This window comes from Megalops cyprinoides, chromosome 4 (genome assembly GCF_013368585.1).
Source record: "Megalops cyprinoides isolate fMegCyp1 chromosome 4, fMegCyp1.pri, whole genome shotgun sequence".
Classification (NCBI taxonomy): Eukaryota; Metazoa; Chordata; class Actinopteri; order Elopiformes; family Megalopidae; genus Megalops; species Megalops cyprinoides.
The window spans coordinates 28,457,505-28,743,035 of record NC_050586.1 but is presented as its reverse complement, the minus strand read 5'-3'; the positions used below and the strand labels follow the sequence as shown (position 1 = coordinate 28,743,035).

The following is a 285,531-nucleotide window of genomic DNA, read 5'->3' as shown; positions in this document are numbered from 1 at the left end:
ATATATATCTATATTATTATCACGGTAGAACAAAATTAAATGAGAAAGAAATACTAGTACCCCCAAGTACCCCCAGTCTTCTTTCAAACGAAACCGGTTCAGTAGCCTTACGAATATTGCGGTATCTGCCTTTACGCCAGAAGACTGGGAGTTCAGTACTCTGCAGGGTTGCACACAAGACTTTAATGTTTCTGCTAAATCTGCTTCACGATAGTGACAGATGAGGAAGTGTCCACAGCCTGCGGACTGAAAGACCATCGACTCGCGGGGCTGTTCTATCTGAGAAGGCGAGCATACTTTAACCGTGCGTCAAACCATTGCGCACAAAGGAAATACTGTGAATGCTCCCACAGTGAAACACGGTATCCATTGTTGTGTCTATAAAAAAGGACTTAAACAGACCCAATGCGGAACTGTCATTAATATATTTGAAAAGAGTGCGATTTTAACATTTCAAATTTAACACCTGTTTAGGATAAGTAATATCACCTGTTGAACTAGGCGGACATACGTAGCTACATTTGTTTCATTTAAGTCACATTAATTAGAATTTCTTAGATTGAAATCATCGCAGGATACCAGTATGCCCATATCAAATTAAAGAAGGTATCAAAACACATCGTTTTTTCGAATCAATATGCTAATTTGTTTTAATTTCACAAAGTGTAAGGGGAAAATATTCAAGCATACAAAAAACATAACTTTCGGACGTAACGCAAAACCGCAATCAGCCTGAATAAATCTTGGATTTACATCTGATCTCATCAGGCATATGGAAGATAAATTTCAATTTGGGAATCAGCGGATTTTCTGTCATCTTATTCGAATCAATTAAATCTTTGGGATAAACTCCACGGTCCAGTGGGATAGCCCAGATGTCCAAATGCTGTCTCCCTTCTTCCCGAGTCTGTAATTGATCATCACTTATTCTTTCCTCGCCATCTGTGAACTAGAATGTAGTCAATTTACGGGCCACGTGCAGACTATCTGAAACAATGGCAAGTGCTTCATTCCTCCACAATACGCGGTACCATGTCCCCCAACTGGAATGAAATATTCCAAGGCGTGTTTGGAATGACTTAACCAGCTATTTCAAATATTTTATGAAAACTTGTATCATTATGCGAACATTTCGCATCTGTTAACAAATTAGTATGCAGCGCAATGAAACAATAGACTGTGTTGTTCACATTTAAGAACTCACGATTTGTGGTAAATTTTAAATGAACCTTGAGAACAAAAGTTTAGTTTAAATCCGTCAGGTGATGCTTCAAACTTTTTTACCTTGCTTGTGTTACCTGAGTAGTCTTGATGCATCAGTCTACATGTGTGCCGCTATGACCGAGTCGCTGGCACGCACACGTTGTGCCTCCTTCCACGTTTCCTCCATCATCAATTATGCCTTTTTAAAATACGCGCGTGCTTCTGCCGTCTACAGCTGTTATTAATGTCGGTCCCAAAGCTGTTTGGCCCCTCTCACTTTCAGTTTTTGCCATGTTCTCCTTAAAATATGACGCTGATTCAAAGCGTAAAATTGTAAATTGCGAAAGGAACCTCACCAGAAACAACACTTAAGTGTTTATACGGTTATTTAAACGTTAATGTTAAAAAAACTATCGAACTATTGTGGTTCGGTGTTACATAACTGTTTTGGGGCGCAGAGGGAAAGAATTTTGTGGAAGAATTTTAGGTCGTCCGGGGATGCCTTCCCATATCACATAGTCGATTATTATTCCTTTAAATATGTTGTAATCATGTCATTGCGATTATAACGTTTAAGATTAACAAGACGAGGACGAAGAACCTCCATCCTATATAACTGAGATAAACGCTCAAAGCTACAGTATGATAAACAGCCGTTTTATTGAGGGTAGTGTTAGCATTGCTTGGTAATGTACCTGCATTGACATGTTGCCAGGAAACTGATCTATATTGTCACCATGCAATGGGTCGTTTCTCCTTATTGCGTCTTCCTCATTTAAAATTAAGCAATCTTTCCGTAGAGCTGACTACCTTCAGTCTGCTCTTTTTAACAAACTATCATCGCTTAAAACAAACTACCCTGAATCTGCTTTTCTCAACAAATTCTTAGTTAATTAGGTCTCGGTTAATTGAGTTTGATCGAGGCGTGGGTCCCCTGGGCCGGGTTGGAGACACTGATGTAGGCTGCTTCTCGAACATTTGTAATGCAGAGATGTGATTAAGGAGCTGTGCCTGTGATCCAAAAAGTAACAGTTTTAATTCCTAGGTGGACTATTGATGTTGTGCCTTTGGACAAGACACTTAACTAGAAGTACTTTAACAAATATGCTGCTACATAAATGAATAATATGTAAAATATTAAGTTGGCCTTAGTAAATGTCTGTTTTTTTCTTGAGCGAAGTGGTTAAGCCATTTTACCACTACAATTGGATTGACAGACACAGGAAAGCAAAAAAAAAAAGAAAAAAAAAACACAGAAGTTAAGTAATTGTGTTTCATAGGAACTTCTTGCGGGAATCATAATATACACAAAAGTAAAAGGAACTGTAGGCCCACACTTCATACAGTACACAATTTGCATCAATTACTGTAGATGAAAGGGTTGCCGGTGACAGATGTGGAGGCTGTGTCTTGAGTTTAGTCACCAACCGTACTTTGAAACGCTGAACATATTGTCACGACCAAACTTCTCAGATGCACGCCCACTCAAGTACCACCTCGTTGCAATAACGTGCCAGCGCCGCTGAGGCGCACGCAAGAGCGCGATCGTCGGGTTCTCTCACGCGTGTAAAGTGTAAACCAGTACCGAACACGAAACGAACAGACAAGAACAAAGAAGAGCGGCCGCGAGACACCCACGCGCTCCGCGCCCACACCCTCCACGGAAGGTGCGTTCTTTTTTTAACCCGGCATGATATGCCAAGTGGAGACAAACAAATGCGCTTTACTATTCACACAAACTGCGAACAGCCAAGTGCTTCGGTGAGTTCTCAAAGTGCCCCGACCATACACACACACACACCCACACACTGACACTCACTTCCCCACCCGACCTTAGTTTTAAACCGTTGTGTTCCGGTCACGGCACAGCACGTTGCATCAGCTGCAGTGAAGGCTGTCCTTTTACACAAATATCAACTCTTCAAACCAGACCAAATCATTGCACATAAAGTTTCCTGTGGTACTGGGTAAGAAAAATAAAGCGCTGGTGGAGAAGTATGTGTTTATAGGTTTAGGGTTTAACTTTGAAAAAGATTTCAAATGCTTTCAAATTTAATAAGGATCGATAATGTTAATTCTTACCTGAACCACAGGTTGGACATTTTAAAATGGCCTTTCTCAGGGATGCATCAGAAACAATAGGACTGGCACATGTCTGCCCCTGTCATCTTTCACTTCCCTGTTGAGCATGACTATCTGCATATCCACATTAATAATTTATCTAGTCATCAGGTGTGTGCTCAGCCTGATTTAAATAACATGAAAAGAATATTAAAACATATGCTATAAAATATACATATGAGTATTGTGTCACCAGTTGTCCATATTTCATCTTGCACAAATAAGCCATTTTCTTTCTTTCTTCTTTTTCACACCACAGGTATCTGTTGCTCAAATAACAATTAAAAAAAAAAAAAAAAAAAACGCCAACGACAACATGACATGTTACATGAAAAGCTTAAGAGTAGGCGTATGCAGGGTATGCAGCTTCAGTGAGTTTAAATCACAAGAGTAGAAATTAAGTTGAAAAGTGTAAAAAAGTTGCAAGGTTGGAAAGAGGACACAAACTGGTTAGAATATGAACATTTCTTTTAAAATATGATCATTCTAGACAGCTAATTAAACTGTATGCACCATCTTTTTTTCCAGACTGGTGCTTATTAAGCTTGGGCTGTGAACCTAAAGTGGGTCCCAAGCAATTTTGCGCAGGGTTGAAGTGTTGAAAGAATTTTTATCTCTTACATTAAGAGGACATCAGTAGCCAGTTTTCTTCCATCACCACTGTTCACCAGCATAAATTGCACTCAAAGGAACCTTTCTCCCCATTTATAAAATGATTCAAATTCATGCATCATTTACAATTAGAATGTTTGAAGCTTTTCCCATATTATACATTTCATCTTCATATTTACTGTTACTCATTTTACAGTTTCCTCAAATGTTTAGTTTATATCTGCAATCCTTAATGCAGTGAAAGGGTGATGAAGCTTTTGTCAGTGTGTGTGCGCAAAATATTTTAAAATAATAGATACAAATCATTATTAATACGAGGCTGCTCATGACTGAGGAAGACTAAAAACTGTATTTGTGTTATTGGAAAATGGTGATTTTGATTTTGATCAGTACAAGACATATATATATATATAGTTACAGGTATGTCACATGATGTCAGATAAAGGGTGCACAAGAGTAGAGGTTATGGGTCACATGACGTCAGGGTCACGGGTGCCTGAAGGCGTGCACCTCAGGTATTTTAAATTGCTATGGTGGCAAGCGCAGTCGTTGGGGATTATTGTGAGTACCAGTGTGGTATATTGTGCCAAAGTAGCCATTCTCTTATATAGAATTGCAACAGTGCAACAGTGTGTGTAAAGTCCGTGAGACAGTGATGCGTTTTGTCACGTTTTATTTTACAGTTTTGTTTTGTTGTTTTGTTGTTTTGACGGGGGAGCCGGTCAGAGGGTCTATTGCAGTTTTATTTCATTCTTTTGGGCACCGTACTCCAAAATTCATCTTTTCTCCGCTCCACATTACCTTCTTCCCCCTCTCAAACCGCTCTTTCTGAAATTCTTGTACACCGCTTTCTCTTCGCCTGTCTTTTCCTCTGACCCGTATAAATACTAGCTAGCCAGCTTAGGCTTTGCAACTCGTCTCCGCTGCATCGTCTGTCCAGCTGGACCAAACACTTAAGTGTGAGTAGCTGGGTTGATTTACTTTTATGTACAGAGTATTTATCCTGCTAATTGTCCTGTGACTGCCTGTAGTCACCTTTGGCAGGAGTAACACTATATATATGCCTTGATACACAGAGATATAATGGCATTGTTCCATTAGACCTTTACACCTGGAGACCTGCATACTCCAAGCATTCGCAGTTCAACCAGTCGAGAAAATTGTATGTGATAATGAAAAATTGATATTGTGTGAGGTAGGATCTGCTCTCCAGGGCAGTATATGATCTGTCCTGATGAACCTGTTCGTTTTCCTCTGGAGGACCGAGTACTGTAACTCCAGACATTAATATTAAGGATTTGGACAGGGCTTTTTTGGTTACTAGTTTATACTCCCACAGTGCATAGCATACAAAGTGATGTATGTAAGTTTATTTATCAGTTTAACTGGCTGGTGGACACTATGTTTTTTTTTTACATTTCAAATGTTCATTAGTTTATTGATAGTGGAAAGAAAAAGCACTCTGTATATGTTAGAGGAAGACTGACAAACACGTTTGTAGATGACAGAGCCAATCAGAAGGTATGCCAAGAACAGCTGTCGCAGTCAAGGCAAAAACAACCCGGTGAACATGACGGTGTTTGGACTGGATTTCCTGCGGCTTGTGGGCTCTCTCCCACAGTGCTGTGCTAATGCGCGGGTGAACATGAGAGCAAAAATTAGGGGAGCAGTAGGAAATTCCATGGCTTGCCCATGATGCTGCATTTGAAATCGCAGGCTTTTAGTGCCTAGACGATTATCCCAGCGTTCGTTCTGCCTTCTCATTACAGTGTGCAGCCCTTCCTCAGACTGAACCAGTAGGGAGCCTCAGGCCTGCTACAAAATCTGTGTGTGGTAAAGAACCCCCTTCCCCTCCCTCCCTCCCTCCCCATTTCAGTTAATTTCTGTTGTTGTGTCATTAATTTCATACATATTATGCCAATGTGGTACCTTTGCTAACAGCTCAGGAATTAAGTTCCTTTGTTCCACATGAACTGTTTTGGGGCTTGTAGGTCTGGTTAGGCTAACTTGTGCCTCTGGAAGAGTGTGCTGGCAGGCCAGTTGACTAGTACCTCTTTCCCTCCCCCCTCAGAATAAGAGTAGAAATATTGCAAGAAGGCCTTCTAGAATGTGTTAAAAATTAAACAGATATTGATAGAAACACTGGCAGACTGATAATTCCTCTATTATCTATTACTCAGAATGAGCCTCAGTATCAGCAAAGTCTCAGGTGAGTTTCATTTTTCGTTTAGAAAAAAAAAAGAAAAAACTTGGTGTGTCATTTCCATGGAACCCGGAGTACTTCCAGATCAATTCCGGGAGTCTTGGGCTTTTTCAAAGCCCTCCATCACAAACACAAGCCCCTTGGACAGAAACCTGACCCAGGGAGTCCACAGCCACAGCAGGCGGATGGCCTGTGGATAATGCCCCGCCCATGTCATTGCCTGCTCTGGCCCCACCAGTACATCTGCATGTGATTAATAAACTTTACAACAGAGGTAGCTGTGTAAAGCAGTCTTTAGTAATTAGGATTTGGTTGATCACTATTGCTGTCAGGGTATTGTGTACCTGCACTCTGCACCTTCAGTGTACAACCTGCTATGGAATTGAGCAGTCCTTTCTCTCAGAAAAGCATGTTTTTTTTTCAATTCAAACATGCTCACAGAAGCATTTGGACCTATTTGTCAAGCCTCAAGGTAGAGGATGAATTTTCCATTTTTTTAAGTCACTTCGCTTTGGAAAAAAATGGAGTAATTATTGTTTCATCTGCAGTCTAATTAACTGCACAGTGGAAAATGGTATCTGATGGCACGGGGTCCTGTCATGTCTTTCTTGGTTGCTTGTGCGAGTGCCACTATGTCTCTGAGCAATCCCATAATATGCAATGACAAGACTGTTGCATAACACTGGCAATAATTAATGGTTAGTTTCTTGTAAGGCCTACATCAGTGTGCACTGTACATTTTGAGATATTTGTTTTGGTTGTCATCAAATATTTTGTTCCTATCTGTCTATCTATCTAGCTATCTATCTATCTATCTATCTATCTATCTGTCTGCCTGTCTGTCTGTCTGTCTGTCTGTCTATCTATATCTTCCCATGAGTGTGAGGGTAGGCAAGACGCCCTGTAGTTACCTATTCTGTGGAGATTCATCTTTGTAACATTTACTATAATACTATTATACATTACATGCTCCACCAAAATACTGACCTTTATTGAGAGGAAAAAAAACACAAAATATTAAGAAATGGATGTCAGCAGCAATAACCACACTGTAACATAGTAAGGATATTGTTTTTGTTAATATGTTTATATTGAGCTGACAAGGAAGCAATTTGCGAAAATCACAGAGCACTCCTACTGTATTTTGACATCCGTTTCCTACCGTTCATTAAAAATAGGTCTGTGTGTGTGTACTTGTGTGTAAATATAGAGGAGGCAATGATATCTTTGAATAGAAGAACTTCACTGTGAATAATTAAATAGGTCTGACAGCAACACAGGGAGCGTTTCCATGGTACGACCGACCCCCCATGGCACGGGTTCACAGCGGGCTAATGTACACGGTTTTGTGGTTAATGTCAGAGCCATGGAGCCTGAGAGCTCAACAGCTGCCTGTACAGTAGGAAAATCACTGAGCAACCGACAACCTGCCACGCCCACTTTTAGGGCCTGAGACATGCGCCACATTTATTTCCAGTGGTGTCTCAACATGTCATGCCCACTTTGGCAAGGTGTCTATATGCAATCCCTTTAAAAAGAACGCTAAGACTGCTGACCTGCCACCCCCACTTTAAGGAGTAGCTGTTTGCACTACATTTAAAATAACAAGGATGTGCCATAAATACCACGCCCACTTTTGGGTGCCTGTGCTTCGTATGTGCCAGACATCGCTCATGTTGCTCGATGGTGTGTGCTAGAGAGCACTCCCTATTGGCCACACCTCACTCTCTCAAACCCCAGAGTGGCATGGATTCTTCCCATCTAGTCAGTTCCGCAAAGTCAGCGCTCAAGAAACAGTCATCTGAAAACGAAAACTTGAAAAGGGGTCTCATCTCTGACAAAGTACAAAAGTATGCAACGTCACAGTCCTCTGCCACAGATCTCTACTGTGATTCTGTGTTCTGCACATCTGCTTTTATGGATCTGATTCTAGCATTGGTGTTTTGTCCCTCGGCACACACTTCTATCCAGATTGGCAAAGAAAAGGCAAAAAAGTGCACCTAACACAAGCCACAAGAGCAACGGTATATACAGCACGTGATAGGCCACATCTCAACTCACACGCGTCAGTGACAACCAGTGCTATTGTGGATGCCAAAGTACCATAACAAAGGTCAACATGTGAAATAACAGCCTACAGAACCACTCATAAAAGGAGAGATCTCTGTGATGATCAAGGTGGCCACCCAAGGTGCAGTCTGAAGTTGTGGGTCTTCAGTCTGTGTGGAGGATGGCTGACCGCTCCTTGCCACCTGTGGATGAACTGAGATTGACTGAGCACCTTAACTGAGGGATTCTGGGACACGTGTGGGAGGAGTGGGCCCTGGTGCATCATTGATTTCAACCACACACGGATGTCCAGGGGAAGCATGGAAACCCGTCGTGTACTGCCTACGGTGTGAGAATGGAATGTGTTGCCGAGTTAAAGCGATCAGTATTGATTCTTCAAGTGTTTAAGGTCACACACAGCGCAGAATCATCTGTGTGTTTATCCACGAGGGAAAAATGGATTCAGAATAAACATTCAAATCTTATTGCAGTTTAAGGTTGTCATAGTTACATGGGGAACGAGCTGGGTTCACTGAGCAGAGTCCATATTCCTGGAATATGGAATATGGTTATGTTTGATTCATTATTCAGATATGAACTAAAGAAAAAATATGCTCTCTGCTTTTGCACCTTCAGATCCATTCCACTGACTTTAAATGAATTAATACATGCCAAGTAAAGATGGTTCATTGGCAACCTATTTATTTATGTAAAATAAATTATATATATAACAATGTTAGTCATATTTAGTAAATATTGAGACAGTTGTCTGTGCTATGAAACATATGACTATTTGAAGAGGTACAGACTCATAAGAGAAACCAATATTTGAGTCAGCAGAGAGAATTTTTATGCCAAGCGAGTGTGATGATCTTTAATCTTACAGTTTATGCAGTCCAAGTCTTTAAAAGACTGAGAAATTTAGTACATATCATAAAGTGAGTAAACACCAACAGTAATACCGACATTTGCAAGAGCCACAATGAAAGAATTATGAATACATTTACTGTGCTACAGTAAAGGATCTTAGTCTTTAAGCACACACACACACGCACACGCACACGCACGCGCACGCGCACGCGCACGCGCACGCACACGCACACGCACACACACCAGTCAGTTGCTCCACAGTATTCACCACATTATTTACCTGCTCTAGTAGCCTTTATCAGTTGTGGCTTGGTCAAATTGAAACTATCCTGTTCTTACTATTGTACTATTGCTCAACATTACAATTATTTAAACTGACCTACCATTGAAATTGTGTATTGGCAGCCCACTCATCGCAACAAATGGGATTCACTGCAACATTATTGTTACTCAGTCGTTTGGCAGATGCTTAGGTCTGTCCTGATGAGTGTGATAGCTTGTCATCCCCTCAGAAACCATAATCAGGCTTGTGGCCATACAGAGGGAGACCTGGAGGTCAGAAGAGAGGGGAAGGTAGAGCATAGATTAGCATTATATGTAACCGCCGCACGCAATACGCTGACAGTATTAACTTAACGCTCCTGGGGCCTACGCACGACAGACCCAATTGCAATCCCAGACAAGCTATGTAAATTAAAATTGATATTGATATGAGATTGCAGGGGCCCTGGTGACTTTGTGCATGATGACTGAACCCTCTTTATCGAATGTGTCTCTCGCGGGGTCGCCACTGGTTAAACGGTCCTTGGCAGCCTGCTTGCTCACCCATTCCAGTCACGGGTGCCTTATCATCAATCCTGATTTTTGCTGATGAGTTATAGATTTTCTGGACTCACAAAGTGGCGGTGATTGGGCTTGCTGTCAGCCAGGCGAGCGGCCAGCCGCGTGATCCTCTTGGTCTCTTATCCTGTCCCATCAGACGCAACGCTGTCAGCCTAAACGGCTGTGTGGCAATATTATTCATCATGCGTACTCACTTCTCAAAACCACCTATTTAAACCCCTGTTTAAAACAAAATAAGATGATGGTGGATTAATCACTTCTCTGGTGAGACTCACGATGAGCACAATGTTTCATGTACGTGCGGGTTTAATTATGTTTGTGTGCATGCGTGTCTGTGTGTTTGTCTATACAACGTATATGTGTATGTGTATGGATGTACGTGTATGCATTGTGCATGCGTGTTTGTGCATGTCTGCCAGTGTATGTATGCGTTGTGTGATGCAAAATTAACACAAGAGGACAAAGTGAAGTTGGCTTTATGTATGGAAGAGAAGCCACTTTGCATTGATCTGTGGCTGTGGATTCAATTCAATGGACAAAATTCAAGCTGACCACCGATTGATCACAACACCGTGGGGAGAATAATTACTCAGACACAAAGTTTTCAGTCATTGAATGTTCACCAGGTATAAAAATGCTGCAAGTCAATGGCCAGCAATTGGAACATACACTGATGAGCCAAAACATTATGACCACCTGCCTAATATGCTGTTGGTCCTCCATGTGCCGCCAAAAAAGCGCCGACCCGCCGAGGCATGGACTCTATAAGACCCTGTGGATCTCAACCCGCTGTGGTTCGGACCTGTCGGTCCAGCACATCCCCCAGCTGGGTTGAGATCTTGGATCTTGGACCTTTGGAGGCCAGAGCAACACCTTGAACACTTCATCATGTTCCTCAAACCATTCCCGAACAATGTGTGCAGTGTGGCAGGGCACTTTATCCTACTGAAAGAGGCCACTATCAGCAGGGAATACTACTGCCATGAAGGGGTGTACCTGGTCTGCAACAATGTTTAGGTAGGTGGCACGTCTCAAATTGACGTCCACATGAATGGCCGAACCCAGGGTTTTCCAGCAGAATATTGCCCAGAGCATCACACTCCCTGCACCGGCTTGTGGTTTTCCCACAGTGCATCCTGGTGCCAGGTCCCCAGGTAAACGGTGCACACGTGCACAGCCATCCACGTGATCTAAAAGAAAACAAGACTCATCGGACCAGGCGACCTTCTTCCACTGCTCCAAGGTCCAGTTCCGACGCTCGCGTGCCCGTTGTAGGCACTTTCGATGGTGGACAGGGGTCATCATGGGCACTCTGATCGGTCTGCGGCTACGCAGCAGGGTGCGATGCACTGTGTGTTGTGACACATTCCTCCCGCAGCCATCATTAAAATTTTCTGTCACTTGTGTCACAGTAGACCTGTCGGTTCAGACGAGACGGGATAGCCTTCGTTGCCCTTGCGCATCGATGAGCGCATCTTGGGCGCCCAGCACCCTGTCGCTGGTTTGTGGTTTGTCCCTCCTGGGACCACAGTCAGTAGGTACTCCCCACTGCTGACCGGTAGTACCCCACAAGCTTTGCCATTTTAGAGATGCTCTGACCCAGTCGTCTGGCCATAACAATTTGGCCCTTGTCGCTCAGGTCTTTACTCCTGCCCATTTCTCCTGCAGCCAACATGTTGACTACGAGAACTGATTGTTTGCTTACCATCTAATCAACCCAGACCTTGACATATGCCCTAGTTTGGAGATGATCAACGTTATTCGGTTCACCTGTGAGTGGTCATAATGTTTTGGCTCATCAGTGTATATCATGATTTTATCTTATGTATATGTTAAAACTCCGATGGGTGTGACTTTTGGGCAACTCTGTATGTGTGTATGTGTAGTCCATCTTTATGGCCAGGGGCACTTTCTCCTTTAGGGGGAAATGTACCCTTGTTCCTTTCTACCACTCTCTCAAATTTTCACTTTCTTCTCTCCTTTGCTCCCCCTTCCTCTTCCTCTTCCTCTTTGATTCTTCCTCTAATTCTTAAGATAGATGGAGTGTGCTAATCTTCCTCCAGGGAATTTCAGCTGCCACCTGCATTTAAACACAAAAACATTAAAAATGAGTAAACAAAATGAATTAAAAGTGAAAATAAAACAAATTATTTTTCAAAAAAATCAGTACCACAAAGTAAAGGCAGTTTAAATAACAATACACAAAAACTTCCGTATTAGCACCAACCTAAATATGTCATTAAGATATCTAATGGCTCTGGGCTGGAGTGGGGACTCCCGAAATTGGCCAGTGGTGCATTTAGGCATGTGCAGCCTAGTGCTGAAGTTGCTCTTGTACCAAATCAGTGTGCCTGGGTGTGGGTGAAGCTCATTCTTCAGGATCGATTCCCTCTGTTTCCAGTGGGTCAAGGCTAATACCAATTACTGAACTGGCCTGATTGATCATCTTGTCTCTGCTTCTAAGTCGTTCATGTCTCCTTCAATTTTTGCTATTTCTGTTCGGTACTTCTCTCTTGTCTCACTCTCCTGTCCTTTTACTCATGATCCTTCCCTTCATCTCTTTATCGATCTCTCTCATCGTTCTCTTCCCTGTCTCACCCTCTGTCCTTCCCTTTCTGTGCCACCTGTCTCTTATCCTCCCACTCCCTCCTCTGTCCCTCCTCTCTCTCTCCATATGTCTCTCTTTGGGTTGGGAAAGTCCTCTCTCCTTCACGGTTACCAGTGAATAAGCCCCAGTCTTATCATTCCACTGCACCTGTTGAAGTGTCATTCACCCATGAGTATGTTACTCTGGTTTGAAGTTACTGCAATCATGCAAGCTGATCTCACCTGTCTCATACCCATTCCTTTCTCTAAATGGTCTACCTTAAAAAGGACAAGAACAGATCTAAACTTGGGTACAACACAAAACAACAGAAAAAAACCTTTCATAAAACACCACATACAAACATTAATTTCCTTAATGTCAAAATTATATCATATAGGCCTGATCTTTGAAGATAATGTAATACACTTTTTATGTTCATTTTCTATAATGAAAGCAGGCATGCTATCTATACATGATTTTAAATAATAGGTTGTAAAAACAGCTTTCCTCCCATGCCAACCTCCCAATTTCAGAACAAGATCTTGACTCACACCCTGCACAGTGCATACCATGAACTTCAGTCCCTTTTGATTCCCCTGGAAATTGCAGGACTGTTATGGAAACTAACTTTCCAATTTGATTTTGTATTTCATATTTCATCTCCACTTCATGTCATTGCTCATTTCCTGCAGGATGTCTGTAATTGCATGCTTGGTAGCCTCTCACTGCTGGCCATTTATACACATTTAGTTATTTTTTTCCCAGTGTCAGTCTAAGGCTCCCCTGAGCTCACCTGAGGGCCAATCACCTGAATCCATGTTTCTAAGGCCAGCTCTGACAACCAATCAGGGACGGAGTGGGAGGGTGCCATTTCTAAGGACTCCTGGAGGGATTCCACAGGGCTCCACTGTGACAGCACATATGTGTAGAGGTGGTGTTCCCCTGTGGAGGAAAGAAGAAAATCAATATTAATGACCCGGTCTGGACTTGGCTGACCATCTTTTCCTCACTGCTATCACGTCAGCCATGGCCATCAGTGTCATGACTTTCTCTGTGTGTCTGGGCAGAGGCGGTGCTGGCTTTCCCATGAGGCCATGGGGGAGAGCTTGGGCTTGTCAAATCCTCATCCTCATCCTCTGTCCGAGTGTCCCCTCTTTGCATCCTACCGTATCAATCACAGCACACCACAGATATGTTTTGTGGACAGATATTTCAATCCCGTTGGCCAGGACCTCACAACAATACTTTGTGTTCTTTTTCAAAGATACAACTGGTCACGTTGTTATTATTGTCATTATAATACCTTTTATTAATATTATATTTTAATGCTGTATGCATGGTCATAATCACATTATTAATAATATACTCCCACACACAATATATTTGAGGATAATTGGATGCAAATTGCATTGCTGTCATCTAACATATTTTTTGCTTCTTAAGTGGCTTGCTGTCCTACCCCCCAGCTCCTATCTGGGGAGTCATTATCTTTCTCTGCATTTCCACTGATTAATTAAGAAATGCTTTCTCTGGGTGTACCAGCCTGATCATCCTACTGCAGCTTGTTTGGACTGGATGTTTTTTCCTCTGAGAGGAATTCTCACGTCTCTGACTGAACACTGCATATAAAAATGTGCGCAGACTTTCATCAACAACAAGAAAATCCCTATCTGTGTTCAAGGATGTATTAGTGCATTTTAATATCCCTGAGTTTAAGGGCACAGAACTCTCAAGCCATACCCAAATGATACCAAACCCGTAAGTGACACTTCACATGACTTTTAAGAATGTCAGCAAAGAGGCAAAAAGATACTCAATATTTTCATGAGCTTAGGGGTGAAAGAGTGTGTATGTAAAAACCATCTCCTGTTATTATATCCTGGTTTTGGTACTTCGGTTTTGAGCTTGAAGCTCTGGGGCATGCCAACCATTTGCTGCTGGCAGGTAGAGGCATTGATATTTCTCCCAATTTCCGTTCTTGCCCCTCATGCCAACCCTGACGACGAGGCAAATTGAATCACTGGGCTTTGCCACATCTGCCCAGGGATGACGAGCAGGCTGTGAAAACAGAGGGGACTTGGGAGAGAGAGGGAGAGAAGGACAGAGACAGATAGAGGGGGAGTGAAAGAGAGAAAGGGAGGGACAGAAGAAGAGGAAGACAGAAAAAGAGAGAGAAGGGAAGACAGGTAGAGTGAGGGAGGGAGGGAAATAGAAAGACAGAGTAGGGAAGGAAGTACAAAGGGAGGGAGGCAGGGAGAGAAAGGAGGGACAGTGGTATGGAGGAAAGAGAGAAAGAAAGTGAAAGAGAATTGAATTGAGAAAGGGAAGGAAAGGGGGAGAGAAAGAGCAAGAGAGGGGAAAGAGGGAGAGAGGGGAGAATGAAACAGAAAGAGAGGGAGAAGGGAAGGAGGTAGAGAGGGAGTGAGGCTGAGAGGGAAAAGGAGAGGGGCAGTGGTAGAGAGGAACCAGAGAAAGAGAGAAAGAAATAGAGACACTGGGATAGATAGAAACCAGGAGGGAGACAAAGACAGCCAAAGAGAGATAAACAAATACAGAGACAGTGAGAGTGAGTGAGGTGGAGAGGGGAGAGCGCTCATGCCGCGGTATCCAGATGACACAGAGATACCCCTGGCCTGACGTCACTGGAAGTGTTTGCAGCCCCCTCCACCAGCTGAGAGCCGCCAGGGCATGGACTCGCAGGGGGGCCGCCTCTCGTCATTTATTCATACCAGAGAGCATGCTAAATTAGCGCTCGTTAGCCTCCAACTGTTTGTTTTATTTTATTTGACATCATTAGCCCCGATTGAGGGGGTTTACAACCTCACCTAGCAACCTGCACCAAGGAGGGCTCAGTCACATATTCGAATGCAACAGAGACCATCCCTCAGGGTCCCCCTGAACTGTTTAGTGAATAAGCCGGCTGCGCGCGGTTTAGGTATCTCTCCCAACGGCGCAGTCTGTCTCTCTGATGTCCTGCAAGGGGACAGCGCTTAGAGCTTTTCATTGAATTTGGGGCCATTTTTGACACGAGACTGGGTCCCTTTTGGGCTCATTTTGAACCTGTGAAGGAAAAAGGAGACGTTTGATTTTGTTATGGGTAACATCATCACCATCATCACCATCATCATCATCATCATTTTGTGTGTTAATTAAGACTCGCTGGCATTTGCCAGTCACATCGGTGGCCACTGTCACAGCGTGACGCCATGACAGTGGAGGGAACGCTGAACCAGAGCGAATCATTTTTGAACTTATTACGCAGACCGTGTGCCTGCTTAGGCAGCTTCTAACCTGTCCTCCAAGGCAAAGACACTGTCGCACAGCATTCCAACAAATCTCTTTTTTTTACTGTGTCTCTAACTCTGAGACCTGGCTGCATTGTTGACCTGTAGAAGACACACTGCCTTCAAGGAAATATATAACATAAAAAAAACAGACCGGGCATCATACTGGTAAGAGAATGTCAGTTTTTATTTGGATTCATTTTCCCCTCGCCTGAGACTGACCATGGAGCTGATGTGGTCATCGCAAAAAAATGAAAGATGACAAAGTCATTGATTTAATGAATAAAATGTTTCGCTTTGTTACTTTGGTGATGTTACGCTTGAAAGTATACACTGAGTCGCTTGAAGATCTGTAGCAGCAAGGTAGAAAATAGATGTTTGCATGTTAAAGCAAAGCAGTCCACTCTGTAGTGTGGTTTTCATGCTGTTATTAAAGTCTTTATAGATTAATAAGTAGCTTCAGTGGTCACAGAGTAATTTTCGACTTGTGGTATTTTAAATAAATAATACCAATAACTCACTCACCATCTGTTCATGGCTTGGCCAAAGCTTAAGTCTGAAGGGTTTCACCACCATATGGTCTGGTAATATAAATGATTCAGAGACCTCTTTCTGAGAGATGGTCAAGAAATCTGTGAATTGTGGAACAGTTTTATTTTTTAAATTAAAGAATAAAATAAATAATATTGAAAATACACAGCCAACATACACATTTGCTCTTGTAAAGGACAAAAAAACCTTGGCATTTGCACTCCCTGCGTTGACCCTGTGTTTTTGCGCCATCCCCTTGCACCACTTTCTTGAACCCAGAGTCATGCTTCAAAAGAAAAAACAAACGTGATTTCTGTTCCCCGGGGATATCGCTAAGATGTCTCACTTCAAACTCCCTCTCTGACTCAGTGAGCAGGCTGCTTCATTAGGTCCTCATTTTCTGTCTCTGCGGTTTAAACTGGGGGAAGGTGAGTCAGTGGCAAACATGTTTACTTTTGTCAGTGTGCTGTAATTTGTGAGGGTGAAAAAATTTTGGAGAGCCCCCTCCCAATTCTCATCCCTTTGGGATGTTTTGAATGTATGTAGCCTGAAAGGAAAAAAAGAATATATATTATTTCTTGATGATTTCTAAATCTGCATCATTGTTCTTTCTTGTACTCATCAAAGTCTATATCAAGGGCATGATAAAAAATCATGAGATCGATTAATGTAATATAATTTTTACAATATAATTGCATTGGTACAATATAAAACCTCTGAAACCACCACCACTGTCCTGTCCTTTTTCATTTCCATGGCCAATGTTTCAGATCCCAGCATTCACTGGATGCTGTGCCATCGTTTTTCTCAAGTCTGAGAGATTAACATCTTGTTCAGTTTGTTTTTGAATTCGCTGAAATCTCCTTGAAGTGGTGTATGTCAGGTTTTCACATAGACTGGCAAGTAGCATGAGTCCTATTTACATAGTTTCCACGACAATAAAGCTACCCGTATGGCACGTAGTGCTGTGTTGACATAGTGACATATGTTTACTCTGAGTTAAGTAGTCAATTAATGTTATATAATGACCTGAGCTTCAATTCAGAAATTATTTTGATAAAGTTTGGTAACATTAAATATACTGGCCCCATCAACCCACACACCCACAAATTCAGACATGGTCACACACAATCAATTATTTTAGTTCTGTCTCCAAAGCTCTGGACTGTAAAGCGCACTATTCTCTACTCTATGGTTTCACAATAAGTCTAGAAAAAAAATATTTTCTATATCACTTTGTGTGTTATTCAGTTTACTTTCAAATGTTATATGTCCCCTGTGACAAACACCTTTGGAGTATGAGCTGTTTTATTGAGAAAAGAAAAGCAGAGATATATTATTTATTGCATTAAGAGAGGCAATAGAGAAGCAAACAGGCTCTAAAGAAATTGGTTTTTTAAACTCCCTTTTGGGATCATCTGGATCTGTAGGGTATTTTGGTCCAGTTCAGGAACAGAGTCGGGTGCAGACAAAGGCACCACAGCAGGTGCCAGAATAAAAGACCAGCACGGCAGGTCCAAATTTTGAGGCGACATATTTTATTTTCTTCTTTCCAAAATGTGAGGAGAGGAGCCGCACACAGTCTGTCGCCACGCAGCATGAATAATTGATGCAGAAACCTGCTTAAAAATGCATCCACAACCTTTTTATCATTCAATAAAAGGAAGTGCCAATTAGTGTTGCGGTACAAAAAAGGCCAGAAGATAATTATCCAGGGGTAAATAGACATGGTTCCTAAAACTTGCCACAAAACCCATTCATTTAACCATCTATGATGGGCTTTCAAAGGTCATTGGCTTTTTGCCGTATTTGTCCAATAGCTACAGTAGCTTATAAGCATGATTAGGCCATTTATTGTCTCCCTCTGTTCTCCGGATTATTTGATTGACCGATTGATTTATTGATTAATCAAGAGACAGATGAAAGAACACTTACAAAAGTGGAACCATCTCACATGCAACGAACACACAGCATGAATTTATTGCTATAATGCGTTTTGCATTTAAAACACTGTTACGAGAATTTTAGTTCTACCTCTTGCGGTGAATTAATATCGAACTCTTTCAAGTGTACATGCTGGTGGAAATGATGGCAGTCAAGTGGAGAAATTAGCCTCTTCCACACTTGGCAAACAAAAGAGAATATGAACATACAGCTTGTAGCTGGACTCTACACCATCTCCAACAAGGCTTGAACTTCACATTGCATGTTCATAAGTCATTCCATGTCAACATGTCAGCAGAACACAGCTACTCATACTGTAAACAAATAAGCATGAAAAATCCCTAAATTGGACAAAAGTGACATATCATAGGAAATCTGGTGGTCTGTGATGACTTTAGGTGTGAAACAATTACAGCAATTCAGCCTGTGCTCCTAACATCATGTGTTAGGGCACAAGTTTGGCCCTCTGATCTCTGTGCTTATAATTGAGGGAGGTGGATGTCTGATTGGTTGTTGTCCAGTCAGAGACACATGCTTCAGAGTAACATGGCCGCTGTGGTTGGACCATAGCTGAGAGGTCATCCTGTCATTGGTAAGCAGACCCCTGGCTGAACCAAGAATACCCGATTTATGATGTCGAAGGCCAAACCAAAACAGGGTGATCCTTTCCAGAGAATGTGAAATGATGTGAAAATTTGATTTTAATTGTCAAATGCTCATTATAAATAAAATATTAAATATGTAACTGAAAATGTTTAATATACACTATATGGACAAAAGTATTTGGCCACACCTGTTTTTCAGGGTTTGGGCTAGGCCCCTTATCTCCAGTGAAGGGAAATCTTAATGCTTCAGCATACCAAGACATTTTGGACAATGCTATGCTTCCAACTTTGGCAACAGTTTGGGGAAGGCCCTTTTCTATTCCAACATGACTGTGCCCCAGTGCACAAAGCAAGGACTGTAAAGACATGGTTTGATGAGTTCGGTGCGGAAGAACTTGACTGGCCCGCACAGAGCCCTGACCTCAACCCCACTGAGCACCTTTGGGATGAACTGGAACGGAGATTGCGAGCCAGGCCTTCTCGTCCAACATCAGTGCCTGACCTCATAAATGCTCTACAGAATGAATGGACACAAATTCCTACAGAAACACTCCAAAATCTTGTGGAAAGCCTTCCAAGAAGAGCGGAAGCTGTTATAGCTGCAAAAGTATATGTATTAGAATACAATGCCATTACAGCCCCTGTTGGTGTAATAGTCAGGCGTCCAATTACTTTTGTCCATATAGTGTACTTTCACAAGACAAGCACATGGGTTCTTAATTTAGGCATTCTTACTCTACTTGGAATGTAACCTTGCTAGTTGGATTAAAGCTAAAACCTCAGGACGCTTTTATTGAAGAAACAAATCAGAATTTCCTTTCAGCTAAATGCATTTTATGTGGCACTCTCCTAAACCGTTTGGGCCTTTGTGTGTTATTCATAAATGAAAACAAAATGGGGAGACAGGACCAGAGCTCCCATAATGTTATTTTCCAAACATATATTCATTGGATGAAGTTAAATATCTCAGCAAGGTAGCTCAAATGTGTTCATGGTTAACTGTACTAGAAACGGTACAACAGGGGAATTGCTAAGGAAAATAATGTGCCATTCCAGCTGTGTGCATCTTAAACTAACTCGAGCTCGCGCTTCATAATTTTGCAGGTGCCTGTGCATAATAGAACGCAAAGGCATCAGAAAAGGCGAACATATATTAATGTATTGTCACGTACATTCGGATTTTCACACCTATATGACCATATATATATATACAGCACATGATTACGATTTATTTTCTGGGGACCATTTAAAATTAACTGGGAACATCACTGCCACCTTAAAAGTCCAATCAACCGAAGGCATCAAAAGGTCAGGAGGACAGTGCATGAGAGGAGCTTATCTGTTATCAGATGGCAAAGCTCTGAGGCAAAATGTGATGATAAAGTGCATGAACTGCAGGTAGTGGTTTTGTTGAGAGCGAGTAGATAAATAGTTTGGAAATGAGCTGGAAATGTGATAAAAAAAATAAAAAGCTGACCAAACCCATGGTCATTGCATTTCTTCTCTGCCGTCCTGAACGGAACAGCACTGGGGTGCGGGGTTAATACGAATTATGAACTCTCTATGAACAATGAATTCGAGGGAGCTCTGTGACATATCATCACTTCTGTTTTTCATTTTTTTTTTTTTTTCCTGCAAGAAAATGAAACGAGTGCCGCTTCTCATTTCGCGTGTCCGTGACAAACTGTCAGCGGGCCTGTTACGGTGGCCCATCAGAAAAAACAGCGCTCGCCTGACGCTTGCCAGTCACTCTGAGCGACGGGACAATCGAATCTCCTCGCAGCTGCTCCTGCTTCTCTGTGCCGCGGTCGCTCACAAATCTCCGGTCACAAATGGGACTTTAATGTGTGGGGGCGAAGATGCGGGGAAATTGCCTTGAATTCAATTCATTCAGGCAATGTACTTTACGGGCCCGGGAACTGGCTATGCCTCCCGTCGTTTTTCTTCTGTCTGCAATGATCAATGCTTTAACGTTAAAAAGAGTCTATTAGAAGTGTTAACTTGGTTACTGTAAGTTTCATTTTGAGAGGGAGATATAAATAAATGATTTTAACGGGAGAAACACCCATGCTGCGTGTGAAATGTTGGAGCCAAAGGTCAAACGAAGCTGGCACCATGAGATTCAGCCTCGAGATGAGATTTATGTAGTATAAAGCAAGTGTTTTTGAGTATGATGATCTTTGACATGACCCCCATGCAGATCTTAGTACCTGTTATGTCCTTAACAGCATCCAGCATTTCACCATCTCTTATTCAGGTATGGATGAGGAGCTACATGGCAGGGACATGTTTTCGTGACGTTTTATCGTGAATTATCACAATATGTAGGGACACGAAAATCGTGCTAATATAGGTAACTTTGCATGTAGTGTCCCGCTCCAAAACATTATGGGAGCCATAATTGGAAGAATAGAACATTTTTTTTTTCCTGTAAGGTGACCAGGTGTGACAGAAACAGTCTCTGGTGATGGCCTCTGGCTACAAGGTCCTGAACAGGGGAGCCTGTGCATGAATTGGCAAATAGGGAATAATGCATTCTCAGAATTAATGTAGTTTTTGAGTTACACAGAACACGTGCTCACAGTGTTGCCAGCAATGTTATTTTGCTAAATTCTAATTTTGGTACCCAGTATTACAATCTGAAACTACGGCGCATAGTATATGGTATAAATAATATTGCGACTACCATTAACAGACACTTAAGCACACAAACACAGTACAGTTCTGTGACACTTATATTCAAATGTTCTGTAAATTTAAATATATTACAAAATATATTATACAATGTATGTATAACATTGTACATAGGGGAGTGGAAACAAAATAGAATCACAAGGGCAAACCAAAAACAGTGTCACACAGCTGTTCTAATTAGCTTCTGTAACTGTTCTTACTCCATTAGGGACAGCATTCTGGACCTTCCTGGCCGTAGATAAAGCTGACTTGTGTTAGTCCAGTATTATGCTACTGAATATAGTCTGTGTTGCCAGCTTTTGTGTTGGTCTCTTATTGCTGCGGTGTCACTGTATGCATGATTACAGTACTAAATTAAGTTTTTCCCCCATTGGCATGGATCTCTCACCAGATTTTCCTTTTGAAAATTGTGTTGCCGTGGTTGTGCATGTGCAGTACATCACGCAGAGCCCTGTAGAAATATAAGGCATTCTTAATATGAGTCTTAACTAGCAGTATCTTTTTTAATCATCGCAGACACTCCTCTGTTTGTTATTCTGCTGGGTAGTACATGTAGTTTATGATATAGGTTGCCCTCACATGTGTCCTCTGCTAATGAAGAGAGTGAGTTTAATGGGTTTAGTTAGTGGCAGGGAAGGCAGCCCAGCCTCTCACACGTCCTCTTTAATGTTATTTCCAGTTAATGCCGTGTGGATTTAGATTACATCTTCTCTGATGACATGCCATCTTGATGAGGTTCTGCCATCTTTTTTTTTTTTTCAACAGAAATAGAATAAAAGTAATTATGTTCTCCCCCCTCATTCTGAGAATTCAAAGGTTGAAGGGTCATTGTCAAGTCAACGAAGCGCATAGCTTCACAGCATCCTAGGAGGTGCACAGCAGGCATTGAAAATATGTTGCCTGTAAAAGAGTTGCCCCCTATTTAGAGAGAGGAATTGTTAGCTAGCTGTAAAATCTAAAAATTCAACAATATCCAACATTTAACTTTACAGCATCTCCCTGGTCCATGTAAGCAACTCTATGGGCAGTAAAATGTCGCCCAAGACACTGTGTATATGTGAATCAAGGGTACAGTGAACAATTGTGTAATGTACTGTGAACCAGAATGGAGCCAGTTAAAGTACAGACAGTAGAGTAAGCCTCTCCTTGCCACAATGTGACCGTAGTTCTGTATCAGAATGATGTTTAAATAATGGTTTAATGTTTGCACAATTATGCCATGACTTTGTAACGCCCTTACAATATAACATTCCCCTGTAATTATGACTAGTTTTAAGTTTTAAGTGGAGGTTTAAAAATAGTAGTCTAAAATAATTAAAATATTTAAAACTATTAAAATAATTTAAAAAATGATTAGCTTGATTAGCTTGCTGGTATTGTACGCTAGTTGTAGTACTATTATAGTATTTTCAAACTGGCAATAGTTAGATACAGGTAGCTAATTCCATGGATGCAGCCTACACTGCTTTCAGTGGGCCAGAATGCTAACCTGTGGCCTCATTTGGTTTGCCTCCCCCGGTGTACAAAATCAATAGAACGTGCCATGTTAAACAAATCAGATTTTATAACGTCTGAGGGTTAATTTTTTATTTATTTGCAGAAAAATAAATTATCTTTCCAAAGCTTAGGCCATGATGCATGTACACACCTTGATTGCTGGTTTCTTGATGCAGCCATGCAAACACCATAGACTTAAAACCACCGGCTGTTTATTCCGACGAGGTGGGAATTTGCATGGCACTGTTGTGTGCATATTTGAACACATCTAGTTTGCCTTGTATCAATCCCTGCAATTTTCCTTGACAGATCTGCATGACAAGGAGACCCCACGCCAGGAGAGTTCTACTGCCTCTGGTTGCTGAGATGAAGGTAGGCGCGTTATTATTCTCCCTCTCAAAGCCCGTGCTTCTGGCGGCTTTATGGCTTTAAGATTGATCCTTTTCTCAGCATAAATACCCTCCTCACTCATTTTCCTCAGCAGTGACTTGTTGGCCCAGTGCTTCTAACTACATACACTATACTGTATGTGACACTGTGCCTCATGATGCATGTAGTAATCAGGAATCCACTTCATACCAGTAACCTTAAAACTAGTATTGTTGCGCTGCACTGAAACAGTCTACTATATAAGTATACATTTTACACAGAGATTTAATGACACATGTTGTTACATATGTGCTAACAGCCAACTCAAGGAAACACTGAAAATGACAATATCCACAGCTAATGCTACCAGAACAGCAGTAATAACTAACAGTCAGAGTGTGAATACTTCGGTAGCCATGAAAAGAGTGTAACTGCTGTGTAATTACACATGCATTAGAGCCACTTGATGTTATGTACTCCGGCTGAAGGAGGCAAAGGTCTTCTAGAATAGCCTTCCAGATGGCAAAATGATTTCACATGTTCCAAAAGCAGCCTTGGGCTTAGTGCTCCAACCAAAAGAAGCAAATTGCTCCTGATTCCAGAAATGTTGGCCAATTTTCAGACACCCAGCCGGCAAAATCCACGGGACTGTTGTCATGTTGATAGCCTTGGACCTTTCTGCTAGCGCAGAGATGCTGGAAATCTTGGCCTGTGCTTTTTAATGATCCGTATGCTTTCAAACACATCATTATCCATCTCCCGTGCTGTTTAAGAACATTTTTGTGGGTTTTTGACAGGCACACAGCCTTCCAGTGTTTCAAAGCCTTTTTCTGTGAAGAATTTGTGGTTAATTGCGAATTAAATGATGGTGAGTAATCCAGGCGTATTAGCCTCCTGTTGAAGCTCACAGCAAACACAATGGTGAAGGGGCAGGTTTATTCAGTGCGTTTGACTGGATGTTAAAGACTGCTGACTTCATGTAAAAGCTAGATTTGCAGGAGGGGAAAAATGCATAAGGCATCTACAAAAACATGCACCGCAGGCTAAAAATGCACCGAGTCACTTCTGTAACCAAAAAAAAATGGATTTATGACCTCATTAATTTTTAAAAAAGCCTATTAAAAAGTTTATTCGCCTGCAGTAGTTTATGAAAAAATGCACTCCAAATATACATTTTCATAATTTGTTATTATGAAACAAGCATGAAAACCTCACATTGATTAAATTAAAAATGATTTTTTGAAAACATTGCTTTTTCTGAGGCTTCTTCTTCTTAAACTTCTTTCACACACACACACCTATGCTTTTCAGCCATTATGACCTAACTGGTTTAGGTATTGAGTATACGAAGGCCCTACTGTGCAATTACCATAAATTATTCATATAGACTTTTTTATGTCCTATGAAAAATGTGGTTCTCAGGATACTAAGTTTGCACTGTGGTTTTAATCCATTTAAGGTGCTGTAAATGAGCAATGCTGTTAGCAATTCTTTCCTGAAAATCTGCGTTAGAGTAGCTTGTAAATTACTGTTCTACTGCATTCCCCAATGGCAGTGATGGTGACCAGGTTAGCGACAGAGATATAATCAGTGAAAATAGGCGATGATGATGGTGCCCTGTTTGAATGTTACACAGTGGTTTTCACTTTTTTTAAAGCCACACTGCACTTAAAATTGCACTCAGGCAGCATTGTCCAGCATAGTTTCTGAGAAGTTGTTTCTGACATTCGGACTGCTTAGTCAGTATTGCTAAAGTAAGTTCAGTTAGCTAGCTCTAAGCTAAGCCTCAGCCTGTGCAGTCATTTGCAAAATACACTGCACACCATCAGAAAACCCCCCACGGGCATGCTCCATACAATTTGAATATTACATGTGTAAAAAACAATTCTGAGGCCAGTCTGAAAAAAAGGCCAAAAATTTTAAAAGTCTGATGTTTGCAATTTGATGGGCTTTGGGCAATTTATGATTACATTTGAGACTATTGATGACATTAAGGAGGCTATCTCTGGTTTACAGTGGTGGCTGTCAATATATGAGTTTGAATCCATTCCAGAATTACAAGTAAACAAAAAATGTAAGAATAAAATCATTTCAAGTGACACATCACAATTACAGATCACAATTTCATATTCATCAGTCTTATGCATACATGGTGGTTTATTTATATGCAAACAGCAGATTACAAATTAGATGGTTACTTTATTGTGATTGAATATTGTGGCGGGGTTGCTGGTGCTGGTGATCTGTGGTGTTATTTTGCAGAAAAGCTTAGGAATGCCTCTTCTCAAGGGAACTGGGAGCTTGTGCCTATTTAGAGGCTGATCTGATGAAAGGTGAATACATCACAGTGATGTCACACATAATGTCAGAAGGGTTGTGTCATTTCCAGAGAGTCAGTGTTGACTCTGTGAAAATGTCACCTTATCTGTCTATACATGACGCTGGCTTATTTTCATGGGAATTATTTAATCATAGATTGTTGTTGTGACTCAACTTGCATAGTCATTTGTAAAATACATTGTACACTATCAGAAAATGACTTTCTGGCTTTCATACTTCAGTAGCAGAAAAGTTATACTGTTCATGTCATCCATGGCGTCGCATACATCACCATATTATAGAACATTTTATTACGCTTTAAAACGTTATAGAACGTTTTAAAAATTCATCACTTTCATACGTACAATTTTATACTTAGATGGTTATATACACATGGTACATATGTTGTATAGGCTAGGAAACATATATATGCATATATACAACCACACTTTGTAAATATGTCAATAAATGAGATGTTGCTATTATTTGATCCAGGTTTTTATCACTTAAAATGTATTGATTATATGTTAATGCTGTGCATTCATATTACATCTTTAGAAGGGTTCACATTGGAACTGTAATTATGTGTGTTCTTTTCTCTATACTTTCCATGCATGCAGCTGCTAGGTATTGGACTGCCTGTTCTTTCTCATGTAAAGTAATGATGGATCTGTTAAGCGAAATTAAAGTTTCCCAAAGCAGCTATGGTAACCACTAAGCAGCAAAAATCCAGATCAGACACCTGAAGGTGATTATCTGTGCAGGCGGAGGACGGACCTTGTAGCCAGAGGCCATCACCAGAGACTGTTTCTGTCACACCTGATCACCTTACAGGAAAAAAAAAATGTTCTATTCTTCCAATGTGGCAGCTCTTATGCCCTTGGAAGCTGACCTGAAAGTTTGTACAATGTGTCTGTGTGATTAGTGGTGGAGCTAAGTGGAAGAGAACTAAAAAATAATGAAGAAAAATGAAAAAGACTGACAGAAAAACTTCTCTGACCAGAGGCATTTAAAAAGGTTTCCATTCCTTCTGTGCTTGGCAATCAGTGTCAGGGAGCACAGGCTAGGACTCAATCGCAGACCCAAAAGAGCGTAGGTTTCCGGGCAGATTAACAAAATCACTCGGCAGATCGAAAAACCAGTTCACAGGCAGGGTCAAAACCAGAGAGGCAGTCCAAGGGAAAATCCAGATACGGGAAAGTCGGAACAGGCAGGGTCGGTCAACGGGCAGGCACAATCGGGCGAACAAAACAAAGCGGCAGGCAAAAACGGATCAAAAAACAGGCAGGTCAAAATCTGCAAACAGCAAAAGACGAAAAACGGCGGGGACGAAACAGAGGGAAACTACTGCTACGAACTAGCAACAACTACACAACAAACAGGGTATATATAGGGACAGTCTGATGAGGGGATGAGATGCAGGTGTGCAGGTAATCAGGCGGAGACAGGGCGGAGAGCAGGGCAGGGCTGAAACACAAGGGGAAAAACAAAAGCACATGGAAAAAAAGAAAAAAAACCCAAAACACAAGAGCTAGGGGGCGGGAGCACTGACAATCAGATTTACAAAGAGGGAACAGGTCGATCTGCTCTTGCTGTGTGTTCACTTCCTACCCCTGGAGGATTATCGTAGGTTTAATTCCTATCCCTGGGGGCGGCAGTGTAGCATAGTGGTTAAGGAGCAGGACTCGTAACCGAAAGGTTGCCGGTTCGATCCCCGCTGGGACACTGCTGCTGTAGCCTTGGGCAAGGTACTTAACCCACAATTGCCTCAGTAAAATATCCAGCTGTATAAATGGATAACATTGTAAAGAACTGTAACCTATGTAAGTTGCTTTGGATAAAAGCATCTGCCAAATGAATAAATGTAAATTATTGTAGATTTGCTTCCTGTCCTGGGGAGATTACTGTATGCCTACTTCCTGTCCCTTGGAGATTACTGTAGTTTGACATCCTGTCCCCAGGGGATTGCTGTAGTCTTACCTCCTCTCCCTGGGGGATTATTGTAGGTTTGCTTCCTATCCCCAGGGAATTATTGTAGGCTTGCTTCCTGTCCTGGGGAGATTACTGTATGCCTACTTCCTGTCCCTTGGAGATTACTGTAGTTTGACATCCTGTCCCCAGGGGATTGCTGTAGATTTACCTCCTCTCCCTGGGGGATTATTGTAGGTTTGCTTCCTATCCCCAGGGAATTATTGTAGGCTTGCTTCCTGTTCCTCTGAGATTACTGTATCTTGACATCCTGTCCCCAAGCGATTGCTGTAGTTTGACCTCCTCTCCCTGGGGGATTATTGTAGGTTTGCTTTATATCCCCAGGGAATTATTGTAGGGTTGCTTCCTGTCCTCAGGAGATTACTGTACACCTACTTCCTGTCCCTCTGAGATTACTGTATCTTGGCATCCTATCCCTGGGGTGTTGCTGTAGCTTTACCTCCTCTCCCTGGAGGATTATTGAAGTCTTATTTCCTCTCCCTTGAAGGTTACTGTATACTTACTTCCTGTTTCTGGGAAATTACTGTATACTCAACTCGTATACCAGGGAGACAACTGTAGGATTATTCCCTGTACCGGGAGATTACTGTACGGTTACGTCCTGTTCTTGGGGGATTACTCTACAGGGATTACTTCTTACCTCTTCAGTGACTTTCTGAGCCAGTATGGCTCAGATTTGGCTCCAACTTCAAAAGGCCTTTATGCACACGGAACATTACTACTCAAAAACAACAAAATAAATTAACAGATTAAAAGCAACCGCTTGCAAATGAAGACATGCAAATGAAGGACTTGCATGTGAGAAGTAATGCATTGAGTCCTTATGCAGTTTTGCGTATTGCTGTCTGTCCTCTCTGATAGTGAAGAAACCTTTTGTTCCAATGACCACCTCTTTACTTTTTTGACCTTATTACATAAAGCAAATTAGCACTTTCAGCGATTTCTTCTTCATTCTTTACTATATTCCAAAACCTAAAGAGACTTCTGTAGGGAGCTGTTTGGCAATTATTACACAAGGAATTTCCATCTAGAATGAGCATATCTAGTTTCATTTAATTAATATTCGTCTGCTGCAAGCACTGGTCTCCAAGCAAGTGTCTGTTCATCAACACACTGATAAAAAACACAGATGATAAATGGAAAACAATGGTACCTTGAGGATGAGAGTAAGAAATATTATAGCAAATGACACGTCAGACAGACAGCAGATATGTTTTCTAATAAACAAAAGGCAAATGAATAGGAATATTGTAATACAATAGCTAGTTGTGAGCATTGTTCTTTTAAATATCCTGCAATGAGGATAATATATTGGAAATGCATTTAGCAAATAACAGCGCTCATGAAAGAAAGCAAAGACATTGATAATATTCTGATTGAGGTTGAAAAAAAGAATATGAATGTTTCACTGGGAATGAAACACTGGGGATTAAATAACAGGAGCGGAATTCTGGGAATGAAACACTGAAAATTACATGATGGGAACAGATTTCTGGGAATAGAGTGCTGGCAATGGCACTTTGGGAATGGAATGGTGGGAATGAAACTCTGGCAGTTATCTTAAATATACAGTGAAACAAGACCAAACTGTCCTAACCGATGAGGGCATAGAAACAAGGAGAAAGGGAAATTGTATATTGACATTTACTAGTTTAAAATATCATTATCCGCCTTTATCTCCTTTAGAATATATTGCTTCAAAACTTGAATATTTAATTTGTTTTTATTTTCCTGTGGTCCATGGAATCCCTTATATCACTGTATGTTATGTTTTAGGCATTCATCAGTTATTTCCACTTTCATATGTGCAATTGTATTCGTAGATGGTTATACATATGGTACATAGTACATGTGTAGGAAACTTATATATGCATATATACAAACAGAGTATGCTGTAAATATTCTCTTTCAAAACATGGACATTTACTTTTTACTTCCTTTCTTGTTGTTCATTGTGTAATATTACACTTGTAGCAATATTTTAATTCAAAGGAGTGAAAAGCGGGAAATAGATTTTTGTTTTATTCTGATCGATGTATCAGCTTGACTGCCTCACAAATGAACCACAATGTAACAGTGCACATTAATTTGTACAGTAGCTGTGGCTTTACAGCAACTATTTTGGCCAAGGAGTTTCTTGGCTGTTTGTATTCTGGGCACTAGAGCCCTCTGGCATAGGGAAAAGCTGTTTAAAATTGACAGCTCTGTAGGATATGTGTTGAACTTTATGGTTTGCCTCCTCTGAGGTAATGGCAGATGATTGCACATGACAGGGTGTTGATTAAATATGAGCTGATAAGAGTTTTATCCAGTCCATATGTGTTTTCACTTACAATGTGTGTGTGTTTTCACCTATAATGTGTGTGTGTTTTCACCTTCAGCTAGGAAGAAACACATTTTGAGAATATTAATTCTGACAGCATAACATACACACGTAGGATTTTGACACATTTGAAGCGGTGGAGAGAAAAAAAGAAATCAGGCTTCGTTCTGCTTAAAATAATTCAGCGACATGGAGGATTGTGCTTAGCATTTTCTCTGCATCGCTGTTGCTGTGCTGCCTGAAAATAAGCTGTTTAAAAAGTTTATAGCAATTGTGTTGTGGAGCAGAACCCCCTGAGAAAGTATTTTAGTGCTCTTCAGGAAGCATTTATGTGTGACATGATATATGCTAAGAACCTGAAATATGATATGCTTTCCTTTTGAGTAAGTATTCCAATTATGTTTGTTGTCTGCTGCCCTTACAAATTGAAATGGACAGCATTCAGGGCTGTAGGAGAAGAAAATCCTGTGCAAGTATTATTATTATTATTATTATTATTATTACTATTATTATTATTATTAATATTAACATTCATATAAATATTAATATTAATATTAATGTTATTATTAATAATAATAATAATGAAGCCAAAGTGAACATACATTGATACTGATGCATTAATACAAATTTACGAATAAAGTATTTTTGATTTATTATGTATTTTATTAATACTCATGCAGCCAAACAGAGATTAACATAAGTATACCCTAATTTGCAGTTACATTGAAATATTTGTTTGATATATCCACCAGATGGGGTGGATGATGTCCGATCAGCCCTTTCTGCATGTCTGTCAGCAGTATTACTGAAAAAACTGTAGGAAGACCCGGATAAACCTTGGTGTAATGGTTGGCTTTGTAATGGCTGAAGAAATTAGGCTGCTACAACAACATTTAGGTCCAAGATGCATTATGCATTTAAACTGCAGTTAATTTACTTTTAATAACTCTGGTTCTTTGGTCTGAGCTCCTCACAGCCCAGAACAGAATTGGATGTGCTGTCTCCGTGGTGCTGAAGGTAGCTGGTCCTACAGATCACGAGGGAGGGCCGAGAGAAGTGTAGGAGAGGGGGTAGGACTAAGCACACCTTCCCATGGGGTGGGGGGGGGGGGGGGGGGACTCTGGGGGAGGTATCCTCAGGGCCTGTCAGCACACATGACATCTCTGTAATCCTTTCAGCATCACACCCATGAGAGTGTGCGTGTGTGTGTGTGTGTGTGTGTGTGTGTGTGTGTGACTGAGTGCAAGCCTTCATGCATGTATGTATGCATGAGCACATGCATGTGTGTAAGTGTGGGTGTATGCATGCGTGTATGAGGGTGCAGGCCTGTGTGACAGAGATAGAGAATGTGAGATTGAGTGCATGTATGTAATGATGTGTCTGTGAGGTTGTGCATATATGTATGTGAGAGAGAGAGACTGAGAGTGTGTGTGTGTTTGTGTGTGTGTGTGTGTGTGTGTGTTTCCCTTCACTATGGCTGTATCTCCCTCCCAAGAGGACGGCATTGGTTGTGGTCTCTGGGATTGATGGGTCAGGCAATGGGGGGAGAGGGGGGCAGGGTCAGTGCTGGAGACATGGTGTGCTGTGTTGCCAATAGCACCACTGCACTTGTTGCTGATGCCCGTATGGAGCTACCAGAGTTGCTATCAAGTGCTGATAGTAGAGGAACCACTAGTTAGCCTGGCCTGCCCCACTGCCCTGCCATGCTGCCCTGGGTCCCTGCGTTTCGTGGTTCTGTGGCGTGAGGAGTCCACATTTTTGGCGCCTTAATCAAACCCCACCGCCGTGGCGAGTTGAGAGACACGGTTCCCAGAGGTGCCGTGTGGGCGCCTGTAATGAGCCGCATCTAAGAAAAGAGAGAAAGAGAGAGAGAAAGCGAGAGAGAGAGGGAGAAAGAGAGAGAGGGAGAAAGAGAGAGGGAGAGAGAGAGAGGGAAGCGGCTTCAGAACAGACCAGCTGGCCTCGCTCAGTTCTCCTCTTTAATCTTCACAAACACAAAGGCTTTAACGCAAGAGACAGGGAGGCAGCGGTAGCTCGCAGGCTGCGAACTACAACAGCAAAAGAGGGGAGACAGAGAGAGAGAGGGAGAGAGAAGGAGGGGGGAGTGGCGGTGCATTCGGAATGCAAGTGACTTAGTGAGCACGCCGTTCGGCTTTTGTGCCGCTACGATCACAGGCATATCGGCAGACCTGGACAGAGGAACGCACCGCAAGGAGCAGGCGTGGCTGACACCAAAGCCACCAATTTAGAAACTAACCACCTCTCAGGAGAACGGAAGAAACCAAACAGTGACAGCAACAAAAACAGCGACGACGACAACAACGACAACGACTCCTGATGCAACAGGCTGCCTAAGGCGCCTTTCGCTCTCTCTTTCTCTCTCTCTCTCTCTCATTCGCTCACTCTTTCTCCGGACTTCCTGAAAGAGTGCTGTTTTTTAAAAAAAAAAGAATCCGAGAACAAGAAGGGCACAGTCTGAGAGAGGGAGTGAGATGTGCCGGGATCTGAGCTTCTGAGGTGCAGCGCTGTCACTCAGGGAGGAGGTAGATGGGGAAGAAGACGTGGAGTGAGCGTAGGGAGGTGGTGAGGGGCTGCTCCACCCGGGATGACCCCCCAGGGCCAGGGAGGGGCACCAGCCGAGGACGCTTCTCGGAGTCCTGGAAGAGGCTAAGCTCCAGGCAGGGGTCCACCAAGAGATCCGGACTCGGCTCCCAGCAGCCCCCGGTAAGCCAAGGAAGAGACTCTCTCTCTCTCTCTCTCTCTCTCTCTCTCCCTCTCTCTCTCTCTCTCTCTCTGATTGTTGCTGCCTGGGGCGTATGGCAGTGACGGAGGGGAGTGGGCTGCTGGTGGTTGGGGGGCGTGAGTGGGGAGGGGGGCTGCACATGTCTCTCAGAGTGTCTGTGCCAAGGTGCAGAACACTGTGCCAAAAGTTTAACAAGCAACAAGCTGAAGGGATGTAGTTTTGCTGGAAGTTTGCAAAGCAGGTCTCACGTTGACCAGAATGATCTTGAGCACAATGCGATGAGTTACATTAGGCTGGGCGACCTATTATTTTCTTAATGACTTAATTAGAGTCGATTAACAGTTTTCTTTAGAGAACTCACTTACTGTAATGAAAAAAATAATAGTTGCTCTTACGAAAATAATTTAAAAAGTACATTTTTAATGAACATATTGAACAATTGTCAATAAATGAACTGTTTATAAATTACAATTTGTCCATATGAATGACATCCTGTTCCCATAAATGTCTTCGTGGATGGATAATACACACCTCTTCAGATGTGAAGCACAGTGCAGGCAGGGTCATGAAGTCATTGTGGTGGATGATTGGGGGATTGAATATTTGCAATCATATGCATCACTCATGTGCACATCTAATGCTGGGCGTGGAGTGGAGTCTGAATCACAGCCAGCCTCGTGAATGTGCGGGAAACGCTGAACGTGACAGGTAATGACTATAGCCCATTAGGAGCATGAGAAAGGGAGAGAGAGAGAGAGAGAGAGAGAGAGAGAGAGGGAGGGAGGGAGAGGGTGAGAGAGAGAGAGAGGGAAAGGCACAGCAGGGAATGATAGGGAGAGGCAGGAAGAGGAAAAGTAGGGAGATGGTAAGAAATAAGGGAAAGATAGAGAGAGAAAGGGGAGAGGGAGAGAGACATAGAGAGGTAAGGAGAGATGCACAAAGGAATGGTAGGGAGAGGAAGAAAGGAAAAGTAGGGAAAAGGTAAAAAAAGAAAAGAAAGCAAAGAGAGAGAGACAGAGAGAGAGAAAAGGAGGTGAAATTGAGATTCAGGTGTCAGCAATACCGGGGGGAGTGGTTGCTTGGATATCAACTCCAGCGTGCGCCTCCCAGAACCTTGAGCAGCTCGTCAGGAGATGCTACTAAGCGTGCTGTGTTACCGCTCTGCACGGCATTACCAAAAAGATGTGCCATATTACAGCCAATGCCTTCCCTTAAAGCTGGTCTGGCGTAATGAAAAACATGGGGACCATCTGTCTTGTTCTAATTCCTTATCTGTTCACTTTACTGCTGCAATTTCATTACCCTAATCCGCAGACATGAAGTGCCGTTTACTTTGCTTTGACGTTCAAAAGGAAGCTTAAGTGACTGAGGGAGGGAAAGCCGCTGCCAGGCTTGTTTTGGCTGTGCGTGCGCACTGGCTGCCTTTCTTCCTCTCTTTGTCCTCACTTTTACATCTCAAGATGAAGCACTTCCACAGCTGAAGTCAGACTTCGCTTCAACAGGGATGTCAGTCACAGTGTTGAAAAGTGCTTCCTGAACAGATCCAGCCAGACGAAGTCAGATCCCTGAGAGGCGCTCTTGCCTCTTTGGTGCATCCCTGGTATGAACTCATTCCAAGTGAAGCAGTGGGCAAGGGAGCAGGGCTGTGTTCTTGTTGGTGGGTGGGTGGATGAGTGACAGGTTGGGAGGAGTGTGTAGTTTGGGGGGTTTTCACTTCTGTACTCGGAACTTCCAGTTTCAGAATCTTCCAGAACATTTTTGAGAGATTGTTACATTGCCGTGTTCTACTGTTGTGTAATGTGTTTCAAAAGCCTCACCTGGGAGCACACCCCATCCTTGACAGACTTACGTCAGTTGCGGGTCACGCCATTCGGCAAGGTTTGGGAGAGGAGGGTACAAGGAGCAGAAGGCATTCCTGCTCTGTCATCCAGAAAGAGTCCCGATCAAAGAGCACTTCAAAGCTTCTGTGAGTGGGTCCTGAGAGCGCCTGTAGGAGCATAAAGTGAGGGCCATTAGAAATCACACTGCAGTTTGTTGGCATCTGGCAGCAGGGCATTGTGGGTAATGAGCTAGCCTTAAGTTTCCAGTCAGGGTACTGGCTGTGTCTGGAGGGCTTATACCACTGCACACCACTTTAGGATTTGTCCCTGAGGGTCAACTCCCCAAGTCTCAAAATAAGATGTAAAACTAGCGTGCAACTATCCACTTTTCAGTCTTTAAAACAGCATTTATGTTGAAAAAAAAATTCCACAAAGTTGCATAACTGAAATGTGCCCATTTCATTAAATCTTTTTCCTTCTCTATGAGCACATCTGTGAGAGACAAAGCCATTTTTGGCACAAAAAAGGTTTTAATGTTGAGCACAGATGAGGCACAAATAGCCTTGAGTATTGTTTCAATGAATATTGATCCATCTTTAAGGATAATATATATATAGCGTGAGCTATGTATGTTTCTCAGGTTAAGGGAGAGATTGACTTCAGCCTGCTAAGTTTGAACAGCGTCATCTACCAGGTGCTTACTGGAGTGGCCCAATCATGTCCTGTTTATTATCAACATACTGGCCAAGGTATAATAAATTATTCATACCGTATATACCATAGCAACCATGAAGACATGGTAGAGTAAATACACAGAGTTGATATACAGTATGTGCCTGCTTCTGCTGGCTCGTTGATTGTCTAATGTTATTTTCGGAAACCAGAGTTACTTCAAAATGCGAGATCAGAGGTATGCTTTTATGCTCAGTATACAGGACACTATGACTGTGATGTAGTGTGTATGTGTGTGTGTGTGTGTGTGTGTGTGTGTGTGTGCGTGCGTGTGTGTGTGTTTGTGTGTGTGTGTGTTCGAGAGAGTTAGAGAGAGAGAGAGAGGGGGGGATATTTAAAATGTCAAAATTCATCTTTCTTCTGCTCCAGAGAGTCATTAGGCTCCTTGGGAATGTAATTTGACACCATCAAGTGAGTGTCATTATAATAAGAAAAGATAAACTGTTTGCAGTCAACTTTCCTCAAATGATTTTTTTGATAGGGGCCACATTCGAGGGCACGATCATGAAAAAGCATGGAAATGATTCTCTTTGTATCCTTCCCAGGAGCCAGATGCTACAAATTTATCCTGAGAAAGAGAGGGAGAGAGCAAAGAGAGAGAGATTCCTTCAGCAAACACCAATGCCATATTCTGATTCATAATCATAACTTGCCATTTCAGCCACACACAAGTAACTCATATGAAAACATGTGGCGTTAACTCATTTCCTATTGTGAAGATTTTCACTGAGCAGCAGGTTGGAAGATATCATGGAATTGTTGTGGTTGCCATAGGAGCTATTCCACCGGTTAATTGGTCCTCTGCTGCTGACACTCAGGCTGAATGTGCCTGCCTCTCTCCGGTGGGGTTCAGGGGTCTGTCTCCCGGAAGTAGACCCAGAGTCCCAGCCGTCAGGAGGACTACATCCACAACTTGTGTTCAAGCAGTAAGAGAAAGGCCTGAAGGGACTAACCAAGGGAAGCCAGGTTAACCCAATGTTTCGTATGTGTGCAGAGGAGACAGCACTGGAAGTGTAACATTTTTGAGGGTGACAAGACTGGCCTGCTGCCCAAACCATGTACCTCCACTAGCTCCTACAACAGTGCACAGTTACGTCAGATAGTAAAATATCAAAATTTTTGTTGGGTAGATGTCCTTCAATTAGTTCAAAATGCCTCCCCTGATCTTGGTTCTCTACAGTGCTTGGTACATGCAGAAGGGTAGCATGATGCTAACTGGCAAACTTTGAATTGTATACAGAGAATGAAAATCTGAGTACTCCATAAACTCTTCATTTATTTAGTGAAAAAATCACCATTCAGCTCAGTGCCTTCATTAGGGTGTGGTGACACTCACAGAGTTTTAAAGAATGCCTCTAACAAACAGAACCTGAAAGAAGTCATACAATGCATCTAAAATAAAAATAGTGATGTATTTTATTTCAGTTAATGGAAATGGTTCTTGTGCATTAAAAACCCATACAAATTGATAACATCAATAAATACAGCAATAAAAACTAAAATAAAACTATAAAATAAATTAATACAGATTATTATATGAATTTGAAAGAAAAAAGAGTTTGAAAGGATAAAAAACAAAATAACACAAACAATTGACCATCGCCAGAATGAGTGTGATGAAGGCCAAAAGAAGAGACACATTCAGCCATGAGAGAGATTGCTCTCTGTATTGAGAGTTACACTGCTTAAAGGGGATTATCAGTGAAAGTTTACACCATGTGGTAGATGCAGCTCTGTGGTGATATCATAAGACAAACACTGACCATAATTGATCCCTTAGGTTAATCCAATACCCTGCAATGCAACCTTTCGACAACAGCGCAAACCATATAATTGGGTCTTTGTCCACAGCCTCAGTGCCTGTGACAATGGCTAGAAACTGACAGCAGCCTAGAGCACGTATCAGCAGGAAAGCACCATTTTAGTTGTGAGAGGGGTTAGTCATATGCTGTGGGATATGGGGTATGCAGTCATCAGTCAACTTGCACCACAGTTTGTGGGACTATAACCATCTCAAAGAGCAATTCGTTTAGCAAAGTTTGTTAAAGCCCTATCTTAAGGACAGACTTCTAGACATCTACAAGGGTCTCATAGGACCATGTTCATTGTCAACTGATACCCGCCGACTGGTTCATTTAGGTAATAACATCTTTCACAGTGCGATAGAAGAATGAGTTTAGATTTTCCCTGTAGGTAATTTGTTGCCCCCCTGCAGCATTGAACATCCAACACCATTGTCCCTGAACACTGTCACAAACATCATAAATCATAAATCGATCAATGCGTCATAGCAGGCTGTTTAAAGACACTTGTAAGAAAAAAATGAGGCTGCAGTCATTGGAAAAAATACTTTAAATACAATGGATTAGTGTTCATAGTGGAAAACATTATGCCAAATAACATTCAGACAGGCCACATAGGGGCCAAAAATTCGATTCACAAGGATGTCCTGATCTGGGGATTAGTGGTGCTATATTTTCAGAACAGCACCTTTAGGCTATAGGTTCAGATCCCATGAGGATAACTGTGGTTTTACCTTTGACTTAATGGTATTTTAGCACTACTATGCCAGACAGAAAAAAACTGTCAATATGGGTTGCATTTAATGAATTGATTTCAGTCAGTGCCAAGCCATGTTATTTTGATATCTCATCCTGTTTATTTTATTACCGATATATTAGCTGATCCACCTGGTATTAAGCTCAGAATAAAGAATTTGCACATCATTTATAAACATGCAAGCCCTGCATAGCAAGTAGTGCATGCACTGTTAGCTGCCCAGCAAGAAGGAATGTGTACAACACACAGGTAATAATAGCTAATTGCAATGGCTAGACATGGCGCTGAGGTTATCCAGAGGGGAGTGTAGAAATCCTCAAGTATGAGAGGAGCAGCAGAGATAAATGAAAGCAAACCCTGCGATGTGTCTAAATCAGAGAGAGAGGTGCAGAAACGTGTGGTGCTGAAAGTCAGCTGCCTGCCCATGCTTTCAGACCAGGCAGGATGTAATGTTTTTTTCACCGTTATAATCGGAGGGGAGAGTGAACTGACATTGTTAACGTGTCATCGCCAATACCTTTGCCCTTTGGAAATGATTCCATGGCGGCAAGGGAACTCCTTGCATCTGTGTTTTTTTTCCTGAATAAAAAACTGAAGTACTCCAAAAGCTCATTACTCACTTTTTCTGCAAAGAAATTGTGCGTCTTCTTTGCCATTATCTGATGTTTTTCTCATTAGCTAAAAAGAAATAAACAAAACTAATGGAAACTCAACTGCTATGACCCATATGTCTGAATCACTAGATACGGGCTGTAGGTGGCAGTGTGGAGCATCTCAGACAGAATGATTAGGAAATTACTGTGAAGATTCACCCCCCACCCCCACCCCCAGCAACCCAGGGGAGGCCAGGATTGCTTGTTTAAGGCCTTCCCCTAACCGGTTATGTACGCTATAAAACTATTTGCGTACGAAGGGGGCTCCGTTGTCGAACGCACACCGTTCAATTTACCGCAGCAACTCCACAGACAAGATCCAGCCTGTTTGATTTCACACTTGGGGAGGCTGGAGGATGAGGTATTTCAGAAACGCAAACAGCGAGTAATGAGGCGTGCACCGACACCTCATCTGCGAGCATGCCAACACAACTATGTTCAAACGCCGTAATCATTTTATTAACCGCAAAAGCTTTTTTTCCTGTTAAACACTACAGGATTTTAACTGGCACCCTTGGCAACAGTTACTTGGATACGGAATTAGTTATTTATCCAGCACATATTTTTGTATTTTTGTTATCAGCATGATGCAGTAGGAAGTGTTGAAATAATATAGCTATGCAGAGCAAGAAGTGATTTCAAGGTTCTTATGGGTTTTGTGGATAGGATTTATATAATGGCTGTTCAAAGGATGCAAAGTTATATTTACTGATACGATACCCACATGTGGCCTTTGATCAGGAATGTCAATATTTCAATACCCACATGATTGACAGGAATTGAATTAAAAGTCAGTCTACACTGCTCTGTATTGTCATTTTGTGGCTTCTTTTTTGTCATTTCTAAAATGTGTGCTGTGTAATTGTCTCTGTTAGTGATCATCTGGATTGAAGTGAATTTATTATAAAAAAATGTATATTTATATGTAATACATAAGTAAGAGCAAAATTACAATTACAATTACAATCAATCCCTTGAGGGAATCAAATCAGATTGAATGATTCTGACTCTTAGGAGAGAGTGCACTGCCATTTGTAGAGAGAATGACTATAAAATCATAGCCCCCCAAAATGATTGATCTCTTGAACCTGGGGGAGGGGGGGGGGCGTTGAGGAGTGACCCTGTCACTTGAAAAATCAAAATTCTCAATCAGAAGGTTTAGAGGAGATGGATTGATTAGTATCTCATTAAGACTAATTATGTGCTGCCTTTCAAGGGGACAAAGCAAGTCAAAGTTCATGCTGTTTTCATCAATCCCCTGCACCCATCCAGAAATGATGAAGAGGATTATTCACTCAAATAAACACACATATTTGCACATATATGCACACACACACACACACACACACACTGACAGACATGCATACACACACACCATTTCTCTCACAAGTTTTCATGGATATTGTACCTGGGAAGAGCGTTAAATTCTGTTGCTTCCATTTAAAGCATTTTTATTGCTTTGTGAATGCTTTGTTTGTTGCCATTTATGAGGAAAACACTCAAGGAATATGAGAGCAGCTCTATTCCCCCCTCAGCCCTCCCCCTCCATCTTTGAATCTTGTCAGCAGTGGATGAATGATGCTTATTGATTTATCACTCATGTCACAGAGGATTGTGGGAAATTTCAGAACTCACTTGGCTCTCCTATGCCTCTACCAGTGTCGGCACATGTTTCATGCTAAGAATCTCCTTATTCAGGTTTGAAACAACAACACGATGGTTCTTTGTGATAAACTGTATGTCTGTCCCCATTTCATGACTGGAACAGATGGATGCCTTTGAATGGAGTCCGGACTTTCACTCGTCTGTGTGACCACCAGCATATCCAAAAAAAAACCCCTCTCATAGATTCCCATATGTCCTGAGAGCGAAAGTGTGAATTGAAGACATGCGCTGGATAAATGGGTGTTGTCTGTTGCAAGCTGCCAGAACACCAGCCTAGAATCACAGTACTTGTCAGTCTGGGAGGCCACACAGGTGGATCACAAGAGGTTAGTGCAGAAGACGCAACTGGTCATTATCCATGGTGAAAGAAACGTCACTCAGTGTGACAGAAGAAACGTCGCATGGTTTATAGGTATGTGCATCCCTCAGTACTAAAGATGTCACTCGGAAACCAGGAAACTCTTTGTTCAGTTTCCAACTGACGCAATCAACCGATTTATGTATAAATATGTATGCATACAAATATATCAGTGGTATTTCAATGAAATGTAATGTGGATTCTGTATTGTTTTTATATTTTACATTGTCAGTAATAAGGATAGTATCATACCAAGGCTATTATATGTTATAACTATATTATGTGGGGTATTATGTAAATGTATGATAGAGATTTTTTCATGGTGATTTAGTAAGTGTTTATAACGAGTCTTTCAACCTTGTAATGGATCAGTATATTTCAGTGTGTAGCCTGTGTGGGTTCTGTTAAACCGCAGAGATGTGATGAAATAATACTCCAGCTCTGCTGTCCATTATGAGGCCAGTCGACAACAAACATTAGAGGGATGGATGGTATGGGGGTGGCATGCGGTGGGGGGGGTTGTTAATGTACCTATCCAGGGCTCGTACCTGCAATTCACACCCCTCTCAGCCTCAGAAATCACTCCCAACTGCAAACCATTAAGGGGGGTTTGTACCATTTTTCAGGTGGAGGGGTGGCCACCCTGACCCAGTGTGTGTCAACAGGAAAGAGCCAGAGTGTGAAAACATTTTCAAAATTATTTCTTACGCCATTGAATTATTACCAGACAGGGAAAACCCGGTGGGTCCTTGCTTGAGAGCCCCCTTCGCATTTGTCCCCACTGTAACTGCATCTCTCCGAGTGTCATGGCTCGTAACAATAACACTTTTAATCAAAGCATTAACCCAGTTTGTAGTGGATGTATATTTTCCTTCTTCACACTCACCGCAGGGGCTGTGGATGGATCTCTGAAGGGCCATGTGAGGCCCTGGGCTGCAGATTACCTACCCCTTCTGAGTTGCCTGTGTTCTGTAAAATCCACACAAGTGCACTCCTACACTTGACTGTAGGTGGTTATTAGAAATTCAAACCTTTGGGGCAAAAACAGGGTTTACAGAAAAAAAAAAACTACAGGAAAAACATTGCTTGAGTGACTTGGTTACAAAGATGGCTGCGTTGATCTCTGGGGTTTTGCGGGAAGACTGAGAGATGGAGATTATTCAGGTCTCTGGGGCAGGTCTTAGCTCACAGACACAATTGGACAATGGAGGTATCGCTATTTCCCAGAGCTCCCAGGATATAATGAAGGGGGCCAGAGAGGGATGGTAATCCACTTCAGGATTTGTCAGACCGTCGGCTCTTCAGGGACCGGTGGCACCTGTCAGCTCTCCTCCTGTCTCTCCTTTGCTCTCTCTTTCTGTCTCTCTCCTTCTTTCTCTCTTTTCTCTTTGAAGTCAATTCAGATTTGCCTTATTCGCATGTAATACATCATGTAAATATTGCCAAAGCAAGTAATATGCATGTATACATACATAAATACATAAATATATAACTCCTATATGTATATGTATATGTATATATACATATGTATACATAGGCCTACAATACAGGAAAAGAATGAAAAAGGATCAAATCAATAATGGCTGCAAATCTGAACCAATGAACATATAATGATTAAAGTGGTTATAAACTGATTAACGGTAATTAGTGGTTACTCACTGTCACCCAGGCTATGGCAGACAGCAACGCATGTGCCACTAGCGGGGCTGTCAGCTCTTCCCCTGACAGGATTCAGTCTTTCATTGTTTAATATCAAATTTACATTATTGATAGTTTGAGGTTTTTCATGTAAAAGTCTATTTTTAAATATTTGTCACAATGTGGAATTAAGTGTATCTCTGTCTCTGCCTCTCCTATCTCACAGTGACCACATATACTCTTGCCTTTTTTCTACCTGCAGCTTTTGTGTGTCTGCCTTTTCCATTTGCTAGGGTGTGGTCCCCGAGTCAGTCTCTTTCTTTTGTTCCTTCCCTCTCAGTCATCAAGTCTCATTTTATTTAGTTCTGTTTTTCCACAAAAAATGTCTCAGCATGCTCCTCATTATTAATTTTTTTTCTTTTATACTTCCCTGTTGGTGTGCAGTGCAGAATATTTTTTTTATAAGAGACCAAAGAGTTGTGTTATTAAAAAGCCTTGCATTTGCTGTGATGTGCCTGCCTTCGGAATACCCATCATCATTTCAATGATTCGGTCTGCGCCTCCCACACAGGGGCTAATCATGGCAAACAGGACCAAAGTGGTGTTCCGGGGGTTGCTCAGGTTATGGACCTCCGGGGCCACAGGCCCTTTTTCAATTGTACAGCTGAGTGGGATAATGTCACACAGCAATATTACTATTCAGGGTAATCACAGTTCACAACCCAGGACTGTTCAGTTGTGTTCAAACCACAATTATCTGGTTTTGTTTGTTAGTTATTTTTCTAGACTAGAAGATTCTAATATGGAGTCAGAACCGATGGGAAAATATGGCTTCATTGACCCCCAGAATGCACAGAGTCACCTGTGTTTACCTGATTTCAGCCAATCATAGTGGTCCTGGAGACCAAAGTGCTTTGATTGGTTCCTACAGGTCAGTGGTTGACAGCGCACAGGCGCCCCACCCATTGCGGTTGGTTATGAAGCCCCAGACACATCGCTTTGAGTCAGTCGTTTCATTCCCGTTGATCACTGAGCGCCGCGCTTTCCCGCTTTGTTCTCCTCTCGCCTGTCTCCCTAACACAAAGAGGCCGAGGGAGATGCGTGGCACCTCTGAGTCAGTGTGCGAGCTGATGTGCCGTGCAGTAATTACCGCTCCACGCGGGACTTTCATTGGTCCTGTTCACAGAGCGATTCGCAGAGAGCATGTAAATGAAGAGTGCAATGCATTCGAGATGAGAAGCCTTGTGTGTGTTTGCCTCCTTTACTGCGGCCGGATTCAAAGCAAGCTCTTAATCACACCAGCCCCGTAATCACAAACTCTTCACCATTAACAATTGACAGGCCCCTGGGTTCGGTCTTAGCACTTTGTTTTCTGTCACACAGGTCACCGTGATGTTAATTCTGACTGACAAGGATAATGGAAAAATCCTTCTCACCTGCAGTCCCCAGGCGTTATTTATTTATTATTTGATTTGGATTAAAATGGTTCTGATTGAAAGATTGGGACCTTGCAGTTCAGCTCACAGAAAATAGGGATGTTGGGGTGTTAGGTGCACTTGGGATTTCTCCTTCATCCATTATGCCCGGGAGATTAATTACACTGTGTTGCCTGTGCGTGTTTTTGAACCGGTCAGTAGCTGTCTGTTTTCTCTTGAATCTGGCTGCGCTGCCTTCAGTAAGGCCAATGAGCGAACAGCAGCTATGGATGAATGGCGGTTCCTGGGATTACCCCATGTGCTGCCAATTGGAGTCAATGAGTCAGTTATGACATGTGATGGCCCCAAACACCATCAATCAGCTAGCAGAAAGAAATACTCAGAGGAAGCCAACAGTAAACGATTTGTAATTCACATTTTGTTTTTCATAGTTTATCACTGAAGATTAGGACCTGACTCCACACGTGTGCACACACACACGCACACGCACACATACACACACGCATGCCATTTACCATTTGAGCTGGGGAAGTTTATCTAAGGAGCGCTGATAGTTTGTGGGGAGTGGGTGGCAAAAAAAAGTGACTGCAGAGGTCTGAGATTTACACCACCTTCCTACACCGTTGGCAGCCATTGTTATTTGAAACGCACTTCTATTCTTTTGCTCTTCACTGTTGTGAGGATTTTTTCTTGTTTTCTCTAGAGTTCAGCAGCCTGCCTACGGGTGAAAAACACATCTCCAGAGCCAGCGTACTGTAATTTGTTTCAGAGGCACCCTGTGTATGTAAAGCTGAAATGAAGCAGAATCCATCAGTCAGTAAAAGGACTCGTGATTTGTGCACAGACAGGAAACACGTCCTAGCCAGGCATCTTGTCATTTTTTTATTATCTGTCTTGCAAATGCTGCATTATACATTAAAATGTTCCCAGGCTTCCCTCTCCAATGGTTACGCTCATGTTAATGTATGGACAATCACTGGTGACACAGATTCTACCTTGCTGAACTCCAAATCCCCCACAAGGGGAGCAAAGATGATTTGCCAGAGCGACGTTGCACATACGAATGCCATGATTATACAGGGGTAACAAAGAGACAGATATACTATGACTAGGATTAACACAGTCCATGTGCTAAATTAGAAAAAAAAAAAACACATTTATGTAAATGTATTCGACAGCACATTGAATTTACCAAAAACAGAAGGAAATAAAAAGACAATTAATGGAGAAGCTCCACGGTTCAGTCGGGATATACAACAGTAGTTATTTGCTTCAGATGCGGTTTGAAGTTGATTAAGCCACCATGCTGTCAGGAGACATGTTCACGTAGAATCACTGGGAAGATAACTGATCTTTTATAGGGGTGTCATCATTTTGGGGTGCTCTGGAAAAATGTGATAACACACTTTTGTTTCCCCTCTGAGAGACTGACTGATTCCATTGAAGAATAGAGGGGGGTGGTGCATTGGGTTTTCAACTGGAAGAGAATTTAAAACTCCAGATGATTGTCATGTGACCAGTGATGTCATAATGGGCTTGACTGTGTTGATACCGGTGAACATGCAGCCCCCTAGAAAGAGTGGGTTTTATACAGGGTAACAATTGGTGATAGTGATGGGAGACTGAGGCTTCATGGGGGGAACTAGTCTATGCTGTTAGTGAGAGTGATTCATGTGACCCAGTGAAGTGATTTACGCTAAAACATGATTGATTTGAATCAGTGAGTCACTGATAGCTCATAGTAATCCCACCTAATATAGTTCACAAAGCCTCCCTGTCTCATATCATCTTGGTACAGTTAATCCACATTAGCCCAAGTGCGTATCCAATCAAAACAGTAGGTATAAATCCATAAGGCTAGTAAAAACTTATATTCTGTGTTTTAAATGTTAAATAGACAAATATAAAAAGTACAAGGCTTAAAAGGCCAAATTTGGCTGAAGCACATATGTAGGGGTTTCTAATTTAGTGTAAGTAAAGGTTGTGCCTCTTGTTTTCCATGAGTGTTTTTGTAAAACACATAGCTTACGTTTATGTATGTACTCCATTAATATAGCTGGATATTTACTGAGGCAATGTGGGTGACCTACCATACCCAAAGATACAACAGCAGTGCCACACAGAGTAGCTGAACTTGCAAGCTTTGGGTTACAGGCCCAGCTCCTTTCCTCTAAACCACACTGCTGCCACTGCAGTGAGTGAGTTTTTTTAACCACCTGTCTACAGTCAGCATAAATAACTTGTGCGTTAAACTCATTTCCTGGCTCAATTCACTTTGGTGCACAACCCCTAGTTATTACCCACCCCTGTTGCTGCCCCTCATATCCTGAAGCCAATCTGGTGACTGTGAACGCAAAGCTGACATTTTCTTATTGGTTAGCTGAGATGCCAGCCATTGTGTGCACCGTTATTTAAGACAATTGCTTTGGGTTCATTTCGCCAAGCTTCCTCTGCACGGTAGATGTAAATTGCTCGGGGTTACTATAGCAACACTCCTGGCATCTAGAACCCAAGACGGAATTGGAGTGTCATGAGACAGCTTGTCTTGGAGTGCAGTTGTTGATTGCACAGAGAGTCGTTGGAGATCTGGCTCAGGCGCATTAGCGGGCAATGTGGGAAAAAAAGAAAAAAAAACATGGATAGAGCAGAGAGAATCACCAGTTCAGCCTGCTTGATGTGCTTTAAGTATCTTACAACTTCACAGACACACTAAGACCAAAACTAAGACTAAGTCTAAGACCTTAGACCACAGAGACCTCAGACCACAGAGTCTTACAGGCCATGCAGGAGGCCCATGTTAAAGGAATCTCCTAAGATTCTGCTCTTCCACACCCTGAAGCTGAAAAGAGGATGAGTCTTCATCCCAGCATGATTTTGCCATCAAGTGAAGAGACTCCAGGGCACGCGCTAACAGAGCAGCATCTCTGAAGCTGCAGCACTTCAACAGGGTTCCTGATACACGGAGGATGCACATAACAGGCACCAAGAAATAACTTCACATCATCTCCAAGATGTCACCATAGAAAAATAAGAAAGAAAGAGAGAAAAAAACACGACTGAAGAGGGTTTTGTGCTTTGATTTGAAAAGCAGCCCACAAGAGAGTGCTTTGGAGCCTTCACATGTTTCTGAAATGAGCTCTCTCTCTCTCTCTTTCTCTCTCTCTCTCTCTCTCTCTCCATTTCTTTCTTTCAGAAAAAGATAAATGATGATTCTGTAACAAGCTGACTCCATTCTTTTGCTTTAGTTTTGTTCCTCTCTGTGCAATCCCATTCTCTCCCTGAAATATACAGTTAGATACTGAAATAACTTTCTCTCTCTGCCTGTCTCACTGTTCTTGGTCTGATGTGAGTCACATACAAAGTACATGCTGCAACCACTCTGTGTCCTGGAATAATTGAGCCTGCCAAAGCCATCAATTGACACAATGTCCTGCTAAGAAAGCTGGTCCTTTCACATGTGGTCTCAGTGTGTGAAGCGTCCAGACATATAATTAACATGGGTGAGAAGCGGAATTGACTGGGTTCACCTGTTTCAACTCTGAAACTCCTGCCAGTTGTAGTACTTACATAAAGAGGAGGAGTCACACATTTAGACGTGCAACGTTTGTGATAGTGCTGAGAATCACATAAGTAAAATTTGATGTTCTGCTCCTTTTGTCACAGTTTAGTAGCTATGGGAACTGAAAAAGAATGTGAATGGAATTTTTAGTCTGTAGCACAGTCTCTCCATCTCCATTTCATTCCACTCTAGTATCAGCTTGCAGGTTAAACCTTTGACCTCTCTAGTGCATGAGCCATGAATGCAGCCTTGGTTTCTGATTGTCTAACTAATCCATTTTTTCTCTTCAATCTCCTGTGAGCCCTCAAAGCACATACAAGGGTCCGTCCTGAACAACTGAAGGCATTTGCTGGTACCTAAAAAATTGATATTTCAGTGAGTGCTACACAGCTTTGCTCAGATTTGCCTCCAACTCCCAGAATGCACTCTGAAGTTGATTCTGTCTCTTTAGCCTGGTAGGGCATGGTTAGTGATCTGCTAAAATATTAGGTTGTGAAGAATGTTTTTTTTTTTTCCTCTTTGGGTGAAAATAACAAGATCTGCAAATTTCATGTACACAGTGTAACGTAGCAAGGGGAGCTGTTATTGAAGTTCAGTATTTTCCCCAAAGATGGCTCCATCCCCTCCCAGCTTGTAGCCTCACCCGTCACTGAGCTCACCCGGCAAGGATTGCCTGCTCATCAGAGGAAAATAAAAGAGAGGTCTGTGTGGTGGAGTGGAGAGCGAAGCAAGCTACAGTGGAGAGCTGTGGTTTCCTGGTTTCTCATTGCCTTCCTGGTCTTCCTGCCTTTTCTGTCTGAGTGCCTGAATTCCTGTTTTGAACCTTTCCCTGTCTGAGTATCCAAATTGTGTGATGCCCCCTGCCTGGGCTGGACAATTTGTCTGCTTTACCCTGACTGTGCTGCAGGTAATCAGCTTAGCAGCCCAACTGGATATCTAGGGGAAATATTGTGCTTAGTTACTCTCAACAGAGAGCTAGCATTTGTTGTGTTTGCTGTCTCACTTTGTAACACTTTAAAATTTATTTTGGTGTGTGAAAAAATGTGAAAATTCCAGTGGCCACATCTGTTGTTGAGCTGTGTTTAAATGACTGCACACCTCAACCCCCACTGGCAAACCTATTGCTGGGCAATATAGAGAGAAACAGAGATGGAGGGACCCATTAAAGGCTTTATCTGCGGGTAATATAGCATACACATGCTGAACGAACCAGAAAAGTATTTCAAATCACACAGTCCTTGCTTTATGAATATCCACTTTACTGTGTTTATGGAAATGCTGTCATTTTTTTGGCCTTAGGATGAGAGGGAAGCTGGGAGGTGAGGATGAGAGTGAGGAGAAAAAAAACAGAGAAAGTAGCAAAGGAAATGCATAAAAGAAGCAAAAAACAGGAGCTAGAATGTCTTCCCTGTCTCCATTGTGGACTTTTTTGTCTAAACTATGCTAAAACAAGACAGACTTCGTATGGTGAACTCAGGATGGGGCACTGAGGAGGAAGTTGATTTCATTGTAGTCACGCCATCTCACTTGCTGTAGAAAAGGGCCACATGTGTATGTCTCTGTCTTTGTCTTTGTCTTTGTCTTTGTTTGCGCACCACCCCCACCTCTCACAGGCACTTGTTTACAACTCAGTTGAAACCTGGCCAAACCGGTCCTGCTGCTCCCCTTATCAGCAGGACCCCCACCGGTAACTCGAGGCACAGGCGCACCCCCAAGGACGGCCCCCAGGTCACCATTTGCCCTCGGACCTGCCCGTATCCTTTGGCCACCAATCAGGGCCTCAATAGGGCCGGGGATACGGGACAAGATAAAGGTGGTAGTGACCTCCCCCACTTCAGTACCACAACAATCTCTGGGAGGTGAAGAACTGGGGAGACCAAGCCTTTGGGGACAAAACCTTGTGCTGTTGTTGTGTGCGTCTGTGCCAAAGGAACCACACACACCCATGCACCACAAACCCTTGTATCCATCCGTTCAAAATCCCCAATAAACACCTGAACCCGGAACCTGACTCCTGTGTCCTGACCGACACCCCACTGTGATAGCAAACAAGCCTGAACCTAGTACGGGTGAAACTGCCCCCTCAGTTTCAGTGGTCCTTCGAGCCGGATCGGTGCTGTTGCAGTGGAAATGTCAGGCACACCGGGTTCAGCTCCTCCATCCGCAAGCCGCTCTCGCCGTGAGACCCGTCGCCCGGTCCACCACGAGAGCTACGAGGTCCAGTATGTGGGGAAGAGCACCCACAGACCTGCGGACGTCCACGCCAGTGAGCAGGAGGGACAGGCCGAGATGACCCCCCTCAGGACGCCAGAGAGGAGTTCCTTAGTCCAGCAGAGTCCATCATCCACGACCCCACAGAGTCGTGATAAAGTGGTGCAACAGCTCGTGGACACCATGAGGCGGCAGAGTGAGCTCGTGGGGGACACAGTGAGGCGACAGAGTGAGCTCATGGGGGACACTGTGAGGCGACAGAGCGAGCTCATGGAGCGCATGCTGCAGCGCTCTGCCACCTCCACTCCCTTCAGCGCCAGGTCCTCACGCCGGAGCTCAAGGCAGCCATCACCCCAGATGGCTCGCACCCAGCCTGCGCAGCCAGGACCTCACCTAGCCCTTGTCCAGGAGCTGACAGATCACCTCCATCGGATGCAGCTGCCATCATCGCCCCCGACGCCGCCGCCAGTCAGCCGCTCCTCGGCGTCCATCTCCAGTGCCCTGTACCACCTGCCACCGGGGCAGGAGGGCACCCTGACAGACAGTGCCACGCCCAGCCAAGTGTTGCCACGGCAACCAGCCCCTCCACAGCAGCATCCCCTGCTGCCACTGCAGGTGCACCCAACCCACCAGGGGGAGCACCCACAGGGCCAGCTCCCTCAGCTGCCCTACAGCCTGTCTCAGCCTCAGCTAAGTTTTCCCCCTGCCATGCAGACTGTGACTGCAGACCAGAACCCAGTCCTCCTGCAGACCACTCAGTATCTGCCGCAGGGACCAGTAATGGGCGTGCCCTCATACCTGACGTCCTACCCACAACCGGTTGCCACCCTGCCCTGCCACTGGCCAACGCAGCACCCTGGAGCGGTGACGACGTCTCCACCACAGACCGCAGGAACAGCGCCCCCTGCTGTGCGAAGATGGTCCTACAGGAGGGTGGAAGGTCCGACCTTCCCAGACCTGACCAAGGAGGATGAGACCGAGTACACCATGCTCCGGATGGCCCTTGACAACCTGCTCGATCCAGAAGAGACCGAGCAGTACAAGTACCACATCCTCCTGGACCACCTGAAGGTCGACCAGGCCCGGCGGCTGGCACTCGCCTTCTCCAAGGCCCCAGACCCCTTCACGAGAGCAGTGAAGGCGCTGGATGACCGATACGGGCAACCACGCCAGCTGGCATCCCGGGAGATTAAGGCTATCATGGCCTTACCTCCAATCCGGCCAGGGGATGGGCAGGCCTTTGACGACTTCGCCCTCCGCATCCATGCCCTGGTGGGACTCCTTCAGACTCTGGGGGGGCAGGGCCAAGCTGAGCTAGCCTGCGGCTCGCACGTGGAGCGCCTCCTGGAGAAGCTCCCCTCTGAGCAGTTCAGCAGGTTCAAAAGGTACATCAGCCGACTCAGGCCCGAGTCCATGATGTACACCCTGCTGGACTTTGCAACCTGGCTCCAGCTAGAGGCCCGCTGCCAGCCAAGGAGAGAGCGCCCCCCAGCTGGACAGAAGGAGCAGCGGCCTGCACCAGAGCCCACCAGGTGGAGGGCCAACATCCTGCACGGAGCCAACCAGGCCACCAGCACCGCAGCCCCAAAGTCATCGCCAGCAGCGCCACCTGCTGGGAACCTCAGGGGGAGGAAAGACGCATACTGCCCGTACTGCGACAACGCCGAGCACTACCTCAGTCAGTGCACCGCCTTCCAGCGGCTCTCCAGTGACAAGAAGGTGGCCTGGATCAAAGAGAACCAGAGGTGCTGGCGGTGTGCTCGCGCTCATCAGGCGGCGCAGTGCACCCTGAAGCGGCCCTGCAGTACCTGCAACGGCAAGCACCTGCAGGTACTGCACGAAGTGAATGAGAGGTACGGGGAGAGGACACGCCCAGCCGTCCAGACTCTGTACCTGGACCGGCCGAGTGGCCACAGCCCTGTGATGCTCAAAGTCATCCCAGTCTCCCTGCATCACAAGGGCTGGTCCACAGAGACCTACGCGGTACTGGACGATGGTTCTGAGCGGACAATCCTCCTCCCAGCCGCAGCCAAACAGCTCCACCTGCAAGGCAAAACTGAGGATCTGGCCCTCCGCACCATTCGGCATGAGGCCAATATCCTCCACGGGGCGGCCGTGTCATTCCAGATCTCCCCTGCATCCGGACCAAAGAGGACCTACTGGATACGGAATGCCTTCACCGCTGACCACCTGGCCTTGTCAGAGCATTCCTATCCAGTGGCAAAGCTGCAGAAGAGGTATGCACACCTCAGAGGCCTCCCGCTACAGTTCCTCAACCAGGTGCGCCCACTCCTGCTGATCGGGGCGGATTACACCCACCTGATCACCCCCATCGAGCCAGTGCGTCTGGGCCCACCAGGGGGCCCAGCAGCAATCAAGACCCGGTTGGGCTGGACACTCCAAGGGCCAGCACAGCGGCTTCAGCGCCGCACCATTCCCCCCAAATGTCTGCTGACCTCAGTCAGCAAACCCAGAGAGGACACCACCCGCAGCAAGCCCCGGTTGGGGTTAGCTGAACCCAGCCAACGGGGCCAGCATGCTGCATTCCCCCACCAAAGAGCAAATAAGGGACCCGCGAGACCAAGTGGAGCAGAAGTGGAGGATGCTGCAAAGCGGCAGGAACCCAGCTTCTGTGGGCTAGTGGCAGAGAACACAAGCCCCTCCCTCTTAGAAGGCAGCCCAGTCAGTGGCTCCCAAGAGCTACCGGAAGGGACTGCACCGTCCCTTTACGGGGCGGCTGATCAGGCCAGTGAGCCCTCAGCCACCAAGCACCCAAAGACAGAGGCCCAGCTCCTCAAGAGAGCTCAACGAGGCAGCTTTCAGGAAGAGCCCACTGGTTTGGAAGCAGGCAAGCCAGTGCCCTTCAGCAGCCACCTGATGACCCTGTCGCCCAGGTCGAGTGGCTTCAGCTCGGTACGTAAGTCCTGGACTCTGCGAGGAAGGGGGTCCAGTCGACGGCACCAACACAGCAGTGTGAAATGGAAGCGATGGCGAGCTAAGCCTGCGGTCCCGAAGGAGACGGACCTCACCCCTGCTCACCTGCAAACCTCCAACTCCACCAACATGGCCTACCCTCCACCGTTTGAGAGGCCGTGTTGTCGCCGGTGCAGCTGGCAGAGACGGATAGGTTCGGACTGCAAAGGTACAGGTCGAGGACCAGACCTACACCCGCCCAGTGCCCGACTGGTTGTGCTCCCAGCCATACCTGATGACACAACCGAGCACCCTTCGAAAGTATGATGTGGCCCTCTGTATGGAGCAAATTTCCACAAGAAATTTGGGGGCGGCTGTAGAAAAGGGCCACATGTGTATGTCTCTGTCTTTGTCTTTGTCTTTGTCTTTGTTTGCGCACCACCCCCACCTCTCACAGGCACTTGTTTACAACTCAGTTGAAACCTGGCCAAACCGGTCCTGCTGCTCCCCTTATCAGCAGGACCCCCACCGGTAACTCGAGGCACAGGCGCACCCCCAAGGACGGCCCCCAGGTCACCATTTGCCCTCGGACCTGCCCGTATCCTTTGGCCACCAATCAGGGCCTCAATAGGGCCGGGGATACGGGACAAGATAAAGGTGGTAGTGACCTCCCCCACCTCAGTACCACAACAATCTCTGGGAGGTGAAGAACTGGGGAGACCAAGCCTTTGGGGACAAAACCTTGTGCTGTTGTTGTGTGCGTCTGTGCCAAAGTAAGTAGTATGCCTAACCTCAACTGGTTGTAGTATAATTGCCTGTAGAGAGAGAGGGGTGTGCATGTTAATTAAGATAGTGTGTCCTTAATGTATAAATGTTCTCATAGCCATTCCTGCAGTTTAAGTCTGTATGCCTCAATGCCTGTATGTATATTCTACATTCAATGGACCCAACAGTACTTATCATTCTCCCTGCTTACTCTTTGCAGGGAACCACACACACCCATACCCCACAAACCCTCGCATCCATCCATTCAAAATCCCCAATAAACACCTGAACCCGGAACCTGACTCCTGTGTCCTGACCGACACCCCACTGTGATAGCAAACAAGCCTGAACCTAGTACGGGTGAAACTGCCCCCTCAGTTTCACTTGCCCTGTAATAAGCAAAGACTGTGATTAGGATGATCTTGTTCTGTCATAACTGAATTTCATACAATGTGTCACAATCCTAAATATTTATACTGTTTTATGCTTTATATGTAAGCACATTTCAGTATGTGAGTACTCATGCAATATTAATCTCATTCATCTCATGAATATTGGTCTTAATCACACATTTCAGATTTTTCTGTTGAGGAACATAACACATTGTATGTGAAAACAGGATTCGATTCACAAAGATCCAGTTTGTGGTTGGGTTTCCCAGAATGCCTTGTGTTGTAAAAGCTGGAGTAGCCTGTAGTTAATTTTCTGACTAAAACAAATGAAGAGATTTTCAATATGAATGTCTACTGCCGTACAAATAAGGACCATCGTATTTGAACAGAGATTTCAAGTTAAGCTGTTCTTTAAATCTTTTAAAGGTTATGCTGCCATTTTAATTCCCTTGGTAACTGCCTAATTAATGATAAAGAAGTATGAATTTTTCCATGATTTTTCCCACATTGTAGAGGATACTCTACTGCATTTTTGTATATCTATTGCCTCGCTGTTGAATATTTTCCTACTTTGTATGCACGTCCTGGATCAGAAAAAGATCAGCTAATGCTTGTGCCTATTCAAAAAAGAGAGAATTCATTTTTTTAATTAATCAATTTGAAAGAGGGAATAAGTGCATTTGAAAATGTAAAATGTTTCTCATGGCATTGGGGGTGAAATGTTACATGCGGGTCAGTGCTAATCCAGCCTCTGATCCTCTGCTAATTGGAGAAAATGTCTATGCTAAAAAGACTTAAGTGAGCTCCTGATATTCCTAAAGTCTTGTCTCATTATGTTTATACTGTAGTCAGAGTAACTGGTGTGTTATCTATAACGGGGATGCATCTTTGGTACCGTCGCTATAAAGATAACATAGTGCTACTCAGTATGCTACCTAGACCCACAGATCTAACTTTGCCTTGCTTTCCCTTATTAAATGCTTGATCAGGCCTAACAGGGCACAGAAGATTAAAATGAGAATAAGCAGTGGCAATTTAAGCTTCCCGTAATGGATCAATTTACTTTTTATTATTAGTCATCAGGGTGAAGCATTTAGTCCCCGTGGACCGATTCAGTGATCCGACCCCCAGGCGAATTTGCAGATGACATTCTAATGTGAGCTAAGCTCTCCGCATCCGCTCCCCTGCCTCACAGTGTCGTGCATCTGGGTGTCACCAGCCAGTCTGTGACAGATGCCGCAGCAGCAGCCTGTGCGTCACCGGGGTCCCCCCCCCCCCCACCCTGCACGGTTCTGTGGAGCAGTGTTTCACCTGTAACAGATACATAGCGTGTTTTTACGGGAACAGAGGCAATGTAATAATTGACTTCTCACTTTCCCTGCTCTGGAAAAAAAGAAACTGTGATGGTAAATGGCATCTCAGCTCCCTTGCCCTGATGAGGAGCACATTGCACATTTTAGGGGGTGGGGCGCCTCCTGCTACCGGGAGTAAATGTCACATCGATTTGTGGGGCATCACCGGGGCCAGGGATGTGTTAATTAAAGGGGCTTGTGCCCAATTGAGGCCTCCGTTCCCTCCTTGGGTGTGCAGAGCTGTTACCGTTTATGGTGTTGGAAAATGCTAAAAGTTAAACATTACATTTTCTAGTACGTAATTTACAATCCTACATTTACATACCATTGTATAGACAGTGCCTTAGCTCATAAAAGTGCCATTTCAGGATATGAAAAACACATATTGTTTGCCTGGGAAAACATTTTACAATATATTTTGAAAAGAGTGTATGATTTGGAAAGTATTTATTTGAAAATATTATTTCTCATGGGATACACATATAATATACATGTTATTGTATAACTAACATAGTTGTTAGAAGTCATTGTTGTCCATGAGTAATTCTTAATCTAAATCTTAAACGTAACTATTTGCGTTTGAGCCTAAATGTGTGAACATTTAAATGTAAATGTACCTTTTTTATTTCATCCTAAATGTATAAACACACAGCCTAAATACAACTATTTACATTGCGTCCAATCTGTGTAAACATGCATCTTAAATGCAACCATTTGCATTGCATCCTAAATGTGTAAACAAACAGCTTAAATGCAACAATTAGCGTTGCAATTTATATGTGTAAATGTGCAGCTTGGATATTTGCAGGACACCCTGTTTCTGTCCCTTTGCAGGGCCATAACGCTTTGACTGAAGTTATGAGTCATAACCTGATGCATTATTCAAAAACCAATTAGACATTTTTGTGGGCGTATGGACAGAAGTACAGGCACCCTAATTATGTGAGAGAAAATTTACTGGTGTTAATTTTCTTTTAATTTCAGTGTATTTATTTTCTGCCAGTATGTGGCATTGCTTTGAGATTAAATTGTTCTCTTTAGGACAAACAGTTCACCTTTTAGGAACTATGGATGTATTTTTGGACACAGCCTGATTAATTGTATTTAGAATAATACATTAGAGAACCTCTTTCAAGGATGACCATACTGCCATATATGTGATCACAATTAGAGATTCTGAACTGGTACTAATGTACTATGGAACTGGTATTGGGTCATATTAATCTCTAGAAGATGGCTGTATCCAAAGCAGAACCCACGGTGGGAAAGAACACTTTTGTTGTTGTTTTTGACCTTTTATTCTTTCTATTCAAGCCGATCATGTGGCGTTTGGGTCATTCTGACACAGTTTAATTCCACTCAGCGGCTGAACTTTCCGCGGTGCCCTTTGATGATGTCAGCTTGGGCTTGGCCAGAGCTTTCCTCCCTCAAAATGTCAATGAGCCGAAGAATCCCTGCACAGCAGACTCCGGAGATTCGGATCTCAGACACGGCTATTTAGTACCTACCCTTGCCAACACACGTCATAAAGTTAGCATTAATGTTTGATTAAAGGGATTGTGGTGAAGGCTTGGACACAAAATATAAATCTGTTAAAAACAAACAATATTTAAATATGATACAGTATTCCCTGTTGCACACCTGGTCTGATCTCTCCAGTCATTTGGCAGCAGACCTGCTTGTCAGGTGTCTACCTGATCATGTCTCGTATCCATTTTCTAATCAATAAGTCTTGGATCAGGTGAGATGGCATGACTTTTCCTCCCCACCGCTCCCCTACATCACATGTCTGGTGCCAGCCAGGACTAAATGACCTCCCCCTTTGAGTCGGGTTCTGCTCAAGGTTTCGTCTTTCTAGCAGCTGGGTTTTCCCTTGCCATTGGTGTCATAGGTTTTTATTTGAGGGTTCTTCCATGGATCTGTGTAAAGTGGCATTGAACTTGAAATTCACTTGAAATTGAATTGAATTTGAATCAGATCTTCAGCCATTGGGAGATACTCAAGATTATACTTCCCACCCAGCACCCCAGCACCTCATACCAGCTTGGTTCCCTCTGAGGTCTCCCAAAACAGCCATAAAGTAACCTTGTTGCTGTTGCCCTGGACTTTGAGGTCCTTATCAAAAGGGAAGCTCCAGCCTGCCTCCTATGGGGCAACCTGTACCATATGTGTGTATCATCTGTATCTAGATACAGTATCATGCAGCTCCATGTTTTTGCTGATCTTCTGTATATGGACTGATGTCAGCAGATATGAGCAGCTGTCTGCTGCCCTTATGGAGATCTCCTCTATCTGAAAAGGTAACATGAGTATGTTTATATAAAGATGGAGGCTGTATTTTTTGGTGGAGGTCTGATTATACACAGACAGGGCTATTATTTCTCACAGGGCTTTCAAACTGGCTCTCAAATCTCATGCTCTGTCTGACCGTGAATTCAGCCTTACTCTACCTGATAGCCGTGTCTCCCACTATGGCGAATGCCAGGGGCAATTTGTCACTATCAGCCCCAACAAAGAGGGGGGTATCCATCACTAACTAAAAAAACCCAATATATAAATACTTTAGCCTGCTCCTGTGTTGATGTGGGAGTCCCCGGGAATGGTGCATAAAAATGCTTTATACACATATGTAAGATCTTTGGGGTTGATTTTGCTGGCTAATGGGAATGAATAGAGAGATCTGAGGTGGAGGAAGCTGGAGAGCATACAGTGACACCTAAGGCACAGTGGAGGTTTGGAGAATCTTGATCAGTTTGCTGTGGTTATGGGTGGCGCTGGTCCCTAATCGCTTTCCCCACACCCCCACTGCGTTACATTACTCATTTGGCAGGTGCTGCTATCTGAGCGACTCTCAAAGTCAGGTACGTTGGTGCCTTTAGTAAGGCCACACGAATAGCAGAGCAGGTCTAAGAAAACATCAGTGATACATTAGAAAAAAATGTGCTAGCATGCAGCAGTGCTAATGATCCGAGCGCTATACTGAAGAGACCACTGTATGAAGCTCAGCATCATAGTGTGAACGTGCTACGCTAAGTGTTGTACAGAAAAGCCATAAATAAAGTGCTTTGAACTGTTCTACATTGCATTTGTGCTAGGGAAGGGGAGAAGCAGGAGATGCAGTCTGAAGAGTTGGGTCTTGAGTCTGCCCTGGAAGATGGCCAGTCACTCTGCTGGTCTGGCTGCAATAGGAAGTTTGTTCCACCACAGGGGGGCAGGGCAGAGCAGGGAGTGTGCACAGGATATGTGACCCCATGGGGAAGAGAGCATAGTGGTCTTGCTGGTGGGTGCTGTCTGCTGATTGGATGTAGATACAGAGGCACCATCCCACCAGAGGCCAGCAGGCTAGCACTAGCATTACATTACAGACATTTAGCAGACAGTCTTTTCCAGAGTGAATTAGATAGGTTAAAATGTGGCAATACTGAGGTACTTGTGAGGGTTCAACAGCAGTGCCCCAACAGGGAATTGAACCAGCAACCTTTTGGTTATGAGTCTTGCTCCTTACCACTATGCTACACCACAACCTAAAATGTGAGTCAAATTGGAACAGAGAAAGCTGGTGCAGATTCATGTGAAATTTGCAAAATCAATGTCATGAAGCAAGGGCTCATCCAGGATTCATGAAGCATTCTGAAGCTGAGGCTAACTGTTACTGATGGCCAGTGGAGAGAGGTGAGCAGAGATGACATATGGGAATGTGTTGGGGAGCAGCCACACATACTTACACACCCGCATACACACATACAACAAGTTCAAGCAGATGCATTTAGTCTCACATGTACGCACACACACACACACACACACACACACAGAAATGCTACCTCAACCGTATATTAGCACTGGAGGAAGAGATGTTATTCTAACTTCACAGCAAGAGCAAATGATTATTCTTGCTTCTTCTTCTTCATATTATTATTCTTCTTATTTTTCTCATTATTAGTATTTTTGTTATTATGGGAAAAGCTTCCAATCAAAGAGAGTTTCTTCAAAGTTTGAAAGTTAAAGGTAACACGGTTACCAAAAAATACATTTTGGCCCTGTTGCCATGGTGACTGGCTGCAGTGGTGGCCCTGTGGACGAGCTCAGCAGGCGGGGTGAGCTGGGGGTGGGTGGGTGTGTGTGTGTGTGTGTGTGTGTGTGTGTGTGTGTGTGTGTGTGTGTGTGTGTGTGTGTGTGGGGGGGGGGGGGGGGGGGGGGGGGCAAACGGCAGGAGAGACTGGATGGAATCCTGAGGGAGGGGAGAAACAGACTCCCACGCAGGAAACTTTCTTTCGTGACACACCACTAATTTTTCAGCACTCCAATCCAGACAGGCGGTGGCTGAAAGGCTTGTGTTTTTGAAGGAAGCATTGCTGACTGCGAGTGTAACAATACACTGATTTACCTGGCAGGAAATGAATAAGTTAAGAAAAGACAATGTGACCGAATCAGTTATTTGTTCAATTACTTTGTCATTTGAACATTTTACTGAGCGAGCACTCGGCAATCACAGAGATGTGAAAATTTGGAATATATAATGGGAAATTCCAGGGTATTGTTCTCTCTAATCAGCAGCCGAGTAGGAGAACCCTGTGGAAAGACAATGATCTGTCGCTTACATTGCATGAATATATTTTCTGCTTAAATGTCTCTATAGGGAGCAGAGATTTTCACAGAAAGAAATGGAGTTTTAGAGAGAAAAAAGGGGAATCGATTATGCAAATATTCAGCATCAGCATTCATGGAGTTATCTGTATGATCAAAATAAACCACCCATAGTATGAATACCTTCAGAGCCATGTGTACAGAACCCCCCGACACACGCACACGCACGCACATACACCCACACCATCCATGCAAGCACCCCCAATTATTTCCAGTGAATGAAGAGTGGATTTTGCTCCAGTCGTGCGGGTGTGTAAGGGTGTTTTGGATTGGTGCGCGGGGATGTGGCGGGGGGGAGGGATTTTATCCTTCCAGATGGGGACATGCCAGCCAGCGGAAGACTCCTGACTGCTGGATGAAAGAGCAGCATGAGGCTGCTTTCAGCCTGGGCTGGGTGGCTCGTCCCCCCCCCCCCCCCCCCGCGGTGCCTCCGGGGACAGCAGAGCAGCTTAGCAGCAGCTCAGGGATTGGCCATCGTGCTGAGAGCAAACCACCCCTCTGACCGCAATCTCCGCCCCCGCAGGGGACCAGTGAAAAAGAAACAAACACACACACCAACAAACTCCCAAATCGAGCGCATCACCCAGGCTCCTCCAAACCCTGCGGGACGGATCCGGAGCCAGCTGACTGAGGAGGGCTGGGGGCTGATGGACCACGTGTGCAGGGTGCTATTGGAGGTCCTGGCCCCTGACCATCCCCCGCTGGGACCCGCAATGGGGAGCTGCTGTTCAAACGTTGTGCAAATTTGTTAGAATCATACCATGCTCAACATGAACCAAAAATCAATGTGGAGAAAACAGCATCGTTTCTTTGGAAGATTTCCATGTCCAGGGCAATGTATGTAGCTAATAATTTTATGTGTTATTCATTTTGTGGGGATGGATTTTACTGAGACAGTTAAAAATAAAACCTCATTCTAGAGCACAGCAACAGCATCTCACCTGTAACCTAGTCATCAGCTACAAGCTCAGCACCTCACCCACTGCACCATACTGCCACCCAGCACAGCACAGCACAGTATAGTGCAGCGCAGAACAATATAACACCATACACTCCAGCACAGCACATACAACACAGTGCAGCACAATGCAACACAATGCAGTCCAGCACAGCACAACCTACTACAATTCGGCACAGCTCAGCACAGGAAAGCAACGTGCAGCAGTACCCTGTGCTGCACAGGTGTCTTCCTCCTCCTCCTCCTCAGAGACGAGCTGAACCTGGAGGCTGCAGCAGTGCGCAGGTGTGGGTTCCACCTCAGGTCCTCAGCCCTGCATGTAAGGCTTGGGTCCATTACAACGGGTGCTTTAGTTAACTGTTCAGTCAAAAAGAAAATCTGCCTCAGGCGCTCCTGCATTTTCTCTGGGGGGCTAATGACATTATGCCTTTAATGTTTCAGCCACATGTCATTTTGGTAAACGTCTCCATGGCAACTGCAGGATCAGTTCCTATCGGAATGCTGCTCCTGGGCTGGCCCGCTATTGGCCAAGCATTACCGGGTGACCTGAGGGGGGAGACGCCCTCCTCTCGTGCTGCCTGCTGTGGTCAGTGGAAATGGCCAAGGCACTGACACTCTGGACATAGTACGCTACACACTGGTCATGGTCCCAGGCAGCTGACAGAGATGTCCCATGACTACAAGTTGGCATCAACTCAAGCGTATCACAAACTACCTCCAGCCAAAAATGGGCAAATTATAACGAGATTGGCAACACCCACACGCATGCGCAGACACGCATATGCACGCTCACACACACATACAGACACACACTCAATCCACCCACAGTGTTGGATTAGGCACGCAGTATATTCTGTTTGTTAAAATGGCGTTGCCACATTCACGTCCCCCTTCTGTTCCAATCACGGGGGTCGCTCCCCCACTTACAGCCTGACGGCAAACCCTGATTCATTTTTCACTGCATGTCGAGAGCCTGGTGGACCCAGGGCAACTGCTGGTTGGCCAACACTTGTTTTGACAGATGGAAAGCATACAGGAAAACATTATACACCCAGCGAGGTGTCTTTATTTGCGGTCTGTTCCCATTGATTCCTGAGTCTCTGTGATGGTCGACGGATGTACACCGATTTTTTTTTCTCTGTGGTATTTAAAATCCAGAAAGAGCCCTCTCTCCTCACTCACTCATTCTGTTTATTTTGCAATTACAGCCTCCCCTCTGAGGCATTCAGAATGGGGATGTCCTGCTATACACAGGACTCCTCCCCCAGATTGGTCTCAAATTGATTTGACATCTATTTGGATACTGAAAAGGTTAAAATGGATGAGTCACTTAATTTAATGTGAAAATCCCAATTTCCTTTTCAAATGAGAAGGCAACGGAACAGGGACAGAAATTAAAACAGAAAGACAGAAAGAAAAAAACGTGGCAGGACTGGCATATTTCTGTCTCGGATCATGGTTTCAAATGTGATTTGCCTTTGAGGCATTTTTAACCCAAACATCCAAAAAAAGTCCTTTCTGAATCATTTTGCACTGCTTGACAAAGCAACAGGTAGTGACAGGTGAAAATTTAAATCGCTTTCAGTTGCGCAGGATGGTGTACTAAACGTGCTAGAGAATCTGCAATGAATTTGACAAGGACAGATTTAACAGATAAGCGACCCTCTTCTATCATTGCATGATGATCAAGTCAGGAATGTGTGTTTTTTTGTTTTTTTTTTAGCAGTTTTTGGCTTATGTGCATGCTATTATGGAGTTATTCCAGAAACCTTTTCAGAAACAGCACCATAGATACTTGAGATGTTTCAGTTGAATCATATCTGTTAGATTATACGATTGCATTAAAAGGCGAGTGTTACTGTACACAGCAGTAATGCACAAACACGTCTAGCCACTGCACACACTCTTTTGCAAGTTTAATCAGAAAAAGACACCCTTTTCTAACAGCCTCAGCAAAGTAATGCACTGTGAATCGATTTATGAAAATGTTTCTCTTTGTTGCAAATTGACTTATTCCTTAGGGAGATTGGTCGAGGAGTGGAATTTCATTTCATTGCCTGATCTTGTCATTTTTGCTCATATTATTACTTATGATTACAGTTTTTAGGTTTGGTTGGGGGGAGGTGGGTTGTGGACATTTGCAGAGTCACATAAACAGAATCGAAGAGGGGAAGGTGATCACCTGTTAACCCCACATGTGACGGTGAGGAGGCACTTCTGTGTGATGTTTGCTGAGATAGAGCCCTCTAGTGGTCCCATGAGGAAACACAGATCATTAGGAACTGACTTCAAAAACCATGGCTGGAAAAGAAATGGGTCTAATTTGTGCGCCTTGAAAGATTTTACCGTCTGCCGTAATCTGTCGCGATGTTTTCAGGGCACCTCACATTCCCAGCGGGGATATTTTGCCGGAGTGTCATCGTGTACAGACGTCAGAGCCTGGTGGCGGACCCAAAGCCTGTGGCGTGTGTGTGTGTGTGTGTGTGCGTGCGTGTGTGTGTGGAGGGGAGAATGTTTGTCAAAACACAACCTATTTTGGATGTTTTCATGTGAACTGATTCAGAGGTATTATATGGTGCTCTGGGTTCAGATTCTTCAGCTGTGTTGTGAGTTGTGCTTATAAATAAGGAAATGTTGAAATATGGCTACTTCGGTCTGCTCCTCATTATTACAAGTAAAGAAACAGCAATATTTAAATCTTTTGGGCAGTGTAGCTGTTTAATTACAGATTAAATCATCTGGATGTTTTGGAGAATGTCTGGAGTAGTTGCATTCAAACAGACTGCATTTAATTGGTGCAGGCAAATCGTATCAGCAGAGCGCCATCTAGTGTCGAATTGGCTGTGGTGCTTTGTGATACGATGACTGAGTGGTTATATTTTAGAGGGTGTTCTAAGATTGTTTTTTTTTTATCTATTTTACTAATACTTTAATATTTTATTTATTGCAGATTTATTTATCTTACATATCCATGCCTTAATGAATGAAATTATCAGGAGATCAGTTTTACATATACGAAGTAATTCTGAGCGGTGTTTGAGGGTTTACACCTGTCCTGGTCGTCCAGATTAGGAACAGGCAGATACACTTTTTACCCCATAGACAGCATTTTTGTATCTGTTCATTTTAAATGAAACAGAATGGGAGAAGAGGTGATTCTGTGGCCAACGTAATGAAGTTGAGAGTGCCATGATCTGTGAGAGAAGGAGGTGAACTCCTCACGGCGATCGCTCAGCTGCACACGCTCCTGTCCTCCTGAGAAAAGAGTTTGCTCTGTTTTCACGCTCTCTTTTGTCACGGTAGAAATTCTTTGAGGCTGCAGACATAAGGGGTGGTTGTTGCGGCCGGTGTTCGTGGCGAGTCTTCTCTGTAGATCTTTCTGGTATCGCTAACGTTCAGAGACCTGTCTGCAAATGCGGAGTCTGTCCCCTCTGCTCTTTCAGCATGAACTCTGATACTGCCTCCGACGCCACGCGTTAACCAGCCTTAGCTGTTCCTCCCTTCCCTCTGCTCATCTGCAGAGAACAGGAGCGTGCCTGTTTTGTTCCCGCAGGAGGCGGTCTCTTGCCTGTACCCATAAATCACACCTCACTCCCCTGCCACTCCACCTGTGTGGCTTATCAGGAGGGCAGCATGTGTGTGCAGCTGGGGTTCAGATTGTGCCTTTTTATGTTACATTAATGGTTTATACAGCCGGGTGCTCACCGAAGTGATTCCGCTCGCTCTTCTGGAAATCATTCCAGTACACTGACCACTGCTCACCGCTGCTGCGTGGATGTGTGAGTGCACCCCCCAACACCCATACTAACAGCAGTCAGTCAGGTAAAGGGGGGGTAGTGGGGGGTTCCATTCTTGCACAGCGCTGATGGGTGATGGGTGTCACTGCTGTCACCCTGCTGTCACCAAGGTGACATCTGTGACTTGCGCGCTGTGACAGAGGCTCCTGACTGTGTGCCTTCCCTCGCGGGGCCACATTGAATCCTAGCTCTCAAATGGCCAGCAGATTAATCACAACCCCACACAGCACCCGTATCTGTGGACTTACGAAGGGAGGGGCGCTCATAAATTTTCATTTGTCTGCAATTTTAAAGTTTCGGCTCCTGTGGTACAATTCTTTGACCCAGATGTTTGTCTCTCCCCGGTGGGCTCCAGGATCAGGCCCTCTCTAATATCTGACTTCCTGATATCTGACTCTCGCCCACCCCTGGTCCCTCGCTGCAGGAGTGAATCATACGCTCACCACTACGGCAACGTATCACCAGGGAGATTGCATCCAGAGGGATGGAGCTGTGGGCAGAGGAGCATGATTTATGCATGTGTGCGTGTGTTTGTGTGTGTGTGTGCGTGTGCGTGCATGTGTGTGTGTGTGTGTGCGTGAGTCTGTGTGTGTGAGCATGTGTGTTCGACAGGCTCTGACATTTGTAGGTTTCTAGGTTGTGCTGATTTGTTGAGGTGGGTCTGACAGTGTGTGTGTGCTTCTCTGGGCTCATCGTCCTTGGGTCTCTGAGGAGCACACAAATTGGTCTCTGAGTTTTTGGAAGCAGAGCTGAGGTTTTAGCAAAACACTGTTTGAAAGGCGACTGCTAGGATTTCGGAGGCACAAACCTCTCCGCGCTTCGTGGAGCGCCTGTGGTCCTGTATGCTTGCAGGAGCGTGTTGCTTTCAGAAACTACAGAGTCAAAGACACAACCTCTTGGACTGTCCAACCAAGCTCAATCCCCTGGAGAAAGCCGGGTTCTGTGCTGTTTGCTGACACACAGGCTGGTGTTGCATTCATTTGAGATGGCACTGTATGTGAATGGTGGACATCTGCTCACATGAACAGCTGGCAGAGTGACGGAAGGGAGGGGAGGGGGGCTGTAAGGGGGGGGGGGGGGGGGGGATGTCACAAATTTTCCATGATGCTTCAGCAAGGAATGCCTGAAAGATTCAGTCAGACATCTTCTGTCTTCTTCAGTTCTGGTCGAGGTTTTGGTTCTGCAGCTGAAATACTTGTGTGTATTAACAACCCCCAAAACACCCACCTAGGCTCAGCACCACGAGAAAATACAGAGGGGAGCAATTGCAATCCATGGGGGTGCACAAAAAGTCATGAATACTATGTTGACATCGGAATATAAGGACAAGGTGCTGCAGCTCTAACAGGAAGGGGAATTTCCCTGCTTTCAAGGCATTTGTCAGTCATGCGTGAAATGAGGATCGCATTCACTCCTGGGGGCAGGATGCAGAAATCTTCTTCGTCTTGAAGGAGCTGAAAATTTGCATACAATCTGTTCTGATAAATCTCACACTGTCTCAGGCTTGGCATGGGAACAAAAAGTGTGCACACACAGTTTCAAATTAAAGTATGTGTACACACAAAATGTAAACGTGGTCTCTGGTTCTGGCCACCCTAGAGTGGATATCACAGTAATTAAAGCTATGCATGGATACTGTGTGAAAATTCAGTATGTCAAAGCAACAGTCTGAGTGTGTCTGTCTGCACAAATATTACCTCACATTTGTGTGCTCTCACATGGCAGAAGGAAAAGCAACCCCACCTTGTGTCACCCTTTTACTCAACCATACATGGTACTGGAGCCACCCTAAGGTGCCACAACGGTGGCCAAACCCTCAACGACTGCACTGACGCCAAAAGGTTGCAGGGTCCATTGTGCTGGAGGCAGCTTGAAAGGCACCACCAGCTGTCGATTACAGGACCCACTCTCTCAATCCATCTCTGCCATGGGCAGCACCAGGGCAACAGACAGCAGGTGGCTACTATCTTTTTCAAGCCTGTCCAGACTCAGCTTGGGACTGACCCCACGACTCTCTGGTGTAGTTGCTGATTAGCCATACGGAGGGGTGGGTTCTCCCGCAAGGCAACCTGAAGTGGGCCGGAGCAGATTTGCGTTCCGTTGAAAAGCTCCCTCATCCTGTGAAATCCAGGACTGCACTGTCCTCCAAATGATGACAGGAAGCAAATGTGAAGGCTGTTAAAAGCAAAACAAATCAGACTGTGTAGACTCAGCAAGAATTAAGCAGTGCAAAAAATGGTTTCTGCGGCCATAAGGCTTAATGCTTTCTCCCTGGCAGACAAAGGGGAGTAAAATTCTAACATTGTGAGCAATGTCTGAAGAATGAACTTGACACCTTTGCCTCTCAGAGAGTCAAGGTGAGACTTCCCTCCCTGAATCACTACATTCCAAATTCCTGCATCAGAGAAAACAAGAGTCAAAAAAGATGGAAGAGTGGTCAGCATTCTGCATACATGAGCATCATCCACGTGAGTGTTCAATTACACAGCTGACAGGAGAATTTCCCTTCTCCAGAATATTCTGACAGGTCGCATCACAAGACTGACTCAGTTCAGGCCTATAGTATATGTTGTCTATTTTTAAATTTTTGTGAAGGAAAAATAATACTAAAAGATGATAAAACTACAGTACCAGTCAAAGGTTTGGACACACCTGATTAAGATAATGGTGAAATGAAATTCATACATAGGCATCAATTTCACTGTTTATATTTGTCTAAGAAACAAATTGCAAGCATTTGAAAAAAAGTCTTTAGATCAAAACGTCTTTGAATGCACGTTTCCCATTCTGTTAATCAAGTGTGTCCAAACTTTTAACTGGTACTGTATGTATTCACCATATGTAACGGTACCATTAAACAATATTTTTTTTCTTCCAATTTGAACTAGTAGATACTGTATCACTAAATATTTGAAAGCAGCATAGATTCAGGCATTTTTATTTTAATGTGGAGGAAGAATATTGACCTCACATGACTCTTTCTGATGCACAGCGGCCAAAAATAATGGAGGAGACAGAAGTTCAGTTCTCCTAAATCCTTCATGTTCCTGATAGACACAGTAAGACCCTTTTATTATGTGGGTCTAGGAGTGCTGTGGGCCTAAGGGCACTAACAAGCACTTGATATATGTGCATATATTCAAATGAATAGTCACTCGGGTTTGCAGTGCTGAGTGAAGGCCTGCTTGTTTTCCAAACAGAGGGAAAATTACTGATGAATTCTAATTAATGAGAAGAAAAGTCAAAGGAGGATGGTCAAAAGAGAAATCTCCCTTGCACACACTGTGAGAATTCCATAGATGCCATTTAAAACATTTGCATTTGTTCATATTGTGTTCTGTTACTGTTTTGGATATTGCTGCTTACAATGGGAACAGTAATATACTTCTCCATCTGCAGAGGCACAGTAGAGGCACAGCAGAGGGGATTTTTTTTAGAAAGGGAGATGAGGAAACCCGTTGCTGTGCATACGGACAGCCAGCTCAGGTTGGACAAGTTGCTGATATCTCTGAACAGGTGGAGGTACAGGCTAGGATTGGCTGCAGTCCACTGAAGCAAACATTCATTCAGCTGCCCAGAACAGCACACTTTCCCTGGGATCTCAAATGTGAGATGGCTTGAAGTCTTCTTCTTGGACGCACCCAACAGGACAAAAACACTAAGAGCTGAACTGTAGAGACAGGCAGCTTTAAATGAACCAGTATATAGATAACTGCACAGATACAGGTAGCTTCTGGTAGCATTGGGGTGACTATTGGAAAAATCAAACCTGAGTAGATACATTGACCAATATGTCTTCTAACTGTCTCTGAAGTTCAGTTAGAAGATTACAGATGAGTGTAAACTTTAATATCCTGTCTTTTTTCTACCATTCCTCCTGAGTGGTGGGTCTTCATGGGGGACCAGGTGAGGTGGTGGTGTGGTCGCAGGTGGTAGGTTCCTAGGGCAGGTGATAGTATTGTACACTTAGCAATGTACTACATTGCATTCAGTGTATATCCAGCTGTGTAAATACAATATAAAAAAAGAAAAAGAATGTAATGTTAGTCACTGTAGATAGAGCTGTTTGCTAAGCGGTTAAAGAATGTGCAAGCCCCTTTAAACTCACTTTGAATGTCATAGTGGCCTTTCCCAAGCCTTCATACAGCCTTCATAAACCCTGCACAATGCCTTCTAGAGCCAGACACTACTGCAGTACAAAAGCATTTCCATACAAAAACCGACATTGGTCAGTCTGAGGAGCACCATTTTAAAACAGATATCCCAGCTAATTGGGAACACATTCCTGAGTGGTTACCTGGCAGGGAACCTTGCATTTTCATGAATCTAAATGTTTGAATAATGAGTGGCTCCCAAAACTGAGTATTTAAATAATTGGACCTGATATTTTCCCCCATGAACTCAATGAAACTCCACTACAGTGTAAAATGACCCAATGCGGAAAGATTTGCATCCACTTACACTTTCAAGTCTAAAAATGAAAAATATAAATAAATTGTCTGCTTTTTAAATATTGAGGTCCTGGGCAGATCTTTCACATGAATTTTAATGTCAAAGAGCAAAACCTTTTAAATCAAGAAGCATTTTAATATTGATTAAATTAATGGATGACCACATGGTGAAATATACAAATTATTTAATACTCGACTTCCTCCCTCGCACGTGGTCTAATATTTAACACATTGCCTGTGACCTTTAACCTTCACTGATACAATGGTGACCATTTCTCAGGTGGGAGGGGAGTGGAGCCAGAGGAGGGGTCAGGCAGAGAGGTGAATCAATGCCTGATCAATGCTTACTACATAATAATCTCAGGCTTTACACTGAGTTTATTTCAAAGGCAGTGATGTGACACCAAAGCGTGTGGCTTTCACTCTCATACAGGAAACTTATTTTGAACTGGCCGCCTTTTCGTACCTCAGGAGAGCTCTTTTCTACCATGCTGACATTAACCACTTCTTTGGAGATTATATGTGGCACAATCAGATTTATGGATTGTTATAAAAACATCATACCAACATTAAAACATTATTCCTTCCCCATGAAAAAGACTTTAAAGGAACAATCCAAAATGAAAGGTCAGAAATCTGTGTCTACCTGCCGCAGTTTCCTCTGGAAAAAGACTATTAAAAAAAAAATAATAATTTTTTGTCTTACTGAACCAGTTCTCCTTCAGAAAGTGGTAGTGTTATGCCTTCACTACCCTTGATGCATAGTGACCACAGAGCAGCTCTGCTAGTGTGTGTACTGCAATCAGCCTGTCCAATGGCAACTTACCTCAGGTGGCAGCAGGTCCTTGATTTGCTGAGCTAGCAGTTTGTGCCAAAAGGCCAAAAGGGTCAGAGTGTCATATTCCTTTGGGTTGGGGGAGGCAAGGGCAATTCTATAGATCCTGCTTCCATCTAATTGACTGTGAATTCAAAGCTTTCTGGAGACCAAAGTGAATGCGGCCAGATAACCATTGGGGAGAATTCTTCATTCACTGCAGGAACAGATCAATCTACTATTGTGAGCTCAGGGAGATGGGGTTTTCTACTGTAAAATAAGGAGAGTTTTTACATTACTTTTACTTTTTTGCTTGCAGTACATTTCATATATACAGGTATATATGAAACAAAATATATACATAGCAAATATACATCATATATAATGAAACATTGTATGTTTTCTTACATATAAATGATTTGATATCATATTTTGCCATGCATAATAGTGGCTCATTCAATCACACAGAAAGCTTTAAGTCTTTTTGCAACTAAATTCAAGAATCACGGAAGAGGGTTTGCACTGCAGACATTTCCTTAATGAAATATTGTGTATGATATTGACGGTGCAGCTTCACCCATGCGTGGATCCCTGCCTTTGAGTGACAGCTGCAGTACCTGCATATTATACACGGAAAGGCAGGGCACACTGTAAAGCTGAAGCTGTCTTGTTCAGAATACATACATATAAATGTATCTTCAACAGTGCTCGTTCATACAAGCAAATGGCAGTTGCTGTGTGAAATGTATTCTCTGTCCAATTTTTCAACACCCAGGTGTATTTAAGTGCATGTTTTAGTGGGGCAGGGAGGGATTTTATTGATATTATTTGGTTCAGTAAGAGCTTGTTTAAAGGCTTTTCTTTTTTGAAACAAGCACAGGAAACAATTGCACGTATCAAAATACATCTGCTCTCTCCTCTGCATCCCAGACGAGTGGAATACATTGGTAGCTGAATACATGTTTGTTTTATTCATGTTTTTTTGGTTATTCGTGACCTCCTGTTGTAAAATGAGACCATCAAGCAGTCACATTTTGTTTGTTTTTGGAGTGGCTGTGTTTAGGCTTGTATCGATCAAATGGCCATTTTTTAAAAAAGATCACCAAGCTGAGGTGAACCACGCACTCAGCAAAGCTGAGAGTAGCCTCAGAGTCAGAGACAGAGTCAGTACTCCTAGGAGTCAGTGCGATTCAGGCACATTCTGTGCCTCACCTTGTGATAAAAATGAACATTTCTCTCATACCTGCACATTTTGCAATCTGCGGAGGCGATATACAATAATCAGAGGTTGCCATGGTTGCATATATTCATGTTATGAGTTGCATAATCTTCTTACAAACCGAAGGCTTTTGTAGCTATCTGACAAGTTATAATCGGAGGGGGGTGGGAGGCTGAGCTGGTATCTAATGCTTTGTAAAGTGCGCTAAGAGTATCAATATCATTCCTGTCACACAAACAGTCTCTTGTGAATTAGAGCGTTCAGATAATCTGTTGGGACTTCAAATGATCTGCATTTGACATTGTTATTATTTTTTTCATCCTAATCCCATCTACTGGAAATTTGCTTTTTAGCCCTGTGAAAGGCCTGTTTATTTCCTCTGATGTGATTTCTGTTCCCTACGTGATTTAGACGTGTGTCTCAGGGTTACTGTGAGAATGAATTTCTTTTTGTTCAGTGTGTTCATTTGTCCAGCGTTGTGACCATTGGCATTTTTAAAACTTTGTAGACTTCGCTTCTTAATGATTCATTCTGGGGAAATGGGTTTGATGTGACTGGATGTCACTCATGGATATACATTTAATTTGGCTTCAGAGACATATTCTGTTATAAATTATGCAGTAAAATCACTGATATCTGATTATTGACACAAAAACAACAAAGATCAATATCATCATCAAACGATATTATCCTCTTGTGAAGGAACAACATATTGGAATACTATACAATGCCTCATAAACTATGAGATATAATGCCCACAGACATAAAGTATAATTAGGACAGAAGTGTACATGGAAATTTTAGTAGTCAGGTGCGGCAACCCAAGCAGAATGAAGTACTGAGAACTTGAGGGATGAGTGGATGATGATTGACTTTTCTCCTGTTGGTAGTTTTTGTGTTTAAATAAAACATGTTCTGATCAAAGAGGAGGCAGAAGGTGGAGACTGTAGGGAATGCCAGAGCTCATCAGAACTATCACACAGGAGGCACTGCAGAGACTGCAAGCAATAGCACTTATACATGTACACACACACCACACACACACACACCACTCACACATACACACCACACACACACACACACACACACACACACACACACACACACACACACACACACACACACCACACACACACACACAAATACACACACACACCACACACACACACACAAATACACACACACACACACGCATACACACACAAGTACACACACACACGCACACACACACACACACACACACACACACACACACACACACACATACACACACACTCCTTTACAAACACATCACACACAGCTATATACACACACCTACACCCACACATCTCTTGCCTTCCCTCGGACAGATATAACAGCTGCATTTGGGCTAGTTTCCCAATCCTTCTTCTCTCTGTTCGTCTGATGTATTAGAGGGGTGTGCCGCAGCATTGCCTCTGGGGAGTCCCCCACAGCCCCTTCCACTAATGGGATGCGTGAAGCTTTAAAGACCGGCATTGTGATTCCTCGATGCCTCTCTCTCCCTCTCGCACCAACTCCGGTTGGAATGTATCTGCCAGACATGTGAAGGCGCCTTACAGCCGCATGTAAAAGAGAAACGGAAAAAAGACGCCAGAAGAGGATTACAGCAAGAAAAAGAGATGAAAATAAAGGTATTCAGAGAAGGAAGAAGGATGAAAACCTGACAGAAGGAAGGGTAGGAAATGTTTGTGGAAACAGGGAAGATGGGCATACGGTTGGCTGCTGTCTGAACCCTTTTTACCGAGTGAGTATCTCATGGGGCCAGAGGCGTGAGGCTGACCTGGAGACCCAGAGGTGTGAAAAGCCCGTTTCAGAAAAGGGAGTGCATGCATATCACCTTTGCTCTCTACCCCCTCTTCCTCTCGTTTCCTCTGTTCCTCACTCATTCACTCTCTCTCTTTCTCTCTGATTTCCTCAGTCTCCCCATTTCTTTTTCCCTACTTTCCCACTCTCTCTCCTTCCCTCCATCATTCTGTCCTTTGCTCTCTCCCCTTGTGCCTTCTCTCTCTCTTTTCCATCTCCTTTCCTCTCTCTCTCTCCCGCTAGCTTCTCCCCTCTCTTTCCCTCTCTCCCCCTCTCTGAGTCTCTCTCCTGTCTCTCTCTCTCTCCCTCTCTCTCCCTCTCTCTCTGTCTCTTCCTCTCTCTCCCTCTCTCTCTCTCTCTAACACTCACTCCCTCTCTCTATCTCTCTCTCACTAACTCTCTCTAACTCTCTCTCTAGAGCTCTCTCTCTCTCTCTCCCTCTCTCTCTCTCTCTCTCCTGTCTCTCTCTCTCTCTCCCTCTCTCTCTCTCTCTCTCTCTCTCTCTCCCCCTCTCTCTCTCTCTCGCTCGCGCGTCTTGAAGACAGTGCAGCCCTCCCCAGCTCCTCCGCTGTTCCCAGTCCTGTGTGGCTCGTTTGCTATGCATGAGTGCAGCTTTCTCTGGAGCGCGCGGGGCTGCCTTGCTGCTGGAAGTAGGATCGGATGCTCGCCTTCGAGAGCCACGCCGCTCAGCGCCACGCTCTGGACGGCCCCAAACTAGCCGGATCTCCCGTCGGCGGGGAAGGTGGGAGGGAGGGAGCAGGGAGAGGCGGTGGGTCATGGTCCGGAGACCGAGTGGATTTCGGCCGGAGAGATTCCTTCACCCCCTGTTTTGGGAGCAGGGCGCACTTTCTGGGAAGTGGGAGTTTCTCTAGGAGGACATGAATCAGCTGGACACGCCACGTCCCCTCAACTGGACCATCCGAAAGCTCTGCCACGCCGCGTTCCTGCCCTCCGTCCGGCTGCTGAAGGTATGAGGGCAGACCCTTGGCATGAAGGCACAGGTTTTGGGGTGGGGGGTAGGTGGGGGGGCAGTGAGGGGCGGGTGGAGGTTTTGTTCTGGAATCTTTCTCTCATTGTCTCTACAAACCTCTGAGTGGCCGTTTTGAAGCCTTTGAGCATCAGTTTGAAAAGCCCTCCTTTTAAGCCACAGATGCTGTGAGACCTGAGCTAGGCAGTGGTCTAGCAGCTGTTGGGGAATTTCTTTCTGTGGCATTCTGCCTGTTCTTGCATTGGAAGTTGATTTTTTTGTTGTTGTTTTTTTTAATGCCACACTCTGTGTAGGTGAAGAGTTCCCTCTTGTCCAGGTGGCTGATGTAGGTGATGCTTGAGTGTGTGAGTGTATGAATGAGCGTTTGTGTGTGTGTGTGTGTGAGAGAGAGACTCCTTTGTAAGGTTGTCCCCATGGTGCTGGATGCACAGAGCCACATCACAGATCACATAGCTCCTCAACATGCCAGTTCTCATCTCCCACAACTCCTTTTCCATGCATGCTTTCTACAAAGATTAAAAACTGCTGAGATGATAAACCTCTCAGCATGGGCTAATCTGAGCAGTGCGCCCGTCCGTGAAGCCCTCTGTCAGGGTCTGCACTGTGTATCAGTGGCACTGGTCTCTGGACCAGAGGATTGCAGGCTTAAATTTCAGGGGAGGTGGTTAGACCCTCACACTGAAGCAGGGCACCTTAGTCCTATAAACAGGACCACTACTGGTGTGTAAATCCAGTGTGTGCTTGGTGGAGAAATGAATTAAGCCTTTCCAACCTCCTTATAGCCTTGGATGAGTGGGGGATGGTCGGTGGGAGAACAGAAGCATTTCTGCGACTCATTTAACACGTGGAAAGAACTTTGTGTGTTTCTCTGCAGGATAGTATCCCATAGGGACTGTGTTACTCTTTATAAACTCAGACCTGACAGTGTTGCTAATAGTGGTGATGTTACTGGTGCTGCTGATAGTAATGGTGATGATGATTATGGGGATGATAATATTAAAACTCACTGAATTTCATTTTTTTGTTATTCTTCAAGAGGCTACAGTCTCTTTAAGCAAGTACAGAAGAGATTAGGGAGAGAGAAGGAGTGAGAGGGAGTGAGGGAGGAAGAGAGACAGGGGCAGAGAGAGGGAGAGGGAGAGAGAGACAGAGAGAGTGAACCCGATTCAGACAAACACAGCATCCACACTGTGGGTGCAGTGAGGGATTCTGCTTTGCTGCTGTAATACACCTTTTCCTTTTCATTTCTTGCAGGCATTCTAAATAATCTGGTTACAGCAACGCTCCTCCAAAAAATTCAAAATTCCTTTATTGTCTCTTGAACATGGTTAATATTGGAGGGGCATATTTGAGGAGCCTGCCTTTTCAGAAAAGAGACCCAATGTCTTGAATTTTTTTTTTGGTTTGTTTTTTGTTTCTTTTTGGTGCCATGATTGCAAATGTGCGATTGTCTGTAGGGATTGAGCATATGTCCCCAAATACATCTGGTCTGGTAGCATCCTAATGAGTCCGTTCTTCTTGCCAGATTAATCCCTTCTGAATCAGCATGTGTTGTCTGTGAGTATGTTGCTACACTATAAACAGGTCCGAGTGAGTTTTTTCTGTACCATTGTCTTCCGTGCAAATGTCCACTTCCACTAGAGCTACACAGCTGTATAGTGGCCAAAAACCTGAGACAAAGAGTCTCCAGGCTTTGAGTGTCTTTGATGGTAAAGTGAGCATTTAAAAGATACTCTAATGTGAGCTACAGTCAAAGTGAATGCATGTTTAATGAATGCTGGATTCTTTGGGAGTGCTGTGAAGCTGAGCTGCCCTGTTCTGTCGGAGCCAATTTACTTCCTGTGATGTGGTCTTTATGAGAGTGGTGTAGACGCTGTAGAACACAGGACACTCTCCCTCCTCCTCCAGGGAGGGTGCTGCAGTATTGGGGTTCCCCCGGCTCCAGCATCCTCGTGCCAAATGGGAAATGAGCCAATTACTATCAAACGACGATCATTAAATTTTATTTCACAGAAGCGTGTGAACATGAGATGATATTTTTTTTCGAAAATGGCAAAGAATGTTCAAGGGCACCTACAATACAAAGCACACAAACACATCACCCCACAGCATGAGACAACATACAACCACAGCTCGCATACATACACATACACACACGTGTGCACACGCACACACACGCGCACGCGCACGCACACGCACACACACGCACGCACACGCACACGCACGCACGCACACACACACGCACGCACACGCACACACACACACACACACACACACACACACACACACACACACACACACACACACAAACACAATACACCAGAGTACACACACAGACAAACACTAGAGTTTGTCCCTCCCAATGCTGATTTTTCAGGTCACATTGTTGATCATGTTTATTACAGAGCTGGTATAATTTTGTAGTTTAATCCAATACTAATAAACTAATAAAACCTGCAACCAGAATATAATATGACAACTGTTAAAATTCCCTAAAGGGATTTCCCCCATCAAGGATTTTTTTTTTTTTTTTTATGGAACATTTGCCATGCAACCATTCTTGACATACAAATTTTGCTCTGGGGCACACAGTGATGATGTCATAGGTCAAACGGAACAATAACTCATCATTCAGTGACATCTTGAATAGTGTTAGGAATCTGTACTGAATGTAGGGACATGGCTTCATTTCAACTACAACATGGAAGGAAAAGAAAAAAAAAAAAAAACAAAATAATATGGATGCTTGTACATGTCTCTGAATAAGAGTGTGGAATTCTAATTTAATTCAGCAAGTCTGTGCAGTAATTAATTCGAACTAAACTGACAATGAATTACTCTGCGAGACAAGTGTTTAAAACAAGTAATTCAATTCTCAATTATGCCTAAACGTGTCCTTTTTGACCTCTAAAATGACAAGCAATTGGCCATGTGGCTGTTTAAAAGGTAACATGACTCAATTAAGAAATATACACACATTTGCAACGCTCGTGAAATAAACTCAAACACAAATTACGGTGATCTCAAGGTTAGCAAAGAGTAAGGTGTGAAATTTTGGAAGGTGGGGGGGGAGTCATGCAGAGTGTTACATGAACACCGCTGAAGGCTAATGGCTGGACATGCTGAGTTTGTCCGGATAAAGGACTGAAAGGCAAGCATATGTTAACCATGCCACTGCTGACAACTGTAGCTACCAGAGACAGAAAACATGCATGCATTTTTCTTATGCAATGCATTTTAACTGATACCAAAATTTTTATTTTGGCTAATGTGGCTCAATGAGTCCTTTGAAAAAGAAGTAAAGGGGTGTTGTATATAGTTGTACATTTTCCCACAAACCTGCCATCTCATAAATCTACAGTGAGCACATGGAGAGTCTTCATATGGCTCCTTTCTGTCACCTGCTGTCTCCTTTATGTCACCCGCTGTCTCCTTTATGTCCTCATATGTCTACCTTTATGATGGTATTTTTGCATAAGAATTAGTGGTGGGACAGTGAGGCTTTGTGAACTTCCAAATGGGTGGAGTCACCCTGTATTACCAGTGTCTCACTGACGTCAGCGAATCAGAATGTTTTGCTAAGTTATCTCATTGGCTCATTAAAGACAGTGACTGACAGTACATGATAGCTTCACTCACTATGGGGTTCATAAAGCCTCACTCTCACGTTGCTGATAATAAGCAAAGCTCGCACAACCTCACCTGTTTGATGTTTTCTACTGTTCCAAATTGTGATGAAAGATAACTTCTTCGAGCAGATCCTAACAGAGCTACACCAAGACTGTAGTGCAGCTCTCTTGGCATCTGTGATTGGTCTGACCCTGCCTCCCAGATCCATCCATTCTCCCATGGTTATTGTTGCAATGCCAAATGCATTCTGGGTAATAACTGGGTACTGTGATTCTGTGCACGCTGTATACAGTAATACATTTTATATGGGTCTCCCCGACGCACACATAAACACACACACACTTTGTGCTGTGAAGACAGAGTGGATTAATCCTTCCAGAATTGTTTTTCATTTGCCCAGGGCAACACCGCTTGTGAAAAATCGCTGCGTCTGCAGAGCAAATGTGTTTCAAGAGGGAGATAATGCACTATTTTTATGCAAAATGCATGGGGAATATTGTGGAAAAACGGATAAAAATAAACACGCCTTTAACAAATGAAACCAAGGTGGTGAGAAAGTGTTGAAGTGGACGTTGCAATATTACTGTACATGCCATCTGTAGATCCCACTTACTATATATTCTCCGTGCATGTGAAATTAATATGGAGCAGCAATGCTGAGATGGAAAGACAATAAAACACTAAATACATATATAAGGTATGTCTTTGCTTGTGAAAATGGGCTGTTTTATGTTTGGCAATTATTTGTTAGGCTTCTCCTTTTCGCTCCACAAGTCACCAAGTGCACCACAGTGGAATGGGTGCTCATTGGAGTATGGGCGTTACTCCCAAATTGATGTCATCTGGGCAATTTGTAGGTGGTTGATGAATGGCAGGGTGTCTGAGAGGCAACCTACCCACTCCTATCTCTGGTGGAACAAAGACATTTTTCTCTGTTGCTGTGTGATCTGGGTCATTATTCTTGGCGTAGAATCTCAACCATGGGCCCCAGCCTGCTGTCAAGATGAACACCTCTCTGAATGAGCCACTCGGAAGCCCTGGATATGGGGCACTTTTAATTTGAAAATGAAACTTTCAATAATCCGACGTTACAAATATTTGCTTTTTCCAAATTTTATTATTTTACAGCACTCTTAATATAGGTTTACCAAAACAGATGGTTGAAATGTCACTGAGGCAAGGTGATATATTGCAATGATTCCCTGTCAATGGTGGACAGATTATTGATCAGCATTGCACTTTGGTCAGGTTATCAATCAATTGTTGTGGAGAGGGCACATTTATCAAAAAAGCCTGGATTTGAGATGTTCAGATTGTTTGAATTTTTCACTGTTATTTGTGGTTATTTTGAGTGTTTTTTTAACCATGTGGTTTGTGTGTTCAATCAGAAGATGGCTGGATCAATACCCTTGCAAGCTCCAGACTTGTAGCATCAAAGAGATGGATTCTGGGAAATGGTACTGCAGTGGGTTTGCAGCCTATTGAAGAGATGCATTTATGAGCTGCCTCAGGTTAAAATGGTGCTCATAATAATGACAAATACGTAATTAGAATAATATTTATACAAGGATAATTGTCAACCTCATAAGATAGCCAAGGTTCCAACATACTTGTTTTCAGCCATGGAAGCTACAGCACTCATGATCCATGGAAGACTGGCTTTTGTTAATCTGATTCTCTGAAGGATGATCTTATACAAGAAATATTCCAAAGCAAAGTTTAATACCACTTGCATAATATACTTCATTAGCAGTGTAGATTAATTGTTATGATTACAAGATGGATGATTTCAATTAGATGCCATTTGGAAATCGGTAATTATCAAATTAAATTAGATGCTTTGCCTGCTGAGTCTGTCCTTGTCATATGAATGCCACATGGACACACAAAAAATACACAAATATACACACATTCACACACACACACACACACATTTTCTTTCCCTTCCTCTGACACATATTTTTGATGTGTTTTTACAAAACTTCTGCCACAATGTCTCCTGCTGTTGTTCAGTCGTACAATCATTGGTACTGAGACACAGAAAATGTCTGGGTTAAGCTTTCTTCAGTGTAAACACACTTGAATTTCTCAGAAGCATCCACACCGACTGTTGTGTCTTAATTAACTAAATGGTATGTGCATAAAATTACAGTCTGCTGGCAAAGAGAAATTACCTGACTGAAGTGGCAAATCCGAAGTATCCAATTCTATTTGCATATGATGTTTTACTTTATAGCAAATCATTTAAATTTAAATTTAAAAAATAACCCCAAAACCTGCTTGTCTTGTAAGAAATAATTTAAAGCAGATTAAGCAACAGCTGATGCCAGTGTTATTAATGATGGCAGATCAATCAGCCCCATGATTCCATAGCAGTGCATGTAGATTACCTCTTGGCAGGCAATCAACGCTATCAGGGAATTTGGTCAGAAGTCACACAACACTTAACATTCGGCACTGTTCGGACAGTGTGCAAAAATAATTTTTTGAGTTAATGACAGGTGTAATGATAGTTCAGCCTCGCAGGAGTTAATTGGCTGAGTGGAACTGCGGATTGTGGAGCCTGCTAGCTCCATGTCCCTTCCCGTGACTGAATCAGGATGAAGAACAGAACAGAACGGCATAGAAACATTTCAGTGGACCTAAGTAAGCAGGGCTTCAGCCTGCGACAACATAATGGCAGCCTTATTAGAACGTCGCTGCAGCATTAACCAGCAGTATCTACTGGTTTGTGTGGTGTAGCAGTGTTTCACAGGACTTATAACCCAAAGGTTGCTGGTTAGATTCCCATGTGGGGTGCTGCTGTACCTCAGATCACTTCAGTAATATATACAGCTGTATAAATGTATGATATTCCAGCCCTCGATAAGGGCGTCTGCTAAGCAAATAATGTAATTGTCTCTACTGAGGCAGTTTAGCTTTGCCTCCCAGCTCTGAAGCTGTTCGTGGATGAAAGAGCAGTGGATGACCTGCGGGATTGGCTCATCCATAACATGAGAAAGGGGAGCATGATGGATGTGACAGCGGGTCTCACATCTGTGCACTCCAGGAGAGCGCGCACCCCTCCGTCTGGCGTCGTCTTCACACCCCAAATTAGGGCAGGGATCACCATGGCTTCCGCAGGTTACGTAACGCAAATTTACACACTGTTGCAGAGATGAAGGGGCCACCTAAGAATAGAACGGAATCTTATTATTGCCCCCACTGCATGGATCCAGTCTTCCGGTTTTTAGAAAACACAGGGCAACGCCACTATACAGCACAGTACTGCAGTCCAGGCACACTAGTGTTAAATCTAAACCAAATAATTTTGAGGAAGAAATACCACTCGGCCACTGAGTCACTCAATTAAAAACAAATCCTCCCAAGTGACTACGATGCTATATTTATTATACAGTGACCCCTGAATTCAAGCAAAAGTGACACACCATCTTAAGCAAGAAATTCACTACTGAGGAGCATTTTCTGTTAATGACTTGGCAGTTCTGATTGAATCCTGCGGGTAATGTTTGTTAACAAAACGCGCACAGTGTTCTTTTACTGTGGGCTATTCGCAGCGTTTTGCCATTGTAAGGCAGTGACAAGCAGACGGGCCTGGAGTTATTACAGAACAACAAGGCCTAATCATTCCAGTACAGTGTAATCCCTTGCTCCAGAGCTTCATTGATTGACAGTCTTGTCTCGGCTCAGATGTTAGCTCAACAAGGTGGCCGTCGTCCAATGAGATGTTGTGCACTCTAAACCTGGAGGTGTGCATTGTCAGGAAACTCAGGCTGTTCTGCACTCCTGCAGTTTGTGTCGGGCCTTTGTTTTCGACTCAATTTTCTCTGCGCGTTTGCGTCCGTGAGGCTTACACGCCCGTGACGGTGCAATAAAAATCATGATGAAATGTTCTTACTGCTCCTGCTTGATTTGATGAGTAGAGCCCAGATTCTTCGCCTGTAAACACCCCCTCCCAACCACCTCCCCCTACTCCCCTGCAGAATCTCTCCCAAGCGCCCAAACCTCATCATCAGCCCCCCTCCACCACCACCAACACCCCCACCCCCCACACACACATCCATTTCTCCTGTCTCATCTCATAAAAGGGCACCCAGCTCACCATGGCCTTGTGTTTTAATGCTGCTGGTCAAGTTGGGTTTTTACACATCAAGCAGAGTTTTTTTTAACCTTTTAAAGACTTTCCCTGCTTTCATCTGTCACAGTCTCTGCTACAGAGCCTCTGCCCAAGAGCATGCAGTTCATTTCAGGCTCCAGTTACCAGACATGTATTGTGACACTTATTGGAGGGGTAAACTATCCTTTCAATGTCCTCATCACATAACATCCAACAGAACCACTGTAGGGTGTCCTTTCTTCATTCCCTTCACCATCTCCCTTTTAAGGGACTCTTTATAGCAGTTATAGTCCAGTTATGAATATTGGGATTGCAATATACAACATAGCAACACCACAACTGCAACCACTGAGGAAATTTATGTCTGTCAACTCTTGGGTGATCCTTAGTAACACATTATTATAATTAATGTTGGGCTAAACATCAACAATTCATATCAAGCAGTGTATAATTTAATTATTTGTGATTTATTAAGCATTTGTCAAGTGACCAGCTGCTGATATTTCTGTTCTTGGTTGAGTTAGTTTATGAGAAGTCGTGTATAGTTCCTTTTTAAGCAGAACACACCAGGTTTGGCGTTACAATATTGTACATTTGTCAAGGTAGGCTGAGGGATACAAATGTGGGCTCATGCTATGGAGGAAGGCCTTCCTCTTTTTTATAAAAAGGTCTTATATGACAGATATTTTTTGGATTTGTCTAAGTTTCAGTACAGCTTTCAGAAACTCCTAGGATATTTTTTGTAAGGACCATGTTTGGTCCTTACAAAAAATTTTCGCCAATTTTATCCTGGGCTCCCTCTATACTGCCTCTATACTACATTGAATAATTCAGTTTCCTAAGAGCACCAGCTGTGTGGTGTAGTGTTAAGCAGCAGGGCTTGTAACCCAAAGGTTGCTAGTTAAACCCAAATTGCCTCAGCAAATGCCCAGCTATACCAATGGATGACATGCAAAGTATGAAAGATGCTCAGGATGTGAGTGTCTGCTAATGAATGAGCATCAAGATAAAGTCACTACTAAACACATACTTGGTTAACTGATCATGACTGACTGCATCAGGGTGTGAGGAACAGGTACTGAGGTGATGCGATCTGTCCAGTGTCAAGCACTTTGAAAATAAGAACAATGAACACAGTGAAATGAACCAACATGGCCCTCCTCCCCCGATATACCCATCGGTTGCTCAGAGCACAGGAGCGAGGCAGGATCAGTGCTGAAGGGACCTGCAACCTGCTGCAGGTGGGGAGGCACAGATGTCCAGCATTGCTTCCAGTGGCCGCCACCCACACTGCTAGCCCGTGTGCTAGCAACCGGCCTGGACCGCTGCTGTTAATCAGTGTAATGGAGGTACCCAGATGCAGCTGTGTAATCACCACTTTGTCCCTGAGGGTGGCCGCAGAAAGAGATTGCAGGAGGAATGAGATTACATCCCAGGGAATCATTATACAAGTTGTAGCCCCAAACATCAAAATCATCAGTGCCTTCAAGTTCTTGCCCCTCATTTAAAGAAATAGTAACAGATGTTTGTTGAGTTTAAGGATTATGAAAGGAACAATTACATGACAACAACCAACACTATAGGTACACCTAGGGACTCTGTGGTTACAGATCTATATAAAATGTATGTTAAAAAAAAAAAAATCTAGCTCACTGGACACTAACTTGAATTGGTCCTTTTCTTTTGATGTCTAACATGTACTATGTACATTGTACTCTCTGAAATCTCACATAAAATCTGCCATATTTTCATTATTATAAATTGCTTTGTCTGCAATATACTCTCATTAGACTATTAAACAGAATGAGTAAAGCTGTGGCCATGGTCTTGTATTGTAATGCTGCACATTTAATGGAAGTTTAAAGTGAATACATCTGCTGTGAGTATGATGTTCCGAAATATGTTAAATTGCCCAAAGTAATGAGTTCTTCCCAATCCTGCTGAATGCAGCATTGACTACACGAGCAGACATAATGTTATATAGCATTATTGATAGAGAGCTTTCAGAGAGAGGCTTTGATCAAAATGTGCTGGATACCAACATTGCTATCTTTGATTAAATATGCATGAGTCTTCCCTGTTAATGAAATGTTTATGATGTTCAGTAGCTATTTTAGCCGAGCACTTAAACCATAATATAGGCTACGTGCATTTTTTTTTCAGTTCAGCACTGGTGTTTAAAGTCATTTTGATATAGCTGTTCTAGACTGTATTGCATTGTATCAAATGTTCTCTGTGGGGACTGGTTGCAGAGAAATTGGACTAGTCTGACCTTTGTCGACCACAAGAGGTCAAAGCCCTTTTTTACTGACACATATTGAGTGATGGAGGAGCATTTGTATGGTTGCCTTTTCCAAGAGGTAGGAGTCAAGCGGAATAGATTCAATTTTTTTCAAATTCACTTTCACATTTGTGTACATTGAGGTTATGTTTAATGGGGTGAGAAAATGGGTACTCATTGAGAAGGATTTATTATAAAAATGTCATGGATTTATGTCACATGTGTAAGTACATTAACCAAGTTGCCATAAATCCTCTGCTGCTCACAAAGAGATTCTCCCCTGGATTCAATCAAAGATGCCAAGTCTTCTGAAGGGAAAATGCTATTCAATCAAAACATATAAAATACACCCTTCCAGACTAAGATGGCACCATGTTATAATAAACCTGCCCCTGAATTCAATCAAATCCAGCAAAGCCATCTTAATGCAAAAAGTCACTTCGCTGCCTTGGGATGTGCAGATTTCTAGCACTTTCTCTGAAGAGGATTTAGCTAGTTTTGACTGAATCCAGGGGTTTGTTTTACTTGCTCATTGAAAGCAAAGAGAGAACTACTGCAGGCTAGCTAAGAATGCTTTTCCATTGGATTAAACAGTGCATTCAGTACTTCTCTATATAACTAGAGGTGCTGTTTTCCTGGTGCCTAAAAAGACAGAATTTCTATTTTTTATCTGGAAAACCCTTATAAAACCTGTATACCAAGATAAATTTAGGTAATAGGTGCTGTACATTTTGTATGCAGAGGCCCTGCAAAATGTTTCAACCCCCTTCCTGGCTGAAGTGTTGAGGACCTGAGCCAATATAATATTGCCCAATAGAAGAGGAATTCTGTTAATTTAGTCATTTTCCTTATGATAGGGGAAAACTCCAAACTAGACACACACACACACACACACACACACACATTTTCTCTCCTGCAGTATCGTGTCATATTTATTTTCACAATAATGGATTCAGGCAGGCCATTAGTAACTAGTGCAGAGCTCTTGAATCAGACAGGAGAGCCATTTGTTTTTCTCCTCTGTAACCGTCTTCATTTCCCTTATCGCTTTTGGAAGCATTCGCCAGTGGAAGGCCGAGCTGCCTCTGCCTCTATCATTGAATTCCTCCAAGCACAAAGCTGTAAATCCAGCCATGGCTCATCTCTATTGTCCACGTGTGAACAAATCAATAAAACATGCATATTTATGCACACACACATAAACACACAAACACATAAATACATGAGTACATACCCACACACACAAATGCACACACTTACACATGTGTGTACATACAATCACACAAGCACATAAGCATTTGAGCATGTACACACACGCACACACATAAACACACACACACACACACACACACACACACACACACACACACACACAGTGTTAATAGTTACTAGTGTAATTCATTGATCCTGGCTCTGACCTTCCCGGTCACTCTGGCAGGAAGTGAAGCTGCAGCTGCAGGAATGGAGTTGGGCTCTAATCTTTATCAACACGGTTTAAAATTGAGGGGGACCCCGCACCTGAGCCTGGTGTGACTGCGGTGTTCTTTCCCTCCTAATTTTTCTCTGTTTAAGAGTCATAACTAAACGTGCCATGCCAAATTCAAATCCCATCTCTCCCTGCTGCTGTAGTTTCTTTTTCTGTTTTTTTTTCTCCAGTCTGGGCCTTGCAATGCAATTCTTCTCTCTCTGTGGTATCTTAGTCAGCTTAGTATTGAGTTTTACAGAGCAAATGAAATCTCACCTGTAAGCCTACTTATCGATTACAGAAATCACAACCGTGGCTCCTTAGACGAGAGGCACAACATTTCCCCAAAGGGCACTCGGTGTCCTGGAGAAAATTGCCATGTTCTGTGGGGTATGGATCATTTCTGTAAGGGAAGTATTGTATATCTATTTTGTTTGTTCAGTTTGCAAAACATAATGCCTGTGGGGCTGAGCAGAAGCTATTAGCATGTAGAGAGGCACAGAGCTTAAATATAGTGATGTTACTACAATAGAATGAGGAGCTGGAGACGCAGAAAATGCCAGCCTCGCTGGTGACATGTTGGCATGTATGAATTCCTAAGTTTGAAGAAACTGACGAGTTAAGTAAAGTAAAAGGCATCCACCCTACCCCACCTCACACAGATTCACATGCACACTCACATATACACAATTACATGCTCATACACTCTCATTTAATACAGATCTGGCCTCCATTCAGAGCAGAACTACAAGTCCCATACTGCTGTTTTTATAATGTGCATCATGTGCAATGTTTTTACAAAAAAAAATTCTGTTTCTTGCAGTCTAAAAAAACAACAAAAGCTCCATTAGGAATCAATATCCTGTATTTTTTTGAAATGCAAATAACTTTCACACAGAAGACACTGGCCCATACTGAACACGCAGCAAAGAGAACACAGCCTGTCACTGTTCTTACAAAATGGTGGATTTCACATCACGTCCGAGGTTCAATCCACTTGTTATTATAGACAGAATTACTGTGCTCTTTGAAGTCACACTGGAGTAATAAGATTTCCCTTCCCTAATAACCAATGTTAAATACATTGCATATCCATGTCAGGGGATCCGCTAAGGGATTTTATGGGAAAGAGTTTCTCTCCCTCTCCCTCTCTCTCTTTTCTGGTCTCTATCTCTGTCCCTCTGTGTGTATAAATGGGCTCTGATTCTCCTGGTATTCTATCCATTACACAATCCCCCTGGGAGTGCAGGCTTTGAAATGCCTTGTCATCCCTGCTGACGGCTCCGATGCATTCTCACCTATCTTCAGAGATGCGTGGGGGGGGGGGGGGGGGGGGGGGGGGGGGGGGGGGGTTGCAGGAACAGTGGAAGGCTGGAGGTTGGAGGTGGTGTATTCCTATGGGCTTGCTCTCCAACGCAGAGGGGGTGGTGGGCGGTTTGGTGTCTGGTGTCTAGCGCATGGAAGTGCATACACAAAATGAAACCAATTGAATGGAGCCATTGTAGTCACCATTATTCACTTGCCTAGTGGACACCCTTGCCCACAGCGACCTACATAGCCTCCTTTTCAGACATTTTCCATTCACACAGCTGAATATTTGATCGAATAACTCAGGCTAAATAACCTGCTCAAGGCTGTGATGGCAGTACCCCATCTGGGATTCAAACCTGCATCTCTTAAATAGATGAGAACAGTTGTCCTTACTGCTGTGCAAAAGCAGGGTCCCACTCTAGGACTCAAACAGACAACCTTATTGTCACATGCTCAGCATGCCTGCCAACAATTGTGTGGATCTGGGGTCTTTATGCAGAATCAAATTGCCCCCTGAGAATATAAAGGTCTATGGTAACACTTGAGAATATGGTTCAGTCATTAATGTTAAATGAACCATTAATATATGTAGCATGCATTCTTTAAAAAAAAACCCAACACATTATTGATATTTAGTCCAACATTAATGGTAATACATGCATCATTAAGCAGGGGGCTATGGTTGCCACGTTTACAAACATGTATTCATTAAGTATTGATGTTCCATTAACCATTAAGAATGCTTTTTAAAGACAAATATGTACTTATTAATGTTTTATTGAGCCTTTATGACTGCACCACGTTATAACAAGTTGCCTGATTGATCCATTTATTCCCTGATTGAGTGATTTATGAAAGATTTACTTATCGATTGATTGTGAAATGGAGGATCAGGACTACCTATACCTATACCGTGGCCCCCACTGGCACTCATGTCCCCAGGAGTATATCTCAAAAATATGTTTATTAGGTTACTAAAACTCCTCAAAAAGAAAGCAAACAGAGCGTATCTCTCTATGTTTGTATCTAATATATTAGTTTAATTATAAAATATTATATTTTTGTGGGAAGCTTGCCATAGTTCTCGCTGAATAATGTATCTGAGAGAATTTATTTTAAATCTGAACTGGGAACAGATTTTTTTGGAGCCATGAATATTTGAAATCCATGAACTTTACAGTAGATTTTCTGAATGAGCTCACTTGAGCAGGGGACGGTAGAGAGTTCTTTATCGTTCTCATGCAGACGGGCCTTCGAACCCGTGCAGCGCCTTTGCTTGCTGCCAAGTTGACCCCCAATCGGAGCAGAGTTTTTGCTTCAGCGGTGGAGCCTGTTAAAGGCAGAAATTTAATGGTTCCAGATGAACAAAGGGGGGCATTTACATAATGTGGCAAAGAGAACCACCCTGGGAGTGGGCCTGTTTATTGGCTTTTTCATGTATGACTGGATTACAGCCTTCAGCCTGAACATCTTTCACAAACAGGACTCTGGTGTGAGTCAGCTGTTCAGTGTTTTTTTTTCCCCCATGTTTGCGGGGGATGGAAATGAGATATATAATTTTTTATAACCTTGTTATAAAGCTGTGGCTGTGCATATTCAATACATCTAAAGACCTGTGCTTGTTTCACTGTTCTTGTTTTTTTATTTTATCAAAGGCGCTTGTTTGGAAACCTGCAGGGGTGTAGAATGAAGCAGCTGAAGAGTTGATGTGTACAGAGGCTACCAGACCCTGCGTCTCCCTCCTTCACCTCATCCACCCCCTCTCCACCCCCTTCTCCACCTCTGCCCCGTGCCTCTGTCTGATCTCCCACCCCTGAGTGATGCAACGATCTCAGAGCAGCCAATCCTGATTCACGGTCTCTCATTCACAATGTCATTCAGATCAGAAGCAGAGGCTGTAGGGTATGCAGTCAAAGAGAGGAGGAGAGAGAGGGAGTGTGGGAGAGAGAGGGAGAGAGAGAGAGAGATTTAACATGTGAAAGGGAGGGGGCGTGAATAATGGATAAACACACAGTGCCATATTTGCACGATCCAGAAGCAGACGCATCGAGAGTGTAACAAACTCTGAGAGTGGGTCCCTGCAGAATCGCTGGAGTTGGAGCTAACACACCACACAGGTTTTCAAACCGGGGAGTCGTGGTGTGTGTTGCCAGACTCACCAAAATTAACAAGCTTGCTATTTACATGCTGGCTTGCTCAGAGGTGTGAGAGTACAGAATATCTCTCCACACAGAATCACCTGCCATATATCGACCAAACTGCCCACATATTTTTATTTCTGTTATGTGTTCATTGTTTGTTGTGGTGACCAGATCTCTGCAGATGGGTTGAATAAACAATTTCATTCTTGCCTAGCTGCCAAAACTCAGATTTCCCTCTTCTTCATCTGTCCTTTGTGGGCTTTTGCTTTGGTGCTTGGCCTCTCTTCTTTCTTTGTTTCTTGTGGGAAGTAGCCACTGGAGCATTATTTTGAGGAACTGTCTTCTCCATCAGCTGTCAGTCTTGTTAGTCAGGTTCATGGAACCCAAAGCTGAGAACATTTCTGGTAAAAACATCTGATGCACACTTTTTATGTGGAGTATCATGGCTCATGAGCACTTGGTACACAGTGATAACTAGATAACAGTGATATTTCAAAGTATGCACACCACATGTCTACAAGAATCAAAGCAATCTTGCAATTAGAGCAATTATCGGAGCTCAGTTGGTGTTAATATTGTAACATGTGTCCTATACTTAACAGAGTGAGTGCCAAAGGGTTGAGAGACACAGACACAGTGAGAGAGTGAGAAAGAGGGAAGAGAAAGAGAGAAGGAGAGGATGGAAAAAAAAAGCAAAGATGCAGAGCTGGGAATAGAGACCCCATGAGCTCCAGGAGAGAATGAGAGAGAGAGAGGGAGAGATAGAGAGAATGAGAGAGAGTGCAGAACAAAATCCATTGTGTTTCCCATGTTCCCACTGGTAAAGGCTGTGTGTGTGTGTGAGTGAGTGGGGGGTGGGGTGGTGGGGGGGTGTAGTGCAGGAATACGATTATACGCCAAACATAAAAGGAGAGATTAGTGTGTTTCATCTCTGTGAGGACATTCTCGCAGTCCTTGGATTCTGTCCCTCAAGGTAAATAGAGCCATTGTCTGGAGAGAGTCAAGATGCATTTGAAAATGAAACCCGGGACTGCTGCTTGGTCATTGTTTGACAAGCATGTCCTGTGTAATCCTGTTTGCAGCGGGTGCCTGACATGTCCGCAGTATGTCTAAACAAACCACTCATGGGATACATTTTCAAGCACTCATTGGATTTTTTTTTTTTTTTGCCCATGAAGACTTGGGAAGAATCCCAATCTGTGGTTAGCGAGCCCAAAGGTCATGGCTGTGTTTCAGTGAGAACCCACTTCACATTCACATCATATTCTGGGTGTTTCTCCACACTGGATGAAACCTTGGTTTGCCTCCAACTTGTGAGAACTCAGGTCATTGTGGTGCCAGGCTCTCAGCTGCTACTGCTCTGTCAGGAAAACAGCTTGAGGGAAGAGATGGCAATGTGTGTTTAGTGACCCAGGAGGTGCCGCTTGTGTCCTCCACAGGTGTAACTAAGGTAACTCTCTGAGAGCAGCACAGCGAGTGAACATGCTTCCGTCTCTGTAGCCTCTCCTGGTCTCGTTAGAAGGGAATGTATCCCACTGAAGAAGAGTTCAAAAAAAGCAATTAAACTTCCACACAAATTATCACTCAGCAAAAAAGAGCAACTCTGTGAGGGATACAATTCCCTCTTTAATTATTTCAGACCATTTGCATAAAACATGCAATTTTTCCACATTTGTGAGGAGTGCAGTGATCACCTTCCACAGTGCTTCTTTTGCATTGCTTTTGATTACTTACAGAAGTATACCAACATTACATCTAAGCTTGATAAAATGGGATGCATTATTGATGAGGTTGGTGGAAGAACACACATACTGCACACAATCTTGTTAGAATAGAACACAGCCCGGTGAATTGTCATAAAAAAGCTCAGTTTGATTTGTAAATTAGCACAAGAAATTGCACATGTTCAGTGGTGAAAAAAAATCAGTTACGGAGAGGATTTTCTGCATGTCTTCATACCTGATGCTCCCCTGAGCCTCCCTACAGCAATAAAAGAGACTTGTCAAATTTCCACATCCAGTGAATTGTGTTGCTCATTACCAGCTGCCATGATTAGCACTCAAGTGCAAACACGTGCCACCTCACAACGCCCACTTAGGTGACTCTGCGGAAAATTAAGTAGCCTGTTTTACCATAAATCCCTAATTAGAATTCACAGCTTTCTCACACTACACACTTTGTGCTAGATTATCTCCACGCTGCACTCTGTGCCAGGTCATCTCCACTCTGCACCCTGGGTTAGGTTATTTTCATGCTGCACTCTGTGTTAGGTTATCTCCACTCTGCACTCTGTGTTAGGTTATCTCCCCACTGTATCTTGTGTTAGGTTATCTCCACTCTGTGTTCAGCGTTAGGGTATCTCCACTCTGCACCCTGCATTAGGTTATTTTCATGCTGCACTCTGTGTTAGGTTATCTCCACCCTGTGTTCAGTGTTGGGTTATCCTCATGCTGCACTCTGTGTTAGGTTATCTCCACCCTGTGTTCAGTGTTGGGTTATCCTCATGCTGCACTCTGTGTTAGGTTATCTCCACCCTGTGTTCAGTGTTAGGTTATCCTCATGCTGCACTCTGTGTTAGGTTATCGCCACTCTGTGCTCAGTGTTAACTTATCTCCACACTGAAATCTATCAAGGCTCCTTCCCTGCTAGAGTGGCTCTCCGTTTAATCCTGACGTTCCCATGACGTTGTGATGCTCTGAGGTAAAATTCGCACTCAGCAGGTCCAGGCCGTGTCGTGCTAATCCCCCCTGGTGTGACAGCGACTGTGGCTGAGGGACGGAGTGGCCTCCCGCCAGAGACCGATCCGCTCGGGCTTTCCGCTCTGCGCTTGCTGCCGAGCCTTATCTGCCTCAGCCAGGCACGCCTCGAGCGCGTCACCCACAATGCACTGCACGCGTCCAGCTTGTCATTACTATGGACCAGAAACAAGGATAATAGAGAGCAAGAGACCTGACTTGACTTGTGCTTACTCCCAGGCACGAGTGGTTCGGAACGAATGTGTCGCAGTCAATAGAAGTCTTGTCTAGACCGCTTCTATTTTCTCCTCACTAAAAGCTGGGAACTCATTTTGACCAAGTGTACAATGAGGTGGAAAGTTGTCCTGAATGTATTGCACTGGAGGTATTAACTTGACAGTTGGTGAACTCCAAAACATGACTTCACTTCAGAGATGCACATCCATGCCTGTGAACCTCAGGAACTCCCACTTGTTTCCTCATGAAAACTACTTCTGTGCAAAGTACTATGGATCTCTTCCTTCTTTGAGGGCTCAGACAAATATTTCCATTGAAAAAACACAAAGTTCGTGGTCTCCCCTGTTGTAGGTGTTTCCCAGACTTGGAGAATAAGAGAAGTGATATCAATCTAGAAAGTACAGTATGGCAGTCTGATAAAAGCCAGACTTGAAGGATTACAGTGTGTAGGGTTATACTGTAATCTCTAGAGACTAGTTTGAGGAGCCCTTGTGGATCACTGCTCAACCGACCCAAGGCTAGTAACGCCTGCTGTTTTACCCTTACCTGAAGATTTCCCCTTCGGATGCCTTCTTCATCAATAGATTCGGAAAAAGGTTTCAAAGGTTTCTTTGGTTTTTAAATTTTGTCTTTATTTTGCCTTTTTGATCTGACATATGAAGACAGCAGTTGTATTATTGAGGTGAATTGTGGGTAATCTGGGTTGGGCTATGTCCCAAAATGAGGACTCTGTGCTCAAAAGACGGGCCCAACCTTTGAGGCCCCTCTCTGCATCGTGGAGTCATGAGTTTGAATCCCAGCAGTGACTCTGCTCTTACACTTTGAAGGTCATTTATTTCCACTAAACATCAAACTGTATGACTGTTTCACAGTAGCTTAACATTGTTTGCTTCATAACTTCATCATAACTTAACCCTTCCTCATTCTTATTTCCACATACACTGAGCACTTTATTAGGAACACTATACTAATACTGGGTAGGGCCTCCCTTTGCTCTCAACACAGCCTCAATTCTTCGTGGCATGGATTCCACAAGATGTTGGAAACATTCCTTTGATTCCTTCTGGTCCATGTTGATATGATTGCATCACGCAATTTCTGCAGATCTGTCAGCTGCACATTCATGCTGCGAATCTCCCGTTCTACCACGTCCCAAAGGTGTTCTATTGGATTCAAATCCAGTGACCGGGAAGGCCACTGAAGAACATTGAGCTCATTGTCATGTTCATGAAACCAGTTTGAGACGACTTTTGCTTTGTGACATGGTGCATTATCATGCTGGAAGTAGCCATTAGAAATTATGTGGCCATGATGGGATGCACATGGCCAGGAACAATACTCACATAGGCTGTGGCATTCAAGCAATGATTGATTGGTATTAATGGGCCCAAAGTGTGCCAAGAAACCATTCTCCACACCATTACAGCACCGCCACCAGCCTGGACTGTTGACACAAGGCAGGTTGGGTCCATGGATTCATGCTGCTGGCACCAAATTCTGACCCTACCCTCTGTGTGCCTCAGCAGAAATCGAGATTTATCAGACCAGGCTACGTTTTTCCAGTCTTCAACTGTCCAGTTTTGGTTAGCCTGTGCTTTGTTTTTGGCACCATTCTGAGTAAACTCTAAAGACTGTTGTATGTGAAAATCCCAGGAGATCAGCAGTTACAGAAATACTCAAACCAGCCCGCCTGGCACCAACAATCATGCCACGGTCGAAATCACTGAGATCACATTTTTTCCTCCATTCTGATGGTTGATGTGAACATTAACTGAAGCTCCTGACCCGTATCTGCATGATTTTATGCATTACACTGCTGCCACACGATTGGCTGATTAGATAATTGCATGAATAAGTAGGTGTACATGTGTTCCTAATAAAGTCCTCAGTGAGTGTGTGTATATATATATATATATATTCCTCTTCCATACACTGTGCCATTCAGACAGTTACTTCCAGGAGAATTTGCTGGTTAAAATGAGGAAGAGGAGACTTTGAAACATGAGATGGATCACTTTGTTTAAAAACCCCGCTGCCCTCCCGGCGCATTCTCGCAGATGGCAAATTGCTTGCTCTGGCAAAAAAAAAAAAACGTCTGTAAAAACCATAACCATGGAGGCAAACATCCTCTCGGAAGTGAGACCATTGTACTGTGGAGACGCGTCTTTCGCATGGGCACAATTATCCATCTGCTTTAGCACTGCATGGCGCGCATTTTCAATTGGTGTAATCAACAGAGGCAGAGCCCCATCGGTGATCTCTTACATATTTTCCTGTAATGATGGTCCAGTTTTGTGTACAGTTTTGCTCTGAATTTGGGTTATGTGATTATCATTGCATTGAGTGTTTCATGAGCCTGTGTTTATGGTAGGCCACACTATGACCATGACATCAGGCAGGGTTTTAGCAAGCTGGGCTGAAACCGGGTGAAGATGGAACAGGGAGCATGAGACTGTTTTTGAAGAGATCCATCTAAACAATCTGTAATACCAATACAACTGTAAAAGGTAGCATTGCTTTAAATGTTGAAACATTATTTAGTTAATCAGTGGAGCTGAAAGCACTGCAGTGGATTAAGCCCTTCCCTACAGAGTCGCTGATTGTTGTCTGTCTGTTTTAGATAGTGAGGGGCTCAAGGCCAAAGCCCTAGCCATTCTGCAGCAGCACCTGCCACAAGCAAGGCGAGAATGCACCGCAGCAGACTGTCTTATTATAAAGCCAGCCTGACAGATCCTTGCAGTGTTTCTGCCCTGCACATGTTGGGAAGATCATTATATGCATCCCTGTTGGCTGTGCACCGCTGCCTGGCAACCCAAAGATCGCATCTGCTGCGATGATTCCCACTGATAGCGGCCAACATCTGGGCTGTTTGTGACGTGAACGTGGTATTTGTTGGAATGAGGCAGCCGTGCCAATACTGAGATCTTTAGACACAGGTGCTGCAGTATACAGATTTTCCTCCTTTAAGGAACAGTGAGTGGTGAGACCTGGTTTGTGTCTATAATTCACATGTGTGAGGGATATGATTTAAAGGCCATTAAAATGAGTTTGGAGGGGGTACGTGTGCCAGAGTTGTGCAATGTGTCTTCCAGGGCACCAGCGGCCCTTTTTATGAGCACTTTTGCTCAGCTGTGAGACGAGGTTTGCTTTACACTGACCCCTGGATTCAATCAAAACCACCAAGTCAACTTAAATGACTTAAGGGATTTCTTAAGTGTCGTCTTACACCAAATTACATTAGACTTACTCCTGGAATAAAGTAAAAACCACTAAGTCAACTTAACTGTGTCACAAAACAGTGAAGTATTAATTTGAGAAGTTTTTGTAATTTAATTGAAGAGTACTATAGTAAGATGAAATGGTGGCAAGTGGTATTTTTTCATCTTTGAAACAGTACCCACAACACATCCCTAAGAGACATAATTATGTCGACAGTCAGAAATGTATTCAAGTATTACATGAGCCATACTGTCTTCATTTGTTACAGTATGGACGTGAAACTCCCATATGTCTTCTTTTTCTTCTACATTCAAAGCAGACATCTTTAAGTGACCCCCTGATAAGCTAAGACTTCATTGTTTCACTAGACCCAAGTGCTCCTCAAGAGCTTCTTTGATGTTACTTATTAAAGATTGAAATCTCCCACATGCTTTGGTAATGTGATCATATTAACATGCAGCATGAACACAATTCCTTATTTACAAATCTCCTATTTCATATTTTTACCTTTCATTGTATTTTATGTTATTTTATGTTATTACCTGCTGTACCTGTGCATATATTTCTTATACTGAAGATAAACTTGAGCATTTGTTTTTATTTTTCTTAGGCAGTTAGATAGATACAGTGAATACTTATGCTAAATATTATAACTGAAGTCGGTCATTCCTAACACTATGTTTAGTGTTATGCCTAGTAAAACTCAGATGATATCTTTTTCCTCTTGGGCTTGGAGTAATTCATATATTCATAATTATAATCGCCCATTAATGTCAGCTTCCACCGATATGCAATATTAATAGATATGGAATAAAAAGTTCTGGCTGATTTTCCAGCTGTTCAGGTGGCCTCATGGTGCAGGTCTGTCTTCGCTTGACATTATTATGCTGGAGTGGGATTGCCTCTCCAAAGAAGCTTCACTGGCCTGACAGTTCATTATCAGAACGCGGGCGGTCTGGTTGCAAGGCTAATCGCCACAAATCAAGTCACGCCGCTCGCGCCTGCGATTCCCAACTGGCAGGGACAGCCTGTCAATGGAGGTGCTCGCGGGTGGATCCATCCTACTCCTCGCCCGGGCTGGCAGCACCTCCTGCTCGAGACGCAGTCAGAAACCACTGAGGCGGCAGACGGGTTGCTTGCGTGGTCTGAGAAATGACAGCAAAGTCAGGGAACAAAAGTAATAAAACCAAGGCAAAGAACCATTGGACAGACTTAGAAAATTTTATAGAATGCTGGGCTATTTATTGATATTATTCTCCGCTGCTAGCGTTATTAAATTTCCACATTTGTACTCTGGTACAACAGCCTAGAGCGCAGAACAAGTGGCTGAAACTCCTCTTGTACTTTGGGTCCGCTGTGACACATTTGTCCGTTAATTGTTTTTCCTGCAGGCGACTTTGTACGGTAGTCGGTGACACTACGGTTTGTGCAGGTGGGCAAGTGCATCTGGCACACAGCATACCCCCTTTGAGAGCAGCCCAATCTTCTGCCTGGTATCCTTGTAGACAGAGCAGCCCCCCTTCACAACGGCAACACACAGCGCAGTGGCTTCAGTTCCATGAACACTCCTGCAAGGCTAAAATGGCTGCAACTTGTTTTTTTTTTCAGAGAGAAAAATGGTCTTGTTTACAAAAATTCATAAAGTTCCTTCTCAATATTTGAAATTCCTCTTCTTCAGGCACTCAAGAAAGATTCTAAATGAATAGAGTCACCATAACAAAGATATATTCCCTCTGTTTAAAATAAGATCATCAGTGGCCCATTTTCCTTATTCAGTTGTTTATTTGTATTAATCATCTCTGGTACAAAATATAAAAGTAAGCAGGTTTTAGCCTATATTTATCTGCAAGTTCCATTAACACAGGTGGGATGCTGTGTTTGGAAGACACAGGCCCCTTTCCACTTTTATTATCAATAAATTACTACAAATTATTACAAATTATCTTTGAGAAAATGGGTTGCTGATGACCCTTTTTAATGAATACAGAGAGTAGGCGTCAGAATAGAGAAATGAATACATACATTCAGAATACATAAACTCTGGCATGATAAAATCGGATGGGGATTTTTTTGTCGTGTTCTACCATCTTGATCATTGATGACACAGACGTGATCTGAAGTGTGACATGCTAAAAGATCAAGGTAAGTACCATTTCCAAGCAGAAAAAGGAAAAGTTTGAATGTGTGAGAAAAAAATTCTCTGTCCTCATTCATGACACAATTAATTAATCAATCTGTCAATCTGATTGGTCGTCCATCTAGAAAATCACTCTGTATTCAAGTACATAGATTTGAATGCCATGCATTTTGCTTTATTTTCTACTGTACATTGTACTGTAAATTGTTCTGTACTCATCTACTGAATCATAAATCTGCTCTGGCCACAGTGTTTTTAATGACGGAACAATCACCACTCAGAAATCTCAAGTCTGAAATGTTATATTTCTCTCCATATCAAGATAATTCCATACAACAATGAAGCGAGATGTGTTATGAAAGAGTTATTTCAGTGTTCGAATACCTAAAGCCTACTAAATAATACAGTAGACATACACACATAGTGTGGTTTGGGTTGTTTTTGTTATTTATAGACCTTTATTCTGTATATGCATTATACAGCATTGCAGCTGACTGATCACTTGCATTCAAGCCAGATTTCACTTTAACGACACAAAGGCATAATGTTTTAACATGAATAGATTTTTCTTCCTGGAGACAGACCTTCAATGGAGTGCCGTTTTGTACATTTTGATGATTTTTTTCACCACACACAAACACACAAACACACACACACACACACACACACACACACGCAAAACAAAAAATAAATAAACACATCCAGTTATTGACCGTAATGTGTTGTGATTTGTTCTGAAGGCCCAAAGGTGTTAACAGTGAGATGGTGTCCGTTCTTGGTGGTGTCCATTCTCACTGCTGGAATTGCAGTGAGAACTCAGGCTCTTCTCTTCACCTGAATCTATCTGCTCTCGCATGTCATGTGTAAATGCTTTGGATGAGTGTCCTTCTGCATGACATGGCCAGATGCAGACGGCCTTTATGACAGGGCCAATACCCAAAGTAATACCTGCAACGCTGCATTCCAATCAGAGGGGTAGCATGTGCATATTTAAATCAATGTGCACTTTACTGTTTAAACTCATAACCTGTGACCCATGACCTATGACCTCTCCACTCAGCTGCCGAGCTGTCTGCTGCTCTCTTGGGCACTCGGTATTCAGCACCCAGAGGGCCAAACAGCCACCCTGGAACTCAGTCAGCAGCCCTGAGATGTCAGGCAAATAGAAAACGCGAAGCTATTTCCAGGTTTCAGGCATTAGCAATTGGTTTTCACTTAATCTAACTAAAATTAGATACTCAGTACGGAATTACTAAAACAGTCAATACGATTAAGGAAAAAAAATATATATATATCGATCACATGCTTCTTGTAGTGCTTTGATAATTACCATACTAGGAGGCACAGAATTAAAGAGGCATACAGAATATACCCTTGTCTGGGTGCAGTAGCATGCTCTCTTGTAATCCACGTGATGCGTGTATGCGTGTATGCCCAGACACACTGAGCACAGTTTTTCCAGGCTGGGAGAATTGGAAGACAAGATTGTGAATCTCTGAGTAAGACTAAGAGCCAGACTCAATTAGCATTATCATTACCTCTGAGACAAAATAGAAAGTGTAACTTTTTTGCTTGTTCTAAAAGAAGAATTCCATTCCCAGGCAAAGATTCAAACAGCATGTGTCCTTAACTCTGACTAACAAATGAATGCAAATGTTAGGAGTTAAGGACACTTGCAGATTGAATCCTGAGAATTAGTCGTCCAAGGTAATATTGTGAATTTGTGGGTAAGAGTCTCAGTCTGTGCCCCTGGGAGAGTCTCTGACTCTCTATGTGAAGTTCTTTCTGAGATCCTTCTCTATCACTGATTCTGTGGCAGGAGTCTGAGTCAGGGTAATCTCTACAGCAGAGCCAAAAAAGACCGCACCCACATGTGGATTTTAAGTTGTAGTGACATATATACAGTATCCATATATAAAATTGGATATTAATTCTATCTCTATCTCACTTATTTATTGACTATATAACATAATGAATAGACAAGGACATAAAGATAACATCATGGTGTCCAGGAGGCGTGAAATGCAGTTTTTAGAGGCGGGCCAGAAATGGCAACCTCACAGGATGCACAGCACAGATAGACCACAGAATGCAGAATGAGGGAGACTGCCACAAGCAGCCCTCTCTCCCCTTCGTTATGCATAAACAAATTAGAGCAGCGTTTGCAAGCCGTGTCGTTCTGGGGGAAATGTATTGGGTGCACTGAGCCGTGAAAAGAGGCAAGATGTGTAAATCGAGCCTGAACAAGGACAGATGGGCTCGCTGCCGAGCAAACGCAGAAACGTCAAAAGTGCCTAATCGCGAGCAGCAATTGGGTTTATTGATTTTAATCATAGCTTCCCCCTTTGGGGAAGGACCAGCACTGGCATATTTCCTAAACAGAACCTCTGAGTCGACGGTCAGTAGATTCGCAATATCAGCATGCTCACTCTCTTGAGTAACATCTAATTCGTGGTACCCAGCAAATGTGAGAAATTGTGAGATGGAATACCAGCAGTGATTAGAGTCAAATCAGATCTCTCTCCGAGCTCCATCGGGGCTTGCAGAGATAACACTCTCCCTCAGATGAGAGCCAATGAAATATGCCTCTGCAGCCATGGGTAATGATAGTTATGTAAGTGATGCATGAATTAATAAATACGATCTTTTAGCTGTATTGATTGAGGAGCTCAGGCTGTCCGATCATTGCCTCGTCCCCAGGAAGGGTCGATTTTGGCTTGAAAGGGGTTGATTTGGTGTGGACTGGGGGCCTATTAAAACAGAACTCAGGTGGGCAGGGGAGAGATGATTGCATCGGGTTAAGAGGCCCATCGTTCAGCTCCACATTGCCTGGGAGACAAGCTTCCTCTCTGAAGTAGCCAGGCTTGGAACCCAAAGGCTGGTGGTTTGAACAGACTCCTACGTAGCCTTTACAATGCAACTGCTCCCTTGAGCATGGAAATTGAAATGGATTATTTAGGTGAAATATTCTCCAGTGTAAACAGTCATTATTTACAGATGTAAGTGATGTAGGTTACCAATAATTTCTAGGCATCTAGATTTCTAGGCAAACAAATCAACCAGTCAATCAATCAATAAATGAGCTTTTACTTTGAATAGTGTCCATTCACAATCAGATTGGCTTACAACACTTAACCATGCACTATTGGTAGAGATTGAAAACCTTGAGTGAGAAAAAATGAGGAAAAAAAAACTGAAAAATGATTCCTTGTGTCCATCAGTGCACTGAGTTCACATCATCGCCCCCCAGTACATCACTGGGACAGGACGTGAAGGTGCTGGGTTTGGATACATCTCCACTGTCCCTTCTTCTCCGAGGCCTATTATGGCAGGTTGCTCACTATGGTCAGTCTGTGAAGCGCAGGCCTCAAAGTGAATGGGGTTTGATTACACAAAATGCACTAACTGCTGATTGCATTAATTTCTGTTTATCTGGCATACTTATCCAGGGAAGTATACATACAGCTCAACATGTTTTACGTCCATAGTGCTGGACATCCATACTTACATTTACATTTATTTAGCAGATGCTTTTATCCAAAGCGACGTACAAAAGTGCATACAGTAAGTATAGCTTAAGCAGGGCAGGTTAAACACACAACAGCAGTGCCCCACCTAGGGACTGAACCGGCAACTTTTGGGCTCATTAACAGTCTCATTGCCTGCCACACCTATGACATCTGGGTTGTTTTAGAGAAGAAAGGTTTGAGAGCAAACTTAGCCAGTAAACATCGTTAATGAGAAAAAGGAACATGGAAAATTGTGTCATTTATTCAACACCATCACTCCCTAACAGTTTACATCTAAACACACCTACAGAAACTCAGCAATGAGTCAACGATATATGGATTTTTTAAAAAAAATTACAAAAAATAGACCATTGAAGCATTGTACCCAAGACAAGACATGACCCTGCACCACCACTAGGGGGCGTTCCACCAAAAGCCTTCATTACCCAAGATACTACAAGGAGTTGTGGCTGAATTTGCAGCTCTGATTATTCTCTTGGCTTTTGTTAGAGGGCTACTGGGTGCAGGAAGAGCAGCTGTTCTATGCAGGCAGATCAAACAGGGATAGTCTGAGAATTTGCTTGTAACCTGCTTCATGAAACCTTCACAAAAGTACTGAAAGTTAAAAATATATCAGGATGTTGAGTAACACGATGATGTGTGACATTATGCTCTGGAGTTTTGCTTAGTGTAATTATTGATATTCCATCACAGGCTAAGCAGGGCCATTAATGTAGACATAAATTATAGGTCACAGCAACACAAAGAGTAACCAGCTTGGAAAGGGGACTACAGCACTGTGCACTACTTGTTGAAACATCTGTTCATTATCCCTCAAGAGTCAAGCGTTTGCCTCATATTCTGAATTAAATGTCATCTATTCATGTGTAGCATTCATTTCACTTTTTTCTTCTTAATCAGACACAGAAGCCACCAAGCAAAAAGTGATTTAAAAATCTCATTAACAAATGAGTATAGGCTGGTTCTTTTTTCCATACGAAGTTACTGTTGGTTCCAGAATCATTACAGAATACTTGTGGACTTACTGATGGTAAAAACTAATTTATTTATCTGATTCTTAATATGCTGAAGATTACCCGTATTTTATGCCTGCCTGCCAATATTTAGCCGTTTTTAGTTTTGCTGCTCTGAAAACACTTCATGGCGACTATAGCTTTGCGATTGTATTAGTAATGATGTAAATACACGACAGTCGGGAAAAACACAACGTTGCGTGCATTATCCAAGAAAGGAATCGAAAAGAAAGATGGAACTGGATGCATATTCTGGTCGGAGACGAAAAATAACATCTTACAGTACATTCTCTACAGATGATTATTTGCCAAATTCTGACAAACTCTTTTCAGCCGTATCAAATCTCTTTTGTATGGTCTGTTTATTTCCGAACCGGTAGATAAGCGGACAAAATGCCTTTTTGAAATCGTACTCTTTTGCTTCGGGTGTCAGAAGCTGTTAAGAGCGGAGCTGTTGAAAACGCACGCTCTGTACAGAATGCCTATTAAAAAGACTTTCCCTCGGAGTTCTGTAAGTGTGGGAGGCTAAATCACAGCTTAAATGACTATTAGTTCTTTGCTACCTCCTCCAGTCACCTTTATTTAACCCGTAGTGGGATTCGCTCTCTTTAATTTGGCAACGGTAAGACACGGTGTAGGTGAGCTGCAGCTATTTATGTGTCCTCTCCTTCAACTTTATTGACGTGAGAACCGAAGCGCGGGCGGCAGCCTCCGCCTTTAGCTTTGTTCATGTTTTCTTGTTTTTTAGTTATCCTAATCAAAAGTTTTTGAAACAGTAATCAAAGTCTTCCTTTGCTTTTAATCGCTAGAGGTTACATCGTGGCTTTGAAGAAAAACAATAATTAGTAAAGAAACGCTTACATTTAAATACGCAGATAGCACGCAATTTCCCCCAAAAGGCTGTATCATAAACAACCTCCTCATCTTCAGCTGCCCTGGGTCACCTGTCCTGAGGTGGGTGTGGCTGTTCTTAAATGTTTTTGGCCTTCTGTGTTGTTAATGGCTCCCTTTTAAAACCTTGTGTCACTACGTTAATAGCTACCCATGTCAATAGTCACTGGTGGGGGAAAAGCTATTTCAATGCTATAGAGGTCAACGTTGTCATGGAAACAGCCGTTCCAGTAACATGGCAAACTTCAGCAGTAGCTACAAAACTTTATCACTTTTCCCTCACATTAATTTAATAAAGCCTCTCTAGGGAAGAAGAGTAATACACAGTATAATCAGACACGAACTGCCACTGCTGTAAGGATGCAGGCCAACAGCTGAAAATATGCATAATACAGGGTTTAAGTGTGCGTGAGTGAGAAAAGACCATTAGCATGAAATAGTACAGCATGTACACAGTATTTTCCTGGTCTGCATTTAAGCGCCTTCTGTGCCAACACCTTATGCTGAAATCATAACCACATACAGCAGTTTGATTTTTTAGTCAACCAACACTTCTATATTTACCTGTCAGCAGACATCATTGCAGGCTTTCCATCTCTAAAACTGTTATAGATGGTGTAAATTAAAACATCTGAGTCTCTTTTTTTTGGTGGGGGGGCTGAGGCTGCATGGAAAAGTAAAAGTCAAAGGTGGGTGTCTGAGCCCATTTTTTAGAATATTATGCTCAGATCTAGTTACCTGTAGCCTTGAATCCATAGACAACAGGTGACCTGTGAGGAGAGATTTTAGGCTTACCCCTGGATTCAGTCAAGACTTCACATTGATTGAAGCACTGTTCACTAAAATAGAAGCCCTGCCATATTAATTCAGCACCATATTACTGCATAGTAAGGTACATCACGTACCAAGGGAAAGAGTCACTTTTGTTGCAAACAGCACAGGATTAATCTTTGGAGATTTCTGTTATGTATTTTTTTATTGAGCAAGCTTTTCCCTTAAGGCAACCTGGCAGTTTGGATCGAATCCAGGAGAGTATCTCTTCAGGATCAGTGTGAAGTGGCTCCAGGGCAGGGCAGCAAGGGGAATTGATTACAGTGTTGAAAATAAGAGATCAATAAGATCAATAAGGACTAGGGAAGCTGATTCAAGCCGAGTTCTGTCGACATAACCGGAGGGCACAGAGGGAAATTAGTTTGAACTCCACACTTGCACTAGAAAATCTTTTTTCACACGCAGTTATTAATGCATGGAATATCCAGCAGTTGTACAGTGAGGGCAGAGATGGTGTAACCCTTCCTGGTCAAACTGGACCCAGTGATCCACTCTAGATTCTAGGTTAAATGAGAAGCTGAAGAAGGACTAAATGGCTGTTCTGGTCACTGTCTGTATATTCATATTTTCTTTCCCTCCCCTATGTCTGAACAAATCTCTGTGCCTCTCTTGAGTGAGCTAGACATAGCACAATAGTCAATCCAAATATAAATGGATATATATTTTTCAGTGTTATTTAGATTTCTATATTATCTAGTTATTTTAGCCTACTTGTTTGTTATAGTTTCACTTGGACATGACCTGGAGATTTACATTTACGTTTACATTTATTCATTTGGCAGACACTTTTATCCAAAATGACCTACAAGTGAGGCAGAGTACAACACAAGCAAGAAGTCATATAAGGAGATGCAAGTGCTACCTGCCTCTTGTCTGTCTATATTGGTTACTTTCAAAAAAGCAGCTTCCTTTAAGGAGAGCGCTAGAGTGTTAGCTTCCCATTATGGTTTTGGACACTGACCTAATGAGTCACTCACTTCTACATGAATGACCCTCCTCTGACACCATCCCTCAAATTTAGTGTCCAGTCGCTGAGGGAATCCCATCTGGAGAATGGCATAGGAATATCGCTTTAACAGAACAGACTCCAATCCACTCTGTGTATCTGTCAAAAGAGGGCCTTGTCAACACAGTCACAATGTCATAACCAGAGTATATTTTAATATTTTCTTTTGTAATCATATATTTTGTATTGAATCTCTCAGTCCTCACATATTAATATTCAAAACTATTTCCAGCACCTATGAATAATGATATAATAAAAATACCCTGATAATCTACTCTACTGTCTCTCTGAATGAGGTTGATGTCAGATGTTTCATCTGAGATTGGTATTTGAGTGTGGTGTTTGCCTAATATGCTCATAATTCAATGAAAACTGGTTCATCATTTACTTGTTTTTATTCCTTTGCAAAGAAGCAGTACTTTAAAGAAATGTGCATATTATGGCTGTGGTACTGTATAAACACAAACAGAATAAGTAAACAGGCCTGGAATGTAATTATTTTATAGTAGTAGAATAAGTGCATTCAGCAGTATTCTTGGTTGTAGGGCCTTCTTTCACTTGGTGGTGTAAATATGGGCGTATCTTATAATAATTTGGCATTGGAGTAATTACTGGAGCAGGAGCTGGAGCTTTATGTACAAGCACAGTCCTACAGTCTGTGATGTAAGTAAACAACAGCGAACAACAATAGAAAACAAATATGTTCAATGAGCAGGACAAACACAGGAATAAAGCAAGGAGCTTCTGCACAGCTTTTCAAAGGATTAAAAAGAACTCTGGTTTTGAAGGCTTGGGATTTTTTTGTTTTTACCTCTGATATAGAGGGGGATTCACTTCTTACATGTGAGTACTCACAAATCCCAGGCATCACCCCCCCAAACGTTTGATTTGAGATCCCGGTACCTTTGTTTTTGATCTTTTTTTTTACTTTTGTCTGTTCTTTATGTCATCTTGCTGCGTTTGTCCTTTTAACTACATGTTTAGCTGACATTCCTGAGTCCAAGAAGAACAGGGAAAAGGAGAGGGTCATGATTTTGGATGCCAGCAGACGGAGTTGTGTAATTGCACAATCACTACAGGGTTAATCCTTCACCTCTCAGGTTCCATCTCTGACTCATCTGTCCATTCCCTCACATTTTCAAACAGAGGGTTAGTAATAGGAAAGTAATTAGAGTCAGCTTAAGCTTCAAGAGACAGATTCAGGGTCACATGATGAGACCGTAGCTCAAGGAATCAAGTGGAGGGTCTTTTGATGACTGTGAGGCCCAGGCTCATTTTCTGGTGCTGTGATTGGCCACGTTGGCCGCGGTGTGCTGTGACATATGATCAAAGCCTTTAGGATGCTTTTCTTGTTGTTTGCATTAAAACACCCCCACAAACTAATTGGCAGTTGTGGAATCGGGGCTGGCAGTCTCTCTGCTATCTGTGCTGCATTAATATCACTTTTTTTCCATGAATGTGTGAAGTCATATAAATGTTAACTCATTTGAGATAAATGAAATACCTATCAGCAGCGACAATCCATTTTCATTTAATCTTCAACTGTTTTTTACGGAAACATAAAGAGAATTATGAGGTTCTAAATAAGCTACTGCACAATATGGGGGGGTTATGAGCTTATAACATTTCATTGATATTTTAATTAAAAATGTGTCCACAGGTGACAGGTGACCTTTCCAGCAGCCATGTCCATCACTCACGCATCATCAAACCTCCATTTCTGAATTTGAGATGAATGAAAATTTAAATGCAAACCAGTACAAATACTGTATGTTTAAGGCTTTTATTCATTCTGAACAGTGTTAATGTACTGAGCGGCTTTCTACGGCTCTCTGCAGGCACATTAAAAAACAGCAACAGAAACCTATACGTGTATCTAAACTTGCAAACGTTTCATTTTTAGATGCAGCCACTTTGTGTGTGTGCAATGCTGTGGTGTTTTTTTGGCAGAAAAAGGTGATCTGTTAAAGTGTGTGTCATAAACTGTCACACTTAATACTACCATGTCCAAAGACCAGAACTGTACAAATGCAGAGGGGCACCTACAGTAGTTTCGAAACCATCACTCTTTGAAAAGGCTCAGTGGCTTTGAATACAGGAACATTAATTGTGTTTTACCTCTTTGCGAAGTGTTTTTGCGTGTTTAACGCTGCTGGAGGAGTCACACTGTGGTGCATTTACATTGTTTGATACATTTTACATTGTATTTTGTAATTGGACTGTAGTTTTGAAAGCAAATTATGCTTTAATATGTTTTTTGGGATGTGAGGTATGGGAACATCATGGATTATGTTGTGTATGCTTTTTTAAGTGGGGATGTGATTGGTTGGATGACATTTTTTATGTTTGTGTGTGAGGGGGTGAGGGGTTGTCAGAATGATTTAGAATGACTCAAACTCTTATCTACAGGAGTCTACAACTTCTGAACTAGCCACTGTGCTTTATTGGCAGGGATTGGGCTGGCAGGAAATATTGCAATATTGCAATATACACAAAGAAGAACATTAGCCCTTTATGCCAAATCAGTGCCTAGCGTTTAAGTGTTTTTAATGATCTCAGTGGTGCAATGTTCCAGTTCTGAAGAAACAAACTCTATTGGTCCCCAAGTCCTAAAATAGCCCTTCATATCTACATGGATAAAATAATTGGTAAAGAAGGGCAGACTTTTTGTATAAAAAATTCCATTTAAACAGGAGAGCATTCAACAGGAGCCATTGTTGACAATTTTCCAATTGACACAATTTCAGAATCGCTTATCAAATTGTCACTGGATAGCGCAATTACCTCAGAGTGCACTATTCAGATATAAGAGCTTATCGTAAGAGCGGTGACCAAATAGTGTTTGAAAGCTTTTTTCACCAGCCTTTCCTCTCTTTATTTTATCAAACAAGACAGTTAAAATAGACTCTCTTAATGCCTCTGTTAATTACCCTTTCATGCTACTGAGTAAAGAAGCATTTACAATGTTGACATCACATTAGTATGGCATTAGGATTATACACTCAGCTCCGCTTGATACATGAGGGTTCCACACAGTCACACTTTCAGTATGTTTTTTACATGTTTCCGGTTTTTTCCCCCTTCTCACAACTGTTTGTGATCAGCATTTGTACCGTGGTCGATCTGTCTGTCACAACTGTGCAATCCTCCATCCATCCTCGCACATAGCCAACATATTTTTGCACTTCCCGTTCCACAGTGCACCACAGTGAAGTGGGGGCCAATTAGAGGATAGGTGCTTCTCTTCTGACATTATCTGAGCAAGCTGCTTGGGCCTGAGGCATTGCAGAAGGCCTGAGAGTGGTGAGAAAGGGTGGTGAATCGTTCATCCCCAGTGGGATGAAGCCAATTTGTTTTCTACCACTGTGAACTTCTGGTCATTGCTGGCAGATGACGTGGACAGTTTCGAACCGGAGTCGTAGGGCTCAGACTGCCAAACGGGCCCCTTTCTAGCAGAGCTGCTGAGGATCTCAGTATGGGTCTTAGCAGAGGCTTTCTTCATTAACGATCCAATGGAAGTGTCCCTTCAGGATTAGGAACCAGGGTCTTGCGGCCTAATGGTGTGTCTGTCATGCTGGCTACACAGGGACATCCTCATCTGCAAAACTTGGCCAAACGGCATCGTTAAAAGGAGACCTTCTGTTTTTCCGTCACAAAGTGTAACTGTCCGTACAGAATTCGCCTGCTGCAGCGTTAAAGCAAACAAATCGCACAGAAGGGACAATGTTGAAAAAGCGTTGTTGAAGCATTGAAGAAGCGCGATGGCCAAATCCCACCAACAACCTTAAATGACAGCTTTATTAAATGGCAGGCAGCGGGGTAGACAGGTGAGGGAGTATGTTTGCACACCGCTTTCTCATGTGTCAGGCTGGCGTGATGAGCGTGGGGGGTTCAGAGCAAGAGCGATATGATAGCAGATTTATTTTCACTGACAAACCCTGAGTTTGACCAACCTTTTCTCCTAGGGGTGGAACAGGAAATACTGGTAGTAAGGTAAATTGACTTATCCCTGGCAACAGATACTGAACCAATAAGCGATACCTGATTTATGTTACTCAGAGAAGCAATACTGTAACCATATTACAAAGAATATAGAACATAGTGTTGGAAAGGATGTAATGGATGCTATCTGCATGAAGCATGAAGGGACAAATAAATTATGATCAGTACATGTGGGCACATATTATGGTGAAGTTTAGTGATAATAGAAAGCTTGTCCTTCGGTTTTTTTTTACTTTTTGCATTTACTAATCCTGACAGGCTGAAAACTGCAGAAACACCAGAGCACAGTGCACCATAAGCAAGTGCTGTGTAAGAGTGGGATTATTACGTATTCAGTGTTTGAAAGCCCGATGCTCCTGAGAGACAGTGGCCCCATTTTCAGCGTAGCCCGAGGAAGTATCAGTGGCTCCAATTTTTTTTAAGTATCCATGGAAACTTCTGGAATGGCTGACGGCAACCCAACGTGAGCGGTGCCGCCTCGGCTGCGAGATGCACAGGTATTGCGTAAGACGAGGGGGAGCTAATGAGCGCGGTTCCTCTTCCTCTGTCTTGCTGCCGAGTACAGGAGAAAGAGCGTAGCTTTGTTACATAAGGCGGGATGAATCACAGAGAGAGGGGAACGACGCCGCTGCGGCACCGCGGCCCCACGACTCCCGCGCGCAACCATGACAACAGGTCACTGTCCCTTTCAGAGCCCAGCAGTGATGCAATACACCCAGGGTTTTCCTACAGCACACACCCACCACCGCAAAGAAGCGCACACACACGCGCGCGCACGCACACACACACACATACATACAGATGGACACACATTCACACACATACACACACACACACATGCACGTGCACCCACACGCATACATGCGCGCACATGCACGCACACACACATACACCCCCGCGTGGGAGCACACGCGTGCATGTACACACACACACACACACACACACACACACACACAATCATATTGCCACACACAGGGATGTGCATGTGATTTCATACATACTTACAGATACACAGTCACCATTTCCCACCACAGCTACGCACAGACCCACAAATACACACTCACCATGCCAGAAAGAAATGCAAATCCACATGCATGCAATGCTGTTACCATGCTCTCAATGAAAATATAAATTCATGACCTCCTATATAGCTGGATGGACTTAACAGCTTTGTATGTGTATAATTACTGGTTGTCAGCTATATATATATTTTTTGGTCACTGTTATCATGCTTATTGAGGTTATTTATCTTTTATATTAGCTGCTTTTTTCAGCGCTGCCATTCACAAATGACTAATTTAAAGGGAGTCAAGTCACTTCCGCGGTATCTCTGTGAATTCAGCATAACTAATGCATCTGAGGGAATGTGAAAGTGGGTTAGGTGTAACACACAGCACCGCTGTATTAAGGGCACAGCTGCCGTTAATGGCTGTCGTGCCTCGTCCACGCAAGGCGATATGTGCGAGTGGAGGCTGAGGTGCGTCTCCCTCCCTCAGTTCCCAGAGTTCCCGGAGTTCAGCTGCGAAAGTGCTATACAAACACAATGTATTCTCCATCAATAATTAAGGGCCTGAGCCGAGCTGGAGGGGGTCGCGGGCGTTGCATAACGCTGCAATTGATGCACGCTCACGGAGGGATGGGCCCAGCAGGGCGGGCGCGGTGCCCAGGTGAAATGGTCAGGGTTTCGCTTTCAAGCAGATGGCAGGGACAAGATAATCCAGGGACCGGAGGGGAGGCTGTCCTCCTCCTCAGCACGACGCTCCCGGGCCCGCGGATAGTGAAACGGGAACCCTCTGGTTCCCCCCGGACGGACGGCGGCGGGACGGGCGCCAGGGCGCGAAGATGAGAGAGGGATGATTGACAGCGTGGGGACGGGCCACCTGCTCGCTTCTGACAGGCTGCTACAGGGGAGGCTGTCTGTGTGAAAGAGAGAGAGAGAGAGGGAGTGTGTCAGAGCGAGTGTGTGTGTGTGTGAGAGAGAGAGTGAGAGAGAGAGAAAGAGCGTGTGTGTGTTTGTGTGTGTGAGTGTGAGTGTGAGTGTGTGGAGAGCAAGTGAATGTGTGTGTGTATGTGCCCGTAATTGTGCACATGTGCATATATCTGTGTGTGCATGTATGCATGAGTATGTATGTGCATCTCAGTAATGCGCGATGGCCGGAGCATGTGGGATAATTACTGCTTGGAGATTCACTGTCTCTAAATCGTCCCTCCTGTGGGAGTCTTCCTCTGAATAAAGACGTTGGCTAAGCAGAGGAATCCATCATGTCATAGAGCCTACGCTCACATGGTACTGCAGCCTTTAAATATGGCGCCCACTGCCTCCGCACTCAGAACTGGGAGGAGACCCGGAATGCACTGAGGGAATGGTTAGGGGTGGACTTGGACTTGGACAGTGCTTTGGGCACTGACACTTGAGGGGAAATTGAGAGTGATGATGGGGTCTTGGAGTCTAATGTTGTCTCTGACCTGCTAGCCACATGATCACATCTGGATCTTAAAAAAAAAATTCCTCTCCTATCCTCTCCTATCACCACCTATCCACCTATACAGAATCATGACGTTGGGGGGGTATGAATCACACTGATAAACCACTGATAAAGCACAACCACTACACCCCACTGACACCTATATAACAGCTCAGAGATCAGGATACAAAAGTCTGTGTATATTTGTTATCTGATATACCAGGGATCCCTGGGTGTCCCTACAAAAGAGGTTTCTGCTATGTAATCACTCCATCCATTATTCGTCACCTAGTCAAACGTCTGAAATGTCTTTTTTAAATACGAGAAAAGAACTTGAAGGAATAAATTGCTCCTTAATGTGTCGGGGTACTATTTGTGTAACGATTCCTTGGGATGTAACAACATTCTTCCGCTGGCTTCCTGTGGCCGCCCTTGGGACAACGTAAAGATTATGTGGCTGTATCTCTAAAACCCTAGCCAATGGGCTGCCCAGGCTCCAGCACAATCCATGCTGTTCAGTGATTTCATAATCGCATTAATACATTTGCAGACACAGGAAGAGATCATCTCAGATGGACCTAATCTCATCCCCAGTACTTGAAATATGCACATTATTTAACATGTACATTATTTTTGGTGTTTATCCTTGAAACATGTTATTTGTCTCCTTTTTCGTTTCTGTCAAGGACACTAACTGTAAAGACGATTGATTGTTCCCAGTGGCAGCTTCCCAACCAATCCATTAACACAACTCAAGAGATCCAATTTTATCATTGACAGATAGTAACCTCAGACTGGTACCGGCCACTGAGCTGGGTTTATCTGTACACACAAGGGTAAATAGATAGGCATGACACCACAGATACAGGGATATTAATCTCAAACATCAAATTGCAGGTGTACACAACTGTTTGACATGATGTCACAAATTGAAGGATTAAAAAGAAAATGTGATAGAATTGAAGGCCTTTGTTTTTTCTTGTTCATTTGATCCAGAGGGTCTTGAATCTTACACATGTTACTCGAAGTAGCCTGCTCCTTTCAGGATTTCAGCAGTTCTTTATGTGTGTGTGTGTGTGTGTGTGTGTGTGTGCGTGCCTGCGTGCGTGCATGCATGTGTTTGTATGTGTGTGCGTGTGTGTGTGTGCGCGTGTTTGTGCATTTGTGTGTGGGTGTGTGTGTATGTGCATGTGTGTGTGTGTGTGTGTGTGTGTGTGTGTGTGTGTAAGTGTGTGTTTGTGTGTGTGTGCGTCTACTCCTGCAAAACCAAATCTCATCTGAAGGCTCATTGATTGTGTGCCAGGTGCTCCCACAGCACAGCCGGCTGGAGGGGGGGGACAGAGCGAAAGAGAGAGAGATAGAGGGAGAGGGAGATGGAGAGCAAGAGAGCCTCTTTAATGAATTTCCAGGGCTTTGCTTCTAGCGAGGAAATACATTAGTGAGAGGCCATCTCTCTGACTGGCATTTCCACCGCGTGAGTCTGTTGCTTTGTGGCACCTCTCAACTGGAAATGTGATCTCCCCACTAGTTCTGAGCCTCCGGCCAAGGTCTGATTTTAAAACTTCACTTTTCAGACCATTCCTGTCTATATGTTTTCGTATGAGCAGGACAGCGGAACTGGGAAGTGGGGGAGGCCTGTGTATTCAGGGCCCACTCACAGCCATGCTGCTCCCTTTATACCAAACCTTTTCCACATAACGGCCATGTGGAGTTTCTATCACAGATGGACAAGTGACCTAAATTGAGATGGTGGGCTGCTTGGAGATATTGTACATCTTGGACCTCTAAACAGTGCTTTAGGGGGGAAATTTGCTGACCTCTTATGCTAACCCATTTTTTTGGTAAGGTATAAAAATACCACGACCCTTCACCCTCCTTGCTGTTTCCAGCGTCTCTCCCCCTCCCCATCTCCACCTCCTTCTTTCCACCTTTTTCCTTCACCCGTGAGGACCCTGGAGGGGTTAAGCCCTCGTTTTTACTTTTCGTTCCCTGCCTCAGACTCTGAACCCAATTTGAAATGCATCACGGCCAAAGCAATATATTGTAACACTCAATAAAACACCTCTGAGTGTATTTCATTTGTCTGGAAATTGTTTCCATAGAGCACCAGTTGTATTCACACGACCACACTCAACCTAGTAGGGATCTGAGCCTTTATTTTTGACTTGACTTGACATAGACTCTCAGTGTTAGTGATCAGGATTTGTTCAAATTGGTGTGTGCAATAATAATTATACCCAGTAATGACCTTTCTGTCCACCACACACCAGGGAATAGGTCATTATGTGTTGATTGATATGAAATTTGATTTGTATCTACAGTTAACCCCACTAGTGCCCCCCCTCATCACCCACTCCCTTCCCCAACCCCCCTCCCACCATCCCTCCCCCTTGTGGGTGTGCCTTCATGCTCTAATGAAGGTTCGTCATTATTGTAAGGAGCACGCCTGTGTAATTTTGAATTTCCCCCTGGAGCTTTGCCTCCCAGCTGGTGCCTTTTGGACTCAGGACCCTGCATGCTAAGTATCCCATCAATCGTTGCAACATGACATCACCCCTGGTTCTCAGCCACGGGCCAATAACAATCTCTGAGGTCCTCAATCTGGCCTATTGGTGCGGTCATACTGATTGATAACCCATTTCCTGTGTGGTGACATCGGCACAATTCCCCAGCCAGACAGAGCTTCTATAACCAGGTAACAGTGTGAAGACAACCATGAACAATGGGCCAAGTAATTCATTTACACTCGTCCCAGGATATGCACGTGTTGGTTGGTTGGGCCACCAGCATAAAGACTTATGATTTGTTTTCATAACCAGTTTTTTACATTTTAGGGGTTAAACCTCAAGCGTGCTATGTGGCTATTTCTGAACTGGTTTATCATCTCATTCTATGTGATGCTGTGTCCACATACTATGTGGATCATGATATTTTACATATTAGAATGTAATATCCCATCTTAACTGGTTAAGTGGCAAAAATATCCAGTTTGCAAGGCAATAATAAATGTAGGATTATCTTACAAATTGGTGCTATGAAAAGTTGTACATGTGAAAGAGTTCATTTTAAGCATAGGTTGTGCTCTATATCCCAGACACTGACAGTTAAAATCTAGACTATGTCACTAGGCAGCTATGGCCAGGAATAATCAGCAGCGAGAGTGGTTTTATGTCAGCCGGGGTTCCTTGGTTCAGTGCTAATTAGCGCCTGCCAGCAACTAGTCGGGCACCTATGAGTTGCTAAATTGTCATCACTGAAATCTTGAGATTGGAGTTGGTTCTCCTGTGGTGCACTGTGGGAAGTGTAGTATTTAAAATAGTCACTGGTTGCAGGCAAGTGTACCAGAAGATTGCAAGCACCTCATTATATATACATATATATGTATGTATAGAGAGAGAGAGCGAGAGACAGAGAGGAAGATAGCGATAGAGAGGGAGAGAGCGATAGAGAGAGAGACATGTTCTTTGCTTTACAAAAATTTGTGTTGGTGTTGTTTTTTTCTGTTTTACCATGTCACCAGATTATGGCATAATTACCTATCAATACACAAACAATTTATGTACTCTGATTTAAGTTATAATGCTCTGTTGTATTTCATTCCGTATTTAATGCTTTCTGTCTAAAAATGGGAAAAATATGACAGTTCTTTATGTTTTGTTTTCCTAATGAAGAAGCTTAATAAGACTAATAATATTTACACAGATTTACACATTCTTTACGAGGCATTATCCATTTGATCAGTAGGGAAATTACATCACAGCAAAGGGACAACACTTTACAGCAGAGTACAGTATGATCCCAGGCTTGCATGTGTGTGTTTGTGGAGTTATTAATATGCTGTCATTTGTTTGTTCCTCTTGGTGATAATGATTTATCACCTGTTTAAACAGACGGTGAGACAGATTTATTTTTACCTGCCTGTCTACTCACATGCTGTGAAAGAGCTGTTATTTATATTCCAGGCCCCAAATGTATGTTTTTTGTTTTATTTTATTCTGTTTCAGTTATATATTCAGTTATTAGGGTATCAAACAGGCGTCACTCTGTTCTCTTTGCACAGAATTGTTACATAAAGGCGGTGCGCCCTTTTTATGATTTCAGTCTGGCAGCTCGGCACCTTTGCAGCGAGCACTAAATAATTCAGGGTTCTCTCAGGCAGCAGGTATAATCACCCGTTTATGTGCAAACATTCGCTCTCCTGGCTTTTCTACTATTCTATTATTCAGTGGATACCTGACCACTGGAGCACAAACCCCCTGTTCACACTGGCTAGCTCCCAGACCCTAGGAGATAGAGAGAGAGAGGCAGGCCCAGACAGCAAATGTGTAAGTGGTGTACTACTATTGTGGAGCTGTGTGGCACCATGATACGCATTGACCTCAGCTCTCTGCTAAAACAGGTTGGGTGTAGGGAGGGATGTGTGGGTGTGGGGGTCAGGGTGGGGTTTGGTTGTGGTGTGGGGTGGGGGGGTGGACAGAGGGGGAGGAGCTGACCTTGTCATGTCCTGACCAGGAGGTCCTCCAGTCATTCCCTAAAAGTGTTTTAGTCAGATTAAATCCCTGAGACTTTAATTACGTTGATGGGTCCGGGGGACTGGTCTGAAACATCATGGCCCTTCGTGACTTCCGCTTGAGGCCCCTGTGACATGGATTGATCTCACCATCCTACCTTTCCTCACATTGAGGTTTGCTGTGTACACCCCAGCACAAGGTTCATGCGAAGTCCAATGTGCGGTTTGAATGTTTACTGCGATTCACACATGTCCTGCTGTGTTCACCTATTCAGTGTGGAGAGAGGAAATTAGCTGAATGCATGCCTGGGCTAAACCGCGGAGGCAAGCCTTTTGTTTAATCTTGTAAATCTTTCCAAATATGTGATTAGTGTGCTTTGCGTAGAAGGGCAAAGGGAGATTAGGATTGGAGGAATGGAAAATTGTATTAGAAGACAATCAAAACTTCAGCATGAGCTGGTTGTGCCATTGGGGAGACAATGTTTGCGTCTATCAAAGAATACGTCGACTCAAATCCCAACTGTTTCCATTTTCCATTCAAACTGTTTATCTTTTTTTCACCTGTGGTTAACTTTTTTATTTGGATGTCTGGTAGCTTCAAGGAGTAAAATCAATTCCATGGTTCCGATTTTTATGTATATGTAAAATGCCATTGATGATATCCAGCCTAACAAAGCATTAATAAATAATTACAATACATCACCCATGAAAAGCCACCATATTCAGTGAATGGATTGTAATGGAGGTGACCCGAATGGCTGGTACGAAATGAAAGTACCTTTCACAATTTCCTGGAGTATTGCATTTTTATTCCCCCGTCATTTTCTCAGGATCGTGGGCAATTTACCTCCAGTAGTCCAATTAGCCAGCGGTTACAAGCACAGCGGAGTTTAGATTACCCTTCCTACCCAGGCGTGGCCGGCTCTCAAGGTGAACGTGAGTAGTTATAAATCTTGTAAAGCAGTGGCAGACGCTGTCATGAATACAAATGACTGCTTTCTCCATCAGTGAATGGCCTTTAACAGGGGCTGGGAAGGCCCTGGGTCCAGCTCCAGCACTGCACCATGTAGAGAGGAACCACTCTTCCTTCTCTATGCTTTGACCAGGGGAAGATGCCCTGATCTCAGCTGCTATGTTTTACTTATTAATCTCTTTTGCTCTGAAATAACTCCTTTTCCTGCCTTTCATGGCTTTGATAGTATTTATTAGCAGAAATATCTGAAAGGAGCAGTTATCCACAGCCACTCTAAAGGTCACCATGACAAGTTGTGTTAAATGCACATCACAGAACAAATAAAAACAAGAGGAGCATAGGTGGTGCCATTAACTCTGAATATGTATCTAGCTTAAAAAACAACAACAACAAACAAAACCAATAAACAGTGCTGACATTTAAGTCATTTATTTATTTCTGACAGTAGTAATTACTTTATCAGACATACTGTGCCTAACTGATCATCTGACAAGGATTACACTTGTGTGTCATTAGCCAATGTCTTAACACTGTGAGTGGCTCTGATACTGTACCAGTTTCACATATTTCACTGCACCGCTAGGGGCCACCTGAGAAAAGGTGAATTTGGGATGAGTGGGTGCAGAGAGACGCAACTGCCAGCCAGATGACCTGAGGTTGCTGAGCAGGGAACTCATGCAGGCATGTAAGGTCTAACAACGGAACCTTTCGTTTAACCTCAGGCACAGCTGAAATGATGAATTAGCAAAAACAAAAGCCTCTGTTTTTAAGAAGGATTATGCATGTTACATAACAAAGGCAGTCCAACAAGCCTAATACTGCAAAACCTAGTTACTTTAATCCACCTAAGTAGACTTACTGTTGAAAACTGGTATTGAAACTGGTATTTTCCACTCTTTTCCACTATTTTCCACTTTTCCTGCAATAAAGAATGTAAAAATTTTTGGGTGACAATTTTGGATGAATTTATACCTATACCACACTGATCATTCACATAAGAGACATGCCACTTTGATCGTATTATTTATTTGCTCAGGCCCCTTGTCCTTATCCAATGTACTTATCTTACTGTTTTAGCACATACATCTATGCCAGAAAATAACCTAAGAGGCTCAGGGTAAGTACTATTCACAAGGGCACAACAGCAGTGCTCACCTGAGACTCGGATCTGCATCCTGTGGGTTAGAAACTGGGCTCTCCAGCTGCAACACCACCCTTCCAATCTTAGAGAATCCCGTCTGTGCTTTCATGGAGGGATAATCTCTCCCGAGATGAACAGAAGTAAATCAGAGCCCCCATTTTAAAGCATCAAAGCACTTCCTATATTGACTGCTTCTTGTGAGTGATTGCCACTTTTTTTAATCTTTTTTTTTTAAATACATTTTCACATCAAGATTTTGACAAGCACTTACAGTGCCACCCTGAAGTGTGCCACCTCAGTTATTCTTCCTTTATGAAGTGGTTTCAACTGGCCAGCATTTGGCATGGGCACCCAAGCAGTCACAAACACAACCAAATATCAAAATGTGCCAAAACACAAAACCGTAAATAGCATATAGGCCTATGACCTGGTCAGAAAAATGTTACAGTTAGGTTTTCCAGGTGAATGAATCTGCAAAAGCGAAGCAACATATGTTAAAAAAAGGAAACGGGCAAAAAACCCTTAAAACCTTTTAAAGCCGCCAGTCTGAGCGTGAAGGCATACTTCCGGCAGAATGAACGCATCCGTCTGGATCATATGCAAGAGCAATGTGCCGAAAACGTAGCGCTATTTTTAAACACATTAAACACGTAGTTTCTTCCTGTAGTTTAAATGCACAGACCTGTGTGCGTTATTAAGATGGGCTGCCACGCGGGGTTTCTTTTCCCCGTGCGTGGAAATTTCCCCCTTTTGCCCTTATGGACCTGTAGGTTATTCTGTTTGTCTGCACGCGATGTGCATTTCACCTTCTCATCAGCCAGCACAATTGTGTTGAACAATCAGGTGTAAGAGTTAATGCTGGGAATGTTTCAGGGTTAACTGCTCATAAAAAGATCTGATGTTTCCAGCGCACACTGTCTTGGGGCTTATTTAAATGGTCCTTGTCACCTGTTTGCTGATCTCTCGCACGGGCACACGCCGGCAGTTACATGTCAGGGATTTGACAGCTGTCTGTCAAACTTTTGTCACAGGGTAATCACTCCACCACATCTACCCATCTTGTTAATTGGATTTAAACGCACGCAAATAGAATTAATAACCTTCTCTCCCATCTCCCACTATTTCTTGAGGGAATTATTGGCATCAGAATATACAGGGTTGTGGGAAAGGCGAAGTGCACAAAAGGCAAACTAAGTACAACATGGAAAGAAATCTCTGAATTACACATTGTGGATTTTTTCTCTCTCTTAATTTGGCACAAAACTGAAAATTAGCTATGGAACTGCTCAGAATTCAGACACAGTGGCAGTGAGGAACTGTGTGAGGCTATAAAGCAGGTCACTATTCCTTCCTAATTATTATCAGCTCAGAATGTGGAAATGCCTGTATGACATGTGATGGCTCTATAGCCTCAGTCTGTTCTGTTTCTAATACAGCTTCTTATTTATGTACAATTCTTTCTATTCTACCATATCTGTGTCTCCTGCCTCAGATGGCTAGTATATCTAATCGATTGCTTGATTGATTGACATGTCTGTATATGCCTACATGTGTCTTCACCTTCAGGACCTGATGATGACTTCATTTTAAACCCTGTTGGTTTTACACCTGTTTTCACTGGAGCAAACATAAATCAGTCAATTTTTTCATCACTTAGCCTTTGTTTGGACCATTCTCAGTGTGGGAGTTTCTTTTGTTTTACTTATCTTCATGTTGCTGGAACGTATGCACATGTAGCTAATAATTATGTTAAGGACTCCTATATAGTGCCATCAACCACCAGATTTTGGAACATTTAAGTTGCATTTTTTTGTTGAAAAGCAAACCCGTTTATGTGTCATGGGTGTGTCTGGTGTGGATTAGCTTTCATTTCACATTATTTGCTATCTGTGGAAAACAGTGGCTAATCTGTCACCAGAAACTAACCCTGCGCTCACACAGGGAATGAGTTCCGGCTGGTTTGTGGTTTGTTGTCACTGCCAGTGTGTGAGCGCAGTAAGGACTGCCTAGGGAAGGTTAAGGCAGAAATGTTCCCAACAGAGCTACCATGATATATATATATATAGTATTCATGCAAAGTGCAGATGACATATTTTTTGACAGACAGCTATCAAGCACTTGCCAAAATGCTGTGTATGCTGTGTTTTGACTGAGTGAGTCAGAATCATGAAAAGATAATCAAGTGGTATGTTGTAGTGTTGTGGCACAGATCGAGTCGTAACGGCAGCTAACACCGCATTACACTCCATACAATGGCTCACAAATAAAATATGAGGGCTTGCTTTGCCTCGCTGCTTTCAGCGGAGTATTAAATCTCTCAGAGCAGTGTGCAAGTGCTAATCTCTCCTTTCCATGATCCTGGGAGTTCTATTCAAGGAGGCAGCGTACACGGTAGAGCACTTTACACGCCCTGTTGGTGGGTTCGGTTTCCCTGCGTGACAAGCAGCAGGCACCCGTCTCCATTCAGACATGTTTGGAGAACCACGAGGCAGCAGACAGTGCCACAGCCAATCAAACTCATCTCCTGTTCCTCCTGATCATCCGTTAATAATGTATACTGTTGCGCATGTGGTATAGGAATGTATACAGAGATGCCTTTCTCCACAGTGCCAAATTTAGAATGTCTTTTGCATTTAGAATGCAAAATTTATTATTGATTCGTAAAAGCATTGTGCATGTGAGCACTGACGGGGAGCTGCTTTTTTTAATCACCTCTTGATTCATTGCGCATTGTTTCCTGAAAAATGATGACTAAGTAATTAAACCTTGTTGTGAAAAGTTTTCACGTTACTTTTTTTGTGGAAAGATGTCTGGATTAGGCTGTCTAATGTTTTCAAATGTAACTTGCCGGCTTTCAAATCACAAATGGCCATGCCACAAGCAATTACTGAACGGTTGAGGTGGCTCTCCGGACGGCTTTGAAGAGGTCTATGGGAAACAGGCCTTGTGCTTATACTGCGGGGCTGCGATGTATTGGAAGCGACACTGCTAAAACAAGCTGGCCTTTCTGGTCCAGCAGGCCAATTACGGGCCGCGTTTGTCCTCCTGTGATCGGCCCATTGTTAGCACAGCCCCAGCTCTTGTAATAGCTTGAGGGGAAAAAATCTCCGCCAATACGATTCCTGGAGCGATCTGTCCTAACCACAGGGCCCCGTCCCAACCTGGCGCAACTGGAACTAGCAGGGTTTCCGTTCCACTACCCCCCCCCCCCCCCCAAACCTGTTTCGTTATGAGTCAGCACTGTTTCTGCATCCTTTAAAAAGCTTTCATTCATTTTTTCCCCCTCCTACACTCTATTTGCAGAGTGGCGCCAAATAAGATGATTAAAACCCTAGCTAATCACTCATTGTTGCTAGGGATTTTTGTTTTTTTCTTTTACAGGATAAAGTAGCCTACTCAGTTTTGTGTTGTTGTTGATTTATCTTAGCTGATTTTTGCTCAACCAGCCCAGCAGAAAGGTCCTTAAGACAGTCTGAATTTTTTAAGGATATGCATCAGAGACATATACAGCATGTGTTCATAAGAGGATCAAGAGAGTCATAAGAGAGTCAAGCTGCATTAAAAGAATTGCACTAATGTTACTACACTGACAACGACGAAGGTGTAATTCTAACCACAATGTGCCTAATTTTAGTTGGTTTTTAGATTATTATATTACAACACATAAATCACCCTGACATGTAGTCAGACAAACTAGACACTCTAACTGATGAAAATGTGTAAATGACATCTGTGAATAGCATTACAGATGTCCCAGGGTGTGGGCATATGGCATTTCAATGAGATGGAGGAAGGTGAAAGGAAGGTTAATGACAATTACTGTTTGTGTTGATTATGGAATAATAACACTTCATATTAGCAGAATCATTCTTGTGAAAACACATTCTGTTGAGTCATTAGGAAATTAACAATTCATGTTGAAATGCCGGAAGAATTCAACCAAATTGAGATTCACTGTTCATATATTTAGCTATTGTATATTATATACTATATATGTATGGGTATATCACCTTAGCACAACCCATGGTCCATTTGAGTCTAAGGTTCTAGAACCTCCTCCCATCTCTGTGGCGTGAGTCCTTCAAACCTTCACTCCTCTAGATGCCAGTATATCAGAGGGTCTGTTGCCCCTGATAAATGTCAGTGATACAGAGAAGCACTGGAGTATGAAACCCTCGATTAACCTGCACCTGTGGTAGACAGGATGTAACACGTGCCATTACGGCTTGGAACGAATGAGAATGAAGCTACTGCCAGTTTGTGGGGAGAGAGAGGAAAGTTATTTGTTTAATTTCATGTTTTTGATGATCATGATGCAATTCTTTGCAATGCTGTTGGCAGCCTTGCACTCTTGAGAGACTTGTGGTGACATATTATCTTCTGATGGTATTTTTTAAAGGCTACATCATTTGGCTGTAAAGTTTTGTTTTGTGAGTTGATATTTTAAAGGGTATGTTGTGCTAGAGACTTTAATAGCCACTTCAGCACTTGGAGCTCATGCTTATTAAAGCCATGGCCAGTACCACATTACTGCACTTCTGCATTACGGTCTGTAATCTGCCCCGTTACAGCAGGCATGAAGGTGGTGCAGTAGTCAGAGATCTGGACCTACAGACCATACTGCTGCATCCTCAAGCAGGGAACTTAATAACAGCTGCACCAGCAGAGCAGCAGTAATACAAGTATATGGAAATCATACCATATGTGTATATGACCATAAGGTTATGGATGCTGTCAGACGCTGTGATTTAAGGGTGCGCACTGCACAAGTGGGCGGGCTCGTCGGTCTGCATAAACTCTCCCGCCTCCGTTAGGAGCGGCGAGGTCAGCCGGAGTGACCCCGCTGTCATCCCCAGCCTCGATCACAGCCTTCCACCCCTCACATTCCAGGAGGGGATTGGCCGCTCAGATCTCTCTCTTTTCAAGCGTAAATCTCAGTTAATCTGTGCTGTGCTGAGACAGGCAGCACGCGGGAGCGGAAAGCAAGCCTGTTTACAGGCCGCCTCTCAGCATCAATACTGCGGCCCTGCCGGAGAGGGGGGCCTAACCAATATAAACCCACCCTGGCAGCCTCACAGGGAGGGCGTGCGATTTGTATGTGCTCTGTGACTTCAGCTTTGACGACCCATTCCTGAAGTGTGTTTAGTGGGGCTGCAGGATCTGGGGGGGGGGGGGAATGGAGAAGGGGTGTTTGTCGAGCACTGCTCTCGCTATGCGGTATTCATCAGCGTTTGGGAGAGTGAACCGTACTGAGGGAACACCCAATGGTGAAAGTTTAGAGTATTACTCACAAAATACCAATAACACCTTAAAATGAAAAAAAAATCCAACCTTCATCTGGTAACTCCTACTTCTCTTGCATTTCCTGTATTTTATGTTTTATGTTTCATTTTAAAGCTGCAGTGAATTTTATATCAAAGCTGCTCCTATGCATAACACAGAATGTCCTCACATTAGTTCCTGAATCTGGTCTATAATCTTAAGTGAACTGTAACAGTGCTATAGATACAGAAAATAAATGTTTACCATAATGCTCAATATACATTCAAATCACTGATGCTGGAGGTAACAAAATGTTGGAATAGTGCAGTGTATACTGTAAATACTGACTGTGTGAAATATGGGGGCACTCAGGGTAGCATTACTGATTGCTTGCATAGTAAATTACTCAGGGCTCTCACTCTACACAGCACATCAGACGTTCCTCCATTTTTATGAAGGATATGAAGTCAGAAAATTAATATTGCTCACTATTTTATGTAATGAAAAAATAAACCTCAGAAGACATCAATTTGTGTCATGAGAACTCTCACTTGTACCCAACTTTGAGTGCTAATACGATTAAACTGCACAAAGCAAGGTCTCACAAGCCCGGAGAGGAAGATTAATTTTCTCATTTGTGGACCCGATGTGAATGGTCGCTGCCACTGCTTAAACTGATTGCGTTAGTGGTTAAAGAGACTGAAATAGTAACCCTTTGTTGAAACCAGGGTCCTGTTTTTCAGTAACAAAGAACACAAAAACACCACAAAGCCCCTTCTTTTAAAAGATGTTTTAATTCAGTCATCTATTGGTCGTTTAGTTCCAATTGGTGGAAAATTAAGGTGGTTTTTCCGGCAGCCGCTGGTTATGAACCAACCCACCAAGGGTCTAAACAATTAGCTGCAACTCTCTTCATCCTGTTTACTGGAGCCTGAAATTAATGAAGTTTGCCGGGCAAAGTCAATATATATTTGCAAATTAAACCAAGGGAGTTTTTTTATTATTATTTGACCAGCTGTATCATGCATACGCCGACTTAGATGGACCAAGCGATAAAATCAAGGCCAGGGATTGCCTCTTTCAAAGGAGCGAACTCCAATCTCGTTTCAGATCGTAAAGATATGGAAAAGCCGCAGGGGCACCGTAGGCGCCTTCGTCATGGAAAGTGATTAATGTAGAGAGAATGTCATGCAAATCTTTACAACCTGTGTCAAAGCCGGCAGACGTCTCCAAATCGCCCCTGCTCATTGTAGTCACGCTCGGCACTGATTGGAGGGAGTTCATTTTAATGAGCGAATTATGACAGAGGTGGTCCGCGGGGATCGGTTAAATGTCGCTTCGCTTCAGCCGCACGTTTCCTTTCATCACGTCCCACGCACAAGACCCGTTATGATTTGCGATGTTTTCAACAGTATTCACTCACATCATTAGCCCTCAGATTGCTCTTATTGTCCTTCTCATCATCATTCAATTAGCGTCGGAAATTCCTCTTTTCCTGGAAAGTTCTTCTAGCCTGTCTATGTGAGTTTTCACTCTGCATAAAGTTTTCAAGCCCCCTAAGAAGTAAATGGAATGGAAAATATCCTCCCTTTTCTCTTGTTTACTCTTTAGCAAACAGAGGACCATGACCGTGTTTCGTTTTAAAAGCATTCTCAGTGCAGTTAATCCATTATGGGTTTTGAAACACTGTGAACTTTCTAACAGCTTCATGTGACCCAAAAATCATGCCCGCCTATGTGGTTGATAAGCCTGGATTCTTGGATGATGGGTGAAATCAACAATAATAGCATTGTAACACACAATGCGAAGTATTGTAATCATAAATTTGCCTATTTAAAATGCATAAGTCTTCTTCACCCTTGTTCTGTGAATGTCTGAAGGAGAAGGGTGTGAAATAATAATTTCAAAAGCCCTGGAGTTGCATGCTGGGTTTATTTGTACTATTCTGACTCAAGTCATTTAAATCCCCGAGAGTGTGTCATTTCAGAGGGAAATGGACTTTTTGTGATCAATACATTAGTCTGCCAGATGTCGTGTGTAACATGAAGGCCCATCATTTAAGATTAAATCAATTTTTGTTTTCTGCGACGTATTTGCTCCTTGAAAAAACAGACTTGGCCTATAATTCAATAACAATAATCCAATAAAAGCTACTTTCAGCAAAACTGATGCCTTTGAATGATTTAGAAGTGTTTTCCTTGCGAGACACAGGTCATGATTTTGAAATGATTTTTTCACGTTTCCCCAAGATGTTTTCCTAAGCATCTGGGTATTGCTTCTGAGTCTAACACACTCCAATGTTCTGATCATATTCGGTAGGCCATTTCTCTTTCCATTAAAAGCTCCAGACCCAGTGACATCACTGTCCAGGGACAGGAAGGATTTATCATGTGCTGCGACACTCCAGCTTGATGGATTCCTTTGGCATGCTTCCCCAAAAGTGATCCCATTCCAGCCGTGGTTATAGAATTCCTCCATGACCTTGTGTGTGAATGGCAGCATTGTGCTATTCAAGGAACCCCCCTGGGAGGGGTTTGAACCAGCAACCCTCTCGTCATGATTCATTCCCTCACCCACTGCTGCAGTCTTCTGCCTGCGTTAAGTCCTTTCATCTTTTTCATCTTACTGTTTGAAAAGGCTGTGCGCAATATTACCGCAACATTACTGCATTACACATTATGTTAATGCACAGAATATGGAAGGCTTAGTCTCAGGAAGCTGGTAGATTTGAAGGTCATTCTTAATATGTACCTTAACCGGATGATGGACTCCTGTTAGCACCGATGGGGCATTGCTGGTGCTCTGATGCCTTCTATCCATCACCCTCTAAGTGCGCCCTTAAGCGAGGAGGGGTGCGGTGAAGACCCCACCCTGATCACTGACACACATCTGTACTTCTCAGGCCGCAGAGGGAAAGCCTTGACTAACACACTAATTTCTCCTTGAAGAGAAAGGTGTTCCAATGTCTGCTGCCACCCCCCCTCCCCTTTGAAAACATACAGACAGATTTTGTTGCTGAGCAAAGGGCTTCTTTTGTACTGCTAGTTAAGCAACCGCTGCATTTGGGTGCTAATCCGGTCGGATAAACAGTCTTTAACAAATCTTGGCGGCTTTTAATTATCTGGAGCTGCAGGGAAACAAAAAATAAAAAAACACACAAAAAAAAAAACAGAAAACTCTTTAATCTGCCTTAAATGAAATCCGGGAAGAATGCGACAGCGAGACAAAGCGCAGACAGAATGCGACGCAGCGCGGGGTCCCAGCGCCGCTGCGCCGGTGCTGCAGCGCTGCTGCCGCTGCAGAGGAATGCGCCCCCTGTAATCGCGTTCCTCGAGAACCCACCCCCCCCCGACCCCCTCCGCCCCGCCCCCACCCACACTGTCTCCACAGTAACAGCTTCTCAGCCAGCGGAAGGACTGCAAGGTCTAATGATATTGCAGATTATGTTAGAACACACAGAACAAACTCGCACTCTCCCCATCTGCTTTTGCATTTCATCCTCATGCAGCTATTTTTCTCAAAACTTACAACTCACTTGCTCCTAACTTACTGTCTTACTTATGCCGATGATAAATCTATACAAACATAAAGAAGCTCCTCTCCATGCTGCAGTGTCCCTCAGGTCAAAGAGTGTACACTCAAAGCATGGTGTATATACCTATACAATATGTATATAGCTGTATAAATATAAACATTACTTCAAAAAATGTAATCATTCTTATTTGAAAGTGTGGAATTGGATGTTAAATGGTGTCTACAGTCCTGTGATCTTTCCTTGTGACCAGGAAAAATCAATTTGAAACAAAGCTGGAATTTAAGGTAAAAATATAAGCAATCTATTATCTGTCATAACCTACTGCTCTAAAATTGTCTTTGATATTAGAACAACTTAATTGATTTTGTTTACAATTTTATACAAGTTATGAAAAGTATGTGATCACTAAGGCAGGCATATTCAGTGTTAATGTGATGTGACAGGGTCACATAAGGATAGGTTTGCCCAGCACATTAATGAGTTGATGAGATCTAGCTAACCATAAATCAACATGCTAAAAATGATTTATCTTTGGTAAGATTTAGCTAGCAGACACCGTGAATTGTTTTGAAGGCCCTGTTTCAATTTCTGCCATTTGATGCCACATGCTGTAGTCAGTCAGCTACTGTTACTAGCTATTCAAATGCGCCCTCTGTGCCAAAATATCAGATTCTCCTGTTACATTGAACTAAAATATATTATTGTGATGTTCATTATTAATTTTCCACTTTACATTCATGATATCCAGGTGGAGGCATCCAGAAGGTTATCAGTCCATTAACCCTAACCATTCCACAATGCTCTCAGTTTTTTGGCTTTAGAGCAAATTATTTTTACATTTTTAAAGTGTTTAAAGTTACTTTTTATCACTTACTCAAAACAATAGAATATGAATGTATAGTGCCTTTAAATAAGATACGGCAATTGAGAAACAGGACCAGTTAACCAACTCTGTCACAAGCCTCTGGGGGGATTGTGATGGTGGTGATGATGGTGGTGGTGTGTGTGTGTGTGTGTGTGTGTGCGTGTGTGTGCGTGTGTGTGTGTGTTCAAATGGAAACCTTTAGTTCCCACCCCTCAACCCCCCTTCCTCCTCACATGCAAGTCACAAGGAGCCAGTCTTCAAATAGCACATAGAATAATACTGGATGCCATTGCTGTGGCAGATCAGCTCAGAGAAGTGAGGGGAGGGGTGGGAAGGGGAGGGGGAGGAAGCCTCAGGCCCAGGCTTGAAGCCGATGTCCTCTCAGGTCCTCACTGACACCAGACATGGGGCCCAGCCTGTCACAGATCCTCTGTAAGTACCTCGACCTCTCAGCTCCAGGTGACACTAGACAGGTATAGGCCGAGTACTTGCTGTTGCTATTGTTACAGTATTTTTAAATTATAGAAATATGTGTGCAAGTGTGAAGCCACAGGTACATTTTGGGATTTTTTGTGCTCTTCAAGACGGATGAAATATGCTAAATCAGCTGAACAAAAAAGAAGCCGTCTTTACCGGTGATTTTCTAGAACATTACTTTTTTCGTGTGTTTATTTCTGTAAGATGTTTAGCTGTAGCTTCCTGTAATTTATTCACCAGTACAAGTAGAAATAGACAACATTGCAACAGCCAGGTGCTAAACACCAGCTTTTCAGCTTCTAGAACATTTGGTGTGTTCTGGGTCCCATTCCACATCCTCAGTTCTTTGCATGACATTGAGTTTCTGTACTGTATTGCGAAGAGAAACAGCTCATGGCTTTTACCAGTGTTTTCTCAGAGGGGGGTTCGAAATCGGCTTCTCTGCCTCCCGGTCTCTCTGCAGCTAGTGGAACACATTAGAGAGTACATTCCTCCAGATATGTCTGACCCGGTCCCTTTCTGCTATGGTGACATGGCAATCTTAGACACAGGGGTGTCTGTATAAAAAAGCTGGGAATGACTCAGTGGGAGCTACTAGTCTTCTCAGGTCTGTTCCCCTCGCTTTGCCGTCCCTCTCTCATAAACTGGATTGTTTTAGAGGACGCGGTCGTGTTTCTGGTGTCTTCCATGATGGAACGCTTGTGAGAAAGCAGAATGCAGTGGCAGCGAGGGACGAGGCACCTGCTGCTGGCCCTCTGCCTCTGTCTTAGCACCCCTGTGAGTCAGGGCGCTGGAGGGAAGGCAGTTTGACGCAGGAGCAGGAGTGATGCTCTCTCTGCAGACTGCACACAGTACCCCTGCTGTATGTGTGGTGCCTGCTTCCCAAAACTGTTACAAGCAGAGAGGGAAGCCTAAATGGAGTGGCAGGGTTGTGTGTGTGTGTGTGTGTATGTGTGTGTGTGTGTGTGTGTTTGCATGTGTGTGTGTTTGTGAGTGTGTGGAGCTTGGGGGGGGGGGGGGGGGGGTGGTGGAGAGCTGGTGCTCTTGTTGTATTTCTCTATATTTCGCTACAGTGTTCTGCTATGCTAATATGGCAGGAGAACGAGACTGAAATAATTCTGTGTGCGTGTGTGTCTGTGTGTGTATGTGCATGTACATACCAGTGTACATCTGTTTCACCAAAATGCCGACCTTTGGGAAGTCTGTACCATAGAAACAGGTATGCACTGCACAGATGTTTGGCAACTGTGATTTAAGCCTTTGTGTGCTCCCAGGAGGGGTGTATCCTTTCTGTTCATCACAGACCCTTATAAACCAAACAGAGAGACATACCCTAGACCCAACCAGCTGAATTCTCTAGAGTTAAGGGTCACTATGGGTCCTGATATTGCAGCATTACCCTCTTTGGCAAGCCATAAAAGGGCACCGCTAGAGAAATGGTCTCTTTTCTCTCCAGTGACTGAATTGTCAGGCACGGGAGATAATAGGAAATTTTGCACCCAGTTCTGGTGCACCCACCTCACCCTAGCCAAAAAAGCCTGTGACCTCCCTACCCGCACCCCTACACTCCCAGCCTATCCCATCATTCCCTTGAATCAGAGGGTTCCGGTGGGAAAACGCTGGGTTTATTTCATTCTCTGCATGAATGCCTCCTTTTCCACTCCCTGAATTTAGTGGGGCTGGGAGAACACACATTGCTCCAGGTAACTGAGATAGAATCTAACAGCAGGTGAGCAGATTGGTGGGGGGGGGGGGTGAGGAGTGTGTTTTTCTCAGGGGTGGGGGGTGGGGGGTGGAAAGAAGTAACCTTGGTAACAATCCTTCCAATCAAGGCTCTTCTTTGATGCTGATTATGAATATCTTCCCATCCAGCACCAACCGATTCCCTGCAGCATTTCCACGTGTGGATTTTCATCTACAAAATGGGGTCTGACATGTGGAGGGAAGGGGAACAGGGGGGTTAATATGAGTCTCAGTCCATGGTGTGTGTGTGTGTGTGTGTATGTGTGTGTGTGTGTGTGTGTGTGTGTGTGCGCGCTCTCTGAAAGTATGCTTATATTCGGGACTTTGTTTATATGTGTATGTGCATGTGTTTGTGTGTGTGAGTGTATGTGTGTCAGTATACACAGATGTGTGTATACACAAAAAAATGTTCCAAGACAGTAAGCGGAGCTGGCCAGCGGTGCCCTGCCCTCCAGGTCCCAGTTCAGGGGATTGTTGTTGTTGTCGAGGCGATGGATTAGGGGGACCAGACCCCGGCTCGCCGCGCATTGCGTACAGGCCATCTAATGAGGCTAATCCCACTGCGCCACATTCCACATGCTTAATGGGGCCGGAGCGCTCGGCTCGCTTTAAACCTCAGAGTCCCCACGCTCAATGGGAGAGTTGTTGAGTGTCCAGTCATGAGTGAAGTCGGCCCCGGAGCCAGGGGGACGGTGGCACCACTCTCTTTATTCACACTGCAGAGGACTCCGCCAGCGCGGGATGGCACCAGGTACCCGGGGCTGTGCTAGTCCATCAGCACCTCATGCGCTTTTCGGTCTAGAACTCTGTAGCTCTAGAACTGTGGAACTCTAGAACTCTAGAACTCTGTTCAGAGGGCCTTTTATGCATTCACATCCATTTACAATGGTGTAATGCAAGGCTGTAAGGAAGATGGATATGGTTTGAGGCTAGCTGAGGGTAAACTGATTTCACTTTTTCAGTTATTAGTCATGTACGGATTTTTTAAAAACATAACTTATTTTGTTTGAACAGGTATTGGTTTGGTCCATGTGCGGAAATATGATGTGGTTAAACTAACATTTTTTTATGCTCTCCATATTGATTTTTGTGTTATGTTTTCCATTATATGAACATCTGGTTTTTGTTTGTTTATATTCTGTGTAATCCACAAAAAATATTTAAAATGAGGGATAATTTGTTGAAAAAAAATGTTGTCTGCCATTTTCCAAAAATTATTTGTGAAAAATCTATAGTTGATATAATGTTTAGGCTAAGTAGCTTCAAGTACACTAAAATAATGTGCATTTGCACAAGCTGGATATAAAATGTTTAACTTAACAATATCAATACTGTAGTTTTCAGCAGGTTTTATCTGCTATTTATTGCCTTAAAAATTAGTTACTGCTCTTTAACTCCAATCAAAATCATCCATTATCAAGGATATGCATTCCTAACCTCTCAAATTCCAAAGCGATTGAAAACTAAAGCAATTTGAAGTTTTATGACTTAACTGAACCTCAAAAGCATAACATTAAAATTATTATTAAATTGTTCACCGTCAGTGCGCCTTTAGTCCTACAGACACACCTGTTCTGGGATCTGTAGGAAGTGTTAGCACAGCCTCCTCAGTGAAGCGGGATGGCTCCAAGCTTTCACGCACTTTCTGCAAGGCACCAGTCTGCCTCTGCCATCTCAGGCCGCTCTCCCCTCAGCCTCCCTGTGAATAAATCTTAATTACACCGCAGGCTGTCAAAAGCATGGCGCAATAACAACACCATCAAGCCCTGTCAGAATTCATCACAAAGGCCTAATGGTGAGGGAAAAAAAGGGAACAGTTCTCTATATCTCTTTATGTTCTCTCACTCTGTCACTCCCTCGCTCCGAGCGGTGCAGCCCAAAATTGCTTCGGCACTTTCGATTCTTTCTACGACCGTGCCATGAAATGGAGTTTCATTCTGGTGAAGTGCTGTACGGTGTGCTGTATGAGTAATTACACTTCTCCGTGGTGGCTCATTAATTAAGGCCAAATTAGTGTCAGGGGAATCTTTGTCCCTCTTCTTTGTCCCCTGTTCTCCTGGCATGTTATGGCAGATGTGCTAGATTTTTATGGTCATCAGCATTAAACAATCCCCATTAATCATGTTATGTTTGTATTGTTTTATCATTTTTTGGTTTGATTGACATGCATTTTACTATTTGTACCACTGAAATGCTACTGCTGATGTATGCGCATGGGAGAGTGTTCATAGTATGAGATACTGGAGCACTTTTGGTCTTTTGAGAATAGGTTTCATGTTCCGAAAGTATACGACTTTCCATCAGAAACATCCAAAAACTGCTCTCCGGTTTTAATTTTTGTATAAAGCAACTGGTAAGATTTATAGTTTCCCCATCCTTATTTTAGGGATTTTAATATAATTTTTCATTTTAAGCATGTTGCCAAATTGCTTTTCCATTAAAATACATGCAAGACGTCAATGGCAGGCCATGGCTGTCATGTAGGATCTTGTCAGAAGGCACTACTTTGTGCATGTGCACAGGCGGATTAATACAGGAATGTGCCCTGCGAGGGCGGCGCTTTGGCACGCTGAGTCACTGTGGTCAGATTACCCTGAAAAAGTATCCCCCGTGTCACTTACTTTTAGGGAAAAAAAGTAATGGTTTTTTGAAGGTGGTCTGGTGTTTGCGTAAGTGTGTGACATTGATGGCCGAAGCTGCCAGAGGAGGTGGCGGCCACGTCTTGGTGACGGTGTGCTGGGTTGTCATGAAATGACTCCTGTCATAAAGCTGGAAAGAGCAAGAGGGTGGGGGTGTACACGCAGGACTTGAATTACTAAGACTGACTGGAGAGAGTGACTCCTCAGAATAAACGTTAGAGACCCTCTCGCTATCTGCATCATTTCCATTGATCTGTTATCATGAGCATTCCAGTTTCAGAAACACAAAGCCCTCTTGGTCTTAAAATTGCTGTTCACTGTAGTTTTTACTACTGTTATTATCATCTGTACTTTTGGATTGTGCCCTGTTCAACAAACCTTATTTTGAAAGTTGGGTGTGTGTTTGATTGTGAAGACAGGACTTCTGAGCAAAATGTAGTTTATAGCAGGGAGTGATCTGTTATCTCCTGCTCTGAAAACGTATTTGCCCTGGTCACAGATTCATTCATATGTGTGGTCTGCGATTTGTTTTTTCCTATGTTCGTGGGTGTGTACATATGATTGTGTGTATCTTTATTTCTCAGTCCACCCCCCCCCCCCCCCCCCCACACAGGTGTGTTGTGCTCATGAGATGTCCCTGACTGTTCCTGGCTGTGCCATTGCATTGCAGTCACGCTCATGGGTCCACCCACCCAGGCACTCAGGATTGGCTCAGGCCGAGCCGTTGCCGTGACTACAACACGCAGCTCATAGATGCTGTGTGAGTGCATGTGCTCCCCAGCTGGCCTTGGCCTCCCAGTGCTGCACTCTTACAGAGAAACAAGGGACCTCCATTACAGCCTTAAACATGTAGATCCACTCAGAGAGGAAAGACTCCAGTCATGCAAATGTGTTTTAATTAAGAGTAAAAATCTCAATCTGCATTTATGTAAGCGCTGCGCCGGCGTGTTACTATTGTAGCCCTGTCATGTTTTTCATAATCTGGCCTGTGCTAGCAAACTGAACGCAGGGAGGGGAGGCGGTGTGCGAGATGAGGGTTACCTGCTGAGAAATGGATTGTATTGTGTGGTCTGATTGCATTTATAAGGTAAAACTTTTTTTTAATTCATTAAGGAGTGCCACAGACATTTTAAGATCTGTGTGAAAAGAAAAATTAATGGGGAAAAAACTTGTAAATCACAAGCTGATTTAATGAAATTCTTTTATTTCCCGAGTTTATTTCTTTATGTTCCTGAACCTTCCTGTGCTGCACCCCCAGGTTTCAGTCTAACCATGTCTCAAATGTCACTGCTGCCTTACTTTTATAAAAGCTTTTACCTGTGGAGGACTGCACACAGTTAGCTTTCTGTATTGGAAGCTGCTTCAAATAATTGAGTGTTTTCTCTGTTCTCATCCCCACAGGCACAGAAATCCTGGATAGAGAGAGCCTTCAGCAAGCGAGAATGTGTTCATATAATAGTGAGCGCGAAAGACCACCATAGGTAAGTCACATGCGGTCCATTTACTGCATGTAGCAGTGTGATGTGTGTCAGTGGGCTTAAAATGTTGTGGGTTCACATCCCTTTGGTTTCAATTAGAAGAAAAGATGACCACATGTAAGTACGTCCTTGGTCACAAAATGGATGCGCACGACCCTGGAGCTTGACCGGAAGAGAACAGCAGAAAACTAGTAACAAGAAAAGTCGTGACTCAGTAACATGGCATTCCAGATCAAACGGCAGTGCAAGGTGTCCACAGTGTAAGGGGAGACCTGTAAGTGACTCACCTGTGCGGTGCAGTAAGACGGAGCCTCTGGAGGCCAGTCGCACACCTGACTTTCTGCACAGGCAGCTCTGGGAGCAAGGAGCAGGGTAAACAATCTCATCATCATCTCTGCGGAAGCAGCCGAGCTACGCCGAGATTTCTCCTGCAGGCTGGTGCTGCATGGCGGGCTCCTTCTGTCTCCATGGAGAAGCATCATGTGCCTGATGATAGTTTCAAGTACCGCTTGCTGGGCTTTGTTTACAGTGGTTTCTGGATCAGGTGTTTCATCTGGTTTTATATGCATGCACTGCACCATAAGCAATACTGTACTTACTCAGATTTCATTTGAATGATGCCTTGTACTCACAAACACAAGACTCAGATTTGACACTGTGGCAATTGTTTTGACGCAAAGTTTTGCACACACGCTTTGCACTTGTTCATAAGTGGGTACATGATTACCCTGGACAAAAGTTTCTAGCAGATGTGAAAGTACATATACAAGGTCTGAATATGATTTTTCTGCACAAGTAGAGCTACCAACAGCCAACGAAAAGTGACCAGAATAAGATGGGAGATGTTCCAATCGGGTGCAGTGTGGGACAAAGTCCTAATCCAAATAGGGCCAAGAATCACCTAGGACGGGTTGCACGTATACCAGCTCCCTGTTCTGTAGTTTCTGGACCATCTCCACGGGTCCGTAGGGGGGATGTGGTGTGTCAGGTAACACATTCACACAATGTTCAAGACCCATGTAATGTGTCAGCAGTCATGGGTGGGGATGGGGTGTTCTAAATATAGCAATACCGCGGAATCGGAATCACACCGCAACAAGCAAACAAGCCAACATATCCTGAAGAGGAGGTGCCCGACAATGCTGCTTTTCGGAGGAAACACTGATGGAACCTCCCACAGGAGCTCCAGAGGAAGTGAAATCCCTCCACACAGGATTTAGCGGGATGCCGTGCGACATGTCCCATAATCTGTGCACTGCTGTCGGGAGTTTCATTTGAAGATTATTGCTAGGGAGCACTGTCGAAATTAAGCCTCAATTACCGCTGCTTGACCTTTGAAGTGGAAATGGACTACTACTACCAGCCCTGTGTCTGCTTCTGTCTCCTCTGCCCGCCTGTCTGCTCTTAGTTTGCGGTTTTGCTGCCATCGGCGTTTGCAGTGTTTTATGAAAAACGACCAATTCAAACAACAAAACCCTAAAAAAATGCATTTTTAGTTGCTCCCTTCCATAAAATGTAGATGGGATCCAAACGAAGCGCACAAAATCTTCACAGGGGTGTAGTACTCTTCCTTTAATTCGCCTATTTTTACTTTCTCTGACGTCCGAACGTTACATTTCTCCTCTCCGGTGAATTCGAACCGAGTCTTGATTTAACACTCCCTGCAGCAGTTCGTGTTCTTACGATCTCAATGCAAGCTCTAAGAACACATTCAGGTGGACGTCCTGGGACAATTAACACATTTTCACACCAGTGTTATGAGCTGGTAAGACAGTTGAAATGGACAGTGATCTCATGAAAATCGATCCCCTCTGTCTCCAGTCCACAACGCAATAAGATGTTTTTGACAGAGAGAAGGGCAGAGATGGCGAAATGCGTTTTGCAATTTGTGTGCATCTTTAATTGCTTTGCAGCTGGTTATGAAACCATGCAAGAGCATCAAATTATGTCTTTTTAATGCATAACAAAATATAGTAATTATAATCATAAGCATTCATCAGTGTGGGTCCCTCTTTCGGTTTTGTTTATAAAACTGCAGGTGAATTTTGCCTGTAAGGGTTAAATAAGAGCCTAACATATCTCACAAAAATGACCCACTTTAACTAATGAGAGAGAGAGAGAGAGAGAGAGAGAGAGAGTCCTCATGGACTGAATGGTATCCCACCAATGAGAAATACCCCATCCCCCAAAATGGCTATGTTTAATCTTATAAAACACAACACAACACCATAATCTTGCCCACTATTTCTGCACACTGCATTTATGTAAATTCCTAGCAATGCTGTCGGTCACTGATATGAATGGAATAATTCAATTTAACCCCAATGACCTTGAAATTGTGTTTGAAAAACATAAAGTGTAAAATTAAAGAGGAGACTGAAATGTAAGAGTAGCGTGACTGTTATTGCTGATTTTGTATTTGTATTTGTATTTTGAAGGGGGGGGGGGTGGTAAGTTATAAAAAAAGACACCAGATTACTCACAGTACCTCCAATATCCAATATTGTTCACAATATTGAAATGGAATCCAGATACCAAATATAAAATGAAGATTTTAAAATGAAGAAAAATTACTCTCTCATTAACTGATTTTTAGCTTGAGGTTCAGCTCAAATTTTATATCCAAGAAACACTTCATAAATACTACACACATAAGTAGTTATGCAGCTACTGATATGAGACATAAGTTTGTGCTTTCTAGTAATGCAATTTATTGTTAACAACACAATTGTCAGCCCTAACATTAGCCCTAAACATATTTCTAACTTCTGCCCTTACCTTAATTAAGTCCAGTCCTATTTACTGTAAAACTATCTCCTAACCCAAAACATAACCCTAAAAATATTACTAAACAGAAACTTATGGGTCCATCTGAGGCTGGGCTTCAGATCAGTGTTACTTCCTGTTTCTCAGCAAGAATTGTTGCGTCACTTCCTTTCTTCTTTCCAGACGAGTTCAGTGGCACTTCCTGTTTCTTGGTTGAATTGATGTACATGTTGTTTCCTGGCGGACAGGTGCTGTTGTGGACGCCTGATTGGCCAGCATGTTGGCCTGCCCCCCAGCATCTCCACCAGTCAGAATGACAAGAACGAGCGGCACCTGAAAAATGACAGCCTGTCGGAGAAATGGTCCATCAGCAAACACACGCAGCTCAGCCCCACGGACGCCTTCGGCACCATCGAGTTCCAGGGTGGAGGGCACTCCAACAAAGCAATGGTGACCTTCCTCACCTCTGCCACACCAATCACACGCAGACGCCATGGTCATTTGTGGAAACCAATCACCTAGGAAGTTGTGTGAATGTCTGTGCTTTAGCCACCTTTGATTAGAGATGCCACAGGGCTAGTCTTTTACCATATCAAAGAATCTTTGATATATATAGTATTTTTAAGCATTTTCACCTAGCTGCCAGTATTCTTGAAAGTAGGTGGGTATTTTTAAAATATCACAGCATTGAGTCTAACCTGATCTATATATACTTCTCATTTTAAAAATGTGGCAAAGAGCAACCTCATTGCTAGGTTTTGACTGCTTAAGTGTAAAAATACATCACAACACAAATGATTGTCTTCTGGAGATCAAGAAAGTGTTTCAAAGGTGACAACTGACACTTAATAATTCATTTGGTTTTTTTCCCCCTTCTTCCTTTTTGGACCTCCAGTATGTGCGCGTGTCATATGACACAAAGCCTGACCTCCTCTTGCACTTGATGACGAAAGAATGGCAGCTGGACCTTCCGAAGCTCCTCATCTCTGTCCACGGGGGGCTGCAGAACTTCGAGCTGCAGCCCAAACTCAAGCAGGTCTTTGGCAAAGGGCTGATTAAGGCGGCCATGACAACAGGGGCCTGGATCTTCACTGGGGGGGTCAACACAGGTGAGAGGGATGGGGGGGGGGGGGGGGGGGGTGCAATTAGCATGTGCAACTCTAAGGTGACTTTTACTCCTGAGAAATAAATGGATTGTTTTTCACTCACATCTCTATGCATAGATTCAAGCAATAATATGGGTATGGGTATGCAGATATGATTAAGAATCCAGCCTCAAACCAGAAGCAGTGATGCAGTGTGTTGTTTGCGGAAAATCCATTAAGCAGATCTTTGTGAGTGCCTTCGGTAGTGTGGGACAATTGAGTGAGAATGTTCCGTTAACCCTTCATATTGGTGGAATGTATTAAAAAGGAAAGTTCCATGCCTAACCGACCAATCGTTCAAAAAAAGAGAAGACTGTCCCATATGAAAGAAGTAACACACCGTGGGGGCATGACTGCCATTAGGATGCAATGAGGAAGGGGGGGCTGGCAAGGTGAGAAGGCGTGGACTGATTGAATGCCCCACCTGTTACAGGGGTCATTCGTCACGTTGGGGATGCACTGAAGGACCACGCCTCGAAATCGCGGGGTAAGATCTGCACCATTGGCATTGCCCCCTGGGGGATCGTGGAGAACCAGGAGGACCTCATCGGGAAAGACGTACGTGTCCCGTGATTTATGGGGCTGGGGGTTGGGGGGTTGTGGCATTTTTTTTTTTTAACTGTTAACTATCATGAAAATGCTCTTAAGGAATGTGTATTCCAGCAATGACAATGGACCTCACTGGCCCATTGTGTGGCACTAGAGGAAGATGAATAGCATTCATTCAGTCTGTGAGTGTGTGTTTGTGTGTCTGTATGTGGAGAAAAAGAGAGAAAGAGGGAATAATAGATTGCGTTCTTTGGGTGTTGAAGGAACCTTCAGCCCACACTTTTGTCCTTTCTCATGAATGAGTTCAAGGATATGTCCCAGCATGCCTTGCGCCATTGTTATACACTATCTTCCATTATTGAGTTGTTCATGTTGTTAGAAACAGTCTATCCAGTCAGACTTCATTGCAGAATACAGGCAAAGTGTTTTTTTTATTTATAAGTAAACTAGGGAGTCTACATACAGTATTCCCTTGCAGGGGCTGTACCCCTTTCTAACACAGCCTTCAATTGTGGTTCAGAACCCACAGGTATAATGTTATGGTTCCTGTTTTGTCCATTGGGCCATGGCAGCAACTCTATAACCTTTGGAATGAGAGCCTCACCTAATTCGTGATCACAAAAAACCTTCTATAAAAGGTAGTTCCCTGATAAAGGATATTCACAAGTCTCTTCTTGCTTTCACCCAGAGAGTATCTGTGTGGCTGGTTAATATATTGAGCAAGCTGATCAATATCAGACATTATCATGCATTCCAGACTCTTATTCCTTGGGTTCCAGTTCCTTTTCAGGACGACTTTATCAGCAAGCACACTCGGGTAAAGTCGATAACCACGCCTTGTAGTGCCTTGCATCTCCCTTGCTCTCATCGGTGGTCTTACAGATTGCTGATAGCCACACAGTTAACACACAGAGGCAGTGTATGTGTGTGTGTGCCTGTGTAGGGGGTTCTCCTCTGTCTCCTCTGTCCTTTAATCCACCAACATCACCCTTTCTAGGGACTTGTGAAGTAACAGAGGAACTGGAGCGGTTTAGATGTCATTTGCACAGAGAAGGGGCATTGGGGGGTCAGTGAATAATTCATGGACCCCACAGGCCCCTGGTCTTTCCTGACACATCTCTGGGGCTGCGTGAGAACTCCGTCTCACAGGGAACTCAACACTAGCATTCATGTCAAAGGGCTATTTCTATAGTCAGTGGCATTAAGGGCCAGCAAAATGCATGTGATTAATACAGGTCCCTGGATTACATCCACAACTTCCGAAATGTTTTAAGGGAATGAGTCATTCACTTAAAAAGACCAAAACAACCCCCCCCCCCAAAAAATCATCAGACAAAGCAGCCATCTTATGGTACAGTGGCCCCTACATTCAGTTAAAACCATGAAAACATGTTAAGGGAGAAAGTCTCTTTTTAGTGATATGGCTGGATTAGTTTCATAAGGTTTGTTTTTGTCTGATGGAATAGCTCTTCCTTTAAAATGATATAGAGGCTTAGGTGGAATAAAGGGGAGTGTGTGTGTGTGTGTGTGAATTAAAATCAGGAGAGACAGGGAAGTGCAATCATCAGCCATCATTGCAAATTTTGCTTTTGTTCACAGTAAATAATTCACCCCATTTTATATTTTCATAAATTGGTGATATTTCAAAATTCACTGTATCATAGATATACCCTTTTAAACACAATTGTAAGGGAAAAGCTGGCAATTCATATTACCAATTACAACAAAGCCTATCAATGTTGTGTTTAAGAATAAGGATAGCTCCATGTGACAGCCTCTTTGGATGACATGAGAAGACTTCACATCGCTGCTTTGGGACAACCGAGGAGCCAAAATGAAAAAGTCACTTCCTCCACAGCCATGACAGACATTTAAGGATCGGAAATCACTGCTCAAGACTCCTGGCTCAAAGCTTGCCGTTTAAATAGGGCTGTTAATTATTCAGTGACTCCTGAAGTAGGACGGCAGAGAAAAATCAAGTATTTATAGCGTCTGCCAAATGGACTCATACTTCTCGTCCAGACTAACAAGGTGCCTTAATTGGCAGGGCGGGGCTATGCGTGCCTTTTTTTCTCTCCTCCCAGGAACATTCCAGACTGTGTTAAATTTCCCATCCGATCCTCCAGCCAGTACAGTGTTGAATTGACACCCTCTTTATGATTTGCTTCAATCTGAACAATTCTGCTATTGCAACTGTGTCTAAAAGACACAGATGTTGATATACACAAGTCTCTCTGACTTATCTTTTTTGTTCTTAACATTTTTAACATTCTTAACATTTTTAAGACATCAACATAACATTTTTTAAGATATTAACATTAAATACCTTACAGTGCATTATCAACAAAGCTGTTACAATTTACAAATGAACTGTTCCTGCATCATTAATACAGCCACTACAACTAGCAGTACAAACACTCAAGGTCAGGTTTTAAACAGTGAACTGATATAATGTATACTGTATACAGTGTACTGATAATGGTATAAGCATCACATCATGTAACACATAATATCTGTTTGTTTTTGTGGTCTCTGACCTGTACAATAGTCAATCCAACTGTAATAGAATAAATATATGCTCGTTGTGCTGCCTTACCTTTTCAACAAGTGCTCACGTTGAACTGAAATGAATACATTTTTGTTGTTGTGCTGTCTTACCTGTTTGACAGGTGGTTAGGCTCTACTACAATTAATATGGTTTTATTGCTGTGCTGTGTCATGTGTTTACATTTACATTTACATTTATTCATTTGGCAGATGCTTTTATCCAAAGCAACTTACAAGTGAGGTACAATACAACACAAGCAACAAAGTGTTGAACAGGTAGTCAGGTAGTCAGGCATTATTGGGATAGATACATATTTGCTGGTGTGTTGTGTCACCTGTTGAGCAGGTAGTCAGGCATTATTGGGATAAATATGCTTTTTCTTCTGTGCTGTGTTACCTGTTGAACAGGTGGTCAGACCGTACCAGACCATGTCCAACCCGCTGAGCAAGCTGACGGTCCTGAACAGCCTGCATTCTCACTTCATTCTGGCTGACAATGGCACCACGGGGAAGTACGGCGCCGAGGTCAAACTACGCCGGCAGCTGGAGAAGCACATCTCCCTGCAAAAGATCAACACCAGTAAGTACGGCACCATTCAGGGCACCTTGCTAAAACAGCTAACACAGCATGAACCAATCACAGGCCCACACTAACACGGCAAATTGAGCACAGTTCAATGAGGATGCCCCACTAATTCACCTAAGGCAGCATGGACCAATCACCGACCCACACTAACATGGTGGATTTTAGTAAGGTCCAATTGGGATGCCTCACTAATACAGCTAACACAGCATGGACTAATCACAGGCCCACACTAAGACAGTAAATAGAGTATGGACCAATCTGGACAAATCTCTAACACCGTGAAGAGAGCATTGACCAGTCACAGGCCCACATTGATACAATAAAATGTAGTATGGACCAAGGGGCTAACACAGCTAACACAGCTAACACAGCAAGGACCAGTCACGGGCCAACACTGACACAGCAAATCAGGTGGCAACCAATCAGGTGGCCTCACTAATGCATGAAAAATACATGTAAACATACACACTCACTGGCATGTAGAAAGTATACACATCATCAAAGATGAACAGAAAACACACACATACATTGAAATTATTCACACACTGTATGGTCCAATTCTGGGCTCACATTACAATGACAAACACAACATTGTCCAAAAACAGTTCCCCCCTCATTTATCAAACGGAGAAAAGTCCAATCACAACACACTCTAAAGTGTCAAAAAATACAAAAAGGGAGAATTCCAGCCCACACTCACACCATCAGATCCATTCACAGACCCATACTAGCATAGTCAGTTCCAAACAAGTTTGAATAACACAGCCAGGTCCAATCACAAGTCAATGTCAACACAGCCAGGACCAATCACCAGTCAATGTGGGCTCAGTCAGGTCCAATCAGAAGTCATTGTTGACACAGTCAGGTCCAATCACAGGTCAGTGTTGGCAGTCAGGTACAATCAGGCCCATTAACAGTCCAATATCAACACAGTCAAGTCCAATCACAGACTCAGCACATAGCCCCAGTCAGCCACTTTACCTCACAGTGGCAATTACCGATTTCCTCTCAGAGATACAAAAATGAACAGGGGTGTTCCTGTGCTTCTGCAGCAAATCTGCACCCCCCCCCCCCCCCCCCCCCCCAAAAAAAAAAAGTCCCTGTGGCTTCCAAAGACTGTTCTTCACCCCTCTCTCAATGAGATACACGAGGTTGGCATGGGAGCAGCTGATTAATGGATCCTGAAATAGCTCTTTAACACATCTCTGAAAAGCAGCACTGGCACATCTTTCGCTTACCACTAATGCATGACAAATGCATGGGCATAATTGCAGTTTTAGTAGGACTGCGGCCATGTTTATTTTCTCGGCATAATATTTGGAGCCTGCCATATTGTACTTGTCATCGTCAATTTTCACTTTATTACTCGGAGCAGGGAACCTGACAGATTGGAATACACCGAAAACATTTTTTCCACCCTGTTCAGAATGTTTGCTCTAGCTCTCAAAATAGATTCCATGACAGCGAGCGTATTTGGATTTGAATAGTATTTATGAAAAAATTCAAATGAGAATATGTGGTTTCTCATTTGATACCAAGACCAATAAGCTATGTTGAGATTGATTACAGCTGTCTGATATGATTTTGACAATAAACAGCTTTCTATACAACTGAGATTAAAATATATTACTGTGCAATAGTACTATGAAAAAACCATATATTTCTGTTTGTGTGTTGCATTTTTTGTTGTTTTTTCACATCTATGTGTAGAATAACCTAGAATATCATTTGTTTACAGGCAAACAATATGGTATAAGATAAGATGGTGTAAAATAAAAAAAAATATATATTGTAGGCACATTAAATGCACAACTCACATTTTAGATTACAGACTTCATACTCTGGGCCGACTTGTGTTATTTTACTCTTAGTCTTAAAAAAAAACTAGTTTCTGGATCATTTAGTAAGCTTTGGGGAGTCAATAAAAAGTTGAAATGCCAGATGTCAGAGATGATCTCTGGTGACACCAAAAGGGGCGATCTCTCTCTGAACTTCAGCAGATTTATTTTAAGCACTTCACAGAGCCGCACCGTGACAAACCAGCTTGTTCAAGTGACGGCACTGGCTGGGTACCATTGGGGCCAGGGGATTGGCGGGGGGCGGTGGAGGCACGTTCTGTCCAAGAGCAGTGTTGTGCCTGTTTCTACGAGAGTGTACCAAGAATCGATGTACAGAAAGGCAAAGCTCTGCTTGGTGTTGGGCTTTAGAACTGTTAAAGGGAGCGAGAAAGAGAAACTGAATTGAATTGAGCCGAGCTGAACTGAAATGAATTGAAAGGAACTGAACTAAATTGATGTGAATTCAGATGACCTGAGAGATCTACATACATGTATTTGTATGCATACTGTATATCTATGTGTTACATAGTTATAATAAGCTAGTTACATCTTATGCTGTATACAACTGCTTTGGCAATATTGCTTTAGGTTGTCATGCCACGAAAGTACTATTGAATTGAACTGAATTGAAACTGGGAGAAGGGAAAGAGAGAGAGCAGGCCAAAGCATCATATTAGTGGGTTAAATATTCCTTTAACTTGCACATGTAATTGCAACCATGTCAAACAGTCAACCATGGCTTAATCACAGAATATAATAGATTATTATGAACAAATTAACCAGCAGCAGGCAGCAATTTTCTCAATATTATGGGTACTGCATGCAATATCTCCTTTAATTTAAGATCTGTTTCTTTCCTGATTTACCAGAAGGGGCTGTTCACCTTATATGACAAGTCCTGGGGGAAAAAACACTTGGTTTTCATTCATGAAAATCAGCCAGATTTTCTTTTGAGGGCTACACTCTCCATTTTCCCTCAGCCATCTCCGTGAACATGCTATGTGACTGTATCGGTCACATGCATTGGCCATTTGCCACCATTCAGTTTTCTGTTTATGACTGTTTGACTATGAGACAGTGCGCGACCCGTTTCTGTTGGCCTGAGAACATGGTATTGTGTGAAGAGCAGTCACCCAGTTCCCCATGTGATAGAATGGTCACGGCCAACAGCATGCTTGGGATGAATGTTCCTATTGTATGAATTCTTCCTATCCTTGGTGTTTGGGGCGGGTCACTGTATGGATAAGGATTCTCCAAAGGGAATTGTGGGAAACCAGTGGGAAGCAGCACTAGATCTAGCATCCCCCCCCCCTTTCCCCCCCATCTGCCCATGTGACCTGTGGACTTCCCTTTGTCATCCTATGCCTGAGAATATATGAAGGGGGCTGGGGAGGCAAAGGGACGTTCAGTTGTCATCACCAGCATCTCCCCCTCCCCCACACCCCACACCCCCCACCCCAAACCATGCCACCTCCCTCTGGATACTGCATGGGCATTGTTTAACCCTCTATCTCTCTCTCCCTCAGGAAATATTGTCAAATTCATAGAAAACTGTACCAGAGCATAACATCTAGTGATACAATAAAAGAGACATTTAGGCTAGTGCATGAAATAGAAGTCACCCTTTTTCCCTCTCATTTCTGTGAATTCTACTGGTTGGCCCTCTCACCTTCTTTCTCTTTATCACTGGCTTTGTCCTCCTCTCTCTCTCTTTCTCTCTGTTTTTCTGTCTCTCTGTCACCCTCACACACTTGTCCAGCCCATGTGAGATGCACACCTGATTGGTCTGTCTGCAGGGAGTGAGGTGACACAAACAGCCCACTAAACCAGAAATCTCATGGTGTCTTCAACAGGCCAGCAACACAGCTGATATGATTCACAGTGCTTTTAGAGTGCTTTTGAAATGCTAGCATATATTCACAAATACATGATACAGAAATAATATATGCTGTAAAAAATCACTATTTTTTTAGGGGTGGATGTGGCGCTGCTCTTTATCTTATCTGGAAAGGTGGGCATGTTTGTTTATTGGGCCTTTTTGGTTTTAACTTTTTTTTGTTTAACTTGTAGTTTAACAGTGTTTGTGCAAGATGTTTGCTTTCTAGGCCCTTCTTTATTGCTTACAATTGAGAAAATCCCTGGTGACGCTGGTTTTCCAGCGCTGTTTGCTGCTTGCTGCTGTTTGCTTCAGATGGAGGCCTGACTTCTCTATTTGATTACCTGTGTTCAGGTGAAACGGAGAACAGCATCTTGAATTTCAGTCGCTACTTACATGTCACCTCCCTCCCCCACCAAACTGTAAAGCTTTTCGAGGTTCTTGAAAGAAGGCAGTGTATGAATGCCCTTTGTTCATTGACTCTTAATCTTGCATAAGATACATGTGAACACAATAGATGATGACAATGGTTCCGAAGTGAGCCTTAGAAATAGGAAGTATTAGAATGGGTGTACTTATTAGAAGGGACAGTGAATCCTGTGGGATAGAATCAAACCAGAATCTTTGAACACAATAAAAATGTGATTATCTATGAAAGAAAATGTTGCTTATGAATAATTTGTATTAGCTTTACAAGCTGGGTTCATCCATGAAGATACTGGACAGGACAGTTTTATGCAAACTGCAGAAGAAAGGAAAACCTTCTGTCTAGTGAGCTGTCCTGCAGCAGCTCAGATGGTTATTTAAACATACTGTATTCATGTATAGATATTTTGTTTTAACAACGTTTAATTATTTAGCTCAATGGTAATGAAACATTTTTCAAAATTATTCACAATTAAATTATTTTGTAATTTGTAATTATGTCCTGTGTGAATGTAAGCTTTAGTAATTCTGAAAAAAATTTCCTTACCCACCTTCCAGATACTTAGGGTGAAATTCAGTTCTCTTTCAAAGTGTGTTAGCTTTACTTTATACATTTTACTCACAAATTCAAGGCATTCTTATTTCATTTTGACTTCAGCTACACCGCTGTGTATCTGTTTCAGCTTGCGATGAGACAACCAGGTTACACAGGGCTACAGAAAGTGAATATGTGCTGGAAGAATGGAAGGTCTCAAGGCCACAGCCAGTGCATTTAACCTTCAAATAAAATGTGCCTTATCTGGACATGTTCAGTAGCCACAGAATCTTAATCCCCTCTGCCAGGTTCATTCAAAACAAACAACTCCCCGCCTGTCTGCCTCTGCGGTCACAATGACACTTCAGGCCACAACAGGGCAAGTGCCTGGTCCCCCTGTCAAAGGACGCCCCATTTCTCTGTCGACCACAGTGCAGATTGGTTTAAGAGCATGCGACAAATACTACACTCACAAAGGCGGAGACCGCCCCTGGAAGCCATGTCTGCTGAAATTGTGTGTGCTGGACAGACTTAAGAGGAGAAGGAGCTGCAAGCGTTGTTTTTGCAGAATGCTTATCCAAACAGGCCTGTGAATAGAGCCACAGATTACCTTGCTCGTAGCGAGGCATTCCATTATGGCCACCCTTGACATTTGATGCAGTTGTAATTACGTGTTTCATCCGCCTCTTCTGGTTCAGCAAGGACCTGTTCCTGAAAACGCACCGTACAAGCACAATAAAAAAAAAAAAAAAAACTAATCGTAGCATCAAAAGGAATCTAATCAAATGCAGTGAAGCCAAGGCTTCCAAATTAAAATCAAATCCTTGCCCCTCCCACAAAGCAAATTAGTAATCAAGCACTGGTGTTTGGGCAAGGAGCGTTGTGTCCTTTGAGCTGTACAGAACAGCTGTTATCATGCACTTTGGAACTCCCAGTTAAGGGGTGTGTCAGCATTTGGTTTAGTTCTGATCTTCAAATGTTTAGTTATTTTAAAAGTCAGGCTGGACCTGAGGCAAGTTTTTTTTTTTTCCAGCTGCCACTGCTGAAACTTATTTAAAATGTCTTCTCCATTGATCCAGAGTGAGCTTTGTCCTCTGCCACCCTGTGAGTGTTGGTCAAGACACTTAAGGTGTCTCTCTTTGCCTCCTGAGGTGATAAATGAAAAATTGCATCCGAACTCACTGGGAAACACCTTATTCATCTGGAAGCCTGAAAAGTCATACCAAAAACTGGACCTGAGGCTTGGAGAGGGAGCAGGGAAGCCACAAGAGGGAGGGGTTTGTGCAGGAGGAGGAAAGGCCTGTGCAAGAGAAAGAGGAGCCTATACAATGGTCCTGTGGCAGTGAGTCCACAGTAAATAATTACTGCTGTTCTCTTGCCAAGGTACGCTTGTTCCTCTAAAAAATGGCACTGGAAGAACAGATTCCCTCATGAGACTGGCTGCCTAGGGTATCCACTTTACAGAGATGGATCTGAGCTGTAACTGGCAGCCGGATTGCCCCCAGGGCCAAACACCGTTTTGTTTTCTAAAATAATGGATTGGGTAACAGCACTTCAGTCACGTGTGAACACAGTGGTGTGTAAAAGCATGTGGTTCCAGCCACCATTTGTAGGCTGGCTTGAACGTCTGACAAATGAGTCATTCCATCCATAAAGAGGTTTGTTTGATCCTGTTACATGTGTCCCCTCATCTCTCTTTCTCTCTCTCTCTCTCTCTCTCTCTCCCTCTGTCCAAACCAAATATAGAAACGTGGGGTTTGGAGAGAATTATGTATTGCAGTGACTTACTCATTCATGTATTTCCCATGGCTTGAATGAGCAGCCATGTCTGGCTATACAGCACAGTAATCAATCTCCCTAAAAGACTGCATAGCCCTCTTAACCTTATAAACAGTTACAAGCCAGAGCTAAGACACCCAGCCACTAAATACTGCAACATTCTCTGCGCAAGTCAGTTACACAGCAGCAATTTTGACATGCTGTTATGCAGCAGTACTGTCACATTCTGTTAATGTTGCCTTGTCAGGAATATCAGTACTAACCTACTGTGTCCAAATCTAGGGCCATGATATAATATCAATTCACTTAAAGCAGTAGTTATACTTTTACAGCAAGCCTGTGTTTGTTTTGTGATATAACTTCTGTAGAGCAGTAACGACTTTCAGCTGTTAGGAAAAGTGTGTCAGATCATTTGAATTGAAACATAGTGTCTTGATCTTTCTTCACTGGATGATCTAAAGACCACACTTGGAGGGTTGGAGTTGGGTGATGTTACATGTCAGGATAAAAAAAAGGAAGAAAGCTGGAATAAAAGTTTTGCTGTGGCTTTCACTGAACATGTGAGCGGAGTTTTTTTTTTTTTTTGGGTGTCCCCATATTCTCCTAGTTATGTAAAAGAAGTTCTTTAAGTAGGATTCTCTACAGAAGAACGACATAAGAGTCATATGTGTGGTTGTGAGCAGGTTGTGACACTATGGAAGGCTGCATGAATTTCAGGAGCCTGACTGGGAACCCCATGTTTTTTAGGACAGCAGTGAAAAGCGACTTCCCATGATCCACCTCTGCACACAACTTCTCTGGCTTCCTGCCATCCCCGTCAATCCTCCAGTGACTCCAACAGCATGGAAATGTCCTTCACTTTTGCATTTTGACCAGAGTTCTGGAGAGTTCTGTCCCAGCCAAATACACCCACTTCAGTCTAAATAATTCACTTTAACTGAGAAGCTAGCAGGCGTTCTCTCATGCTCTGTCATTGTGCCTCCATACAGACACAGTTATATAAAGTGTGACTATTTTGGGGCTTACGCACTTCAAAGCTGAACCATCTGCGCACTGAGTTGACAGAGAGGGGAGAGAAGAGTGTGTGTACACTCTTTCTCTTTCAAGTTCTTCATCTTCATCTTACTCCAGCTCCTCCTCCTCTTCCTTTTTTTGAAGTTCAAGGCTGCAGCCTTCTGAAACCTACTGTAGTATTCACACACACACACACACACACACACACACGCAGACAAGCGCACATGCCATCAAAAGTATGCTTAAAATTAGACTTGCTGTACCTTATGATGACAATGGAGAACTGAGATGTGTTTTCTTCCAAACTTTTAAACTCACTGGGGCGCACAGCAGTTTGGAAATGTGCTTGACAAGAATGGGGGGATTCCGTTTAACACAACCTGCATGCTCACTTGCGTCCCCTGGAGATATCAGAAGGGAACAGCAGGGCCATTATGAAAAGTCCATGGGTGTGCGAGTTATTTCATTTACACCACAGAGGAAAACCAGTGCTCGGGTTCACTGTAATCGGAGAGAGGGCTACATTCTTAGATGGGGTGGACTTCCAAAAAAATCACCCTTGGAGAAAGGAAATTGAATGCCTGTGGTTGTTTAAATTAATTTCAGGAGTGCATGAGAAATGTACCTGCTTGAAGAATCTATTACCATAAGTATCATATCTAACTACATTGTTACAAACCATATGTTTCTATGCACGTGTTTGTGTTTGTGCATGTGCATGTTTGTGTGTGTATGTGTGTGTGTGTATGTGTGTGTGCGTGTGTGTGTGTGTGTGTGCGTGTGTGTGTGTGTGTGTGTGTGTGTGTGTGTGTGTGTGTGTGAGTGTATGGTCTGTGTGAGAACATGCACGTGTTTGTGTTTGTGCATGTGCATGTTTGTGTGTGTATGTGTGTGTGTGTATGTGTGTGTGTGTGTGTGTGTGTGTGTGTGTGAGTGTATGGTCTGTGTGAGAACACGCACGTGTGTGTGTCTTTGTGTAGTGCTGTGATTGGGCATCACATACATGTGGTAATTATAGGACTGCGGCATGATCGTCGCCTGTTCTGGTCCCACAGTTCCCCTTTACTTCTTTCCTTTGACAATGCCCCGAGTCACCAGTTACTGATGACTGGCCGCACCTGTTAATTGATTTTAATTACCATTAATGACTGTTCATTTTCGTTAATTACTGACATTTAGGCCAATCGCTTTCCACCCCAGGAGACGCCTGCATTTGGATTGAGCTTTGAGTGCTCTTCAGGATTTGTGATTAATACGGCCTCTGAATTAGTGCAGAAAGCAAACACAGCTGCCTAATTATATAACAGTGAAATCTCATCAGTTTGCCCAATAACAAGCCTTTCTAGGGCCTGGGTTTGAGGCCAGTGCGCTCATTTTGGCATGTTTAATGTCACAGGTCACTGTTCGTGATGCTGTCCTGTGGACAGGCATTCCTGTCAAAAAGTGGACTTGTCTCTTGGTAAACATTTTGGCAAAGAGGCCATGCTGCCACACATTAAACCCTCCTATTAGGGTGCGCGGTCATTTGATTGTCCATGAGGTGGTACCATCGGTATATACCCTGGTTACGAAGTGGTCTGGCTGTGAGGTAGGCCACCCATAAGGGAGTCCTGGTGCATAATGGCGATGTCATTCGGCATTCCTGTTGCTAGGTCAGGCCATGATGCATGCCTATCATTTTGCAGTCTTGTTGCTTGGCAGTGAGAAGGTCTTAAGACATCTCTTTCACTGCTAGCTCTCTCTCTATCTCCCTCTCTCTCTTTCCTCCTCTCTCCTGCCCTCTCTGCAGGAATCGGGCAGGGTGTGCCTGTGGTGGCCCTCATCGTGGAGGGCGGGCCCAACGTGATCTCCATCGTGCTGGAGTACCTGAGGGACACCCCGCCGGTGCCCGTCGTGGTCTGCGACGGCAGCGGCCGTGCCTCCGACATCCTGGCATTTGGACACAAATACTCAGAGGAAGGAGGGTACGTCTCCGGCCCTAGAGCTTTGTGTGTGACAGGCGGGGATCAGCAAAATTGCCGAATGGCCACACTGAGACAAACACCTCACAGACAGAGCAGGGGGCAACAGATTACTCTGGTTTAGAGTATGAATGAGTCTGGGATGTACAGGTATATTAAATATTCATCCTACACCTTTTATTTGCACAATGACCTTTTTTTTGGTACAGGTTCATATTTTACATTCTCACAATGAATAAATTGAAGTGGCTGAGAAAATGCAAGGAAACAAAGATAACTCAACTGATACATGCTTCTGAAATGCATGCCTTCTCTACCTTTATCCCTCTATTTCCTCTCTCTCTCTCTCCAGGATCATAAACGAGTCTTTGCGGGACCAGCTCCTCGTCACGATCCAGAAGACATTTAACTACAGCCGCACGCAGGCCCAGCACCTCTTCATCATCCTCATGGAGTGCATGAAGAAGAAGGAGCTGGTAAGTGGGCCCACACCCTTCTTAGAAAGCACCTCCCCCAATGCATGCTGGGAAATAGAGTCTGAACTATGAGATCTATTGGGAGTAGCTTCATTCATATACGTAAGTTTATGGGTCATCGAGATTAATACTGTGCCATGGCCAAAGACACTACATACACATAACGCCATGCAACACTACCGCCATCCAATGTGCCCTCAAATTTGAGGAATGACATTGGATGAGACCACAAGTATCAAGCGACACAATTGAGTGCTGGAGAGCATATTGCCTGGGTACTGAGTAAATTACTCTCAGATTACCAATTTACAAAAATATTGAGACAGTACTACAGGCCTATTATGAGACAGGAGATAGATTTAATTCACGCTTTTTTTGAATATACTTCCTGCGTCTTGGCTGTGCTCATAGTTTTCTATATATGAAAAAAATCATTGTGCCCATAATGTACATGTCTGTTTCCTTTTGATTATTAATTTTTCATGTAATTGTGACTTTCTTAACTATTAAATCATAAAGTTTATTTTGGGATGGATTTGTTCTTGTTGTGTCCATTTTTTGTCCTGTTTAATTCACTGAATGATTTATCTGTTCATGTAATTAAATAAATATATTTTGTGTTTGTTTTGTTGGTGTTGGTTTTGTTGATTTTGTTTTATGTGTACAGTTCATTCAGCAGTTTGAGAACAACCTTTTAAAAAGCTAGTTAATGTCTCTATAATGCGGCTATCTGGAATCAGTAGATGCAATTATCACTCATGAGAATTACTGTGGAGAGTAGCATGTAATGGTTCATGATGGGCACAGTGTTTTGTGATGGAGAAATGGAGGCATGAGCTAACACTATTATAGAAAATGTTGCAGATAACACTCTGTTTTCCAGAAGGAAAAAACACCATGTTTTCCACAGAGTGAAGTCTCGTGCTCTCTGCTTAGTCACGGTGTGCTTACCCTTTATAATAAACCCCACCATCATTCAGTAAAGAAACCTTCCAGCAGAGGCTCTTATCCTTGAATTCTTCACTTCACAACACAGTTGCTTGTCTCAAGGCATGCTCTCCCATTGGAGAGGATTTGAGAGTTATCTGATGTGTGTACTTGCATGCATACGCACACAGACACACACAGCAACACACGCACACACATAGGAGCACGCATGTCTAAAAACAGGTTTTATACTTGTGACATATCCAGGGCATGTGAAACACTGGCACACTGGTTCTCTCTCTGTCCCTCACACCTCACACACACAAACACACGTACAGTGTCTGACCACCCATGCAAATACAGAAACACTCTCTGTCTGACCACACAACACAAACGTGTTGCCTCTGATCACACACACACGTACTCAGACCCACACAGACATGCACACACAGATACAACCACAAGTACCCACACACACACACACACACGTGGTTGTTTGTAACCGGAGCATCAGGGATACCATGGCTGCACCCCCTGCCCCTCCCTGTTGCATACACCTTTGGCTGATGTGGCTTTATGTGTTGTCATTTCTCAAAGCCCTGAAGGAGACGGGGGCCCTGGAACAGGGAATCCAGTCTGCACACACTCAGACGCTCACATTATTGTCATTTCTGTCAATGAGGAAGCCTCTTAGAAAGTGCTGAATCCTCTGCACTGCATTCTGCCGTCTCTACACTCACTTCACTGCTTTAGGTCTGTGGCCATCTGCTATTCTCTCCATCCATGAGGAGAAACTATCAGTAATTGCATTGCAGTAAATCATTTTCCTAACATGTTTTTGTCATCACAACATTACCTTAGAATAAGAAATAAGGAACATGTAATTTCCTTTGTCCATCACAAAAAGCCATCACAAAGCATCTTTCTTCTGTCTTCAGATGAGTCACCTTCAATAATCCTGAATTGAGAAGGCAAACCTTCATAAAAATGCACAGGAGCATAAGAAAATTCATAAAGTGCATTTTGAAGGTTGATAACATCTTAAATCAATGAAACATTTCCATTAAAAGATTATCAGTTTTGAAATGTGCTGATCTGAAGAATTTTTAAAGAAATTCTCATTTGCAGAGCCACTGGGTGTTGTTATGCCCTCATTATGAATACTTGCTCTGCAATTTCTTATTTATTCAATGAATTAAGTCTAATGTAGTGTTTAGTGCACAAAGCCGTGTCAGCACGATTTACTTAACAATCTGACATTGTAATCAATAATGTGAGTGACAGGTACTGTGTTTCCAAGGAGGGAGGGACTACATTTAGGTGCACTCTGCAGGAGTTTAACATAAATCACTGCACAATTACCCTCCTGCATGGGCGACTCAAAGATTCTGCAGAATTGCCTTGTATTGATTCACTCTGGGATGTGATTTGATACTCCTTTAAAAAAGAGGTTATGGTTTCTCGCTTCACCTGCAACCGGACAGAGGGCTGGTGAAACCTTATTCAGTAGGTGAACAATGTGACCAAAATCTCTGAAATGAACCCTTGGATTAGTTTAGATCAGTAACAGTTTATGTGATAACTGGAGAGAAAGGAGATGAAATTCAGGTCTATCAGTACAGTTTTTTTTTTTCCATTCAAAACAGCATGCCGTCATCCAGACTAACTGTATGTGTAATCAGTTAATCGTTGTATAACTAATGACACATCTGTTGTGTAACACATCAGTCCTCCATGTTTTTATACACATGTGCAGGCAATTTCTATCAATTGTCTAAAATATGATAACATAAATCTCAGAACTTTTGCTGAAAATACAAATTCAGGGTCGTACATGGTGGTGATGCATAAGAGATAGCCCGCGTCAGCAAGCAAGCCCATTGGCTGCCGCGATTGTCATCACACTCAGCGGTGAAAGCCTGAGACTGATGGACAGACGCTGAGCGTAAGTGACATCTCTCAGGTCTGCTGTATCAAAGGCTAGCCGTCCTGACAGACGGGACCCTCGGGGTGTTTCCTCCGCTTTGATGTCGGTTGCTGAGGGGACAGAGGGCACAGAGCAGTTGGCGGCCGGTTCCACTGAACCCAGCTTCCCTGTGCAGGTGCCGCCCAAGGTGTTCCTGGGCCTTTGAGTCTGATGGATTCAGACAGTGATCACGGGGAAGGGGAGTGCAGGATGGGGGCACAGCTAACAAATTGCAGATGTCCTTCATGCATTTGCATAATACTGGAGGAGGCACAGCTGTAACCTTCTTGAATGCTTCTGCTTCTTTTTTGGCAGATAAGGAAATCTCCTACCATTTCTTCTTTTTAGTCATAACTATGTACCATTACATCACATTATCGGCATTTAGCAGAGCCTCTTATCCTGGTACCCATTTATACAGCTGCATATACAGCAGCGGTGCCCCAGCAGGACATCAAACCGGCAACTTTTAGGTTGTGAGTCCTGCTCCTTATATGCTGCACTGCCACCCAAGTACCAGAACACATTCAAACAGGAACAGAGCTCAATTAAAGGGTTGTTGCTTTCGTCTGAATTAATTTTAGAATGGAATGGAATGGAACAGAATGCACTTTACTAATCCCAGAGGGAGCAGCACCACTGTTACAGTAAACAGGCACTAACTCAGCTGAGACCTTTTTCTGAGAATGAATCTTTGAGGAGACAGAAAAGAGGACTGGCCCCATTGATCTCTGAGAGCTGAGACTGTCACTATGACGAGAGGACTTATGTTGGAGAAACAGCCACAGCACTTCACTCCTAAGTGCTTTTCCGCATTTTACAACTCATATCCTAGTTCAATCCGAACACCCCCCCCCCCACACACACACACACACACACATCAGTTTGCAAGGAATGAATACGCTGAATATGTGTGCTTAAAATAAAAAGAACACAAACAGCCTATTTGGTTTACTACTGCTTTACTACTGCTACTCTCAGATCACACTAGAAAGTCACGCATAATGACGTCCATGTGGAACTGACGTAAACTTAGAGCTGAATTTGCATCACCCGTTCCCGCTTCATAACACACATGTCACGGTGGACTGCTTTAACAACGTGTTTCAGCTCTATGCTTTTTAGTTGGGTAACAGGCTGGTATGCAGACTGGGGCGTGTGCCCCAGAGGTTGCAGGCTCGATTTCCAATGCAGGCAAGTGGAGGGGAAGCGGGAGCGGCTGCTCTACTGTTAAGCAAAGGTACTTCACCTGGACCGCATCAGCAAACACCCAGCCGTATAGATGGGATGGACGTGACTGTGTAACTCGCCCCTGGTGACGGCCGTCTGTCAGACCAAATGAGCGATAATGAAGAGGCCCTGCCTGCGTGGAGAGATCTCTCCCGGCCCTCGGTGAGCGACCGTCCTGCGTTTCACAGCCCGCTGTATGAACGGACTCCTCCCATCGCAGGCACCGCATGACGCTGAGCGCCGGGTCCGCTCCCCCCCCCTGGCACCTGCATTAATTATTGATCACAGCACGCTCTGTGAACCGCGTGACCCGCTGGGAGGAAAATGAACAGAGAGAGCGAGGAGTGTGCCGGCTCCGTGGCGTCACCTCATTTATACGCTCCGCAGGTGCTCCCACCTGGGAAGCCTCACCAGGCTGACATAACGGCCAAACATTCATCAGGAATTTAGGGAGGGGATTGACAGCCCCCCTGCCCCAACCATAGTTTTAGCAATGAGTAACCGACTGCTAGTTTCCATGCAGGACTACAGCGTGGCACGCATGCTCGATTACTCCATATGACAAGAGATGATAGTAACCTTTAAATCCAGCAAGCACATAACTGTCTCACAGCAATAAATAAGCCCTGCGCTAGCAGGGAAATCAAATAACATTTTGACGTGGACAATCTCACATCTTTCTCAGAGTTCATTTTTATTTGTTTATTTTTATTATTATGATTTTTCGGTCTGTTTTTAAGATATTTTGAAAAAGACTGTACGTTAACCATATTGGAGGACTGAATGTTGAATATTCCAAACTATAAAAAGCAACCACATCAACATGGACTTTAAAAAGTAGACTGGGTGCAGCAGATGAACACAAGGGGGTATTTTGAATGCACAGTCCAGATAAGATACTGGCCTTGGGATCATAGATGCGTGGAAGGGAAGGAAATTGGATTAAATTAAATGCAAAATGAGCTATTGGAAATTAATGAAAGAAGCAAATACTGGGGCTAAGATTAAAGTATGTAGTAAGGATCATTACTAGAAGAATGTGGTAGGATGAACCTTCATTTCTCGATTTATATGTTTCTTTCTCCAACAGAAATAATGCACTCTGGATAGGAAAGAAGCCATGCCTTGTCATAGAAAGCAACCAAAGAAGAGCTGACACTTTAGCATTACTTCGTAATTTCATTATTCAGTGATTGAATGATTACTTCAATGGTGAATTTTTTTTTAATTTTCTCCTTGACACAGATTCTGTTTATGAGGTTCTTCTCTTTCTCCTTGACATGAGGTCTCCTTATGAGGTTATCTTCTGTCTCCTTGACACACAGTCTGCTTATGAGGTTCCCCTTTTTCACCTTGACACAGAGTCTGGTTATGAGGTTCTCTTCTTAGTCTGAATGCCACTCTGAGGGCTGCTTTGGCAGTACAGCCTTTCAGTCTCTCCAGTGGAGCGCGTGTTTGTCGCACCGAGGAACAGCATTTCCTTTAATCGAACTGACAGGCAACAGGGAGTCGCTCCCCGACTTCCGTGCTCACACTCTAAGACTGTGTGAGAGGAAGATTCATGCAGGAAGTCGGTGTGCCTGCAGCGCTCTACCTCATTGGTTCATGGGGAGAAGGGGCTGCCAAAACACATGTATTCATTCAACTGCAGTCCACACAGATTCTGCTGGGGATTCATGCTCTATTAACCTTAGTTATTTTTGTCATGCTTTACTAAAAATAGCACAGCTTGTGAGTACAATTAATACGATTAAAGCCCACATTCAATGTAACACAGCATGTTTTAGCTTTGGAATTAGTTTGGAATTTAAGGAAGTGTGATCTTTTTCCCATATGTCTTTTATTTTAACCAGTAATAACCATTTTTACCTGTGATAAATAAGCATCTCCCATAACAGATACCAATACAATAAATAGAAATACAAAATAAAAATATACAATGCAAACCCTGTTGTTTGAAATGGACTATTCAGAAGAGCATATCATGACAATTCCCCCACCACTGCCAGCCTTTTTTAATATGCTTTAATATGTGAGCCCAAGCACAGCAAACAAAAACCTTCAGTCTGAGGAGGTTAGCATATCCCACAATGCACTCAATGACAGCTCCAGATATTTTTTGCACCTCCTGCCAGTCTTCCCCGGCAGGGGACAAGCGGAGATCCTCTTCAAGCACCTCTCTGAATAATGCACAACTAATAAGCGTTGTTTTATCCTTCTCCAATCAATAATTTACACCAGGCCAGCCCTTACATGTTTAATTCTTATTAATGATTAAGATGTACTACCAGCTTGCAATGTTCCCAAGCCTGTAACAGGAAGAGATGTTCCATCACTGATTTCATTATGATAATGTGGGACTCGTCTGGAAAATGGCCAATTTATGTTTTGCTGTTTGTGTTTAACAGTTGTTCAGTGACCTAGTAGTTACAGCCGTGTGGCTCCGCCCTTGTCGTGAATGTTTACAGTGTCATTTAGGCTGATGTTGCCAATTACCCTCTTGATGGAGTTGGATTTTGGTCCCTCAGGATCAGAGTTGGTTTCAGTGGTTGACCCTGACACCGGACAGTGTGAGGTTCGTTACCCAGCTAAGTTTGTCTGTGCGGTGGAGTTTGTTGCATCTCTGGCTAATAAGCACACTACATCACAGAGATGTCATGGTAACAGTTCTGGAAAAGGCCAGCCTCCTGTCCAGGAGGGATGTGTCTAGCCAAGCGCCTTCATGCCAGAGGTGTTTGGGCGAGTTTCTATGAATCATCTAGCTTTGAATGACATCTCCCTCCCTTTGTTCACTCCAGATCAAAAGAAAGCTGTCCTGCTCTCTTAATCTGGCTGTACAGTAACACATGCTCGGTCTGAGGGAAAAACGCTTCAAAGGAAACGAGGAAGGAAGATTCAGACACCTCTGTGCTTCTGTTAGCATTTGCATGATAGCAGCAATTGGACAGGATGTGGCTTTTAACCTCTGTCTTCCTGGTGGGTCTGTTGTGGAAAACACACAGCTGTGTGCTCAACAGACCCACCAGGAGGCCCCCTCGCAATATGTCTCTTTTTATTCTTTCTGATATTTCTTTCTATTTAAGCTCTTCAGCTGCGTTTTGATACATCTGCCACTTTTCATATCCGTGGCACATCGCCAGGCTCAGAGGCCTGGAATATGACTACGGTGTGTCTGTCCAAATGCTTAATCATCAAGGTACTTTACCTGGAAAGCTGAGAACACTCGGTTTCCCCCAGACTGATTTGCAGTGCCATTTATTTTCACTGTAGAAAGTCTCATCTGCACATTAACTGCTCCATTTTCAGCATGAAAATGCATCAAAATGCTGGGTAACCTCACTGACAGGCTGCATATGAGTGCACCCTCCACCTCCACCCCCCCACCCCCCACCCAAATTCGCATAAGCAATCCCTCACCTCTGAGGAAATAGATTAAGTGCCCAATGCAGATGCTGATGTTCCACCAAGGACTTGACATAAATCATGCGACTGCAGTATCTGACGCACGTCATGTCTAACAATCGAAATGAGGCATAACGAGCGCTGTAACCGCCACAACGAGGATGATGATGATGATGATCTGCGGCTGTCCCCGCTGCTCCCCCTCTTGAGTCTGAGTCGCACGCAGACTGCCGTGTTGATGTACCTCATGTAACAGGAGACAAAAACCGGAGGAGCGCCGTTCCAACCCCCCCCCATCCCCCCCAAGCCCACAATGGGCTCCCAGCACCCCCCCACCCTAATTCCAGCTGCAAATCGTCAGCTGTGAACATCATTTGCTAGACCTGTAAGACGTGGAGGGTAGTAGGGGGGTCTGTTGACATAACCAGGCTGCACCAGCAGCAGAGACAACCACAACGTGCCGAATTAGGTCGCCGTGACGCCCTCCCTCCCCCACCGCCCAGGGAGACGACATGAGCCGGTGGAGGGCATTTTCGCCCCTTAAATTAAGATGAATGGCTCTTCTTAGACCAAGCCATCAGGGCGCAGAGCCCTTTCACACTCTATAGGCAGGGGATATTTAAATATGCCTGAGGCAGGCGGAGTCTAACAGCGGGGGGAAACGCAACGCTCGTAAGAATCCCAGCCTTCATTTGAGATTCTCGCTAATTAAGAGAATATAAGTGTGAGGCTGAGGGCTAATTCCATATCTTTCCGTACCAAAACCTTCTTACGTGCCCCAGCCTAATAGTGGGGCGCTGATCTCTAGGCAGTGGTCTGTAATGCTCAGCAGGCTATTGTGTGTCAGAAGCAATCCCCACTCCGCGCTGCGCCCCGGTAATGTGATGGGACTCGTCCTCAGCCGGCGAGAGAGAATGCTGTAATTAGATCACAGTTTGAGGCGGCGAAAAGCTCAAATGGAAAATTCCCTCGTAGGGCGCTGGTACGATTAAAAATCGTCTCCCGCCTAGAAACGGTGTGCCGCTCCGAAACCGCTCACTCAGCAGGGACCCCCCCATCTGTTCTCGCCGCCCCTGTGGGTCGCCCAGCCACCAGCTCGTCCTGTGTGTGGTGTGCAGGAATAAGCTCAGGTCAAGTGTGTCGGCAGTGGTGCCAATCCTCTCACACATCTTGTACAAAGCCTTGGTGTTGGCTGTGGTTTGCCTCCAGGCTGGCCTGGAGTGTATGTGTGTGTGTGTTTGGAAGGGTACGGTGGTGGGGGGTGTTTTGGGCTGGAAAGACTGTTAGTGTGTCCAAAGCTTAATTAGAGGCAAACTGCCAGTCTATATTTATCCTGTTTACTGCAGGTACTGAGACTCAGGCAGCCTTTTTAAAGTCTCAGGTCCTTGTAAATTAGCGTCTGTTTAATGTGCCGTCTTTGTTTGTTTGTTTATTTATTTCTATTTCACTCTACGGTGCGGGTCTGGACTGTGATCAGTCTTTATTCCGCCGCAGACAAATGGCCCTGTTTGTGTGATTACGATGTAGAGTGGTGCAGGCTTAATGGCAGACATTAGTCTTGGACGCGGAGAGACGCTCTATCATTCTGGAGTAAATTCACCGGGCCGAGCGGAGGACGGCATCGGGGGCTCGTTTTCACCGTCTGCCGGGGAGCGTATAAATAACTGTGTGTGGTAATTACGCCTGCCAACTACTCACAGAGTCGCAGAGGATGCTGCCCGGTCAATAACATCAGGTCTCCTCCATATCACTGGATGGCCGCTCCTCCGATCACCCAGGCCTGTGGATTAGCGGCTCCAGAACCTACCACCTGTCTCAACGTGTCTCTCCAGCTATTCTTTTCTCTCAGCCCGTGGAAGCAGCACCGTTCCCTGCAGTAACACTCCGCAGGGTGTGGCAATCCATCTCGTCTCCTATCAGAGGCAGATAAATCCAGCACTACATTTATATTCCAACCCTAGGGATCTTGGACTATATTACCTCTCTGTAACATGGAGCTGAGGTAAAACATCACAGCAAATAAATAGCTGTCTTACTTTGCTTTCCTTTTACAAGCATATGATATATACCATTCTATGAAGATGAAGGATTGCCACTGTCCAATCATGCTGAAAAAAAACAGAAACAGTAAAACCTTGAACCCTAATGCGTTTGCATACAATGGGCATAAATCCATTAATAAGATCTACCGCGGAGATGACGGAGCGGGAAAGGGAGGAGGGGGTGGGAGGAGAGAAGATTAATAAATAGATCACATGATGGCCCCAGTCCATACAGGTGTGCTCTCACATTCCGAGCACGCCTGGGAAGACACAGCCATCATGTGTGTTGCGGCAAGGTGACCTTGACACATGAGCGCTCTTTTCCCCTCCCTCACAAGGGTTTTCATACATGCACGAGCCAAAGAAGGCCAATGCCAGTGGCTCCAATGATATTACCGCCATGGCCAATATCGAATGAGAGATCCACGCTGACGAACACGAGCCACAGAGACCTCATTTGGCAATGGCATCCATGAAATTTTGCTTCCCATTTCATTTTTTCAATCTGACCGGGATGGCAGCAATACACTCCTTTTTCTCACCAAGTTTGAAGCTTTCATCAGAAAAGATGGTCCTCTGCTAAAGACACTTCCGCACATAGAGAGTTTATCTGTTTATATGATTGACCCACTTTCCACATGTGTAGCTGTACAGGTGATAATTTCACTGTAGTATGACAGTCACAGCATCTAATATTAATTTAAAAATAGAAGGCTTCAAAATGAATAAAATAAAAGGGAACAGAATCAGTGAGCTATATTTACTGAACACACACACACACACACACTTACTTATATATGTGCATACACATCTGTATAATAAGTACAGATAATAAGTATCAGTGGTCTCCCAGTGGCTGGCCCATAGCCTGAGGGCTACAGGGTTTCCATCATCATTTCCCTTAGCACAGGTGGAAGTGAAACGGAGATGTGAGACTGCCCAGGGAGGAAAGTGCTGGAGGGCACTGCCTGTGCAAAACAGTGTCCACACACCTCTCTAAACCTGACACACTGGCCTTGTGGGGACACGAACAGGGCTGGGGCGGGGGAAAGATGGGCCAGGGCAACACTGAGGGGCCAAGGCAGGGTCAGGGCAAAGCAGAGATGTCAATAAACTCATTTGTACAGGCCTGGAGGAGGTTTCCTTTTACTTCACTTGAATAGGTTCCTATTCTATGCAGCACTACGCATCCAGCCAGTGTACGTAACAATTCCTGTGAGGGAAATGATTCAGGAGTGGGCCACATTATCTGATTGATTGATTGACTATTTCCACAACATTATGCATTTGGCCTACACTGAGTGATCGTAATGATGGCAGGATAGCTACAGTGTATCTAAGTATATCTAAGTATAAGCAGAAAATGAGCTACCAAGACTTGATTTGGTCACTTAATTGGGGTTTTGGAGCTCACACAGTGTTCAACTAGACGTGGTCACAGACATGAACACACACTTGTATATTGCCAAATTCACCAGATTATGACATACAGGACACACTCTAATAAGACAAAAAAGAATAATAATCAGAAGCTCCGCCAATTAAGTTTGATGCACGCGACGACTGTCTGTCGTATTTCATTTACAAAAGGTCATTTTTCAAAAAAAAAATTGTACATTCCAAGTGCTCGTCAGGTTGCACAACATTCTGTCCAACATGAAAATACCCATTAGCAAGTGCATCTAATTTGACATATACAGATAGAGGTGACCTATGCCATTTCATTTCCTGGGGAGGGGAGGGGGTGCATGTATGACTGAGGAGACCAATTTCCAGAGTGGATAATAATAATGATCCTGTACAGATCATCAGTCACTCGCTCTATAATGTGAAGAAGAATCTTATTACGCGGGGCTCAGAGCATCCAGCCATGATGTACCATTGATTTCCTATCGATTTCCCCCTCCCTCCACTCCGCTGTTGAGCAATGGCGTGCTAGAGGGTCACACGCGGAGTTAGGGATTATCAGCCCCGGAAACAAGGGGATAACAGACTCGCAAGTGCCACGCCTGTTCGCGTTGCACGGGCGGACGTTTACACTGGTGATTGGATTCAAATGCCGGGCTGTAATCCCTTAGTACGTGATGCGTCCACTTCGACAAGAGTGTCCTGTGACATGAAGGACAATTGATTTTGATCGGGGGGTTCTCCCTCAGTCCCCGTGGGCCCTGCGGCTTCCCTCCAGAGGAGTCTGCGATATGCGTCAAGGCCGTGTGCTGTCCAGTCCTGGACGCAGATGTGAAAGTTTGTGAGGGGCATGTGGGTAACCTTCAAACCTCAGTGCACTGGATACAGATATTACATTACATAACATCACACATTGACTTAACTGACACACTGATCCAGAGCGACTTAAGTAGCTTATATACCATCCATTTTAGATGGCTGTATATTTACTGAAGCATTTCAGGTTAAGTACCTGCTCAAGGCTGCTACAACAGTGCCTCACCTGGGAGTCAGATCTGCTGCTCATCACTTCACCACACTGCTGCAAGCATTATGGAAATCTGATCTCTGTCCCAGTGTGAAGCCCAGTGTGCGACAGATTGACAGCACCTACTTTTTTTAGTTCGAATTAACAACACTACAAAATAAAAAAATGATGCCCCCCTCCACCCTGAGGACCCCTGTGAACACACCCCACCTGCCATCCCTCTGACTGACATGCTGAACAGCATGGGCTTTCAGCTGGCTACAGTGCTGATGCAGAGACTCACAGTCTGGCCCTGATTTCTATATGCACAACAGCATACACAATGACATATATAAGATCGAAATCAATCTAAACAAGATTCTCTGACATCGGGGTAGAGTGTCAGGATCGGAGATCGGGACACAAACGCGGACCACCGGGTAAACGGAACCAAGCGTTTAATCTCAATCAGCAGGCAGTTCGTAGTACAGGGACAGGCAGGGTTCAAAAACACGGGGAAGCAGTCCGGGGGCAGATCCAGGATCGGAAGTCGGGGCGGGCAGAGTCGGGAACCAGGTAGCCAAATGGCGTCAAACGGATCCAAGTCGGCAGGCAGAAACGAAGTCGGGAATCAGGCAGGAAACGGCAACAGCAAACGACTCACGGGTACTAATGTGGGGACGAGACAGGAAGAACTCACTGAAACGAACTAGCAACAAGACAGAGACACGCAGGGAAGATATAGGGCAGAGGTAACGAGGCAATAGGATGCAGGTGAGCAGGCAGGCAGGTGCAGGTAATGAGGGGATCAGGTGGGCGTAGACCAGGCAGGGAGTGGGGCGGGGCTGGAACACAGGGGAAACAAAAACACAGGTATGGGGAAAAAACAAAAACACCGCGGCTTAAGGGGGCGGAGCCCTGACATAGAGAGCTTCTACTTTAATCTGTGGTTCCAAAGTGCTTGCTCTCGTCTGAAACCTAAGATCTACGATGCTAACTAATTCCTCCACAGTGTGATGAAACTGTAACTCATACATGCGTACAGATGAAATGTGAAGCTATAACTGCGATCCTTCATCAGTATGATTAATGCAGCTATGCTGGCTCTGACTGTGTTGAATTATAGGCTCGCAGCCCTGTAGTAAATGTGTGTTTTTTTTTTTTCTTTGACTCCCAGATAACAGTGTTCCGCATGGGGTCAGAGGGTCATCAAGACATTGACTTAGCCATCCTCACTGCCCTCCTGAAAGGTAATGGATTTCCGCAGCACATTCATCTCTCCTCAGGACCAAAACCTGTGTGTATGTGTGTGTGTGTGTGTGTGTGTGTGCGTGTGTGTGCGCGTGCGCGTATGTGTGTGTTCGCATGTGTGCATTTGTGTGCGTTAGTCCATGTGTGGATGTGTGCGTGTGTGTGTGTGTGTGTGTGTGTGTGTGTGTGTGTGTGTGTGTGTGTGTGTGTGTGTGTGTGTGTGTATGCATGCCTTTGTCCAGGTTCCCTTTCAGTGGTAGTTATATGTGTTTAGATCACAAGGTGACCTTTTCAATATCGCACTTCTAGTGAGCTGAAACTGTTTGTGGAAAAGCTTTTACTGGACTTCCTCCATCTCTGTAACACATCTTATTTGTTGCTAAAAGCATTTCTACCGTGCAAAAACGAAAGGGAGAAAACTCTCTCTCCCTCCCCATCTGTCTTTCTCCATCTCTTTCTCCTCTCCCAACCCTCTCTCTCTATCGTACTGTACTTTCAGCATGAATAGATGAGAGTCAAACAGCACTGAAGAAACTGAAGGGTTAGGATTGTCCACTGCCTTCAGCTTTTCTTTATCTCCCTTTCCCTCTTTCTGTCGCTTTCTGTCTCTCTCGTTCTAATGATGTCTATTTCTCTCTTTACCTCCCTCTCTTTTACTCCCTCCATCTTGTATTTCCAGTTCTGTTCCATTCCATTTTTTGGAAGGACAGACATATCATGTATTGGCAAGCCAAATCAAAACAAGCATGCATACATGAAATACATACAGGAATCATTAAACGTCTAAATCTGAGTGTAGTATTGCAGTAATACACCTCCCTTTCAACTATACAGCCCCCCCTTCCTTTTCCTCTCTCTCTCTCACCCCCTCTCAATTTTTCTCCCCCTCTCTCTACCTCTTTCCCTTTCATTCCCTTAGCTCTTTCTCTTTGTCTCCGAAATTCAATTCAAGTCAGTTTGATCAAGTAGCATGACCGTTCACAATTTAGCATTGCCAAAGCACCAACAATTCAACAGACATGAATGAAAACAGAAAGCACAGAGATCAATCATCCATAGCACAACAAAAGCACGTATATTAACACACACATACACAGTAGCCATGAACTCATTCCTGCTTTAGCTCCATGTTTATGGCTACGTCTATGTCTCTTGACTCTGATTTTATTCTCCTTGATGATGCCCCCTTCCTCTGCCACCCCTGCCTTTCTCATATTCCTTGAGGCCAGAGCGGGGCAGTATAAGCTCCTGGGTGAGAGCCAGACCCAGGGGGAGTGGAACAGAGCTCTCTGCCTGAGAGGAAGAACATGGATTTAGGGAAACTCTGCAGCTTCGTGCACAGTGAAACGGGACCGAGGTCGACCCCCTGACAAGCCCTGACAGGGCGTCACAGCAAGCCACTTGCAGGGCTGTTTCGACCGAGGGAAACCATCCATCTACAGACATTTTCACTCAAATGAAAGCTCCCAAGACTCGCCCCACCTCCCCCCACCCCAAAAAAAAAAAAAAATCAATGCTTTCTTATAGTATTTAATGCGATTCGATTTGCAGAATCCCTGTGAAGATCAATTTCAGGCGAATCCATGCGCCTTTCACTAACACCCCTTCGGAGTTGATTCTGATTCCAGAAATTGAGGGCTCACTTTAACCACACACACATCAAACGATCGATTTTCAGGTGGGGGCTTTCTCCTTTAAGTGCCGGGAGCTGTGATAGTGGGAGCTCTTCCATAATTCATGTTTGCGGGTGCTATAAAGACTTCTCTGTTCCTGGATGACTGCAATTCAGATCCTAAAGAATTATAATGCCCGAAACTCTCAGGAGTCACCGTTAAACAGAGTACATAAATTTGGGTCTAATATCCATCTCTGTGAGGCTTGTAGCAGAAGGCTGTGCTTTCTAAAATTGATTAACTCTGCCAGGCGGGGAGATGGAGGTCCAGGGGCACTCTCTTAAAAAACGACCGGTCGCAAAATGAGCTCCTTGCAAAATGAACAATAAATGCTGTGAGATTCCCATTTGAGTGGCCCTCAAGATGGGCCTCCACGTGCCTGCTTGGCAGAGACAGGTGGGGCACGAGCTGGAGTCTGTGATAAGTGAGAGCTAATTTCTGACTATGGTTGAGAAATATATCACTAAGCAATTTTTTTTCCTTCTTTTTTTTTTGCTCCTGTTATCTCAGGACTTTTTTCCCACAACTGAAGTTACCCTCTGATCTCTTGCTTTAGTTCAGCTCTCAGGCTGAGTATTATCACAGCGCAACCCAAAGAGTCTGCATCCTCATCTGAATAACTGACCAGCTGTTTTTTTTCTCTTTGTTCCTTTTTATTTCCCAGGAGCCAATGCGTCAGCCCCTGACCAGCTGAGCCTGGCCTTGGCATGGAACAGGGTGGATATCGCCCGCAGTCAGATCTTCATCTACGGGCAGCAGTGGCCGGTAGGGCACAGAAGGGACCCCTCTCTGTTTTTGACAGGTTACACACAATGGGAGTCAATGGAGGGGTGAACTGGAAAAACTGTACAACCCACACAAAGCTAGATTTTGGATGTGAGGGATATGAATCATATGAGGCAGCACAGATTATGGAGTTATGTGCGTCCTTCTCGGCTTTGAATTTAAATTCAATTATTTCAAGATGATTTTTTTTCTGAACTCTTAAAAAGAAGGTGATGGGTTTTGCCAGAGCACCCTTTCAGTTACCCACTTCCCTCCACCTCTCTCGTTTCCAATTTAAATAAGTCATCCATATTTATCCATCGCTCAAGAGCGAAGCGGCAGATTCCCCTCTCTGCATTAGAACATGAACACCTCTGTGGTTAAAAGTCCCGTGCTATTTCTGTTACTCTGTGCTGGAGCCCCAACAATTGCAGCTCTTCTCATGAGCGTTACATTGTTCCTTGTTTGTTTTACATTTGAATGCCTTTACAAACAGAACTCCCCTTCTGCTGTCATCACTCTTGCCCCACTGAGTCAAGTGTCTATTGTGAGAGGCACTCATTAGACTGAGGCTGAAGTGGAAGCCATTTCAGCTGCTGCCTGCTGAAACCACATCAGCAATTAACCAAGGAGTGGAGGCAGAAAAAATAGAAGAGAAAGGATACACAAAAATGACATGAAGCGGTTACACATTTACTCCCAGCCTTTTCCATTAATCTTAATTACAGTGTGTCCCTATCCCCCCCCCAAATTCTGTGTGATTTACCTGTTGTTACCTGTCCCCAGGTGGGCTCACTGGAGCAGTCCATGTTGGATGCCCTGGTGTTGGACAGAGTGGACTTTGTGAAGCTGCTTATCGAGAACGGGGTCAGCATGCATCGCTTCCTCACTCTCTCCAGGCTGGAGGAACTCTACAACACGGTACCCACATTCTCTCTCTCTCTCAGACATTCAGAGGAAGCTCTCTCTCTCCCCCCCTCCCCCGTCTCTTCCGTTTTTTTCTCTCTCTTTCACAGCCCAAGCCAGACTCATGTTTCCATCTGCCCATTCCAAACCAGATAAATAAATCTGAAACAGACTCATTCAGCACTGCACCAGGGGGAAATTGTACTGCAGGTCCACTCAAAAGTTCTGATATACAGCCAACTTACTGAGCAGCTAGTGACACTGGCTCCTCCATCCTTCTCGTTTTCCCTCTCTCTCTGTCTTCAAGGATTCAAACTGGCTTTATTAGCATGACAGCACTTATTCGGTGTTGCCAACACATTTTAGGGTATAAACACACAAGAGTAACACTCTGTCCCCTCCCTCCCTTTCCCCTCCTCTCTGACAACAGAAAACACAACAGTTCAGGAAATAAAACAGGCTAATAAAAAAGGGACATGATAAATAATATAGTATGACTAAAAAAATGATTCAATAAAGAAAATCAAGAAGTTAAACAAAAAGCTTATTTGAAGAAAAGATCAAAATTACAGTCCCCTTTTGCATAGACATGCTCACAACCAATGTTGTTTTCACAGCCAAAATCTTTATTAATACATATTAATATGTATGGGTCCTCGAGTGGCTCATTCGGCGAGGCGCTTACTGAGAGTGCAGACTGCAGGCTCAAAACCAGCCGTATCATTTGGCGATTACGACCACGAGGCCACATTGGCGTGGCAAACTGGCTTCCTTCTGCCACAGAGCGGGATGAGTGAGTCCCCCAAGGTCTCCTTGTCTCACTGCGCTTTAGGCACCCCGAGAGTCATTAAGTGCCTGCGGGTTGCTTGGACGACCACAGCAGAGCAGCACCTATCCTCCAATTCACACCTACTTCACTCGAGCGCACTGTGGGACTTACAGTGCGAAAAATTGGTTTGTGTGCGAGTGCATCGGAGAGCTGTATTTACCTCGCTTCAGTGTTCTGCAGAGGTTATTGCAGTCAAATGAGCCAAGTGTACAGGAGCCCATTCCAAAAAGGCTTGCATGAAAGGAAAAAAAATCAATATCAAACATTTATGCAGAATTTATATTTTAAAAGAGGTGTACATAATGTTCATCGGTTTACGATAGGTGGCTTATACAGATACGTATATGCATAATTATAATATATAATATATGTAGTGTGGTTTGGTAGCAGAGAAAAATGAGTCCCCTGCCATTTGAACCATTTGAATTTAGGGAAGTAGGTGTCTCTTATCTGGCAGTGTTCAGAGCCGGACAGCGGGAATTTCCCCTCAAGCTCCCCATTTCCCTTCTCACAATGGCTGCACAGCCTATTTAACATGCTCATAATTCTTTTTATGGCAGCTCGTCTCCACAGCCAGACTGTGATCATGCAACTGTAGTCACGGAGTCTGTCTATTTCTCTATATCTCTCTCAATTCAAATTCAAAGGAGCTTTAATGCTATATCAGAGAATTTCTGTACTAAAGCATTTTGCTATACATGTAATTTGACGGACATATAGAAAATGAATAAGATCCAATGTGACATTTATTCCCTGCCTCTCTTGTATCTCCCTCACTGTTGTCTCATGCTCTCTCTCTCTCTCTCTCTCTCTCTCACTCTCTCTCTCTCTCTCTCTCTCTCTCCGTCACTCTTTCACATTCGCCTCGTCACAAGTCATCCTCACTTCATTAGCCCCAGCATGAAGTGATGGCCCTAATGCTCTTTCTCTTTCTCTTTCTCCCCGTCTCTGAGGAATCAGACAGGGATGTGTCAGGGAGACATCTACATGCCTCTACCCGGAGTCGGTCTGCTAAGTTTTAACACAGCCAGTAGCAGTAGCTGTAGTGCTAGTAGTAGTAGAATTGGTGGTAGTAGTAACAGTACGGTTACTGGTTGTATTGCAGCGTAACCATGAGAACCCTCACCCTACCTTTCTTCAGTAAAATCTTTTTTTATTGTATTTCAGTTATTTGCTTGTTTTTTTTTAATAATTTGAATCTTTTGATTGTTAAAAGAATGATACAGGAGTCCTTCCATCTGATATTTTTTCTTTCAACCAAGAGTAACAAAATATTGGGAGAGTTTAGAGTCCTTGTGTCTCATTCTCTGGAAACAGTACCCTTACATTACTCCCTGGCATTTAAGTGGCCATCCCCATAGCCACCTAACTATCTCTGGACTTATACTGTCTTATGTGTCCGACTCTGATGTTTGCTTCACCACTTTTTCCGAGAGTTATAACAAATACAGACTTCTTAATAAAATGATTGGCTGATTGACTGACCGAATGTTAGACCTACTAAATGATTAATTAACTGACTGATTGATTGACTGACTGATTGATTGATTGATTCCTGAGCCAAATAATTTGTCAAGATGTAACTTTCAGTCACATCTTCTCTCTGGTTTGTTCTTTTCCTTTTTCAGAGACACGGACCGTCGAACACATTGTATCATCTGGTCCGAGACGTCAAAAAGGTACAGCTGTCTTTTATGCGCTCAGAGGGTTCATTGTTTTTCAGCGTGCTGCTTCTGTGTGGAGTAACTGTAGTTAGTTCTGGATAGCTGCTGCTGACTGCTTCCTCCTTAGAAGTGTCAGGTGTGTAGGATCATCGCAATAACAGCCTGGTAATGCGTCCTGACCACATTGTAGACTTTACCCTTGTCTGAGTGAAAAATCAAGCTTTACTTGAACCTGTTCCTGATTTTGGCAACACCCTGGAGCCTCCTAAGGACCTGTCACCTACTAAGGGATAAGTTTAGGCTGAGGGAGTTATACATGCATATCTCAATACCTCCCTCAAGTTATTACCCTCAATAACTGGTAATTACGTCTTTATTAACATTGTGATTTATGTGTAACAGCCATGTAGCTGCCATTTATGCTTATCTTGTGACACACTCCTTTCAGATTTTTTGGGAAACAGATTTGGCAGTTACACATAATGAGTATTGTGTAATTCTGCTATATCTGAGTGACAGCATGCCTATACATTTTACATGATTACACCAGTTGTCTGCTTAGCACATCACTACAAACGAGTACTAAACTTGTACAGTGCTTGGAGTTTATTATTCTAATAATGAATTACATGTGACTTTCTGATGCTGTCTGCTAACCCCCTTTCACACACAGACACATACATGCACACACATGCCTGTATTTCCATACACACACACACAAACACACACACACACACACACTCAGAGCTCCAAGCATTACTCATCCAGCTCCAAAAGTAACAGGTGAAGAGGAGGTGACTCCGGTCTCCTGCTTCTGTCACCTGTCAGATGAGCAGGGAGTGTGTGACTGTCAGCGACGAGAAGGACTCCCCAGTCCCCCTCAGCCCAGCTCACCTTTATATAACCTTAGAGGAGACTCACTACAGGGACAGGGGCTCCAGGGTTTGTCGATGTGTCATCAACCGCCCCGACACTACCCTACATCATCAACCATCTCACACTTCCCCAACAACCTCATAACCCCGCCCCCCACCCCCCTCACCACCAATACCACAGCCATGCTCTGACAGACAGCTGCTTAGGGGTACATCTCTGACAAACTGCTTGGTTGTTTGGTTTTGTCGTCAGATGCTCTGGTGTGAAGCGATGTGCGCAGTTGCCGGTGTTTTGCCTTGTGTGGCGGCATGCTGTGACTACGGTGTGTAGAGTGGTAGTCTGGGTTCTTAGAGCATCCATAGACGCTGCCTGTACGTCCGTCGGTGGTGGCTGAACGGCTGAGCGCTGCTGCATGCGGCCTTGGCCCCGTGCTGAGGGCTGGCTACACCTGGGCACTGTAGATAGCCTCGTCTAGTCCTTCGCTTCAAGGTCACCGCAAATATGTGACGTCATGTAATCGAGTCTCACTCCCAGGATACAAGGTCATGTGGTATTTAATTGTCCTTCCAAAATCAATATAGGAGACCGTCACATTCACAGGGTGTACACTGCATAGACTCCCCTCAGTAGAGCAATCCTCAACTACTGTAACGGACTGATAAAGAAGGCTTACTCTCAGGGAAAGGAATTAATTACAGACACATACACTTGCATTTCATTATAGAAACAATAATGCAATAAACAGGTCATTAACATGTATAATAATGTTATTAAAAAGTATAATAATGCTATAAAGCATAGAGTGTGGGATGGTGTGGCTGTCTGTTGCCCAACAAGAGAAACTGGGCCTGAGCTTCTGAGGGAGTGCTGAATAAACCGTGAAAAACTGGTGAATGGTGAAGGTCTCCTATTCATTGACAGCATATGCATTTTTAAGCTTGGCGGATACCAAGATGTAATACAGATTTACAGGTTTTTTTTGAGAAGTTGTCTTGCCACAACTCATTACCACATAACTAAGTGAAATTGAGTTCTGATTGTGAACACTGTCAGATTACAAATGCTAACCAGTGGTGAGAATTTTTTTTTTCCAAAAGAGGAGCTTTTCCAAGCTTGAAAGGAACTAAATAGCTGGTTTCTAATTACACACACGAGCGGAGCTACTGAGTCCATGGAGTACATGTGAAATCACACCGCCCTGTGCACCCAGGCCAGCAGAGGCTGCACGGCCCAGACAGCAGTCAGGTTGCTGGATATATTTTGGGCTGATGGGTACGCAGAGCCTTGCAGAACACATCCTTCCCCTTCTCTGGAACACTGCTCTGTTTCAGAAACGGTCTGGGTGAATCTGGGTTTAACTTTTGTCGTCTTTTTTTATTTTTCCGGCTCCCTCAGTTTCTGCCCAGCCCATTAAGGTCCACAGCATCTTCCCTCAGAAAATATATTACTTACTTGTGTAATTTTTCACTGATCAGAGTTAACATTTTAGTCTATTTATTTTAATTGGCAATCCATTTTGTCTTTGAAACTCTTTAGCGCACTGGACCCAATGGGTATACGATTATTGAACTATACATCAAAACGCCTCAAAAATTAAAAACATGCATCTGTACAAATCTGTGTTCAGTAGATTAATATAGGATACATCAAAATACAAACTTTTCATTTCCTGCAGACATATTTGTCAGTTTAGGGCTTATGAATGAAGAAGTACAATTAAATATTTACATTCCATTTTGTGGTTTTGAAAGAATATGTTAAAGGAAATTGAAAACATATTTTCTTTTTATATTTAATACTTTGGCTGGTGCTAAGGGTAACATATGAACAAGAAATCATAAAAACAAAAAATGAGTAAGCTATTTATATCCAAGAATTTCAAATAAAAGAACAATATCAGATCATTAATGGGTTAATGTGGCTACCATTTTTAGCACTTTGGTTTCAGTTCAGATGGGCAGATTAGCACCTGAAAAATGCCAGCAGAAAAAAAAACAATTAAGCCAGCTCAAATCATCGCAGGAGCTTAGAACCAATGACCTGCTGATAAATAATTTACTGTTACTGATAGCACTAGACTTGTCATCACTAATTAAAGGCAGGGTCAAACATTTTTAAATTGAATTTCAACCCAGCAGGAAGAATAGATTCTGAATAATAAAAAAACACTCTCTTGTGGTGCATTCTTCTCGCTTCTGGCTTCTGAACATTAAAATCCTGGTAAGATCAGACCCTAAATTAAAATTGCAGATCAGTGCACAAAGTGACGGGGCTACAGGGTTATTCCGAGATGTCAGAGTGAGCACCAGCCTCACCAGAGAGATCTTAGCAGGATTTCAGTGTCCGCAGGCTCCTGTGCCATGTGCTGTTTCTCACTGACCTTGTGTGTTCTTTCCAAGCAAGAATATCCAGGGTTCAGCTGGATCTATTTCAAGGTGAATCAACGAATGATTTTTTTTTTCTTTTTTTTTTGGATTTAGCAAAAGTACATGTGTGTGTGTGCGTGCGTGCGTGCGTGTATTTTTTTTATTTTATTTTCACTTTTCTACTTACGCATGCCATTTTGTGAGCGTCTGGTTTGTCTGAACAAATTCTTGGTTTCCAGGGCAACCTCCCACCGGACTACCGGATCAGTCTGATTGACATTGGCCTGGTGATTGAGTACCTGATGGGCGGAGCTTACCGGTGCAATTACACCAGGAAAAGGTTTCGAACACTGTATCACAATCTCTTCGGCCCCAAGCGAGTGAGTGGCTCCCACCGTTATTCATTTACTGTCTTCATTCTCAAACACTTATGTGGTGGAAGTTAGACACACGGTACAAATTAAAGCAAAATCATAAATCAATATAGTAATGAAGCAATGTAAGTCAAGTATTGTACTCTGACATTTGGCATCCGTCATATGACAGAAAATGGAATCCAAATGCTGAGGCATTCATATTTAGTTGCACTTTCCATTAATGCCGTTATAGCCAATCACAGTCAGGAGAGGGTAGATGGCACATGGGAACTTCAGTAGTAAACAGCAAAAAAAAAAGAATTAATGTTAGATGACATTCCAGGGCAGCTCTGTGATTAGCTAAAGCTTCATAACTGGATTGTCTACACTTGAAAGTTTTTTTTTCATGCAAGGAATGAAATGGCATGCTTGGTTCATGTATATTAAAATCTACTGGTGTATGAGTGAGCATTTGAGCTTTGTCACTCTTTTCAATGTGCTCAATGTTTCAGTGCTACTGAGCAGAAGCAGTGAGGCGTTATTTTGATTTTTGGAAATGGCCTCCCTAAGCGGCCAGGACAACTTTGCAACATCACTGAGTGCATGAGCATCAATGAGCATCCACAGAAGGGGACGTGAGCCATCCCCCAAACAGCCACACACACACACACACACACACACACAGAATAAGAGGTTGAATACTTCCCTATGCCAGCGGTCTTCAGCTCAGTAAGATAATCTTACAGTATTACTTGCTGCTGTGGGCAGCGAAGACCAGGCGTCAAAACCTGACACCAGCTGCCATTATACCTGTGGCCATATTTAGTGGGAGCTCCTTCTATCTGCTGGTTTATTTTGTATTGGTAAAACTGAAGATGTGGCAGCGTTCTTGTAATCAAATGTACTTTGTTTAGATACTGAAATCACAAGCTTTACGGGAGAGCTGGGCGAGATGTGAAAATTGATGATAAATATCCTGAATATCATACTTAAAATTTTTTACATACCACAGAGCAAATTGTTGATGTATATATTCCTAAAATCATCTATCAAGCTCTGAGATTTCATGTTCAACATTCAGATCTATCTCACTGGGGTCTCATTGAACCAGTCCTCGTCCGGTCCCTGAGTGGTTATGACAGCAAGTATCATTTCAATGTGCGCCACATTCTTGAGGATTCGGGCATCAGAATTAGTGTAAATAACACAGGGCTGTCAGAAAAGGAAGCCGTACAGAGAGTGCCAGTTATCATTCACTGCATAATTGCAGCCGCTTGTACGTGTTGGACCGCTATGTGCGAACTGGGATGATTGCGCGCTGCTCCGAAACAACGAGCTGCGCGGTTATCTCCGTCTCTTTGTTCCGTGAAAGAGATGGATATTATCTGATCTGACAAGTTTCGTGATACTGACAGTTTTTATCTAGATGAGAGGTAGACAGCCTCTCTAGCGCAGCGGCTCTGGCAGGAACAAACCTTTGGAACAGATCTCAGATTTCATAATGTTCGCAGGAGACACAGTCTATTTATATCACGCACACACACGCTGTCCTTGCTGAAGTCGTAAACGGAGGCTCGATAAAACCGATTCCTAGTTGGTACAAAACAAATGAGTTAATTACTGCGTGCTTTGAAACATACATGCATGTGCACTGTGAATAACTTTGAATTTGACTTTGTGGTTTCTCTTTGTTTTTAACAGCCGAAAGCCCTCAAGCTATTAGGAATGGAGGTAGGTCTCCTCCATCACATCCACTGTGATACCTGCGGTCTCAATCAGAAACCCAGAACATTGTTTTCAGTGAGACATCTACACTCACAGAGTGAAACATCTATGTTGAAACATCTAGGCCTATGCTAAGTGAAACTTCTGCACTCAGAAAGTGTGTGTGTTCCTGGCTATAATGGCATGGCAATACCCCTCAACAGCAGCTGCTCTGTAGGAGCTCTCAGCCATCTTCGAAACACAGAGAGGATTACACATTATAGACGACCGTGGTTTCTGAAAATTACTTGCTCATGTCCACACCAACTGTGCAACTGTGTCTCTGCATTTTAAATCGTGCTCCCAAATACCCACGTTCAGCAATGCACCCTTGCCATCCTGTGCTCAGCTTACAGCTCTGAACTCTGCATTCAGATTGATGGGGTGTGTACGTGCAGAGATTCCTCCATTAGTCCAGATCGTACTGCGTTCTCTCAGGAATGTCAATAAACCCAATTCAAACAGCTGTGTCTGCAGCCCCGAGAGACCACTTCCATAGCTGTATCAGCCTCCAAGCCCTTTATTGCCAATGAATGCACTAACTGCTATTGTTTAGTAGAGAGGCAAGGTAAAGGCTTTCTCAAGGAATTACTAGATTCCTTCTCTCAGGAGATTCAGAGAGGCTTTGGAAAGAAGGATTTTCTTCATTTTTTTTACATCTTATATTGAATGAATTGGAGCTTGAATCACCCTGGAAAATGACAGTTGCCTGAACCAACAGACACAGATGAAATCACACTAACAAGATACCTTTCAGTTCCATAAAATTATTCAGTCCTGCGAAAGATATGCAGAAAACTGTGCTGAAGATTTCTTCCCTCATTTCCTCTGATCTTTTAAAGTGATACTGAAAACATCCAACATTTTCTCTGTAAACAACATGCATATTTCTTGCATCATTTGATTAAGTGTTGCAGTTCAGATGAGTACAAGAGGACACATGGGGAAAACACATAAAGGTTACCTCAGGACAATTCCCTTTGCTTACACTGTCAAACTGGTCTGAACATCAACCCCCTGAAATCCTTAAACACAGATGAAAAAGGTATGCACCCAGATAATCTAGCACCTCACTGCATTGGTTGCAAATACTCTATTTAGGATTATGCAAAATTTAACCTATATACTTAAGTTTCAGGTGGTGCTTTTAGCAGGAGGGATCCCCTAAAGAATGGGATCAAATGGCACAAACACCGTAAAATGGCGGAGATCACTAAAAGTGTTTTTTTTTTTTTTTGTTGCAAAAGATTCCCAGCTGAAATGCAAATCAACTGAAAACCTTCAGGCTACAGAGTTTTGTCATGCAAAATCCCATTAAAGAGACAGTATAAAAAACTGAAACTCTCAAGGCACACCACACAATGCATTATATGCCAGCTTCTCTTTTCTAAGTACAGATTCAGTTTAACGCCAGGCACTTCCATTAGGACAATATGAGCCACTTGTGCATAAAGGATTCACATCTGACTATCCTCAGTGGGCTGGAATAAGCCCACGTTCTCATTGTAGAAATCTGATAGTGTCCTGCAGTAATCTATGGCATTGTATGTATGTTTTCCTTATTGATTTTTTAATATGAAAAATACCTGAACGAAACAGGACTGAACGATTGCTCTGGTCTTGGCTCATCCCCCCTGTCACAGGATGACATGCCAATAAGGAGAGGTCGGCAGAAGACCACCAGGAAGCGGGAAGAGGAGGTGGACATTGACCTGGACGACCCCGAGATCAACCACTTCCCCTTCCCGTTCCATGAGCTGATGGTGTGGGCTGTGCTCATGAAGCGCCAGAAGATGGCGCTGTTCTTCTGGCAGCATGGAGAGGAGGCAATGGCCAAAGCACTGGTAGCTTGCAAACTGTGCAAGGCCATGGCCCACGAGGCCTCTGAAAATGACATGGTGGACGACATCTCACAGGAGCTCAACCACAACTCCAGGTGACCTTCCCATCCCCTTTCTACTGCTTTGTGCAACAATAAAAAGCATCCAGGCTATAGTTACAACTTGACAAATCAAACTAATCAAATTTCCCATAAATGTGGCCCAGAGCAGAGTAGGCCCACAGGTTAGTATCAGAGTTGGGGCCAGCATCATTTCAATTCAGTCAATTCAGGAAATGAACTGTAATTCAGTTCATTAATTGACAAAAGTTTGCAGAAAATGATAACCGATTTTCAATTCACAAACTCTATTTCAATTCATTTCATGAATTGACTGAATTGACCCCGGCTCTGGTTCGTACACGAGGTTAGCAATGGAGTGTCATGGAAATCTCCTACAATGGCCGAGCCAGTCAGTCATGTAGAAACGAGGAGGGAGAGTTACTATGGCAGCAACTGGGAAGGTGTAGAAGACTCTATTGACCGTTATACAGTGCAACTTTATTTTCTGAAAGCGAGGGAAAATCGCTCGTTGCTGTGGAAGGGATGTGACGAGAACGCAGTGGGACTCACATCAAAGCTGTAGGGTCCAGCTGCGACTGTTTGAAATTCAGATCTTCAGAAATCCCAAGATTCCGATCTGCTGTGTACAGACCACATACAGAGCCATGTGCGTGGTGTGCAGACTTACACTTTGCTCTGTTCGAGAATTCCAATTGGAAATTACATAGAAAAGCCGTATCTCTACCCTCATCCCTTATTCAATGCTCATAAACTTTCCATTTCACGTGTGAGTGCTACGACTGTTTGTGTATTGACACATGACAAGAAAGGATTGCCCTAGACTACAGAGGGGTATTTTTTCTTAGCTGGATGCACTACTGTCCTGAAACACTCCATAGTCTGTGTTGTTTTCCACTCTTTTTGAATGTGCTGCACTGATTGCTTTTTAAATGCGTGCATGTGCGTGCTTGTGCATGTGTGTGTGCATGTTTGCCTCCTGTACTTGCAGGGAGTTCGGTCAGCTCGCGGTGGAGCTGTTGGATCAGTCCTACAAGCAGGATGAGCAGATGGCCATGAAGCTGCTGACCTACGAGCTGAAGAACTGGAGCAACGCCACCTGCCTGCAGCTGGCGGTAGCAGCCAAGCACCGCGACTTCATCGCGCACACCTGCAGCCAGATGCTGCTGACGGACATGTGGATGGGCCGACTGCGCATGCGCAAAAACTCTGGACTGAAGGTCAGAGGTCACGGCGGAGAGTTCACTGCTCCTCCCCACCCCACCCTCCTCATAGCCATCATCTCTCAGGTCAAATGCTGAACTCACTAACACATTTATCTCGTGTTTAATATAGACACTGCTTTGGTCTGGTATATGACTGTCGTTAATTCATAGGCTAGTTGCTATTGATTTCCACATTTTGAGTCTTTTGAGTGAGAGAAAAAGAAAGAGATAGGTGATGATGGAGAAGGCAAAGAAAGTCACTGATATAGGTTGCAGTTCCAGATTAGCTCTTTGCCTTCTGACTTCGGTATGTCTCTCATTCTTAGTGTGTTGTTATTCACACACTCTAATAGGGATTCCTTGACATGTCCAGGTGTATTGGGAAGTTCAGAAAAAATTGTATGTACCATGAGGAAAAGAGCTGATATTTTTCTTTGTTTGTTTACTCTTTAACAATTACGAGATCACTTGAAATGTATCTTTAAATACTAACAGCCAACATATAAGACATAAATTATTGTATATATAAATATGGGGAAGCTTTTAAAAGTGTCCTTCCTATAGAATGTAATCATAATTATAATTTGATATATTATTAAGATAGTATTAGGATAGATATTAGATATTATTAAGATACATAATTTAAGAGGTAATATACAAAATATATCACATATGTAATTTTGAAATATGTTCCTCAGCAATATGCATCATATACACCGTATTTTTTCCTTCATTAAAAAAAAAGTATTTTTCTTTTAACAAGGGACTCGTTAATGGTGCTTTCTACTTTTCACATGCCAGCTTAGGCTTCTAGCCTAGGGGTCGGAAAGGCTGGCAGTTTGTGTGTTTGGCGAACGAAAGTATTGTTCGGCCAAATAACGCAAGAGCACACTCGCTGTCACACAAACTGTTTATTATGAAGAACAAGTAAGCCGTACCGCAGGGACATATTCAGCACAGCAAACAGCAGCTGACCTTATTATGAACAAACCCACGGAACATTAGCTAAGGGCTGGGTCTCGAACCGGCACAGCGCGGCGCCTGGAAGCGTCTGTTCGTTTCCCGCGGTGCCTGCACCGTCTTTTCATGCATTCAGCGATTCTGTCAGGAAGGAGCAGCTCCGGTCGCTCGCAGAATCGCGCCGGCGGTTATTTCCGCCGGGTCGCTGCGCGGAGGCGATGGAAGAACACGTTTTGGCAGCGATATTTTCACTGTAAATAAAATAACCGCTCCCCACGGAGGACTGGTTTTCGCTCCCAGGACTGCCTTACAAAGGGGAAAAGGAAGTTCGCCACTGCAGAGGGGCGTTTTTTGAGCAGAACACACTGTTGCCCTGCAGCGCTCCGTAATCTGTGTTGTTTTACACTCTCTTTGATTCATCTGGACTAATCGCTTTTTAATTGGTTCTCTTGACGGATTCATCCAAACTTCATTAACTGAATAAATGATATTGGAGGACCAGCACAGGCGTTCTCTTAAAAAATTAACTTTAATCACCCTGGTCTTTGATGGCAATTGTGCAACAGCTGCAACATCTTACGGTTTAGTTTACCTGTGCGCACCGCTTTGAGCGTATATGTCTTTGAGCACATTTGTGTGTGTGCACGTTTGCCTGTGCATGAATAAGGTGTGACTGTGGGCTCTGTGTCCGCTCTGTGCCTGTGCAGGTGATCCTGGGCCTGCTGCTGCCTCCGTCCATCCTGAGCCTGGAGTTCAAGAACAAGGACGAGATGTCCTACATGCCCCAGGACCAGGACACCTACCTGCAAGAGAAGGACGTGGAGGAGCCCGAGAAACCAGCCAAGGACAAGGAGGACGAGGACATGGAGTTCACAGTAAGGTCCTACTGTGGAACGCAGTACAACTCCGTGGTGAGAGCACCCACATCAGCCCCCCCTCCCCCTTCCTGCACACAGGAACCCCCCTCCCCCTGACCCCCACTCCGCTCCGCCACAATCGCCAGGACCGCACATCGAGCTCTGAGACCCTGCAACCTCCCCCACCTGCTTTAGCCTTCTCATGCACATCACAGGAGACCACACGCACCTCATTCCCTCCCCCTGGCTTTCTGCACACAGGTCCACACACCATATTCCACCATCCTAGGCCGTATACAGCCAGCTGTATATTAAACGGGAAGACATCCTCATTTACCTGTATGTTAACCAAGAAAATGTATTTGAAACAAAAAGATCTCACCATCTCACATGTAAATTAAAAAGATTTTATCATTATCACACCTGTAGATTTAACAGGAATATATCACCATCTCACCTGTTGATGAAACAGGAAGATATCCTCATTCACCTGTAGGTTAAACATGTTTACAGATTCACCTGGTCTTCAAATAATTTCACTGCTAACACCAGATCTCAATCCCCACAGAACTTGAGTAGAGCTATCCCTTTTCCTCCCAGCTGAATTATACCAGCAACACCCACCCCCTGCTACGCCCCACCCTGCCTAGCCACACCCCTCCCTACCCTGCCAGTGTTCCCCTGTGTCGTGGTCTCAGCCAATGTGTTGTCGATGAAATCGTTATGTCTCTGTCTGTTTGCTCCGGATTTGGTTTGTTTGTCTGTCTCTCTGTCTCTGTTCACGACTTTTCTAGCTAGAGCAGTTTCAACGCAGGTATGGTAACGTGTACGAGTGCATCCGCACAAGGTCGTCAACGCCGGTCCATCTGTGTGGTCCAAACGAGATGCACATGTCCACCTGCGCAGCCCAAACCAGACATACATGTCCATATGCGCAGCCCAAAACAGACACATTCTTTCACCTGCGCAACCCAAAGTAGGCATGTGCTTACATCTGCGCAGTTCAAACCAGACACGTGCTTCCATCTGTGCAGTTCAAACCAGACAAATGAATCTGAAACAGATTCATATGGCTCTGCACCAGGGGCAAATTGTATTGCAGCTCTGCTCTAAATTCTGATATGCAGCCAGCGTACCCCCCTCTCTTTACCCCTGTCCTAATTACCAAAGCAGATACATTCATTATGCAGAGTCCATCTGGGTATATGTATATACTGAGTATATATATATATAAACCTATATAACTCTGTGTGTGTGCATGTATGCATATACACAAGAGGTTAACAGAAAAAAGAATATAAATAAATAAAACAATCAAAAATAAAATCAAACTGGGTCTCTGTCTCTTCCACTCTCTTTCGTTTCCCTTTCCCTCAGTCCCTCCCTGTAATCTCTCTCGCTATCTCTCGCTCGCTCTCTTCTCCCTCTCGCTCTCTTTGTTGAATGACTATAATAAATGCAAGTGGGAATCCTTCCACACTTCAAAGTGGCTAAATTGAATCTGGTCAGCTCTTAGCACTGACCTCAGATCTGATTAAAGCGTGCCTCTCTTATATTGATCTGGAGTCCCACAGGGCTGCTGGCTGCTCCCAGGCCCAGCCCTGGATCTTTGACACAGCCTTTGAGAGTCGCTCTGGGAGAGATGTGCGTGAGACGGAGGCTTTGTGACAGTGCACAAGTGCATGAAAAGAATCCCCAGGCCGTGTCCAAGGTGGCCCTGGATTGTGGAGTTTCCTGAACCACTGTCAGTCAAGACAAATCCCTTATCCCACTAAAGACGTAGGTCTCCGTCTCAGACATGATTAGAATGGCAAGTATATGAGTCTAAACTGCTCAAGTCTCTCCACATCTCTCTGGGATGCCTCAGGGAGGGTCAGTTTATTTTTTAATGTTTCTCTTCATGAAACTCATTAACCCTCATATAGAAGATGTGTCGGTCTGTGCATTTATGTGAATGACAACTCTAAAATAGCATGCTGCACCTTAAACTACTGTTTCTGAGCAAAAGATCTGCATTGAAATCTATTTGTATATGTGAATATCATGCATAATAATGATGCATTTATTAATTTACCATTAATGCCCTTTATTGCACATAAATGCATAGTTGAATGGCGAATTCTTTCTCTCGTTCTGTCTCTCCCTCCCTCCCTCCCTCCCTCCCTCACTCTTTCTCCCTCTCTCCCCACCTCTTTTCTATATATAGCTCATATAATCTATGAACTGGTGTGCTGTACTATATAGAAGTATTTATTGTGTGTGCATGTATTAAAGATGAATATGTGCATGAAGTTCTCTTATCCACTGAACATTGCAAAGCCTCTTTCTGCAGGAGTCTGTATCCCTTAGAGGAGGGAGAAAGAGAGTGGGAGAGGGGGAAGGGGGAAGGGGTACCAAAATCAAAAATTTGAATCTTCGGAACTGTAAGAGCCCCCCTCCAGTCACGGCGACAGAGGGATTGTTTTCATGCATGGCTTCAAGCCCCCCCCCCCCCCCCCCCCCTGCCCCCCCCCGGGCTGAGCAGGAGCCAGGTGGTTGCAATACTGATTTCCTAAGAGTGTGTGCCCATTTCCATCCCCTGCATTTGGCGGTCCGTTCCTGGATTAAATGGGATGCATTTGACTGCCGCAATCATTCTGTCATTGATCAGACTCTGTTCAGATTACTGAGGTTACTCAGCCCGTGGGCGCTCAGAGCAGACTGAGACGCCGCGCTCGGTGGCTCGGAGGCTGTGCCATGCATTGGTGTTTTACGTGTTTCCCGAGCCCGCCCGTCGGCCTGCATGTTGCATGTCCAGGGAGCCATCGCGCTTCCCGCCATTGTGTCTGAGGGAGGAGGAAGAAGGGAAAAAAAAAAACTCACTTGTCTCCTCTCTTTCTCTCCCTCTCTTCTCCTTCTTTTTTTTTTTTTTTTGCACCTCCTTGTGCCCCTCACCAGGCCATGCTGGGAAAAGTAACCACGGAAACATCGCGAAAGAAGGACGTTGAGGAGGTCCAGAACAGGCATAGGTTGATCCCGTTCGGGCGAAAGATCTACGAGTTCTACAACGCGCCCATCGTCAAGTTTTGGTTCCACACTGTGAGTGATTCTGAGTTCCACACACTGGGGACGGGTGTCACGTTAAAGCGTAACATTCTAATATAATATTTTTGCTATTTTTTCCAAAGGAGAAAGCTTTTAGTTAGGAAATTTCACTGTACATGTCAGGGAAGTGATTTGTAAAGTTTTTTCTTGTCCTTTTTGGAGAGACGATGAGCTTTAGATTTAAAATGGTGTTAATGCTTTATGAATACAGCTTTCTGTCTCTGCATCACCCCCCATCCTCCCATCCATAGCACAGAAGATCACACTGACAGCTGAGTGTCTCTGTTTTTGAGAGATAAAGCCTCCATGACACACAGAGTACTACACTGTTCTCTGCACAGGGTCCATAAGACTTCTGAAGACAGAACTGTCCGGGAGCAGAGTATCTCACTGAACAAAAACATCTCTGAAAGAATTTATAAATGGAAGAGCAAGAGTTTTATGCCTGAGCTTTGAGCTCAAGTTTGGAGCTTATACAGATGAAGATGTTTTACCCACTGTATTAGCACATGTCTTGGACAGGTCACCAGTACATTGTTGTTTCCACACTCAAGAGGAGACCAGTATGTTGTAAGGTCAACAACACAGGCCTTTTCAATAGTGCTGAGCGCCTAGGAAAGAGGCATGGAATCAGGGAGTTTCATGTCTCAAGTTTGTCACAGGATTTGGCTTGGCTGGTGTTCAAACCCACAACCTCCCAGTGACGCAGGTTTAGCATCTCAGAGAGTGTCTGTGTTCAACAGATGGCCTACGTTGGGTACCTGATGCTCTTCAACTACATCGTGCTGGTCAAGATGGACCTGTGGCCCTCGCCACAGGAGTGGATCGTCATCGCATACATATTCACCAATGGCATCGAGAAGATGAGAGAGGTGGGTCATCCACACACGCAGACACTGGCACAGAGGCAAATGGCACGTTGTCAGAAGTGGACACAGGTGCAAATGCAGACACAGATGCAAGCACAGACACAGCTACAAGCGCAGATGCAGATGCAGAATCCTTTGCTTCTCCCCCTCTGGGGGCTCCTGAGTCCCCACTGCATCTGAATTACCATCAGAATTGGGCTGCTGGTGCGAATAATATGTCCCAGCTCCAGTGACTGGCCCCCCGGGAGCCCATAGTGTTGAACAGGGCCCAGTCTCACACTGGTAAGCACACATTAAGCACATATGTGTAAATGGCATAGAACACCGATCCATGATCAATATTAGATGCTGCAGTTATTGAATTAAAAATTACACTTTAATGTGTGTGAAACAGCAAAATATCCTCTAAATACAGCAAAGAAGGAGCACATTTTCACCTCTGCGGTCTTCTCCAAACATGTTGATTGCCCATAGTCCTTTGGGATGAAGCCTCAGAGGAAATTGAACCCCAGCTGAAGCTGCAACAGATCCCAAGCACAAGCAATCACACCACCTTGTGTAAACAGAACTACTGGAGTGATACAGCAGTCTTCTTTCTGTTAAGAAAATTAAAGCATAATATATGCATGATATGGTTGCACGATGATTGCATGGCTGCATGGTTGTCACGTGGGATTAAAGGGGTGGCAGCACACATACTCAGATCAGCCAGGATAGTACAGACAGGTTACGCAGCTGCATATCACAGCACTTCTTATCTGCGTGACACACCTCTCCTGTCACATCAGAGGAGCTGCTCTGAAATATTTCTCAAACTCTCCATTATGTTACATCTCACTCTGCACCATATGGCTTCCCTCTCCCTCTCATAAAACTGCGCAGAAGTCTCTGATCCCTGTGAAACAGTCTTACACTGCCCTCTGCTGGTGGTCTGTGGTGCAGCATCACACACCTGTCACTTTCTGTTACCGTTTTAAGCTTTTTCTGTTTCATTCTGTTCTTGCAGTGTTATAATTTTTTTCTTTCCTTAACTGAATCCTCCTCACTAGCTCCTTCCCTTCTTTCCAAGCTTTTCTGTCTCTTATATTTTTTTTCCAAGCGTGGAAAGCATTTTTTTCTTCAGTCTAATTCTTTTGAAGCTGCTATACAGTTACTTGAATTTACAGGCAGGCAATACCTGCTCTTTCTTACACTGTGGTGCCTACAAGAGGGAAATACAACCAGTCAGGAACTGTTTCTGCTCCTGTGAAGAACACTTGGGATGTGAAAATTCCGTGGTACTCTCGTCCTCCTCCCCGCATTCAACAAGACCTTCTAGTTGCTGGGTCACTCGGCCTTCCTTTAGATCCCTCACACTCCCTCTCTCCCTCTCTGTCGCTCAGATCCTGATGTCGGAACCTGGGAAGCTCCTGCAGAAGGTGAAGGTCTGGCTGCAGGAGTACTGGAACATCACCGACCTCATGGCCATCCTCATCTTCTCGGTCGGCATGGTGCTCCGCCTCCAGGACCCGCCGTTCATGAGCTACGGCCGCGTCATCTACTGCGTCAACATCATCTACTGGTACATCCGGCTGCTTGACATCTTCGGGGTCAACAAGTACTTGGGCCCCTACGTCATGATGATCGGCAAGATGGTGAGTGGCGACCATTCACTGTCGTCAAACCTAAAGCATGTGACAGTTTGGCTCATGTTCAACAGAGCAAATGGAGCTAGGGCAGCTGCAGATTCCTAGCTGCATTGTTTTTTTTGAACAATTAAATTTTCAAAATTGTCATTAATGTCAGTATTGGAAAGTATTCATTAATTGCATAGAGATATTGCTTCCCATAGGCAGCAATAGAAATAACCAACATAAAATATTTTGCTTTTCCAGTTTTCTGTGCACTAATCAGGTCTGGCAAGCTATTTTCCAGACAGTAATCAGGACGGGCTAACAGAGAACACCACCCGACCCTCTCTCCATGCCCCACCCCTTTCCCCACCCCCTCAACAGATGATTGACATGATGTACTTCGTCATCATCATGCTTGTGGTGCTGATGAGTTTCGGGGTGGCGCGGCAGGCCATCCTCAACCCAAACGAGGACCCGTCCTGGATGCTGGCGCGAAATATCTTCTTCATGCCCTATTGGATGATCTACGGAGAGGTGTTCGCCGACCAGATTGACCGTAAGGCAACTTCTCAGGGGTGTGGCTGTCACCCAGAATCCCCCCCCCCCCCCCCCACCAACGTCCACCAATAATGACAAACCTGCCTCTGTGATAGGTGGCAGAATACCTTCTTTGGGCTTGTCAGTGACTTTTAGAGGGTTTAGAACAATCTCCACAAACATACCTGAGAATGCATTTTACAGGTCCTGGTTAGGCCTAACCTAAGCTGAAATCACATGATCAGACAGCCTCTCTACCTCCATATGTGAGTAGATCCCAGGAAGACTAGTGACCACTGTGTGGAAGCTAATGGCGATCCCAATAAAGATTAGAGAATAAAGAATATGTGTGATTAGCTATTAAGCCCTGCGACTTTCCGTTTCAAATTTCCACAGCATTTTAAGTTTTCTGTATCATTGAAAAAAAAAATGCTGTGAGTGAAAATTGACATCGGACTGATTTACTTATTCGACAATATTTCAGGCCTCTGCGTATTGTGCTTGGATTGAATCAGTCCTGTTTGTCCTTGATCAGGGCTGACTGTGGGCTGCTGAATACCCTGCTGATGTTAAGAGAGCTGTGGTGTAGACACTGCAGACTGCATGGACACGTGTGTGCGTGCATGTCTGTGCGTGTGTGCTGTGCGTGAGGGAGCCCAAACGGAGAACTGAAATAACGCTGTCGTTCTTTGTTTCAGATGTGAATAGTAGGAAGCTACAGCAAAGGCTGAATGAAAAACACTGGCTGGTTGAAAATTACTTTCGAACTCACGGAACGTGGCGTAACAATGGTCCATCACCACATTGCAATGATGTATAGCCACGCCATCCCATTGTCCGTGCCATCTCGCAACCTACCTCTAGGAGTCACCAGAGAGTAACAAAAAAAGGCACTTTGCACGATACATGACTGAGCCGACAGTGGCAGAGTTTCCATTGTTGAAGTTTTGTTTATTTCCTAAATGTAAAGCCTTTCAACCATAGTACTTGAAGGCCCTAATGCCTCCTCTTTGGCTCTGAGAAAGTCAGAGGTATAAAGAGAGCTGGAAGTCCCTCCATGACCAGATTTGGAGCTGGTTTAAGTGACTGTTGTGGGTATTTGAGCCATGCTTGCTTGACATGGAAGCCTGACTCAAGTCAACTACAAACTGCAGTGGAAACTCAGCCGATATCATCCTCATTCCCCATCACCCAAGCAGGTACGACTGCTATTGCAGTGCACATTAGAGCAACGTCCCTGCAACATAACCCCAGCACCACACTCAGCAGCATGGAGAAACGCTTGGTGTGGAGAGACGGGGCCCCTGGGACATCCTTCCCACCATGCCTCTCACAGCATCCTCCCATCGTGGCAACATGTTTTTTCACCTGGTTCAGTTGTCAGAATTCAATTGACTATAATGCAATGCATTTGCAAAATGCAGACAAAAAAGTATAAGAACTCCTGTTGCTTCAGTTCTCTAACCTTGGGCTTCCCTGTGTGTCTCAGTACAGTGAAAAAAGTTTAGTATATAATCAAACCTACTTATCAATATAACATCTAATTTTACCTCCCAGCAAACCACAGCAACTGAACCATCTCTGATGGAAAAAACGTATTTTCAACTTATTTTCAATACATTTTCTTATTTTACTTTACATTTGGTATGCAGTATACCAACATTCCTGAAAATGGTTTATTTTGGGCACGTATGGCGTCAATATATTTTAAACATATGGTCCCATGTTTAAATATATTGGGAATGTAAAGTACTGACGTGATAAATATATTTTTGAATATATTTTCGGAGATGTACATTTCAGCACATAATCTCCTCCCATTTTGGACACACCCCAGAGCACGCTGTATCATACTGCTGCTGTCGAACAGACGTGCGCTACCTCCCTCATGCCTCTCCCTGTCCGCCGAGCAGCTCCGTGTGGACAGAACATCACTGCGGAGGACGGCACCGTCGTGGCCCTGCCCCCCTGTAAGATCGGAGCTTGGATCGTCCCCGCCATCATGGCCTGCTACCTGCTGGTGGCCAACATCCTGCTGGTCAACCTCCTGATTGCAGTGTTCAAGTGAGTCCCGCTCTCTTAACAACTAATGAATTAACAAATTAACGGCGGAATAAATCAAAGAACAATCAAAGGAACAAATGAATGAATGAAAGTTTTAGTCATACCTATGTAACAGCAATGTTTACCCTATAGGGACTAACCAGGGGGAAGCCTTATTGACTCAGGTTACATGTACTGTTATGAAGAATAGTACTAGTGTACCATATAACTGAGATGTGTCTGATGCAGTGATTGATAAAATTAACATTCATCGTGATTTAATTGCACAAAGTTGACTAGCAAGTAAAATGTGATTGTGAAATTGTATTCCTTTATTTAGGTGTAGTACAACCTAGTCTACACTACTGAGCTAGTGCATCAGAGTCTCCATTCTCGGTTTGCCTTGATTTATGGTCTTAGGTGCATATTTGATTTCAAAACAGTTGTCAGAACTGAATGTGGGGTTTGGGGAATGGAATGGGATGGGATGGGGGTGTTGAGGGAAACCACTCTGGTAAATTTAATCTTCTGTCTTCGCTGGGTTTACAAGACACCTTTACAGCTCAGCGTAATCCAGAGCTAGACATCAATCAATCACAAGAGATAAGGAACGAATCCTATTTGACAGTCACAGAAAATCCCATCTAATAAGCCTTCCTTTCAATAAATGAAACAAAACTTGACTTGTCAAACATCTGTAAATCAGCACTGCATGCACGCACACACACACACACACACACACAAACACAGAGACTGAAAGCTACAATAACAGTAATTTGTCATTTGTGTTGTGGCATCCCATGAATGTGTGATACATCACCCTTTGCACCAATGGGAGGGACCAGTCTGGCTGTCTGCCGTTATTCTTCTCTCACTGTAGAGTAACACATTTCTGATAAATGACAGTGTAGGGGAGAGAGTAATTGCACATGTCAATATTTACTTGCCATGTTTCCATACAGTCATTCTGCAGTGATTAATGAATTCAGCATGTTCGGCAAGGAGCATGTTGTGCAATGTGTGCTCAAGAAAAAAAAAAAAAAAAAAAAAAAACTATTTTTAAGTACAGTGTGTTGCTGTTGTGATGAGGGTTCCATTTGGAGTGGAAAGTTTTGTATGACCCAAAGGCAAGATGAGAACAAGTAAGGACACTAAGGTCTTCCTGTGAAAGACCTTTCATTGGAAGAGGAAACACAGCACAGTGACACCGAGCAGGAGGAGGTGCTGCTCCCCAGTCTCCCCAGCAAACGCACACTTGCACGCAAGTAAACCTCAGAGAGGCGAGGCTCACACGATCAGGGGCGTATCCCTGAGTCCAGGGAATACGTTGTTATACTGGTGAGGTTTTTAGAATGATGGAAAAATCACACCAAGCTGAGAGATTCTGCAGGAGTGGAGCAGAGAAGGAACCCCCACGCCCATTAGACTCTCACACTTCCTACTAGGGACATATGACCTTACAGGCGAAGGGAATTTTCCCCACCAGAAGGTTTCTGGTTCAGTTTCTAGATAGGCTGTGGTGCCGATAAGACAGTACTTATGGTAACTTGAATTACTTTACTAAATTTCTGTCTGTAAATGGATAAGATATACAGTGTAAGTTGCCTTGGATACGGATGTTAGCTGAGCAAATTTTGAAAACAAATAAAGGATAGACCCTATATGCCTTCTTTGGAAAGAGAGGATCACTCAGCGTCCACTTTTTTTAGTTTTGTTGACGTGCAGAACGAGGTGGTCAGCGGTTTGGTTTCTTTTCTTTTTCTTGACCGCAGTAATACCTTCTTCGAGGTGAAGTCCATCTCTAACCAGGTGTGGAAGTTCCAGAGGTACCAGCTGATCATGACATTCCACGAGCGGCCGGTCCTGCCCCCACCCCTCATCATCTTCAGTCACATGACCATGGTCCTGAAGCACCTCTGCTGCCGCTGGCGCAAGCACGATGACGACGAGCGTGACTATGGCCTCAGTGAGTGAACCCACCTGGACCACAGCAGAATGGGGCTACTGAGCCGGTCATAAGCCGAAAGGCTATTTATTGCTAGTTTGCAATAAATGCACTGCACTGCTCTTTGAGTAACTGCTGACCCAGTTTTCTGGGTGTGAGAATGTCTAAAGTGTCTAAAATGTCTAAAATAGTCTTCTCTTTGTGCACGAGGACAAAGGACTTAGGATCCCATGTAAATTTCCGAGGTAGAATTTTGGGCTGACATATTTCCTATTTTTAAAAACGTAAACTGCACTTACTTGTCTCACATTAAGAGGTGCTGTTCCCCACCCCTCACTCCCCTCCAGGCCAACAACCACTAACTTGTATTGTTTATATTGCAATGGATGTGGAACATTCCACCAAAACCAGTAAATAATTATTCACAAAAATTACAATGCCCTGTAATTGTGGTAAATTTTACCTGATCTATTTTACAGAGCTTTTCATCACGGAGGACGAGCTGAAGAAGGTGCATGACTTTGAGGAGCAGTGCATCGAGGAGTACTTCCGCGAGAAGGACGACCGCTTCAACTCCTCCAACGACGAGAGGATCAGGGTGACGTCTGAAAGGTCAGAAACGCTCAGTGCCCACTGTGGCCTTCACACCTGCCAATTTCCATCAGACAGACACCTGGAAAAGAGCCAGAAGTGGTTACGCTTAAATATTCTGTGAAATAAGAACGTGTGAATGGATGTGAAAAGATTATGTTTCTGTCCAGATGGATGTTTTATGTTAATCAATTGCCTGAAGTCTGTAATTTACATTACATTATATTCACACATTGTTAGTTGTCCAACTGTTGTCCACAATCCCTTTCCCTCTCTCTCTCTCTCCCTCTAACTCTGTTTCTCTTTCTTTCTACCCCAACTTTTTCCCTCTCTCCCCCTCTCCCTCTGTCACTCCTTCTCCCTCTCTCTCTGTCTCTCTCTTTCCCTTCCTCCCTCCCTCCCTCCCTCTCTGTCCCTCTCTATCCCTCCCTCCTTCTCCCTCCCCCTCTCCCTCAGGGTGGAGAATATGGCCATGCGTCTGGAGGAGGTGAATGAGCGGGAGCACTTCATGAAGGCCTCGCTGCAGACGGTGGACATCCGGCTGGCACAGATGGAGGAGCTTATCACGCGTGTTGCCGTGGCGCTGGAGCGGGTGGCAGGCATGGAGCGGGGCGAGGTCAACAAGGTGCGCTCTCGCACGTCCTCCGACTGCACCGACGCCGCCTACATCCTGCGGCAGAGCAGCTTCAACAGCCAGGAGGGAAACGCCTACCGCATCCAGGAGGCACTGGAGCAGACGGGCGAGGGGTCCATCTCGCCCACCTCGCCCACCATTGTCCCCCCGCGGGGACGCAGCCACTCCTTCTACGTAGGCGGGTCGCGGGAGAGGGGCGGCGGGATGGAGCGGATCGAGGGCTTCTTCAAGGAGCGCTCGCTCAGCCTGCACCGGGCCAACAGCTCGCAGTCGGTGGCCTCCGCCGCGCCCAAGGAGCCCAAACCCCTCCCCCTCAACACGCTGTCCGTCTCCCACCAGCACCGCCCCTCCTCCTGCATCGACATCTACGTGTCAGCGTCCGAGGAGGGGCAGCCACTAGAGGGCGAGCCCGACCCCCTGAGGATGCCCGCCTTCCCGCGGGACGCCTCCCTGCACTCCGAGATCATGGAGGTGGTGCTGGCCAGGGGGGCTTACAGCGGCGCGGGCGAGGCGGGGCCGGTGGCGGACCGGCTCTCAGAAGGAACGGCCGTGTTCGAGGACAGTGCCGCGGTGGACCTGTCCCTGTGCTCCAGCCACCTGCTGCCCGACAGCCTGCCGCCCTGGGACCTGGAGCCGCCGCAGGCGCTGGAGCGCTCCAAGAGCAGCCGCTACCTGTCGGCCGCCGCACCACTCTTCCTGGAGGACCCGCCCATGGTGAAGTCGCACAGCCTGATGTTCACGCCGCGCGGGTATTACGGCGGGCTGGGCGTGCAGGTGAAGGCGGCCGAGTACACCAGCATCACCGACTGCATCGACACGCGCTGCGTCTCCACGCCCCACGCCCCGCCCGAGCGCTCCGACTCACCCGGCGGCTCCTTCTTCGAGAAGGCCCCGGACATGGGCGCCTCGCACCCAGAGAGGGAGGCGGAGCTCAGCCACGCCGAGTCGGACCCCGAGGACCCCGAGGCTCTGCCCGAGCCCCGCCGGTCGGCCACGGGGGGCATGCTGGGATACCAGGGCGGAGCCGGGATGGGGCCATTCAGTACACCCCTCTCCCGGCTGGAGCGGGCCAACAGCTGCTCGTCGGAGGACTCGCACACCGCCAACGCCCATGCCCGCAAGAGCTTCTCCATCAGCGAGAAGATGGACAGGCAGAGGAACTCTCGCAACCCCTTCCAAAGGAGCAAGTCCACCACCAAGCCAGAGGGTAAGATGGACACCCTGTCCATGAGGAAGCTGACCAAGCCCTCCGCCTTCCGTAGCTTCGACAGCAGGCAGAACTACACGTAATGGGCCCGGCACCACCACCCCACAACCACACCACCCCACCCCCACTCACGCCCCTTCCTGCCTCCCCCAGAGATACTTGTCCAAAGGCTAATGAACTGGGGATGACCTTGTCCAACTCCGCACGAGAGCAGCGTTGTTCGATACCCACCCGCCGTCAGTTTCACCCACAGTCTTTTGACATAAATGAAGCCATTTCCGTCCCTGCCTGCATCACTAGGGAAAGCATACGAAGATCGTGTTCATTTCTTTGATTTTTAAAAAAGTGCAATGTATTATGGAGAAACAGAACTAGAGCAGAGGTGCCATCGACAAACCAAAAAAAAAAGAATATTCACTGGGGACAGAAGAGGAGGGAATTTCAAATATTATTTCTTCCACAAGGACAATCATGGTTTGTGTTTATGTGTTTTCCTTAACAGACGTACTGTTGTCACAGCCTAGAGAATGTCAAGTGTCAATCATAGAAAATATTCTTTTTTTTGTTTTTTTGGTTTTGATCGTTTTACCACAACCCTCTCACATTCGGTATTAAACTGCTTTCTTGTTCTGAGTATTACACTCAATTGGACTGAATAACCTTTTGGTGTCACAGTTTATCGTTGTGAAGCAGAAAGGACATTATCCTTCTCTGATCTGAAAACAATCTTTCAATCAAAAATTATTCAAGAAAAGACCTAAATTAATCACTTGACTGATTTATTTCTACATTTGGAAAAACCCTGAAATTCTGTCTCAGTGTTTTTTTTTTGAAGTACTCATGTATGTGGATGTCTTGACCTTTGACCCTGTTGATTGAACCTCTTTGCCTGCTTCTGCCTTCATGCTGCTGTTATTTAACTTTCAAAAAGTTGCAAAGAGTTTCTCAGACAAGCACCCCATGTCAAAGCAATTGAAATTGTGCAAATGTCTTCCCTGACTCCCAGCATCCTTTGAGGTAGGAAACAGTGCTGTTTTCAGTAGACATAGTGCTTTCACGACACGTTCTGAAGCAGAAGTCAAGTTCTTTTGAAAGATGGCCAAAAAGGCCAAAGGATAAAAAGCAACTACATTTAACGAATCACTAAATTGCTGACCTGAAAAAGGGGGTTGATTTAAATCTATTTATGAAACATTGTTCAAATTCAGACATGTCACTAGTCTCCTTTAGCAGAATGATGCCAATTGTATTTTGTTGTTTTTTTTTTAATAACTCTAATGCAGAGACGCCTCATTTGCAACTGACTGGACCAATTATTGCAAAAAAAAGAAAAAAAATCACTTAAATGATTTTTTAGAGTGATGCTTACAATTCCAATGCAAATAATCTGTCCCACAAATGCCAAAGCTGCTTCACAACATCTGTATTCCCTGTCATTCAGGAACACAAGACAAGACAAGCTCATTAACCAATGTATGAGAAATGGCCATTGTGACTGTCAGTAGAGAAACATTTTAATAACTTTGCGTAACACTGTACCTGTTGAACATGGCAACTAGTTTCATTCTAAACTAGCCAAAATTTTTTAAAATGTGATAGTTAAAGGTTTATGCAGGTAACAGGAGCATTAAGGAAAGGAAGTTAATTAATAGTTGAATTAAACTTAGGAAGTGTGTTTGTTTGGATGCACGGTGCCAAGCAAGTGTGGAAGTTGTACACCAGACTGACTCCTCACTCCCTGCTCTCCCCCACACTAATCTTATCTCAGATCAGCACTCAGTAAAGGAGCTCCTGCTGACAGGTAATGAGCTCACCTGCAGGCAGCAGGAGCTGCACTCATCCCTGGGGTTTCATCATTAAACACCTGTCGACATTTTGAAAGGGAGTATTTTCAGAAATATGCACAAGCATGTGTTCTTCAGGGTAAAATTCATATCCCCTTTGCAGAAGGTTCTGGTTTGTCCTCTAGATAGGTGCTGTAAGTCCATCTAAGCAAAGCACTACACTGACACATGAAAGTCTGCCAAAATGAGATTTTGCATGCAATACTTCTCATCAATGTTATATATAATAATGTGATCATTGTAGGATATTGTGACCAAAAGAAGGCCCTTGACCTCCCTGTGAACTATGTCACAAATCCTTTTTTGCAGTCGCGACACTGTTGAATATGTTGTCAACAGCCATTTATAAGAAGAGCAATTATTACTATAGTACGCATGTTTTGAAGTGAAACAGACAAGTAAACTTAACAGAATCCAATAAATCAACTATTGTCATATCAGTGACTGATTTCTGTCAACGTAAGAAATTTCAAGCTTAGTAAATTAGTGGTGTTCATTTGTTTAAGGAAATAACTACGGGGAGCCAGACCAATACGACAGTCTACTCTGTACCCAATGTAGTCTGCCATATCTCCAACCCTCCAACAAATACATTAGCACAACTCATTGCCCTACTAAATAACAGGCTGCAGGAATAGCAAATACTCAGATTTAAAATGAAGGTAAAGTAACAGGAGTGTGATGTAAGAATGGACAGAGCAGAGTAACAGTGGGTACCTGACATGGGAATAGCATTTTATTTAAAATGTTTAAGGAATTTTCTTTGGTGTTTAGTACACTGGGTGTGGAACTGAAGCTTTTTTTTCCTTGAAATAAGTTCCAGAACACCGCCACGTGTATATACAGAACTACAGGTTTCTTCCGTTTGCTTGCAGTTGTACAAACAGTTCCACCCAAGGCTCTGCATATTGTTAAAATTAATAACGCTTGCTATGCAAGTTTTAGGGGAGGGGACATGCAAAACATGAGGGATCATGCACTTTAAAAATATGCACATTTGATGTTGAGGATTGTTTATTTCTTTGATGACGTCATGTGCAGACTAGCATGCCCGTAGAGGTGTGTGCAGGTCTCTGACAGCCGAGAGAGTTTCCGATTCTGCTTTTTAAATTCAGCGAGGAGAGGGTGGGTTTAGCGAGTGAAATGATATAGTTTCCTTCACCAAGATGTGTATGAGCAGTCTAACCTTTCGAGGTGGCGGAGGAGTTTTTACGCTTGCTCTGAAGTTCAGCTTCCAGGGGCGCATCTGTGCGATGTCGCATGGTTTCGGATGTTGAAACTCGCTTTTAACCCAGACATGACACCAGCAGGACCTCAGAGTTTGGAGTACAACCATCCACAGATCCTAGTCGGATCTCACAGATATGGTCAGATGTGGTCGTGTTGTAGTCATAATGTGCCAACACACTCCACTTTGTTAGGAATGCATGGAAAAAAATGTCACCGACATCAGCTCATCTGAACAGGCGTCAACCAGTAACAAGGTGGCTTCAGGAAGCAGAATCAGCTTGTGTCCAATCAGAGAACTGCCAGCAGTTGTTGCGGTGTGCACCCAGGGCAGATCTGTTGATATTTACTAAAGGTAATTTTATATACCTTTAAATATGTTTTGATTCAAATTTATTTCACATTTACTTAATGTTATCGTCTGGTGGACATGATTTGATTTAATCATGATGCAGACTTTTATCTGGGGAAAATAAAATGTGATGGAAGTGTATGCTTTAAATATATGATATAGGATCAACTGATGTTGAAGGCCTCTGTTTTACATGGGGCACATTAACTTATGAGTTTATTTTTTAAATTTATTGTCTTGTTGCAAAAATATATATACTCTTTGATTTATTTTCATATCTAGATAATTTCAAACATATAAATTGTTTAGATTGGTTAGATTTACATTAGTTTACTAGAGTTTATTGATTGTAAATCATATTCCATAATGACTTGCATTTTTGGAGGAGTGACTAAAATTTTTACTCTATAACATATGCTATTTTATTTCATTAGCAGTATTTTTGTCATGATTTATCATGGAAAGTTTTAAAGGTAAATAAATGTGGGGATTATAAACATTAAAACACATATGTATGTATCATATAATTCATTACAGAGATATTATATTGTATATTTGAATCACACAAATAGTATTTATTTATTATAGTTAAATTGAGTACTAAATTGTAACATCTGCCACAACTGAGTTGCTTTATGTAATTATGGAGTGACTTCTATCCTGCAATACACAGCAACTCCACTTGTTACCCACATTGGCAGCCAGTCTGTCAAAGCTCAAAGCTGTTTCAGCCTTTTCAGAAGCAAACTGAAGGCAGTGTTTCTTTTGCTTTATACAACATTTAAAACTGTAAAACTCATTTAAACAGCATTTTTAAAAAGCTTTTAATTCAATGTTGTAAATGAAGGCCAGAACTCATCAACTTTGTGGATTCTTAATAACTTTGAGTAACCACAAATGAAAACCAAAACTTTCTTTCATTGCTCACACAACATTGTGATTGGGACAGTTTCTGAAATAAATTTAGAAAAATTATATGTAAGTAGAGTTTTAAAGTGCAAGTTTCTACTCACAGTTATTACCAAAATACTTTGCCTCTGATTGGTTTGTCCTCTGAATGAGAAAAGGCATGGGCCAGGACAACAGCAAGCAATTATACACAGTCGATAGCTATATAAAGGGACTGCCAGTACCTTCGGGAAATCTTCCTGTGTAAATAGGCCTTTATGATATTGTTCACTTATATTAAGCTCCCACGAGTTACCCTCCCCTAATCACGTCCCATTCTTGCCTATTCCCACCCTCTCTTTAGAATGTTTTATACAAATTGTTCATGTGCAATACTAGAGAGAGGTACGGTGTGGTCACCAGCTGCCATCTCTCCTGAGGTCACCTCCCCTAATGTGTTTGTGCATTTCAGAGATACATATTTGGTGTTTACTTGTGTCGAGACAAAAAAAAGAAACGTTTTGATGTAATTAATTGCTCATAGTGCAAAGCCATATGTATAGCCACCGTGTTCCCACCATGTTAAACAGAATAAAATGACACTTTTATTTTACAGAAGCAGGCAAAATGAGAACAAGTGATCATAGATCCACTAATTTCTCAATCACTCTTTGTCAGTTTCGTGAAGTTCAAATTTCAGATATTATTTGTAACAGAAGGGATACAGAGTATAATCCAACATCTGAAATGCATTTTTTTTTTTTTTTGCAAATCAGCATAAAAGAGTCAGAGGTCAAAATAACTGAATGACTGTGAGAACTGTGAGCACCTTGGCATCTCTTCATGATACAGACGGTTACAAAATGGGATGTCAGCTCCCTGTATGTCTGCTCTGATGGTATACAGCATGTTAAGAGTTAAAGATCGGTGAGCAGGGGGATTCTTCATAATAGCTGCCATCAGTGGACGTAGCCAAAATGAAAACATTTTCAGGGTCATCTCAAGGTATTGTGACCAACTGTAGTTATAGAAGGCCTCCAATTATTTTCTCTCCTTGAGTGAATATATATTTAAAATATACACATAATATGTATATATATATATATATATATATATATATATATACATGATGCCTTTTTTTTATTTCATTCAGCAGACTTTGGTCTTGTTCAGCTGGAAGGAAATATGAAATCTGTTTTCAGAGCACTTCTGTCTCATCTGTAAAATGCTTTGTGAACATTTCCATTTTTTCCATTGAAAGTCACTGTCTGTCTGTATGTGTGTGTGTGTGTGTGTGTGTGTGTGTGTATGTGTGCGTGCATGCGTGCATGTGTGTGTGCAGACACAAAGAAGGTGTGACATGTGAACAGTGTCGTTCAGGTCATATTTGGTTTCACTTCCACCCTGAAGTCCCTGGTACTGACCACCCCCTGTAGAACTGTGTGCCAATACGATTGATGATACTTACTGTACAGTATTTTATAAATATTTTCCTATACTGTAGTATATAGTTTTGTGAATTATATACCACTATTGTCAATTCTTTTCATTTCTTTCTTTTTTTGTCAGTGAGCACTTGTATGTTAATAAGGAGTGGAAGCACACGTTTTCTGCAATAATAGTGTAGTTTACTTAAAGCAAATTTATCTTCCAGAAATCCCAGAAATTTATTTTGTGTCTATTAATGCATGGAGTTCTTCCATCTGAGTTGTAATGCATTCTGTGCTACAATGAGAATGAGAGAGAGAGAGAGAGAGAAATAGACATAGACAGAGAGTTTCAATCAGAAATGATCATGGTAGTATTTGGACGCAAATACAAATATGTATTCCTTAATGTGAATAGGCTATTGTTTTGGCATGCATTTTTAAATAAACACATAAGTAAATTAATAAGCGAGCAATGTTTTTATCAATTACATTTCCTAAAGCACCACGTCACATAATGATATGAGAGTGAGGCTTAATGAATCCCCTAATGGGTGGGATTACTATGTCCTGGCAATCATTGACTTATGAACCAATCAAATGACTTTCATTAAAAATGGCAAAGCCATGTGATTGGTTGAAAGACCTGTGTGATGCAGCAGAGTTGATGCTGACAGTGTTGAAAATATTTCAGACAGCAGGATGTGTACTCAAAAGATAATTTGATGCAGGGTGTACATGCAGTTAGGTTTCCATTTCAGTAACTACACATGGAGTTAAGAATTCAAGAATTCACTGCAGTCAAATAAAAAAATGGGAACAACACTTGTATTTATTGAAATTGATTGTTTTTTTCCACATCCACCCTCCTGAGTTAAGCATGTCAATCTGAAACATAGCCAGCAACTATTAATATGGAGTTAAACTTGCTGAGAAACCTCCACATGATGGTTCATGTCCAAGAAACAATAAAATATTGCATTTGACACAAATCCATCCCCTCACTTGTGGTTTCAAGTCTTTGTCATAAACTTGGAGATACCACCAGCACTCAGATGGGATTATAAACACTGCTAAGACTTGCATTTACAAAAAAATAAGTACAATTTTAAGTATACAATGAGGTGACACTGTCAAAACCGAAGAGCACAGACCACCATTTACACCACTATACAAAACACTGGCCTTCTTTGATATAGATACAACCCACACAAAAGCAGTGATTTATAAACACTAGTAATATGACTCATACTGTCTCTAACTGGAGCAAATGTGGTCATTTTAAGGTCATTTAGGTATTCTCAGTTTACTTGTTTTTTGGGTTATTCTTGGTAATACACTTGTATCAAAGCTCTGTTTATGTCACTAAAAACATATCAAATCACATCGTCGGCATTCTCTGTCATAAACGTATTTTTCGAAGATATATTCCTATTCCAAAAGAGGGCGCTCTGTTTCTAATAGACGCAGGTTTTGGGATTGGCGCTATACGAAAATCTCTGTGTTCATACCCTGTGGTCATATTTATTTGTTCGATTATTTATGTAATTTTGCAGTAGGTCTTCGAGCATATGGTAAGGTTCGAGCATATGCATAAGGTTGTTTCCCTCCACAGTTCTCGGTTGAGGGCAGATTAAAGTAATTGTGAGTCCCGTTCAACATCCATTTAAAAAAAATGTAAATACTGCATCCAGAGATATGTTTTCATATGAGGGTGGATCGTGATATGTCATAAAACACACTTCTATTCAGAAAATATAAATAGATTAATAAAACTTACAGGAAACTATCTTGCAGACTCTTGCAGAAGCGGATGCTTTGTGTGATTTTATTGTAATTTTGCACTATATAGTTATTCTTGACAATCGTATTACACAACCTACTTGACGGTCGTTAATTCATGGAATATTAGCGGGAGTGTTCTTTACATTGCAAAAATACCATTTTTTATCCATTTTTGGCACAGTATTGATTTTTATGCTTACCAAATAAAAGCCTGGCAATTTTGTGCTGTAGCTAAATACATAAAACCCAAAAGATTAATGTCATTATGTACCTCAGTCAGTTTGTTCAGTTTGTGCGTGCATTCACTAAGCATTTGATTCAGGACGCGTTTTAATGAAGAACTAATATGTGGATGAAAATTATTCAAATAATTCAGAATAATTTTCCCTGTTGATAGCTCTTCCTTACTCGTATCACGTCCACACCACTCCCAATGAACCACTGGGGGGAGACAGAGAACAAGTTTCAGAAGGAATTGGGACAGCTGTATATCCAAACACCTTTGCTTTAAGAAACAAGCCATGTATGAAATATGTGATTATCTCTTAAACAGATAATGAGAGTTGTCACTTTAGAGCACAGATGAATGGTTTGAGGTGTAACAGATACAGATACAGATGCTCACCAGACTGAATTCCCCCGATCTATCTATCTGTTCATCTGCCTGTGTAGCCACATCAAAGTTCTGCAAAAGCTACATTTCACTTCTTTTTTTGTATAAAAGAAACACAGGTTTGAAATCTGTGATCAAGCTTGTTTTCTTTGTTCTATTTGACTCATTTTGTTTGCTTTCCATTCAAATCCTAGCTCACACAGACTGAGATGTGGTCTGTATGTACGGTAGGTTGCAGATGAAGTTGTTATACATTATAACAGATGTTGGCAAAGGCTTTTATTATAAATTAAAGGCAGACATAAGAAGCATGTGATCTACATATTAAATGAAAACATCCCTCATAGAAAAGCAGATGTTGTGTTGTATCCAGTTAAAAGCCATGTTTCCAGATACCATCTGAGCTCAAGGCCAATAAATATGTAAATATTTTTCCCTGACTCGGGATCTGGTCCAAGTTTTTTTGGACTTCCCTCTGACTGGTCTGAGCTATTGTAAAACAACATAAGTGACTGTTCATTTTCCTCCATGACACATTAACAAGTCATCTGTTATTCCCCGAAAAGGGCTCCTATGATAAGTAATAGCATGCCAGTAATTGAGAGTGATATTTCCATTAAAGAAAAAAACAGTCCCCTCTGAAACCTTTGTATGGTTTAGTGACAACATCCACCAGTCAAATTGTATAGGCCATAGCCCATTCATAGGTGGTATGAATCTCGGGACTCTCCACTGTAGGCCTGATCACAGCCCCCTCACTATCCCCTGTGCCCAGCAGTCTTAGGGTTTGAGTCCCATTTGAGGCAGTGCAGTACTTAGAATGGAATGGAATGACATCATTAAATCATGCAGCTACATTAATGGGTAATATATGACCTAACGTGTGTTTAGTCTGCTGAATGAATTATTAAACCAGAGCGGGAAGCTTGTGTGTGACTAGTTAACAATTGCATTTGACGTCACGACAACAATGTTACACTGACGTCATTAATTGACACAGGCAGGTAGTTACATAGCTACAGTAAAACTTTTGTTGGAATCCCAGGAATTCATTTCAGGAACTGACCCGTGAAGTAATGACGCTGACATTATCTTCTTGCAGAGGCACAAGCTAGTAGTTAGGGTTAGGCTACTGTAACGACCGCATGGGATCTGAAACCCCCCTAACGTCCAACCGCTGTAGCAAGGCGACTTCGTGGGCATTTCTTACCAGGTGGTAACAAAGATCGTGATTCGCTTGCTGGCAACTAAACAATGCTGCAAAGTGACATGTGATTGGAGTCTGTCGGCCTGTTTACTTTTAACCCGCTGTTACGTAATTCATGAGTTTCCAATTTGATCGATTTGCGTCTGTCTGCGTGTTCGAATCTAGTTTAGGGTATGGAATGATCACTGAAAGGAAGTGTTACGAACTTTTCTATACGCAGCAGACTGTTTCTGGAAGTGTGGTGCTCTGCGGTGCTCAAGTTCAGTTTCAGTTCACGGACGAGAACATTCTGTTCTTCGCATACTGGGGGCAGGGCTTTTTGGGAATAACATGTCAACAACGTGACCCGAAATTGAACAGCACGATCTGACTGGAGCATCCTCGACAACGACATGTGTTTACACAGATGACAAAAGGCAAGAACAAGTCGGGATAAATTTGTTATCGAATCAACATGCACCGCGCAGGATTGACTGACATGGCTAATAATTTATAGCAACGACAATATGTGGGCATGAGGCGTGAAGCAATAGCAATCAGCCATCACGCGCCACAGAATATGAAACAGCACTCTGCATTACGCAGGTAAAAAGGACAGGGACCTGAAAGCTCCCGTGTCACGAACACCGCTCAGTTCGTGGAATGGGCGGGGCTCTAATATAAAACCCTATATCTGAACGCAGAATATGCTATGTCGACGTATATGTAGAAGTTAACTCTTCTCATCGATCAGAGATCAACAGACAGAAGGAGCAAGAGTTTTGCCTGAATATGATCACCTGTCATATTGCGACCAAAGTCTTTCCCTGGCATACAGTCGTGGCTCTTCGTCAAGCGAAATGCGCTTTCACTGTGTATGCCCTCTGAAAAAGGTATCTGACACAAATCTCCCCGCGAAATAAATAACGTTATCGCCTGTTTGCCTGTTACAGAGAAGTGCCCACGTGTGCTCTTTGAAACACGTTGAAGGGGGCGTGACGTGACAGATTGGATTCCAAGCAGGCTGCGAGGTACTACAGTAAATAGCCTACCTTGCTGTTATGAGTCACGAACCTATTGTAAAGACATGTGATGTTTACAACAGTGATAATGCGGACTTGGAATATCCTGCAAATTCGACATTTAACATTTATCTTTTTACATATGGGGATTATGAATTATAAAACTAACGCATATATATATATACATTTTTTTTTTTTGCGATTGTGACTTTATTCCCATGTTAGAAAAAAGAGAAAGTCGGTGTTCTCGCGCTGATATATTTTTCTTAGAATCGTGTCCTAGAGTGAACTGCCGCGTGCCGGGGGGCTCTGAAAGGGCTCCAGTTACACCTCCCCTGTTTGGCTCATTTCGCATTTCATCACCACGTCCGACGTCGCCCATGTGCTAATAATGAATTTTGCTGCCACGTGATGTTTTGGTGTGTTTTATCAGCATTTTTGTTAAGTAATACAAAGTATTGAAACAGTATTCACCCTTCACACTGGAGTTATTATATATTGAAATACATTTATGGTAACTAGAAATTCCTTACATTTACTATAGTTTGTCATTATTTGTTTTTAGAAAAATGCGTTGACAGTCCTAAGGTTTCTTTTGGGAAAGATTAATTTTGCAGGAAAGCAGGGAACAATAAGAGGGTCTTCCTCATTCGGCAAGGCTAAGTGGAGTAACTGACGTCAATTCGGTTGATCCGTTTAGAAACAGAAGTGAATTTGGGAAGTTTGTCAAGTGTTTTGGTTGATATGTTCCACCATCTAATTTTTAGTTGATAAAAGGAGGGAGCACTACACCAGAAATGAGCAGAGGAAGGCATTTGTGTACTCTTGATTAGAATAAACTTCCTGTGGTGCTCCATACATTGCAAACACTTTCATTTTGCTTAAATGTGACAAAAGTCTCTACCAGCTAACCAGAAAACCAGCACATTTCCCTCCCTGAATGAAAAAGGTTGTCATAGAAACCCAAATGCAATGCTCCAGCAGGTTCTTCAGGTCTCTTTAAAAGACTGACACCCTTGGAACTGAGGATGGAGGCTGAAAGGGCTTGATCAGGACAATGATGAGTGGAATCTGGCGATTAAGTGCCTGGAAAGTTCCAACGCCTGCTGCCGGTATGGTACTGCAGGAGCAGGGAGAGCAGGCCATGGCCTGCATTAGGGGCAGCATGACACAGCAGCTCCTGCATTGACTGCATTGCTCTGAAGCCGCTTGAAGTAGGTTAAGCCCTAGTCCCCCTCCCCCCAATGAAACAGTCCCTGAAAAAGCCCCTCTCTGCAGGTATGCAAAGAAAACATGCAATGAAATATGTAATGGACACTGTTTCTGTGGTTCACAGCCTCACATGACTCTGGTGTTAGGGTGGACACTTTAAAGCACAAGGCTACTGAACCACTGTGGTCAGGGAGACCACAGAAAGTACCGTCTAGACACTAGACGGATGGGAATCGTTTGGACGTGAGCCTCCTATCCTCAAGTACGTCTACAAATGCACTTGTTTCAAGCAAGCTCAACACTGTGCAGCAACAGAGGGCGAACAGTGGGAGGGTGTTTCATGTTTCAGAGCGAGCATAGATACAGCAAACATGCTGGAGGCTGCCCGGGAGCCAGCAGCACCCACCAGTCCACTGGCCCATCGCCCCTGGAGTTAATCAGCTAAAAAAAGCTGCCCCGCTGTAAGCTCCAGCAGACACATGCTTGTGCTTCCATGTTTATGAGTGTCTGCGTGGCACCAAAGAGAGGCCAGTACAGGCTGGTGGTGTCTGTCTGGCTGTCATCTCAGTTCCATTTTTCCCATCCCACAAATGCAGCCCACTAGAAAGTGAGTGCTATGCTGAGCAGTAGCCCTGACCTACTCAGGAGCAGAGACAGCATAGATCTGAGGCAGCTCTTCTCCCATATAAGTAATGATGTGATTCTGAGATCATGCTTGTTTGTACGTTACACATGTTCGTGCATTAAGGCTGATCATGTTCGCATAATCAGAGACAATCCTACTGCTTATCTTCCTAAATTTTTCTGTGACAATGCAATCGTCCCAATGGGCATGTTTCTTCCTGTGTTTTTATTGGACATGCATTGGTATGGATATGTTTTCATTCAGTGTGTTTAGTATGTTTTTTGTGTGTTCATAAATATAAACCCTTATAGTAATAAGTTTTGTCAACAAGTTCACCACCAAACAGTGAAAGCATGAGAATGTGTATGTGTTACCAGTAAGACATTGGATAATTGAGTAATTGTATAAATGAGATGCCACACCCACCAGGTGTTAAAGAGGTGTGTTGTGTGGCAGGAAAGCAAAGTGTCTTCCTACACAGAACAGGAATTCAGTTGTGTAGTATAATGGGTGTTTTGGCCCAAGCTCAGTTTACAGAGAAATTACTTGATAGATATGTAATATTGTAATCTTGGTTACAACTTGTGCTTTGCCTTATCAGGAAAGTACACAAAGGAATGCCAGAATTTCTCTCAATTGACTTGACTGCCAGTGTTCAGCGTTTGTTGTACATTTAGGGCACTTAAGACATATTTTGTGTGACTGTGGTTCGAGCATAAAGTCTGTTCGTTTGAAGCCGAGTGAAACCTCGACAGTGATGTAATGGCACCAGGATGTGATTTAAAGCAGCTGAACCAAGATCGCGATTAAGTGGTGGTCTCGGACCATTTGGAACCAAAAGTGGTGCATTGTGTGTTTGATACACCAAAAATATGTGTCTCATATGAAAGCGCAAGCAACTCAAAAAGGACACAAAACTGCAATATCGTGAAGTGACATTTGCTGAGTATTTAAAGTCACGCACTAAGTGACATCTGATTATTTCCGAAAAGACTTCCACAGATACACGCAGCTTTTTGTTTTGGCTGCTTTTATTCTACGATTACACTACAATGGCACACAGGAAAGCAAAAGCACATCACGTTCTCTCTGTAGGACGTATGCGTCACGAAAACGACAAACGGAAGAAGCCCAATTGAAATGTAGCAACAGCACTCCGGTCCGCGTGTAGCATGGAGTGAACAACACACGAGTCTAAATTCGTTTGCTAATGAATTTATTTTGTGTTTTCCTGGTATGACAAAAGTGAATCTAAACTGAAAACAGCCTGGAGAGTACTTGGAGGTTAATAATCTTATTCTATCTGGATAGAATACAGAACAGCGCAGTTCAGAATATTGTGACACAAACTTTGTCGTATGGTTATTTAAACTTTTGATGCCGTTAGCAGGCTACAAATAACCTTCTGAGAATGCTTTGCAGACAGATCATATTGAACCAAAAATACTCGTATGTTTAAAAATACCATAAACAAACATAACCATATATTGTGTACCAAGGTAACCTCTGCAGAACAATTGGTCACCTTTATTGCACTTAAACACGTGTACACCAGTAAACAATATCTAGCACTAGTTCCTGGTTTACTTTTGGCAACACCTCCTTTTTCGATTTCTACATCCTATTGGATTTCAGCGCTGTCAGTTTAACCGGTATCAGATGATTCAGCACAGTGTACACAAAAGCGCGTCACTGATACTTTCAGCCAATCGGAGCCCGGTTTTATTATGACACCCTGGGATTCCGCGAAATTGTTACTCAGAGAAAAGGACACCGAAATACTGTGGAGGAGTACTAGTTGACGCATGTGTGGTCTCGTCCAGGACGGTTAGCAAGGCATTTGCCGTCTGATTCTTTCCTGGATTATATTTTTGATAATAAGTTCTACAAACAACAAAGAGAGGCTATTGCTGTATTTTTGAGTATTCGTGTCTGGATACGTGGGAATTTTTTTATCTTAAATTAGCAGGCTCATTTTATAAAATTTCACACGGAGGTGGACACGTGTGTGGGGGACACAGCACATGTTCTAGAGCTCATTTTAGTCGAGTTCGGTTCATGTTCGGTGTTTTTCACGGTCATTAACTCCAACCTTTCCGAGGGGAATGTGCCACATTGGTTTTCAGAAGAGACTTGCTAAATTCGCGCGCATCTTATTTTAGTTTTGTATAGCGCCGTTTTCGTATCCAGGAGAAGTAACCATGTCGGATGTTGACTTCGCAGCAGAGTGTCTGGTCTCCATCTCCAATCGAGCGGTGAGGCACCGCTGCCCCGAAATGATCCCGGCCGAAGATGTGTCGAAGGAGAACCAAGAGAACAGGACTCTGCTCATGGTCGCGATGATTTTGCTCGACTTGAACAAATGCAGTCCTGCCACCCGAAGCGGAAGCGGCACGAAGTGCTTAGGAGAAAGCGATGCGAGTAACCAGCACGGCGTCCGGGGGAGTCGGATGAGCGTGGACGCCAGAGATTTAGGGCGGAGAAAGCCAAATGCGACTGCTTCAATGCAGACGTGCGACAGGAAAACGGGGAGATTACGCGCGTCCCCCGAAAAGAGACACTGCTGCCCTTTCTCTGGTTGTGGAAAAGTGTATGGAAAGTCGTCTCATCTTAAAGCCCACTTCAGGGTTCACACCGGTAAGCATTTAGAAATGCACAACTAGGGATCCTAAAATCGTCCGGTTTCAGTTTTGATATCTGAGTCTAGCGTGCTGTGATTGCCTTATTATATCGGACCCGATTTTAAAATTAATTACCTCGTTATCTCAATCAATGAGTAAATGCATCTGTGGTCGGCAAGCTTGTTACAGTTCATGACGTGAAATATTAACTGCAGTGTCCCAGACTCCCTGAATCTGCGTTCACAGTATGTAATGCTGGTGAGCCAGGTGGTTAAATTCGCCTTTTCGGACCAGGTTGCGAAATAAGCTTTCAGCAGAAGACGATTGTGCCGGTGATGAGTAAACACTACGTAGAACTCATGAGCAGCCCGGTCAACTGGTCAGGCTAGGGCACGTTGTGTTCCGAAACACGAGAATTAACAGGAATCGCCTCTCCCCATGCGGAGGTGTGACACTGCAAGGGGGCTGAGATTGGTGTGCGCGCGCGCTGGGGGGCGGTGCCGGGCCGCCCTGTTGACAAGGAGAGAGTCCGAGCCGAGAACAACATGTGCTTCCTCTGCGTTATTGCGCAGTTCAATAATGTTTGCGAACACATGACCCGAAAATCGCATGTGGTAACATGTTATGGCGCCGTATGACTGTCATTTTTTTCCAGGGGTGTTTCAAATGTTATGACCTTACCGATTCGTGTAAGGAGAGGTAAGGACGTGCGATGTATATTAGGCTGTCTAGCCAGTCTATATTGTCCTCGCGTGGCTTGCTCGTGTGGGTATTGGGGCTATGCTTCACCTCGTGTCACCCCGTGACTGTATGCCGCAGCGCAGTTACTCTCCAGCGAAACGCTTTAGTGACGCCTGTGTACAGCGCGTAACTGTTAATGCGTGCTTCATTCACAGCAAGAGCTGTTGATTGCAATAAAGATGTTTTTTCATTATTATCAGAACGATCTTATCACAATCAACTGTCCATTCTGCTACGTGCTGTACTCTCTGTCCTGAACTTGTACAGTCCTTGCTGCATCCCATGAAACCCCACTTCGCAGCTGTATATGGGCGGCCTGCGCAGTGCAAAGAAGAACATCGCTGTAAAACGGATGAACACACATTTACATATGTTCTAGGGCACAGTTCCAGATGCGGTGCATATCACCCCGTTGACCTCATTTAACTCTGCTGCGCCATTTTCGTCATCTACGTCACAGCAATTTGACACTTCGCCCATCTTGTGCACAATCGCGAGTTACATGTTTCCGTCTGCGTGAAATACTCCTAGAAGCAGCAGGACAGCAATTTGTGCGAATAATTGTAGTGACCACCATTTTTTAGATGACATGTTACTCACCAGTTTGGATTGTTTCAACAAGCACCTAGATTAATTATTTGATCTTTCAAAATGCATGTGATGTATATGGATATTTTTTTTACTTTCTTGTGAATTTTGCCACATTTATATAATGAAATGGAAACCGTGCTTACAGCGTGGTAATGTAGAAGTGTTTTCAGTGTACTCAGTATAAATACAATTAACTTTCCTATAAAAGAATCTAAAACTCACAATGAAAGGGTTAGATTATTTTGTACCTCATGAACCAGGATGTGTCTATGTATGCATGTATTGTGTTACATGGGAAACTGGCTATTATCTCTTGTAGAGTGTCTTAACACTCATGCACTTTCTTCAGTGCTCCTGAGCTGAATATTTTAGAGTCAAGAAAGCATAATCCAGAGATGTGCACGGTTGCACTGTCTGGATGACCCATTGCTACCCTCTGCTGGCTATTTTCCCCCCCAGGTGAAAGGCCCTTCCAGTGCACCTGGCCCGAGTGCGCCAAGAAGTTCTCTCGCTCGGACGAACTAACGAGGCACTACCGCACGCACACGGGAGAGAAGCGCTTCACCTGTCCCCTGTGTGACAAGTGCTTCATGCGGAGCGACCACCTGACCAAGCACGCCCGTCGCCACGCCGACTTCCACCCCAGCATGATCCAGAGGCTGTCTGGCTGGAGGAAGCGCTCCTCGTCCTCCGTGTCCTCCTCCGAGTCCGGGGACCAGACATCTGCCAGCGTGTGAGGTCTCCAGGAAAACCCCGTCCCCCAGGAGACCCGTCTCCACAGCAGAAACCGCGGACCAGACCAGTAGCTCTTTACCACAGTTCCACACAGCCCCGCCCCCTCTCACCATATGAACACCTCCAATGACCACAGACCCACTCACAACACATATACAAGCAGGACATTTGCTGTACAGTGCTTGGCAAGTGAAATTGTATGCTTTCATTCTTCAAGTATCACCTTTTCCATGTTGTAGTCTACACTGGAACCTGAAAGGCAGTTACCAGTGGTTTTCTCCCATTCAGACACACAGATGTGACAGATGAGTATTTCCCTGGAAGATTAGGAGGTTACTGAGCAATGAGTGCATTAAACCGTTCTAATCCAGGGGGTCCAACTGTGCATCTGGGAATTTTTCTGATGCTTTCCCTCACCCTGCATCTTAATATAATGGTCTCCAGGAAGGGCTCCCAAAAGCTGAGAGACAGCAGAGGTGAATGTATCTCATATGTAAATACGACTGTACAGAAGCACATTTGATGCGAGAAAAAAACGTGTTGGTGTAAAATGTAGTGCTGCAGAATTTCAGCCACTTATAGGGATTTTCCACTTTGCTTCACTTTATAAGCAGAGAAGCAAACAGAACATACTATTTCTACTACTCAACAGTTCATGGCGTTACGTTCTAATTATACCAATATTATAGAGTGTCTATAGCATTAAAAATGCAGAGATATGTTGATTCAGCTTGGCTGCAAGTCTTAATATCTTGAAGTATATCTTAAACATGACAAACAATCAAAATGTTTCAACTGAAAATCTTTTAACATCCAGGCAACTGAAATTGCGCTGAAGTAAGCATGATACATTAGCCACAATTTTGTGTTTGTTGAGTGGATTCAGAACTCATGAAAAATGAGGCCTGTCTGTGCTCTGAATCTATAAACTGCATTTTAGCAGGAAGGCTGGGAGTAAATGATAGTCCTGCCTTATGTCAGTGCATTTTATCACTACTCACAGCCAAGGCAGGTGTCTGGAAAACATTTAGTACTTTCGCAGGGATTGGGTTCAGAACCACTTTGCTGTAGTGCACCAGCAACAGTGCTATCGGTGTCATCTTTCGCTTGAGTGTCCCAAAATCAAGTTCAGGCTCAGGCGTGTAACAGATCAAGATAGGAAAGATAGGAAAGAGGGTAGACAGGTAAGGAGAGGCAGAGCCAAGTCAGAAGTGAACAGAACCGAGACACACAGGCTGGAGAGAGCCAGAACACTGAGACCGGCCAGAGAGACAGACTGAGGACGGATCAAAAGGACGACAGGAAGACTAGCGGGGTTCAACAGGGTGATAAGCAAGGGGTGTAACCTCCCCGCCCCTCCCTGTGTAGCCTTGGCTGATCTAGGAAAAGGGAGTTTGTCATTAATGTTTAATGGGATCGCCTGTGCTGGTTGCTCTCTGACATATGAGTCTGCAGCAGGAGGGGCTTCCTGCTATTTTTAAACTCCAGTAAACACAGATAATGGCAGGTGACATAACATGGAAAATGTGTTTTTTTTTACTGGTAAAGGGGAAGGAAGCAAAAACAGTTTATAAGGGACATTTTAATCCAGCCCTGCTGCTGCATCTGTATTCACTGGCTGTTGAGTTATCATTTAAAATCTGCCAAAATATGATTAGCAGTCTATTAGCAATGTTATCAGCTGTGCCATTGACAAGAGTTCTAGTATTTATTCTGTACCTTTACATCTCTTACGGACGACTAGTCCTGCCTTGCTAGCTTTGGAGTACTGGACCTGCTCAAATTTCCACTGGTTATCATTTGATTATTATCTGTGAGACGGAAAACTACAGCTGTTCATATGTCTGAAATGTCAGCCTTGAGCCACTCAGTATTTTTTATATGTTGTCTGTCATGCTGTTTTATCTGTACATATGCCATTTATAACAGATGCTGAAATTTAATTGTGTGAATTTTGATTTTGCTCTGCTTAGTGGCATAATGGTAATATATGGTAATCTCCCTCAAATGTTGATTACTAACAGTGCAACTGGAGCAAGGGAATTCTAAATTTTGAATAATCTGTTACAGTAAACATGAGGACATCCAGTTTGGCAACGGTACATTTTCCAGTTCATTTTGGACTTTTTATATTCACATGTTGATTGTGAGGAAAAAAATGACACAAGGTCTACCTCTGGTTCATTGTCTTCAAACAGATGATGCAATACCTTACATCAATCAGTCACTGGGTTGGATAGTACTCTGACTCTTCAACAGCTTAATCTCATTTTAATTAATAAATTAACCAGACAGATATCACACACAGGCATTAATATATGCCAACTGGCAGAGACACTTCTACTGGCTGCCACATGTCTGCATGATGCCAAAAAACTAAAATCCTGCGGTATCATCACCACTGCCCTCTAGTGGCTGTAAAATGAATGTCATTACTTAAGGTCGAGTGAATGTAGTATAGCATTATGGTCTATAGAGCATCATTTTTGCATGAAATGTAATATATGTATATTGCATAAAAATGTTATTGCTGTTTAATTGTATCCTGTAGCAATGTAATTATGTTTGGTGGGTATTATGGTGGATGGTGAAATGCCATTCTCTCCCTAAACACTAAGGTTAGACTTGAATGTAAAAGTTAGGGGGCTGCGCACCCATAATTGGAAATTAATATAATGACAAAGAATTGTATTTATATAGCACCTTCACCCCTATCAAGGATCTTGCAGTGCTACCTCAGATACCACTAATGTGTAGTCCCCACTTGGCTGATACATGGCAGCCATTTTATGCCAGAGTACTCAGGAACCCTTTACCATTGGATCTTCTATGATCACTGTGAGTAAGGGCCTCATGTTGGTGGGGAGGGGAGTGGATGGCAGATTCTCAAAAGCTGTTTCACCCCAGAGCTTGCAAAATCATGGTTCAATTCACCAAACTGTGAGCAAACACTTAAATTGGCCACTTTAAGTTCCTCAGTAAATCAGCATAGCTGTTGTACAGCGCTGGTGTCAGGCCTGTAAGTTTCCACCAGTACTGTGATTTTAGTCAACTGATCACTACTGGGATTTTTTCTTTGTGGAGTGGTGACTACAATATCACCATCCACCTGCCCCTCCACCCTTCTTCAAAGCTGTTGGCCAATCAGGTGCAACTGTATTCAGGCCCTGCCTGTGGCCACCTGAATCCAGAACTCTCAACACTGTTGTGGGCAACTGTTTTCTTGGAGAACTGTTCTTTTATGAGAATGTTCCATTTTTGGGAGTGGACTTGACATAGCAGATCCATATTATATATATTTTTTAGAACACTCAAACATAAAATGGTTATTGTTTTCAAAATATTGAAATGTTATGCTGTAAGTATTCAAAAACAGCCAAAATAATACATTTTCTTTCGGCGTTTTGTGCCTTGGGTTTCAAAAATGGGACAGGCACAAACTAAACAACTACTATGTGCTGTATTTATTCCTCTTGAATGAACAAACTTCCAATGCAATGCTTTTTCACTGTACTTGAAAAGATCTTCTTGCCTTTTTTCACTTTTTTATGACCTGCACACATATATCTGTTTGTATAATATGTATGTTGAATGTACATACCTGCATAACTGATGAAACTGAATTGTATCTGATGCTTCTTATCATTAAAAGCCTTCGCCTTTCTACTTACGGAAAAACATCCGGTGTCCTTTTTGCACATTTTTAGAAGTATGGAAGTAACTCCTCATTGCTCACAAGTGCAGGAGCTGAACTGAAATCTGTATCAGTATCCTTCAAACAGTTCAAATAAAAGTTAAAATACATGTAAAACATCTGGAAAAACAGTAGTTGTGTGTGTGTGTGTGTGTGTGTGTGTGTATTTTTGGAGAGTTCCCTACAGAAACCCCTAACCTGTTCACTGTTGATTGCAGTGATCACACTGATGCTTTCCCACAATTCTGTTTGCGGGGCTATGAAGCCTGCAGCACACAGAAGTGACACCGGGCTGATAAATCACTGGTTTGCAGTTGCACAGCTCTCATAATAGGCGGATAATCAACGGAAATACAACGCCTGGGAAACATTTTTGTTGTGCGGGTCGCAGGTATTCAGTGGAGCACTGGGAATGTTTTTTGCCTGCGTGTCTGGGAGATAAGGAAGTCAATCCTCTTTTCTTCCTGTTCTTTTGTCAGGTATTCGATTTCCTGCCACATCTTTGTGCTCTGCCCCACAAGCTTCCTGAACAGCAAGCGCGTATGACAGAGATGGAACAATAAACGCACACTCACAGTGCTCAAACACTCCTATGATACACGCACACACCACCCACCGATTCTCTCAGGACTCAGAGGGGATAGGGGATAGAGGATAGATCCTCTAAATGCACGTCAGCAGCCCACAACTCCCTAGCCCCCCAGCTCAGGTTCAGAAGGCAGCCCTTCGCAGGCTGAACTTTTAGTTTTTCTAAACTGACTTATGCCTTAATTTCACTGCGTGCACTGAAGCCAACTTTCTTTTATTTATTTTTTTACTCTATGAAAGTCAACTTACTCCATCAGAGTACCTCATAAATTAGACTGTCGCTGGCTGCATTAACAGTACTCTGTACCATTATGTAATATAGGCATCCGAGTTTTAAAAACACTGAACTCCGTAACTGAAAATTCCATTTTTTTTAATAGACCAAATCATATAATCTGGAAAACTGGTGTGCCCAAGTGTTGATTCTGTAGTAGCATAGCCATATTTACCATTAATTGAAGGAGTCAGGATTTGGGGTGTGTACTTTGATTCTGCATCAATTTGTGGTTCCACAAAGTGTTAAATGGCATTCAAAATACAGATCCACTCACTAAATAAACTGTTTCTGATGCAATTCAGACACTTTTCCCAGAGATTCAAAGGGTTAGAGCAGACCTAGCCATGGACCTGTCCCTCTATATGAGCATAGTATAATGTTATTGCACTGCTATTGAACTAGAGGGCAGTGTTGTGCTTTCAAATATTAATTACCTCTATAGCCTCTTTCAAAAGAATTTGCAGTGATTAACTTAGCGGTGTCAGTCTGAGGTTACAGAGGGTCTCTATACATGCTGGTTTTCCAGTGACCATCTCTTTATAATTTCATGTTGTTCATTAATTAGAAGTCATTATTAATGTTTCATTAAATAATCAGAAAAAATCTTTAAATAAGAGTGCGCCGTTATCATCCCCCAGCTACTGTTGTCTGGAATTCTAAAAATAAAACAAGTCATCAAGACTGACATTTTGAATAAGAAAATACATAGACCTTAACCTGTGGCAGGTAATGCTAAAACATGTAGATATCATCAAAAAAATCAGCATGCCCAGTGGGGTGATATGAAAAACTACAGAGCAGCCCAAGAGTACAAATGTACCTCCTTTCAAGAGTATTGTTAGCAGCTGGCTTTAGGCAGAGAATGTCTGGGTTTGCATTGGTCCCCGTGAAAATTATTTTTGAGAGACTGTTGTGCCACAGGGCAACACCAGTGAGAATGATCCACACTTTGGACGCAAATGTGGATTTATGTAATATTTATTGGAAGTAAGACAATATTCTACACATTGCAGTACACAGCTGTAGACAGTGAGATTTGAGTGAAACAGTCTTAAAGAGGCAGGGGAGAGATCACAGGCTCACTACTGCTAGAACACAGCGGGCTGATAAGATATGATTTCATATGACTAGTGTGGTGTTAATGTGGAAACAGTTGGCTTTAGCTCCCAGCTCTTGCCCCATTTAGCAGATTGTGTTTCAAAACTCTCTGGGAGCAAAAAAAATTGATGTAGTCTTACTTCTCCAAAAGGTATGATGACAGACAGCCATATTGTTGAATTGCACTGTTCTCTGGAGACTGTAACCCTATCCAACAGGCTGGCGTCAATCCACATGTCCTGATAATAATACTGACCAAATTATGCACATTTTTCTTCTCAAATGGCTCTCCCTGACAGCACACACAAGCGATAGGAGGAAAAGAGTCTTGTCAGCATCCATAGCCCCATCTGTGCTCAGCGTAAACTCATTTAAACATGACTCACAAGGCCAAACTCCTCTGGCTAGACCTACGGAAACCCCCTTCTTAGCCACTGTGTCACTTAACGTGGCCTAGGTTTGACTGATGTTGACCCTAAATAAACAAACATTTGATATGGATTGAAGCCAATGTATTTAGAGTAAAGGGGATTATGAGTTCAGTTTCAGCATAGACATCATAGTTCCTTCCTTTAGAGATACAACACTTCAAATCCTGAGACATGGTTCCTGGCAGAGATTATATGTTGACAGCATTCTGTTGCTTCTGTATAACTATGCCTGAAAAGTTGACCTGAATATAGTTACAGGACAAATAAGTAAGTGACTCTGTGACTCTACTTGTGAAATAGGAAAACCTATTCAAAGTGCCTGTCTTTCCAACAAATTTTTTATGAATATATATAAAAACTTTTTAAATTATTAATTATAATATTGGGGTCGGATAACATTTAAAAATGGCAAAAAAAGACTCATAATAAAAGATAAGATGTGAGCTCAACTATCATAGCCGTAACCATGGAAACAGGACTGTACTGGGCAAATAATTAAAAATCAAATTAAAAAATATTTTCCCTTGAAAATGTATGAGTCACATGGCTTAACTTCCAAAGACAAGGCTTAAAGTCACACCTGCAGCTGAACAAAGTATTAGTTGGGAGAGTGACGTTTCAACAACCTCAGGATGAATGGAGCCACCATGCGTTGCCAATCATTGGCCTGTATGAACCAATCAAAAGTCTTTGCTAAAAGCAAAAAAAAAAAAAACAAAGCAAGACACTATGTTTAGTACAATTACTGACTCATGAGAGCTCCACCCATTTTGGTGTTCATGAAGCCTCACTTTCCGATCACCGGGACAAAGCTACGTTAAAACTCCAGATAAGCCTTATGCTGTAACATGCTGGTCAACCGGAAAAGTGCCAAACAAAGTATGAGGTCCCAAAAGGCCACATTTTCGTCACATCTACAGAGCCATTGTGTGCATGAAAGTAACTAAAATAACCATAACTAAACATATTGATACAGTGGGGCTTAGAAATACTGCCACTGAATGCACTGACAGAGCCGACCAAGTCCGTTGCTGAAGTGTGTGCGGCAGAGATCAAAGCTGTGGTAAATTCTGTGCTGGAGAGGCAACTGGCGGCTGGTGAACTGCTCATCAACATGCACTTGCCAGCTGATTGTCTTTAAAATTGCTCTGCTCACCATCTGGCCGAGATTTTATCCAATAGGTTGTGGACGGCCATCTCAAGCCACAGTGAGGGGTCCGTATTTAACATGAGGAAATGCCAGACAAGACTGTGCATATGAACATATTTTTCCAACACAGCGTTCAGTAATAAGATACATGTGGGTCAGTGCGTAATTGTACTACCTATTCAAAAATGTTTTAAAAAATAGACACAGCCTTTACAGCAAACACACAAGTGTACTCTGCCTGCAATTTTGCACTGAGGCCACTAGATGGAGGCACATCGTCATGGTGCTTTGAGATTCAACTGCTTTGGTATTTACAGCATAAAAATGTTGTACACATCACAGAAAACAAGCGTATATTTTATAATGTATATATTTTGTCTGTTTTACACATTTTTCTTACTGCAGGTTTGGTTTCTCATGATTCTGATCCAAACTGGCTGTCTGTCAGCAGATTACAACCGGCCTTTTCAGAATTCTACAGACGTAAAGGTAGGGAAGATGAAGGCTAAGACCTGGAGGTGACTCTGCTCGCTCGCCTGGAGAATCTTGTGACGTTCCAAAACTCCGAACCAGGCTTAGCACATTTTGCCTAAGACAATCCCCCAAACCTCTGCTCTCTTGCGCTAGCAGACTATCAGTATGAGATAACTGGTAAAGCAGAGACGACAGTCTGCACACGGTGAAGACTGCATATGAACCTTACTGCAGTTACTGCTCTATTCTATGCAATGGTATCTTGCTGTTCTGCATCTTCACCCTTTCCCCCACACGTTCACACAAACACTCACACACACACACAGGCACACAGACACGCATACACACACACACGCACACACACACACACACATATACGTGCACACACAAACACACTCAAGCATCACACTCAGTACTCAATCTCGTTGAAGTTTTCCGAGAAGCCAGAGTAGGGAATGCTGTCTCCAGGATCTGTGTGGAGAGAAATATGAATAATAGCATTAATCAAAATGAGGCAGGAAGACAATTCCTGTGCATGGATTTACAGGGAATGTTGGGAGGGGGTGTAGATGGAATGGCCTTTGGGTAACAATGAAAAGCAAAGACAAAAGCTACATCTTCAGACAGGAACCCCTTCTTTGATCTGTAAGGTGTATCAAATCAGAGGAAGCTTCCTAATTCAAACCGTGTGTGTGTGTGTGTGTGTGTGTGTGTGTGTTGTGCATGTGTGTGCAGAATGTGTGTGGGCAGTGTTTTGGAGATGACTGTGCGTGTTTATGCTTTCATGTTGTGTGCACATGTGAGACCGCACAGTACAAGGAGACCAAGCAGTGCACAGTTATCTTTCTATCCCACCTCAACATGGTTGATCTGAGATCTGTGCAAGGAAGCCACAGTGCTGTGTGAAAGGGAGCCATTGTAGCAGGGTGCTGATCCATGAACAGACAGGAGGGGGAGTGTGTTCTGTAGAGTGGCCCGTTTCCTGGCTGGAGAGTGCCCGCACAGTAACACAGGGACCAAAAAAACGTAGACTGCCCTTATTATAACCTTTCTGCCCCTAAATACGATATATCATATTCTTCCTCTGTTCATTTTTTACTCTTTCTCCTGACCCTGCACAAATCGGAGCATATGAGCAGAGACTGCAGAAGCCGCACCTGTGTTGGTTGCCCAACCCCCACCAGCCTCCCCTCTAATCACCACTGCCAGCACTTTAGACTATCGGAATAACCCAGGAAATGGACTTATAAACTACCTCTGACAAGGTAAGAACTTTAAAATCTAATTTAAAAGTCTGACCAAGACCAAAAAAATGAGACACACAAAAAAATGGTAAAAATGAAATGAAAGGCAGATGTCCGTTCTCTGTGAGCACTGGGTTTGAGGCTGGAGGGGTGAACCTGTCACGGTCAGTCACAGGGCTGCATCAGAGCAGCGTGTGCGTGTGTGTGATGGTTTTAAAGGTAGACTATGTGACTGTCTGTAACCTCGTTGTGATTTCACATCACATACGAAATAACTTACAGAACAAATCAATTTTTCACCATTAAAATCTGGTGAGCAAAAGGTGGTCAGATGCAAGCAAGATTTTTTTTGCCTGCAGTCAAAGCACCCTCAAGACAAGCTAGCAAATCAGCTAATGAGATTCACCATTTAACCATTTAATCCCCACATCGATTGGGGACAATGTTAACACTCTTGATTTTTTTGTCTCTCTGAAAAGACATTTAGCTAGCTTGGTAGCTACATTCTGTGCACATTTTTTCTCCCTCAACAGCTACCCAGTTAACTAGCTAGACACTACAAATCACACCAAAGCTCATTAGCTCCCAATCTTGCGGTAGACACGTAAGTTCTTTTTTTCAGTTTGGAGACTCGAATCCTGTTGTAAATTTTTCCACCTGGAAAAAGTTTATTTCTCCTGTAATACAATATCCACCTTTACTTACTGTCGTCTGACTAGCAACAAGACAAGCAAATGATGATTACACACGCACAGTATCCTCGTAACACACACCCTTATTTCATGGTTGACAACTAGCAACCACAACAAGAGGGCAAATTAAGGTGCTCTGAACAAACTACTTGATACTATGAAAAATATTTAAGTTCTAGACTCTAATTTTCAAAAAGCACCAAAAACCTACAAAGTACATCTTCACTCCTATAATGTATTTTCTGACCCATAAATAAAGAATAAAGATGCTGTAAACCCGCCCCTCATAAATACCTGTGCATAGTCCCTTTTTAAACATGATGTCATCAATTGCAATGTCGCTTCTTATCGAAGGTCCCCGGATCGCTTCAAATACAATCTGCAAAGAATCAGAGAGTCACACAGTGCCTTCATAAAGACTGCCCCAGTGATCTGCCCCGTGGTGCTGTAATGAAGACATACTGAGAGACAAGGGTGTAGGATGGCTGAGGGCTTTTTTAGGTATAGGATGGGTGAGAGCTTTTTTGTCCTGTCCCAGTTTCAGCTACATACAGATACCCTAATGGTGATGTAGAGTGTGCACTTGTCACACCCACTCCCAGTCAGCCAGCTCAGCCACGCCCAATTCAACCCGCTCAGCCATGCCTAGTTCAACCCAGCTCAACCACACCCACCCATCAAGCGCACCTGTGACTCATTCCTCAATCAAGCCATGGCTACATAAGGACTCAGTTTCAGTTGCCTCATTGTGAGGTATTGTTCCTGCAACTTTACCAAGCCAGCTCTCTGTTATTCTGTCGTGTGATTCCTGTGTTTTGACCCCTCGCCTGTGTTTTTTTTTTGGATCTGGTTTTGCACTACTACTTCCCGTTGCCAACCTGTTTTGTTCCTGACTACGTTTTGGCCTCAGTGATTAAAAACCTTGACCGCACTTGGATCACAGTCTGTTTCATTACAGAACTAACCTGGTGTCAGCTATACAAAGAAGAATGTACTGACCTGGTGTCAGATGTATGCAAAAGGTATTAACGGAGGGGTGTATTTTTGCACTGACCTGGTGTTGGTGGGGAGCTGATGTCACTGGTCTGACGTCAGTTGTATACAGAAGTGTCACTGATAGAAAGGTGTTTGGACTGATCATGTGTCAGCTGTTAGGAGAGTTATTAATGACGGGGGCTACTTTTGCACTGACCTGGTTTCATCTTAGTAACAGCCCTCAACAGCAGGGCTTAAATTTGCATTGATCTGGTGTCAGATATATGGAAGTATTGATGGGGGGGATTATATTTGCACTGACCTGATGTCAGCGTTGTACAGATTTGTTAGTTGTCAGGGGTACTCTTGAACTGACTTGGTGTCAGCTGTATAGAGATGTATTAGCAGAAAAGGGGCTTTCCATTGACCTGGTGGCAGCCATTCACAGGGGTTTTGTACAGTTTTGTACTGACCTGCTGTCAACTGTGTGCCAAGAACCGGACATTCTAGGATACATTTTATAATTACTCTGTTGTTAATTACTACTGTCTATCAAATTCAAAATGTTTTAAAGTACAACTTTAAGTATTCTCTGTAATTCTATCTGCCCAGTGCCGGCCAGAAGCAGATGGGCTCCCCCTCTGAGCCGGGTTCTGCTCAAGGTTTCCTGTTAATTAGGGAGTTTTTCCTTGCCACTGTTGCCTTAGTCTTGCTCTCAGGGGGTCTCAGGCCTGGGAACAATGTAAAGCTGCTTTGTGACAACTTGTGCTGTAAAAAGCGCTGTACAAATAAAATTGAATTGAACTGACCTGGTGTCAGCAGTATAGGGGCTTGTTTGTACTGTTCGTACTGACCTGGTGCCTGTCCTCGCAGGTGTAGTCGACCATGGCCTTCATCCAGGAGATGCTCTGCTCTCCGCGGCGCCTCCACAGCAGGGTGTCGTGGTCGTTGCCCTTGCGGCGCAAGAGCGCGCTCAGCAGGCCCGTCCCGGAGCCGTACATGTGGTAGTGGAAGATCAGGCACTGCGGCTCCGCAGAGCCCCGTAACTCTGTGGTCTGGAGCTGTGCGCTGTGCCCGGGAAGCATGTGCGAGGCCTCTATGTACATGAAGTACCCTGAGGAGACCGGAGCAGGCCGTTCAAAACAACCAGCATTACATTACATTACATTACAGCATTGTCCTTAAGCAGATTGTCTTATCCAGGGTGACTTACATAGGTTACAATTTTATTTTATCCATTTATACAGTTGTATATACATAGTCAAGAGAATGTCTGGCACTCTTGAATACCCAAAAGGACTGGTTAAAACCTGCTGATTAAACAAAAACACACATTCACTAATGAAGGAGTGATCAGCTATAGAGAACATACCATATACTGCATGGTAATCCCTTACGTTAAAACGATCATCAATGAATGAGCATTCAACATTTTAGAGCATCACAGATCATATATAAAATCTTGAAACATGGCCACCAATGAGGAGGCTATCAACATTATTTTGCATCTCGCAGGGTGCATGATAGAACTAATAACTGAGTACTCAACATCATACAGCATCAGAGACAAGCTATTGAGCCATTAAAATGGTCACCAATGAGGGACCATTTGAAGCATATCTACAAATGTTGTCCAAATGAATAAGTGGTCAAGAATTTGGACAGAAAGCAGCAACCAGCAGTAGTTGAGTCCAGGCCTGTGTACACTCTACATCTCAATGCACAAACAGCGTGGAACGCCAACACAAGCAGTCTCCACCAGTCCGCCAACAAATCCTCCTTCATAACACACCAAAACCATTTAATACAGCACTGTCTTTTGCAGGGTCAAGTGGGGCACAAATTCATAATCTGATGTACAAGAGAAGATGTGAAAGATTAAAAGGCTTCAGCAGCTGAGGTCATGAGAAAAAATTATTTGGGTCTTTTTTCTTCTTGCAAAGAAGCTCATAAAATCTTCAAAGGCAAATAAGAAATAAAATGCAGAGCAGCATCCAGCACTCTCACTTGAGCTAGAGAAGGTCACTCAAGGCCAGTGACGAGAGAGACTTATGCTGGAGCTTCTCCTCTGCTTGCCTGCTGATCTATCCAGCGGAGTGCCAACTGAACGTCGTTATCCCACAGACCGGTAACCGATATTAGCATATGGGAAAACAGCATGTCCAAACTCTCTCTTCCTATTCCAGGACCATAGATGATTACTGTACAGGAACCTCTTTTTAAAATGGGCACCGCTCTCAGTAGCATTCCACAATGCAAAGTGCCTATAGCAAAGGCATAAAAGTCTTCTCTCTTTGTTGTTATTGAACCCCTCTTTGGCAGGACCAAGGAGTAGAGCAGAGCATTAAAGGATTGGTTGGTGACTCACCTACCCCTGTGGTATGGTCCCCCTTCGGCCCAGTGTATGAGGTAGGCGTTTGCCCTCTCATCCGCATCCAGTCACCCGTGTCACCCTCCTTGTCCTGCGTGTACCCACAGTCGCCAGTCTCAAAGTCACACCTCCCAGGAAGGGACTGCATCAGTCCTGAAAACAGACCAGATGACCGTTAACTGTGACATCACTGTGACCCTATCAGCCCGAGAAACAGATCATCTGGCCCTCCACTGTGACATCCCAGTGAAAATCATCTACCTGACCTTTTATTGTGATATCACTTTGACCTTTCTTTTCTCCTGTTTCATGTTTTGTTTTGTTTTTGTCGCTGACCAGAGTAAAACCACGACATCTGATTCCATGTAAACAGAGTACTCCATGAGAGACCGCTGATTTAACACCACAGGTTTATATAAACATTGTTGTAGTAACTCTTGTGATTTCATAACATAAATTCAAACCACAGCTTTGTGCTAAGCTACATTGTGAGCAGCCTGTAGCGACAGACTAAAGTTTAAAACAACCCTTGCCGTCATGGTGATCAGTGAAGTCACCGTTAATGTGATAAATGTATCCACATTCGTGTCTGAGTTAATTTTCAAAGCCAAAGTATCTTCTCCAGAGGGAAAAGACATCCAGCACTCCTTCTGTTGTGGTACACTAAATATATCCTGTCATTTCATCCTCACATTACTGACAGTACAGAGGACAACTGTCCATTCTGGAAGGAATGTGCTGCTGGGCCCTAAGTGACCACATCGTGTTTTACAACTTTTCTGTAATGTTGTAACAATGTAACAGCATCGCTGGGACATGGCAGTGACGCTGAGAGGGTGTTGTGCATTTGCATCATGGAGCAGGGAAACGGTTCTTTGTGGCCGTAGAGGTAGCTCAGCTCCAGAGACAAAGCCGTAATAATAAAACTGGATGTTTTCCAAAGAGTGGGAGCAATCAGTATCTTATAAATAGTGGCTATGCTAAACCCTAATTCAGGGCCCTGCCCAGTCTGCTCATGGCCCTCTCAAGATGCCAAGAAAAACCACACATTCCTGATGGGTATTCCACATGGCAGAAAAACCATATTTATACTTAATAACAGGCCTCAGAGGACTCCCTACTCTACAGTGTTGTATGATGCTCGGCTATGTCGGTGCATTCAACAGTGATGTGTTTAGGGCAAGACCATGCTTTAACAGACACAAGCCAATGGGTTTATTCCTCATCTGCACTACAATAGAGGAAATAGGCTGAGATGGGAGAGTGAGGCTTAATGACCCCAGAATGAGCGGTGTCAATCACTGACTTGTTTAAACCAATCAAATGGTTCTCTACAGAAACACACAATGGTTATTTGTTACAATTTGTTACAATTGTTAAAACCAGTGAGTCACTAATAACAAGCAATAGCTTGGGGTCTCCCAAGTAGCTCAGGCTACAGGACACTCAAGTGCAGACTGAGCCCTGGGGCCCGGGTTCAATCCCATCCATGTCATCAGCTGACAAATACTGGGAGCCCACGGCTGCAGGCCAAACTGGAATAGGGGTGGGTAGGTCTGCTACCGCTTCCTCAGACACCCTGCAATTCATCAGGTTCCTGAAAGTTGCTTGGAAAACATCAGCCAAGTGGTGCGTACCCTCCAATTGGTTCCCATTTCATGGTAGTGCACTGTTGGACTTGTAGTGTGAAACAATCCCCTTGGGTACATGCAAGCATATCAGAGGATCGCATTTTGCCTCACTTCAAGGGTGGAGGCTGCTGTAGTGAAATCAGCCTTATGTACAATTACTGGTTCCAAACAAATCATAAAAAGCACAAAAAACACAACAGCTCCAGAAATCTCCATGAGATGACTGCAGCTTTTCACAGCAGAATCCTAACAAAGTTAGTCCCCACCACAACTGCTGTGTTAAAACCCTGCTGACCCCTCCTCACCCACCCACACACCACCAGGCTTGAAGCATGGCTTTCTGACCCCAGTCGATCTGGATTAAGTCTAAGATATACATTACAAAATATTTTTTGCTGTTGCAATGTCGCAACTCCATCACAGTGCCCTTCTGGTCCATGATGAGCCCAGTATGATAGGGACAATAATCCCCCAACATGCTGAGCAAGGCTCTGGACTTCATTAGCTTGTCCTAATGTCAACACTTGTTAGGATACTGCGTTTTCAGCTAAAATCTGGCTTGCAGGCCAAAAAAGCACAGCAGTGTGTCTTGAGCTTCACAGCTTTGTGATTATTAAACTATGCATGAAGCCCCAAACACATTTATATTGTGTTACAAAGTAATGAAATCGGCCCTTTTCTTCAACCTTACACGGGCAATCAAAAATCCCCTAACTTTTTGGAATCACCAGTAGTACATTAGGCCTCTGCTAATGTCCTCTGTGCTTGCACAGGAGAACTAGGGCTTGGTGAATACAATCCTCCAATACACACGCGTGCCTACCACAACTATTTTTCACCCTACAACTCCCAGAGTGCTCTGGGATGAAAAGCTGAACAAATGATGTATCCGTAACATTATGTGAGGGGTTGGCAAGTTGTAAGCTGCTGAGGTTGGCGCGATGAGAGATCCCTGGCCAATGAAACCCATCCTAATCTTGTTGAACTAAGTCAATTATGTTCCACCACTGCTGACTCCCAGTCATTGTTGGCAAATGGCACAGTCCACATTCCAACCTTGGTCTGAGCTGCACTTGTAATGTGTGCCGTTGTTGACTGAGCCATCAATTTGGTACATACTGAAGAATTCTGTACACATTCAACTCATTGACTCATTAACAATGGTAACACATTCTGCTTGATTTAACCTGGTGTCCAAGACATCGGATGCGTCTTAAATGCTATTCACGTTTCGGAGCGTATTTCTTTTTACTAGTTTCCACTTTTTATCATTTTCTAAAAGGTTGGATGGTTTTAAAAGTTGTGATGGGTTATCAGAGGGCAGTTAACTTTTCACTGGTTCTAGTGTGTAGTAGCGTGAAGGCTTGTCCTACCGGCGCTGACACGGCAGTCCCCGAGGCTCACGGTGATGTCATCGAGGGCCACCAGTCCGCAGTCCCAGAAGTTCTTACAAATGCTGACAAACACCACCTGAGGAAGAGTCACAGCACTGAGGAACTCCAGCTCATAAACAGGGGAGCACTGACAATCTTCACCTTATCAACAGGGGAGCACTGACAATCTTCACCTTATCAACACAGGAGCACTGACAATCTTCACCTTATCAACAGGGGAGCACTGACAATCTTCACCTTATCAACAGGGTAGCACTGACAATCTTCACCTTATCAACACGGGAGCACTGACAATCTTCACCTTATCAACAGGGTAGCACTGACAATCTTCACCTTATCAACATGGGAGCACTGACAATCTTCACCTTATCAACAGGGTAGCACTGACAATCTTCACCTTATCAACACGGGAGCACTGACAATCTTCACCTTATCAACACGGGAGCACTGACAATCTTCACCTTATCAACAGGGGAGCACTGTCACGTAAAATCTGGGAAACGGTTGCAGTACGGAGAAACTACAGCTAAAAAACTGGGGAGTACTGATGCATTAAACACGGAGAAAAGCTGCACTACTGACAAACTCCACCTGTGAAACAAAACGGGTGTTCCCTTTTGTCATATGGTTTCCATGGAGAATCTGTGCATTCAATTGATCCAACAGACAGGAAAGCCCTGGTGCATGAATTCCATCAAAACATGCCACATCACAGCATTACCTCATTCAAGAGCTGTGAGTCATGTAGCCGTGATCAGGGTAGAGGTCTTATCTCTCATCTCACAAGAAAATCCTCTCTGTCATGCTTATGAGAGGGATCTGAACCCATTTCTGGTTATTTATAGCTGTCTGCATATCATATGGTATCACATGGTATCATATGGTAAAGGTCCTCAGAGGTGCAGTCTGCCTGTATATAATTTTTACCGGCTCACTGACTTCAAAGCAAAAGTCTAAGCTGAATCACATGTGACTGTCTGCCTAACGAAGCAGCACTGTCAGCACCAAAACTGGGTCAGACCACAAATGATGATCATACATCCGTGCGGTGGGCGGCTGACAGCACACGTTTCGCAAGGAATCTTGGGAGGGTTACTGTGGGATCACCATGTCTGACGTGAGGAGAGAGTGCTTGGCTTCAATGAACGGCACCTGCTGCTTTCGGGAATATAATTCTCACCACGTCTCACACCAGGGTGAATGATAGATGGCTGCAGATGACAGCTTCCTTACTGCAGTGAGGCTGGGCTGGTAAACTTGGACACGTGTCCCACCTGGTAGCCACCTGGATTCACCAATCCCAGCCCACCACAGAAATCATATAACACATCAGTCAAGTCTATATACTGCATACGTGGACCCCTACCATGAACCCTGATCTCCAGATGCGAGGCAGCAAATAGAGCTACAAAGAAAACAGCAGTGTATTTACCACTCTACCACCTACCTCTCTTTTATAGTTAAGTGATACCGTTTAGCCTCTGCAATAGAGCAACTGGAGTTCCACAGCTGGAATCGTCCCGGGAATCATTCTTTCCTTGGCTGCCCTCAGACTACGACTACGAGAAGTGTTCCTCCTCTTGGCTACAGCACACAAAGGGCAGACCATGAAACCACTCCAGCTAAAGACATTTAGTAACTCTGCCTGGATCCAAAGAGAAAAGTTGAGCCGAGATCTTTAATCCTGTTGTGAAACGTGTCCCCTGAATGCCCCCACCTTAACATTTTCGGTGCAACTTTTCCAAAGTCCCCTCCCACACAGGAATTTTTTTGCAAACAGTAGCATCTTTTACATAAATCAGTATGGTTCCTTTATGACACGTTTTTAAGAGAGAGGACACCTTGACGTTTTTACCTGAGGGGAGCATCTTGCGGTGCCAGGCTAAACGTGGGTGTTACTCTAGTTAAACAGAATATTCACATGCTCTTCAACTGGAATCTGCTGTCACACAGAGTTGTAAACAGTCACTCATGCAGTAGCTATAAATTGAAAGACTGTAGCTGAGACATTCACATTGTGTGTCCATAATAGAATCCTGAAACAATAGTGATGTTGGTTCATCCCGCAAAGCAGTGAAAATTCCCAGGCGATGTACCACAATTCAAACAAACCTGGACAACAGCGGAGCGGGGAGAAAATGAGGTATCAACGGTGGGAGGTACCGAAGAAAACATGATCGACCGTAATGGAACATGGCATTTACAGCGAAAACGACAGGTGAGGTGCGGAAGCCGTCTCGTTCCCTGGTGCAGCTTGTATAGCGCAAGGATTTACCTTGGTGGGCATCGGCTTCTGGAAGGTGATGTCCACCTCTGTCCAGATGTCCCTGGAGCTCTCGTACACTGTCCACACCTTCTCCTGAGCCACGTTGTTCTCATCGTAGACATACACAGCCAGGGCGTTGTCTATCTTCCTGAATCCATGGAGGGCGTAGTAAAACCTCAGGCAGTACTTATGGTTCCCCGGCAGGAAGGGCCCGTGCAGACGGCCCACGTAGCCAGGGCGAGACGTGAAGCGGGTGTTAGCCAGCAGGAAAGAACCTGTGGGGAGGGGAGAGGGGTATAGAGAGAGAGGCCAACGCTTCCTCTCTCCTCCTCTGGTAAAGTGATTCGGGTTCACAGGGACTACCTCGGACTTGTTCCAGTTCTGTTTCATTGCTCCTGCATGGCTCGCAAAGAACAGAACTTCTAAACCACATCACTGTTCTCTGCAGAGCAGGCTACAGGGTGTTCTGCTCAGGTATGACTACAGCTTCTGTTTCCAGCATATCAGGCCTATAGACTAACTTTAAACCACAAGAGAAACGTGCAATAAACTTGATTTAATCTGAAGAGACACTTTAAATTCTCTTTACATACAGATGTCCATGAAATATGGATAAGTTTCTACTGAAAACAGATAAGGTTGCATACATAAAGGATTGAGGAAATTAAGAACCAGATGTCTGGGCATTCCCTGGGCTGGGCTTACTTTTAGCAGTGTTTATAAATATGCAGTTAGTGGTTCATTTACACTGCCTTAAAATCACAGGGAAGGCATATGTTACAGTATACATAGTACCCAGCAGTGTGGTACTAAAATCCAGACAATATAAAACTGTATGATGGTATGGTAGTAGTACTCTAGTAGGCAGCAGTAACACTTGGTGTGGTTAGGCAACAATAACGTGAATAACGCCAGCAGTGTTGGCTAGCCCACCTGATCCTGTGGTGTGATCCCCTATCCGGTAAGCGTTGGGTTTCACTGTCACTCTGTTCCACACGGAACCCTCAGCCCGCTCTTGGTAGTACCGGCAGAACCCTTCCTCAAAGTCACAGTTTGCAATGGAAGGGTCAAAGGTCGGCTCTGTAACACAAAACAGAGGCCTTGCAGTTCTGGTGCCGGGTGATAAGTTCTGAACCTGGGAGCCTGTGGCTTGAGCATGCAGTCTGAAACCAGGGGAAACCAGCCAATGGGAGGTTTGTAAGGGGTCAACAGGTATAGGTTTAGTGAAAAATGAAATACAAAGTAAACACAGAGGAGGTACTGTCCCACATGTACCAGTTGTTTCATACTTGCAAAAAACTTGCCCACTCTATTTGCGTTTCTTTTCTGCTGATAATATTAGAACTTTCCAAAGTGAAATAATTCTCTGAGGTTGTTATTTTTAATTAGAAGGAAAGTGATTGAGTATGTCACGGGCTATATCAAGGACCAAGTGTTCTGCAGCACGATTTTAATGATCTTTAAAGATCAAGCACAGGTTTTCTGCAATGTGGACTAGATAACAGATTAAGGGCTGCATGATAAACGTTCCAAAGCTTGGTTGGGATGACAGATCACACATCATGGGATAGGCACTCTAGAGTGTGGTCTGGATGATAGATTAAAGGCTGCAGGATATGAGATCTTCAGCTTTGTTGGGATGACATTAAGCACCATGGAATAAGTGATCCGGCGAGTGGTCTGGGTGACAGAGAGCAGGGACACTGCGGGTGTCCAGAGTTCATTCAGTCTCTGTCAACAGTCTGGTTCTTCGAATTCTCTTAGCCTCCCTTTTAAAATTGTGACCGCTCCGTTAGTAGAATGCATTCACAGTGATGTAGACATTTTAGCTCCCTGGAAGCACTTTGCTTAAATCGCCTTAAGTTTTCCCAAAATCAAAACTCTGTGGATTCCAACCCCCTCCCCTTTCCACCGATCTTAATCTTAGCCTCAGGATGTGAGTGTGGGTGCTGGTGTGGATATGCGGCATAACAGCTGGCTGTTCTCACCTGTCTCTGAGCTGCAGAACTCAGGAGAGAAGGCGATATCATCCAGAGCCACGTACCCTCCACGAGGGCTGTTAAAGGCCACTTCAAACACCACCTGGAGACAGACAGAGAGACAGACAGAAAGACATTTATCATTCATCTGCAGGGTTTAACTGAGGCCCATCAGCCTCCTGTATGCAGGGAGACTCACACTGAGGATAAACTCCATTCATACAGGTGGGATTAAACAAACACAAAAATGAATGGATTACAAAAAGCATTTTGGGATGGATGTGTATTTTCCAGCTGGGAAAAATTAAGGACATGCTGCTGAGCCTCACCCACAACCGGCATTTAAAAAACTCTAAGGGATTATGTGAGTGCTAAATGAACAGTAGTGCATGCGTCAATGTGAAGCAGGGGACAGCTGTTGGAAGCGTGTTGAAATCTCTGTTGAAACAGGGGTGAACTCTACGTAGATATGCCCATTTCAAGCCAAAGGAGATGAGCAGAGATAACACAGCATTCTGCTGGGACAGCTCTCACACCCACGCCCCTCTGCTGAGTGAGTTATGTACTCAGTTTCTAGCTTTCAAATATGAACATCAATCTTGAAAGGGCATGTAAGCTGCGACAGACCCGCCTCTAGTGACACGTGTTTATGTATATGCTTCAGAGGAGGAGGAGGAAGCACAAACACTTCCCTTCTCTGTAAAAGTTGTAGTATTAAAGAAGAAGGGGGAGGGGCCACAGCTTCAACCAGCCTTCTGTTTTCATTACATCATCCTCAAAAGAATTCTCCATATTTTGGCTGCAAGGCCACAGCCATCTATAACCCAATGTGTGCTCCTCCGCTGGGCTAAATTTAGCACGACAGATGTTCTTTGTATAGTGTTCTCTTAATATTGGCTGAGTTGCTGTGACGCTGCTACAATGAAGCAGGCTCTTCGAAAGTGTAAAGTTTTCAGGTGGCGATGGGGGCGGCAGTGTGGCATAGTGGTACAAAGTAGGCCTCGTAACTGAAAGGTTGCTGGTTTGATTCCCCACCGGGGCACTGCTGCTGTACCCTTGGGCAAGGTACTTAACCTATAATTCCCTCAGTAAATAACCAGCTGTATAAATAGATAGCTTGTAAAATTGTAACCTATTTAAGCTGCTCAGGATATGAGCACCTGCTAAATGCCAATAATGTAAGGTAATGCAGAGTGTGGTTGTCTCGTGACTATGCCTACCAATCTGAAGATGACAAGCTGACAAAGCTCACCTAAAGGAACTCAGTCAGGCCCTCCCCTTATTACAAATGCATTATGGTAATGTTGAAATCATCATGATGATCATCATCATGTTTACCTATAGCACACACCTATGAGCAGCAGCATGGTATTGTTATAAGAAGCCGGGCGTATAGTTGCTAGCTGGATTCCCAGGTGGGCCACTGCTGTTGTTACCATGAACAAGGTGCTTAACCTGAGTTGCTTCAGTAAATATCCAGCTGTATAAATAGCTAGCATTTCACATGTAAGCTATGTAAGTCACTTTGAGTAAGAGCATTGGCCTAGCAAAATAATGTCCATGCGATGACACTACTAAATTAACCCCTTTTACAGCACAGCTTACAGGGTAATTTCGCAAGTTGTCTCAGGGGTGCTTCGGGCATGTTCCATTCCAGAGCTAAACCCACAGCTCTCAGGTTGACAGCCCAGCCCTAAATTCCATAAATAGACCACATGCTGGGTGGTATCATATGGTCAGTGGAGGCATAAAGAGATATGTTTTAACATTACCCGGTCATGCTTTAAATGGACTCTTTCCGTCCTCAACAAGAAACTGGTAGCCACTGCATACCGCATATTTTAGCAAGCTAGGACAGAGACGAGGGGCAGTATTTATAGTCCCCAGGCACATGGCCTGAATATCCTTGATTTAAAGTGTCGGGTCAGTGTAGCTCATCTGCGTTAAGGGTCTGAATTAGCCACTGTAAATATGTGTACACACGACATTATGAGACAATGTATCATTTAAAACTTTGTGCCCATAACTCCTCTCCCTTGGCAAAACAAACTAGCTGTTCCAGTATTTAATCTCTCATGCACAGATGACATTTAAGGACCACATGCTGGTCCACAGTGTCTGTACGTGTCAGCTTCGGCCTCCCTCGAGAACAGCTGAGGGAGAACATGAGCTGGACAGATTCAGCCCAGAATCTCGCAGATTCTCAGTCAACAAGACAGTTAATCTGCCCACTTTCCAGTGGCTCTTTCATCCTGTTTTGGAACATGGGTATGTGAAATATAGGGCATAGTTTCCAAAAGTGCAGAGTCATGCAACTAAAGATAATGTGCAGCTGGTCCCACATTGACCTGATTGATTGATCCCACTTAAAAATGTGGAGAGTCCAATCCCACAAACAGTGTAACGGTGTTGAGGAGTTTAACCTTGCAGGCAGTGCAACAGTGTAAAAAAAAAAGTGTTGGCATCTGTGGAAGTTTAACCCTGTGGACAGTGTTAGAGTGTTGAAGAGCCTAACCCTACAGACAGTATACCATTGTTGAAAAGTCTAAGGCTGTAAAGTGCCAGTGTTATCCTCGCCGTCTGTGTTCTGCTCCATCTACACCACCACAAAGGTCCACGTCACACTGGCCATCTACAGCTCAGTGTGCTTTGTTTTGTGTTAGTGTTCTCACAACCATGTGTTTTGGCCCAATTAATAGCAGAGTTCACTCTGTGCCCTGGATTCCAGCTCCCACCACCTCAGGATTTAATTAAGGGAATCGGCTGAAAGACCCTGAAGCAGGAACACATTTAGCACGAGCGGCTGATATCTGCCTCTCTGTAATGCAATTGTTCAAATGAAGCAAAACGGTATTAATGCACGAGATCATCCTGCACAGACAATTTAAATAATAATGTGGCACAAAAACAAACTACTTGTATGAAGAATACACGGGGGGTGATATCGGACTATGTTACTGCACATCAGCAGAGGAAGATTTTACAATACCGGCATCACTACTGAAAAAAACACGGTTGTCTAAAACATATGGTGAGTGCATCTCCATGTCAGAAAATGTGTCATGCCTATGCCTAAATAGAGAAGGATCCCCCTTCTGAAACTAGACCCTCCTGACCTCGAGGGGATGTGGTGCCTTGATGTCCACTTGCACAAGTTTCCACGAGGATGTGGCATATACATCCGGCCTCCAGATCTCCTCGTAGTGCCCCAGCTGGTCTTTGGTAAAGACGGAGAAGATGTTCCCCCTATCCTGGTCCCTCTGGTAGTAAAATGACATGCACCCTGCCATCGGTGTGGTTGTCATAGGCGATGCCAGCTTGGCCACCTCTTGGAATTTCTTGGCGTAGACAGAGTCCACGTACATGTAGTGGCCTGGTTTTGGAAGGGAAGGGGAGGGGGGGGGGGCGCAGAGAAAATATTTAAAACAATAACAGATCTTGAGAACTTCAAGTGTCATCTCTGTGTTGTGAAACTATGTTTGAAAGTGTTCAGCAAAGTTCTCCTCATTGGCAGCAGGAAAGGGAGAGCACGCACACACGCGCACACACACGCACACACACACACACGCACACACACACACACACACACACACACACAAACACACTAACACACTTGCATATAGACAGGCATTACAGACAGGCTTGTCAGCCCCACTGAAAGAGAGGGTTGTGGATAGGGGAAGGAGAGAGAGAGTGAATAAAGAGATTATACACAAAGGAGAGAGACAGACAGAGGGAGGGGAGATGGGGTGAAAGAAGGAAACCAAGACAGCTTGAATGAGTGGAGGGGAGCAGTATAAGACAGGGACAAAAATGGAGGGGGAGGAGGGGGAGAGGGGACGAACAATACAGAGAGGGAGAAAGAGGGATAGAGGGGGGCTCCGCTGGGATTGTGGGCAGTCACTGTGACTGTGCTGGGAGAGGGGCAGGGCTTAACACCCCCTCACTCTACCTCTCTCATTGCTCATGGTGTGGTCATCAGGCAGGTTGGACTGCGGGTCACGGGCTACGCTTCCTCCGACGTACCAGTTGACATTGGGGTTCCACTGATTACTGTACCCACAAAGATGGTGCTCCTCAAAATTACACTCTGACAGAGACACATCATAGATTATCACACAGGTTACACATACATGGCCCTTTGATCAAACTTAACAAGGTCAGAATGACTACTAAAGTCAAAATGCAGGACTGCATATCACTGGTTTCTACTGGGTGTCTTCTAAACCATCTTCTAAAATGGGATTTTATACTAGAATTTGTTAATATTTTATTGTAGAGGTGAGCCAAAGGAAACTCATAAGGAAGAACACATTATTATTCTTTATAGTTTTTCATGTTTGCTTATGCAAAGAATTGTGCGCGTAAAGGGTGTAAAACATGAAAAGCATTTCGATTACCTCATGATGCATTAAAAAGCTATTATTAATGCAGTAGTTACATTAAAAGAAGTAGTTTACTGCACTTTGAACATGCTAATACCACAGGGGAAACTGACCTATGCAGTAACCAGGTACAATGTGAATTTCAAAAATGGCTACACTGTTGCCTGTTTCCTGGCCAGGTCTGCCTTCCATTAAAATCTGAAAAAAAAGAGAGGGAAAGGAAGAAAGGAAGAAAAAAGGGAAAAGAGAGAAGGCTGTAAATCAAAGACATGGAAAGCCTCCAGAGATGCACCCCGAAAACAGCACAGTTACAATTTCAGAAGCTTCAGAACTCTCCGGCCGACCTGCAGAACAGACTCCCAGACCACGCCCCCTACAATCCTTCTTTTCATTAGACCTCTAAACTAATAGCATTTATAATTAGAGCCACTGAGTGCTCCATCTGTGAATCACACAGAAAATATGCACTCAGACAGAGAGCCTGTTTCTAACTGCTGTACTACTGCTAGGCATTAGTTCACAGCACCAGTCCCTGGGTCTGAGAAGTAAATATTACGGTGTACAGGGTCTGATGTTTCAACAAATTAAGGTAAACGCTGTCCAATATGAACTGCTTTGGTCACATAATTAATCTAGACTAACTCAATGAGGTCAGATTTTTTTTAAACTTTCCATCCATAATTTGCCAGGGCTGTTGAGCATTATTTAATCTGCTCTGCCTTGTTTACATCCAACCCATGAGACAAAAACTCTTTTCTTCTTTTCCCCCCACGTTTGCTGTCTCTCTCTCTCTCTCTTGCCTGTGAAGTGATCCTGCTGCCATTGTAAATTCTGGAACATTTAACATTATTATTTATCTGTGTGACACAGAATATTTCACAAAAAAACATGTTACAATGCTCAAGGTTCGATATAGACTCCCAGTTGAACTGACATTACTACTGACATTTTAGATACCATCATTATGCGGGGGTAACATCGTTTACAACACGGCAACACAGCACAGCCTAAGACAATCATCAATCATCAGTTGGCATAAGTGTTTACCAATATTTATGCTGAGGTTATGAAGGTGTTATGTAGCTCTTATGAAGGTTAGCAACTATGACCTTTCATAGAAAATGCTGCTGTCTTGGTTATCAGTCCTCTTGCTCTTCACCTCTTGTGGTCTTGCCTCCTTCGCCGGTAACAAGAGTACAGCCCCCTGGAATGTTCTAGTTTACAGTGTATAGAGGTCACATTCTTCAGTCTGGCCCACATTTTCCCTCAAATTCTGGCTGTGCCATTCTAAATTCTTTCCAGGAATCTGAATGCTGTTAACATTCAGCATCAACCCATGTCTTAAAAGGCTTTCCAGTTCAGTTTGTCAGCAACACTTCAAAGTTTGTTAGGTACAAGCAGAATGGATATGCAGCTCGGAATTTATGGACTGTTGTGTCTGAGCATCCACAGTGCACATGGTCAGTCCTCTTCTTCTGATTTATATGCTGTGAAATGGTCTAACACCGGAGAGGGCCCAAGAGGCCATAGCAACACCATCACCCGCTCTGTCACCAGGCATGCACATGCAAGTCAATCTCTGGGTGCCATTTTAGTCTCTCCAGCATGACTCCCATTGACACTAAAAATCTATACAGCCCTTCAGTACCATCAAATACCCCCTAAACCCCATTTCTACAGAAGAATAGGCCATTGATGGCTATTGAAATGATGCACAACTGTGACAAACTTCATTTAGAGCATGCATACACCTAACTGCTGATGTCATTCATTGTTTGGCAGGTTTGTCTGAAATGTACGTGAACTGCTCAACCTCAGTCCTCGATGTCCACACTTCTTGCAGTCCCACCACCTGTTTCAGCCTGTTTCAGGTAAATGTTACTGGATTGAACCAAATGAAATTCCCGCAGTGTTAGTGGACTAACACAAGCAGGAAATCCTCATGTACTGAAGCAGTCCAGGAGCTGAGCAGCCCAGTCACAACATAAACACCCATTACTTTGACCAGTCAGAACCGCAGCATCCACAGACAGTAGACATCCAGAGAGACGTGGTGATGTGGCTTAGTCAACAATGGGGGGTTACGGTTTTCGGGACAGGTACCTTGTAGGAGTTGGACGTGTTCCACAGGTCGACGCTGGCAATGAGCCAGCTGTCGGAGGGCTGTGTGGAGGTCCACAGCGGGTAGTCGAAGTTCTCGTCCTCGGGCCGCAGGTGAAGCTGCAGCAAGCCGGAGCCGGTGATCTGGTACACCAGCCTCAGGCAACTCCAGTCCAGCAGCTCCAGCTCCGGGCTCACCAGAACTGCCTTCTCCTTGCCGTCCATGAAGGCGGAGTCCACCGTGATGAAGCGCCCTGAGGCATAGAGATCGATTTTGTGGTACAAAGCAAACAGTATAAACTGTGTAAATAAACAGCTAGACATATACATAGATAGATACAGTTACATAAACTTTAATTACATTATTTTTTGATGACTCCACCCTCCCCTTTCCCCTTTCCTCACATATCCAAATGTAAGACTCTGTATTTTATCGAAAAAGAAACTGAACAGTCATCACGGGTCATGTGCTCTCAGCAGGCTGCAGCTCATAATCCCCCTTATGGATGTGCATGAAAAGGTCATTCGTGCAGAATATTGAGAACGGGGAGATGGGGAAAGAATGGGCCCCACATTTCCTCCCACTTCAAAGTGCCTGTACATGGCTTGTTTTCTCTTGTGGGCCATCGACCCAACGTGAAAAGCCATAACATCGACCTCTTCTGGTGAAGAACAGGGGTGGTCTGCTATCATCATCTCCCCTCTGTACCAGAAAACCCAGGCCCTTCCCCTCAGATTCAGCAAAAGCGTGACAACGGCAGATATTTCACTGCTTAATGATCAGACATCAGCATGACAAAAGCCGGCGCATCAGCAGAAAATGAGCAGCTCACAGATTGAGCTGAATTCAGCAGAAATGTGGTTTGGGGGGGGGTACAGCGGGAGGCACATGAAGTCATGCAGCAATGCCAATTGTCAAACTCCCACAGCTTGTGCCGCAAACACAAAAGAGACACTGATGGAGTGGGCTCATTACCAAGAGTAACGTCACCCTCCACTTCATATAACAGTAACAACCTACACCAGTGCTAGGCCACCGTGGTCACAGAATTCCGGTGGTGTTTCCGGTTTTTGCTCCAGCTGGCTACGTAGCCATAACATTGGATAAATTAACACAAGTGACCCTGCATACTGAATCCCTACAATAGTTATGCATAATACCTGGTCTAGTTATGTAATTAAGGACTTGGATGGAACAAAAACCAAAAACATCTGGGACCACAGCTGCCACACCTGTCCCCTTTGTGTGGTGGAGACCCAGGCCTTTCAGCACTGTTGACTAGCTCTGTGCATCTGCAGAGATTGTCAGTTTGAATCCCCACATGTCATCATATGATGTGCTCGTGAACATCAGCATGGTGCTAACAAAGAGAGTCAGAGTCCACCGGAGAAGACAGCCTTTTACTTTGCAGTTCAGCCGAGGTTATGCAATTGTTAAACCAAGCGCTCTGAACGCCAGGGTTCTGTGCCACAGACATAGATGGGCCTCGTCCAGGTTCTCACTGTGCTGAGGGTAATGAAGTCAGTGGAAAACAGAGGTGACTGTGGTAGAATACATTCAGCCTCTTTCCCTGACTGCGGCCACGGATTTTCAGTGGAAAAGAAAACTGTTCCAGATTTCACTATTTAAAAGACCATTAATACGACAGACATTGTTTAATGAGTTAGATTAAACAGTGTCATGCAATATCCAATGTCAAAATTATCATTGATGAGATGCTGAAGCCATGCAGCAGTCAGAAAATGTGTTCAATAAGCCACGGCATTTCACTGGCCTGAATCCCGTTCGGTTTTCTAAATGTATGGCTGTTTCACTCTTGTTAACCTTAATGTCCTTCTCAGCCTGTCCAGATGCTCTGATGGTGAAAATGATGGATTCCAGATGGGAACTGCTGACCTTCCCTCCACCCCACCCCATCCCACTCACCCCCTCTTCCTCCTCTTCTTCTTCAAACAACAACAAATCTTTGCTCTCTCTACAGATTGTGTTACTCTCTCTGGGCTCAGTCGCTTGGAGTGTGCCTGGTATATTCGGCAAAGTTCTTCCCTGAGTTTAACTGTCAAACCCTTATCTGCTTTTTCCAGAGAGCATAACATTGTCGACATACACAAACAATCAAATGAATAATTACATCAGGTATTGATTATTAGTGATCATAATCATGATTATAAATTAATGACTTTACACGATCATTCATAACCACCAGTAAATTAAAATCATGATAAATGGTAACAAAAAGATGATGCTACAGAATAAAGGTAAGTGTGCAATCAGTGAAAAATTAAAAGGCCATTAAATTTGATTACACTAAATGATTAAATGTTTTGGCCGTGTGTCTGCATTCTGAAATTTAAGAAAGTGTTACACAGAACAGGTGCAGGTCTTCTGCTGCAGTCCAGAGAGGGGTTCTGTTCGGTCCACTTGTTTATTCTGTGCAAATTCAGCAGAAACGGGCCATTTATCTATACTATACACTGCCAAAGAGGCGGCAGGATCTTCTCAGTTCTGTGACCGCTGTTTCACCTTTTCTCTGGCTCTCTCAGTTGAAAACATCCCCTGCTCAAACGAATCACTTTGTGTCAAAATCATTTAAGCACTCGGCGCGCTAAGCACCGAGGCCTCAGACAGAAACTTGTCCGTTTTACCCGTGCAGAGAGCAGGCGAGACAGAGCTCTGCTGTAAAGCCTGGTCCTGCGCTTGTCCTGGACACGATGAATAGGACATGTTCAGCTGCATTCTTCACGGACAGCTGAGCTCCTACCCCCGATGTTACGGTGGCTCAGAGGGCTCCAATGGAGCTCAAATAGGTCTACACTATTTGTGTCCTGTTTCCATTCCAGCCCACCCCCCCATGGGACCAAATATTCAATTAGCCAAATTCGTTTTATTGCCTGCCTAGAATCCAAGATATTTTATTAGCATTACGTATTTACTTTAGTGTGTGTGTGTGTGTGTGTCTGTGTGTGCGTGCGCGCGAATATGTGTGTGTATGACTGTGTGCCAGTGTGTGCCTGTTTGTGCTAACGGTCCAAATTTAAAAGGCACTGAGTAGATAAAACCCAAAGTGTTAGCTTGGGCATACTGTACCATTGACCATTTGTTTGAGTCATGCTTTGAGCACCCATTCGAACCCTTTCCATGGGTTCATTGTCAAATAAAATGTTTTTTTTTTACCCCAGAAAAATTACAGGTGAATCCAACCTACAATTAGACACAAGTAAACTTGCTAAATGGGAATTTTCAGGCACTGCTGTTTTTTTCTTCCCATAGAGAAACCTATGATGCCCTTAAAAGGACTCACAGACCATTTCTGAGGCATTCCTGGGGCCAGAAAAGGGGGTTTCTATGGATTATTTAAGAATGTGCTCTCAACAACCTGGGCGGGGTACAGCTAATACAGAGGTAGGACTTCCACACCAGACTTTGTGGTAATCAGTGGCACGGGTTGAACTTCCTCCACTAGGTTCGGAACCTCAGTTGCTAGGCAAGCCTCTGCTGTTTAGAGTCCTGTTTAGAAGGCTGTGCAGGCCAGCAATGTCTCATCGTCTCTGCAGCCTCCGGTAGCTGGAGAACAGAGGGGATCGGCAAGACTGCTTTACATCCAGGAAATGCTTACGAGCCACTTCCACAGCTGTTCCAAAAGGAGGGGTAACTGGGGCAGCAGGCCTCGGTCAAGGACACAAAATCCGTGGAAACCCTGGAGGGGGATGTGACCCCAGAAGCCTTTTGTGAAGAGCAATCCCTGAAGAACCAATCCTCGACTGGCATGAGCAACTGTGACCACACCGAAATGTCTCCAGCAGTACACATGAAGGTAACATCTGCCTGATTGTGAATGAGGTTCCAAAATATGTGCACGAGTCAATGAATGGAGGAAGCTGAGTGCAATCACAGAGTGCGCTTTTAGAGGGGGTCCGAGGACACAGGCTATTAAAAATGCTAACCACTATTACACTATCCTTGTGCTAATGCTTTTTCTTGCAGCCGTGTCTTCACTTTGCAAAAATAGACATGAAGATCCGCATCTGTATTTTCACCACAAAGTACTTTTTGTGTCCACACTGCCCTGTGTTGCCAGGGAAACCAAACAGAAAACACCGTCTGGGCTCTGTTGCAGTTTTAGGCTTTGATTTATCGACCCATCGAGAGCAGCACAGCCAATAGTTTTACACCCACAAGGCTGTGTCAGGGGGCTGCAGTTTGGCTGTTTCTGGCAAATCCACTTTTCTGGCCTGCGCATTTTTTTTTCTTCAGCATTTTTCAAAGCTGAGCACAAACACTTCCACAAAAATGGATACATCTCTCGCAGTTATGCAAGACCGTACCCACCCACTACGGAAGCTACTGTGCCGTCAGTCCCAGCTTTTGGCACTTATCTCCAGCAAGGAGCCGCTACAATAGCCGCACTTATTTTTAGAGGGTAATGTAAACTCCAGAGACAGACGATGAACACAGATCTCTGTTTTTGGATCTGCTGTGGTTAATGTTAAACATTAGAGGCAAGAAATACTCCAAACAAGCAGAATGGGAGGTTTGGCACATAAACTCTGGTGAAGTGCTGCGAAAACCTCAGCTGGCAGGCAGGCTTATCCAGGGCGACTTACATAGCTTACCTCTTTCTTATTATCCATTTACACTCATGGATGTTTGCCACCAGCCTGAGCACCTTACATAAGGTTGCAACCGCACAGCTCTGCCTGGGAATCGAACATGCAACCCTCTGGTTCAAAGCCTAACCGCAATGCCACACTGCCACCCCCATGCTTTTTGTGGTGCAGTGACCCTCTCCAAATGATCTTCTCTAACACAAAAGTATCAGCCTCTGGATAGTTGCTGTTTACTTTGAGAAGCATCCAGAGATGAGGCTATTTTATATTATTGTGGTGGATTCCAAAGATTCCAAAGGTTCCAGGCATCCACAAACATTCTCCTGCCGATGCCCTCTCCCCCGTGGTTACACTGTCGCATGTGCTGTGTTCCCTTGTGTTTTCTTTGTGGTGCCATTATGCTACCCCTCGCACATCAGTACAAGGGAACCCACTGTCCTCAGCTCACCCTCTCCTGCACTGCGGGAATAACTCACTCAAACTCACTCACTCCTGCCTGCCAAAAACACACTGCAGCTTCAGAACCAGTCAGAGCAACCCCGTTTCTGAACCTAAACACCTGCACGGTGACAAGAATGACCTCTCACTGAACATAAAGCCTCTGGTAGGCACACCATATTGTGCTTGCTGGACAAACTCCTGGCCGAGAGGGAATCTGGCAGTTACTTCCACTAACGGAAGGACAGCATGAATGAACTGCATTCCCTATTTCCTCGTCTTTTTTTCCCCAATAAAAGTCCTGTCTGAGTTGTGGCTGGAAGCGGGATGGTATAAGAGTACACCAGACAGGCTCATTACCCCCCGCCCCCCCCAAAAAAAAATAAATAAATAAATCCAATGCAGAGTGCCAGGCAGAGAAAGTGGTAATGGTGCCATTTTCCAAGTTATGGGGGACTGAACTAACAACCTGATGATGCCAGGACTGACACAAAGATTTCCACAGATTTGGTGGCAAGACGTACTGATATACTTCTACTGCACAAATATGGTTGGTGATGAGGGGTTTTATTTGTTTGTTATTTTGGCTTAAGACATAAATTCAGTTCATACGTTAGCAGATGCCCATTGATTTAAACTGGATGACAAGAATATGGTCTCTAGGCAGGTGAGTGCACACATCCACATCTGTAAGTGTTTGGGTGTCTGCAGTTAATTTGTTTCTTTGTGGCTCAGAATTTCATCAATTTAACGTCTAAACACGTAACAAAAGAAAAATACAGCTCACAGCCAAAAATCATCCTCTAAATATTACCAGTCGTAATCCAGGCCAAACCTATACTTTTTCAGAACTAGACCGCAAGAACGGCATGAGGGGATTATAGTGGGTGGCGCTTTTCTAATGACTGTCATTTACACAGGCAGCTATTGTTACGACAACGATTTCTTTCGGAGGCGTGAATCTTATGGCACAACACGATGTAGTTGACCCCTGTGTGTAAATTCCACGAACGGAGGAAAGTGAGTCACAGATGTTTCGTTGAGAGTTGGATTTCATATTCTCACTTTAGTCGCTGCCAGAGTATTATATCCTCCAAGAGCGTGATCTAAAAGCTACCGACTTGGGTCTCTTTTGTAATAAAGCTCCTTATAAATGGCTATAAAACAGTTACAGGTCCCAGTCGTAGATGACCATTTTGCCCCGTTTTCTCGTCATTCGATTTTGTAGTTTCAAATATAGAGTGAAGAGTGAAGTGGAAAAAAAGAAGAGATGTGCATTGAAAGGCTATTCAGTGAAAACACCCACGATTCAAACGGAGTAAAATGCCTCTTTATATTCACGCCACAATTCATTGATTACCCGAACCCGAACCGGGGACAGCTGGGCAACAGGAATCTGTTTCCCTACCTTCTTCGTTCACGGTCCATGTGGCGTAGGCGGGATCCGAAACGTATCCACAGGTATCTTCCTCAAAGCTGCAGGACCCTGGAAGTAACTGTTGCGCTCTGACGGTCAGAAAGACTGGAGGAGTGAAACAGTGTTAGGGTATGAACACTGCGCTATTAAAGTGAAGTGCAGCTACACGCCATACAGGATATGGCTCATTGTGTCTTGCCTTTTTTTCGCTCTCTCTTATTAATGCCACAAAGCGTCAGCTCAAATTCCTCAAGTAAACTCCTCTGTTGGAATTTGTCAGTTAGTGTCCGTTTAATGTATAAACAAGAAGCCTCTCGCTAAAACTTAAACTTGCAATATTGTAATTTAAAACACTGAAGAAAAAATCAGACAAGCTGCAAAAAAACTTTTCGGTGCATATAAGTAAGACAGAGTTATTTAGCAAAAGTTTGTGTGGTGTATAAAAAAGAATGAATAAAATAAAAACAAATGAAGGCAACCATGAAGACTTACCCAGCAGAGCTAGGACGTACAAGAGAAGCATTGTAGAGCTGCACACAGCATACGCCGGTGAGGTCGATGATGGGTCGGCAGGAGTCGCTTCTTAAATTGTGTTTCTTCAGAAGTATAAGTGAGGGGGGAAAACAGCATATACCACATGCATGTGCCTTCGCGCCACCAAGTTCGCCCGAGGTACTTATCTATCCACAGAGGGACGATAATTCTCTGGAAGTTGTCACGGTTAACGTTACATTGTTTAATTTCAGCCACCAGCCTCGTTCTGCATGCAGCTGAGGAGCAGCGTAAGGCAGGAGGCGGACTCTCTGGTAATACGTACCAGATTTTGACGGACACACCACTCCACTGACTGTCTCTCCACCACGTTGGACAAAGACACGGCTGCTTTGGTAGGGCCAATGTCTCATTTTACAGCAGTCTTTCATTACTCACCTCTTTCATCGCCCGTCAGAAAACTTAGGCACGCACTGATTTTCCTTTCCATTTTTGACATGTCACATAGTCGTAATGAATATTATTTGTCACGTGTGACCTATTTCTGAGCCGTTTTCAGTAAAATTGTTTCCGAAGTGATGGACGATCTAGATTAATATATATATATATATATATATACATTTTTTAAAGAATAGAATAGAATAGACTTTATTGTCATTGCACGGTGGGGGTGCAACGAAATTGTGGTCTACAACAGCAGCGCACTGAGGAACATTTATGTACACACAGTACAAATAAGGCACGCGACATAGGAGAAAAAAAATACAAAATATACAATAAAATACAATAAATACAGTAAAATACAAATTTACAAATTTAAAAAAGAAGACACGTTGTAAATGAAAAGAAATATAAAGAAAAACTTGTGCGTTAATATGACCTTTTTTAAAAAAACTACTTAAAGTGCACAGTGGAATTGCACAGTTGTATTGAGGTAGAGGGTTGGGGGGGGGGGGGGGGTGTCAGTGTTTGTTTGCAGTCTGTATGGCCCAGGGGAAGAAGCTATTTGTTAGTCTGGTGGTGTGGGACTTGATTGACCTGAAGCGCCGTCCGGAGGACAACAGGTCAAACAGGTGATAGGCGGGATGTGAGGAGTCTCCTGTGATGGCCTTAATTTTACTGAAGCTGCGGGATCTGGATATGTCGTCCAGGGTGGGCAGAGGGCAGCCGATAATTTTTTGGGTGGTGTTAATAACCCTCCGCACAGCCTTCCTGTCCTCAGCTGTGAAGCCTGCGTACCACACCCCCAGAGAGTATGTTACTATGCTCTCCACAGAGGAGTGATAGAAGGCCAGCAGCAGCTTCTTGTCCAGGTTGTTCGTCCTGAGGACACGCAGGAAGTGCAGCCACTGCTGAGCCTTCTTCACTAAGGCCTTGGTGTTGGGTGTCCAGGAGAGATCTGCAGAGATGTGGGTGCCCAGAAACCTGAAGGTGGTGACAGTTTCCACCCATTCTCCATTTATGAGGAGAGGGGCGTGGACTTGTCTGTGTTTCCTGAAGTCCATGATAAGTTCTTTTGTTTTAAGGATGTTCAGTGACAGGTTATTTTCTGAGCACCACACGGACAGTTTCTCTATCTCAGCCCTGTATGCCGTTTCATCCCCATCGGAGATGAGCCCAACCACGGTGGTGTCGTCCGCAAACTTAACAATGGCGTTGGTTGGGTGGGACGGAGCGCAGTCGGGAGTGTACAGGGCGTACAGTAGGGGGCTCAGCACGCAGCCCTCAGAACCAGTGCTGAGTGTGAGCGTGGAGGAGAGGTGGGGGCCAAGTCTGACAGATTGTGGGCGGTTTGTGAGAAAATGTTTGATTCAGGTGCAGGTGGGGAGGGGGAACCGCAGTTTGAACAGTTTTGTAACTAATATGTCCGGGATGATTGTGTTAAACGCTGAGCTGTAATCCACAAAGAGCGTCCTCACATAGCTCTTCCGGTTCTCCAGATGACTCAGCACAGAAGTGAACTGTCCACCACAGACATTGGAAGAGTATTGGATAGTTTACTCTGACCTTAGCAGTGTTTAATTCCAGAACATTAGCCATTACTGTAAAGACAGACATTGATATTGAACATGCATCCTTCAAGTGATGCCAGTTGAACTGCTTTGCAGCCAAACACAGGAGACCTTTCTCATGGTCCTTTAGTTCTGCAGAGTCACATGACCAAACATGACATGGCTAGTATTAGTTGCCCCCAAATTCTTTCACATTATGAGAAAATATTTTCAAAATACTTCTGTACCATTCATGAAGACACCCCCTTTTGGAACAGTAATACATGCATTAAACAATATATAATGTATAATTGGACTTGAAAATTTAAAGTATATAACACTTGCATTTTGAATTCCATAGTTTATTATCAGGTAATATGTAGAAAAAATCTGATATAATCACAACATCTATAGTTGCTTTTGGTTGCTATGTTACACTGTTATGACCTTTACCAACATGAAGTGAGGTTGTGTCAGTACTAAAACCAAGACATTCTCATTTCCCCAATTAATGCCACATTCAGGTTTTTAAACTTGAAACAGATTTCAGATGGATAGTCTACAGAAGCCTTGGTATTTCCCCAGGAAAAAATGATGCCATCAGCCTGGACGAGATTTATTTATTTATTTATTTATTCATTCATTATTTAGCTAGCTTTGTTTCTGTTATACTTGTACCATTATGCTGGGATTTTGTGTGTGTGCGTGTGTGTGTGTGTGTGTGTGTGTGTGTAAACATTGTTAGAGCTGCTGCCAATATGCACCACAAAGCGGCCCAGTCTGACACCAGCAGAGGATGAGGTCATGGAACAAAACAGTATGGTTTTACTGGTGTAAACTAAACTGCATGGTCACCCGGGATAAAGGCAACCACAACAGCAGATATATGGGCTAAGTGTGCTCATCAAGTGGCTGGAGTGGAAACAAAAACATTATGACGTCTTGTTCGGGGAGAAGAGCACTTCAGATGAAACGGTCTGCTGGAGGCAGCTGCTAGGAGTGCAGCCTCCCTACTGCAGAACACCCTCTGCAGGCTATGATACAGCCTCAGAGAAAAATTACAAAACACTGTTTGGAGCTTGAGCTGAATCTGTACAGTAAGTATCATATCTCCTACTGTGGGCAAAATAAGATGGGATCATCTGAGCATCTCAGGGTTTTCTTCCTACTGAATGAAATGAAACATCACGTGCCTCATCGGTTTGCTCCTCAGAAAGGTTTCAAAACCCCTTTCAAAATCTCCATGTAAATATTTATCCAGAGTGTGAGGGGGGTTTTTAAGGCATGAAAGTGATGAGGTTTTTTTTCCACTCTCATCCACTGCTATTGCTTTGACATCACCAGCATACAGGGAACTGCAATTGTGTTTTGTTTCTTTTTTCTTTTTTTGATGGCTTTAGTCATTCATATTATCATAAACATTACCTTAGATGGTGAAATTAATGCTGGCAGGACATGAGTGTCTCCTTGACAACAGATTGATCATTTTTCACTAAAGTCAATGGGAGTGGGAATATTTTGTGACCCCTTGGACCCTCGGCAAATCTTTGGACAGTGCTAAGGAGTCACGGTGGAGTAAGTGCATCTTTCCCAGGTTTGATTCCAAGAGAGTACTCTGCTGGAGCCAAGAAGGTGAAATGTGCGCCTGAAAGATAGATGTGGGTTTCTGCCGAGCAAAACAAAATTTAGGGTTATTATCACACAACAGAGAAATGCCTTTAGAGTTAAGCTCATTGAATATGTTTCTGCAAAAGTGCATTTGCCAGACCAGTGCTTAAACAGTCAAGCATTGTCACTATGCTCAGGTGATGCTTTGTCACAAAGCTCTGTTACCCAATGCAATGCCTGTGTGGGTATTGCCTCCACCCTCACACCAGGGGGTTGTTGGCTCTGCTCCAAGGACTAAGGTGATAAGACATTTTGGGGAGTGATTTTTGTGCACCTATCTTGTGCCACAGAAAGAGTGATAATGTCCACTGCTCAGGGCAGTCTGGGGTTGGACACAGCCCCATGTTTTGGGCTCCGCTTATCTCTCAGAGTCGGGGACAAATGCCCTGGTGATGGACATGTTTCTGCTGTCGTGACTGTTTCTGTCTATCTCTGAATGTAAACTATGTGCGGGGGCTCCTTCCAGCTAAGACTGAACTAAAGTGTTGCTGTGATGAGCTTGAAGGGATGTATCCCACAATCCTCCCTCTCCTCACACTGTCCGGTCCTGCTCTGGCCCCCAGATTCTTATCTGCATACAGTGTAGACACCGTGCACCAATGGGGTCCAGTGCCAAAACGCCTCCCCTCTGATGAATAGAGTTTAGATGAGTCAAGCCCTGCCACAGGTTCCTGGAGGACAGCAATCCAGCTGCATCTGCATCTTTACTCAGATGTCTGGCTCTGTCCCAGAGCTGGGGTGATCAATTATATTGGTCTGATAAACATCAGGTGTTTGAGATCTCAGAACATGTGCTTCAGATACTAAGGCCCTCCAGGACCAGGGTTGAGTAGCTCTGCAGACACTGTGGCCCTCCAGGACCAGGTTCAAGGAGCCCTGCGGACACTGTGGCCCTCCAGGACCAGTGTCAAGTAAACCTGCAGGCACTATGACCCTCCAGCACCAGGGCTGAGTAGCCCTGCGGTCAATGCGGTCCTCTTGTATAAGGATGAGTAACTCTATAAAAGTGCAGAGAACACACAAACCCAGTTTAGCCCCTTTGAAGTCTGATAGGGGGCAGGGTGTGATGGGGTGCTGACAGGGAAGACACTGCTTCTCAAAGCAACAAACAGAAGAGGAGAATGATGCAGTCCTTTCAGTGTATGTGTAAGATATTCTGCTGTGACTCTAACAGTTTAATGGGTTGTCTGGGCCCTGGCATCCAGCAGTGTGAGTGTGTGTGTGTGTGTGTTTGTGTGTGTGTGTGTCTGTGTTTTAGCAGTTTGATCACTCTGGACAGCAGCTGCAGGAGGTTCAGCAGCTTAGCGTCTGGCTCAACCTGAGCGTCTTTCAACAGCTCCACGCCAAGTTTAACAATTCAGAGTGTCTGAGTAGGATATGTAAATCAATTTACTTTTCCTAACTGCTAAACCATAACAGCTACTTTCCATTACTCGACAGCAACTATGACAACTGCACCACAAGAGACAGAGTGCAGCATGCTTTAGTCTCAATAAAATTTGATCTACGCTGCACTCTGAAATGCAACTGAAATGTTGACTATTATCTAACACTATGACAATGGGAACATTCACCATCTGTTATGTCAAGATCCCCTGGAACGCCTTGGTTTCAGGTGTTTGGCTTTCATTTTACAGACCCTATCAAACTGAAAGTTTGCAAGCTAGATAGTAAAAGAGGTCTGGTATAAGAGTTTATAAAGGAGGCTATTAGACAATGTATGAAGTAATTTTACATTCTGAGAGATGGTATAAGAGCTTATAAATTCATTTTACATTCTGATGCTGAAAAAGTTTACATAGGAGAGTATGGGAAAGTTTACACATGTTTTACATTTTGAGAGGGTTTATAACAGTTTTAGATTCTGTTGTACATAGTGGGAGGAAATAAGACTTGAAATAAGACTTATAACTATACATGAGTTATACATACTGCCTACTGTGATACTAGTGGAGAGTTATATAAAGTTTTACATTCTTGGAGGGTTTATGACAGTTTTACATTCTGTTGTATATTCTGAGAGAATTAAACATTTGAAAGAGTATGAGAGACTTTATGAAAGAGATTTACATTCTGAGAGGCTATGAAAGAGTTTATGAAAGAGTTTTTGTTTTGTTCTTCAGGGCGAGAGGATCTGTGCTACAGCTGCCCATCCGGCACTCTAATCCTGGAGCTTCCTGTCCGCCAGCACTGAGCTGCATGGGCACAAACACAGCTGGAGGCCAGAGCAGAGAGAGTGACCCCAACACCCAGCTATAGCAGAGAGAGTGACCCCAACACCCAGCTATAGCAGAGAGAGTGACCCCAACTCCCAGCTATAGGAGAGAGAGTGACCCCAACACCCAGCTATAGGAGAGAGAGTGACTCCAACACTCAGCTATAGGAGAGGGAGTGACCCCAACATCCAGCTATAGGAGAGAGAGTGACTCTAACACCCAGCTATAGGAGAGAGAGTGACCCTAACACCCAGCTATAGGAGACAGAGTGACCCTAACACCCAGCTATAGCAGAGAGAGTGACCCCAACACCCAGCTATAGCAGAGAGAGTGACTCTAACACCCAGCTATAGCAGAGAGAGTGACTCTAACACCCAGCTATAGGAGAGAGAGTGACTCCAACACCCAGCTATCGCAGAGAGAGTGACTCTAACACCCAGCTATAGCAGAGAGAGTGACTCTAACACCCAGCTATAGGAGAGAGAGTGACTCCAACACCCAGCTATCGCAGAGAGAGTGACTCTAACACCCAGCTATAGGAGAGAGAGTGACTCCAACACCCAGCTATAGGAGAGAGAGTGACTGTAACACACAGGGGAGCCTGAGTGTGAGGCAACCAGTATGCCCTTCTCTCTTCTAACTTTCTCTCTCTCTCTGTCCGTCTCTCTGACTCTCTGTAAAGCTGCTCTGGATGTCAGGCTTTCAATTCCCCCTTGGCCAGGAGGTGCAGCAGCACCCCCCCCCCCCAAACTTCTAACTCTTATGTAACCTCATGTTTAGATTGGAGGCCATCCTGGTCCCTCAGGAGAGGGGTGGGGCGACACTAGTGGCTACTAACTTCAGAAGGGGTACTGAGAAAAGAGCTGCGCCTGTGGTGTTTTTGGGGTGCTCTCCTGGTGAGAAGACCCAAGAGATTAGGGGATAGGGAAAAAAAACATCTTGAGGAAGAGAAAGTGAGAGAGAGGGTGAAACACAATGAGACACTGTTTTTGTGACATGCCGTTATGGTGAGGTTAACATTGCATCATTTATTACCAAATATCAAACATCTTACAGATGTCTATTGTACAGTCTGTTTGCCCAGTCCCCAATCTCTCTGCGCACACCTAATACAGATCGGTGCATAACCCTGTGTGACACCAGGCAAGGCTGCCACCTGTTCTCACATGTTCTGTGTGAGTGTTCAGGTTTAGGTCAGGCGTGGCAAGAAATCAATGTTTGAAATAAAGGTACCCCCCCCCCCACTTTCAAAAAAAAAAAAAGAAAAAGAGAAGAAAATGTTCTTGTTTCAGTTTCCCATCATTTTTAACATGTCTGTTTGGCCACCTTTAAGAAAAGCTCCGTGCTCCTGCAGGATGAATTTGAAAACCGAATCATAGATGTATCAAACATCTGTGTCCCGACCTCTCCTCTTTGAAAAAGCAATAAAATGGAGGGAAAGCAGTCACAGATGGTGCAGAAGTTGATTCTGCAGACCTCCTTGTGGAGGTTTTTATTTTTTTCTACCTCTCGTTTGGCTTTCAGGCCGGTGCTGTGGACCTGGTCCTTTGAGGCAAAGCAGAAAAACAGGCTGTAAGGCTCGCCTGACTCGTAGGCCATGTTAAAGCTGGATGGATTCTCCCTCCTTTGAATATCACGCCAGATCATCATTGGCTCTATGCCTGGGAAATCTGAGCTCAATGGGCAGTGGGCATGTCTCAGCACTCACAGACATGTCCCTGTTTAATGTCTCTGCACTCACAGACATGTCCCTGTTTAATGTCTCAGCACTCAGCACTCACAGACATGTCCCTGTTTAATGTCTCTGCACTCTGCACTCACAGACATGTCCCTGTTTAATGTCTCTGCACTCTGCACTCACAGACATGTCCCTGTTTAATGTCTCTGTACTCTGCACTCACAGACATGTCCCTGTTTAATGTCTCTGTACTCACAGACATGCCCCTTTTTGTGAATGGGAATTTTTTTCATAGACACTTTTTAAAAATGGAATAATTCAGCTATTAACATTCATAATGCTGTGTGTTTCATTTTCACTGGAATCTTTACACAGGGGAAAAGGGTGAGACAACCACATTTAGTGAATAAAAGTTAGTAGGTTAGAACATTGTGTTTCAATACTGAATGGCCCAGTATAGCATGGATCAGTACAGCGTGGAATAATACAGCATGGTTCAGCATTGAATGGCCCAGTATGCCATGATTCAGCACTGAAAGGGTTAGCACAGCACACTTAATTAGACAGTGGTCAGTGATTTATCATTTAAAAATCTCTGTCCCTTTCCCCTGCTGGTGTCCACATTTACTAACAGAGATGTACTTGTAACAAATCTCAATAACTGTTATTTAGAGAGCTGCTGCTGTTGTTTTGTTGTCCTCACATCTTTTGTTTTTGATCCTGTCACGAATAGAGAGGTGGTGAGAGAACCGGGTTGCCCTAAGGCTACAACACTTAAAAGAAGTGACTCTTTTGTTTTGTGTCTTCAGTTTGCAGCCATCAGACACTCCACAGAGAGCAGAGAGACCAATGCAAATGTGGTGATTGAAACCAAATCCCCAAAGAATAAGAAACATGCAGTAATTCTCCACATGTGCCAGAGTCAATGGGAAAAATGGCAACCTCTTCCTGTTCCTGTTTGAACTCTGGCAATAACAGGCAGGTGTTTTACACAGTTTTACCATGTTTTCATCCATTACTTCCTGTAATTGAGGCAAATTACCGTCAAAATGACAATAATGTAAAAGACTATTTTAGGATGAATCCAAGGGAAAACGATTAACGGCATATATCCAGGCAGCCATTAAGTACATGGCCTTCCTAAGACTGACCGATAAATCTTTGATGCATCCAACCAAACACGTTTCCCCGGGTTTCAGAAAACAACCCCCCTGCAGCTGCCCCTGCTTGCATTCACTGAAGAAAAAAGGACAAGAAGAGCTTGAGAAACAACCATGTGGACAGCATAACCAACGACAATGAGAAGTAGAGGATGAGGTCCGAAGGAGAAGGAGCCGAGGGATGAGCCCAGGGCATTTCACACATGGTGTTAATCCTGTAAAAACTCCTCTCCTCTCCCCTCCACTCCACTCCCCTGCCCTCCAGTGCCACCGCATCGTTCTCCTCGTTCTCTCCCTCCCTCTCTCGCTTACTCATCCTCCCCTCTGCAGCCCTTTCAAAGCCCCGCTCGACGGGAGACGACCTTGACGGAGTCGCTGTTGCGGCTCGGCCCTCGACGGGACCGGCTTTGATGTCCACATGTGGGCATATTTCACGGAGGGGCAGTCGTCATGCGCTCGTATGGCCCAGAGCAGAGGGCAGCCCGAAAACCACAAACACTGCAGGAGGAGGCCTGTAATTAGCCCTGGACTGCCTGGAGAGGAGAGCGATATTTTCCCCTCCCGCCCAAATGTGGGGTGTGAAGAAAGCCTGATGGCACACAAAGCTGTTCTGCCAGTGGGCACCCTGTTTGGCCAACACACACTGAGCTGGGGTGACTCCCGCATACTACACTGCCGCACTGCCCAGCCCTGTCAGACAGAGAGAACCTCTAAACTAGTTCTGCGGAGACACACAGAGTTCGGACAGCCTAATGTCAGTCATAGTTTTGGTAAAAATAAAAAAATCCATAAATAATTGATTATCGGTTCTGTCTTTGCTATTTCCAGCTTTCTTCAGTCTCAGTCTCAGAGAATCCCAGTCACCCTCATCCCGCCCCACCCTGTTCTGTGTGTTCTTACATTTCTTGTGTGCTGCGCTATAATTTTGATGATTTTTAAATGAAATTACAGAGCAGCCCTAAGTTTTCTTCTACGTTCCACTTTGTTGTGTGTAATGTTACTGTAACTGTAGGTTTCCATGGTCTTACCTGCAGCAGGGTTTGTGCCAAGGAGCACTGTCTCACAAGTCACTATTTCACAGTAGTTATAACCAAGCTGTTTTCTGCCACTTTCTGCTACTGTGCCAACATGCTGGCACATGCCACAATGGCTTCACCCCTTCTCTCTAATTTCAGCAGAGACACAACAATCATTCCTTTGTAGTATAAAAATCTGCATTTTGGAGAAGAAAGGGACTCTATATTCCAGCTGCCTTAACCACTGCAGTTTCAAACAAAAGTTTGGAGAAAGCATTTTTCAGACAGTGCCTCATGTAATCAGCCAAATTTTACTGAGACCATTTTCTCATCCTGTTTCAATCCTGCCTCACTGTACCTTCACCATCCTCTCTCGGCTGTGCCCCAGCGTATTCCTCCACCTCCCTAGTCTCTCCAGTCTTTCAGTTGCCCGGGAAACAACATCTACACAGGTCAACAACCTCGCCTGCACTGGTCAGGTGCAAATTATTAAGGTTGTACCAGACACACCAGCAAACAGTGAAATGTATTGTCTGGCCTTTAGCAACAAATGCTGTTGCGTAGCAAGTGGTTGCTGTATCAGATGGTTTTAATTGGGCCCACACGCACTAAACTAGCTAGCTAACTGAGAGGGGGGGTAAAATAAGACTACGAACACCTTGTAAATGGTCGTTGCTGTAGGCAGCAACCTGATCCAAAAGAACTACCTTTACATAGCTTGCTAGCTGGTTAGCTAGCTGCACTATGCATATGTATGCATTAAAGCATGTCATTTTTGCAGAGCTTTGATATGGCAGGAAACATCGCCTTGCCCATGACAAACTGCAAGGAAAGCATACTGGATTGGCCAAGCTTAAGCAAAATAAAATACCCATTTTAATACTTCCATCGATCTTTTCATATATATTATTTTCAATCTATTAGCTTATGTTGCCCAGTGAACACATATTTAATGGACTATTTCTTTTAACATTTTTTAATGTATGTTTGATGACCTTTGCAGAGTTGAGGAAACCTCTGGACGGGAGAGAGTGATGAGGCCTTACTCTTCCATCACCACCTCCAGACTCTTGGAGTCTGAGGACTAAGCCAGTCACGGGTTGGAGTAAAGTCTTGAATGGCACCACAGGAGCTGGAATGACAGCTTCTGTTTGGTGGGTGAGGGGCTGTGTGCCTGGTTCTGAGTCCTCCAGAGCGGTTCACCTGAATGATTTGTTGTATGACAGAATAAGTTGAACCCTTGTGCATAATTTTGGGGAACCTGTAAAAACGTTTAGGGTTTATGCTCTCAAGGGTCACAGTAAGGCACTTCAGTTCTGAGCATCAGGCCTATGCATACATTTTTCTAGGGTCAGCAAGATTTGTCTGTTAAGTACATTAAAATTTCTGGTGTGCATCAGTGTTTAGTCTAGTACATGATTTCTCTGTTGACCAGTTAATTTGTCTCAGATTTTGCATTGATTGCGGACTGACAGGCAAATTGTCATTTGCTAGATTTATTTAATCAAGGTCATTTTTATTTTGAGGTGAAATTTGTCTATTCAGTGGCTGATATGAAAAATCCCCAGGGAAGTTTGTTAAATTTTTTCATACCACAGAGCTAGGATCTCTTTTAAGAATTTGGCCCAAACTTTGGAATTATGTTAGATAATTATGTAGCAATAGTAATTATGTTAGATAATCTCATAACGTCTTCAGTTCATTCAAAATGGCACTTTATTTTTAAATGCATGAAACCATGGTTCTCGTGCCACACTGCAACACACGTCTGAAAATCCACATGGGAAAGAAGAGAACCCCCCAGGGGGAAGTGCAGTAGCTGAATTTTAATGTTCCATTTAACGCGCGTGCGGGGGGTTTCCGCCCAAGTGAAATGAAATACAGGAGCACAGACGCCACAGTTCTGCCATACGTAGACATGCCATGTCTGTGGGGGTCAGGGAACAGGGGAAGGCAGCTGCGAAAGAGTTTGGTTTCCTCATCTCTAAGCATTAGGCATGGAAACACTCAAAACAGCTGGGCGACCACAGTGTTGGAAAATGTCATCTCTTAGAAAGTTTGTTGCTGAAACACACTTTCCATAGTGCGGGCACTTGGGTATGTGTGTATGTTTGCGAGTACAGGCTTATGTGAGCATGTGTGTGTGTGTGTGTGCATGTGTGTGTGCACGCGTGTGTGTGTGTCTGTCTGTCTGTCTGTGTGTCTGTGTGTGAAAGCAAAGTTTCATGGGCGCTGAGAAGAACTGTGAGGACCCTGACAGCTCCCATTGTTAAAAGAGATTCTTATCACCCTACATCCATTATTCAGGACCAATCAAGGAGCTTCTGTGTTTGCTATGTGTATACTATGTGTTTGCAAGTTTACATGTCAACGAGTTAACATGTTTGCAAGTTTACATTTGGGGAAAATATCATATCAGTCCATTCCCTTTGTATTGGTGTCTTCTATTCGTCATAGCTAAAAACAGTGATAAAACTGCAGGACATGGTGGGGTCAGTTCACGGGGAGAAAGGGGAGGAAAAGCAATCTGGAAGCACGGAAAGAAAAGCAGTGATTTACTGTCTCTCCAGTTCTGCTGATACATGGCTGTGTGGCTGGAGGATCGCTTCCAAGCTGGACCTCTGTCTCCCAAAGAGGACTCACTCGCCCGAGAGGCTGTCGGGATGTTCCCTCAGACCCAGTCTGCATCCTACCTGTCTGCCTTGTAACGCTTATAATCCAGTCATGGAGAGTGAAAAAGTAACAATGAACTCACAATTAATGCATTGATTTGTTTGTTTGTTTTTGGGTAAGATGGTCCTAGCCATGGCTGCTCAGTTACTTCTCTGCACAATTTCTAGAATGCATTCTTCCACCACAGTGGAATGTTAATCATATTGCACCAATTATTTCGGGGGTTTCAGTCTCTGGACAGAAGTTTTGGTCCCTCCCTCACTGCCCGGCACTGCAGAGCACCATTACTCAAAATATGCATTAGCTGAGCTAAAGTTTAGAGTCCTTAACATTAAGATACACTGAATGCTGAGTCTCGCTGTTCTCTATGCCTACCAAGCATCCTTCCTTCCTGAATCCCCCTGTTTTGAATGGCAGCCTTAATACTGCTGACGTAAGCAAAGGCCCACACAAGCTATGGTTTCATCAGGGCAAACACAGAAGCTCCTTGATTGGTCCTGAATAATGGATGTAGGGTGATAAGAATCTCTTTTAACAATGGGAGCTGTCAGGGTCCTCTCAGCGGCCATGAAACTTTGCTTTCACACACACACACACACACACACACAGTCTCTCTTTCACGCTGTCTCTCTCTCTTACTCTCTGTCTGCCTCTCTCTCTCTCTTTCTATTGAGCCTGATGTCTGCTTTGAACCTGACAGTGTGAGTATTTTTTGCTCTGTTGTTTTTTCTGTTTTATGTGGAAATCAAATGACAAAATTTCTAATCGTCTCGCCTTGGGGTGTGCTCCACAGAGACACAGTTTTTTTTTCACACTCAGTTCTTCTCAGCTTGTAATGAGTGATCAGCTTTAAAGCTGGGTATCTGATGCTATGCTTAGACAAGAGCGCGTCACCCTCAAATGCAACATTCCCTGGGCAGCTAATGGCTTCCAGAGATTCAGAAAGCGCCTGTCATTTTTTCTAAATAGGACAGTAATAGGCACTCCTGACCGAGTGAGGTTTCTGTGGACATCTTTGCTGTCATGTCATGTGCCCTTGTATCTAAAAAAGAACGCCATGAATATTCTTGGGGAAAATGATGTCACCCTTGAAGATGCATTAAAACAGACTTGGCAGAGAGAATCCTCTTGATTCTAATGTGAGGGTTTTAAGTTTTCCGCCTTCACTCTGGCACATTCTTAAAATTATGGGACTCGAGACTGTTATTTTCAATGTAAGCAACCTTAAACTTAGATCATGTTAAACATAAAGAAGGGAAACCAATAGCTGATTTGATTTAGATTTTTCCTCTTGACTGGGTGAAATTTGCACCCACGCTCACACACCACTGAGTTTAGACAGACATGTGGAGCATCTGAGCCCATCTTTATCGGGCAAGTGTAAGATTTTTGTAATACCCCAGCATTCAAAATCTTAATGGCTAGTTTTGCTGGGGCCAACTCATGTAAACTGAAAAGAAAAAACACCTCCTCCTTGGCCAAGATATGGCGTGTCTGGACATGCTCGTTCTTTAGTTTCGAAGTAGCTCAAATACTCAACATACTAAAATTAAGTATATGTGGTAGAAGAAAAACCAGAGGGTGACACTCTAATTTGGATTGGCAGTCAAATCACAGGAGTTTAATCATAAAACCACAGCGTATTTGACATGCAGTGAAATGGAGAGTTCTCTTGTTCCCCCAGTTAACCATGGAGAAGTGTAGTTCCGTCGGGTGCTGGAAAACCAAATTCAACCACCTCATATGGAACAGTTGCTCTTATTCAGGACATCATCTTAAATGTAAAAAACCCCCAAAACCTACAGCCAAATTTTAAAAATACAGGAACAACAATGACAAATGCTTTGCAGTGATACAGTTGGGATCTGGACGGAAAGGCTTCATTTTGCAAGCAAGAGCTTTTCCATCAGGGGGCGCCACTCTGTTGGCAGATGGGGTTGGTGGGCTGGGAGGCCTGGATCCCAGCTTCTCTGGGTCCGTACACCCCACTTTCATCCTGCCACGTGTTCCGGCCTGAACGATGGTAATCCGCTGTGTCCGTGAACTGGGACACGCGCTTCCTGAACATGGCAGCACCATCCGGTTGGTCCTGCATCACCTTCTGGAAAAATGACAGAGGGACTGAGGTTGGACACAGTGGTTTCTCTTATTTTATCAAATAAAGGATAAGCCCAGAGAGAAATGGTGGGAATACATTGGATAGATCTGTGTATAAAACAGAAATTAATGCAAACAAAGCTATGAAATCTTAGTAGCACCAAAAGCCTGGCACTTTTACAACACCACGACCATTGTCACAGCTTCAGTGTTTATAGACACACACACACACACACACACACACACACACACACATACCCAACTAATATAATAATATGTATACCCAACACAACTTCAAACCTCTCAGGCTACTGTCAATGGGCGTGTTAACTCCACATACTCATCTGTCCCTTTTGAAGTAGGTACGTGGAGGGAAGCCTCATTTCAACGCAAGGAAACTGACGCAATATAATTCTTATTCTTTATTTCCTCTTCAAAATGAGGAATGAATATTTGAAACAAATAAAGAGTCTAAAGTGAAACGTATGTTGTCCTTTGGGCAGGAGGGCTAAGCTCTGAACTGCGTCCTGTTGCAGAGACTTAGAAACGATATTACACATCTGGTCGCAGTTAGGGGAAAAAAATAAAGACAACCCATTAGATATACCAATAAAAAATTGCTTCGGCTTTAAGGGTTTACTTCAGCAAATTTCTCATGCACTCTGCATATCAAAATGTTACAAAACAAAAAATCAGTTCAATAAAGACATAAATCATTCTGTTAGTAGTGTGGATAGGATCAGTTGAAAATGCACATCTGTTTTTCTTTTTTCAATGCACTACTCAATAGACAGCTACCACCACAGAGTGATCACAGATAGCATACAAACATTAACTTTGCAGTAAGATCCAAGGCTCAACCAAACAAGAACATAAATATTTCATTTATGTCAAATTGCCATTTGACAACTAACAGAGAAAAAAGTCATACATTATGAGGTCATACATTATGATCATATTCCATGAGCCAGACATAATTAATAATATACTACACAGGTATTTCTGTCGACATGAGTTATGAATATAAATAGTGTATGTACAGCATTTATGTGTTCATGAATATGTAATTATGCTTGATGGCATAACTTACAATTTCTTTTTTGCTGTAGACATGAGGAGATAGATAATCCAGGCCATATGTGGTCCTCAAGTCCCTGAAATGAAAGATGTACAGTATTCAATAAGACCAAAGCATGCTTTTTAACCTTTTGGTGAGCCCAGACCCCCACATAGAAAGACAGCAAAAGAACCCCCTTGGCAAAGAGTCTATCTTTACATTAACCATTTCTGTAGTGCTCATATGTAAATAAACACTGAGTTAAGTATAGCGTTTAACTGGAGATTTTGCCTCTCCAGTGATGTGATACCATCAAAGGCTTCTCTGACAAGTGGGCTGTATTACCATGATTAATATGATTTCCACTGATATTTATTTTCTTTCCCTTAGCAGGACCCCTTTCATGTTCTTCTTGGACCCTTGAGGGGTCCCCAGAACCCTGGTTCAGAGCTCTAATTCCAAAGCTCTTCAAAGCTCATAACCCACTAAATGTAATGAGCCCATTTCTTTCCTGCGGGCCATAGCTGGTGAGAACTGGACTAGTACATTCCCCACTAAAAACTACAAACAAGATTCGGTCTGGGTGGATTTTAACATCTACATTTCCATCAACTGCGTCTGTTGTAGTCCTGAAATGACACCTGGCTAAATACTTTAAAGGGAGGAATGTGGCCACATGGCAGAACACAGTGGTGGATGTACAACGAAGAGATGCATGTGATAACTCACACTCACCGTAACTATTTTTGGAATTATGGAAACAGTTGGTTTACAAACACAACATAAGTTTGTTTGGCAACTGAATGGCATGCACAACATGCAGTGAGCTGTTCTCCACATGTATCTGACTGCACACTCCAGTCCCTTCCATTTCTTACAGACTGTGGGACATGACCCACAGTCTGTGGAACTCCTACTGTGGCCCAATCAAAACAGTTTGGAAACTGAGGAGCATTTCACACAGAGGGGCCTGAAAAATATGACATGAGTTATGGAAAACAGTGTTATTCATATATACCCACGATGCTCCCAAAGAGCTCCACGGCAACAATTTATAGGATGGCCAACAGTGTTCTCACGATCTGTAGGCCTGGCGTTTGTGGATGTTCGTCAGAAGCTTGAAAGTGGTACAGAATACGGGCCGTGTGGTGTGTAAAATGCACCGGCGGTATCTGCCATGTGTGTGTGTGCCCAGACAGTGTTGCAGCAGGAAAAGATTCGTTTTCCTCGACCTTGCCCTCCAGACTGCTGCGGTACCAGTAAGCCCTCACTTTTTCCACGCTCTGACTCCATCTCTTATGCAACCTTCTTTGAAAGCTGTTTTTTTAAGAATGGAACATCTTTTTTACAAGAAAAAGGAAACCAAAGTGTTTCTGACAAAAAATAGAAGCAGCTCACTTGCTGTTCCTTGATTATTTTATTTTTCAGGTGATTATTACTTAGATGTTCTTATGACTGCCATTGCACTCATATATCCAAATGGGTATTTATGGAAGCAATTATTGATAAGCACCTTGCTCAAGGGCATAATGTGGGATGTGAACCCACAACCCACTGGTTATAAGCCCACTCCCTTAACTGCTTCTCCCTGATAGAAAAGAAAGTGCTGTACGTAAAGATGGGGCAAATCACATCTGATTCTACCCCTGCTCTTACACACAATACCGATGGCATACACCTAACCTGATACATCATTCAGTTCAGTAACTGACCATTGAAACTTATGAAAAACAAAATCAAACTCAAATACATACCCCATTCATGTTTGTACCAATTAAGTCACTTGACCAATAGAAAACTAAAACCCAGCAGGACCTCCCTGTGGTTAAAGTACAAAAAGACTTCATTTCTGATGGAACGGGAGTCAAACAGCACACCATAACTGTACAGCTCCCTCACCTGGTCACAGATGGTGAGGCAACTGAAATTAATTTGTCTCAGAGCATCACCTCATTTGATTCATCTTAGATCATCAACCAACATTCTTCAATTTTTTTTACGAAAAATAATGTCTCTTTGTAATGTCAACAGACTTTAGAAGACTGAAACTTGCACGCAAACTGTTTCTCAATAATAACCTGACTTAGAAAAATAGTATGTGTGTGTCAGAGTGTCATTCTTTACAGTAATACAATCCTTTAGCACCTTGCTGTAAGAAATGCTGGAGTGCGTACATGTCTTGGCGGTTTTATGTGTAATGTTATGTATGGCCATGTCACTAATGCCTCCTTGCAAAAGCGTGATACAGTTACAGAAAATATATTCTTACAACAACTCCTTTTAATAATGACCTCGACAATGAAAGAATTGTTTGACAGTGATGAAAATGACAGTGATTTATTTGCTTCATGGACATTTTCATCTTGGATGACCCACATAGTTTATCCATTTTTCATTTATGACGGTGAACATTCAGGTAAAGTGTTCTACCGTTCACACCTATACAGTAGTAATGCCCAACATGGGATTCAAAATCACAGTCCTCTAGGTAAGGCCTTAGGCCCCACTCTGCCATTCTACAGAACCACCACAATGTCAGCCATTGATTACTGATATATCTTCTCTTTTTTTTATTATTAATTGATTAACACTTGCTCGTCCACAATTCATGGGGTATGCTTATGTGATAGTTGGCTTGACTTTTTCAGCCACAAGGGGGAGCCATTCTGACACCACTGTTTGGAGGAATGGCGCCCTCGCTCTGAGACTTGAGAGCCCCTGAGTTTTCTCTCTGATCAGTATGAAGAAACAAGCATGTCGACGCTGTTATTACTACAAGGCAGTTCTGTAAGGTTCCATCTGTAATTGCAGTGCTGGGGCTTTGCCGGCTTTGGCTGTGGCACATAAGGTCATGGAAAATGATGTGATGGCCGTAATTTGACACTGCAGGGTATGGAGAAAATACCACAGCGGGGGGGTTGGGGGGGCTCAGGTACTCAGGGTTTCCAGCCCTCATTGAAAAACTAGATGCAATAACAGTCTCAGAAGAAGGGAGACAGAGGCAGCCTAAATCGGTTCTGTCAAAGCTACCAGCCTCCCTGTCAGCTGGCCCTCATGCCCTCCTGCTAGCAAGTGCTCTATGCCTTACATCTGGTTGTGGCCAGTACGGTGACGTGGCAAGACTGCATTATATCCTGTCTTCGGTCGCATCGTCTCCCTGGAGGGACACAGTCGAGGGAAAGAGTTAGCACAGGACCACCTGGCAGTGATCAGTCTTGCACCAATGTGGATTCCTCCTTAAAACATTAATTCAAATGTAGCAATGCATAACTCAACTGCTTTTAAAAACTATAAATATGCCCTGAAATTATTTGGTTCTTTTTGGGTTGGCACTCCATGATAAGATTATATCACTTTATTGTCCTTGAATGAAAATATGGTTACCTCAGTTCTTACAAGGGTGCAGTTCAAAATAATATTGCAAGATATGAGTACAGGTACACAGAAGATATGTGAGACACAACAGTACAGGCAATTGGACAACAACAGAAAAAGAGTGCATTCACACACATAAACAAATCTAGTTCTTTTTACATTTGGAATGTTTGAGGCATTCGGGATTAATCTTCTGCAAAACTGAAAGTTGTGTCCTATTATGGGTAATAGCCTATCGTAATTTCTGTGGTATCAAGCAGGATGACATTGATATACATCCCACAGAAACAATGCCAATCTACTACAGGGATATTACCTACATTCATATCTGTGATGCTGTGGGTCAAGTAAAGAGGGAGTAGTTATAAATTTGAAATAGAACAAGAGGGTAGAACATACACACATGTTTTAAATATGCAATACGAATCTGTTCTTTACTTGGTTTCTTTCCTGCCTGGTACCATTTGCTTCTGTTAAATGAGAACCTTGTTTTTGGTCCATTATCTAAATGTTCTTATGTCCAAGAGGTGCCCTGAGCTCACATCATCAGGGCTGTATTTTAAACACACAGTGACACGGAACTTGATAAAGATGACAAACCTAAGCATCCATTTACTGCTCAGGTACAGATGCTGCCACGTGCTCACTGTGAAACTACTAATCTTGCACAGGGCCAGAAATTATGGACAATTCCTACCTGTCCAAGACTACAGACTGGAAAAGATCTGTCTGCACCATTGATCTCCGCGTGTTCATGACCTCGTGCTGTCTCTGAAGATTCCAGTGCGACAGCTGGTCTTCCGTAGTAGTGGTCCAGCCCTGAGGACAGGTATTGCGCGCTTTACTTACAGGCGCCTTACTATTCGACACAAGCGGATTAGTAGAGCACAAGATCTACCCCAGGGGCTGCTGGGGAATTTGCAGCGACCATTCACAATAAGTACCGATACAATTAGTGTTCAAAATGTTCTCTCTCTCTCTCTGCCCTGTACGTAGGAAAATAGACAAATAAATAAGGAAATAATAAAATCGTAAAAATAAAGCAACTTGTCGGTCATGCATCCCGTACACGCGCACATTTGTTTCATAAAATATGATTTCCACAAAGATTATTTATACAGTATGCAAATTACACACGTTTCCTGCACTGTCTGCCTGAGGGGGAGGGGGAGGGGGGAATACTCACAGTGTTGGTACAGGTTCCAAAATGTTTGTAGGTTGATCTATGTAACGACTTTTCTCCTTCTGGACACGCTGTTAAATCATAGTCCTTTGGCTCGGCCTCACGGGTCCTGTGCCTTGTATTGACAGCATTCGTAACGGTATGTTGAGGGCAAGTAGCAAGAATACCGGAAAGTCATTTACCGTCAATGAACGTTGAAGAAAGTGGAGAATCACGAGCACGCAAACATACAGTAGTTTGCTAAACTTACCAGTTTGAAACAAGCGTAGCTTTGCTGTAATGCATCTCGACTCCTGATGTGATCTGTTGATTACTGAAAAAATGAGTGTTGCCTCGTTGGCTACACTTTATAGTCCGAGTCTGGAGTCTCCGAGTCTCCTGTCGCTCTTTTTGAGGCTTGACAGAAATTAAACACTCCAATCAACGGCGTTACATTGAACAATGGTTGCAGCACTGGCTGACATTTTTAAAATATGGCGTTTTAGAGAACTTAAAAGATACAGATTATTGTATTATAACTGTGGTCTATTGTAAGTGTTGGATCAATAGGAGCAATTGTTATATGACCTTGACAACGATGTAAACTTTACTGAAAACCTGTACGAGGTTGCTAATGACTCCAGGCTGTTACTATGGTGAGTGGACAAGGGCAACTGCAATGTAACCCCGCTAACTTCCTTTCATTGGTTTAAGTTTCTTTAGCTAAAATAACTACATCACGCGAATGTTTTAATTCAACTAATTGTTATATTAACAAGAATAATACGAATAAATTATATATACCTTACCAAATCTCGTGCCGTGCCATAGAGCAATTTCACAAAAAATGATAATAATAATAATAATGATAGTAGTAGTAGTAATAAAATTAAGAATGTCAAGAAGAGTTAAAAACCTTCACTTTTCTGAATCAATAATATCAATTCATCAACATTTGATAAGATGAATGTTAAGTTTGTTTAAAGTTATTTATTTGTGTTATATTGATTTTGAATAAATATATTTGCATCATGCTGCAGGTACATAATGAGTCGGAGCTCTTTATTGACCAGCTAAAACAGGGTAAGTAGACAGGCAAGTGAAAACGCGCAGCATTGATCTAAACCGGTTTACGCATGTAATCGGAGCAGATTCATTAGCTTTTATATCATATAGAGAGAGGGAAAGGTATGTTTCCCCTGTGAGCTTGGCCAAATAACGTGTGGTAGAGCGAATCTGCGCAGCGTCAGCTTCTCACTGATGCCCGTGAGTAAAACGGAAGATTTGTGTGACATATACATGACCCACTGCCTGGAGGCGTTCTTTGACGTTCCACCATGCTGCAGCTTTCCGATTGGGGCAGGGGCGACTGAACACTATAATGGGCGGGGCCATGCTTCCTTGGCCGTTACCCGGATGTGGATGTAACGCGCTGTAGTTGACATCATTGGCGCTCTGAAAAATGGCAGAGTCGGAAGAGGAGGTGGACGTTTTGGTACAGAGAGTTGTAAAAGATATCAACAACGCCTTCAAGAAGAATCCCAACATGTAAGTATAAACCTGAATAAATAAGGGTACGTCTTTATTGAAAACATTGCACGGTACGTGTTGCTAACGAGTTATAGCCGGCAAGCAACAACTAGGGGGCTAGCTACCCAAAGCAAGCTAAGCGTGGATATGGATCGAAACGCTAGCTTTGCTGGCTGGCTAAAAAGCCCGAAAACGGCAATGCCAATGCAAGCGAACGGTGTGGGCTAGCTGGGGCAGTTTTGGGTGGATGTGGCTGGCTAGCTAGACTCTAGGTAGCTATCAAAAGAAAGTTGCACAACAACTTGGTGCCCAAAGAGTAAACACCTCGCTGGCTATCTTAACATAGGTAACTGGGTGCTGCAACCAACGTAGCCAGCTGGTTAGCTAACGTTAGCTATTTAAGGTTGATGTCCAGTGACCTGACGTTAGCTAGCTGGGTTGCTTGCTAAGTAGCCGGCAGCCGAGGTTGTTAGCAAAGCCCGCTATGCAGTGTCCTGTGAGATTTTCAGTATTCGAAATAAATGGTTTCTAGTTCGCTAACTGGTGACATTTAGTTGAACACAGCATATGCCAAGCGAGTTACTCAACTAGCTTGTCTGATAGCCGAAGATCGCAACTCCTCGTGACTTGCTTCCCGCTGCCGTTACTTGTGCGTAAACTGGCGAGCTTAGTTGTTACGTCCCGATGATACCCAGGTAAGCACCTAAGTGTCACCGAACTTATTTAGCTAGCTAACTAACTAATTTCAAAGCTAACAATAAAATAAAGTTTCTGTAGCAGATTCTGTGGAACATTTTGTTCCTTGTAGTTAGGTAACTGTGATGCTAGCTGATAATTTTGTTTATAGTTGTCATATCACAAGTCATCCTGGAAAGTGTTTCTATTGTTATTTAAGAACATTGTAGAGCGATATGTAGAGAACTAACGTTACAGGTTGGACCACATTAACACTGACTTTGCTTGTGTAGTTATGACCTATTTGAAAAGCAAGTCTTAACATTCAGAGCCAGTTGGGTGGGTGCTGTGCTCGTGTTTCATGCGAATGCGTTGAGATTCTTTAGCTTCTCCATTACTGCAGAAATAAAACATTTTATGTGCTATTGTGCTGTGAATCTCAGGTTATAGGCTAAATCTAATATGTGTTGTCATAACAGAGAAGAATGAGCCGAAGATTGCGCGCACAGGCACAGATTATAGCTCCGGCATATTTTCACAGCTGTCTGTACAAATGGGGGAAATAGCTCCGTCGTCTGTTACTCGCAATCCATTAAGCGTTTGTCACACAAGTGAAAATAACCATGTAGCCACGAGTGCCCACTTAATGCAAGTGGTCACGTCCCCAAGAGATGCTCAATAATTGATTGGGGGACAGACCCACTCATGAAAATTGAGAAACCTTTTTCAAAAGAGAAAAAGAAACCCTTTTCAACCTTTTCAATCCTCTGAAAAGAAAACAAAAATGAAATGGGGCTGGTATTTTCCTGGTCTTGGGTTTCTGACTTTCAGCTGCATATCAGCCATAGAAAATATGCAGGACCACAGCCTTTGTTCTCTGAGTATTTTGATGTAGGACAGTGTCATTGCACCAGAGTTGAGAAATCCCCCCCACCTCCAAATCCTGCCAATCTTGTGAGTTGTGACCCATCCCAAAGGTCACATCTTATTCCTGTTATGTGCTGTGCTTCTGCCAAAGAGGTCAAATGTGTCCCCTTACTTGTTAAGTTTGGAGCTTGTTTGATCTTTACTTCAAATTGACGATGGTAAGATAGAAGGATCCATGTGGTACAAAGATTAGTGCATCTCCATATAACCTGCTCTAAATTCATGGACTGTGTCCATGAAGAAGCAGTTATTTTTTTTGAATATTCAGTACTGTTTGTGCTGACCGTAAACTTGTGTGAGTTTTGTGTGAAAGTCTTGTTTGCGTGTCCTTTGTAAAAGCTGATCTGTACAATAAAGACCAATCCAAAAGTGCAGCAAAAATGTACAGATTGTGATGTCTGTGAACACAAGCAGACTGTAAGCCCAGGGTGGACACAAACCGGTTTCGGCAGTCTCCTCTGCATTGCAAGGGTGGGAGGTGTCCCTGTTCCGACTGCTTGAGTGAAGCAGACTCAGTGTGCGTTATGCAGTGAAGTTTATTTGGGGAGGTGCTGTGGGGGGTGTGTTGGGTTTGACCAGAAGAAGTAGCCTTAGAAATGGTAGTGTCACTTATTTGCTTACACATGTACTCACACTCTGAAGACTGGCTGAGTGAGTGAGTGAGGGGGGGGGGGGGGTGACCAGCAAACCAGTTGCAGTCCGTTAACACTTTTCTCTCCATTCCCTTGTGTGTGCGTGTGTGTCTCTCATCTCCGCAGCAATGAGATAGGCCTCATTCCTTGCCCAGAAGCCAGGTACAACCGCAGCCCCATCGTCCTGGTGGAGAACAACCTGGGCGTGGAGAGCTGGTGCGTGAAGTTCCTCCTGCCTTACGTCCACAACAAGCTCCTGCTCTACAGACAGCGCAAGCAGTGGCTGGACCGGGACGGTGAGACACGTCTCCCCCACCTCCTTTCTCCAGCTTTTTTTTATTACCTTTCCTTTTTTTCAATACTCAGGAGGGTATAAAATTACATCAGAACAAACAGACCGAAATAGGACGGATGGAGGGAGATGGAAAGTAGAAAAAAGGAAAAAAAAAAAAAGAGCGTGGAGACAGAAATAGGCAGAGCAGAGCGCAGCTGGGGAGGAGGCCGCTGAGAGACGTCTTTAATGGACGTGCGTCAGCGTGCAGCCGGCGTGGTCTGCCCTTCACATCAAAGCACGAGCCCCTTCCGGTGCCGCTCGTATGCTTAGCGCAGACATTCAAAAGCAGCAGCTCTTTCTTATTTGGTCAGACAGTCTTATTGTTGTTAGTGATCTGATGGAAGAAAGTGATCTGATGTGTTGCTTTGGCAGATTCGGGATGGTGCATTAGAGAGAGTTCCAGATGGGACAGATTATAGCTTGTCATTGTGGAGGACTGTGTGTTTTAATCGTCTTAAAGCCACACCACTGCATGTTATGTTGAATTACATGGCCTGTGTGCAGCCTTCACTTTCTCAGGGCATGCTTGAAATGGCAAGGAGGTGGCAAAGGTCTCTGTGAGCATTTGGGAATGCCGGATTCTCAGTGGTTGTGAGTGCAGGTCTATCTCGGTGTCTGCAAACACTGGTCACTCTCTGTGTCTGTGAGAGCTGGTCTCTCTCAGTATCTGCAACTGCAGGTCCTTCATGAATGTCTACAGGCGAAGATCTGTGTTGAAAGGGTGAAGAGGAGCCACAAAAGGGCATTTGAATAGCAGAGATGCATGGCCTCAAAGTGACACCGTGAGTCTGTTTGATGAGGCAGCAGTGGCACACGTTGGGTGGACAGAGCAGCTGAGGGAGAGGCTGCAGGATTCCCGGCCAGTGTTTGAAAAACTCCCAGAATGCCCCTGTTGTCGGTGCTGTGAAAGGGTCTTAAAGAATAAGATTGTCAATGTCTGCGTAGCTTCCATGCCTTCAATGTATGGGCAAAGCTGTGTTTTTCTTTAGGTGGCCAGGGTGAGAGACTTATAATTGGTGAATAGAGCAGGGAAGTGAAAATCTATTGGTGGAAAAGAAACTGAAGTGCACTTCTATTGGTGAAATTTCAGGTTCTACTCATCTAAGCATACATATCCCCTATACTCTTATTGTAACCATAAAATAAAATGGTTATGCCTTATGACTGGAAAGACAGAAAAGCTAACTGTCGGCATCTGTGCATTCAAGTGGTTTTATATTAAATTACTGAGTTTTGAAATGGTAATAAAGGGATAGTCTTTGGTTCTGGGTTTTACAGCTTTAATCAGAGGAGGTGGAGCTTGTGGGCTTAAGAAACATTAATAAATGAGAGATGAGATCACTTTAAAGAAGATATGGAAGAAGCACATTTGTGCTTTCTGAGTAGTTTTATTTCGGTAATGCCATCCTGGGGAATTAGATGAACTACCCTAGTTTCACTCTGTGAAGTTCCCGAAAGCATTTTAGGTTTGCACTTTTAATTTAGCTGCGTGATACCTCAGTGCATTTTCTCTGTGTGTTTTATGGTAAATTAATAACCGCTGTTAAAAAGGTGATAGTGCAGTTGGTCACACTGATGTGCTGAATGATTTAAAGTTCCTAGTGCATTATGGGGCTGTAGTGGGATGATGGTTTGGGAGATTTCTGCTGCCGTACATTCAGAATGGCCACGTTTGATTGGTCCAGTCCAGTACGATATCCTGAACAGAGAGGGATGACAGGCACTGGTGACATGCTGTTCTGTAAACACAGAGAGTTTTGGCATAAATAAAGCATTACATTTTCATTTCGAAGACAACCTTTTTATTGAACACTGTAAAATGTGTGTCTCTGCCTTCCCTGTAGTTACATTGAATAACTAGATCGGATGTATTAATATCTCTGTCTCACTGTCTGTCTGTCTCTATCTCTCTGTCTGTCTCTCAGCTCTGGTAGACATCACCTGCACATTGCTGCTCTTGAACCCAGACTTCACTACTGCTTGGAATGTCAGGTAGGTGAAAGGTCACACTGCGAAGGTCAGGGCTGCATTGATCCAGCGTTCACACACTGGATGACACCAAATCCATTTCAAGGAAACACCGATTCTGTTATAGATGCTTTCGGTCTCCCTTTAGCCAAAGTGAATATGATTTCATTAGGTACAATATAGTTATATAGAAATTCTGATGTGTAGGATAAAATTGTAGTTTCAAGGGTCGGTTTTGTCTTTATCTCTAGGATAGGGTTCAGATTTCATGTACTCCCAAGCTTGGTTGTAACATGCAGACGAACACTAAAGAAATCTGCATGTTTGGTCTTGTGTTTGTGTACTGAAAGCAGGCAGGTTTGCTGCTGGTCAGGGGTGTAGAGGCTGTGAGAGGCAGGTCCCTGATGCTATCTTCAGCATTGCACACAGTATGCTTGTCTGCTTTGTGCGGTAGTGTTACATCAGATTGCAGCAACACATCTATATTCTGTTAATCCAGAAAGAAATAAAATCCTCTTCTTTTGCCCTGCTTAGCAGTGTTGCATAATGCACACTGTACTTGAGTGGTGTAAACTCACTGCTTAAAGTTTTTAATAATTTTTTTTATTGCCATTTGCTTGTTAATGAAAACCTACCTATTTTAGGGCCCATAAATACATTGCATTGCTTCAAAAATTGGAACTGTGGAAATCATTGCTATGAAATTTAATTTCGTGTTTGCAGTTGCGCTCATTAGTCCATTCATAAATCTGAGCTCAGCCCCATGCCGCCCCCCCCCCAGCTTCATTCTGTTCAGCGCGGCTTTGAATTTGTCCCCTAATGAATGGTTTTTAAAAGCCCTCTCAGTGTTTGTGGAGTCAGTAATGGAGTATCTCAGGGCTTGGTCTGTGTGTGTCAGACAGCAGTGTGGTGGTGTGTAAGAGGCTGCCTCACACCTCAGCCACCTCCTCAGCGCAGCGCCCTGCCCATGGCGGAGCCCTGGCCTCTATCCTTCATTAAGAGCACAGCTTCTGCGCCACACTGAATGAGAGGCCTGGTAACGACGGGTGCTCACCACTGCCCAGCAGTCAGTGTTTGGCGTGCAGAATAGGCAGCTCTCGACCTCACAGCGCTGCCTTTGGGGGAAAAAGCTTGCCCTTCCAGGCTGGTTGGTTATTTATTTTGTGCCACTGATTGAAGTGACTGCAGCTCCGATTAAACCCATTTATGTGTCATCGTTTTATACAAAGTGGCAACCATGACCTCTGGTCATGCTTCGGTCCAAATATTGCCATTAAGGCGATCGGATCGCTTTAAAAGGTGTCTAGGTGTCTACTGTATCCAGGTGACTGTGAGCTCAACTGGCGCTTTAGGCTGGGTAGGGTCATATTGGGACAGGCGCAGTTAAGATGTGAGCAGGAAGTTCTGTCCTCCCGTTCTCACGGAAGCGCCTATATGCGGATTCTGTCACGGCCGTGTGAAAGCAGCAGCGGCATACCCGGAGATCGCTCTGTACAAAAGCAGCCTCATCTCTGCAGCTCTGAGAACACGAAACAAGCTGTCGGCTGTTTTTAAGCATAATTCACGTGTTTTAAAATATTCATGTCATACTGCCAGTATGCAGTCATCACCAAAAATGACTGTATATGCTGTCTCAGAGATGTGTTTGTGTTGGGAAAAAGCGCACTTTCCCGTGTGCTTCCTGTTTCCTAAGTGAAAGGTAGACCATTTTTCAATGTTTTGCGCAGTTTACTTTTTAAATATAGTATCTGAATTAATCCAAACTAGTCCCACTAACTGTGTAAAACTAGTTAGTTGAACGGGATGGAATAACTGGTGGCTTTTACTTGCTGTTCACCTTAAACATTCCGTACCAATTTTAGAATATTTGAGTGAATGCTTGTACTCTTTTCTCCTTCATGGAAAAAAAAAAAAAAAAAAAAAAAAATTTTTTTAATGGGAAACTTAAGGACTTTCCTCATCCAAACTAAAAGTCACCCAGCTGAAAAAAATGTATTATTCATAGCTTTGAGCACTCATTTTAAAAAATGGACATGGGCCTAAAGTTGTATTTGGCATTTCAGTACTTTCTCAAGGGGCTGAAACTGTCAACATAGAAGAGAAAAGTTCATTTATAATTGTAATGAAAGCATAGATTTAAAAAAAGACTTGCCAATTCCTTGTGAAGCCATATTGATTAGAAAGGAGGGTATGATTGCACTGTGGTATTTCTTGAGGCCAAACTAAAGTAACACGATTTTGTGTGGGACAGTAGGTGGCCTGTGAAACAACAAATAAGTGACAACTGTTTTGCAGTAACCATAGCATTACTGCCCCTACGGGGCTGTTGGCCATATTCCCGCAGGACTGACACTGATTCTACAGACAGGGGACAGTGGCTGTGTGACTGGAGAGCAGATTGTGGTTGAGTTGCAGAGCTCTTGGGGTTGGAAGCACTGGAACCCTTGTCCTTTTTCCCCTCTTTTAGGAAGGAGCTGGTGCAATGCGGGGTCCTGAACCCAGAGAGGGACCTATACCTGGGCAAGCTCGCGCTGACCAAGTTCCCCAAAAGCCCAGAGACCTGGATCCACAGGTGGGGGGAGCTTGGTGTGGTCGGCTTTTTGGGCCTGTCTCTCTGTGTCTGTCCGTGTGAGTGTCCATGTCTCTATGTGTGTGTTTGCATGTCTGTGTGTCATCATGTTTGTATGCATGTGCATGTGTATGCATATGGGTGTCCTAGTGTGTGAGTCTAAATCTGTGTGTGCACATGTGGGCCACTGACATCTTATCCATTTCCTGCTGTAGACTTGCAGTAGTTAGTAATCTTTGAACAGTACCTAGAACCATGTGGTTCTGAGACAAGAGCAGGTGGAATTGGATTTGGATCCCAGGGGCAATGCTGCTTTACCCATATCATGCTCTGGAGAGATCTTGCTAATCCGAGGTGCTAAATGAAGTAAGTAGAACTCAGAAGTTAGAAAGTAGCCACAATAGTCCCAGTGACGTGTTGCTAAAAAATGGAGCATATTTTACTGGGTTGGAGGCAGTCTTTTTAAAGAGGGCAGTTAATACTTGGTCGAAAAGAAGCCTTTATCGTACTGTCATATCCACACGAATGAACGCCCTATGTGGGCAGGAATCTGACAGCACTGAGCTTTGGCTATAGTAGCCCTCATCTTGGCATGTCTGCAGGAAATCACTGCCAAGCAAAACTGTGGTAATGAAGATTATGGTAAATATCACAGTGAATCTTTCAGTGAAAGATTCATTACAGGCTCGTTAGGGGTAAACCGGCCTGAGCACCGCTGAATCAGGTGGCAATGAAGAGAGTGGCTTTGTGTGTCATTGAAGACTTTGTGGCATTTGCATTAATGGTTGCGGTAAAAGAAAAAAAAAAGTTTAGAAGAATTAACCTAAATGCTGTATTCCTGATCAAGTTGGGGCATGAAAGTTCATTTTGACCATTAGTGCTAGATCTAATGATTGGTGAGGTCTTAAGCAGGTGGAGTGTTGTCAAGTTGAAAGATGATTTTATGCTGTATCTAGCTGTCAGCTGTATGTTTTATCATTGATCTGTGGAATGATTGGTCTCCTGAAGTCAGAGTACATGAAATAAACGGTGATCATTTCACTGATGCATTCTGGTGGTAAAGGGAAGCACATTTTCACAGTAACTTTGTCAAGCTGACCAGTCCTTCACAGAGCGCCAGAAGCTATTCATCCTTGAACACTAACTGAGTGCATTTATGCCTGCACAAACGCTGTTGAGAGTGAGAAATTTTTGTTGAAGGGAAAAAAAAAATGTTTAAAGAAACACTTAAACGCACCATAGTAGTAACAGCTGTAAATACATTCGCGTTCAGAAGTGTAGAGGTAAAGTGCTCTCTGCAATCTCTCTCTCTGTGAATTCCCATGGTGTAAAATCAGGCATCCAGAAAGTCTGTCTGAAATATTAATGATAAAGTGCAGTTATGTAATTTGAAGGCAGGGTCGGCAGAACTAGGGCATTTTTCTTTTCCTTTTTCAAGAAGTCGTCCGAGGATGAAGATGCTGGCTCCGTTACTCTTCAGCAAGAGCTGATGTGATTGGGTGCAGAGTGGATCAGACGAGATGCCCATATCTCCCTCTCTCTCTGTCAGTCTCGCCCTCTCTCTGTCACATGACTGCCCTGTGACACAGACCTACGGCTCCTCAGGGCAAGCTGTGCACGCTCTGAGTCAGGGCTAGCAGAGAGAGATTGTTATTTAGAGCAGGCATAAGCCAGGGAAATGATCCGAATCATTATTATGTCAACAACAAGATAAAGCGAAGCCCTTCTTCTACTCTGTAATGTGTCTTCTTGTTGCAGTGCACACTAAAAGAAGATGCATCATCCCTCCCTCATTTACATGACAATCCCTCAGTGTGCAGTGGCAGCGCGGCCAGGATTGTCACCGAATTTTGATTGTTAATTGACATAGATGTCATTGTTAGGTGTGAAAGTCATTTTATGCATGGCTGAGCATTCCACATGTGAGGAGGGAGTCCGTAACACAACGCACAGAAATAAGTCTCGTCATTAGGGGCCTTTATATGGCACCGAAACAAAATAAATAGGTTCTTAAGACCTTATTTGACACTTGCTTCAAAATGGATTTAGCGCCGCTTAGAGGAGATTCACTGAGCTCTCCGCCAGTGCTGTGTGTTCCCCGCTCAGTGGTTATTCATGAATTCCCCATTATTTTATTTATTTATGCATTCATTTATTCATATTTTTCCCCGTTCCCTGCAGGCCCCTTTTTAAAGCGTCTCCCCATTACGGATGCTGCAGTCCCCTGTGGGAGAGTGTGTTTTATCATCTCCCATTTAATTTTCCCTTTCATAACGTCCTGCTCACTGCTCCTTCTTATTGTGGTAGCATGGTCCAACCTCCTCACCGTAAACCTCTGCTTTTAATGTGAATTCTTTAAACAAGCTTACAACAAGTTTAGTCTGTCTTCATTCTGAGTTGCACATCGTTATTGTTCATGTTTATTAAATGCATTATTTTGTGAAACCCACCTGATGTTCTTGCAGTGTTGCCAGGAGTTGCCTGAGTGGGCAAAATGCAGTTACAATGACTTACAATTTGCTGTGGCTCTGACCAATGATATCTTAACATTCGTGATGCTGTGCTTAGGATCTGATCATATGTATCAGTATACATACACATGACTAGTTGCAGTTGATCTGACCATAGATATGGGATTTATGAAGAGAACGATTTGCCATGGATATGAAAGTACGGTACCTTTCTAGATCCAGGAGTAGCTTATTTTTCTTGCTTTGCTAGTACAAGCGAGGCGCACTGGAAATCCCCGTGGGGAGGTGGAGTGTTGTGTGGTTTGATGTGGAGCAGAGACTGCAGTAATGTGCTGGTGGGGGGATGCATGGGCCGGGGGGCTGAGCGGGGTGCTGAGCGGGGTGCTGCGTGTCCCGCAGGCGCTGGGTGCTGCAGCAGGTGCTGCGGGAGTGCTGTCCGCAGGGCGAGGCGGAGCGGGGCGAGGGCGAGGGGACGCCCCAGGCGGAAAGGCTGCAGAGGATCCTGCAGGAGGAGATGAAGGTGTGCACCGAGGCCGCCGGGCGTTACCCCAGCAACTACAACGCCTGGTCCCACCGCATCTGGGTCCTGCAGAACATGGCCAAGGGCAACCTGAAGGTACCTGTCCTGAGAGACCCGTTAATCAATCACTGTCTCTCACACGCACACTGACACCTGTCAGTCAGTCACCATCTCACACACAGAGGCTACTGTCAATCAATCACTATCTCACACACAATCAGTATATTACACACACTCACCCCTGTCAGTCAGTCACTATCTCACTAAATCATTATCTTACACACTGAGACCTATCAGTCATTCACTATCTCATGCACGTACTGAGACCTGTCAATCAGTGCTTGTTGTATGCACACATGAAAACGCACTTTGACGTTCCTATAGATAAAATGACCTTTAAAAAATGCTTGGTTGGGTTTTAAAAAAGTGTAAATTCTAATTACATGTACGTACTAAATGACAGATGTTATTGTTAACATACAATGCTACCTCCCTGTAGTCTCAGTCTTCCTGTAGAAGTTAGTAGGCTTGCAGATGTTGACTGCTTTAAGCAGAGGCTCAGAAGCACTTGATTGCCTTGTGTGCTCTGTGTGTGTTCAGGGCATTGTATGATGCAGTCCTTTGAAATGCACAGCAGGTAGCAGAATGCCAACGGGCCCATTAAACCCTGCATATCCTGCAGATTCTCCACGACGAGCTGTCCTCCATGAAGCTGTGGGTGTCCATGCACGTGTCCGACCACAGCGGCTTCCACTACCGCCAGTTCCTGCTGAAGTCCCTGGTGGGGGAGCTGAGCCAGGCGGCGGAGCGGGCGTCGGCCCGTCCGCCCCACCCCTCGCCCGACCCGCACTACGCCCACCGGGCCAACGGCGAGGGCGCGGCCGGCGGTGACGAGCGCCAGAGGAGCGCCGTGTCTGAGCTGTTCGAGGAGGAGATGGAGCTCTGCACGGACCTGATCGAGTCATACCCGGGACACGAAACACTGTGGTGTCACAGGTGAGTCTGCTCCCAACCTAACCCAGTCACTCACACCTAGGGCTGGGCAATGTGGACCAAAAATCATATCTCCATATTTTTAGGCTGAATGGCGATACACAATATGTATCTCGGTCTTTTCTGCAAAGTGGCCTAAATGTTCAGTTGTAAGTCAAAGCCACATGTGAGATGTCACAAGCACTTTTATCAAAACAGACTGTGATCAAAATAAAATACAAAGACAGGGTTTCCTTCCCTGTTTGAAAGTATACAGCTGCAAAATATGTAAATGAAAAATTATATAAAATAGCCTATATTAAATAAAAATAGGCCTATCTGTGAATGCTCCTTCATTTGTTTTCAGCAACAATAACAGACTGATTAAAATAGAGTACAATTACAGGTTTTCCTCTCTTGCTTAACAAAACACAGCTGGGCAAATAACAATCAAAATGTAAACAGAACAAAAATAACAGGCCTACCCTGTTTGAAAATATACAGCTGCACAACATATGAACATGTAAATGAAAAAATATACAGGCCTAAAATAAATAGCCTATATTACATTAAAATAGGTTTATAAGTTTAGGTAGCATTTTCTGATAAGGTATTTCAGGTATATCAGAACATTCTATGGTTATATCCTGGTAGTCTTTTCTGATAAGGTTTAGAATATCAAAATATGCTATTTAAAAGTTTTACATTGGTATTGATTAGAGTGTGTTGATGGACAAACTAGACTACAGATTTACATGTCAGCGTGTAAATTAGACTGTCGAAATACATACAGTTTATGTGATGGATAAATTGTAAGTAGGCTATGTGTATTACTAACCCTTTCGCGCATACGGTCACACCAGTGTGATTAGCCACTAGATTGGAGAAATTCTAGCTAATTTTAGCTTTGAGGAGACAATGATTTAACTCAAAAAAGTATAGCAAATGCTAACTGAAAAAAATGAGAACCTTAATAATGCTAATGAAAACATAACAAACTATGTAACATAATGCACGCTACATAGCATAAAAATTAAGTTACGTGCGAAAGTGTTCAAATTTACTTGAAGGCATTTTCGAAATTGTTGTTGGATGCTTTCATGAAAACAATAATGTAATTGGCTTAGAACTATTTTCTGATAACGTACAAAAGAATTATTAATTTTTTGGCTTCTAAGGTAGCACAACCTACTTGCAGTAGTATGTCTCGATAGGGTAGCAAAGATCGATACATATGACTATCAGTCTACGCTACAGTAGGACATTTCGATAAGGTAGGACAAATCGACAGAACACCGGGTTTGCGCGCAGATGCAGAGGGAGAGTGGGGGTGGGGTTGCGTGGAGAGTGTGAGAGAGGAGAGATGCAAACACTGGCACAGCTTTGCGGAAGAAACGGGTTATGTAACGCAGACTATATCAATATAAATGGTATTGTCTCATCCTAAATCATGTTTGAAAATATATCGATATACCTTAAAAAGCCGATATACCGCCAAGCCCTACTCAGACCCCATCCTGATCCTAGCTGGATCTGGCTCTGAATTGAGTTCGACCCCATTAGATCATAGTCAGACCCAATCCTGATTCGAGTTAGACCCTATTATGATCATAGTCAGACCTGGTTCTGATTTGAGCTGGGCCCTGTCATGATCATAGTCATACCCGGTCCTGATCCTAGTCAGGCCCAACTCACAAAACCCAGTCACGTCTTGGCTGAGTCACCCATCTCTCCTCGAGAGGGAAGCGGTGCTTTATGACCGCTGGGCTCAGGGCTAGGTCTCTCTGGTGAATCAGCGTTTCTGGATCTGCCTCATGGCGTGATGGAGCACTGTATAGCGCAGTGAGGAAGGATCCGGAAGAGTGATTTTTCTCTCCGTCTCAGTAAAATGCAGCTGGTGCCAGGCTCGCCTCTGTGCCTTTATGGTTTCGCATGGTGAGAGAAACCGCACTGCAAGGGGCCGCTGATTTATGGCGATTAGCATGCCAGTTAGCAGTTTCTTAATCTCCCCTCAGCCGCTCAGAGGGACAGTCACAGACATTGCGGCTGGTCTGTACTGTTTAATGTTTCTCAAATCTTGTAAATTTTTTATTGAGGCACTGCCGCTTAGGCTACAGCTAAACACTCAGGTGGGGAACATTGATTGCCAGCAGTCTTTTGTATTAAAAAACAGCAGTGGTGTGGCAGGGTGAAGTGTTTCAGTGTAAGATGGAAAGCTCATGAATGGTGGGTGTTCTGAACTCCAGCTCCTCCTGTGTTCAGATGCATTGCCTAGTTCCACTTCTTTGTCCTTGAGAATCAGCTTCACGTCAAACTGTGGTCAGTCCTCCTAGTTCCATCCACATCAGTTACTGTCTGCTTACTGCCAAACTGCAGCCTGTCTGATTTTACAGGCAAACCAGACTCTAGCTTGAAATAAACTAATAAAAGGTTCTTCTGTAAAATTGTATCTTAAAAAATACAAGGTTGACAGACCTTGTGTGCCTCATTTCTTTAACCAAACGCTTTTGCAGAGGAAGAGTGTTTTGCTACCCTCGCTTCAAGGAGTATGCCGTTTGCTTGTCTGTCTATCTGTCCATATCAAAGAGATGCAGTAACAAGGTTTTCCCACTAGAGGTCGAGTGTGAATCGGTGAGTCAGCAGCTTCTGATGACTGGTTTTCTCGTTGCAGCACCCCTGGTGCTTCTTCAGAAGGATAAAAAGGAGAATGTTTGGTACCCGATTGTTACCTAAATACGGCACTGTGATGGGGGTCATGAAGGGGGGTCATGTCTGTGATTTGCTGATTTGAACCAGTCGTAGTGTTCTACTGTGAGGTCAGTTGAGAGAGAGGACATGTTAGCTCCGTGCATGATGGATTTCCTGGAGCTTCGCTGTCCCATCATTCAGGCAGGCTGTAGCAGGTCCCACGGGGGAGAGGGAGCAGGGAGGCAGTGAGGCCTGGCATTGACTGGAGACCCTGTTTTTCCATGACAGGCGGCACGCCTTCTTCCTCTGGTACCACTGGAGGAGGGAGGTGTCCCAGAACGGCACTCATCTCAACCACGCCGACGAGTCAAGCCCACTGTGCCACCCCGCGGGAGGTGGGGAGGGCGGGGCCATGGACGTGGACGGGGCTCCGGAGGGGGGCAAGCAGGGGGGCTACACCCGGGACAGCAAGCGCCTGAAGAGGGGTCCCCTCCACCCCTGCCCCGGGCTACCGTCCGAGCACAGCTTCATCGCCAAAACCCTCAGCAGCTGCCGCAGCCCTGAGCAGAGCCGCTTTGCTGCCGCCTACAGGAAGTGGCTGGACTCTGTGATAGGTCAGTAACGTGCGAAGCACTCCGCCCACAGGAAGTGGCTGGACCCTCTGATAGGTCAGTGACGTGTGATGTTTCCGTCTGCAAGGGTGCGGCTGGACTCTCGATAGGTCAGGTCAGTAACCCCTCCCCCGACCCCGGTGAACCTGGCCCGTGGGAAATGGCCGGACTCTGTGATTGGTCAGCCATGGTCCGCCAGGGCTAGATTCCCCTTCATAATGAAAATCCGTGTCCAGTGTTTTCTCAGACAAAGGCATTTCCGCCAAACAGGCGTGTTAGCCTTCGTCAAGGTACTTCAATACCTCAGGGCTCTCTCTCTCAGTCTGTAACGAGCACTTCAGCCACTTTCACACGACCACTTGAGATTTGTTTTTGATTCTACATGTTTTACTTCTTCATTTAGTTTTTTTTTGTTAAGTCTTCCAGAAAGAACCGATTGTTGTAGAATTGACAAAGGACGCTAACACTAACTGGATGGTAGGCCGTTGAGTATTAAATACCTTTTCAGTCCTCATCCAGAAGCCTTTGGAAAGGTGTCCTTATCTGTATGTGTTTGTGTATGTGTGTGATGAAGAAAAATCCTATACATTTTCTGTTGGTTTAAACAATCTTGGAATCAACAAAACTGCTTTCACCATCGTTAAGCGTTTTTTCTGTGACAGTGTTTGAAGATGCATCTCATTACTAAGAAACTGTGTTCAGATTTTCACTGACAGATTTACCAATTATGAGGGAGCACAATCCACCATGGCCTGGGGCCGTTGAAAACTGAACAAGCAAAATTTTCCGTGGTTGAGCTTAAAAGTTGACATTTTATTGCGCTAACTTTCCTTTTGTTGTTGTTTTTTACCTGTCGGTTTATGGAAAGGAGGGGCTTTTACCTCTCCAGTGGGACAAGAAAAAAAACCTGATGGCAGTAAGGTTGCATACACGTTTCCATGAGCGAAGTCACAACGGTGATTTGCATTTTTAAATGACTCAAGATGCAGGTGTTCAGGTATAAATGATAACTAAAAAGCACAGACTTTTCAATTTTTAAGTGTATAATAATATTAATAATAAGTCACTGTCAAGCTAGGGTGATAAGATGGTGATTGATTATAGTAATAACATAAAGAACAGTGCTTGGCATTTAAGCACAGTGGGTACTTCTTTCGTTTTTGGTCTTATGTTTTTTTCCAGACAGTCACCTCTCCGTTGCATGGGTTTCCATTTTGAAGGGGAATTTTGGAGTCTTAAGCTTCCCTGATTTTCTTGAATTGACTCTCTCTCTGCACAGTCAGGCTTACCTGTGTTGTACTCTATGCACAGTCAAGCTCACAGTGCATTTGCCTGTGCTGTATGCTCTCTGTGCAGTCAAGCAGTGCATTTGCCTGTGCTGTATTCTCTGTGCGCAGTGAAGCAGTGCATTCGCCTGTGCTATAGTCTCTCTGTGCAGACAAGCTCACCTGTGCTGCACATACCCGCTGTTGGCTCTTTGCTCATACTTCGCTGCACTTTCACACCTACATGCTGACGCATTTTTATCCGACGGGTCTCCTCTTATTTCCAGCTCTGTTGCTCAGAGAACCCTGTCTGTGTGCGCTTCACTAAGGGGCTTGCCTTTACACACAGCGATCTTCACTAAGCTACTTACAGCAGCGTTTGGAATAGATCTGAGCAAAAAAAAAAAGAAAAAGAAAAAACACAAATAAAAAAGAGGAAAAAAAGTTGACTCTTCCTAAACCAGTCTTCTCTTGTTCTCTTTCTGCTGTAACACTTTCTTTTCTATCAAAAAATCTAGGCCATGTAGTGGAAGTGGGGATCTTGTTTTGTGTGTCAGAGGGTAATTTTTCCATTTAACACTATGAGCCAGATCTCCTTATCAAATATGGAAGTAATGCATAAGGTAAACGTTAGGCTATGTTACAATAATAGTTGTTACAATATCATATTGTCGGTCAGTTGTGTTATAACCTATCATAGTAGTGATTGTTTGTACAATATTTAGGCTGCCGGGATCTCAGGTCTGCTTATGCAAAGCCAGTGGAGAGTTAGCCGAGTGGAAGTGCATTTCAGTTTCATCTAGTACAGACGTGGCACACTGTTTCCACTGATTCACGCTCTTAACGCCTAGCTCACTCCCTCGTTCTCATAGATGTGTATGAAAAGGTTAGCTTTAGAAGCCTTCCTGCTGCATTGCTTTGGACCTGAACGCTAAAGTGCACTGTAGCAGACGCAACCTGCTGTCAGGCTATCATTTGTAAACTCCGTAGCCCTGTGGAACCAGAGTTGGTGGAACCGTATTCATTTTAACTGAGCCTCTGTTGTGCCTGACATGAGCAGTGGGAGAAGGTATTTGCTCTCTGGTAAATTCCAGAGGTCCCAGGCGTGCGTGTTGTTGCACAGAGTTGATGAGGTTGGTACCCTCGCTAAGGAGAGACAGGGCTGGGAAGTCCAGTTGTGGTCACTGTGGCTCCTGCCCTGTCTCCATATTTTGTGATTTATTTGTACAAGTATACCCCCCTCCCCTTTTCATTTATAAGTCCAAGTAGAGGGGCAGTGGGTTGTACTTTGGGGGGGGGGGGGTGAAAACACAAGGCCATGATGTCTGTAACTGCAAGGCTACCAGTCAGGTGTTTCCTTCAGGAATGCTGTAGAGATGGGCTGCCCATTCAGCATTGTGTGGGGGGGTCCCTCTTCAAGCGTGGCACACAATCATTCTCTGTGCAGGCTTTCTTCTTCTGGGAGTAGCAGGGCAGTCACGATGTTTGGGCGTGTCCTTTAGTGAAAGAGCCATTGCCACCACATCAGTGTCTTTAACCTGTCCATTTTCTAATGACTACGAGTGATGGACATTTTACATACAGCTCCGTGCTCTGAGAGCTGGGCCTGTACAGGGGCTGCAGACATTGCAACTAAACCAACTAATGTGTTAGGGGTATGCTTTGGTGTATACAGTAAAGTCAGAAAATATAACTTGAGAACCAGCTTTTCTTGTGGTTTGCCGAGCTCTGACTGGCCTGTCCAATACAAGTATTATATTTGTTCGAGTGAAACTGAATTTAAGACTAATAAAATGAGACTCAGTAGGGCAGTTTAGCAGTAATGTCTGGCACTGGCCTTTTGAGGTTTGGTGGGAAAGTTGCTCCAGGGGCCTGTTTCAGTACCTTGAGGATTCATTAAGATTTTAGTATGTCATCATGTAGAGATTACTCTGTATACATGGTAAACAAATGGACACTGGTACTGTTTTCTAGTAACCTCCCTCCAGGTCATTCTCTCTCTCACACACACAAGCACACACACACGCACATGTGTGCTTCGGCTCTTGTGAGATGAGGTCCAGTCTTAAAAAGCTAAAAATATGAAGGATTTTTACATGGAGGTAAAGCAGTCTGTGTGATCACAAGCTCCTCTCATTGTTTCCTGTGGAGAGGTCTCTCCACAGGAATCCAGCTCAGGACACAGCAGGTGTCAGGGCGTGGCAGTTACACGCAGCCACACAGTGGTGTGTGTGTCTCTTTGTCTTACCACGCCTCTGCTAAAGGACATTAACCCTTTCCTTTGCGTGCTGTCTGTTGCGTTCCATTCTGGAAATATCCCAGATCGTGAGATGACTGCATTTATTATGCATTTGGTCATTATACAAATGAGGAGGATTTGAAACAATTTTCCCCCTTTTCCATCCAACTTTCATGAGTGCCACTGGTAGAGTAGACTTGTCTTTCTGTGACCTTTGTCTTCACACAGGAGCTCAGGGTGTAGTCAATGCCAACCGACTATTGTCCACACTACAATTCCCATGGTGCACCAGGAAGCAAATACAGAGGATGTCATCATGTAAGCAACCCATAAGTGAAAATGGTGCAAAGAGGGGACCCTGGCAGACATACCCACCCCCTGTTCCGCTGCTGTGGGCTCCCGGTCACTGTCGGAACATGACACAGCTGGGCTCAGTCCTGTCCTGTAGTGCTCAGCCCACACAAGGAACACGTGCCTTAGCTGGCTGAGTCGCTCAGGAGCCATTCTGTGTGTTTATTGAGAGGCCAGACAGTTGAAAGCACCGAATTCTTTGGGATCCCATTTGTGTTGATGCCCTGCGTTATGTCTCATGATCACCCCAGTGCCCCCCATCACCACCCCACCCACTTTTATTTTGCTGTTGTTACTGTACCGAATCGGAACCGCTATGACTGACCAGCTGGACACTAATGTATAAACCTAAAAAACTGACAGATGGTGATGGGGAGACCACAGAATGGGGTAGTAGTTACATAAATAGCGGTGCTTGTCTCAAAGGGCGTTTGTTATGGAGCATCGCATCTCCTGCCTGAGGGCCACAGAACACCTTTGCCACACTTCCAGAACACTTCCCTGCTTTCAGAAACATTGTTAAAGCTAAATGCAGTCGTCATACTGATGTGAGTATTCGCAAATGCTTAGATCAAGCATACTGAAATATTGCAGCTGTTCTGTAGGCTACATGTTGGTCAGTGGTTTTTAGCCATGGTCCAGCTGAGTTCTTGTGTTTCTTTGAGCTGTTCACTGAATGGCTTATCTTTGACATGAGGGGTAGTTTTGACCTGAGGGTTGTCTGTTAGTACCTTGTGAAAGAAATGTGTAAATAGAGGGGTTCTTGTATGTATAAAGATACATTGGGGTGTCCTCAAATTTTTTTCTATTCATTTGTGCCCATGAAACAAATTAGTAGTCCAAATCGGTACTCGGCATAATTGGATAAGATTAATTTGCTGTTCAATTGGCTATTTTAGGGCCCAGAACAATTAAATGAAGAACTAATTAAGTTTTATCACGACAGCTACCCTAAATTTGTATTAAGGAGTGGATATTAGCAAAACATGTCAAATAAATGCCTTTTACTTGTACCTTTTTATTAGTACAAAAGCATCTCTAACAACACTTTTCCTTCACGCAGGACTCTGAGCTAATTAAATGTCAGGCGATGTTAAATACAGACCCGTGTTCAATTAACAACTCTGTCAAACCTAATTAATTAAAATGGACCAGAACAAAAAAAAACAATGCATGGTGCATTGGGTGGAGAAAACACTGACGTAGCTGAAGATGAAGACGCTTTCATTTCTGACCCTTCAGCAGGAGCGTCCTCAGACAGACAGGCACAGCCCTGATGGACGAAGGGAGCAGGAATGCCAGGAGAGGTCATTACAAACCTAATTCAAATGCAGCCTTATCCAGTTGATTCATTTGAATGCAGCTCACTGTGCGCTAGTCACTTTTTTTTTTTTCGAGGGCTTCCACCTACAATACTAAGATGCTGTTTTCTTGCTTCTTTTAGAAAAACCTAGATATATAATTAAAGCATTTTAAAAGGCATTCGATTCATGTTGTCACTTTAGACCTGCATTTTTTTCTAACTATTGAAAGAAAGTTTTTTTTTTTTTTTTTTAACCAGATCTCATGATTCAGTTTCACTGAACAAAAAATTGCTTTCTGCATTGTATCGTCTGTTGAGTTAATGAAAGCATATCCATTAACCACCATAAGGAGCCAGGATGTCGTAATGCGTACCATAGATATAGAATACATATTGTCATAGAATATGATATGAAGTGTAAATCTATGCAGAAAACTTCCTTTTATGAAGGTTCAATGAGCTTTTAAAAACATGTAGCTTTGGTGGATTGGTTTTTTGTTTTTTTGTAGACTTGTCATTGTATTTTTTTCTTTTATTTATTGTTCAGATGTAGTGTAGAGATACAGTCTAGGTTTCCAATGGTCATATCCACAGCATCTCATCTGTTAATTCATTTTTGTATTTATTTATAGAGTAATAAATTCTAAGACCTGGTCTCACCTTTACAGTTTGTCAAGTACCAGCTGCTTAACAAATGAAATAAAGCTCCTCTTGAATACTCTGTGACTGGATTTGTCATTGGTCTCTCCCATCCTCTAATGAGTGTGCTCCACAGAAAAAGTCTATTATCCACTTGTTCTTGGGTCATCTCCAAATCTCACATTCAGTTTCTTTCCATCAATATTTGTTGGAGTGTGTTTGTTTGAAAATAAAACATCTAATCTTGTGTTATGCAAAAGTATAGAAACCACACCTGGTGTAAAATATTACATGAATGTCAATAAAGGTAAAGATGGATGGATGGATGGATAGATTGAATAAGTAGGTAGGTATAGAGATGGTTATTGTTCAGGAAAGATTAATGATGACAATGCTGTTCCATTAATATTCAGCAGAGGTCATCATGGCTTTAATCTCCAGTCTTTTGAGCCTAATTTTACCCATGCTGCCATTTTTAACTGTAACTTTACTCTCACTTCCCATTGATTTTTCTGGCCTAGAGAATTCCGTGGGTGTGCATCGCCTACCGACATCCCTAGGGTCCTTTTAGACCCCCCACTTGGAGAAAAAATTGGGTCAAAAAGCTTTACACACAAATCCCTCTTGGAA

General features: G+C 43.6%; 5 protein-coding genes across 6 annotated transcripts; 3 read left to right on the top strand and 2 right to left on the bottom strand.

Moving 5' to 3' along the window:
• Positions 1-73,083: 73,083 nt before the first annotated feature.
• trpm3 (transient receptor potential cation channel, subfamily M, member 3) lies at positions 73,084-193,132 on the top strand. 2 transcript variants are annotated; one of them, XM_036527158.1, is made up of 26 exons: positions 73,084-73,514; positions 133,092-133,171; positions 136,183-136,384; positions 136,830-137,043; positions 137,513-137,637; positions 140,584-140,755; positions 150,019-150,193; positions 150,543-150,666; positions 163,824-163,896; positions 166,235-166,335; positions 167,122-167,256; positions 169,699-169,749; positions 173,010-173,045; positions 173,216-173,356; positions 175,034-175,063; positions 176,740-177,032; positions 177,988-178,216; positions 179,869-180,036; positions 182,956-183,096; positions 183,846-183,974; positions 185,354-185,605; positions 185,966-186,140; positions 188,035-188,185; positions 189,937-190,130; positions 190,589-190,721; positions 191,157-193,132. In XM_036527158.1, the coding sequence occupies exons 1-26, from the start codon at positions 73,425-73,427 to the stop codon at positions 192,622-192,624; spliced, it is 5,082 nt and encodes a 1,693-aa protein (XP_036383051.1). In that variant the 5' UTR covers positions 73,084-73,424; the 3' UTR covers positions 192,625-193,132. The 2 variants fall into 2 exon arrangements, with proteins under 2 accessions (XP_036383051.1, XP_036383050.1); XM_036527157.1 differs by lacking the exon at positions 173,010-173,045.
• A 13,357-nt stretch (positions 193,133-206,489) lies between these two features.
• Positions 206,490-213,088, top strand: klf9 (Kruppel-like factor 9). The gene is made up of 2 exons (XM_036526720.1): positions 206,490-207,359; positions 209,135-213,088. The coding sequence occupies exons 1-2, from the start codon at positions 206,924-206,926 to the stop codon at positions 209,410-209,412; spliced, it is 714 nt and encodes a 237-aa protein (XP_036382613.1). The 5' UTR covers positions 206,490-206,923; the 3' UTR covers positions 209,413-213,088.
• Positions 213,089-217,531: 4,443 nt separating this feature from the next.
• On the bottom strand, positions 217,532-243,188 carry mamdc2a (MAM domain containing 2a). The gene is made up of 14 exons (XM_036527947.1): positions 243,115-243,188; positions 242,614-242,727; positions 236,163-236,413; positions 234,173-234,257; positions 233,627-233,764; positions 232,791-233,047; positions 229,684-229,777; positions 228,629-228,775; positions 227,705-227,970; positions 225,409-225,505; positions 222,402-222,557; positions 220,888-221,147; positions 219,353-219,437; positions 217,532-217,593 (listed from the first exon to the last, which is right to left on the bottom strand). The coding sequence occupies exons 1-14, from the start codon at positions 243,143-243,145 to the stop codon at positions 217,532-217,534; spliced, it is 2,043 nt and encodes a 680-aa protein (XP_036383840.1). The 5' UTR covers positions 243,146-243,188.
• Positions 243,189-257,422: 14,234 nt separating this feature from the next.
• LOC118776447 (protein C9orf135-like) lies at positions 257,423-263,513 on the bottom strand. The gene is made up of 6 exons (XM_036526805.1): positions 263,479-263,513; positions 263,232-263,343; positions 262,743-262,864; positions 261,759-261,827; positions 258,704-258,767; positions 257,423-257,617 (listed from the first exon to the last, which is right to left on the bottom strand). The coding sequence occupies exons 1-6, from the start codon at positions 263,511-263,513 to the stop codon at positions 257,423-257,425; spliced, it is 597 nt and encodes a 198-aa protein (XP_036382698.1).
• A 1,144-nt stretch (positions 263,514-264,657) lies between these two features.
• Positions 264,658-284,327, top strand: ptar1 (protein prenyltransferase alpha subunit repeat containing 1). The gene is made up of 7 exons (XM_036527201.1): positions 264,658-264,755; positions 267,098-267,267; positions 269,231-269,297; positions 271,741-271,845; positions 274,713-274,929; positions 275,516-275,829; positions 278,782-284,327. Exons 1-7 carry the CDS (start codon positions 264,670-264,672, stop codon positions 279,113-279,115), a joined length of 1,293 nt encoding a protein of 430 aa, XP_036383094.1. The 5' UTR covers positions 264,658-264,669; the 3' UTR covers positions 279,116-284,327.
• The last annotated feature ends 1,204 nt before the right edge of the window (positions 284,328-285,531 follow it).

Coding starts and splice junctions, on each gene's coding strand:
- LOC118776447 (XM_036526805.1), bottom strand. CDS start 263,513: ATGCATTACAGCAAAGCTACGCTTGTTTCAAACTG. Junction 261,828..262,742: donor CAGTCTGTAGTCTTGGACAG/GTAGGAATTGTC, acceptor GTGTCCCTCCAG/GGAGACGATGCGACCGAAGA. Junction 257,618..258,703: donor TCTACAGCAAAAAAGAAATT/GTAAGTTATGCC, acceptor TCATTTTTCCAG/AAGGTGATGCAGGACCAACC.
- klf9 (XM_036526720.1), top strand. CDS start 206,924: ATGTCGGATGTTGACTTCGCAGCAGAGTGTCTGGTCTCCATCTCCAAT. Junction 207,360..209,134: donor CCACTTCAGGGTTCACACCG/GTAAGCATTTAG, acceptor TTTCCCCCCCAG/GTGAAAGGCCCTTCCAGTGC.
- trpm3 (XM_036527158.1), top strand. CDS start 73,425: ATGAATCAGCTGGACACGCCACGTCCCCTCAACTGGACCATCCGAAAG. Junction 150,667..163,823: donor GCATGAAGAAGAAGGAGCTG/GTAAGTGGGCCC, acceptor TTTGACTCCCAG/ATAACAGTGTTCCGCATGGG. Junction 173,357..175,033: donor ATCTCTTCGGCCCCAAGCGA/GTGAGTGGCTCC, acceptor TGTTTTTAACAG/CCGAAAGCCCTCAAGCTATT.
- mamdc2a (XM_036527947.1), bottom strand. CDS start 243,145: ATGCTTCTCTTGTACGTCCTAGCTCTGCTGG. Junction 225,506..227,704: donor AGAAGCCGATGCCCACCAAG/GTAAATCCTTGC, acceptor ACTCTTCCTCAG/GTGGTGTTTGTCAGCATTTG. Junction 217,594..219,352: donor TAAAAAGGGACTATGCACAG/GTATTTATGAGG, acceptor CTCTCCACACAG/ATCCTGGAGACAGCATTCCC.
- ptar1 (XM_036527201.1), top strand. CDS start 264,670: ATGGCAGAGTCGGAAGAGGAGGTGGACGTTTTGGTACAGAGAGTTGTA. Junction 271,846..274,712: donor CCAGAGACCTGGATCCACAG/GTGGGGGGAGCT, acceptor CGTGTCCCGCAG/GCGCTGGGTGCTGCAGCAGG. Junction 274,930..275,515: donor TGGCCAAGGGCAACCTGAAG/GTACCTGTCCTG, acceptor CATATCCTGCAG/ATTCTCCACGACGAGCTGTC.